This window comes from Falco rusticolus, chromosome 8 (genome assembly GCF_015220075.1).
Source record: "Falco rusticolus isolate bFalRus1 chromosome 8, bFalRus1.pri, whole genome shotgun sequence".
Taxonomy (NCBI): Eukaryota; Metazoa; Chordata; class Aves; order Falconiformes; family Falconidae; genus Falco; species Falco rusticolus.
Genome location: NC_051194.1, coordinates 8,790,358 through 9,048,872, shown reverse-complemented (window position 1 = coordinate 9,048,872; position 258,515 = coordinate 8,790,358). Strand labels below are relative to the sequence as shown.

The 258,515-nt window shown below is 45.8% G+C and overlaps 11 protein-coding genes across 20 annotated transcripts; 6 read left to right on the top strand and 5 right to left on the bottom strand.

The window, feature by feature from the left end:
• Positions 1 to 12,510: 12,510 nt before the first annotated feature.
• On the bottom strand, positions 12,511 to 27,638 carry LSM11 (LSM11, U7 small nuclear RNA associated). The gene is made up of 4 exons (XM_037397522.1): positions 27,191 to 27,638; positions 23,563 to 23,702; positions 22,717 to 22,800; positions 12,511 to 21,158 (listed from the first exon to the last, which is right to left on the bottom strand). Exons 1-4 carry the CDS (start codon positions 27,612 to 27,614, stop codon positions 20,754 to 20,756), a joined length of 1,053 nt encoding a protein of 350 aa, XP_037253419.1. The 5' UTR covers positions 27,615 to 27,638; the 3' UTR covers positions 12,511 to 20,753.
• A 2,426-nt stretch (positions 27,639 to 30,064) lies between these two features.
• THG1L (tRNA-histidine guanylyltransferase 1 like) lies at positions 30,065 to 35,855 on the bottom strand. 3 transcript variants are annotated; one of them, XM_037398354.1, is made up of 6 exons: positions 35,646 to 35,855; positions 33,880 to 34,056; positions 33,245 to 33,414; positions 32,446 to 32,534; positions 31,741 to 31,848; positions 30,065 to 30,447 (listed from the first exon to the last, which is right to left on the bottom strand). In XM_037398354.1, the coding sequence occupies exons 1-6, from the start codon at positions 35,837 to 35,839 to the stop codon at positions 30,286 to 30,288; spliced, it is 900 nt and encodes a 299-aa protein (XP_037254251.1). In that variant the 5' UTR covers positions 35,840 to 35,855; the 3' UTR covers positions 30,065 to 30,285. The 3 variants fall into 3 exon arrangements, with proteins under 3 accessions (XP_037254251.1, XP_037254252.1, XP_037254253.1); XM_037398355.1 differs by lacking the exon at positions 35,646 to 35,855 and having other exon boundaries at positions 33,245 to 33,410; positions 33,880 to 33,984; XM_037398356.1 differs by lacking the exon at positions 35,646 to 35,855 and having other exon boundaries at positions 33,245 to 33,319; positions 33,880 to 33,946.
• A 490-nt stretch (positions 35,856 to 36,345) lies between these two features.
• Positions 36,346 to 45,716, top strand: SOX30 (SRY-box transcription factor 30). Its single transcript, XM_037397447.1, has 5 exons — positions 36,346 to 36,715; positions 37,963 to 38,202; positions 39,474 to 39,653; positions 42,817 to 43,297; positions 45,308 to 45,716. The coding sequence occupies exons 1-5, from the start codon at positions 36,346 to 36,348 to the stop codon at positions 45,681 to 45,683; spliced, it is 1,647 nt and encodes a 548-aa protein (XP_037253344.1). The 3' UTR covers positions 45,684 to 45,716.
• Positions 45,717 to 58,016: 12,300 nt separating this feature from the next.
• ADAM19 (ADAM metallopeptidase domain 19) lies at positions 58,017 to 94,205 on the top strand. Of its 2 annotated transcripts, XM_037397872.1 has the most exons (23): positions 58,017 to 58,147; positions 58,333 to 58,412; positions 61,067 to 61,137; positions 70,851 to 70,929; positions 71,951 to 72,027; positions 73,686 to 73,878; positions 74,324 to 74,389; positions 75,707 to 75,778; positions 76,610 to 76,776; positions 77,914 to 77,998; positions 78,246 to 78,385; positions 80,002 to 80,179; positions 80,854 to 80,943; positions 82,204 to 82,399; positions 82,729 to 82,837; positions 83,363 to 83,567; positions 84,134 to 84,214; positions 85,298 to 85,406; positions 85,510 to 85,645; positions 85,883 to 85,949; positions 86,485 to 86,694; positions 89,176 to 89,322; positions 90,084 to 94,205. In XM_037397872.1, the coding sequence occupies exons 1-23, from the start codon at positions 58,078 to 58,080 to the stop codon at positions 90,105 to 90,107; spliced, it is 2,652 nt and encodes an 883-aa protein (XP_037253769.1). In that variant the 5' UTR covers positions 58,017 to 58,077; the 3' UTR covers positions 90,108 to 94,205. The 2 variants fall into 2 exon arrangements, with proteins under 2 accessions (XP_037253769.1, XP_037253768.1); XM_037397871.1 differs by lacking the exon at positions 58,017 to 58,147 and having other exon boundaries at positions 58,162 to 58,412.
• On the bottom strand, positions 92,228 to 102,001 carry NIPAL4 (NIPA like domain containing 4). Of its 2 annotated transcripts, XM_037397874.1 has the most exons (8): positions 101,869 to 102,001; positions 100,443 to 100,691; positions 97,651 to 97,707; positions 96,517 to 96,607; positions 95,266 to 95,426; positions 94,593 to 95,176; positions 94,086 to 94,130; positions 92,228 to 92,696 (listed from the first exon to the last, which is right to left on the bottom strand). In XM_037397874.1, the coding sequence occupies exons 1-7, from the start codon at positions 101,903 to 101,905 to the stop codon at positions 94,119 to 94,121; spliced, it is 1,191 nt and encodes a 396-aa protein (XP_037253771.1). In that variant the 5' UTR covers positions 101,906 to 102,001; the 3' UTR covers positions 92,228 to 92,696; positions 94,086 to 94,118. The 2 variants fall into 2 exon arrangements, with proteins under 2 accessions (XP_037253771.1, XP_037253770.1); XM_037397873.1 differs by lacking the exons at positions 92,228 to 92,696; positions 94,086 to 94,130 and having other exon boundaries at positions 94,452 to 95,176.
• On the top strand, positions 97,714 to 132,039 carry FNDC9 (fibronectin type III domain containing 9). Of its 2 annotated transcripts, none has more exons than XM_037397875.1 (2): positions 97,714 to 98,356; positions 130,558 to 132,039. In XM_037397875.1, the coding sequence occupies exons 1-2, from the start codon at positions 98,172 to 98,174 to the stop codon at positions 131,225 to 131,227; spliced, it is 855 nt and encodes a 284-aa protein (XP_037253772.1). In that variant the 5' UTR covers positions 97,714 to 98,171; the 3' UTR covers positions 131,228 to 132,039. The 2 variants fall into 2 exon arrangements, with proteins under 2 accessions (XP_037253772.1, XP_037253773.1); XM_037397876.1 differs by lacking the exon at positions 97,714 to 98,356 and adding an exon at positions 126,925 to 129,586.
• On the bottom strand, positions 107,526 to 162,613 carry CYFIP2 (cytoplasmic FMR1 interacting protein 2). Its single transcript, XM_037397877.1, is given in 39 exon segments — positions 107,526 to 111,699; positions 112,265 to 112,412; positions 112,919 to 113,157; positions 117,107 to 117,201; positions 117,714 to 117,786; positions 120,864 to 120,994; positions 121,665 to 121,755; positions 123,290 to 123,433; positions 132,070 to 132,157; positions 132,654 to 132,853; positions 133,520 to 133,639; positions 133,991 to 134,017; positions 134,019 to 134,039; positions 134,041 to 134,101; positions 135,097 to 135,173; positions 135,730 to 135,826; positions 136,554 to 136,710; positions 137,243 to 137,281; positions 137,284 to 137,322; positions 137,325 to 137,424; positions 137,680 to 137,900; positions 138,155 to 138,243; positions 138,245 to 138,318; positions 138,865 to 138,904; positions 138,906 to 138,988; positions 139,616 to 139,662; positions 139,665 to 139,734; positions 140,578 to 140,695; positions 143,523 to 143,555; positions 143,557 to 143,608; positions 146,682 to 146,790; positions 147,976 to 148,104; positions 148,794 to 148,890; positions 149,220 to 149,401; positions 150,418 to 150,519; positions 153,344 to 153,421; positions 153,500 to 153,589; positions 155,647 to 155,787; positions 162,453 to 162,613. Coding segments are annotated over 38 exon segments (3,846 nt in total). The 5' UTR covers positions 155,764 to 155,787; positions 162,453 to 162,613; the 3' UTR covers positions 107,526 to 111,531.
• Positions 162,614 to 167,520: 4,907 nt separating this feature from the next.
• On the bottom strand, positions 167,521 to 198,958 carry ITK (IL2 inducible T cell kinase). The gene is made up of 17 exons (XM_037398598.1): positions 198,770 to 198,958; positions 185,252 to 185,356; positions 182,186 to 182,267; positions 180,579 to 180,707; positions 179,878 to 179,918; positions 178,906 to 179,057; positions 178,376 to 178,441; positions 178,133 to 178,187; positions 175,788 to 175,867; positions 175,002 to 175,138; positions 174,154 to 174,228; positions 173,282 to 173,453; positions 172,347 to 172,563; positions 171,537 to 171,601; positions 171,329 to 171,447; positions 168,514 to 168,671; positions 167,521 to 167,978 (listed from the first exon to the last, which is right to left on the bottom strand). The coding sequence occupies exons 1-17, from the start codon at positions 198,938 to 198,940 to the stop codon at positions 167,907 to 167,909; spliced, it is 1,896 nt and encodes a 631-aa protein (XP_037254495.1). The 5' UTR covers positions 198,941 to 198,958; the 3' UTR covers positions 167,521 to 167,906.
• Positions 198,959 to 208,787: 9,829 nt separating this feature from the next.
• On the top strand, positions 208,788 to 210,603 carry MED7 (mediator complex subunit 7). 2 transcript variants are annotated; one of them, XM_037397411.1, is made up of 2 exons: positions 208,788 to 208,872; positions 209,437 to 210,603. In XM_037397411.1, exon 2 carries the CDS (start codon positions 209,456 to 209,458, stop codon positions 210,146 to 210,148), a length of 693 nt encoding a protein of 230 aa, XP_037253308.1. In that variant the 5' UTR covers positions 208,788 to 208,872; positions 209,437 to 209,455; the 3' UTR covers positions 210,149 to 210,603. The 2 variants fall into 2 exon arrangements, with proteins under 2 accessions (XP_037253308.1, XP_037253309.1); XM_037397412.1 differs by having other exon boundaries at positions 208,839 to 208,925.
• Positions 210,604 to 213,327: 2,724 nt separating this feature from the next.
• LOC119152300 (hepatitis A virus cellular receptor 1 homolog) lies at positions 213,328 to 222,001 on the top strand. Of its 2 annotated transcripts, XM_037397409.1 has the most exons (8): positions 213,331 to 214,506; positions 216,505 to 216,849; positions 217,434 to 217,484; positions 219,349 to 219,428; positions 219,688 to 219,744; positions 220,527 to 220,641; positions 221,226 to 221,265; positions 221,653 to 222,001. In XM_037397409.1, exons 1-8 carry the CDS (start codon positions 214,458 to 214,460, stop codon positions 221,744 to 221,746), a joined length of 831 nt encoding a protein of 276 aa, XP_037253306.1. In that variant the 5' UTR covers positions 213,331 to 214,457; the 3' UTR covers positions 221,747 to 222,001. The 2 variants fall into 2 exon arrangements, with proteins under 2 accessions (XP_037253307.1, XP_037253306.1); XM_037397410.1 differs by lacking the exon at positions 217,434 to 217,484 and having other exon boundaries at positions 213,328 to 214,506.
• A 4,944-nt stretch (positions 222,002 to 226,945) lies between these two features.
• On the top strand, positions 226,946 to 239,837 carry LOC119152299 (hepatitis A virus cellular receptor 1 homolog). Of its 3 annotated transcripts, XM_037397405.1 has the most exons (9): positions 226,946 to 227,088; positions 231,081 to 231,425; positions 232,585 to 233,010; positions 233,977 to 234,066; positions 235,522 to 235,581; positions 237,255 to 237,310; positions 237,942 to 238,026; positions 238,671 to 238,701; positions 239,007 to 239,755. In XM_037397405.1, the coding sequence occupies exons 1-9, from the start codon at positions 227,040 to 227,042 to the stop codon at positions 239,011 to 239,013; spliced, it is 1,149 nt and encodes a 382-aa protein (XP_037253302.1). In that variant the 5' UTR covers positions 226,946 to 227,039; the 3' UTR covers positions 239,014 to 239,755. The 3 variants fall into 3 exon arrangements, with proteins under 3 accessions (XP_037253302.1, XP_037253304.1, XP_037253305.1); XM_037397407.1 differs by lacking the exons at positions 237,255 to 237,310; positions 239,007 to 239,755 and adding an exon at positions 239,777 to 239,837; XM_037397408.1 differs by lacking the exon at positions 237,255 to 237,310 and having other exon boundaries at positions 239,007 to 239,758.
• The last annotated feature ends 18,678 nt before the right edge of the window (positions 239,838 to 258,515 follow it).

Genomic DNA, 258,515 nt, shown 5'->3' with positions numbered 1-258,515 from the left:
TCATAATGTTCTGTTATACATAACATTAAAATGTTCATTAAAATCAATGTTGGGCTGCTTTTCCTTTCATTTCATTTGACGTTTATGAGAGCATTTGGGAAAAAAAATAATTATAATTTGGGCAAAGTAATTTTTATAAATAATTTAAAATTGTTTAATGACTTCTTATCTGAAGCCTTTCCTATCTGGCTCTACTGTTAGGAATTAAAAATGAAGCAGGCAAGATATCCTGACCCGCTCCAGCCTTGCTAATGCTCCATCTACAACATTTCTAATTAGGCAGAAATTCATGTACTTCAGCTAAGTGGTAATGAAAAGTGATTCATTTGCTGAATAAGAGATGAGAGTGAGTGTAATTAGCTGACTGCGGTTTTTAATCTTTCAACAATTCAATGTGTTTAAATTAGTTTCAAAGAATAGGAGCTTTCAAGTGTTGTTACATCAAAGTAATCAAGGCAGGCTTTAACGGCTGAGTAGGGCGATCGCTCTGGTTCCTGTTCTGAAACCTTTAAACTTATTTGGAATAATCATCTTCGAAACCTCTTGTTCTAACAGATGGGAAGCCTCAAACTGGTTCAATACATGTAAAATTATGGTGGGAAGAAAGCTGGTTCCTAGGGTGGTAGATGGGTGGCAAGGAAAACGAAACCTGTAATCAGTGTTGCACTCTGTCGTGCTGAAGGGTGCAGTGCTTCTCGGTAGTCTTTAGAAGGTTTTCTGAGGAGCAGATATTCATAATGCTGGCCTTTTAAAGTAAGTCCAGCTGCTTAAATAATCAGCTTGCACTTGAAAGATCATGTCCTTGTTTAGGTTGCTCACATCTCGTCAGAGGGAACCCGTGATTTAGCTTCTAATCAAGAGATTAATTATAATGAAGCATATTTGTCAGGGGTTAGAATAATTCCAGTGGAAAACATATGGTCAGTTCAGAGTGGATCTCTGTGATTGCGGCCGTTATATCTTAGCCAAGGGAACAGAGGCTTACGGAGCAGTTGTGGTACTGCACTGATTCATTGCCCCTGCCATACATTGTTCATCCCACAGATCAATATCCCAATTATGAGGAAGGTTGTACAGAATGTGAAAATAAGTTTTTTCAGCCAGCCAGGATGTCTGCAGGTAGATGAGAACTAAGTCCTTTGAACCAAAACAAACATCAGAAAAGAAAACCGAGAAAGATTCTTCAGAACGTGGGCCAAGAGTATCCCCATGCCTCTTCAGCCTGCAGTGGTGAGAGCCTGTTGCATGGAAGTTTTATCCCGTTCTCCCCCAGTTAAAGGACCTGGATCATGGGTAGCAGTGCCTAGCAGAATATATGGCTTACATCTTTAGATAAAAACAGAGTATAAAATGTGTTGTGTTTGCTTAAAGTCAATACTGAACTTAAGATGGACATCATAAAATGTTTCCACCTCTGGTACTGCAGGTACGAGCAAAGTAATATATTAAAAATACAAATTTATTTTTCCAGGTGAAAATACAAGTGAGCTACTGTGTGAATGGTGACGGATCTACCATTTATCGGCTGCTGCCTAATACAGCTTGAATAGAACCTAAATCATGCGACTCGGTACAACTCCTTTCTTCATTTTTTTTTTTAATACCAGGTCCAGCTGTAACTGTGAACTGCCTACAAGCCTGGGTTTGGCTGGCTCCGTGCTACACAGCGCTCAGCAACATGGTGTGCTATCGTACCGGTGTGTGTTGGGCTTTCCCCTGCTGTCCCTTGGCAAAAATATGACTTCCTTGCTCTTCCCCCCAGACTATTCTCAAGTTGTACTCTACATGTTTTTTAAAAAAAAAAAAAAAAAAAAATCAAACCCACAGCGTGTGCTTATATTATCATGGAAGTGTCCAAAGCACATGAGGTTTACAAACCTGGGCTGTAATCCTTGTCACCACTGCCAGTGTGGCTGTGTGAGCTTTTCACACCCAGCTATAAAAAGCAGCAACTGTCATGGGAGGTTGGAGCCTACAGGGAGTAAATAGAGGGAATTAATTATCTGGTTGTAAGAGGTAAACTTTTACTACCTTTATATTCTGTAGCTTCTAAACTTAATAATGAGTTCAGTTAAAATTAGTAAAATCCTTTGTAAAGGATGGCTCTGCTGAAGAGGACAAAGGGGCAACGGAATTCAACCCTCTGTGGTTTTGGGTTTTTTTTTAATAGAATCATTCAAAAAATGCATCTTGATGTGTACAAAGGAGTAATAAATTCCAGCACAGGTGCAAGCTCAGTGATAACTAGAGCATCTACCATGTTCTACAAAAGAAATTATATTCAAAACAGCTAAACAAGGGTATTTATAGCAGCATCTGTTTCAGCTATATCTGTCAGCTAAGAACAGTCTGACACAGCTTAAGGGAGGTGGGGGAGGGATTTATCAATGAAGTGTTTACATAATGCAGGCAGGCATTGTATACTCAAGGTGATATCAACTATAACACGATAACAAATATCTAAAGACACTTTTATTCTCAGAGGCCTTTGCTCCAGGAGTCACTCTACAAAATTGCCTCCAGGTTCCTCTGTGCATGACTGTAAACACTTTTATAGCATATGACGTTTTATAGTCCCATCACTTGGTTCTCATTAAAGCTTTTAATGGAGATGTGATTTTTAATTTTTTTTTCTTCGCCCCCAAGTTTTATTCCAAGCTGCCACTGACTAAAATTCAGAATCGTTTTGGGCAAACCCACTGGGTTTCACACACAGTGAAATTATTTTGTTTTAAGGGAAATACTTAATTTGACTGCAAAGGAAACTTCTTTTTTTTCTTTTTGTTAGAACCATCAGCACAGTGAAAAATTGCTTACTGTGCAGTTCCAGGTCCTCGCTGACAGATTTGACTGGCAAAAACTAGAAGTATGAATGAGGGAATTAGAAACTAAATGCTGAATACCTGTATGTTTCCAATTGTTCCCCCCAGGAGCCGTGCCTGCAGCATGGGAACAGCAAGTTGCCCTTGCCTTCCCATACTGGAATGGAAGCGCAGCTGCTTGCTGGGGCCGAAGCAGCGCTGTGCTGCCCGCTCCTCGGCGGCCGGCGCTGTGGGATGGATGAGATGGACCCAACGGGTCTGCAGTCTGTTCCTGGCAACCAAAACCACAGAATCGGTATGAACCTTTTTGCCCAAACCACTTGGATTTGGCGCTGACTTAAATGTTTTAACATTTTAGTAGGGCGAAGGGCTTTCCAGAGACCTGCCTTCGGGAGCCGCTTTTAGCGCTTTCAGGAAAGAAAGAAAGGAAAAAATAGTAAGTTGCAAAGACAACTAGGTGAGCCTGGTTAATGTTGTGAGACTGGAAAGGATGGCCTGTGGAATTTGTAAGTCAATCTGTACAGCTTGTTCAATGATCTGGTTACAGTTTTATCTAGCTGGGATGCCGTGGAAGTTTGCTTCTCTGTGTAAAATGACCTTTAAAAACTGAGATGTGTCTCGTTTTCATTTTTTATGTGCTGCTGTGTCCGCTGTTCAGATAAGGAAGGATAAGAGGTAAGAGAAAAATTCTGCAGAATGTGGAAAATGAAGAGAGGTGCCTTTGCAGAATTTAGCATATCCCTGGATGTCTGCAGCTGGGGGTCCCTTACATGGAGTAATCCCGGTCTCTACATCGAAGTTCAGTGCATGTACAGCACAGTGAAGGCTCAGCTCAGCTCTGTTTTCTAATATGTCCTTACTCCTCACAAATTTGCAGACTTTTTTTTTTTTTTTTTTTTTTTTAATCATGCCATAAGGTACCGGTTCAGTAATTAACTAGTTCTTTAGTAGAGCTACAATTACTTTGTTTCATGATAAGGGAAAAAAAGAATGCATTCCAAGACAGAGCTACTTTCGACATCTGGGAACCTCCTAACAGCTGGCTATCTAATGAATATGCATCTGCTTAAGAGGCTGTAGGCCATTAATAAACCAATAGATATAAAACAGAAACAATCTTTGTCAGCTTCAAATGAGATTGGATGCAATGTGCTGTGAAGTGTCACTGTCACATTGAATCGAGCAGGGGAGGTTAACAGTCGCTCCTTGGTACCGGTGGCTCTGTGGCGGAGAGAGCGGCGGCAGCCTCACGGCGGAGGGAGAGGGCCGGCCTCGCAAAGCTTTGTGGACGGCCTCTGCCGCGGTGTGCCTCTTTATTTCTCTGGTACCAGTTGGGTTTGAGGTGCTGGTGACCTTGTATTTGCAGCTCCAGCTGGTCTGCCTTTTTTGGTTTGACCGAGAGCAAATGTGGGGTTTCCTACCCAAATGATGTGAGTGACCAGGGAATCAATCGTGTGAATAAATGACTGGGGGGAAGCTCCAGGAATGGGATAAAAATGCACCTGTTTGACTGAGACCTGGGGCTTTGGAAGGAGACCAAGAACAGCCCCCGAGCCACGTCCTACAGTAGGATTGTTGTAGGGTGAAACAAACACGCTTAAACCGTGACGTTGACCTCATTTGACTGTATCTCTGATCCCTGAACAGTTGTATATGCACTTGGTCCAAGGTGCGTAGCGTCTTCTGTTGTCCCAGCCTGTAGCAATACTTGGTATCTTTATTTGTGTTCTGCACCTTTATTTCCTGTGGCAGCTCCCATAAAACGTGAAATGGATTTAGTGTTATTTTAGGCATCCTTATCCCTTCCTGCACAGCCGTCTTCCAGCCCAGGTTAGTCTAGTGTGTTCTTCCTTTCAATGGATTGTCACCCGAGCAGTAGCCTCTTGAAGCGGTGATAATCATTTTGATAAGAAATGTTAACTAGGTAGAATTTTCCTAAGAGAAAAACGTTGATGTCATCTTAAGCCGCAGTAATGGTACAAGTTACTGTCAACTGCCGAATAACTGGTCTGCAGGCTCCCCTGGGGCAGAGGTAGGAGCAGCTTTTATTTTTGGTTCTGGGGAACTGGAGCAGCAGGCTTGTACCTCACTTTGACTCCGCTTTAGAGCCAGACTTGGTCCATACATGTTTTATTTCCCAGGAAGCTCTCTGTAAATGGAGATTTGGAATTGTTTTGTCTGCAACTCGGTTGCACGTTTAGCCGAAAAATCACCGCAGCATTAAGCTTTTTGCTCCGATTTACAGGTTTTAGTTACGAGAAAATGGAAGCAAGAAAAGTTACTACAGGGAGATAAGTGCTGTTTAATTACTGCAGATCTTTTCTAGCAGCTTCTTAAGAGAGAAAACTATTGTGCTTTGTATCGTCACATTGATGTAATTTAAGCCAAAATTTGTTAAAAAGATTAATTCCTAGAACAGTATTTGTCTCACCCTTAATTACTAAGTTTTAAAACAGGAGACTATTCAGTCTGTTTGAGAGTTGCAGCCACACTGGTGACAAATTTAACTTCTCAAACTTCAGGTTTTACACCAAGGGTTGGTGTAACCCTCTGGCACTACGGACAAGCATCTTTGTGGGTTTTGCAGGGATACAGTTTTCTGTTCTTGCTTCAGAGGCGAGTGTCTCTGGGCAGGAGCAAGTGCTCGTCTGTTTTGAGTAGGGCAGGTAGGTCACTGATTCGCAACCCACCTTCCCTCCCTCAAGGGCTCTGCCAGCATTAGCAGGACTAAGTTGTTAAGGTTTTATCTTTTTTGAGACAGACAAAAGGGCAAGCTGTAAAGGAGGGCTGTCCTTTTAAATACTTTAACTTTTCAAGGTCATTTGTGGAGCTTTTATCAATCAGAAAGCTAAATTCATACAGAAAGCATCTATAATGAACGAAGCATATCTTGAACCTTATTCCTTCAGCTGAATACGAATTATCTAGAAAGGTGCTCAAGTGGCCACGTTCCCCGAGTTCAGCATCCCTGTGAACGCTTATAAAGTAAGTGGAGAAGCCACCACTATTGTGGTTTGGCATCTATCAATTTCCTGTCTTTTTTCTGCAATTGATTTATTAATTATAGCATCTTAATGATCTATTTAAAATAAATAAACCATTTACACTATTTCAAAGGTATTTTGTGATCTTCAGCTGATATTAAAATAGCACCAGCCTTATGTGCTTTTTCAGCAAGTGACCTAATTAGTTAATAAAGTAATTGAATATTAAAAAGGATGTTGCAAGTGATTAAAATTTAAGAGCCTTCAGAACATTATTAAAGCTATAAATCATACATCACTGTTTTAATTTGCATAGCTACAGAATTACTAATGGTCCCACATGCATAAGCTACTTGGCAATTAGTCTTTTAACAAACTGTTGGTGATACTGTGGGGTTACCAAAATCTGTCCCCATTTTTGATTTGCCAACAAAATCTGGGATGAGAGAACGCTAAGGGTTAAATTTCTAAAAGCCAGGAAACGCGGTTCTTTCAGGTGTCTCTGCCCTTGCCCTTCCCAGGGGACCACATCCTCCCCGGGGACCGCTGAGGTGCAAAAAGGGGAGGAGGAAGCATCTGCCTCCCCCTCGAGCTTCCTAAACTGGCCTCGGGGTGGTTTTATCAGCCCAGTTCGATGCACATTGATCTCCCTACCTGGTGCTGGGACATTCTCCAGTTGTGTCTCAGAGGTAGGACTGTCGCCCTGCCACTTCCCTTCCCCTGCACCTGCGGACCAGGTCCATAACAGCGCTGGGTGGCCTGAGGACAGCGCGGCTGAGGGTAGGCTGTGCTTGAGCTTTGTCCCGTGGACTTGGAAAGAGCCAGACCTGGTGTCTTCCCTTCCCTACGCTGGGGCCTGCAGCTCATGGGAAACGTTAAGTACCTGCCAACAAAAAAGGGCTGGAAAAATGTCACTGATGGGAGCGACCTGCTCTGCCTGCGCCGCCGGGGACGCCCACCCAGCCCCACAGCGAGGGTCACCTGCCGCGGCCGGCGTTCGGGGCCTTGGGCTGGCAGGAGGAGAGGCAGGATGACAGTTTTCAACTTAGAGACAAACTGCTTGGGCCAAATGAGCTGCCCCAGTCTCCCCTCTCGCCAGCAGCCAGCGCATGCAGCGATGGCTCGTGGCCTCGGGAACGCCATGGAGCGGGGCACGGTCCAGCGCACGGCGGGGAGCGGGGCTGTCGCCGGTTGTAGGGCTCGCGGCCTGACAGGGGACATGACGGTGCCGCTGGCAAAGCCGATGACCCGGTGTGTGATGGAGCGCAGCCCCAACACCGGGCAGAACGGCTGGAGCAGCCGAGAGCTGGCGGGAGGGAAAATGGCCCAAGCGCTGGCCGCAGCCACGCGCCCAGCACAGCCGCTGCGGGAGCTCTGCAGCCTCTTACCCCCCAGCAGCGCCGTGCATCGCATCGCTGCCTGCGCCCTGTGCTGCACTGCCCCCGGGCTCCCTCAGCCCCCCCAGACTTGTTCGTTTGCCCCCACTCCAAGGACAGACAGCCTCGCAGCAAAGGTGGGTGCCTGAGCAGTTGCTGCATTTCCCCAGCTTTTCCTTTGAGACAGGCAGGGTCTTCTCTCTCTCCGGGCGCTGGGACCTCGGCACCCCAGCCCATCGCAGGGACTGGCACCTGCGTGGCTCTTGCTCCCCAGCTCCTCCTTCCCTCGCATGCTGCCCGGCTCAGTCGCTGCAGGTGGGCTGCTTGCATAAGCTGGTACCCTCATCTTGTAAGCCTCAAGTCCTTTTTTTTTAATGGAGCAAAAAAAGACATTACGGAACAGCATTTACATGCAAAACAAAGATGTCGTTTCCACCCAGTCAGCAGAAGCCTTGACGTAGTTTTAGCTATTAAAGTGTGCTGGCTGCTACATTACCAGGAGAATTCCTTTTTTTGTGCTGCAAAAACTTTTCAGGAGCCTCCTTTGAAGCCTTTATTGAGGTCAGGGGCTGCAGCCTCTTGCAATCTTTTCATGTCAGCCTGCAGCACTTTTTGAAAGCCCTTACACTGGATATTGTGACAAACGCCAGCTCTTTGTTCATTAGTTTACAGATGTGAGGCCAGGATAGAGGATGGCTCTTGGCAAGCGATTCACACTCTGCTGCACTAACATTTGCCATGTCTTGAATAGCTGGAGACAGTACAATCCTCTTTCAAGGGTCTGTGTTTTTAATTAAAACAGCAAGCTGAGGAATTGGTGACTTCAGAGCATTTTGACCCAACAAGGAATGACAAGCACATGGCTGCTTTTAAAATAAATTAATTAATACCCACTATCTTACTGGTATAAATCTGTCAGCACGTGAGGAAAGTGGGCAAACCCAGATGCAAAGCAGTTTTGTAAACTAGGCTACGTTCATGCAAATGTTACTGCAATACCAGCAACACACCGAGTGCCAAAGGCGAGCTGGAAGACACGAGTCAGTACCAATTCACGCCGTCGGGCTGATTTTAGGGTGAGTTACATCAACGACTTGTTTCAGCGCACCTTGCCTCTGCCACCCACAGTGTTGCACCATCACCCGCCAGCACTCACGCCAACACGAGACGGGGCCGGGAGCCCACGGCAGGGTGACACACCTGCCCACGGTGCCTGCAGGAGCATGCTTGGAGGAGCATATTCTGCACAATTACAGATATTTAATTTTTAAACATCTGGTTTACAAAACACTGCAAACACAGGCAATTGGAGAAGCAAACAGCCAGTGCTTCTCTCCAGACAACCCTTTCCCTACCCACAGTTGGTAATTGTCTAATATACCCCATGCAACCCTAACAACTGTTCTGTATGGGACCCCTTCCCTGTGAGACAGCCCTCCAAGGACAACTAGAATGCATTTCCTTGCTCTCAGATTCCATTTTGATGGTGGTGACAAGAGGACGAGTTGAGGACTTGCCTTACACACCTACTCCTGCAGCTCATGGCTGGGCTGCAGAAACAACCAACTCGGCTGAAGCCTCGCGGAGCAGCGGGGCTGCGACGGCTGCCTGCCCGGCTCTCACAGCTGCCTGAGCACACCTGGTAGGTGGTCTTCAGCTACGAAGCTCCAACCTCTAACCAAGACCTAACTGTAGGCCAGGAGGCACTATCGTCTCACACAAACAGTTTTTCAAGCCTGCCAAAATACTGATTCACCCCAAAGACAACTCCAAGTGACACTGGAAGAGTTACCGTCCGAGGACCTTCCCACCACATGACCTGCTACGGTAGCCACACCAAAACCTTAACTTCCAAAAAAAACAACAGGGCAGGCGTGTTCCCACTCTCGGCCACATTCACAAGGCGTTAGAGCAGCTAGCAGGACTGGCATAAGCATATTCCCTTGACTGTTGTTCTGAACCTGTTTATCCCTGAGTTTGGAACTGCTCCCAGCAAAGCCCTGGATGCAAGGAGGTCTTGCCGGGAGTCCCCCCGCCTTTTTTAGCTTCCCACTGCCCTCATTTTGGAGCCTTGAAGCAACTCAAAATAAGTTCTCCCCCAGCTGGTTCTTCCACCATTTTGACAACTTTGGGACGCTGCCTACCATTTGCTTGCTTTTCCCCAAAAGTATCGGCAAAGAGCCCTTCTCCCAGCAGGGAAGTGTAAGATCAGTAACTTCCCACTTTCTGGTCCAGCTTTTCCCATGCCTGACCCCAGCCTCTGCAGTCACAGCATCGTTTCGTGCTCCCTCTGCCACGCGTGGTGCCGTGTCCTGTTTGCCACGCTTCCTTGCCATTAGCACAACAGTATCAGTTTTTCCACTCAAACTCCCACATCCTTTTCCTGATCAACGCATTGTACGTTTGTGTCATCGGCCACGCTCTGAGGGGAAAAACTTACTGTGCTTGAGCCCCGTCCCCCCGAAGGGCAGGACAGAAAGGGGCTGGTTTCCTTCCTCAGGCCTGTGCTGGTGCATGTATGGAGAGCTCTAGCGCAGCATCCATACTCTCCAAGCGTATTACATCGTGGGATCTGCTCCACCGCATCGTTGTGCAGAAACGAGACGCCATTTCTGCCAGTAAATACCTGCTGGTGGCCGCTGTTTCCAGCTCTAGTACGCCCACCACTGTGCAGCACCGACCCCTGTTCGACTCCCACAGCCAACGTGTCCTCGGGCCAAGGCCATCACCCTGGCCGGTGGCGGTGGGACTCCTGCTGCCCTTACACCGATGCCACGGTGAGAGCCGCGCTGCCGTGCCGCAGCCGGCGAGGCCCCTGCCCCGGGGCTGCTCCCAGCCGGGTCCCCACGGTTGTGCCCGTGGTGATGCTCTGCCGGCCCCAGCCCTGGCCCGTGCCCAGGAACCGGCCGCCATGCGGCGTGGCTGCCATCGCTGACCGGCCGCCAGCCTGGAGGCCAGGGCTCGTTCCCAGCGCCTCCAGCCACGCGGTTGCTCCAGAGCAACTGGTTGTACTGGGGAACTGGGTTTAGCCAACTGAGGTGGGATGCGGCGCTGCGCGGGGGCCTCACCCGCACCCACCGGCGCGCTGGGCACCGGGAGGCAGCGCGGTGCGACGGGCGACCAAAGCCCGGCCCCGGGCGAGCGGCCACCGCGCCCCGCGGGAGCGCTCGGGGCACCGGCCGCGCCTCCAGCCGGGCCCGCGCGGTGGGTGGGGCCCGCGCGGTGGGTGGGGCCCGCGCGGTGGGTGGGGCCCGCGCGGTGGGTGGGGCCCGCGCGGTGGGTGGGGCCCGCGCGGTGGGTGGGGCCCTTAGGGCTCCCCGGGCGCGCGGTCGCCCCGCCCCCGCACGGCGCTGCCCAGGGCCCGGCGGGGTTTCCCGTCACGCTACTGCCACCTGGCGGGCGGCGGCAGCGGGCAGGGCTGCAAGCGAAGGAGTGGGGGGCTGCAGGGCTGTGAAGAACGAATGATCAAACCTAAGAAATTGTCCGTGTTGCGAAAGATCACTGGACAGGCTCATAAACGCCAAGATGAGAGAGATCGCCAAGGCTTATAAGAAACTTATAACTAGCTTATAAGCTAGTTGTTTGGGATAATAAATCATTCACAGCAAGAAGATACAACTTGAAGTTGAGAAGAACTGTTCAGAGAATTCAGGTAGCATTTGATCAGAAAAAAAACCTGCCTCAGCATTGCTAGAAAAGGCATAACTTCTCGTAGCTAGGAGGAATGCCTCCTCCTCCCCCTAGTTTTTCTTTTTAAAATTTTCAACTCTCTTCTCGATAAGGGACAAAGCAACACCAGAAAGAGGTGGTGGAAGCTTTATAGAACTCCAGAGGAGCGGCTAAAATCAGAACTGGAATTTGTGACTCTACCTTACCACTCCAGCTATCATTTTTCCTTAATTCGAGCAATACTCTCCTTGGAGATGAGAACAATGCCCGTTTAAATACTCCCAAGGAGTATCCTACCTTCATGCAAAAAAAAACCCCCAACAACCCACACCACAAATCACAGGCAGCCAACTGACAGAGCTGGGGCATTTGCTTTAGGAGCACCTGGAGCAACCCAGGACATCACTGCACTCACCGTGGGGCAATGGAGCGGGTCGGGAGAGCTCTGCGCACCCACGGCAGGAACTGACCCGGCCGTCTGACCTCGCCCGGGCAGCGCAGAATCGATGCTCCAATGCGCTGCATCAGCACGGGAGATGGAAGCTGCTAATTCAGGTGGCAGCATGTTTTAACAGGCCTTTCCACCCTAGAAAAGCTACAGAGCTTATTTTTCAGAATTTATAGGCAGCAAAACACAGTAAGAAAAGCTCAGGTAAGGTTTTCTGTCGCAGTTCAGAACTTGTTTCCCCAACAGCTTGGGAGTACAACTCTTGCAGTTTAATCAACAGTTTCAACCCCAATTTAGAAAGGTATTTGAGCACACACTTACCCCTAAGCATCAGCATGACTATCAAAGAAAACCTCGTGACCTTTGCACTTGTAAATTAAAGGGACAGAACTGCAATCTGAAAGAGCAAGAGTTTACTGCTGCATTGACAGTAAATCAACTTGTAAGACATCAGGGAAACATCAGACACGTGGAAGACAGGGCAGACACCCAGTGTAAAACACCACTTTAAAATGCAAATGAAAGTCAATGGGTTGCAGACCTCTTCTGTGAATTCTGTCTGATCCTTCTCATTATGTGCATCCTCCTAATGCCACTACTGGCTTTACACTGCAGATTTTGTTCGCTTTAAACAGTTCCCAGTTTGCAAGGGGAATTAGTCCTTGTAGCAAACATCTGAATTCCAGAGCACAGGTATGTTACCATGCATCTCCAGCAAGCTGCATCTATATAGGTAGCATCCCTGATCCAAACACATCAGCCTCATTGACCACGGGAATAAAAAGGTTCCTGGAAGTCAGGCTCCCCACTGGCTACGCACACACTGGACCAGGTGCTTGGGTGCTGGCTGTGGACCTCCCCAATTCCTGGAGAACCATCTCCTGATGGCATGGTAGAAGACCATACACTAAGGTAACAGTCCTTTGAGTGATCAGGCCAATAGATATTACATTCTTCAACATCAAGTTCGCTTCCCTTCTGCGCCTCTAAAACACAGGTATGATGATATTCTTATTTTGTAGATTAATGCACTCTTGAACAACAGATGACTGGTTGGCCCCCAAATCATGTGACGACAGCAGTGCTAGTATTCAAACCTGGTGGTCTCCACATCCAGGCATCTGTCCTAACTGCTGCAGGAGCAGCTTCATCACTGACACAAGCACGTTGACAGAGCACAAAAAAAAAATCATGCTTTGAAGCAAACTGTTACATGGATATATTTATTGCATTGCAGTCATAGCAATTTTAAATATAAACATATATATCTGGAAAGCAGAATATTGCAAATTCAGTATTATTCAGTATGTTCATAGCAGCATCAGCTTCCTAAGAAACAAAATATTTAGGAAGACAGAGAAGGTATTACAAATGAGTTACATTCTCATTTATCAGCATTTGACCAAAATGTGACATTGCAGCTTTGAAACAGATATTGAAGTCACCAAATCTGACCTTGAAGACATAAGTAATTTCAGGACTGAAGTGCATCATTGTACCTGATACCCTGCACACTTTTCGTGTGCTGGGACATAAGGCTAACAGTCAAGTGCCTGGAGAGGGCAGATGATCTATGTATCTGCATTACCTGACATATTATAGTTTTAATAACAATACTTAGTACTTACCACTTCCCCAAATCCTGGTGAGACAGGCAAGGACTGCTCTCTGATGTACTGCAGCTGGGCAGCCTAAGGGAGAGGGAGGGAAGTGACTTGCCAAGGCCATTCAGTGAGCAAGTGGCAGTAAAGAGATCAGAATTTGTCAGCAACTGACTTCCAATCCTGTGTCAGTCTGGTAGGTCATGCTGCTCCTCTGTGGTTCGTTAAGGAAGTTTTATAGATGACTAATTGGTTAACAAGTCCCCATCCATGCAACTACAGTGGATGCATGCACCACCTAAAAAGAGGTCAACACAACTGCTCCCCTCGTAATGCCCATTTTAGCTCTAAAGAAACCAAATGATTCTCTCATTTTCTCATCTCAGAATGATCTGTCACGCTGAAGATACAATGACACAGCTGCACTTTGCTCTGAAGCAGTGGAAATCAGAAGCAATCGCTATAGGAGTGGGAGTAGCTTTCATTTCTTTCCTGAGGGAGAGCACTGATCTTTTGAGAGGAAAAAAGGATGGATATGTTTTTATACAAACTGATCAAACTACTTCTCATTCTAAACGAATACAAGACTGACTGAAAGTCTCAGGTGTACTAATTTTCTTCAGCTAAGTCATCCAAGTGTACACTATGAAGCCAGCAGCTAATAAAATAGTTATCCAGGAACATCAGAAGGCATTTTCCTTCCCTGACAGGCCTTTACTTCTACCAGCTAAGAGCAAGAGCACTTACAGTGACATCTAAAAGGACTTGTAAACATCACGAGACAAGCCATCTCTGATATTCCTCCACTAAAGCGGGCCTTACTCCTGCACCCCCAGGAAGCTAACAAGGATAACCGAGCCTGCTACCATCCCTGCCTCAAAAGGGGAAATTTGTTTGCTTGTTTTTTCTCCCACTGGGTTTCCTCTACAAAATTTTAGAGGCAGGATCAAACATGTCAGTTATTAGGGACGGAGTCTGGCAGAGACTCCTGGTGCATAGCTCACGTGCTGTGAAATGCTCACAACGCAACGGAGGCTGCGCTTCAGAACCGGCTCTGCATACTCCCCCTTCACCTATAGAATACAAATGCCCAGTGCTGGCCAAATTATGCCGAAGCGTACAGGCTAGAAAGCAACCTCCCATTTCAAGGAGTTATCACCAAGTAATGCCTCCCTCCTCTTTCTTTGCCTGTTCTCACACTTTCAGCATGCCATGAAAGCCTACAGTCGGGAAAACATACAGGGTTATACTTACAGTAGATTACGCACATTTTTTTTCCATCAAGGTAAGTCTTCATCAAGTGCACTGATCCTGCAGTGCCCACTTGGAGGACCACCACCGGACTGCCTCAGCTACCTCTTCTCAAGTGGCTTCTTTTTTTTTTTTTTTCGGCCCAGGCTGCTAATGGATAAAATGCAGCAAAGGATGCTCTTACATAGAAAACTTGTGGAGAAAAACCTTACTACCATGCAGCAATGGATACTTTTTCCTGGTGATACATGAGCAACACCTGACAGAAAAAGCTGTGATTTTTAAAATGTTGTTTTTACTTTCCAAGGAAATTTTAATTGCTTTACTTACATCCAGCTGTTGCCAGTTTCATCTTAGGTTGCAAGACAGAACAGAAGAAAAGGTATGTAAACTCCTGAAAATGGGCGCATCCTCCTAATGACAGTGGCTCTTTAAAGCACTTTTTAGGTATGAAATGAACATTACTGGCTACATGAAAAATGCAGTACTTTAAAAAAAAAAAAGGTTGCAATAATGTTTATCTGAAGGTGAGACACAGGCACTGCTGAAAAAAACTCTGACCAAGCTAAAGTTTCTAAATGAAAACTTGGGCACATTCTTCATTTTTGGTCCAAGCATACCCTACCAGAGTATTAGTATTTTATTAATATTTTTATTAATATTAATGAAATCAAAACATTGATACTAATATTTTCGGTAAATTAAAAACTAAGCTTGGACTCTATCCTCCTTTGCTAGACTTGTAGCTCATTAGCTAGAAGGACATCACTAAGATTTTAGGTCTCCCCCCTTGAGTTCCTATTGCAACTGGCTGCCCCTGTCTTCCTCTGTCCACCTAATCACATCTCACCACTGCTGCAGCATCTTGAAAAATATAGGGCAGCCCATCACAGACCCTTGTATTTGTCATCTTCTAATGGGTGAGGATAATAATGCCAAGCAAACTTTTTGTGGAAATTAATGCTGTAGACATTAGGACTATAGACTGGTGTTGCTTCTCTAGAAACTCTCACTGTAAAGTTAAGACTGTTGATACTCAAGTCTGCAAACAGCCACGCCTCTTGCAGCTCCGTTTTTGGTGCATCCTTAATTCACTTTGAGTTTACACCCACCTACCATCAAGCCTCCAAACTGGGAGAATTAGCTTTGAAACTACTATCTCACTCTAGGAAGATCATCTTCCTTCACTAGAAGAAGAGAAGTATTTCTTTATCCTCTCTCCTTCCAGTTGTGGCTTCATGTATTTCCATTTGTGCATCTTGATAATATCCGTAGGAATAGCTATTTTTGGTTTGCAATACACAATTAAGAAATCCACAAATTCTGTAATAGCTTAGTTTTCCAATATTATTTCTAGTAAGTGTTAGCCTTTCATAAAGCAAAGACTGTCTTAGGATTGCTATAGTATGAACTTCAAATTTTTAAGCCAGTACCAAGAAGCAAAAGCATGAAGTTAAATAGCTCTGGGCTGCAGAAGACGCATATTTCAGCATTTGTTTTACACTTTGCAATGCAGGCAGGAGAGAAAACATCTTCATATTAATTTGCAGTATTTTGCAGTTATGCCCTGAGGCAGACACTAGCATATAACTCCACAGCTTCTGAGGAAAGAGCTTGCCTGGCTGAAGGAATCACTGCATCACTGCTACTGCTGCTGCGCTGCCTCTCAAAGGGTGTAGTACTGTGCCTTCCAATTTTATCCAGTTGCAGAGCTTACAGTTTAAGACGGTGATTATAATTCTGATCTGTTTAATCAAATATAGAAGTTTGCCTGGAGATATGCATCTTCAGAAACTCTGTTTTCACAGTTTGCTGTCCCTGCTGCCTTTCCATTTGCTTTCAAGATTCTGGATTAAATCGGTTTCCACCTGTCTCATTTAGGTCAGTGCCAGTAAGCAACAGAAAGGGAAGCACAGGCAAGCAGGCAGCATGTTGGACTGAATGTCAAATTCAACAAAAATCAGACATCTTTTTTCTTTGCTTCTCTTTTCCTGGACACTTCTTCACCCACAGTGATTCATAGGTGCAAGTGGGTTACTGCAACAGCAAACTAGAGAAACCTAGCACCGCGGAAAGGAAAATAAGTAAAAAAGGAATTAAAGTTTTTTTAAAAAAAAATCAGTTTACTCCAATCGACCCAAGATAAATCATTTTTCTGATCAAGTAATTCCAAAAGTCTGCAGAGTAGTATGAAAATCAAGAATAGCCAAAGGCTATAAATTAAACTATTTATTGGATGCAAAACTGGATGGAGTAACATTCCTTAGGAAGGGGGAAAAAACAGCAGGCAGTCAAGCCTACTCCTGCCGAGAGACATCGCCCTGCTTCCCAATGACACAGAAGGGAAAGCTGCATCAGAAAAAACGAATCCAGAAACTGAAGGACAAGAAGCAGATGGAAAACAGTACTCACCAACTACTGCAATAATCACCTGGTGAGGTTATGCTAAGTACCTGCCTCTAAATCAGAAAAAAAAAAAAAAAAATCCAGGCAATTAACAAGCTGGGTAAGTCAGTTGAGAGAAGGAACTAAACACACACTTTTTTACAAGCTCCTTTTTTCCCCTTTGACCTTATCTATTCTACCACCACAGCCCTGTTTAAGAAGTGTTCAGTAAAACCTGTGCTGAAGAGTTTCCCAAGAAATATTCCCAGCCACGACAGCCACAACTAGGGTAACAATGCAGCACTCAGCCTGATTCTCCCTCCCAGTTTCCCTGCATCCCCACAGCACAGCAAGGTTTTATGCTGCGGTTCCATGAAAACCTCATTCAGACTATCGGCAAACGTCCCTAGAATTCTATCACCATACAAATAAAATTGCTACTCCTAAAGTAACCATGAGACTTGGCTCCCTGCTGAACTGTGTTGGCAATGAAAAGATACATGACGACACCATGAGATGTATCTGTAACATCACATTCCAAGACTACTCCGTTACATCATTTCTGCAGCATTTCACCAGTTTCATTATTTCTCTCCTATTTTAAAATTATTCTTAAAGAATTCTCAAATTATCACAATACTTCTTCAAAGGTAGTTCAGAAAACTGTTCCTTGTACTAATTCGGTACCTCACCATAAACACGCTACAGGAATCACTGCTGAGCACCAGGCTGAACAACGTCCTGGGAATTCTGGACAGGTTGCAACCAGTGTGCTGATCCTTTCCACAGAGTTCTTTGTATTTGGCCCAAAGCTTTTTCACGCTCCCACAGCTCTCTGTTTCTTAAGACTGCCTCCTGCTCCTACTCTTCATGCTTTAGCATAATAGCTCCAGGTATCTACCCTCATACCATCTTTGTGACGCTGGAGCAACGGAGGAATGACTAGGAGCAGACAGCCTTTTGAACAAAGAACCTGGATTTTATGCTAAGTTTGGAAAAGGAAAACATGGAAAGAAATAACCAGAAACAATCAAAAACCCAAAGCTCATTTGTTTCCAAGGGTTGTTTTTTGTTTTTGTTAAACAGATTTACAATGAATACTGAAGTGAGGTAGGAGACTTCTATTCACAATGTCACATTTGATTTTATTTAAAGAGCAACTTTGAAGTATTAAACATGCAAGTGACAACACACATACAGGATCACTTGCTTAGTCACAATCATGATGCTTGAAAGAGACGAAAATCACAAATGCTATGCTTGAAAGAGACAAAATTTGTAAAACAGCATTTTGATAATAGACTTAAAAAAGATACAATTTTAGAAAAAGGGAAAAGGAAGACATTTTGGAAGATCTGAAATTGTAGAAGAGGCTATATTTAGGAAGCAGCTTGGTATAATAAGAGGTGGATAGGGAAGTAGAAACAAAGATCACCAAATAGCCATTAAATCTAAATTGGAAGAGAGAATTTTAACCAACTTTACAGGTAAGACAACAACGAAAATAGAGGAGGACCAGTTTAATAATGAGGTAGAGCAAAAAAAGTAGACAAACTGTATAGTTCTTAACTAGGTTTGTTGACTGAGGTGATGGTTCTGGAAGAACAGGTCAGTGATGATATAAAAATCAAGGCACAAATGCAAGTCTAAGCACCAGCATTTTTCATAAAACATGAAAAAAGAAACTTGTAGATGTGAAGCAACAAACACCTGCAAGGTTTCAGAGAAAAACTTCTGATGAAAGGAAACACTGAGACTTCTAGTAGCAACTGAGGACTCAGCAAAGTGTCAACTGACAAGGAAAGAGGGCAGTACAGCCACAAAAACATTCCTGGTAGTCGTATCTTAATGCACAAGGCAGTATAAACTAGGCTGACAAAGAGAATTAAGAATATGAGGTAAAGAAAAGCAAGAATTCAATTAGATGTCATAGTACGTAGGCTTGAGTGGAGATCTGACACCCTTTGGTCCAGCGTAAAGGAAGGAGGAGAGGTCAAAACCAGTAGCCTTTGGCATGAATGGAAAAGGCAGAGGTAAGTCATCCCAAGCAACTGAAATAAAACCCAAACGGTCAGAAAGCAGAGTGGAAAAAACAATGCACAACCAAAAACATAATAAAAGCTGCTGAGATGTCAGGAGCAGAAATAAGCTCCTTGTTTCTAGCTTCACATGTTTCTAACAGTTGGTGAGGGTTCTGGTTAGTTGGCAACCACGTGAAAAGCCAACCAGGCAAGGTTCAGAGAGCCAGGACAACTGGAGGTGTATTCAATAACAATCTCCCTAAACCAGATTTAGAATGTCCTGAGGAGACAAAGCACTGACAGAAGGGGGGGAACGGAAGAACTGCAGCCCACATGAACACAAACAAGAACAGCACAAAAGGAGAGGAAACAAGAACCTGCAAGAGAAGAACCTTTTCAGTGCCTAGTCTCAGTTCACAGTAGGAAGGGATTACAGCAATAAAGCTATGTATGATATGTAGGTAAGAAACTGTAGAAACTCTTTTCCTTTTTCTTTTTTTTCCTTTTTTCTTTTTTTTTCCATACCCTTCATGAAACTGTTTTGCCTCAACAGTATTTTTTATTCTGAGGCATTTCTGTCCCAAGCTGAACTTGGGTTTGCAGCTCAGTGGCTGAGCTGAACAGCCATCCAAGCCCCATGTCATCTGAAATGCTGACATAAAAGTTTCAGGCTCCCCCAGAGGCATACAGCTGCTTTGTTTGTCCAGAACTCCTGCTAAACCATTTCTGTAATTCACCCAAACAACAGACATACCCTAACGACTAGCAAGCAGTATGTTGCATTTGCAGGAACAGAAATATAAGTCAGTGAGACCACAGTCACTCAGTTTGAGGACTTATGACCTCTATATGGAATACAAGACCTGCTACAAAGCAATCTCCCAACTTCACCTTAAACACAGGGCGCTGCTGCAAAGCATAAGGTAGTTGAGATGAATACAGGAATAGCAGCGTGCAATCTAGTGTCCTTCGACAACTAAGGGAACAGACTAGATAACATAACAGCTTCATTTACCCCCAAACTTCTGCATGCAGTTCTCTTGGAAAGCAGTTTATACCTGCAGAAGCCTGGCCTGATCTACAATAGCTTAACAACCTTGCTAAAATAAAACTACTAATGAGCTGAGTTTGACTTCTATAATTCAAAAGATTTTTTAGGCACACCTCCAAAGCTCAGTTCAACTGGAATTAGATGACACATCATTCATATGGATAGGAAAGACCCATGAAGATTTCTGCTCCATGAGAACTGCTGGAGACACAGCACCTCTAGTTTCAACACAGGGAACTTGAAAGGCGCTTAGATACAGTACAGTTGTGCTCAGCACAAACACTTCAATCCGAGAAGAAAAACTACATCTTTGCAAACTTCGCTATTTCACTAAGTAGCAAATTGGTGAAATATGAAAGTACAATTTTCCATCTGCATCCACAACATTCACAGATAAACTCCAAATATGGAGGTCCCTGGATCAGCTACATTAGCTGCTTGCTGGTGACACAGGGCTAAAGCACAGCGTTACAACAGAAGCCTAAGCTTTGATACTGAAAACAAATTAAAATCCTGCCATCGTTCACACAAACAGAGCAGTTTTCAATTAAGAGGTTGTCTATCACACAGGGCATTACAGAGCTAACTATGAAGAACAGGCTAACAGCCATCAGTAGTATGTCACTCCACCTTTTTATGGGCTACTTCAAAATGACTATCAGAATTATGTCTGGAGAAGAGGACATCCATGTAACAACAGCAGATAAACTGTTGGTTTCATTTTCAATCTTCTCTTGAGATTATTCAGAACATGCAAAATAGCATTTATAATTCATTTCAAGTGGAGATCTAATCTTAAACTCCTTAAACATGTGCCACAATTAGCTCCTATAACAGAGTACACCAAAATTCTCTTCCAGCCCTTTCCATTTAGCTTCTATTTAAGGAGCAGAGGGACTGTGCTTACCTCCCTCATCTCACAGAAACAACTGTGTTGCTGACCTTGTCCTGAGACCCCTGACAGAGATCTAAGGAGGCTGCTTTGGCATCAAGCTCAGGATGCTCCACTTAGAATTATTTCCCTTGTTTGGCAAGGGGAAACCAGTCACAGTACCATCATACTTAATGAGAACGCTAAATAGCAATGAGAGCTACAGCGGCAATTCATGCTATCAAATAAATACACTGACAAAGGCTCAGCCACGTCAATGTGCTAAGTGCACAAGCAAGACATTCTCTCCTCGAATAAAAATCTGGTTTATGTGACGTGTGAACACCTGCTGATAATCCACTTTGGGCCGCCTTTTTCTCTGTGAACGGCTTCTTGCATGGGTACCACCAGCAGTGGCACCCTCTGCGTGGGCAGTCCTGCTACCCACATCAGCTTCACCTCTGGTAGCCAGATGCAAACTGTCACCTGGCATCTTCTTTTCTCCAGCTCTGCCCAAGCGCTTCTGCTTCTCACGCTCATCTTCTGCTCTCCCTCGTCCCGATCCAATTTTCAATCCCAGCGTCTGAGAGTCATTTGTCAAGGCTAGCTCCTCTGAGACAGTCTTTGAGTCAGCTCCCTTCTTTACTGAGGACTCCTGCAGTTTGAGTCTGTCAAACAGCTGTAAAAGAACATTTGTGTATATGACCACATTCATAAAACAAGAGAGGCTGCTTATTCAGCATTTCTACATGGTATTTGCGTGTACGATCTCAAATCGGAGCTCACAACACACAATTAGTGAAGAATCTTTACCAGCAATAAAGACGAGGTTTTCTTGCCAAGTCAAACAGCAACATAAGGTGAACGGATCTCTTGCATGCACATGAGTATCTTTACGTGAGCACCACGGAATTTAATTTGGACAGCAATACTGATGTGCAGTAGCATTTAACTTTGGTCAGGAACAACAGAGAGCTACCAAGTTTCTCTGTTAGCTCACTCTCCCCCAGCGCTCCTGTAATGTTATCAGATAGTATTAGAGATATTTCCATCCATGTGTCCTCAGGGAGGACATGAATCCCTAAGATAAGGGGCCTCAATCAGCAAAGAGTGCATACTGAAAAAATGATGGAACTTTTATGTTCCCCAAAACAAACTAAAAGATGCCGTGCGGGTATTCTGGGAGATGAGCAGACCACAAACAATAGAAAAATAATAAATCTAGAGAAGCAGATCCAAAGCACTGTATGAACTCATTAATCTAAGAATATATGGTGCTGAAACTGGAAAAAAACTGCTTTTACTCTGGCAGCAGGCAAGCTTTTATGAAATACTGACAAATGAAAAGGATTCTTGGTTATCCTGTGTCTTCCCAGCAACAGGATGGAAAGCCAATGCCTGTAAGAGTGGGCTAAAGGAACAATGACAACTTGATAATTTTTAACTAATCTTTAAAAAAGGAAGGGTGGGATCTATCAGAAAAGAGATTTAAATGGCAGGAATTTGAAAGCAAATGCCTCACAATGAAACTGCTTAAAAGTTTTTGTGATGCTTCTCTGATGTTCAGAAGGCCCAGAGCCATGCCATTCAACAGGGACAGCCCTGTCACTATTTTTTTTCCCCCTTCATTGTTCAGAAGTTCATCTATCATCTCCTCAGTTCTCAACTTCATAAACATCTTTATTCGCAGCTGGATCCTAGAGAGTGTCTTGCTTTGGAGCAACATGCAGAATCTTGGGCTTCACAGCACCTAGACTAGAAGTCCAAGTGACCAAACAGATGTACTGTTTTGTTGGCTGGAGACGAAGACTGTTGCTCCATGAACATTAGTATCAGAGTTAGGCACTGCCAGATCACCCGGCAGACAAATGTGGACCAGATCAGTCATGGGTGCGAAAATTGCACAGAACAAGTAAGTCAAAAACCACAGTGACCTTACAGAAGGTCACCATATTGCACTAAGCAGCGTCAGCAACGGTGATCTGACATTAGAAACTCAAGTGGAACTTCTGTAACACTGAACTATGGCCATAGTACTTTCAAAAATGTCAGAAAACTGTTTGTGTGTCCGTGTCCCCCCCCCCCCCCCAGTTCAAGCCATTTTAGATTCATCTGTAATAAAAGGAGATAAAATATTTCAAATGTAAATATAGTTTTCCAATCGATGCTCCCCTTGTACTACTTTGAAAAAGGAGATACCAAAAAAGATAAAAAGAAAACTGGAGAAGTTTACCTACCCGGGTTAGGGTGAGCTGAGGTTCTGCATAGAAAGCTTTGCCCATTACTGGTTTCCTGTATGTCTCATCCACATCTGTAAGGGCCTAGAATACGATAAAAGAAATGGAAAGTTCAAAATTAAAGTCTGAAGCAGCTTTGGACCAGCTTTGTGTCACAGTATCAGGAAATTATGTTCTATCTGAGAAAAACTCCATCCTAGGAACAAGCTGTGCTTTGGAGCTGGCTTCTTAATCATCCAAGTCATACTGAGGTATAAAAGCAACAGCAAAGCCTAGAATCCATTCTGCTTTACTTGCAAAATCTTCGTGAGCCTTACCTGCAAAATCCCTCACACTGTCCCCATTTCCAAACTTTTTACACCTCCAGGCTCACAAATATTTAAGAGCTGCTTTTCCATCCACTGTCTTTAAGATCTTCATGAAGTAGAACGCAGGGGGAAAAAATCTTTTGTCAGTGACATCCCAGTGGTATGTTAGTGAAAGAAAACAGAGAAGCGGCTACCACTGTAAGACGACTGGGTGTTGCAGAGAAAGCTTTGAAAGCTTCTGATATTCCTCATATTCCACCTTTCTGGGTTCTTTAGAAAAAAACTTTGAAGATGCTGAGAACTCTTCAAAGCTTCTCTCTCACCTAAAACCTCTCTAAGATGGCTAGGTACCTCTCAGATGTACCAATCTCAACACCAAGAACCACTCAGCCTGAAACCCAGCACTCAGTGCCAGAGCAAATGCTTTATGAAACACCATACCACGTCAGTTTTCTCAAAATACAATTTGCTTAAACCTGTTGCAAATTTCAAGTTTTTGATATAGCAGTTATAAATTAAGGGCTGAAACAATAATTACCATATTCCAGAACTTGTCAAATGCAACCAAAAACCCTGTGCAGACTCCACGAAGCCCTTTGAAAGTGCGGATATGGACATTGATTTTTACACCATCTCGGACACAGCGATGAAGTTCCCCCAGTGGGCTGCCTTCATGGACTAAAACAGAAAGAGTACATTACCAGTCTTCAACAAAATACATGTAAATATACAAATATAATAAAATATGCAGAAATCTACTCTACATAGAAGTATGGCAGATCTTGGTATAACACTTGTGTTCACAGCAAAAGAAATGAGAAGCCCCAGAGCACTGTAATGCACTGCAGTTGTCATTACTGGACCACCAAAACTCTTCTTATAACGGGGACAGCAAAGACTTTAAAAAATATGAAGGTTTTGCTTTACATAACCCACAGCCAAACCAGCCTTAGCCAAAAATCTTTTTGCTCCATTAAAAAAACATACTAAGTAATGCTAATCTTAAATAAAAGTGGTTCATAGGTAACCGAAAGCCCACAAAGACAGAGAAAGTTTCACGGAAAAGACAAATGGATTAGTTTTGATCTGTTAATAAAGTATTATCAGATGCATTCCTTTTCCTTGCAAGATTTCTGAAACAACAAATGGCTCAAGTTCTTCAACCAGCTAAACTGGATCAGTTTAAATTTATGAAAATCCATTGCTTCAATGCTTTTCGTCAGGGCAAAACCAAAGGAATTCAGTAAAACATACAGCTTACCTGGTACACACAAGCCTTACCTACACACTAGAGATCTTTGCAAATGTAAATTATCTAGAGGGGTAGATATTATTTACTTTACAACTTCCACCCGCACCAGGATGAAGCCATTCCAGTGATAAATTACAGCTACTCGTTCGCTTGTGCAAACACAGCCCCAGGATTGCTGTACAATTCCTACTGAGAGTCAGGGAAAAATAATGGTCTAAATTCTCACACTGTTCTTGATATTAATAAAATATCTGGGTCAGAGATGATCTCGTGCCTTGTGCTTTAGGGACTATGTATTCAAGGTTTGATTTGCACACCAGAAAATGCATCCTGTGAGTGTAAAATGTTACCATGTGACAGCTGATCTGCAGTATTTGGCTGCATGGTAATTCTTAGCCACAGCAGGGAAATCTAATGCAGTTTCCTCTGAATTAACCTATCATGTTTATTTTTTGAGATCCGTTGTCTCCTTGCCAGCCCTCTGCAGCTGGACAGCTGGAGAAAATTGCTTTCAGACAGAGCGTAAGCTGTCTCAGTACCTCCCAGCTTTGCTTATGGGGGTCTGTTCAGGAGTCCCTGTGCTTCCTGCAGCCGAACTGATGATGAACTTATGTTCTGAAGTCACAAATCCATCATGGGGAACCACAGATGACACTATTACTATATCAGATTGATGTTTTTAATCAGGTAACAGTAGTTTTTCTAACCAACCCTAATAATTTACAGGATCATTTCAGATTTTATTTATTTATTTATTTATTTATTTTTTAGATTTTAGATTCCGGTGTTCCCTTCACATACAAACTTTATTTACATCTTATAAAAATCCAAGTACAATCTTTATTTCTGACTATGCCTTTGCTTGCTGGCACCCCTTTAGGCCTGGCGGAAAACACTACTTTACAGCTCTACCACATCTAGACAATCCATGCTTTTTCCACTTTTCCTTGCTGCATAAGACTCCGGCTTCACCAGGGCAAACCTCCAGCTTCACCTGATGCTGCTAAGTATTAGCATCAATATTTCAATCTGTAGAGAAAATAGTTACCTAGTTGGTTTTGTACTCAAAATCCAATCCCTATTTATATAAAATAAGCACATACTTAATGCCAGGATTCATAAGAATGACACAAGAAAATGGTTTTCCACTGTAACCCAGAGGGCAAGTACCCCAGGAGAGAGAAAATAAAGATCCCAACTCTGATTAAGTTCAAGTCCCTATCCTCAGGGTAGCCTTAAATGGCAAAATTAAAAAACAAGAGCAAAAGCAAGTTAGAAGAGTGGAAATACTTCAGAACACCATCAAACGCCTTTCTAACCAGCCTGTGGTAACCACTTGCACATGAGTTCTCTGCCCCTTGGTAAATGCAAAGTAATTAGAACTAGCTTCTCCTGAACTGATCCAAACCAAGCACTGCTAAAGTAGCTTCCTTCTTACTTTGATGGCAACATGAAATCACCCCTCATGACAGGCAAAATTTTAGCTCCATTTTAAGTTTCTGACCCACTGAATTTAAGGAACACGTCATACCTTGTCATAGCTATCTAGGAGCACAGCATCACAACTGCTGGACGCAGCAAACCACCTATCACAGTTGCCTTCAGAGGCAGCTACCGCCTTCACATCGAAGCTTCAAACGCTGGCCCACCTGCAGTGCAGACAGCCCCCCCGTTTACAGGGAAAGCACACAATTTTGGCTATAAGCTACTCTTAAAATTCTCCAGACTGCTGAATAGCACTTTCTGTGTCAGTTGTGCCAGTCTTCTTCAAAGTCCGCGCTGTCCAGCCTTAGAAGTATGGATATTAAATACATGCCCTTAGTGAAAGCGTGTGATTTATTTGCTAGACCATCACTAAAGTTAAGTCTTACAGAGAGGGTTTTTTTTTCCAATTTCCATCACAGTGTTCTAGATACAGATGCTTTCTATTAAGATCTTAAATCAATATTTAAGGTCAGTTCTGTTGGAAATCCTAAGGCAAGAGAACCTTTGCATTTGTGCAGAACGCGAAGGTGACACGATACTGAAGATCATGCACCACCTACAGCAACGAATGCATTGCTTTGGTGTCTAAGCAAGAAAAAAGTGCTGCTTTGGGCATTCAGAATGGAATGTTTTGGGCCTTGCCTTTTTATAAAAAGAACATTAAGGTGATGCTGGCGATTAGAAGAGACACTGTGATTCCAAAAAACACACGGTACTTGTAATTAAGCGTGCTGAAGTTACAACTCATTTGATAGCAATGCCATTTGATTCTTGGTGTAGGTGCGTAAGTTGCACCCCTTCACGGTGAGGGGCTACTACTCTGATACTTACACCGTAGGCATAAATGCATGCAAGAAACGCACATCATCATCACAGCTGATGAATTTAGCAACATCACAGCTGCCTGCCACCTCATTCCACTGTTCTACCATCAGGTTACTCGAAACCCACGCCTGTATTTATGCCCCCAGGGTGTAGGGTTAGTGACAAGGTACAGCCGTGCGTTACAGCCTCATGCTGCGGTTGTGATTTAACTACGAGCGGCACCGGCTCCAATCTGCTTCCCGGTTTAAAACCAGCTGCAGTTTCTCATCCTTTTTTCCTCAAAATCAAGAGGGTGAACATAACCGAGTAACAGCAGGCCACCACCGTGGGGCCACCGCCGCACCGCCACCAGCGCCAGCTCTCCGTGAGCAGCAGTGGCAGAGGCCGGGCCCCCTCACCTGCCACCCGCGGGCCGTCTCCACCCCAGCTCCGCCAGCCCCCGCCGGCACCAACAGCCCCCCGCCCCCCAGCGCCCCCCGGCCGCCGCTGGCCCGGCCCGCAGCCCTCGCCCCCCCTCAGCCCCCCCCGGCCCAGGCTGCGCCCTCAGGCCTCGCCGCAGCCCCCCGGCTCGGCCCCCGCTCCCTCAGGCCGCCCGCGCTCTTACGGGGCATCCGGGTGAGGACGTTCCGCGGCGGCCGCCGGCGCCGGGCCGCGCCGCCCTCGGCCGCCTCCTGCTCGGGGCCCGCGTTCACCATGAGGCTGCGGAGGCGCTGGATGCGCTCGGGGTCGGCGGCGGGCGGCCCGCGGCGGGCGGCGCGGGAGGCGGGCGGGCCGCGGCGGGAGGGAGCGGCGCGGCGGCCGCGCGGGCGGAGCAGGCCGCGCTGGAAGCTCTCGTACTCGGCCAGGTTGTTGAAGCAGGGCGCGGCGGGGAAGGGCAGCGGCGTGCGGGCGGAGTACAGCGCCAGCAGCGGATCGAACCGGCTGGAGCTCACGTCCAGGCGGCTGGGGCTGGGGGAGCGCTCGGGCCCGGGCCGGCGGCGGGGGCCCCGCTGCTCCGCGCCGCCCGCAGCCCCCTCGGCCTCCTCCATGCCGGGCTGCGGGCCGCGGCCCCGCCCGCCGCCGCTAGGGGCCGCTGCCGCCCCGCCCAGGCCCTGGCGGCGAGGGGGAGGCACCGCCGGCGGCCCGGGGGGCTCGGGCCGCGCCCTCCGCCAACTGCCGGTGCGGCCGCACCGCCCCGCCGGTCCGGGGTGCGCCCCGCCACCTGCCCCGGGCAGCCGAAAGGCACCTGGGCAAAAGGCGGCTGCAGGAGAATTTGCATTTTAATCTTTAAGAGGCTGTAACAGCGCAGGCACACTCCTCCGAAGAAAACCGAGGCAGCGTGCGTGAGCACTGCGAGGGTCTGTACCGTAACTGATGCCACCGCCCACCGTTAATCTTCCACAAACATCTTCCCGTTCCAGCAGCATGGCAGAGGAAACCCGCATTCCTGCCCGGCGCCGCAGGACAGGACCCCTGCAGCCGCAGAAGCACCTGCGAGCAGCGGCAGGGGCCGCAGGTGGAGCTGTGTGTGCCGCTAACGCCAGCTTGTTCTTCAAGCTTGGGAAGATTTATTGTCCCCCTACAGCTACAAAGTTGTATGACTTTATGCATGAGGATACCCCAGGCACTTTCTTTCTCTAGCACTTTTGTTAGTACAAATTAAAGGCAATGGCTGTACAGACAATGCCTACCTTGGTTCCAAAGTCTGCATCCATCTGTAAAGAGGTATGTTTAATTACTACATATTGCTGTAGGATGAGTCAATTAGAAAAGACTGAGGACAAGACCTACTACAAACCCCTTTTTTACACACACAAAAGGTACATATATTCTACAGTGTATCTATTTATATATCAGGTAGTCATAGCATACACTAAACCTACAGCTGTTGCCAAAATGTTTTTCCCCCCTTTATTCAGACCCCAAAATCCAAATGTTACCACCTCTGGAACAGTTGCTTTATACATTATGTCCAAAGTCAGGCACCAGGTAGTGACACGGCATTTCAGTCAATTAAATTACATTTGTGTTACAAGACCAACCCCCCACCCCCAAAACCACCAGACAGGCAGATAGGAAGTTCTTAGGAGGAAATGATTCCGAATGAATCACTCACCGCACCAGTCATTATCTCACAACCCCTCATATCCTCTTCCTGGGAATTATACAGCCCATTCTACAAATTGAAAGTGATATGCATTCTCTCATTGCACGTACTTAACTGCTCGCTATTAGCACACAGCACTAAAGGGGAAGCTCTGCACTACAAGCACATAAGACTCATTGTTCAATTTCAGAAAGAAACTGCAGAGTAGTATACATCAGTAGCTGTTTATAGTTTAAAAAAACCCCAAAGAAACACCCACCCACCCCATACAAAAAAAATCCCAGAAAACAAAGTGCACATTGCCGTAAATGTCTAAGTTCTTCCTGTGGGGAGAAGAGGGCAAACAAAATAGGCTTCTATGCAAATTCATGGGAAACAACTCAGTACTGACCTTATTTAGTCACATTTGATTCTTTCTTTCCACTGCTCTCTCTCCCTTAGCCACAGCTTGCTACATTACTGTTCTATCAACATGTTTTTGAAACCAGTAAGGTTAAAAGCAGTAAGAATATGTAAGTACCTATCATTATAGTTGTATTTATATACTGAAGTAGGTTATTTCCCTCCAATTCCAGTTACACTGGAACAAGCCCCTTTACATTAGCAGAAATATTTCTGCTCTGAGAGGCTGTATGATTTAAGTGTTTTGACAAAGGGTCTTAGCTGATTGTTAAGCCAGAACAAAACTGTGCATAGACCAGGCAACACATTCCTCCCTTCCCTTTAACTAACATGTATTGTCAGGACTGTTATGTCTGCATCATTCCCAGAAAATCAGACAGCAACGTAAGTTCTTGTCAGCACCCTCTTTGTAGCAAGAGGCATGTTCGTGGTGCCTGCCTTTCACTCCACTGCACAGCAGGAGACAAATGACTTCCCAAGACCATGGAAGATGAGAGCACAATTCCTAACAGAATTGAAGTCTATACAGTACCCTTATTGTTAACTTTACCGTTTGGAATTTTCACTGATTACTACTAAAAGTCTCAGGCATGAGAAAGGCCAAGTAATGAACAAGGCAGGGAAGAAATTATTTTTATTCTTTAAAAGTATAAAAATCCTGTACATTTGACAAAAGCTTTTAAAATCAGTCACAGGGAACTGCTGGGTTACTCCATTTCCTTTCTGCAAGAATCAGAGACATTAGGCAGTTAAACAGTTTGTCACTAATGTGACTAAACGCCAATTGAAGTATCTTGGTCTGTCTCAGTTGAAACAAAAAAAATCAAAATAATTATTTTCTCCTCTACTTTTACCTGTTCAAATATGCAAGCTTTTTTATAGTTCAGCAGTTCAGTAAAATACCTCATGGCTTAAATGCTGTAGAAATACACAAAATTTCTATACACTTTTGCTCCTTCCTTCTACATGCATATCTGTAGAAGTCTTCAATTATTAATTCACATTGGAATATATTGTGATTTTAGTTTTCCATATGGGCATATCCTTGTATATCAGATAACAGACCAGTGTCATCTTTTCAGGCAACAACAGTGCCAAACCCAATGTTGTTGAAGAGGGTTACAGGTCCAACTCCGCCAGCCACCATTCGTGCTCACTTGCCAACAACCCAAGCAGAGCAAAGTGTGAACTACCAGTTATACTCAGAGGTATCAACTATCCTCCGCCAGAATCTGAGGATATTCCTCCCAGAACTGGTCCCCAATAATGTCACAGTGCAGGGGAACAACTTTAGTCCTAGTCCGGGTAACTTCAACTTCCTTTTCTTCTGCTTCCGTTGGTAGTTTTATTTTCTTAGTCATGACTTCGTTAACCTGAAAATACAGTTGACACATTAGCAGACATGTATGACTCCAGCGGGAGGGATTCACAAATTAGCTACAACAAAAGCCATGATTAACCCTATAGCATACTACAGAATCTGAACACTGTATCTTTTGAAAGAGTCTATTCTCAATTCAAAGACCAACAGATGAGCAGTTAACACTGCACATCATCATCACCTGACTTGAAGAAATTAGCTGCAAATTCACCCGATTGCAAGTATTCTTGAATAAAGTACAATATTTACTTTGGAACTATATAAAGCAGATTTCTACAACCACCAAGAAAAAAACCATGCATAAAGAACAAGTGGAATGTATTTCCAGGTGGGAGCCTCTATCTGTTCTAATTAGTTCAAATGAAGCAATAGAAATTGTTGGCCAACTTTAAAAAGAAACGAAAGAATTACTATTTTTATTAATGTATAGAAGACAGAAGGCTGAGCAAGTTATGGAGAACTCTTAACATAGACAGATGGGATCCCGATCACATGAAATGCGTATTTCTAGTTAAGATCTCCTAGTACAGGAGGACATTCAGGCCATAAACACTTGTGATTCTCTGGGGTCTCATCTCATACAAAACACAGGACAGGGATTTCTTCCACTAATTCTGGATCAATGATGTAATCCTAGAATGATGAACATTTCCAAGTTATGATTAAAAGGAATTCCCCATTAACAGCTGCACTCCTTACTCTGCTCCTTCACAGTAGACAAGGACAAGCATACTGTAAGCTGAGTTACCTTACTAAACAAAAGGTCCTAATTCCTTTGCAGTGGAAATACTCAGGATCTAATCCTATGAAGGGCCTGGCACAGGCCCCAGCGATCACCATATCAAACTGACAACAGTCATTAAAATGTAATTTTTCAGGAAGCAAGATACTTCCTCAATTTTCAAAGCTGTTACCACTAAGAAACCAAGTGAATGATTCATTAAACGAGGAAGATTTATCTAGCAAATATATCAGTCTTGTGAAATTCCACATATACGTTGTCATCTGTTGATACACATTTTTTCTCCGCTGTCATAATCTGTATCTAAGCCAGACTTCAGAGACTAGTTTTTATACTATGCTCATAGATACAGATCTCAAAACCATCTCCAAAACAATCAGCCCTCTTACACATCATTATATGGCAAATGTGGTTAGTTTTAAAACATATTTATACCCAAGACATACATTTGGGATACATCTGGTGATATTAAAAGTGTAGCTTCTTTGCCACAATGTACCTATTTAAAACATGAACATGAAGCAAGTGGTAATAGTATTTTACCTTCTGCCATATTAAGACAGTTCCTTTTCTGTACATCAAAGGTTCATTGTTGTAGTTGATGTTGAATTCAGAAAACAAGATTTCATTCTTATCTCCAGCCAAAGTTCCCTGAGAGGAAATGAAAAGAAGTCGTCGCCTTATAGAAAACAAACAAATCAAAATACTAGGGTAAAAGATGGGCGAATATTGGAAAACTGACATTTATACAGGTTTATCCATCTTTAAGTTACAAGGTTTAATTACCTGTCCCAACTGCAAAATGGGGATATTAAAACAGAGAGGGGTTTTATTACGTTTTCAAGGCAAACAGAAGTCAGTCAATGGACTCCAGGAGAAAACGGAAATAATCTGCTGAAGTCCGCAGAATGAGACCAAATACTACAGAAAGGACTGGGAATCAATAGTAGCTGAATCCTGCCATTGTACTTGTGTGTATAGATACTGGATGTTTATATGACATTTCCAAGATTTCTGAACTTGCTAATTAAGAAATTAAAATCCTGCTAATATTTGACCAAACATAAATTATATGCTTATCATATTAACACGTGTACAATTCAAGAAGTTATTGAATCTACACCCACAAAATTATTACAGTAAGAATAGGCAAGCCAGCCAGGGCTGCTGGGTAGGCAAGACACAGCTTTGCAAATCTTATGATTTTCTTTGTAAGTGGAAAAAAGCATGACCTCAAGAGACTCTTACCTGAAGTCTGTCCTGTGCTTGCACTGGTGTCAAACCACTTCGCTGTACAAGCATCCAAAACACTGTATTATAAAGGTTATTAATATGGCCTACCAAAAAAAGAGAAGAGAGAAACAGTATTTACCAAATCTGAGTGACTAGTTGGAAAAAACCCCAACTTTATTTCCAGACTCATATCCAAGAAACAGCCAAGAATAAAAGGGAATTAATAATATCCATTGCTAGAGAAGACACAATCTTTCTGATCCATTTTTTATAGTAATGCACACCGTAAGAACAATTAGAAGATAGATTTCATTATATTTTTGAAAAGGGAGAGCGGAGGGTGAAGGGTTATGTGTAACAAATTATCTTCATTTCAGCAACAGGGACTAGGTACTAACTAAAAAAAGCCTAGAAAGTAAATCAAATGGTCTGTTCTAGCATGGAATATATAGCACTTTTGATTGCTACATGGTGTGAATCTGAACATTCACATCCCCTCACTAAGAAGATTACCTTGGATAAATGAACCCAAAACATGAAAGATAATTTAATTCTATTAATAATTATAACATTTCCTGTGCTGAACTCACTCCCAGGATGTAACAAATAGTCTGTAGCCTGAAGATGCAGAATTTCAACCAGTATTTCCTGTACCCATACAGAGCCCAAAACAATCCTAATATTGTTTAAAACTACCACCCTACCTACCTTTCACTGATACCTATATGTACAAAAACACTAGCAATGAAAGCGTTTCTAGTCAGACAGAAAGAGAACTCAACTGTACAAATCTCCATTTTCTAGAAATGCTTACAGTCTGCTTGTCTCCAGCTGAGGTAATCCTTTAAATTTTGGTTGCTTGGATACAACACAATTCGTCCATCAAATCCTGGTGGGTACAGAAGTTGCTGGTCCTTAAAGTAATCCTTCCAATAGAAAACGTAACTTGAGGCAAACTGGGAGACCACATGAGTCATGAACTTACTTGCAAACACAAAGTAAAAGGAAAAAGAAAGAAATATATAAATATGATTATATACGTGATTATCTGAGGTATCGGTAGCGATAGTTCTGGTGGATAGCAGCATTTCCTAAATAATGGCCCAACAAATCAGCAGCTGCATAGTCTTTTGAAGAACAGGAAGTACTGAGATTCAAGAGTTTGGAAAAGGTAACATTTTGTTAAAAGAATGTTTGTTCTAACAATGTTTGTTTCTGATGTTTGTTCTATCAAAACTTTCTTTTTTAAAAGCTCTGTATCACTGAACGTATTTTCCTGAGAGATCACAGGCAAAGAATTCACATGAACTTGAACTACCTGCAGCATATGCACCCAGACACAGCCCTACTCCTAACCTCTGTGCAGATAAAGGCAACTCTGAAGAAGAATTACAGGTTTAGAGAGAGATATTAAAAATATGTTCACTTCACTATCAAAGTAGTCATTACCTTGCTCTTCTTTTAAACCATCTGCTGTTCTTTTTGAAAACAAAACTATATTCATCACTTTGTCCATAAGCAATAGCAATATCCTCCAATTCTTGCATCACTGTCTGGGCACACTTGGTCATCAGATGAAGAGCACGGTCATCATTTGGCTTTTTGAACTCATGCTGCTCAGAAAACCTTCAAAGCAAAAATGGTCAAATATGAATCCCTTAAAGAGCTACTCACAAATGCTAGCCCATTCATTTTCCTCCTTCTGGCAGGATCCTGATTTCCGGTATCCTGCCAATACTGACAGTGAATTCCCTCCAGATATGAAAAGCACTAACAAAACCCTGCTTTCTTATACACTCTGGATAACCCATTACCCATTCTCTTTCCCATCAGTATCTTCACCCTAACCAGTCCTTCAAAACGACTGGTTTCCATATCTGACTTGGAAAAGGATGACAAAACTCGCTTTCTCCTAGAGTGCCTTTTATACTCAGTCCAATAGGGGCAACATTACAATAAACTTGGCAAAACTTGAGAGCTTTACCAGAACCCCACACATCCAAACCAGAAATAAAATCCCCAGCAAGAATACGTGTCACTGACCCTTGTGAGAACTGTGCTCTATTTACCCCCAAGAAAGGCGAATGCCACAGAGGCACTGACTCCGAACACAAATAAACATCCCTGTACACCAGTGGCTGGCCTTCCCCCAGCACACCCAAGGCACTGGTATGCCATTTCCCAGCCACCCTGCAAAGGCAGGGTTCTGAAGCTGCCCATGGCCCTTGGAGACAAAACACCAGCAGTAATCCTGTGCGCTGGGGAGGCCGAGTGAAGGCTCTGTAGGTCCTCGGGGGGGGGGGGGGGGGGGGGGGGCGGGGAGGGGGGGCAGGGGGAGGGCCTGCAACCCCTGCACCTGTCACTGAAATCGGGGATCAAGCCTCTTAACACCAATGTAGTATTAAGAAGCAGGCACGCCTTTATTGCAGCGCTGGGTGCTCAGTGGCATCACCACAAATCAAGCACACCTGTGTGGATTTTACCATTACATTTATACACAAAATTACAAGGTCGTACACTCCCAATTACAATGATTGGTTAGAAATTTGCATATAATTGTAATATTTGCTGTGTCATCCTTTTCTGTAACTACGCTTGCGCAGGGGAAGGGTCTTCACCTGGGCAAGGGTCTTCTTGACCTGTGGGTGTGACTTTCAGTATTATAATGAAGGTAGTTCACTTCAGGACACCTTAAAAGTTAGCTTTGTTGCCAAGTTGGAAGGCTGGATATCGGCCTTGCCAAGCTGTCCAATAACTCATCCTACACACAACAGAACCTGGGCGCTCTGGTTATGGTCTAGAGAGTAAAGACTAAGGGTATTATGGTCTGCAGCACAGGGACTTCCAGTAACAGTCTCGGATAACAAGCAGTACAGCGATTCATACATCACTGGTTAATAAATGCTAACATAATCCCATCGTGAAAGTTAACTCCTTAGAATCAAAACGTTCCTCTAACTGTTACATAAACACAAAATATAGAAAGATTCAGTAAGATCTTCAGATAATCTGCCACACGCTGCAGGACTCACACGGGTCAGGCACGGAACAGCCGAGGCCAACTGCCCGGCACCACTCGGGTTCCCTCTTCCCGGCACAGCACCCGGGGCCCGCACCCCCGGCGCCTTTAGGCCGAGGAAACTCCCGCCCGCCTTCCCGCCGGCCGAGACACGGCTATAAGCGCCCCGGCCACCGGCTGCCCGCCCGGCCTCCACCTGTGGAAGTTGCGGCCGTCCAGCCGGACCACTATCCAGCAGTTGGGCAGACACGTGTCGTCCGCCTCGAAGTCCCGCACATACTCGAATTTGCTTTTCGCCATGGAGAGGCGGCGGCAACGGCCGCGCTGGCAGCACGCCCACCTCCCGCTCCGCGCAACGACAGCCGCCGCAGCCCGCCAGCTCCCCAGCATAGCCAGACCGGAAGCGGAAGCGGCGGGCGCCCTCCGCGAGCGCGGCGCCAAGCCCTTCTGGGCGCCTAGGCGGACCTCTCTATGTTACTCGGAGGTCGGGGGGTGGGGCGCGGTCGGGTGGGGCGTGGCCTGGCCGGGCCGGACCGCGCCGCCGCCGCTCGCCGTGGCGCCCGCACTGCGTGGCCGGGGCGAGAGCGCTCGGTGCGCGCCCGGTGTCGGGTGCCGGCGGCGCGGGGCCGCGGCGAGCGTTGGTCCAACGCCCGCAGGCGGCAAACGGCCGCGGCGGGATGGAGCGGTGGCTGAGGGAGCCCCCGCTCCGCCCCAGGGCTGCCCCGGGGCCCCGCCGGCGCCCCCCGCCGCCCCGGCCGCAGGGGGAGGCGCAGGGTCCCCCCAGGGTGCCGCACATCAAAGTGGAGGAGCCCGAGCCGGGGGAGGCGGGGGGCGGGCTGAGGTGCTTCCCGGCGCCCTGGGAGGGTCGGGAGGCCCTCGGCTCCGTCCGGAGAGAAATGGCCCGTGAGCGAGGCGGCGGTGGGAAGGAGCCGCGGGAAGCCGTTGCTGTCAAGGTGGAGCCGCCCGACGTGGCCCTTGAGCCCGGCGGGGTGAGGGCAGGAGCGGGCGCTGGCCCCGCTGCCCCCCCGTGCGGGCCTGCCCGTGCCGGCACCGATGAGCGCAGGGTGCAGCCGTGTGAGGGGCTTGGGGTCCCCCCTGGAGATCAGAAGGTCGCGGGTGTGCGCCAGCCCTTGGCTCCGGGGTCCCGCACACAAGGCCCTCTGCTGCCGGTGAAGCCAGTGCCGCTCAAAACAGAGTCTTTACCGGAGCCTTCAGTAAAGATCGAAACTAAAAATATTCCCTTCACAGTACTGCCCTCCGATTCAGGTATTGTGTTAATGAGAGCTCGCCGGGGTTCGGCGAGTGGCACGCAGGTGGCAGGTTATCGGACAGAACACTAGTAGTGCAAAGGTTCTGTCAGAAAACCATCCCTTCGGCTGGACCTCAGCTCGTACAGCTCTTCTTCAGCATGAGACATAAACGCATGGGAGCAGAGAGCTCTCTAGGGTTTGTTAAAGTCAATGTTTTGTCCATTTGCTCCCTGACTATGTTAAACCCCTTACAAGAGTGTTCAGAGTTGCACTGGGTTGTGATTCCAAGTTTAAGGTCAGGGATCTGCTTGATTTTTAAAGCTGGGAAGCATTCATACACCTCTCTGAGAAAATCTGGACACATTACAAGAGGAACATTTTGGAACAGCGGGATTAGAAGCTTACTTTTTTGAAAGGGATCTAGGCTTTCAAAATTCATTACTTAAAAGTGAGGTCTCGAAGACTGGAAGACTTTTGTTCTTCATTGATAATGTGAAGGAGTTCATTTTGAAGGCTTTTCCAGAGAGGAAACTGCTTTCTCAGGGATCAGTCGAGTTGTGAGGGGCCTGGGGTTCATCCTGTCACCAGCTCAATTTAAATGCTGTCATGTTTACAAAGAGCCAAAGCTGAGTATCATCTAGCAGTCATTGGTAACACAGGCTCCTCCAGCAAAACGAGTGTTCAAATCTGAGAAAAGGGGGACAGGGGGACACCAACCAGAACCCCAGAACAGCAACAACCTCAGCTGAGAAGCCAGGGACTGCACAGGTCCCTGCCATACCATCATTAGATCTGGTCCCTGCATCGCTAGGGCTTGGGGTACGTAGTTCTGGTGGTGATGACAAATTTGTAGTGGTGGTCTATGCTATACAGTGTTTACGTTATAAATTCAGAAGTTCATAAATTCTTAAGAAAACAATCTAGCCAAATGAAATGCAAACCAGTGTGCTAGGAGTCCCATATGCTGCCTTTTTTTTAAAAAAAAAAAAAAAAAGTAACAAACCCCAGGTAAATGATTAGGTAAATGACTCCTTATGCAGGATTCCTTATGCAGCAGTTCACTGAAGGTTAGTGGAGGGTACTCCCTTAGCCTTAGTTATTTTTCTAGGAACTACTCTCCAAATGTGCACCCAGTTTTATGTGTTCCAAAGCTCTAGTGATTCTTTTGACTGTTGCCAAATATCCTTTTGATGTACTATTGAATGTAACCTGTATTCCATATATTGCCTGGAAGATGATCATCTTTCCTCATTTGTTGCATAGGCATGCCAGATGCTCCATTTAGCAAGGACAAAAGTGGCCATGTAAAGCGTCCAATGAACGCATTTATGGTGTGGGCTAGGATTCATCGGCCTGCCCTAGCAAAAGCTAACCCAACTGCCAATAATGCAGAAATCAGTGTTCAGCTTGGATTGGAGTGGAGCAAACTGACTGAAGAGCAGAAGCAGCCCTATTATGATGAAGCTCATAAAATACAACAAAGGCACAGAGAAGAATTTCCTGGTAAACATATTTATTTACCTGAATGCTTTAGAAGCGCAAGAGTTTTTGAAAAAAAAAAAAAATCGATCTCTTTCATTAGAACCAGTAATACAGTCAGAAAAAAATTACAAAAATTTCAAGCACACAGTCCTTCTGTCAGCCTTCTAGTGCCTGAAAACATATTAGTTTTTTTAAAGCATCCAAAATGGTGTTTGATCCTTCATAGCCTCTAATGTTTCTTATGGTCTTAGACCACCACAGCTGCAGCAGCTCTTCTGAATGCGTTAGTCTATTGGCCAGATAGCAAGTTTATTGTGAACATGGCCTGCTGCATCATTTTACATGCTCCAAAAAGAGCTGCCCAGGTGGCCTGTGGTGACACATCCATTCCTTCAAAGCAGGAAAGGGAAATGCCATAGGAAGCACAAATGGCATTGTATTCTGTGGGATTCTTCAGTGTGTAGACTTGGGATTCCCAAATAACAGTGTGGAAGATGTTGTTTCTCAGCCTTTTGTGAAAAGGGTTAAAAATTTGTACCCTTCACAAACTCCTTTCTCCATAACACTGCAGTTCAATAAAACAGAGCCTAAGTACTTTGAAAATGCTTTTTAAAAGCTGATGAGATACCAGGTGTTGTGGTCCTTTCTCTGTTGTCATAATCCTGTAGTTCATTATTATGGCTAATCCTGGTAAAATCTGACTAATCTGTCATAAACAAGGAAAAGGAAGGACAGCACTCTCCCTCTCTCATTGCACCCTTCAAAGAAGAAAAGAAAAAAAGCATCTTCTTTAAAGTTGCATTAAGAGTTAGCCTGTGTAAGAAACTGAGCTGCTCAGTGTAATTTCGTATTTATACATCTTGCAAGGCAAAGGCAAACACACTCCTCCAAAATCTATACAGGGTTCCTAATGGGTTGTGTTTTCCATTATCTCCTGTAACCTGTGGGGATATGTGAGACTTAAGGGGTTAAGGAAACAATCAGGAAAGACCCACATTTTGAATACAGTCATGGTTTATTTCTGCGCTGAAAGCCCATGGTACAGCGTCATGTTCCCCTTAACCTGCTTTCCTCAGCTGTGCCACATCCCCCACTGTTCTGTATTTCTTTCACTCACAGTTACTATTTAGTAACATAGAAACTATGCCCAAATACATCTACTTTATTTCGACCTCTGATGAAATGCCCGATTTGCTAGCTCGCTGAAACAAATGGAGTACTGCCATTGACTATACGTGCCGTTGCTGAACTCATTGGTTTGACATGTCTGCATCTTTTTTCGTCTCTGACAGGTTGGGTTTATCAACCACGACTAGGCAAAAGGAAGCGTTTTCCACTCCCCGTTTCTACTGTATTTTCCAGCACTTCTCAGAGTATCGTCACTACAAATCCAGGTGGCATTTATCCCTTCCAGTCACCTGCTTTCTCTGTATTCATCCCCAATGTTAAGAACAGTACTGGGCATCCACCCTGTGAGTTTTCAGGAATTAATTATTTTAAAAATTCACAATTTACCTACTATAGTAAAAGTTATACATACGCTGCGTACAGTCAGAACAACTTCTCACTTTCTTGACATCACTGTTTCTACCAGTCCTCTGCAACACACCTCTGCCTCTTGGTCTCTACCTACTGTTTCCTCAGCCTCTTAAATTCTTCTCCCACAGATCCTTGGTATTGTCTTTGTAGTTCCTGGTTCCCTCCTCCTACCTCCTGATCTTTTTGGATCTCAATTGCTTCCTGTTAAGCTACAGCTGTTTCTTTTTCTTGTTCTGTCTGCACCTCACATTCATCCTACCTCACCAGCTCTAACTGCACAGTGCTCAAACCCTCCCTACCAAGCCTGAAAAAGCTCCTTAGCTTAGTCCATGGCGCCTCCACCCTGGCGTTAGTGTCCCTTGGGGCAGCATTGCTTGAGAGTAAATGCTCAGCAACTTGGATTGCTTGCAAGAGACAGCAGGACAGAATTGTCAACAAGGTCATCAGAAGGGAAGTCAGTAGAGTGTTAGTGCTTGCTGCAATATTAAAGCAGTCACTGAATCTGAACAAGACGTTTTTCATTTGCATATTTTCCATGAAGAGTAACTTGGGTATCTATGCACATCTGGAAGAGTTCTATATGTAGTTGCTATGAACTTGCACATACCCACAGTTTGAGCATATGTAGCTGAGCTTTTATACAAACAAAAATATAGTTACATAAGGAATGCATTAAAAAGGTGCACCTAACCTGGAAGGCTTCTCCTTTTTATAAGAAGCCAATATGGGCAGTGAAATAGGGTGCAGCCTGAGAGCCCTCAGTCAGGTGTAACAACTGACCTGCATATTTTGTAGTGAAAGAGCTCTGACTCTGTCAGTGCATGGACAGCGGATTTCAGCAACAAATAGTTTAGATCCAGGCAATGGCATTTTTCTCTTTAAGCATTACTGACATGGGCTGCTCTCTTTATAATGAGACAAGAGAATGAAGTGACTTTACACTGTGTGGTAGTGTTAGCCAGGGAACAAAAAACCTGTCTACACGAAGTAGATAAGCAGGCACTTCTGTATTGCAGCACTGGGTACTTGGTGGAATCTCCACAAATCAAGTATGCCTATGCCAATTTCACCATTACATTTATACACAAAATTTACAAGGTAGCACCCTCCCAGTTACAATGATTGGTTGGCAATTTGCACATAATTATAATATCTGCTGTGTCAGCCTCTTCAGTTACTACGCTTGCACAGAGGAAGGGTCTTCACCTGGGCAAGGGTCTTCCTGACCTGTGGGTGTGTTCTTTACTATTACAGTGAAGGTAGTTCAATTTGGGACACCTTAAAAGTAAGTTTTGTTGCCAAGTTGGATGGCCAGGTACCTACCTTGCCAAGTCGTCCAATAACTCATCCTATACACAATAGAACCCAGGTGCTCTGGTTATGGTCCAGAGAATAAGGACTTCAAGTAACACAGCCTCAAATGACAAGTAGCACAGCAGCCCTTACATCACTGGTTAGGAAGTATTAACATAATGGTAACATAGAGGCTGGTCTCTTAAAAAATCACGATGTTCCTATAGCTGACTGTTTCACAAAATATAGAAAGATTCAGTCAAACTTTCTGCAAGTTTTAAAGACAATCCGCAACAGTAATATTTGGAGATGTAAAAAATGCTCAGCTTTGTTCTGGTGAAGTTCAGAGTTAGTGATGTGATCCTTTCTCAAATCCTTCTGTAAATTGACTGAACATTCTTAGTTTTCTTACTCTGGTGTATTTTATAATGTTTTATTGTCCTCAGATGCTACTATTGTTATCCCAAATCTGGGTTCTTCACCCAGTGTTCAAGAGCCAACCCACACACAGAGTCAAGCTAGTTGTTTACTGAATGTCTGCACAGAGGCGGGTGCTGGGTGGTAACACCACACAGCTAGCCCACCTCTTAACATAGGGTAAAACATTTTATACACTTTGAACAAGTGTTGACAATTCCACTTGGTCACACTTAATTCTCATAGGTTCATAGGATCCTCATCTCCATTTAAAGATACAGTGTTTTGGGGTTTTTTTTGTTTTGGTTTTTTTCACTGCTCATGTTCTGTGGGGAGGGGGCTGTGTTAGTAGGGGGCTTTCCCAGCTGGAGGGTGGATCTCTCAGTGTGCTCAGGAGGATGGTTCACACATAGTTCAAGTAATTTTCTGCTTGGTCTCATTAACCATTTGGTTCTCCTTGAGATTGTCTTGTTACCTCTTAGCTTGAGGTATTTATGGTGTCTATTCCTTCTCCCAAGGCTGTTAACTGTTTCTAAGGATTAACTAACATCCTCCATTTTTCAAATTCTTTCTTTTTTTCCCCCACTATACATATTAATATATTTCTTCTGTTTTCTCTCTTTTTAAAAATTAAATATTCTTGTATCACTATGTTTTATTCTGGAATTTATTATCCTATTGTGGTTGAAATTACTCTTAAATACAAACTGTTAATGTCTAGATGCATTTACGTGCTGTTGACTCAGAATTTAGACTCTTAGACTAGGTAGTGGGATTTGAAAATACTTATGCAATGTATTTTGAAATCTTTCTGTATAAAGGCGGCCCTGTTGACATGAGGTGTTATTTGAGACTGTACATTCAAGTGTAAGTTCTGCAAAATATTTCAAAGTGAAGTTGGCTAGTGAGTACACTCATTGGTGAAACAAATAAGAAAACATATCAGAGAGTAGGGTGTTAGAACTGTTGCTTCTGTTGCTCACTGCTGCTTTGGCACCACACAGTTTTGTTAAGAGTTTGTCTCACTCCAACTCAGCTAGTAGACTTGGAAGGTCTTTTGAGCTTCAGGCACTAAATGCATCTTCCAGCCCCATTCTGTAGCCGTATCAGGACAAGATACAGCCCTCACCAGCCTCACAGCCTCAACACTCGCCAGCCAATTCCTTCCTCTTTCACCCTTGCATTTCTGTAGAAGGAAGCTTGAATGTGTGGGCTGCAAACCCATCTGTCAGAACACATACAGGCCAAGTGGTGTATGACTGAGTTGCAGGGAAGTAATGCTAGAAAGCGTTTTGGGAGAAACGGTTCTGGCTCTGGGTGTTGTTTGCTACACTGCTGTTTATGAAATCTCTCGTGTTTGATAAGTAACTGTTCTGTTTCCTAAAGGTGAGCCTCCGTCTGCCAGCTGTCTGTCAGCTTCTTCCATTCAACATGCTGGTCCAATTACTCTTTTCCAGACTACTAGTGCAAGCATTGCATCAGTGGCTGTTCCACTTCCAGCTCTGCCCCTGCACCCTGTAATTTCACCACAGCACATTGCTGAACCTGCTCAGATAGCAGGTCTTGATGTATCATTTGGGCTCAATTGCTCTCTGAAAAGACCTACACCAGTTTTCAACAGAAACCCAAGTAACATAACCGCCACCATTGGCAGAATTTCTGTCTCTAATAGTGAGCTGCCAAAGGAGTACCCAGGGGTTTCTGTTTTTCCTAGAGGGATACCTCTTCCCCAAACTGCCCCTTTTCTTCACTCACAGCTCTGTGAGCCTCCTCGCACCCATCAGCCAGCCAGTCTATTTGGAATGCCTCCTCAGTTTTCGTTTTACCACCGTTACTTTGTACCTGGACCGCAGTATTTCCCCTCAAGGTAATGAAACCCTTTATTTCAATACCAGTAAGAACAAGTGCTAAAAGGCAGAGAGTCTTTTGACTTGCAGAAAACAGATGGAGTATTCAGAAGGAAAGGTGCTCTTCCCTTCCTACAGCTCTTGTGTGATGGGACCTGCTGGCCTGAGGCTGCTCGTAATACATGCCCAGTTATTGAAGGCTCCATAGTATTATTGCAGTAATTGGCACTCCCAAGCCCACAGTAAATAGAAGTATCATCTTTCCACTTTATGCATCTAAGTGCAGTTGATTTCCACAGAAAAACATTAGGTAGAGATAGTGTAAATATATTTTGAAAATGATCGGATAGAATTAAAGTAGGTGTGTGAGATGTCTCCTGGGTACTATGATCGCAGCTATCATAACTACCAATATTTCTGAAATCCAACCTGGTGGGAAATGTCTTCACAATTCATATGTAAGTAGCAGTTCCTGGTTTTTCCTCAGCAGTCTCTGAGCAGTCAATCAGAGATTGCTTGATCAAAGAATTCACAGGCTAACAAATGCAATATCCCATGGGTATTTCCTAAGCTAAACATGCACAGAAAGCACCAGTGCCCTCCCAGCAGCAGGTGTGCTGCTCAAATGCAAGTCATCTGATGGCCTACTGAGGCTTGTTCTTTGTAAGGCATCATTTTTCTTTCATGACTGTGCAATATCTAACATGACAAATTATTATGACTATTAGACTTAAATTCCACCCATTTATACACTGCTCATTCCTACTAATAGCAGCAACCATTATGTTCCTATGGTGATAAGACTATCCAGTCATTAATTAGGGCTGTTGATGACCCATCAAACTAAAAAGAACTTTATGAGCTGGTAAGCACAATACAAGACATTTCTATTTTTGAGGTCCTTTAAAGAAACAGAGGACACATTCCCAAAATTGCTAAAGGTGAACTTTTCTTAGCCCTTGGTCTCTGCAATTAGACCATTTTGTGAGGCCTCTGAGGGAGAGGAGTGTTTTGTACCATAAAAGACTGTTCTGAGTTTACACATTAATGAACTTCTGAAGGCTGCCAGCTTTGCTAATGCCAGGATCTTTATAATGCAATGAGCTGTAAGTTCGTATTCCTATAAATTTATTTATTGTATACAAGAATCAGAATTTCTGAGTAGCACTGGCAGTAAAAAATATATGCATGCAGATTTATGCACTAAAAATTTAAATATTAGATTGGAAAGATGAATAGTTTCCTTGAAACCTCAATAGACATTGTATTAATGTCTTTATAATGTCTGCAATATAGAGCTCTATTACTTCTTCATATGCTGTTTTGTTAACAATGTAGTGAATTTCTGTAACATTGTGCAAATTACAATATGTGTGCCACTCCGCATCAGAATAAAAATTCAGACTTCTGACACTGGAGGAATACAGTTACATTTGACATAGTAATTTTCTGCAATCTACTATGTGGTTGCTTGTTAAAAATGTATCACTGTATATTCTTTAAATAGTAACATTGACAACCACATATTTGGCACAAGGATTCTTCTGTCAGTTTCCTGTTTGGTAACGTAACAGATGCAAGGGTTCACTCAAAAGACTAAATAAGAGCGTTTATCCCAGCTCTGTCACAAATTTTGGCATACAGAAATAACACAAACTGAGTTTTGATGCTTTGTTTTACTATTTTGAAGTACATTGGTTAACATACTGCAGGCTTATCAGATGCTGGCTTATCCATGATGCTATTTCATTGATAAATACCATGGGTTTGTGTGTTCGTTTTCAAAGCAATGTCAAGCATGTAGCTAGCATGAAGAGCTGCGTATGCAGAGACATGGAATCTGTGCATGACTCTTGTTAGGACCCTAGTGTTGAAATTAGGCATGGTTTAAAGTATGCATGTTTTGAATATTCCAGCAGGATAAGCTGACTAGCATAGAAAATTGATGTAATTCTGCTTTTTTTTAGTTGAATGGAAGTCCAGGCAATGTGCATTTCTGAAAGCCAACTTTCGATCTCTTTTAACTGCAGCATATGCCCATTCAGCCGACCTCCATTTGCCTGTGGGAATTTCTCCAGCTCAGTGCCTGAATGCTTTGGCTTTTATAAAAATAGGTACCAAAGACAGGAGGTGATGTTTTCTGCTATGGATGAAGGCTATCCTTTCAAGCAATCCCCAGAAGAAAGTACACGTCAGAACCAACGCAGCTCTGAGAGCCTTCAAGTAGCGCCCTGTCACAGCAGCTACAACCAGGAGCAGTATTTAAGCCCCCTACAACAACTGGATGTTGACGTAGTGAGGGAGGTTTTATCACCATACAGGCCACCTACTCCCTCCACCAGCCGCATAGTCAATGTAACTGACACCGATGAGGAAGAAGAAGTAAAGTTGTTGCAAGCATTGTAATTTTTAAAACGAATTATAATCCAGAGAAATAGAGAGTGGGCAAGAAATGTTTTCAGTCAGTATGTTCAATGGAAAACGGTAACTTTGAAGAGTTTGATGATCTGCTAGTATTTTAAGAGATTGCAGGCAGATCTGGGGAGGTCAAAAGCCTCTGGAATTTTTCCTGCTTCATCAGGGCATTGTTTGGGTCAGAAAAGCACTTAACACAGGAATTTAGCCTTAAGCATGTGATAATGTGCTTTCCTGAGGAGAGATGTATTTAAGTGCATCCTTTTAATGCCCAAATAGGCATTCTGATGGTATTTGTCATAATTCTGTAGGTATTACTTAGGAGTTTTAGCAAGTGAAATAATTCTGGTTTATGACTTTAATATAATTCTTACTGCAGTAAAATATTTTAAGGCCTGGAGAGTGAAGTCAAGAATGATTCAGCAATGCTTTGTATTTTTTCTTTGATGAGACAGTTTTAATGTGGTTATTCTTAACTGTAGTCTGTATTTGTGGTACAACTGTTGTATCACACATTGAAAACTTAGATCAGTTTCAGTAATATCTTGGTCTGCAACCAGTTCCATTAATAAAAGGGGGATTGTTCAGAAGGTATGGCGAGGCATGGTAGCACCCAGAGAGAGGAAAATGGATGGCATCTGGCCCTGTGACTTACACTAGTGGGCTGTGACTTGATCCCTGAGCATAGTTATATTGTAAGGAATTCTCCAGAGACTACCAAATTCTCTGAAGAATAACAAAGGCTTTTAATGGAGAGAGTATCTGTGCTGAACTTGGAGAGTAATGAAATTCAAAACTTTTTGGCCAAACTTTGTAATTCATGTTAGTAACTTTTTTTTCTTTCTCCCTTGCTTTGTGGAATAGATGGTTATTTTCCTCCGGGAATCCTGTTATTTTGCTGTTGTATTTGAATAAACTAATCTGAACAATGTATCCCTAGTGTTTCATTTTAAACCAAAGCCTTGGAACTGAGTGGGGACAGCCAAATCCTAATTTGTGTAATTCAGAGACTTCCTGCGCAGCTAAACTGCATATGCCTAGAATGACAAGCTGAAGTAACTTTTTCACACAATTTGGGCTATTAATACTAGTGTGTGTATATACGTAAGTGTGTCTTAATATTTATCATTATGTAAATCCAGCTACCACAAGAATACGGGAAGAACTGAAAACCACGGGCAGAGAAGTCAGTCCGTGCTGGGCTGCCAGAGGATGCTGAGGAATGATTCAGAGGAAGCTACATCAACCGTCTCGTGTAGGACATCCTGTATTTTACGGGTTATCTGTTGGACCCCAAGTGTCCTCTCAAACCCGAGGCTTCGGCCCCCGATGTCCGTTGAGACTACATTATTGATAAAGACAGGTACGAATGAAATCTCCTTAAGCCTCAAAAAATCCTAAGCCAGTGTAGAGTAGATATACTCTGGAATCTTTGCATTTTAAGTTTTCAGTCTCATATCAACATTTTTATTATGCTTTTCTGCTTCTGTGGGCTCATAACTCCATTTTCCAAGTCCAAGATCAAAACCTCTCATTTGAGAACTACTTTTTTGTAGTTAAAGAACACATTTTGTAGTTAAGGAACACAAAAGCATGAGTAAATCCTGTCTACCCTACTACACATTGCAATTGTGTTGTAAATAGGCCCCTGCTCCCACTGCATCTGCAGTGCAGATGGATCCTTAAGAGGAAAGTCTTATAAATAGTATAAAATGCCTGTTTATTTCTAAATTATCTTCTTACTGAAAGCTGATCTGGCCTGCAGGAATGCATGTGGGCAAATGTGCTAATTCCTACACAATTATCTTTTAGGGTATAAAACAGCTGTTTGTGGGATTATTCTCCAGCTCTAACTTTCTTCTTCTCCAATCCAATTTTCTTTTTACACACTGTGAACTCAGGTGTAAGACATATTTCAATGCACCGGAATCTAGAATGGGTGCTTGCCATGGGTACTACAAATTTACTTCCTTCTATACGTTATATACATATACCTATAAGTTTGAAGGGAGGTGCCTCAGGGCTGCCTCGTTGTATGTACCCTGAGCTTGTTGTGCTGATAGATCAGAGTGAGCTTCAGTGGGTCCAGGGATTCAGCATTTGCTGCACAGGATCCATCTGCTAACGGGACCTTTGCTGTTCATGTAGGAAAACACAGTATTATACCCTCAGTAGATACCTGTTCTGTTTAATACTGTCACTGAAATTGGGAATAAGAAAACTCCTTAACACCAAGGCAGCATTAAGAAGCAGGCATTCCTTTATTGCTGTGCTGGGTGCACGGGGGATCTTTCCACCTAACGTGCATACCGTATGTTACGTTTTGACGAGATTATATAGACCATACATACGTTTATACATTAGATTTCTCAGAAAAATCATACATATGCATTCAATAGGCAGTACTATATTAATTAAGCATCACGCATGCTCCTTACAGGTATTTTAGAAAAATTCTGGAGGTCTCAAACAACAGTTGACACTCTAGTTACTGCTGATCGAGAACTGAACCTCAGTTATCTTCCCCTATGTGGACTTGTCTTGACCACAGTTCAACATCTTTTGGCAATTTTGATTTCAGATCCAGCTTTGCAAGAAGATCTTTTGGTTTAGATCTGTCTTGGAATTACTGATTAACCCTCCCTTAACAATCTAATGTTGCACAACTACTGCTTGATAGCAATTATCCATAATAATTATACTGAAACAAACAGTCCACAGTAATTATACTGAAATGAACAGTACATGGTGACAATATACCACTAAAGCCAGTAGAAGAGAAAACAGGTTTAAGACATCCTGAATATTAATGGGAAACAAAATGTAGGGCTGAGCCCTCCCTGAGTGGGTCACAGGCAGGGCCCGTCAGCCCCTTGGCCAGCGTGTGCCCTCCTGCAAGCCCACCGCTCGACGGGACAGAGGGCGCTTGGGACATGAGACAGGTGTATTCTACTCTTGCGATACTTTTTCTTTCTTTGCTGTTTGCCTTAATCTACATTAAAACCCACCTTGCATGCTTCTCAGCTTGAAAAACAAATGAGGTGCAGATTTTCCAGTTTCTTTTGTTCCTGCTGCTCTAAAAATCTAAAGACATTCAGTAGTGCTGTAGCTGACCAGTTGGTGGGTCGGTAGTTAATGGAAGGTCAGTCTGTTATTTAACTTGAAATTTAGACAAAATATGTAAATATCTATAATGAAAAATGAGGGAACTTGAAAAAAGGAGGATGTTACAGTTAACAGAACACAGCCTTGGGAGAAGGAATAGACACCATAAATACCTCAAGCTAAGAGGTAACAAGACAATCTCAAGGAGAACCAAATGGTTAATGAGACCAAGCAGAAAATTACTTGAACTGTGTGTGAACCATCCTCATGAGCACACTGAGAGATCCACCCTCCAGCTGGGAAAGCCCCCTACTAACACAGCCCCCTCCCCACAGACTGTGGGAAACCCCCCAGCCCACGGTACCTTTCAATGGAGCGAGGCTTATAAGACCCAGTGAGAATTAAGTGTGACCAGACAGAATCGCAAGTGCTTTTTCGACGTGTATGGGATGTCTGTCCGGTGTGACACGCGGTGAGCAGTGCCCAGGCTCTGGGCGGGGGCTGGTGGGACACAGTGGGTGGTGAGCTGGGCCAGTGACACAGCCCTCCCTGGCCACCTGGGTGGGAGCAGGTTTGCCCGGAGTGGTGCATGGGGTGGACCCAGCATCTGGGTGCTGCTCTGGGTGTCAGGTTGGCTCAGTCCCGAGGATCCGTTTGCTGAGTACACGAAGTCCTGGTAAAGACTTTTTTTTTTTTTTCTTTCCTGGGAAGTAATATAGGTTCCACCTGCTCCACCGAGATACCTCTTTGCATGCCTTTAGGATGCATCCTGAAAAACTGGAACTGTTTCGGTGGGGGACCCTTAACTAAAAGAAAATTACACAGCTCCTGTAATAAGTGGTGGCCAGAGTGTAAGTTGGGTGGTGGTGAGAAATGGCTGGAAAATAGGACTTCAAATTAGAATACTAATATTGTGTTTAATAATTTTCTGTAGGAGAGTGGGTAACTGGGATGAAGTACTGATTTGAAGGATGATTTGTTCTTTGCATTGTGGGATAATTATGACATAAGAAAGAAATGTAAATTGTTACAGAGCAATCCGAGTGGTACCAATGCGTTGGCTGAAAGTGAACTGAAGATGCAGAGGTGCTGTTAGGCTGGTGGTATTGGGAAGGGCTGTATTAAGAGAAACGAGGAGCCGGAGGATGTACAAGTGTCAGTACTGCTGCTCAGCCAAGAAGAGGCTAGTACTAATTCGGATGAGCCATCTCCTCAAATGGAAGGGGGAAATTTCTCTCCCGTTTCAGGCAGAGCTTGGGCTCAGCCGCCGGTGCTACAGGCACCGCTCCGGCCGGCAGTGGCAGTTGAAGGTTTGCTGGTGTTTGGGCACGTCCCGTTTACCAGCTCAGACTCACTCAATTGGAAACAATCAATGGGATCATACAGCAATAATCCACACAAGATGTATCAGGGGAATGAATTGTGTTGAATCATAATCCCGTCTGGAGTGGCATGAAAACACTGTTAAACACTCTTTTTACTACACAAGAAAAGCGGTTGGTTTTGGAAAAGGCTGAACAAGACACTCAGAGGCGAAATGCTAATGATGACCCTGCTAGATTTATGCCTAAAACTGATCCAGAATGGGACCCAAATACTGGTGCTGGGAGAGGAATGATTAAACAGTATCAGCAATTGATTTAATATGGTATACAACATGGGGTCCCGAAATCAAAGAAAGTGTCGAAGTTACGTGAAGTTAGACAAGGAAATGATGAGAATCCCTCAGCATTTTACAAGAGGTGGTGTGAAGCAGCTAGAAAAAGGACTGATTTAGAACATGAAGATGAAACTAATAGGAGAATGTTTAATATGTTTTTTTATTGAACAATCAGCTTATCAACTTCAGATACAAGAAAAAAGATACAGAAAATAGGAGGGGTAGGAGGAATGACAATCTTTCAATTGATAAAAACAACCTATGAAGTATATAATAATCGAGATGAAGTAGAGAAGAAAGAAAGACTAAAAGATCATAAAATGAAGGCTAATTTGTTAGCGGCCATAATTGCTGGGAATTCTGTGAGAGGCAAGGGAAGAGGTGAGGGTATTATTGAGGAAATATCCAAAGTAGAGACGGAGGCCAGGGCTGGAATTCTGAACTGGTTTTAGAAAATTCCGTAGGGCTGAATCAATGTGCCTATTGTAAGTAAAGGAGAGGGACACTGGAAAAATGAGTGCCCAAAAAGAAGAACAATTCCCCAAGAAGGGATGACCCCTGAAGCTGATCTGATTCCAGTTCAGCTGGGGAACAAAACTGTTGATTCCTTGGTGGATACAGGAGCGACATATTCAGTCGTGACTGGTTGTAAGGGTCCTTCAAGTAACAGCTGTGTGCCACTCATGGGGGGTCACAGGGAAGCGAGATTTGAAATGATTTTTAAAACCAATGGAATGTAAAATTTGAAGTAAAACTCTTAACTTGCAAATTCCTCTACATGCCAGAATATCCCTTAGCCCTCTCAGGGCAAGATCTGCTGTGTAAATTAAGAGCACAAATAACTCTCTGATAAGAGATTACAGCTATACCTGCCAAAGGAAACAGCTTGGAAGGCTCAGATTTGGTTATTAATGAAGAAACAATGGGGAGATGTAAACATCCCAGAGAAAACTTTGGATGCTGTAATACCCACTGTATGGGCAACCAACAGAACCTAGAAGAGCAAAGAATGCAGTACCAGCGAAGGTTGAATTAAAACTCAGAGGACAACCAGTAAGAAAAACAGCGATATCCTATTAAGTTAGAAGCTCAGATGGGTTTAGAACCACTAATAAATTATTTTATTCAATGTGGACTATTGAAGGAGTGTCAATCTGAATATAATGCCCCAATCTTACCAGTTAAGAAATCCCAGACTCAAGATTACGTATTGGTGTAATATTTGAGAGAAATTAATCAAATGTACATCAGCATCAGTTGATGTACATCCTGTGGTTCCGAACCCCTATACCTCATTATCATCTTTATCTAAAAACAATGTCTGTTTTTCAGTATTAGATTTCAAAGATGCCTTCTTTTACATACCCCTGGAGGAGAGTTAAAAACTTTTTATGTTTGGATGGGAAAACCCAACAATGGGACAAAAAGTTCAACTCTACTGGACGGTGTTACCCCAGGCATTCAATGACAGCCCTGCTTTGTTTGGTAATGGATTGGGCAAAGATTGGCAAGGCAAAAATTCTTTGATTACCTTGCTCAATATGTAGATGATAGCCTACTGGGAGCCGTGACAAAACAGGAATGTCAGGCAGCCACCATCAGCTTACTGAATGTCTAAGCACTTGCTGGGTACTGGTATCATGGGAAAAAGCACAAATTTCTCAGCTGACTGTAGAATAACTGGGTTTTGAGATTTCTTAGGGCAAGGGAACATTAGGAACAGAATGAAAAGAGGCAATATGCTGCATAGCCCCTCCAAAATCAAAGAATTCAGAGGATTTTTAGGAATGGCCGGGTGGTGTCGCCTGTGGATACCAAACTTCAGTTTATTTGCTAAGCCCTCAGATGCTGCTGCCAAAGGGCCTGAAGAAATTCTTGAATGGACCCCTGAGTGTTGTAAAAGCTTTGACGCTACAAAATTGGAACTTATGAGGGCCCCTGCTCTGGCATTGCCAGACCTGGGTAAGCTTTGCACTTTACATGTGTATGAAGAACAACATGTGGCCTTAGGAGTTGTTAACTTCAGTCCCTGGAGACTGGAAAAGGCCGTGGCATACTTCCCTAAGTGATTAGTTGAAGTGAGCAAGGGATGGCCAGCACGCCTCAGAGCAGTGGTGGCAACGGTCTTATTAATTACAGAAGTTTGAAAATTGACTTTGGGACAACCTATTATTGTTTTTGTGCCTCATGCTTGTTCTGGCGGTACTGGAGCAGAAGGGCCATTGCTGGTTGTCCCCGAACAGATTGATTTGGTATCAGGCATCCTTGATTGAACAAGGTGATGTCACTTTGAAAGTGACTTCCATCCTGGATCCTGCCACCCTATTTCCCGTTAATGAAAATGATGAACTGGAACATGACTGTCTACATGTCATATAACAGGTGTATTCCAGCCAACTGGATCTGAAAGATAGACCCTTAGAGAATCCAGACGGGGAATTCTTCACTGATGGAAGCAGTTTATGGACAACGGGCAGTGGAAAGCAAGGTATGCTGTGGTACCTGAACAAAAGAGCACCTGTACCTCTGGACGCCCCAGTACATACCTCCCAGCCAGGAGATCTGGTTTGTATCAGAACCTGGAATGATGAACCTCTGAAAGAACGCTGGAAAGGACTATATTTGGTATTAATAATCACATCCACACAGTCAAGGTAAAAGGAATAAACTCTTGGATTCACTATACTCCAGTGAAGAGTGCCCCTCTAGAAGAGTGGAAGTCAAGAGAGACTGGATCTTTGAAATTAATACGGAGTTAATGAACTGTACCTGAACTAATTGGAGATCAGTGGTTTATTTGGATTGTGTACAGGGAGAAAAATTTATTGTATTTTGTATTATTAGTAATAATAACAATGTTATTATATCTTCACAAGTATACAGACTTTTTAGAATTAGAAATGAATGAACTACAAGGGGTAACGGTCCTCTTTTACTTGATGTTACCAACACATAAAGGGAACCAGGACAGTCTTTTAAGTCCATGGGACCAGAATGTCCACTTCAAGCTAATTGGGGAGGGGATTTTCAAAATTCCTGGCCTGTTCCTGAAGGAAAAGGCTGGTATTGGCTTTGTCGGGAAAAAGGCTAGAAAAATTTTACCAAAGAATTGGGCAGGAATATGTACATTAGGAGCACTAGTTCTGAGCATTACAGTAATGTGAAAATCACATTCTAAAGCCTGGTTGAGAACCTATTTCCAGAGATGTAAAAGAGGCCATAATCCACTGAGAGATGTATAACTTTCCACTCTTTTGCTTGGTGGTTCCTTCTGTGGCTAGGAGTAATTGAATTAGAAAAATCTATTGTAAGTATCTGCAATCATAGAAAAAAGTGGGAATGAAACTGCTTGTGCTACGGTGGCTTTACAACAGGCAGTTAGACCATTAGCTGACATTGATTGCAATTCAAAATTGAATGGCTTTAGATATGCTTTTAGCTTCACAAGGGGGACTGTGTACTGTACCAACTACTGGTTGTGTGTATGTGGATCAAAGTGGATGCATTTCTACTGATTTGAATTAAATTTGGAAATAAACTAAGATTTTTACATGAAACTCAAAAGGTTGATACCTCTAGGATTTAATCACATGGATAAAAAGGTTGTTAAGCATATTGATAATTGGATTGTTAGTGTTTGTATGCGTTTAAGTATTGATCCAATGTCCCTGTAAGTGTTGTTTGATGTTGATAACGCAGTCACAGTCGGGAGATAAGGTGAGACTTATCTAAAGGAAAGTGTTATTAGGTAGTCTCAAAGAGGGGGATTGTAGTCAACTGGCTCACAGATACCTGGTTAATAGGAGCTCAGTCTGTTATTTCACTTGAAATTTAGACAAAATATGTAAGTATCTATAATGAAAAATAAGAAAGAATTTGAAAAACAGAGGATGTTACAAATAGTGAACAAAGCATGGCCCTGGGAGAAGGAATAGGCACCATCGATACATCAAGCTGGGGTATTCTACCCTTAAGTTCACTTGTCTGTAGGAATGAAGCAAAAGTAGCAGCAGTGACCCACCCTTTAAAAAAAGCGTAGGGAGTGCTTGATATTATTTCCCTAACAGCACATCAGGACAAGCCCTTGTCTAGTACCTGATCATCTTACAGTGTTTCTCCCTCTTTGGCAGGACAGCTGCTCTAGGGCTCTTCCAAGTATTCCCGCTGTCCTACACGGGTGGTGGAAAACCAAAGCTGAACAGAATATTCTGGGTCATCCCAAAGCTGTTCTCAATGGTTAAGACTCAAAATGAAGAAGTTTGCTGTTGAATCGCCAGTTCCCTTCACAGCCTTCCTCTTTTGATCATTTCAAGTGATCTGAAGGAGAAAAATGATCTGAAAAGTGGAAGATTTCACATTCCACTCAAGTCAGCCAAAGATACAAAATTTTTCATCAGTGTCTGTAATGCAGAGGTTCGGCAGGATAAAGTCTTCTACCTCCTCCTGCTAAAACTTTGATTCTTGGTAACGTTTTCTCCAGTGTCAGCAGGAGTCTTTTCAGAGCAGCTCATTCAATAAGCTGTCCTATTTCTAAAAAGAGAGTTCCAATAAAATATTACTGAGCTTTTAGTCTGATTCATGTCCAAGTCATTCTCTGCAGAAGTGTGTTTCTTGAACAGGCATTCCCCTCTGTAGGTCTTTCTAGTTCCTTCCAGGTGGTTAACTCCTAATTTACTGCGAACATAATGGGAGAATCATCGTCTTTTGCTTTCCAGCTAACAACAATAGTGTTAAATCATTTTGCAAACTGTCAAGTAAGTGCAGAAAAACCCCACTGCAAAAGCACTCTCACCAGCTTCCCCCTGGGGAAACTGAAACACTCATTTTCAAGCCTACTGAACAACTGCGTGCACCAGCCCTTGCTGTGGGTGCTGCATGGAGGCTGCTGCTGGCAGGTATGACCGTCCCCTGGCCGCAGAGGATGCAACAGGTAAGGGAACAGAGCACAGACCTCCAAATTCCCAGCTGGTACATTTAATCAGGCAGTTGGGATCCTTGAGGAAATGAATCTGTGTAATTCCCAGTTATCTGAAAGCCTGACCTGGCTCTGTGAATCAGGCAAATGTCCCACTGACTTTGGTAAGAGGTTTTTGAACACGTGGGTACAGGCAGGATCTGACTCATCCTGTGCCAGAGGCACGTGGCGTTGCACATCTGAGCACTGTGAATAAGGCTAGAATATCCTGAATCTTTCCATGCAACAACATCTCAGTAATGTGAGCGATATATCATATATAAATATAGATTAAACTATATATAACAACTGCACAGTCTGTGATTATATTTTTATGGAGGGAGTTTCTAGTGATTATAAATTAAGAGATCAATTCTCATATTACCAAGATCCAAAGATAAAAATGCCACTATGTAACACATGCAAATATTGCATATATTTGTATGGTACTTGAGTGCTAACAACAATCACAAGTAGATAGTTGTTGGCCTAAGTATTTTACCAATCTTAAAATAAGGCTCCTTTTTTTCCATTTTATCCTTTTTTTTTTGGACCTGATCTTCTTTTAGAGAAATATATGGAGCAGTTCCTGTGGAGATTTGTTGCACTGAGAAGATTTGTGACAGTCTTTCACTGCAAATATACATGTTCTTCATCAAAGTATTTTTTTTCCCTTTGGGCAGGCAAAAATTTTATGCAGGGATGAAAGCAGAATTGCTAAATTTGTGTCTACATTTGGCATGCATTTTTACTTATTTATAATAAGGGCACCAACAACAGTGCCATTGTTTTCTTCTATATTACAGGCAGCTATAAATAAATGGGGGAGTTCACAAAGAAAAACAAGGTTTCCCTTCAAGATACTCCATATGATTAGAAAAGAGCTGAAGTCTGGTCCCTGGATTTTTGATCTGGGAAATAACAGTTGTGCATTGAAAATTTGTGACCTGTCACAGGCCAGCTGATTTGTCATTTATAGCCTGCTCACCCTGATGGTTCCCCCCAGGTGTCCCCAGGATGCCCTAGCTTTCCTCTGCCAGGGTGATATCAGGGACAAAGTGGCCCTCACAAATCACAAAGGTTCAGCATATGAAGTGCTGGGGGAGAAGGGGGATGCGGATGAAAGTCATAAGCCAAAACGGTATCTGCAAACAGAAACAGTCACATTTCCTTTGGGCAACTGTGGCAGGAGTCAGCAAAGCCCTTCAGTAAAAGAGAGCTCAGTGGTTTCAGTAGCATAAATAAACATCTGGACAAGAGACAAAGTCATTGTTATTATTATCTAGCGAACCTTTATTCTAAATGGAGTATTTCTTTCCTATCAGCCTGATTTACCAATACACTCTGAAACATAGCCAGGTGCAAATTCTCCTCATTTCTTCAGTTGGTTTCCTGGTGGTTCACCTACACAGGTGCTTTATAGAGATGGATGGGAAGGGTTGCATGGATAATGCAGATTGATGGCTGTCTGAAGAGTGTGACAAGGAGGTAATGCCTTTGCCTGCCGCTCTGAGCTGACCCCATAAAACCACATCAGTCCACCCTCACAGCCTTGCTCATGCAGCTGCAGTTGAGCTGGGCAGGAGTCACAGCAGGGGCATATGAGAAGGCAGCTGCTTTTCACGGGCTCAGTGTGTGTGAGGAGCATCTACAGCACCATGGAGCTCAGGGGTTCACGGCCGGTAACCAAGTCAGCATGGCCCCACTGACTTGGACTCTCCTATTCTGGTGCCACCCTGCCCCCCACCAGAGCTGCCCCAGCAGCGAGGCACTGTGGCTGGCAGTCCTCTGGGTGCTCATCTCCCTGAAGGACAGAGGACCAGCAAAGAGACGACGTGTGGATGTCAACCCGTGGCTCAGCCCTGAAGGATGCAGGAAAAGACAGGGATGCTCCTTTGGGAGCAGCATGGGAGTAAGCGGATATATCCCTGAAGGGCAGTACAGGGAATATGAGCTGTGGACGTTGCCAAGCCCTTCCCCAGGCCCAGCCCCTCCATCTGCCTTAAGGGGAGAGAGGCAGCGAACATCTTTTTGCCTCTACCCTTTTACATGGGCACATAAAGATCTATCCTATAGCCCTTCAGCTGTCCAGGGACAATGCATTTCCCAGGTGCAGAGGGATTTAGGATGCCTCTGGAACCACAGGTTCGGCTGTGAATGGTTCGACTGGTTAGGATTACACATAGATATAACATACATAAATAAGCAACTAAAGCGATGGCACAGCTCCTACAGGAGCCGCTTGGCAATGATGTAGCAGCTTCCTGCCACCACGTTTCCCCTCTTTGCCAGCTTTGGAGGGAAGCACAATGGATTTCTGTGCTGGGAAAAGAGCTGGGAAGGGGAAAGACACTGCAGCGGGAGCCCCGGGGTGTGCCCGGGCTGCCCCCTGCCCCGGGCACAGCGCAGCCCCGCACCCCGCCCCGCCGGGCACAGCCGCTGTCGCATCCGGGGCGCATCCCCGCGGTGCTGTGGGGTGTGTGTGGGGGGGGGGGGGGGGGCGTGGAGGAAGAAGAGAAGGAAGAAGAGGAGACACCCCCCTATCCGCCCCCCCCGGGCAGGGGGCTGCAGGGGCGGATTGCGGGCCGGTGGTGGGAGGGGAAAGCCGCGCCGGAGGTTTTATACGCGGGGCGGCGGCGGCGGCGCGCCGTCTCCTGCCCGGAGCCATGCGGGGCCGGGGGCTGCTCTGCGGCATCGCCCTCTCGCAGCTGCTGCTGCTGCTGCCGCCGCCGCCCCGTGAGTGCGGGGATCCGGCGGCATGAGCTCCCCGGGGGGGGTGGTGGTTTGGGGGGACGACCACCCTCCTGCTTCTTCTACAAGCCGCGCGGAGCTCTCCCCTCCCGCCCTGGCTTTGGGGTGTTTAACCCCTCGGGGTGCGGATGGGGTCGGGTTCCTGAGCAGCCCCTCTTGTGTCCCCGCAGGTGCCGGGGCCGGCGCGGAGCCGCAGCCCGAGGTGGTGGTGCCGCGCTGGGCAGCCCTGGGGACCCCCAGCAGCGAGAAGGTAGGTGGCGCCCAGCGCTGTGTGTGCTGTTTGCGCGACCCTCCCGGGGGGCTGCGATTGCTGCTTGCGCTGAGCCCTGTGCCAAGAGCCAGAGAGCCCACCTGCAGCACGGGGGCGAGCCCGGGGGGCTGATCTGGCCTGGGGGGTGCTCCGGTGCCTGGCCCCCATCGTTCCAGCGGCTGGGAAGCGCTGGCCCTCTGCCATGCCTTAAAACCTACATCGGGACCACCTGCGCCCTGTGCCAACAAAAGGGGGGGGGGGCAGACGATGCTCTCAGTGGTGCTTGGGGAGCAGCCAGGTAGAGGCATCCGCTTTAGGAGAAGGTGAGTCACAGCTGTGAGGGTGCTTGACTGAGGAAAGCCACCCAGCACCTCAGGTCTCACTGTGGCTTAGATGCCACACGCGTGGAGACAGATCGCGCCCCTGCTTCCCGTAAAGTGGGGGCTGGAGCGGTGTGGCACCCTGCAGCCATGCTGAGGCCCGCCGAGGTGCTGGGCTTCAGCCTCAACCACAAACCGCAGCTCAACTTCCCAGCCTCTGCATTGCCACAATCAAGAAGTTATCAGTTGCCTAATCAAATGAAAGAGGAAAATCCAGATGGTGTTATTTACGTTGTGAACCAGAAAAAGGAAGCTGCAGCGTTATACTATACTAGAGAAAAATCATGGCGTCTCCCCATAAGTGGTGTTATTTTGGGGTTTATGTCTTCTCCTTATGATGAGACTTGATATAGCCTTTAATTGTGCCATGTTAAAAAAAAAAAGCACTACTATGACTCTCTCCTGATCTTAATTCTCTTTTTAAAATGTTCTTGCAGTGCTGGTTGGAAGTTTTCATTCTCTCTGTTATTGATAGTGACCCAAATACATCTGGACAGCATTTTCCCTTGCACAAATTTGCTGGGTCTCACGGGTCGTACTTAGTTTGTTTCAGGCAAGTTCCTGTTGGCTCTAAAACCTGTGTTAACAAAGCTTGTGTACAGCTGGGGATATCTCAGCTACACAGCAACTGGCGGGCTCTGAAGCAGTGGGATTATTGAACGAGAAGGGAGTACATTACTAGTAATAATGATGTTTGCACAAACTTTGTGAAGAGTTTATGATGATGGAGACTGTCAGAGCCCCCCAGTTAGGGACAAGACAACCTCTGTTGCTTACGTATCAGTTAGCAAAACAGCAGACCTATACTGAGACGTACTGAGCACCTGTGGCTCGGTAAGCTGAACTCAGCCCCTTGGAATCAGCTGTTGTATATAGTCAATGTATCAACTTGTTTTGCATCATCTGCATGGGCCTGGTGCACAATGTCCTGGAAACTGAAGGGAAGATGAACAAAACCCAGAATATGAGCAGGGAGCTGATGAAAGGAGAGGTTTGTAACTGAGCTTGGAATTGATGAAGTGGCGAGTGAGCGTATCGCGAGTGAGCGTATCTATGGGCTGAGGTCTTTCATCAGAACATCCCATGCAGTCAGCCTTGCTTTATTTTGCTTTCAATTATCTGTTCTGCAAAATCCCCTCCAACGCTGAATTAGGAATTACAGTGGGTTAATAATCTCACAAGTTCTTATGATTTTTTTTTTTTTCTTTCAGCTGAATAGAGAAGTCTGCTTTTATCAAATGGGTTATTTCTCTTCTGGGGAGTTCATTCATTCATTTGCTTTATGAGAAAGTGCTCAGACTCAGAAATCCATGGCTTAGCTAGTGGTTCTGCTTTGAGGGGACTGAAACTGGAGACCTTCAGAGGCCCTTCTATTTGGTCCTCTAGAAAGCATATTCTATACTTTCGGCCTCTTGATTTATTATTATTTTTTCAGTGTCTGTTTTAGTGTATGTGTTTGCTGTTGCACTAAGAAATGAGGGTCCTTTCTGTTAACACCAGTGGGTCTTGGGGAGCTGGCTGTCCTGGGTCCTCATTCGGAGCTGTAGGCACGTTGCAAACCAGGGCTGTGCCTGTGTGCTTGAACATGCTAGAAAGCTGCTGTCATGGTTTCCAGTCCCTTGGCAGCCTGGGACTAATACAAAAGCAGCTGTGAAATACTGTCTGAACAAAGGCTAGAGCCTAAAGACGTCTAAGGGACCCTGCTGCATGCCTTTTATTGGCATTTCGTGCAAGTAACGGAGCTAAGTGAACATCTCTTGAAGAGGCATGATTCCTCTTGTCCTGAAACAGGCTCCTAAAAATGTCTTTCTGCTGTGATGACAAAGGAAGCTTTGGTTAACTCATATATTTGACTTGTAAACCTCTGGGGCAAGTCGGGATGTTGTGTCATGTGGTCCTGAACACAGTGTACAGGAGAAGAGGGTGCAGCACACCCCTCCTACTCAGCTGCACCACCAAGCCCCCCAGCACCAGGACTTGTTGCCTCATCTGAGCCCACTATTCCTCCCGATACACCAGGGTCATGAGCTCAGGTATGGGATCCAACCAGCGTCCCTGGCTGCTTCCCAGCTCTGCGTGGCTGTGCTGTGGGGATGCAGCAGCCTGCCTGGAGCTGGGACCCATCCCTTCCCCCAGAAATTCAGGTCTGAAGATAGGAGGAAGGTGAGGAGTGGTTTTAAGGTCATCTGCAATTTCCAGGGGAACAATTTTTGTTGCTGAGTGTGTCCATAATTCTGATGTACAAGTAACAGGCGCTCTCTCTTTTGCATGCAGTATCCATACAGAGCTGAAGTTAAGGTAAAGGCAGAAGGCCAGGAGCTCATCTTGGAACTGGAGAAAAATGGGTAAGCGTGCTTGTGTCTTGCATTGGGTCTCACTGAAAAAATGAATAAGGATTAGAGTGAAGTCAACAGGAAAGCCTCCACTGACTTCAGGGTTTTGATAAAGACAGGATGAGGAAGTCCTTTTCTGGATTTCAAGGTTATTCCAGGTCTGAGTCCCCACTGATGTTAATCAGCCAAGCAGTGCTGACTGCAACAGAGCTTTGTCAGCAAAAAGCAGATGGTGACCTGGCCCTCAGTGTGTAAACTTATTTTTGCATCATAATTCTTATTACATTAACTAGAAAATGTTGCTGATATGAAGTGCACTATTTACTGAATGGCTTGATGCTCTAAGAGTCATACTGACTCTAATGAGGACTTCATTTGCTGTGATCCGAAGAGGTCCTGCTCCGTTTCCAAGGAGAAATGATCTGACAGTTTCAATTCCATTAGTGCCCTTCATGCTAAAGCAGACTGAAAAAATGCTTTTGCATTAACTGAAATGCAACCTCCTCTCAGGCATGATACAGCAATGCTGTGTGGTATCATAGCGTATGATGTATATTGAATTCAGCTGAAGCTGCAGGAGATTGAGGTAGGTAGAAGGATTCTGGTCTGGAGGCTGCTGCAGAGGCTTTCTGCCCTGTGAAACATTAGTTTCCAGTGGTGGAACAACAGCTGGAAATCTGGCTGCAAGAAGCTAAGCAGTCCAATTGCACTGTTGCTGTTTTATTTTTAAATGGGTCTGAAGATTTATCTATGGAAACACAACCAAATATTTGTCTACTAGAATCAGTAGGGATAATAACCTTGGAATAAAACCCCTGGTTATATTTTTAAATTTATTGTATGGATATCCCAACCACGGAGCTTGGGGGCTCAGCTTTCCTTCCTAAAGAGTGAAATGTCAGAAGATCTTATTAGTTCTGATGTCAGTACATAAACCTAAATGATATTCAGGGTGTTTTGGAGGAAAACCAGACTTTTCTTGGCATTGTCTGCTGTAAAGAGAGAAATCTGATGGCTGACGAAAGGCGAGTGCAGCCTACGAGGTGTTTTCTATTATGGGCCACATACGCTGCTGGAGTTCCAGTGCTGCAAAAGCTGGACACGTTTCTCAGGCAGGCATGCACCTGTATAGAACAGCTATAAATTCTGTGTGGTTTGGCATCTGGGAAAATAGAGAAGTGGTAGAAGAGGCCAGGCACAATAAGCACTGCTAACTCAGTCCTGTCTAATGCAGGAAAAACAGCTGTTGCTGGTGAGAGCGGTCAGCGGTGCCAGTCTGAGCTGAACCTGGAAGCAGCATTGCTGCTAATGCTGCTGGGGGGGGTCTCCTTCCTGGTGGAAGGACTGTCAGGTCTTGCATATTCTGCAGTCGCTATGCAAAGGTGAATTTATTTCTGGCACAATAGAAGCTGGCAAGAGCAAGGATTCTTGCTGAATTAATCCACTTGTGCTCTGAGCATGGTGATGTAACCTCCAGGTGCCTCGCGGGAGCGGTGCCGTGCTACTTCCAGTGCAGACAAACTCATTGCTGGTGTTAGTAAACAGAATTGTAATAATAGAAGGTTTCTATTGTGTTTATTTCCTGAAATGCATTTTCATTTGTTGAGATGTATATACACAGGCTGAAGTGTGTGGGCACACACTTCCACTGCAGGATGAATTGCCTCACTGGGACTGATGAAATACAGCAAGGGGCTTGAAGTTTTTTAGTTTTATTTTCTGTGGAAAATGCAAGTGATTCATAGATAGCAGTGCTTCCCATGGGAGTTTTGCCAGGCCTCAAGTCCTTGTTCGGAAACGGTGATGGTATAATCCCAAAATGCAACTCTGAACTTAATTAGATGAGTGGTTCTGGAGAGCCACCACTTCTCACACACTTGTGAAGGTGCAGAATTAGAGACACTCAAAAGAGAAACGATGAAGCAAACAAAAACACAAAGTCCCTGGGAGCCCTGTGGATGTTGTAATTACCAGCATCCATAGAGCACTTCGAAGTGGAGGCAAATTGCTTCAACTTGTCAAAGCATGCAGCGAGGCAGTGTCCAGCCTGGCTCCTCAGGCTCCCAGCCTGGTGTTGCTCCACAGCACCCAGGAGCTCACCACTGCTACCGCTTATCTTATCGGGGAGCCTGAGGTTTGGGTGCTGAGTAGTTGCAGCATCAGTGACTCCTCTGAAGGGTTTGTTGGGCACCCAGACAAGGGAGAGGTGAAATCCTTAAGTGGGAAGTGTCCCTTCAAAGCTGTTTGACACCTGGATGCTTCTGGTTTCATGTTCACATGCAAGTGGGTAGAACAGAACTGCAACTTTAGGGAAGGTACTTGGGGCTTTTTGAATTAAAATAAGCCCTGGAGTTCTGGGTCATTTAACAGATCCAGCTTAGAGGAGACTCTGGAAACCAGCTTTGCTGCTGAGGTTGGTGCTTTGCTCCCCATGTCCCCAGGCTCAGCACAGGCGTGTGAAGGCATCTGCCTAGCTCCTGTTTTATTCTCATATCCACATCCCAGACTCGCACCGCTCAAAGAAAGCATGGAATGATTGGTACAATCCAGGTCTGGTTGGGATATGGTTTACTCTGTGGTTCCCAAAACTAGAAAGTAGGTATACCAAGCTAGTGAAATGGTTGTGATGTTCTCGGTGGATTAGGCAGCCTTGTTAACATGTTCACCGCTCTCCTTATGGAGAGGAAAAACTGATGAGAGTATGAGCTTGCTTTGAAAGAGGTGGGGGTGGTGAAAGAGGCATAATGTGTACAGCTTTGGTACGGATGCACTAGCTCTGGAAGAAATGTGCCGTTTTCAGTACGTGGAGGAAATGTTCATGCCAAGCCTGTGATTTCATATTCTATATGAGCAGGACATTGTGTTCATCCCCAGAGGTGAAACACAGAAATGATTGCGTATCTTTCCTCAGAGCTGTGTAACTCTGTATTTTGTAATAAGGTTGCCACGCATCTGAGTTTGGGCTTCATATATCTACGAATACAATTATTGCATTAGCAGTCAACGTAATATTGCATTATTTACTGCTCAGGAGTTTGATAAGAAGGCAGAACCCCACTGTAATTCCAAGCAGAGGTCACAACACTGGTTAACGTTTCTGAATAATGACAAAAGTATATCCCCCAAACAACTGGGGCTTGTTTTAAATGACTCAAAACCATGTCCTGCAGCTGCAGGATTGGAAAGCTCAAAGCTGCACAAACAACAAATATATGGAGAGATGCCTATAAAGCAGCTTTAAATTTGGCTGGGGCTTAGGAACGGAAGAATCTGAGTTGCAAACCTTGGATGAAAAGTGACTTTTTTTAAAAGGCATTTGCATTTGTTAATAAAAAGCAGCTTTCAGCCAAGCGGGGAGGGGATGCTGAGATGCTCTGACTGTGTGTGGCAGTGCTGCCTGGTGTGAGCCTGTTCTTTCTGGTGAAGAGGACAGCTCATATTTGCACAGCAAAAACCTGTGTGGAATTTGTCTTCTCACCTGAGTGCAGGAGGAGTATCAAGACTTTCCTCCCTCTTCTTTTCCTCTTTGTATCCGTCATGGGGAGAGGACCCCTCAGCTGCAAGGGGTAGTGGAGGCTTCTCCAGGGGATGTCCCTGCCTGTGGGTGAATCCCATGGGCAGCGTGGGGCACAGCTGCACGTTTTTGCTGTGTGTTTTGGCTGCTGCCTGCCCGCAGCCGCTGTGATGGCGCAGGGCACTTGATGGCAGAGCCCCAGGGAAGATGTGCAACAACCGAGGACACTGCAAAGGAAATCCAAAGCTCACCTGGCCTGACCTCGGGAGCAACCCAGACAGCTATTTATAGGCAGGCAGATCTGATGGGGCGCGGTATCGTTTCCAGTCTCTTCTGACCCCACCTGGGAAGGCGACAAGCACTCCCGCCCGGCTCGCTGCTCTCAGCAGTGCGATAAGAGAGCTGGATGTCACTTGTATTTCATTGTTTCCTGCTTTTGCTCTTTTCCAGGGCCTTTTCTATCAAATGAGCGAGGAAGAGGGGAGGTTGCTGCCCGCCTCTGAGCAGGAAGGATATATGAGATTATTCCACCGATGGGCTTCATATCATCGGCGTCTAATGGGCTTCCTGCATGGGGAGGGGGTTAAGGGTTAAGTAAAGGAGGGAAACTGAGTTTATCCTGCTCTGCTGTCTCTTGGAGTTATCAGAAAAACAAGGTTGGGACCTGGAAAGCCATAGTTGCTTTTCAGCCTCCTGATTCCCTTGGGATACTCAGGGACATCTCTGTGCAGGGCAAAGAGGAAGAGACAAGGAAATGGAGCCCTTGACATCTTTTGCACACTGACTCTTATCAACCAGTTTTCCATTTATTTTATTTCCTTTTTCCTCTCCAGGCAAGTTTTATGGGTCCCATTGGTAAGCCAACGGGCTATGTGACAAATTTGACTTGGGTCCTCTAACGTGATTTACGCAGTGAATGTTGCAGATGATGTGGATGGCAGAAGGGGATGGAGAGCCTTTCGGCTGTGGTGTTTTCCCAGGCCTTACAAATAGCTAGCTTAGTTCCACCTCAATAGCTGGGAAGCTGCTTTTCCCTTCCAGACTGCTGCTTTTCACACAACAAACATGTTCTCAGATACATCAGCAAAGGCTCTTGAGGAAGGGAGCTGAAGAGCTCCAGGCTTTGTCTGGATGAAACTCACCAAGAAAAAAAAAAAATATGTTTGGATTTCTTTAATTTTATGAAGTGCCAGGTTTTGGCTGGAGGATTCCAGAGAGGTGAAATCTCCAATTTCCCACTAGTGGTGGATACAGAAAGCAGGCATGGCCGCTTGTGTTGTCATGGGTCATGTGCTGGTGGTGGTCAAGATGGGGTCGCATCAGGCTTTGATAATAAATTCTGACTTTAGGGAACATTTAAGTGACTGGGAGGTAAGGGGCCAAATTCCCCTTCTTACCCTACTTGGATCCTGTTGAGAGGCAATTGAGTGGGACCACAGACTGTAGATGGAAATCTTATGTCTAAACTTTCTTGGGAGAATCAATTCCCTCCACCCCCAGATGCTGGCAGCCTGGCTGGACAGATTTATTATGATTTGAGGAAAGGGACAGGGAAAGAGATGTAAAAGATTGCAGGCTTCACTTTTGTTGGTCCCTTGACTGAAAAATTAGGAGTTCATGTTTCTCACGAGAGCTTCATGGACCGTCTGGCGTTAGTTTTTTGGGAGGAAATAAAAAATGTGTCTGTCTCCTAGCTACTCATGGGTGTTTTTAAATTGGCAGCTGTCCATGTGGACTTAGCCCCTCTGTAAAATGAACCCAAACAAAGTTGCTAATGGGACCAAATTATAAAAAAAATTCCCTCTTGCTCCAATTAGCAAGAGCACCAGTGTGCTGCCGGGGCCCTCTTGGTGCCTGTGGGTGACCTCCCTCCAGCTGGTGGCACTGAGCATGATCACGGTGGTCCCTTGGGGTGGGAGGCTCTGAGCCCCCCTTGGGCTTGTGCTAACAAATGGTGTTTCACAGGCAAGAGAAAGCTGCTCCTGTTTATCAGGAAAAGAGGCGCGAGGTTCCCCAGAGTGGCTGGGAAATGTGCACTCCCTTGAGTGAACATGGTCGTGTGAGAAAGGCCCCAGTTTTCCTTCTGTGTTTGGGAGTGTTTGGGTGTGCATGGGGGGAGCCCCCCAGCCCCCTGCTGCTTCTCTGCCCCTCTGCAGCAGCCGGGTGAGCTGGAGGCTGTGCTTTGCATCATCTCCAAGTGCCGCAGGGGCAGCTGCCGGCTGAGAAAGCTGTGTTTGGCCCCACACCCTCATCCTGCCTCTCCTGCCGAATGCCATCGGCTGGCATGCGCAGTAGGTGACCTCCCTGGCACGGCGTCTCTGTGCGGCGAGCAGAGGGATGCCCCGCGAGCGGCACGGCGGCGTGTGGAGCGGGGTTTGTTTCAGACAACGATATCATTGACAGGCTGGAGCGGGACCAAGATCACTCCGCGTCGGTCATCAGCAGAAACAGCCTCAAGCCATCTGTACATTATGGCACCGAGCCACTCTTTGTTAGGCTTCCTCGCTTCTATTTAACCTGGCTCCCAAGGCTTGCTGGGGAACAAACCCTGCCAAGAGCAGGCTATTCCACCCTCAGCTGGATGCCGAGCCAGATCTTGGGGAGCAACTGATGTTGCCGAAAGCTGGTCGCTGTTGGAAAGGTGTGAGGGCTTCTCTAGAACATCCTGAGTCTCTTGCGGAGCATGCCCTGGCCTCAGACAGCCCCACGTGGCTGCAGCTGTGATCGAGGTTTAGCAAAGGGGAGTGCTTCCATCCAAAACCAGCTTTTCCTCTGACTTCATCAATTCTTCATGCTGATAACTACTCTAATGAGGGACTCCATGCTGCCTTTTAGGAAGATGATGTGTGCTAGCAATCTGCCAGCTGCCTGACTGGATCTCAGAAGCCTTTAAATGATGTTATTTTGCATCCAAGCTTTTGCAGCTTCATCTTGAGCTGCTGGAGAGTTAGTCACCGAGACATAGAATGTAACAGAGAAGAAAGGGTCAAATTAGGCTGTTTTTCCCAGGCTTTCCTTCTCCAGCAAGGAGGTAAGCTCTGTGCTCTTCTGGAAACGATGAAGCATGTCCATCAGTGCTTTGCAGGACTGACTCCCCTGGAATCAGCTCCTTGGCCTGGCAGTGATGCTGTCCTGAAATGATGGCAGATAAGGTTTTGGGGTATGTGTGTCTCATTAATCTCTCCTGTTTATCCAATAACAGGTACATGTGGAGAAGAGGGACAGGGCTGGCTGGTAACTTTGGTGCATCCTGAGATGGAAAGAAGCTTTCTTTCCTATTTAGTTACAGTTTGGTGGAAAGCTCGATGCTAGCTGAGGAAGTGAGTTGGGCTGGGAACAAATGTTCACAGGCCCAAAGTGAGATAGCACCCCAGGGGTGTTGCAAGATGTCCTGTTGTTTTTTCCTCTTTCCTCACTGCCCTCCCCACCGCGCACTGTGCAATGCACTGTGACTGCCCTCAGCAGTGCTGCAAGAGCCCCAGGGCTCCCCTTGTTAAGGCAGGGAAGGGTCTTCAAAACAGAACTCTTCTGAGATCAGAATAAGAAGCTGGATTTTTCATAGGGAGCTTGCGATGTAGGATAGGAGTCAGCTGGTGGAGAGAGGCTTGGAAATTGTTATATGGCACTGCTCAGCCGGGTGATGCATGCAGCTGCTTAAGCATCCCTAAAAAGTCAAGCAGACCTCTCAGCTCCTTAATCCGCTGTAGAAGGGGCTAGAGCCTGAGTCTGCAGGCAGGAAGAGATGTGCATGCACTGTGTGTTGTGTGGCATCATCCTGTGCCCTGAAACCTGGTGTGCTGGGCTGTGGTGCTCAGCGTGGCCTGGCTCGGCACTGGGGTGGGCAGGAGTCAAAGCACTGAGGAGTTTCATGGTGAATGCTGGAAGAGAGATAAAACAGCTATTCATAGTGAATGCTTTCCAAGAATAAAGGAGCAAGAAGAAAACATAAGCGTGCTTGTTTGGGAGTGAAACAAACAGGCTGTGCAAGCCTCAGCTACTGGAAATCCACAGGCCGGTGTCTGATTCTGGCTTTAGTAGCGCTGGGCAGATGTACACTGGTTTGCTGTCTGCTCTCGAGATGAGTCTTACACAGAGCAGATACCTGCCAGAGCACATTGCTCAAGGCAATTTCCTGTGAGTTAATGCAATCTGTTGATTAAACATTTGTTTCTCGCAGCCTCATGCTGAGCAAGCTACTGCAGTCAGGGAGATGAACAGAATTATTTTCTGTGGGATGGTGCTTCTGTGCTTATCTTAAGTTTACAGATTGGAGATAGCTGAACACAGCAATCTCGCCTTCTGATCGCTGACAGGATCTAGAGATGAGAATTAACACATCAGAAAGAAACAAAATGAGCTTTCCTGAACTACAGTGAACTTTGAAAGTAGAGATAAAGGGTGTTGTATTGCCGACATCAAATGCTATGAAATAAAACAGTGGCGCACAGTTTTGTCTGACACAAAGCCATCGGTACTTTGATGAGTGTCTGAGCCTTTAGATGCTGGATGGGGGAACACCTTGCAAATGCTCTGATAAAAGGTTGTGTTTCCTGTTCTTCTGGCCTAATTTAATTAGATGTCACAAGCACCCAATCTCTTGTTTAAACAGAGAAGCTTTCAAGGTAGATTAGACCTGCCTGCCACATAGCAAAAACCAAGACAGATGGAAAAATATCTGGTTTTGCTTTCAATACAGCTTTCTTCATCCAGCCCAAAGAACTGAGGCAAAGAAAAGAAGAAAACCTTTTCTTTCTTGCTTTCTTGAAGGTCATAGCTCAAAAATCTGGTGCGTGAAATGCATTGAACAGGGATGCGGGAGGACTGAACTGCAGCTGTAGTGTCGCAGGCATCGCTCTGCCCAGGATGCACATGGCATCCTCGTGGCACTTCGGTGGCCTGACTGCACCGCAGGGTTGCTGCAGAAGGGTGTTTCCTAGATGGGGCATGTTCTGTGAGCCTTCTGCAAATTTTCAGAAGTGAAACTGCTACTTAAAAGAACTGTTTTAAACCTACATTTTATGGCTGCTGAGTTGGACACAGGATATGACCTTCTTGGTTTGGCCCACATTTTGACTTGCTGTACTTTTTTACATCACTGTTTAGTGAATACAGATGTTTAAAAAGAAGGGGAAGGCTGTTTCCTCTGGAACAAATTCAAAATGCTTACTATTTAGTGCATAGGAGCTCCTTTTATAGACTTTTGGTCTGATCCTGGGCTGAAGACAGGGACAATATTGTCTATTTAAGTGAGACATGACACTTAAGCATATGACATGAACAAATGCAAACTGAGGAATCAGCATTTTCCTAGGACAAAGATGTGAATTGGCTTCTGGGCAGAAGTTGCAGTGCAGATGCAGATTGGTTTATAATTGTACTCAGATTTGGGCATTGGAGAGAGTCTGGGTCTGAGCTGAGAACTCACACCAGTGCCCAGATGTGTCCTGAACTGGCCTGTGGTGTGCTTGCTACGCTGGGCTTGCTGCTTTGAATCTCATCCCAGTATATCTGGGGCATAACTTGGCAGTGGTAAAGGAAACTGCACACAAACTTGTACCCATTAAAGGGACAATGACGATGTTGGGTTTCTGTTTTGTTTTGTTTTTTTAAAGTCCTCACATAAAAATTGAGTTGTTCACTTGCAGCTGTTGGAACTGGATCTTGGCGCCTAATTGAAGTCAGGGACAGGCTCTCCTTTATTGTTTCAATTTTACAGTGCTTGAAATTAAATTAAAAGTGCTTGGAAGAGCACTTAGGAAGATGGCTGGCTGCACCCTTTCAGAAGTGCATGTGCTCCATGAGAAGCGCTCGCCTCCTGCCAGGGCAGCAGATAGATGGCTGTGGGAAGGTCAGCTATCCTTCCACCTTCTGACCCACTGCCATTACAGCGTGCTCTGCGCAGGGAGCACCCACAGCCTGCAGTGCCCGTCCTGCCGCAACACGGTGCAGCGGCACGGCACAGCCGGTGTCCCACGTACCTGCCTCCCACCTGCCCTCTCAGTGTGTTGCAGTTGGGTTTGCACTACAGGCAGCAAATAGCGACTGCCCCAGGTCCACAGTGGTGGTTCACAGCAACAGGGATGTTTATAGTGACTTCAGAAAGAGCTGAAAATCTAGACGATTTTCTAGCACACCTAAGAAGCAGAAACCCAGGTTTAAAGAAAGTATTTTTTTTTCTTTTTTTTTCCCACCCTTTCTGCCATGTCTACAGAAACCTGTTTGCGCCAAGCTACACTGAGACTCATTACAGCCAGACTGGACAAACCCAGAGCATCTCTCTGACCCACACGGTGAGTGCAGACCGCTTTCCCTCCTGCAGCATGCAGGGGAGACCAGGCAGGGGGTCCAGAGAAGCGGGTGAGTTTCTTTCTCCAGAGCCTTTCTTTGAGGTCAGTCCAGCTTTCTGACCTGGGATGTTCCAGTGAGGAGGTGTCTCCATCCCCCCAAAATGGTAAAAACATCTCACTGTTTCACCTGAGCTCCATTATGAGAGCCAAGGTCAGCTGCCAGCATTGATTCCCTCTCTCTGGGTGCTGGGGAATTGTTTATTCCTCCTGCTGCTCATCCTCTTACTTTTTGTTTGCCACTGGGTGCTCCATGCTGGGGACGTTCCCAGCTTTCGGGAGAACCAGCCCGTGTAAGCTGGCTCCTGTTCAGTAAAAATCCCATAAATTACCAATCTCACGCAGTCCTTGGCTGACTCTCCGCTGCACCAGCACAAAGATGTGCATTGGTTGCAATGCAAAAATAAAAGATAAAAATCCCATGAGATCATCTTTACTAATGCTGCCCCAGGGTGAGGGGAAGCGATGTGATGAATACGTTGGCGTTTCTGCCCCAAAGCCTCCTTGTCCCTGCCAGAGGCTGCCTTTGTCTTGCCAGGAGCCCCCAGAAGAGGGACTTGCCCACTGCCCATGGTGTCACCCTCTCTAGGGCTGAAGGCACGTCCTTTGGGGCCCGACCCAGGGCCAGCTGCCATCGGTGGGCAGCTTCTGTTACAGGCAGAAAGCTTTGCATCGGCCCTAATGCTGCAGCCATCCGAGTTGCTTCCTTGGGGATTCCAAGCTCTCAGTCTTTACTGGCAACAAGGAGCCATTTGATGCGCTTGCAGGGACCACGCGTGGCAGCTCAAAGGCTAAATTTCGATGCAGACTTAAGAGATTCAGTTACAATCATCAACTACCAAATGCAGTGGAAAGAGAACAATTACTGGAGTATCGGCAGTACTCACAAGGGACTCAGTAATGCCTAAATATAGCGCGTGGCCATCCTGAAATGGCATTGCCAACCCTGCTCCCTTCTGCCTTCCAGGACCACTGCTTTTACCACGGGGTGGTGAGGGGCTGGGAGCGCTCCAGTGTCATGCTCAGCACGTGCCGAGGGCTGCGGTAAGTGCCTGGTGGTGCCGGGGCTGCAGGATGCTCTGCTCAGCTCCGCAGTGTGCTGCCACGCCAGCCCTGCTCCCCAGCAGCCTGGTTGCTGTATTTTTTCTGCTCAGACAGACCTGATCTTAAATGCCAGCCGGCTGAGAGAGCTGGGTGTAAAAGGGAGCGTGGCAGGGGAAATGCAGACATTTGGGTGTCATTAGTAACCGTGGCCTTCTAGCCAGCCCCTAGCCCCCTTCCCCCTTTGTGCTGGCAATGTGGACTTGTGCAATAAGGGAATTTAATTCAGGAGTCCACTGGAGCAAAAGGCTCTCGTGTCAGTGACGCAGGGCTGCATCTGTTACAGAGACAGGGACACTGGCCACAGCCCAGCCCAATACTCTAATGCAGGACCCAGCTCCTTCTCCCAGTCACTCGCAACTAGCAAGTTTCTGTGTGCATTTTGGGGCAAAGTCTTCAAGTCTGAACTTCCTCCTGGGTTGTCAGCCCCACTTTCTGCTTTCTGGGTGGTGCGGCGCTTGTGTGTGTTCTGCATTTCAAACCTTCGCTTTGGTAGTAATGGAGCCTTTGGCAGGAAAAGACGGTCTGTATCCTCAGCAGGAGTAAATGAAATGGATCGTGGTGACCCAAGTTGCTGCATTCATTTACACCAGCTCAGAGTTTGTGGTCCAAAACACCACATGGCCTTTATTGATGTTAGTGGTCATCTGCTCCAGAGCACTGATTGGAAGCTGTGCTGATGGGACCAGCTCCAGCCAGGAAACAGCCCATGCCAAAGCAAACCTGAGACATCTTAAGTGAATATAGCACCGGCCAAAGAGCCTAGTGAGATAAACAAGACGGTGCAGCCACCTGTGGCTTGCAGGAAATAATCCAAAAGCAAAAGTAGTTAAAGGTGGTGTGCCTTGCTCTGCCAGCCTGCATTTCCCTAGGCTCTGCCTTCCAGCTTCAGAGGAGACCGAGGTGTCTTGGTATGCACATGCAGTAGGGTTCCTGTACCCCTGAGCTGTCAGCATGTGCTGGCAAGTCCTCGATTTAATTTTCTTATTGCATGGGAGCTGAGCACATGTGGGTGTTTTCACTCTGAGCCTTCACAGGGAGATGTGCTGCCCATCGAGCCACACATCTTCCAGTGGGCATCAAACACAGATTTCCAGCTCTCCTGGCTGTAACATGTTCATTGAGAAAACCAGAACCTGGCTGTAACACATGCATTGAGAAAACCAGAACCATACGGCTATGTGCAAGTTTTAAAGAGCACTCCGTTTTGTATTTTTCTCTTGAGAAACAAAGTCTTCGTGTTTTCTAGGTCAGTTCAGTTGAATAAATTTGTCTTTAACAGGTTGAAAAGCTTCCACTGCCCCTAAAGAGAAAGCTGTACTTTAACAGACTTCTCAGGTTAGCACTGTTGCAGCACATGCTCCGATAGCCCCTTAATTGAATGTCTGAGGCCCTCTGAATAGATTTTAATATATGCAAGCTCAGGGATTCCCCCCTCTGAACTCAAAATACTCCCATCCTTTTTATTAATGAACTAAATGGCCTGGTAAGGATAAGTGCCTTGCCAGGGTCAGGCGGGAACTCAGCAGCAGCAGGAGGATTTGTCTCTGGTAGCTGTGATAGTAATTAACTTTCCTTCTTATTATTTCCCATTTCAACAGAGGACTTATTGTACTGAGCAGCAATTCCAGCTATATCTTAGAGCCGGCTCCCGACAGCCCAAACCAGCACTTGATTTACAGGTTGGATGATCTGAGGTTGCAGAGAGGAGCCTGTGCCTACCAGGGCACTGGGGCTGCAGCTGAAGACTGGCTCAGGGACTTCACAGCTGGGATGAAACCACCCCGCCAGAGGGTGAGCAGGGCTCAAATGGGGTCCATGCATGATGCTCCAAATTTCCCACCTGTTCCAACCCTGAAGAGCCTGCTGTTCTCCAGGAGCATAGCTCAGAAAGTTAAATGAAGGACAATATTTAAGAGGTTTTGTAGCAAGCTGGTTGCCAAATAGTGGCTCCAGCAGGGAAATAAATGAGTGTTGGGAACCACTGTGCAGCACGAGGAATCTGGGCTGTAGCTGCTCCTGCACAGGTCTGTGCACCTGATACGTGAACGAGTGGGTGGGCTGAGGACAGGCGCGTGGGCACCCGCTGTAGCTGAGTCAGTCACATCTGGAGGTCCCTGTGTGTGATGGGGTGGGGTGAATGGCCAGTGGAAAACGAACTGGGTGAGCTGTACATATATTTTGCAAGGACTTTCTTGGGGGATCTTGGGAAAGTAAATCTGTGTTGCTGCCGCTACAGGTGAAACGGGAGGCTCTGCAGGCTACAAAGTACGTGGAGCTTCTGCTCGTGGCAGATTATGCAGAGGTAAGAAATGAGCTTATGTTTATACCAACTGAGCCCTGGGCCCAGAGTGAGGTTCCCACCTGCAGCGTCTCCTGGGGGCAGCTGGAACTCAGCAGGTTTCCTCTTGCCATCCCAATGGTCTTACCCCCACCAGGGAGAGCTGTGTCTTGGTCATTTTTGTCCTAGCAGCCGTGACCCCCCCTGCCACCACTGTCAGCCACCGTTGGCCAGGGGAGAGATGCAGGTTGTGATCTGCATGAAGGACTAGGGTTGGAGGTCAGCTCTGGCCTCCTAAGCACCAGTGGTCGGCCCTATCTCTTGGTGGGAGAGACTGCCTTCAGCCTAGGGTGACTCGTGGGTCTCCAGGAACAACATCCATCTGACTCTGCAGTACACTTAATCTCTAGAGAAGATAACTGTGATAGCCTCTGCTCTGAGCTGGTAGCACATACATAAATACACATTTTTAAGGCTCCAGATCATAGGAATAGGGTTGGAAGTGAAGTCAGCAATCCCTCCCCCATCCCCAGCCTGGACAGCATGCCAGACGTACTTACTGACAGTGGAAACCGCGCAGTGTTTTGCTGATCATTTAATCTCCAGCACAGACAGGAGTCAGGCTGGTCCTATTCATAATTTACAACATTCTGAACAAAACTTAAGAGGCAGAAACTATTTTGGTGTCTCTGTTAGGCAGCAGGATACCAGGGAAGCGATGAGAAAACACATTATACCCAGGAACTGCCATATGTTGTTCGCCGTTTGATTAGACAAGCTGGGGTAGATGCCCTCACAGTGTCGTTAATTGCCCTTACTGTCTTCCTCGCTAGAAGAAATGTCCCAGGTTTTGTCATCTGTTAAACAAAAATCGAAATGCTTTGCAACTCCAATTCCTTGAATCAAATGGTTTGTGAAAATTAACTCATTAATTGCCAGGTGGTTTCAAATAGGCAAATTTGTTGGGTGAGTGAGATGGGATGAGCACTACAGTAGCCTTGACCTCAGGCATGAAGTCATGTTACCATTTATTTTACCTGGCACATTTGTTAGTTCTTTGTCAGCCTCTGGCTCTGGGGGAGTCTGGTAAGTTTGGGTTGCTCCACTGTGTTACTAATACCACTTGAGTAACACCGCTACAGTGGGATGCCAGGGAAGAATTCTGAATATACAGGTATGGGTCAGCTTATACTCAGATGTACAGTGAAGGAAGGCTTTCGGGCTTCCTAGTTTTTTCACTTCATAGTTACCTTCTTATTCCCAGAGTAGTGTGACTTGTTTTAACTCATTTCAGCTCTTCCTAGCTGCCTCTGTGCTGCCTGACACGTTCATTTTGTTCAGTTTCAGAAGAATCACTTCAGCATCGAAGCAACAAGACTTAAATTAGTGGAGGCTGCTAATTACGTAGATAAGGTGAGATCAGGTGTGTGTGAAATGAGGAAAGCAAAGGTCGAATCATGAATTACGGGAATTAATTGCAACAGAGGAGGAATGTCATCTTGGGGGAGAAAATGATGTTTCAGCAGTGCTCCCCAGTGACTCGGGGAGTGGAGAGCATCTGCCAAACAATTCTGTTGTTGGACATCAGGGATGGGGTGGGAGAATCTTCGTTCCTTACCTTGGAGCTAGCATGAGCATCTCTGTGTTTTAATACATATCTGTATTAACTGTGTCACCTAAATAACGTTTTTGGACAAGGGACTAAGTTATTCACTTCAAATTGTGGAAATCTTGGCAGGCAGGGCTGGAAGGAGCCTTCAGAGGTCGTCCTCGCAGTGGTACGCAACGCTGCTGAAGTAAACCTCACTACTTTTCAGTTCTCCCTTCATACTCCCCTTCTCCCCTTAAACTCCTTCCACCACTCCCCTGACCCCACTGCCAGACTTGTTCTGTTTGTACTTGACGTGGGCAGCAGATTATTTCCTTCCTCCTTTCAGGAATTTTGATATATCTAAAGATAGACATGGTGTCAGTCTCCAGTCATTGTTTCTCTAGATTATCTCTGTTATTGATTTCAAAATGAAAGTTCAGTGTCTCTAGTTCGGCTGAGTTTAGGTTTGTGGGTGGTGCACATTACTCTGCAGAGCTGTAGCACCAAGTTGCAGTGCACTTCCAGAGGGACCATTTTCTCTGGACAGGTGTATCTGTAGTAGCATTTAGCAGAGTTTATAGTCAGGATTTTAAACACAGTAAAATAAATAAATGGTGCTCATTTTTTCATCTCTTTTCATTCTTGTATCTTAGTTTTACAGATCCCTGAATATCCGGATTGCCTTGGTGGGGCTGGAGATCTGGAGCAATTGGAATAAATGTGATGTAACTGAGAATCCTTACTCCACCCTGAAGTCCTTTCTGGCCTGGAGTAGCAAGGAGCGGGTGCACAGAAAACACGATAATGCCCAACTAATCACGTAAGTTTACTTCTGAAATAACCTGACTCTGAGAGGTGGGGTGGGTGGGTGGGAGAGCAGTGTGCAAGATTATATTGTTCTAAGATTCAGAGTGGCAGGTTGACGTAGAAGCCACTCAGCCAGCACTGAGCTCTGGCACCCATCACTGGGAAAAGTGGAGGTGGCAGCTATGCAGCCCTCTCGCTACACACGCACCAAAATGCATCAGCCTTATTGTGTGTCCCTATCACAAGCAACTGCACATGATCTGTCACAGCTACGTGTAAAACTTCAAGAAAATCCGAACCATAAGCCAAACCCGTAAAGGGGAACTAAGCTCTTTGCGGAAGGCGTTCATTCCCAACTCATCCCGCTGAGGCACAGGGGACACGGTGCTGGAGGCTAGCTGATGGTCTGTGACTCATCCTGCTGATCTCGTTAGGGCCAGTAGCTATGGCCAGCAAATGCAGATGTCATTAGAAGAAAAATCTGCAGCAGCTCTTAGACCTCCTTACCTCCTCCACGGTAATTCATCTGCCAGTAAACAGGGGTGAGTCAGAGGACTGAAGTGTAGAGATACAATGCCTTTTCCCCTGTTTTGTTTGTTTGGTTGGTTTTTTTCCCCCTTTAACATTACTGTATTTCATCTTCATCTGGTCATCTTCTGAGCACAATCTCCAGGGCTCTCTGTACCTGCTGGCAGAGACCGGGCAGAATTCTGACTCGCCAGGCAGGAGCTGAGCATGCCTGCATCTCAAAGGTGTTATCTAGTACTCTGTCAAGTCCCTGAATCCCAAGCTGGCAAATATCAGATTTAGGGTGAATGAAGTCTTCACAAACAGTACCCAGTTAAGGATCCAGAAATAGTCTTTTTTGTGCTTGTTACAAAGCTCAGCAGGAGTACTTCTTGGCACCAGACTCATAAAAAAACTAGGATTGGCTGGTTGGCCCCTAAAACAACATAGTAGTGCAAGAAAAATAGGTCTTAAGGCTTTGTAGCTCTGCTATAATGTGCTGTACTTGGAGATACTACTAAAGAAAATGTATTCACCTGACGCTGTGTATACGTATAAAGCTGTGGACTGCAGGGCGCGCTTCTCTGCCTTGCCTTCTCCGGTGCCTCAGTGCCATTTCACGGTCTTTCTGGGTTGATTTTAGGGGTGTGCCTTTCCAAGGTACCACAGTAGGCTTGGCTCCTGTGATGGCCATGTGCTCTGAATTCCAGTCAGGAGGAGTAAACATGGTAAGTAATTTCTAATACCTAATATGAGGTATCTTTCCCGCAGTGAATTCGTGGGATAGATGCCTCCTAAAGCCTTGGAAGAAAGTATTTCCTGTGAAGGCCTCTAACTTACCTGATTATAGACAGGAATACCTTCAGTAGATGTTTTCTACATGTAGTAATGAGAAGTACTGCTTACCCCATTGACTCAGAGGTGCACAGGACAGGCACAGGTGAAATGCTGACGTGCCTCTTTGATCTCGCACAGGATCACTCTGATAACGCCATTGGTGTGGCTGCTACCATTGCCCATGAGATGGGACACAATTTTGGCATGAATCATGATTCAGCTGGCTGCTGTACCACCCCTGCAGAAGATGGAGGCTGCATCATGGCTTCTGCAACTGGGTGAGTTTGTCCTACAGGGTCTTGTGGAAATGCAAAGGGCTTCGTTACAAGACCCTTGGCGGCGGAACAGCTAGAAATGCAGACTGAAGGTGGGTCTGTTGCTGCCTGCTGGAGCCAGTGTGTTTATAGAGAAAACGCTGCTGGCCAAACCCTGGCTCGTGTATCCGTAGCAATTTGCTAAATTCCCATCGAGCGTATTCCTGCTTGAGACTGGCTTTAGGTAACGTAGGGACCTGGCAGCATTTAGAAGTGGAACTCTAAACTGTCTGGTAAAAAGGAAAATGTTCCTAACTGCTGTCTTGAGAGACTGTCTCAGGACCCCTCTAACCCCTCATCTCTGAGTTTGTGCTTCCCACTGTGTACCACCAAACAATCTATCACCCCAAAGCAAGTTCAATGCATAAATGCACACATCCTTCTGGACTGCCTGTTGCCAGCAGGTACAGAGAAACGAGGGGTGACCAGAACATATGTGACCTCGGTGTGCAGAGGTTTACATGGGTTTCACGCCTGTGTAGCACATGAGATGCATAGGTAGATAGTTGATAGGGTTTCTAAAGCATCTTGTGCAAAAGTAATGGGCGTTATAGTATGGTAACAACAGGAAAAAGGATTGTTTCAGGAAAGAACTGATTTTTATTAAAAGGCACAGCAATAGGGCTGTATTTCTATGTCAGGAGATGTGAGAACAGGTTGAATGTATGTTGTCTTAAGAATACTGCTTGGTTTCAGCGAGCCACAGAAAATCTGTGTTTAAAAGGGAAGAAATAGCTGTCTGTGAGAGAAAGGGAAGCAAGAGTGACTCTGGAAACCCACAGGGATTCCAGAGCTCCTTTTGGGTGAGGAACCACAACAGCTTCTATGTTTCAGTCACGTAAAAATGTCAGATGAGCCTATTCACTTAAAGCCACATTCCCTATTTCCTCAAGCATTCCTTCTTGGGGTTTAGCAGGTTTTAACAAAACTTTTTCCATAGATATCATCTTTTATGTGCATGATTTCTTCCAAATAAGGAAAAACACTTAGGTGAGGAGTGAAGACGTAGTGGCATGCAAGTAGAGCATGCAACACAAATGCACACATACGCAGTCATATCTAGAGTGCATAGGTCCTGGCACTGCAGCAACAGAAATTAATAATCAATTTAACAGAAAATATTCCTATCTTTTGCAATGAGGCAGTAGATAGGAAAAAGGAAATATTATTTTTAGCAGTTAGATTCACAAGCAGTTTTTTACAGTCTGAGTGCTGGATTCTCGGGTTTGTTCGACCAATTAGGAATAAACCACAGCTTCAGTACTGAGCAGGTAAGGACAGCCGTACTTGTCCGCTATCAAAGCCAAATCAAACTCAACATGTTTTGTTTCAATAAAGTTTATTTTTTAAGGCCATTATATTACCAGACAGTCTTGCAGTGCAATCACACCTTCTCTTCAACTGTAATCCAGATGGATCTGATTTTGAACAGGCACAGAAAATCATTACCACAGTTTCATAGATTTCAGAGAGAGACCCGAGTCCTTTGCCACTTGTCAGGATTTGCATGCGCGCATTTTGGGTGCTCTAAACCATTGCCCAGATCTGTCTTGATGTTTTTCTACACTGTCTATATGCAGGCATCCATTCCCCAAGGTGTTCAACCAGTGCAATAGAAAAGAGCTGGAGAAGTATCTGCAGTCTGGCGGAGGGATGTGTCTCTCCAATATGCCAGATACCAAAAAAATGTATGGTGGGAAGAAATGTGGAAATGGCTACTTGGAAGAAGGGGAGGAGTGTGACTGTGGAGAGGTGGAGGTAATGATTGTTCAGATTCAACTGTTTGGGGTTTAGTGGGACACAGTGATTTTATTATGTATTTTGCAAATACAGTTATGTGATATGTAAACAGCTTTTGTTTGTGCAGGAGATACGCATACCTGCCCTGTGCGTACTGTATATGCAATGTAAATCAAGGTTGTAAAGTGTCACGTCTAACTAAATTCACAGCCTGTAGTACAATGCATCCCAGAACTCAGGGATGCTGTAATCCATGGCTGAACAGAGGTGAAGAAAATTTCATTTAAAAAAGAAAAATCGATCTTAGGTGTTGCAGTTTCATATATAAGTTCACTTTATCTACGGCTCCATTCCTGGTAAGGATGTGGCTTCTCTTAGCACTGCACCTCACTTCTCAAATCCATTTTCACTGGTAAGACAAAAGGGAGCTGGAACCAGCAGCCCAGACTCACCAGATGTAATGAGCACAACCTATAGTATCCAGTCAGTTCAACAGAGGATACAGTTATGCAGTACGGTGCTTCAGCACGTGCTGGGGATCACGAACATACTGTGGAAGGAAGGCTGTGACTTTGTATGTAATTTGTCCTGTACGAGAACAGATTCGCGTCAGCCTCACACTTTGATGCTCTGGCATGTTCTTGTCTTGAACGTCTGTGTTGTAAGCTCTTCTGCATCTCACCGTCTTCCAGGAATGCAATAACCCCTGCTGCGACGCCAGCACCTGCTCCCTGAAGCTGGGTGCCGAATGTGCCCATGGCAGATGCTGTCATCAGTGCAAGGTGGGATCTCTGGATTTTCCTAAGAGAGGGGAGGGAATAACGGTGGCAGAAGTGTGAGGCTGAAAAATGGAGGGGAAAGGGGAGCAAGCGCAGCCACACATGGGAGTTCAGCTCCTCACCTGCAAGAAACATGGTCTGATTTGTAGGTACAACAGCTACGAGTGCAATCAAACCAGTGGGGTCCTTGCTTCTAGCTGATTTAATTGACTCCTGTGGTAACTTAAGACGAGCTGTGAATGCTGCTGGAATGAAGTCACGCTGCCTCTCTTAAACACTTAGGGATGGGGTGAATCAGAATAAATCTTTCCCTCCTTTGGCTCTAGAAGAAATCTAGACAGAGCTCTTAGAGCAAACGTTTTCTCTGGGGATTGATTAGGCTGGATTCTAACTTTGCTCTGAACCCTCTTTTCTGGGATGCAGTTGAATTCCTTTAGCCCAGGTACTTGCTGAAGGAATGCTAGCAAAGAGGACTGTAAATGTGTGACCACTATCATTTTAAATCTCAGCTTTCCTTATAGAAGCTGGTTAAAATATGTTTCTAACTGTGGTGCTAAAGATCTCAAGCTTTGACAACAAATTAACTCAGAAATGAACATAGGCAAACCTTTCCCTTAAGCTCATTTTCCTGTTTGTGCATTGACTATGTGCTCCTACTGACTGATCCTGAGCACGTGGGAAATAATCTTCCAGGAATCTACCTAGACTCACTCCTTTCACAAGAGACTTCAAAACACCTCCTAGATGTAACTGTGTATGCCCTTCCATTCTTCATGTCCATGGTGGACAAAGATGAGAATGAACTGGATAAACTCATAAGCAAGGGAGACGTAAGCTACCCATTAGCAAAATGACTTCAGCAGAATTGACAGGCAAACACTGAAACAGATGTCCCGGACAGGGAGGGGTTTGAGAACAGATTACACAAACATCTGTTAGAAATGGTTTAGGTAAATCAGATCCTATCCTAGGGCAGAGGGAGATGGATCAGTGTCCCCTTGAGATCTCGCAGCCGTATTTTCTGTGCATGATCTCATCGCTACCTAGGGAAGGGATCTAGTCATTAAACTGATTCTATACTCACCCAGTTAATGAAGTTACAGAGTCATTTGGATCACTGCTGACCTCAAAAAAACGGAGACAAGGTAGATGAAGAGACACATGCAAGGTCTTTTTCTTATCTACAGGGAGACATTGTGCAGACATGGAACCACAAAGGAGCCAAGCAATAATTCATTTTTTCCCCCCTTTTTATCTTTTTAGCTGATGTCTCCGGGAACTCTCTGCAGGGAAGGGTCAGGACTCTGTGACCTCCCAGAATACTGCACTGGCGAGTCACCGTTTTGCCCCCCCAACTCTTACCAAATTGATGGGTCTTCCTGCGATGGAGGAAAGGCTTATTGCTACAGCGGCATGTGTCTCACATACAAAGAGCAGTGCTTGCAGCTGTGGGGTCCTGGTAAGGACACTGCTTGCAATGAAATACATTGTCCTTTGGACAGGCAATATTATGCGGCATCCTACTATTATTCACCCTGTGTAAGGCAGTAGTACCTTTCATACCCATTTGTGAAGGATGCAGGATGCAACTTAAATTACCCAGTTGCGACACTGTTATCAGTGGTGAAGTCTGAGGAGCCTTTTCTCCTGCCTTGCTCGCTTGAGCAAAAATGGTAAATTTTCCCATCCTCAAACCATCCCAGAAAAAGAACAACTGAGCGGTTGGTGTGAGGTGAGATGGGCTGCCAGGCTCCACAGGAATCGGCCATGTGAGTCTCTTCCACGCAGGAGCCAGGCCAGCACCAGATGCCTGCTTCGAGAAGGTTAACGCAGCTGGAGACATCTACGGGAACTGTGGGAAGGACATCTACGGCAACTACAGGAAGTGTGAGATGAGGTAGAAAGCAGCGTGGCAGCCAAGAGTTGCTCACTGGAGAAGATGTTTTTATATATTAGAAAACTGCGGGCCAGTAGATAGAACTGATCCATGCTTTGGGTCCCCTCCCCGCCTCTACCTCCTGGGAAACCAGCTGCATCCTTGTCAGACTTAGAGCCCTTACGACTGAAGCTTTAAGTTTACAGTTTTCCCTGCCTTTTGCATTTTAAAACATCTTGTTGATATTTTTTCAAAGCAACAGAAGAGGGGATTTTCAGATCTGTAAATTAAATGTAGCTTTTTAACTGAGACAAAACCTCCTTAATCTAATCTGTGTTGTTGAGGCTGACCTACCCCTGGGGACCGTGACACGGTGCCATCAGTGCCCATCAGATGCTGTTGCTTGGGCTGGCGCTTGGGAGGTGCTTGCTCTTTTGCCATCGAACAATGATTCAACACTGCTGTTTTAATTTACATGTAGAGCTGATGCCTGCAAAATGTTCAGCAAGCCAGAAATAATCACTTTAGCCTTTCCTTTGAAATCAGAGATGCTAAATGTGGGAAGATCCAGTGCCAGAGCTCTGCTTCCAAACCCCTGCAGTCCAATGCGGTGGCCATAGACACAACTATCCGCATGCAGAGGACGGAGCTGAGGTGCCGAGGGACCCATGTGTACAGATCTGAGAATGAAGAAAAGGAGATGTTGGATCCTGGCTTGGTGTTGACGGGAACAAAATGTGGGAGCCATCATGTAGGTATAGTCCTGCCTGTAATGGCTTGGGGGAGGTTCAGGGTATTGCTTTTCCATCCAGAAAGTGCTTTGTTGTTATCAAGCTATTAATTTCTTATGACTAATGCCTTTCTAGGAGATTTTAGTGTTTGATAGAAAAATAATTTCTTAGAGGTTTCTGAGAAGCAATGGAAGAATACATACCACAGGTGATACTTTAAGCCTTTGCTAGATGAAGTCCAGGGCCAGTGCTAAGCCTGGGACTCACTAGTTGATTGAGGTTGTCTTGCTTCAATTAGAAATTAAGACACCTGAGAGCTCCTTCAGAGACCTGCCACATGGGCATGGCAAAGTCATCAACTTCTGAGCTCCCACTCCTCTCTCTGATGCGCGTTAGCTGGGATTTGGGGTAGTGATGGAATGTTTCCTTGGGAGCCAGGTTGTCCTTATGGTCTGTTGCTCTGCCCAGGGTATCACTTGTATTGCCAAGGTGTCTGGGACCCCTCAAGTCACAAAATGACACGAGGCAGTAATGTGGTGCATAACCCAAAGAGCTAATGCTGAGTTTCTGGATCCTTTTTCTGCAGGTTTGCTTTGAGGGGCGCTGCCAGAACACATCCATCATCTTTGATTCTGAAAGCTGCAGCAAGAAGTGCCACGGGCATGGAGTAGGTGCCTTCCTTTTCATCTCATTTCAGACTGAAGCAGGATGGGCTGCCATTCATCTGTAGATGGTTGTTCAGCTCAGTTCTGGTACCACGCTTAGGTTCGCTCCGCACTTCAGCTTCTTCGTTAATTTGCACATTCCTTTCGTGTTTGCATTTTCTGGTCTGTGAGCGTCCCTTTGACATAGGATTTAAAGAGGTCTACAGGAGGGATATGAATTGCAATGAATGAAAACCAAGAAGGGGTAATCTGATAGAAAAATCTTTCGGGCCCAGTTTAGACTGAATAAAAAAAAATCAGAGGGAAAAACGTAGGAAAAAGTCATGTTTAGAACAGTTTATCCCAAACTGTCTTCTGCTGTGCCCCAGAAATGGAAAGAAAAGGCTGTTGAGAATTTTTTACGCTTTTGCTGATGTTTCCGGCAAAAAACATCAGCATCTCTCCATCCCCACAGCCCATTTAAGCAATGGGGAGGAGCAACAAATACAGCAGCGTGCAGCAGTGCCTGCCTTCTTGAGCAGCCTGGGAGGCCCCGTGATGTACCTGACAAGGAGAGGGACTCGCCCTGCTTTTTCCTTCCCAGTCTGCTTCGTTTCTTACAATCCATGAAGTTGTGGGAAGCGTCAGCTATTCCACAGTATTAAATGAAATGCTACAGTTAGCACAGGACATCCCTAATCAGAGAGATCAGCCTCCCCTCCAGCAGCTGCTTAGTTGATAAAACAAATAGCAATGGGCCAAGCAATAAACCTAAACAGTAAGAAATTTTCACTGAATGGAGGACTAGCTCCTTCAGATTAGAGATAAGAACAAGGGAAAGGCATTTCTAAATGCTGCTTTTTTCCTACATTCAGATTAGTGGCACTTCAGCAGAAGAACCCTTGTCTTTTGGAGAAAGGGAGAATTTCTAAGGAAATAAAAGGCACTTTCACTCCCTGAAAAGAAAACGTTTCCAGGCACTTAACTCCCTGTTTATGCCAATGAGAGTTTCTTCCGTAGTGTCTTATCCAGCAAGGGCTTAATTATTTTTAGCTTGCAAATTCTGTAGTAGCTGGCACTGAAGTCTCTGGGTCTTCCCGCTTCAGGTCTGCAATAACAACAAGAACTGCCACTGCAACCAGGGGTGGGCCCCCCCATTTTGCAACAAGCAGGGAAGGGGAGGAAGCTTGGACAGTGGTCCCCCCCTGCCCGAAGGTGAGTGGGACCAGCTTTGCTATGGTGGCACTTCAGAAGGACTGGAGTTAGATTGGGAGCAGGGAGTTTTCCATTTACCTAACTCTACTTTCTTGCCCTCCAGGCCCTTCAGCAGTTGTGATAACTCTTGCAATCCTGGCTCCTGTTCTCCTTCTCATTGGAATGATGTTTTTATTCTATTATCTGAAATGCTGGAATAAATTTGCCATCTGTTCTCTAAAGAAGACCCCGCAGTTCAGGTAAATGGTCAGTGCTGTGCTTTGTCCGCTTGCATCCAGCCCTTTTCAGTGTCAGGACAGAAAAGCAATTATAAAGACTGTGACTAAATGGGTTTGTTGGTATAGTCAGTATTCGCTTCTCTTTTTTTTTTTTTTTTTTTTTACTTCAGTTCAAATATAATGGAAAATACCGTGAAGAAGAAGGAAAAGAACTTATCAAAGAAATAACACTTATCTTTTCCTTTCTCTCATTGTCAGCGACACCTCTGGAAGCGGGCACGCAAACCCTGCCTTCAAGCTGAAAACCCCCCAGGAGCAGAGGAAGGTATGGGCAAAGTCACCTTCCACCTCACTGGGCAGAGATCCAAATGCCCAAAATTGTGGGATGTGGTTCCTCTGATGTGACAGTTAGGGAACTGTTTTATCAAAGGATGGGAAAAAAATAGACAGACATCACCCATGGCTGAAAGTTTCTAGTAATTTCCTTAAAGGCAGGAGCTGAGATTTGACCAAGCCTGTGTGGCTGCTTGTCTCTCCTGATAGATCCTCTTCTGTCACATCCCCCTCTCAAAACTGCAGAAATTGCAAACCCTGGGTTTATTTGCAGGTATTGCTTATAACGCTAATGCCTGAGTTACTCTGTTCTCTTGATTCCCATTCCTGCCTCGTGATCCCAAATTGTCCCAGTCTATCTAATTAATGCCTCCTAGACTGATACAACACATACCTGTGACGCAGGCCGTATTTTCTACTGTGTGGCTCATAGACCTCATGTAGATCCTCAAAAGCATAGCAGAGAGTAAAAAGGTGATTTGAAGTGGAAATACCTAACTCTGGGGATCTGTGGGTCTTCTGCACAGGTGATTGGCTTCCCTGAAATCCCATCAAAACCTTCTCCCCAGCAAGGGCCAGGGCTCCGACTCCACACGCAGCAGCCATCCACCTTCTCCACTGGCTGCGGCGTGGGGCAGCCCGCTGGGCAGGCACAGCCGGCGTTTCCGAAGGACGTTTCCCGGCGGACACCCCCGAGCAGGCCAGCTCCTCCTGCTCCCAAACCCCCCGTCTCTCAGGTACAGGGTCAAGATGCAGTTTGATGGGAGGTTTGTTCTGAGCGAAGGCTGGTGCAGCCTCTCTAACCCTGGGGGGGTTGTAGGAGGTACCGTGCTCGCTAGAACGTGCTCCAGCTCACCGCAGGACAGTTACTGGTGGCCCTCCGTGCTTTGTCGTGTGGCTAACACTGACCGTGCTGGATGCTAGCACACTTAATTCCTGTTAATTCAGGTCTCTCGATACCTCTGATGTGGAGCTGAGGTCAGGTAGCTTGGATCACAAAGCAGCATTCACTTTACCAAGGTCCTCTAAACATTTTTTTAGCTGCAAATCAAATAGATAATCTGCCAGGAACAAAAGGACTGGACAGATTTTTCCCTAATCAAGCCTAGCATAGCTGCTCTTACCATTTGCATGTGTTTTATCTCCTGGAAACAAGCCCTTCTGAGATTATCAATCAGTGATAAATCTGAGGTTCAGTACTGAGTACATTCCTTGGGATGATCTCCCAGGTATCTTGCATTTGGCTATTCCTGCACTAATGCCTTGGGAGCCTCAGACAAACTTTCATGTGGAGCAGAAATGGGACCTTTAAGCATGTTGCATAGGAAACATTAGACTTAACCCAGACTGACCCCGTCTTCTGTGAGCATCCTAGCAGTGAGGATATTTTGGGGGTTATAAGGAAAGGGCATTGATATACTTCTTTTGTTGGCAATTTTGTTTTAAGCTTACTACAGACCCCACATTCTTACGGGAAAGATGGCAAATCACTCAGACTGACTTAAAACCATTTAACCAAAATATTTCCATACTACTTTATTGGGTTAGGGCCAGAAGAGAAGCAAAGGGCTCAGTTACAGGAGATAGCAGGAGACTGGATCCCTGGCAGTCTCTCCTTGAAGGATATAGAGGAAAACAAACCCAAAATATTTTAGTGAATGGGGTTTGTTTCTAGCTCCATTGTTCCTGTGAACAGCCAGCACTTCAGCAGGAAAGAAAACTAAAACAAAAGCAGGAAGCTGACTGTAGTCAGTAAGGAATAGGTATCCTTCCCAGCTGGTTGTTGACAAGTTCCCCACAATCTCCATTGTGTTCCCTCCCCAATGCGTCCAGTCCCTTTTTATCTCAGTCAGACCTACTAGATGGAACACTTTTCCTAGGATTTCCAAAAGAAACCTTGCCATCTCTGTTGCAGGAGAGCCACAAATGTAGAAGGTACAGAGAAAATAATTGATTTTGCTATTTGCTAGTGTCAGTGTCCTTCCTAGACGTTTGCAGTATCTGCTAGATTTGCTCTCTTGCTGTTCCTATAGGAGCTTTTTGGACCCAGTGGTCGGTGGGATTTAGCCTGTGTTGTCCTTCCTGGAGTCACAGGGCAAGGTCCTTGGAGAGCAATAGATCCCCAAGCATTGGCTGGTGCAGCCATCGAGCATCACATTTATGCACAGTCCCAGGAGACTGCAGGGTTTTTGGGTGCCCTCCAAGTTGTAAGTGCAGCTGTGTTTATTAAATCAACACCTGTAAGCCAGCGACAGCACAGAGGCTAAGCAACAACAGGCAGTTAGGTCTTATGTGGGTGATTTCTCCCCGTGGGCATGCTTTACACTGATACTCATTATATGAATGGAAAATATAATGCTCCGAGTATCCTATGAGGGACAGCTGTGCGCACAAACAAAGCAATAACTGATTGTAGGTGGGTGCAGGGCTGCGTGTGTGTGTATGGGCACACGTATATACACGTGTAGAGGGTTTACAGGCATTGTATGGGCAGTCGTATAGCGAGTGTATGCATGTGAAACTTGCTTCCAACCTTAGGTGCATCGATAATGTGGCTAATTAAAAGGCTCTGGAACATAGTTTCCCTATTACTTGCAAAAGTCAAGGCTTGAAACTTCTGGATCCTCTAGCAGCCAGGGTATGACATGCTTTCAGCCTGCAGCTTCATTTAGGGGACTGAGCAAGGTAATCCTGTCACCCTGTTTGGCTGTCCTCCGTTGGAAACCAGCTGCCGAGCAGCCTCAGACCATCTGATCTTCATGACACTTGATAGGGGAAAACTCGTGCATGTTGAAAACGGCTAATCACCTGCGTAAGACAATAAGCCCTAGTGGCTTCAGAGAGGGGTCTCTGCAAGCATGATTTTACCCCCATTCCTTCAGCCCTTTGTCTCAGGCAGGGATGCTACAGGCTGAGTTGTGATGGAGACTCCTGCCCTATCTGTAAGGGTTCTCCTGTTCTTCGTCATGCAGCCATTAGATTGTAATAATCCCTGGGGTTAACTCCAAATCAGAGACCTCAATGTGGACAGCTCCATACCTAGTCTGCTGCCTCAGACCTACAAAAAAACCCAAAACCAAACCCAAGAGAGGTCCAAAGGACCTGTGTCCATACCAGAAGAAGTTCTGGCCGTGTAAAGTGAATGCAAATGTGATCTCTGTTTTCAGGCTGGGTGTATGTCCAGGCTGAGAATTCAAAACTCTTTCTTTCTTGCCTAGGATATTTCTAGGCCCCGGCCACCCCAAAGAGCTTTGCCAGCGAATCCTGTCCCAGGCAGAACCAGAGCCTGGCTGGGGAACAGCCCCACCATCTCGCTGCCTCCTGCACACACCAGGACCCCAGGACGACTCCAGCCGACGGCGGAGGTAGGCGCTGAGCGCGGTGATGGGAAGCACAGCAGTGTCCCCTCAACACTGGGGAGTAAAGGTGCTCTGGAGGGAGCAACCTTGAGATCATCCTGCAAAACATCTGCACGCACAGCCCTGGTGGGTGGAAATGGAGAAGCTGCTGGGCTGGGTGCCTTTATTGCAGGGGTCTCTGTTTTCACCTGTTCCTTGTTAAGCGTTTGGGTTAAGCGAAACAGTTAATTCAACCCTCCATGTCCCTGAGCTCTTCCTCAGATGAGCAGTTTGTGTGAGCGGGGCTGAGCAATGGGCGGTCAAGGTGTGTGTGACCCAGAATGGTCAGTGAAGAGCCGCAAAACAGGAAGGTCCACACAAGACTTGAAGACCCCAGTAAGGAACAGAAATTCTCTCTAGCCATGGCTAAGGAGGTGCTTTCTCTGCAGGGAGTGTTCCCCAAAATTGTCCTGAATAAGGACAGTTAATGAGGGGCTCCTAGTTACTGAGTTCAGCTCCGTGCAAACTGGACCCCTTAACACACACCACAGGCGTTGTCTCCAGCCTGCAATAACCTTGAGGCTAGCTGGGAAAAATAGAGAAAGCTGCTTCACCGTGCCCCTGGTGGGAGAGCTTCCTATGCCATGCTTTAAGATGTGGAGGCATGTGAACAGACAGGCTTCCCCTGGCTGGCTGGAACATCAGCTCCAGGAGAGGGAAGAGGGCAGCATCTGCTCTTTCATCAGTGCTCACTCTTCTCTCTTTTCCCCATTTTCCATCTCACCCAGAATACCGGTGTCAGGAGAGCCTGAGCAGCAAACATCTTGAAAATGGGACAGCCGGACTCCGGTGGGCACTCATGAAGCAGTCTGCTCCTGGCTGGCTCTCACCTTCACAGGGGACTGGATCACCTTCATCACCCAGAAAAACATTTATGACCGCAGAGAGTGTCTCAGTTCCTCTCCTCTAGCATCACCTCTTTCCTCTGTGACTCAAGCTGCAGTCAGGCTTGGCAGGAGTGTCCCCAGGAACTGTGCTGGTACCTGCCAAGCTGAACTCAGCCCTCTCTGCTGATAGCCTTTTTCATATAGGGACAACTTGTTTATATGGTATTTAAATATTATTGTGCAATATCCAATGCAGGAACAGGGTGATGGGGGTTTCACGTGGTTTTAATCAATTATTTAAGTGTTACCAGGCAGAACAAGCTGTAAGTGCAGGTGCTGGCCCTGATGGGCTTTCATGTAAGACCTGTTGGCTTCCTCAGCCCATCCATGCAGCCGCAGGAGCATACGTTGGTGCTATACAGAAACCACTGCCTCTTGAGAGCGCAGGAGGCAGCCATCGATAACTTTCTTCAGTTTATTCTCAGTTTACAGTGGGTGGCAAGTGGGGCCACAACAGGGAGCAAACCAGGGAAATATTCTGGTTAAAATAATTTGTGGGTCACTATGGATTTTGATTAGCTTTGGTGTAGTAGATTAATTCTTTTCCCCATATTAGGCATCTTCAGCAAGAGCGTTCCAGCACTTGCTTGTCTTGCTTCAGTGCTGCAAGACCCAATAGCATCCCCAGCATGGCCCATCCGCTCTGATCTGTGTCACTGGGACACAGTTAAGGTACGACAGGGAAACTCCCTGGCCAAGATACAGAACAAACGGCCAGAAGGAAGTTCAGCAAAAGCCAGTGCTGAAACCTCCTCTCTGGCACACGGTACCATGGATCAGTAGACACTTTTGCACATCTTCTCAGGCTTTGGTCTGTGCTGAGTGGTAATTCAGCATGGGCTGCTTGTTCCCCATACCAGTGAGAAACCTACCTTAAAATTGCCCAGGTGGTAAAACAGCAGAAATATTAATGCAACACATGGTGCTTTTGTAGGGCAGCTCATTTACTCCAGGTTTTTCCTCCAGGACACGGATGGAGAGAGTTACCTGTGTGCACTTTAAGCAGCTGATGGTTCTGACCTTGAGGACCCTCCCTTATGAATTTGGGGTTTTTTCTCCTAATAGTTTGGGGTTTTTTATGTTTTTTCTCAGGATTTTACATTAAGTCCTTGTTATGCCAAATATTTTCTTTTTTTTTTTTTTGTTTCCCTTCTTGAAATGATTTCCTAGGAGATCACAGAGAATTCTGGAACTATGGTTACAACAGTTCTGTTGTGCCTGATTTATTATGGACAAATCCTCAAGCAGCATGATTGCTGCTGCACATGTGAGAAACTATTATTGGCATAAAAAAGTTTTTTCTGATGGTTCTCTTTCCCTAAGCTCTACTAATTGAAAAAAAAAGCAGATAAGCCCTAAGGACTCATTAAATTTCTAGTTATATGTAGCAGTGTATCTATAGGATGACTTAAACCACATTAGTTTTCGCAACTTTACTACCTCTTTCTCCGCAAGGAAACAGTACACAGGGTCTGTCTTGAATTTCTGCTTGGTTATTTCTTACCCTGATCATTTTGGACCTTTTCTTACCTTCTATATGCCTCGAAAACAAGCCAACCTGCAACACTTCTCTCTGAAATAAGGGATGGCAAGTGAAAGACATCAGCTTTCTAATCTTTACGTGTCTTTTTCTATAGCTGGGGGGGGGTATTACATTTAAACAACATGTATTTAAACAGCCCCCAAATTTGTTGTCTCTTGGGATGGAGCTAATGTGGCTATGGAATAGCATGTGCTACTGCTCACAGGTGGAGCAGTAAGCTGGGTACAGTCTCTACGTACACTGTGGTAGGATAGATTCAACCACAAAAACTTGATCTTATATCTGAGCCAGCAGCATACTTCTGCTACAGCCCCCGATCTTTATCAAATGGCCACCAAAATATCAGTAAAAATAGTTTCACTGCATTTTATGTGAGCATGGTGTCAAGCTTTTAAAAAAATGCCCCTGGACACACAAAGCTCGGAACAACCAGACATGCCCAAACTCTCATGGAAAACTTTATTGCTGAAATATCATAAAACCTCCAAAAGGTAGTTTTAAGTAAGCAGTTTTAAATTTTCAAGTGTACAAGTTGAGTGAATGAGAATAGGGGAACTGCAGGAGGAGTAAAAGATGGTAAAACCTGACTTTTTGAAAGATAATGTTACTTGGGAGAATGTATACCAAAATACATCTCACTTTCTCCTGTGTCCACAAATTAATGGTTTACAATAATGCTCTCTATGCATCTATGCAAATACTTGAAGAATGCAATTCATTGTGCCTTTTGCCTAGTTTTAATAAATTTGTCAGTTGTCATTAACAAATATTCTGTCACTGTGTGCTACTTCATTACCTCGGTTCAAATCTTCACTTTATATGTAGCGTTTGTCCGGAGATGGCAGGACAGCTGGAGGAACGGCTTTTATGAAATGCAGTAAGGAAAGATGAGTCCCGGTTACAAGCTTTTCCTAAAATAAAATGCATAAAGCATTACAGCAATTAGGATGCCAAAACCGAAGCTCGAGGGAGTTAATTGGATTATTTTCTGCTACCAAAGGAGGGCACTGCTGGTTTACTCTCTGCCCCAGATGCTTGCCCTGCTCTGCTCTCCTTCAGCTCTTACCTTTCAAGGGCTACAAAATCGCTAAAAACTTTCAGATCCACCTGCAAGCATTTGGATTATTATTTTTTTTTTAGAAAAAAGCCTTTATTTCGCTTTCCACATTCCAAAAGAAAGTACTGAAACGTTATTAAAATAAGAGTGCATATTCCTTCCCCCCCCCTGCAACCCCAGGCTGCATTTGCTCAGTGATGCTCAGCCCCAGGTATAACCAGGTCAGCATCTCAGACAGCATCAGTACGTGCTGTGGTCCAGGGCTGACCGAGGCAGCTTGGCAAAGCCAGCTCAGGCTTCACCACTCCCTGTTTGGGGTTTGCCGTGAGCAAATGAGCTCCAGGCTCCCTGTGCTGCAAGACCCAGCAGCAAGATGGGAGAAACTTTTAACAGTGGTAATACCTTCCTTTTTCACCTTCCAGCTCAAAATGTTAGTTCTCCCATCCCTTCATCCTCACCGCCGATACAAATCCAAGGGGGTTTTGAAGGTGAGCTGTGAGCAAGAATCCAGGTAACATCCACACTACATTAAGATGGATGAACAGGAATGCTCTGGGATAAGCTGCATCCCTACAGCTCTGCAGAGCATCACCCACTCACGCCTGTTTGGCTTTTAGTATGTAGTTCATAACTTCCTCTGAACAACAACCACAAAAAACCTTTCGGGCTTAAATGACAGCAGAACAGGTCACAGGGCTCAGAGAGGTCAAGACATTTCCAAAGAAAAAAATACTTAGAATTTACGTTCAGCTTGGAAGACCAAGTAGCTGTATTTCCACAGACCACAAAAAGCCTTTGAAGATGGCAGTGTTTCTCCTGACATGGGGTTTACCCTGCCAGAGCACCCCAGCCTGAGCAGGGGCTGCCCCTTGCTAGGATGAGGTCTGGATCAGGTCCAACAGCTTCACCAACCACATCAACATGGCCTGGGCACCACAGCTGCTAAGGAAAAAAACCCAAAGAAACAGAAACCCCACATCAAACCAATTAACACTGTGCTGCAGAGAAACTCCTGCACCTCACAAAACCCAAAAGCTGAAAAAGGTTTCTCTGCCACAGTCCTGTAAGAACACTTCATGGCTTGGGTCCTGCCACTGAGTCTAAATGAGCGCCTACTCCAAAATTCACCATGTTCCGCCCGCGTCCACCTATATTCTTGTCTCATATTTGCAGAGCAAGTAATTAAACATGGATGAGCAGAGTCTGAATAGCAGGCGTGTACCATTCAGTCCTTGTCTCTCACCTCCGTTTGAGATACTGGTGTGTATTTGAGAGTTCATGCGATGGTCTAGAAAGAAGAAGAAGAAAAAAAAAAAAAAAAAAGACAAAAAACACTGATCAATGACTCAACCAGGGTCTGGAACTAAACACATCAATGGCCACCCGCGAGAAGGAGTGCAAGAGTAAACTTTAGCCCTGCCAAGAATAAGAGACGGGAAGGGGCCTCAGAGAGGAGCTCTGTCCCAGGAGTATCTATTTCAAGAGGACTTTCATTTTCAGTGGCTGCATGTATTAAAGCCCAGTGAGGATTAAACATACCACTTGCTGCCACACCATGACAAACATCCAGTCCCAAAGCCCAGAGAAAGACTTGGCTTGACTCTACCAAGCTCTGGATAAGACACTGCTGGTTTTATTTTCTGCTTTTCCTTTTTTAAGTTGCCCACTAGCACCTGGGATCTAGACATCAACCCATTCACCCCACCTCCAGACCCTCGCGTATAACAAGCTAAGTGTAGATCATGAATACTTTGGGTTTATCCTCTGGGCCGATGCTGGAGTTGTCCACCTCTATCAGGATGTTCTTGTCATCTCGGGTGACCGGTGCTTGCTGTCCACTCTGGAGGACTTGTGGCAGATTCCCTAAACTGACATCTATGTCTTTGAAGGCATGGAGTAAAAACACCCCCAAAATGATGGTGAGGAAGCCACAAACTGTCCCAATGATGTCAACGACGGTCATGGTGACCCACTCCTTAAACAGGATGATGGAAGTTGCGATGACGATGGTGGTGAACAGCACATAGTAGATGGGAAACACCAAAGAGGTGTTGAAAATGTCTAGGGACTTATTGAGGTAGTTAATTTGTGTAGTGATGGATGCCACCAGCGTTATGACTAGGATCCACGTCAATGGGTGCTGCAGCACCGGCCGGCCAGCGAAGAAGCCCTTGATGGCAATACCCAGGCCCTTGACCGAGGACACGGAGAAGGCACCAATAACGGAGCAGATGGTGAGGTAGATGAGGATGTTTTTCTGGCCATAACGGGGTGCGAGGTAGAAGATCAGGAGTAAGCAAAGAGCCAAGAGGATTGCAGCATAAGCGAGGAAACCTGGAAGAGGGAGCAGAGTAACTCAAAACTGAGCGGTGGGCAGCACGTGCCGCCCAGCCCTGAGAGAGAAAACACAACCTGCTGTGTACCTGGCTCTTTCAGCTTGGAAGACATCTCATCCAGAGTGGTGACCTCCTCATCCTCTGGCGCATGTATCACCATCACGGTGCTGCCCACGAGGCTCAGCATGCAGCCCAGCTTTCCCAGCAGGTTGAGCCGTTCTCCAAGCAAATATGAAGACAGGATGGCACTGCACGGGACAGAAAAAAAACAGCTGGGGATTTAAAGTCCTTTAAAGAAGGAACAGCAGCTAAAATAAGGTAAAGAATGCCTTCATGTGATACCAGGACACAAATCTGGAGTAAATTTGTTAGATTCCAGTGTGTTAATACACAAGCACAACACATCTACTGACCGCTGAACCCACACAGATGCAGGTGTGATCTATAGATCACAGCTCATGTATCAGCAAGATAAAAAAGTGCTGAATGTGTTAGCACATCCTCAGAAGTATTTTCAGGGTCAACAGATTCTCTCATGAGCTGTTGGGCATTATGAAGTCTTTAGCGCCCAAGAAAATTATTTCAAGGACCAGTGTAACAGAGACAACAACAAAAGAGTTACATTAATTTTAACTAAATCATCAGAACTATCAAACCCCAGAGAAACCCTGAAGGTACTGGGGCTACAGTTATATCTGCAAAATATCTATTTGTCATGCATAAAAATTTGAGGCAAGACACCAAAGCAGTCCTTACTCTCAGCAGGCTTATGCATTTCACAGTAACAGTCCCTATATAACACCTTCGGTACCTCGACTTTTGATATGAATCACCTTTTTAAAAATAAAGAAATAACATTTCAGCCCTTTTGGCAATAGGCAGAAGTACAAAAGCACAACATCAGACCACCCTAAAAGCCTAGAAAATAAAAGGCAAAGGAAAAACAGTTTAAAAAAAAAACCCTGGTATTTTTGACCCTTTGAGATTTTTAGTATTGATCACTAGAAGCACAAAACAAAACAAAAAAAGCAACCTTGAACTGGCTAAAAAGCTGGAATAAGGAAGGCAGTAACACTGATATTTGCAATAATTGAACCTGAAGTGTACATATCTGCTATCCACAAGCAGCATTTCCAGAAGGGCACGCTACTTAATTCAGTAGTTTCCAAATGATCCCCCAAAGGGACAACAAATATTAGAGCACCTTTTTGGAAAACACAGAGACATTTTTTCCTTTAGGCAGAATAATCATAATAGCATCACTTCAAGTCTTTCTATCTTACAAGACAAACAGGCAAACAAAAAAAGCAAATTGCAAACTAGAGACACATAAATCACCTTATGAGCACGCTCAGAGCCCCCAGAGGTGTGACGATAGTTGCAGGAGCAAAGGCATAGGCAGCAAAGTTGGCAGCTTCCCCTCCACCCACTAAACAAACACAAGAAAAATAAATACCAGTGAGATACAGTACACTTTTTGCATTTTCTCTTGTGGGCTTGTAAACTAGTAAGATGTCAGTTAAGAGTGGGTTTTATTACGGGGGTTTCATGCTGCTGCTGAGCAGGGCCAGGTAGTGGGTGGGAATTTCTCCATTACAGATTAATGCAAGGAGAGAGGCATCCCTGGAGCCCTGCACCCACACAGAGGAGGGCTGGGGGTGCCAGGGCTTGGCCATGTCACAGTTGACCCATATTAACTCATTAAGCCCCCAGAGCCCAGCCAGGCAGCTGCAGTGCGTCCGGGTGATTAACCAGGGAGGGGGTGGGCAGCTGTGGGAGTCCCAGCACAAGGAGGCTGCTCCTCACCTACTACCAGGAGTGTCCCCCCTGGGGCTGTGGTGTCCTTGTCCCTCGCAGGGAGTACTGTGTGCTTGTTCGTGGGTTGTGCAGGAGCGGCAAGGGTGGTGCGAGGTGGGGGCACCTTGAGCTGCTGCAGCAGTGGGAACCAGAAAACGCTGCTCTCGCACCCCCCCACCCCCCCCCCGTGAAATCTGCTGCTCTCTGCACAGCTACGAGTCCAATTTGAGAAGATACCAGTGTTGCATGTTTTAAGGCTTGCTCTAAAGGAAAGCAAGTTTTGCTCAAGAGAGGAGCTGCTACCAACACCTCCTTGTTATCTCCCCTGCGCTGTAACCTTTCTCGGGGCCCCCAGGCACACACGGGAGGCTGTTTGCCCTGTGCCTGGTACGCAGGCAGGGCAGCCAGCTGCTTTATTAAAACCTGGCTTTCCATGCTTTTGATCCGGTAAAACTGAGCTAGCGAGTCCTACCAGCCCTGCAGGAGGATGGTAAGGGAGATCCCGTGCGGCTCAGCTCGCTGCTGCTGCTGTTCTCCTGGAGGTACCTCTGCTGAGGATGGGGAACTCACCAGAAAAAAGGCTTTAAGCCGCAAGATGCTGGGCTCATTCCTCACCTCATTCACAGGGACAGACCCTGGAAATGCTGAAAACCCAGAGAAACAGCTTCTACTTACTGGTTAATAAGCCAGCCCACCAGAGCCAGTCCTTTAGGTAGCCATGGCCTCCATCTCCTGGGGAAGTAAAGCACACAGGTATGCAGGAGTCAACAACTGTGTTCCGCAGAGCAAGGGATGGGAAACATCCCTTTGGAGAGGGATAAATTGCAAGGGGAAGAGTGTGACAAAGAAAAAGGTCTGGAAGGACAGAATACAAAGGACAGAATATGCAGACATGCCATCCTACGTGGAAGCTAAGTCAAGGGATTAGCGGGAGCTGGCACTGAGGGGTGGGCAATGCAAGGACAGTAAAAGCCGTGGTTTAACCCCAGGGTGGCAATGGGAATGGCACCCATTGCCCCAAAGCCATAGAGGTTATTGGCCCGGGGTGCAGCCTGCCCCACTGCAGCAGGGAGCCTGGGCATGCCCTTCGGCCCTGGCGGCTGTGGTCATCCTCATGATTCAGGGGGCACCGGCCCCTAAACTCAGTAGTAAACACCCCAGCTGAGCAACCACAGACCGGTCATGCCTTGTCCTGCATGTTCCCTGTGTGGTGCTCCTGGAGCAGAGGGACCACGGATGGCAGGGGGTGCTCTGTTCTGGGTACCCCCCACCCAAAGGCTGCTCCGGGGGATGCTGTCAGCCACCACCCTGCCTGCGGGGAGCTCGAGCTGCACCTCACATCACACCAGGTCGCTGTGGAGCCTCGCGCACAGGCACTAAGGTAAGGCAGTGAGCTTTTCCAAATCCAGCTCAAGCGGGGGTTATAGCTATGAAGGATGAAGAGGGAAAAACTGGTTGGTTGCTCCGTGCAGGCACATGGTGCCACAGTTTGTGTTGCTGTGCAGCCACGGTGAAGGCCCCCTGCATCCTGTTCCCGAAATTATCTGCTCCTCTTGTATGCTGCTTTGTATCATAGTTGTAGTGCGGGGCCTCAGCCTGAACTGCCGTAAATCCTGATGTTAATTTTATGTGAAACAGTCACTATGTGACGAAGGATTTCTGATGAAAAATGATTCCTGGCTTTGGAACAACTGAATGAAAGAAAACTTGCACATAAATGAGGAAGCATGGATGTACTGCGTTGGGAACTAATGCATCTCTGGTCTCAACCCACAAGCTGTTAGATGTAAGGAGCCTGAGCCTGCTGACATTGTGAACCCTGATTTTGCTGGGTCGGAGCGAGCCCATGGTTTTGAGAAGCCTGACCTGACCTGTCAGTAACAGCAGCGTTTGACCTGCCTGGGAGAAAAGGGATGTGCTCAGATAGCAGGGGTGAAACGCTGGGACTGAAAGATTTAAGGGTGAGAGAGAAAAAAGGGGATCAAAGAGGCAGACAGGAAGAGGTTAGGACATGCGGAAAAATATTTTGCTAGAATTCAGCCTCTTCTGGTTCCTCAACAAATTCACAAATGCTGAAGTTCAAATGTTATGCTTTGGAATTCCCTAGAAATTGCTGGTTTATTTGGTTTTGGTTTGGGTTTTTTTTTTTTTTTTAGCTTGGTTAGTTTGTTTTCTCAAGAACTCTTTTTGTCTGCTGCAGTTTTCTGTCAATAATCTCTAATTCCTAATTAAACATCCTGAAAAATAGGGAGGGGTTTGCTCTTGTTTTACTCACTTGGCTCTGTGGGAGGGCTTAAAGGAGAAGAGAGACCTCTTCTACAGCTGAAATGATACTGATATTGCATTGTGCAAATATCATGCCAAAACCCAAACTCATGCAGCTCAGCACTTGCATGTGGGCAGCCTAATGGCAGAGGATGGGGTCAGACTTGAGACTGGCCTGCAGCTCGGGTGCTGTTGGTAACTTTGCCGGTGGACTCTGCTTCATCATTCTATGCCTCTGTCTCCCCATATGGGGGACACAGTAAAACGAGGACAGTGATATTTACTTCCTTTGTAAAACGATTTAAGAAACATTCCTAGACCAGAGCGGGGAAGCAGTAGTATTTTAATTAGCATTATTTTGTTTTGTAGTTATGCAAGTAGGTCACCTGCCAGGTAGGACTTTGGCTGCTGCTAGAGCACATGTTTGCTGATGGGATGCGTCCAATCCAATGGGAGGCTGTGCTCCTCCACCATTTCCCCATCCATAATATATACGTGCACATAAACACACACCTCGCCCTAAGAGCTTGGTGCTAGGGAAAAGTTATCTGCACGTTGTTGAGCAACAGACTTGAGCAGTATCCTTTCTGAAAACCACAAGCAGAGTTCACACAGATCACAGGTGTGCAGTCCTGCATTAATAAATGGCTTTTGCTAATGCAATTAAAGTGCACGGGGCCACATCCTTGTCTCAATGACTCGATGCCTAGTGCATCAGTAAGAGTCAGAGTGGGGTCATGGAGCTGTGCTGTTCTGCTCCGGTCTGCAGCATGGTGATGACTTGCACCTTTGTGCAAAGGGGCCTGTTTCAAAGAGCTTTAAACAATCTGCTTCCTCCTGGCCTCACACTTTCCCATGTAAGAGCTGTGATGGGCATGTGTTGTTCTTGTGGTGGGTGCACATCTGATCACACAGGGCATGTGACTTGCTAGTTGTGGTGCAGGACAGGGGAATGCTGCTTTTAGCTGAGCCCTTCCAGTGCAGAGCTCTGTAAATTAGCTCCTCAGCTCCAGCACAGCACTGCTCTCTGGGTCTTGCAGGCAAAAATGCATCCACAAAAGGTTTTATTTACCTTGCTGATGGCAGGCTGACATGTGTACCCAGAGGTGTTCCCTTGCCTTATCAGTGCTGGAGTTTGGATGATACATGTGGTTCTGGGAACAGGTAGACCTCCTCCCTCCTGCCCCCCACAAAAGCCTTACCTGCCCTGGTGCCTCCCTTCTCCACCAGCCGTAGCAGTCCCTTCTTCTTGAGGATGACACTGCTTCCGATGAGGAAGCTGGAGAAGACAGCCAAGCCCAGGCCAATGTAGAATCCATAACTGCTTTCCAGCCGAGTTACCCAGAAGTTATCCAAAGTCCCATTGTCATGGCCGGAGTCGGCTGGGTCAGCATCGCTGATCACTCGGCACACGACCCGGTGGGAAAGGCATGAAAGGGTGACCAGAGACCCTGTGAGACCACCGTGGAGATAAAACAGCGAATTACTGGTAAGACTATCCACAGTGCCTCTGTTGGCCTTTGGACGCATTCAGATGTCCCCCTGAACAGTCACCCATGCTTTCACCCTAAAAGCAAGTACCCACCAGCTCTCAAACACTCGGGACACTTCTTTCCTCACGTGTGGAAAGGGCAAGGTGGAAGGGGTGAAAGCAGGCACGCTTTGCAGCTGCTAACACCGAAAGTGCAGACCCCCTGTGCCTCCAGCCAAAGCGTGTTGCTCTGAGTGGGTGGGAAAAGCACGGAATTTCTTCCTACCCTCCTGCTCCTACCACACCCAGCACATCTTTCTATCGCAATCTTCCGTCTGAGTGTAGTAAGGACAGTGTGACTGTGTCCGTGGGGAACAGAACCGCCAGCTGGAGTGTCCCTTTGTACTACAAGACTTTAATTTTCTGCCTGAACTCAGGTAGGAATCACAGAGCGAGCCTTTGCGTCTCTGCAGGAGGGGGTATGCGATGGTGAAACTGGTCACAGTTCTGGCAGCAGCCGGAGTGTGGATCCTACATTTTTCCTGAGCCAAGAGTTTGGCTTGGATGTTCCGCACACACCCCCCCAGCACCTGTAGCTGAGGGTTTGCATGCAAACTAGATCCCAGCTTTTTCTAATGGAAAAAATTCCAGTGACTTTCTAGATGAGTTTCCAAAGGTCCTTTAATGGGCTTCTTTTCTAATGGAAAAACATCCTTGGCTGTGGAAGTATTTCCTGGGGAACAGGGGGGCATCTCGCCTCCTCGGCTGGGTAAAAGTCTCCACAATGTGGTACTGGGTGCAAGCACAAGGCAGTGGGATGGGGTGATTACCGACTGGATTAGGCAATCTTGAAAGGAAAAAAAAAAAAAGTAAAAAACCCAGCTCCTCTGTGTCCGCTGTAAGGCCGACAGGCTGTGCGGGGCTTGTGGATAAAGCGTTTTTCCCGTTCCTGGAGGCACCTCAAAAAACAGGAGAAGAAGCCCCAGAGCCAGAGGGCAAGCGAGCGGTGGCACGGAACGGCCCCGCAGCCGGGGGGGGGCAGCGGGCCGAGCCTCGAGCCCCGCTCCCCGGGCCCCCCCGCTCCCCCCCGCTCCCCCCCGCTCCCCACCCCCCACCCCGGCTCCCCGGGCCCCCCCGCTCCCCCCGCCTGCACCCACCGTTGCTGCAGCTGCCGTTCGCCGCCGGCGGTTCCATCGCCTCCCCCCGCGCACGGCTCAGAGCATCCCGGCGCCCAGGGCAGGAGCCGCTGCTGGCGGGACTGGGCAGGGCCGGGCTGCCAGCACACCTGCCCGCCCCCCTCCTCCTCCCTCTCCTCCTCGCTCTCCCCCTCCCTCTCCTCCTCCTCCTCCCTCTCCCTCTCCCCCTCCCTCTCCCCCTCCCTCCTCCCCCTCCCCCCTCCCCCTCCCCCTCCCCTCCCCCCTCCCCCTCCCCTCCCCCCCCTCCCCTCCTCCTCCCCTCCTCCCTCCTCTGCCAGTCCCTCCTCCCCTCCTCCTCCTCCTCCCCTCCTCCTCCTCCCCCTCCTCCCCTCCTCCTCCTCCCCCTCCTCCTCCCCCCCCTCCCCCTCCCCCCCCCCCCACTCCCCTGCGCGCTGCCCCGCGCAAGCCGTGCGCCCCGGCTGCGCAGCCCCGGCGGCTGGAGGCGCAGGGGAGGGGGCCACGGTGGCCTTTGCAGGGATGTGGGACGAAGCTCCCCAGCCTCAGCCCAGGCAGGGGTTTCTCCACCGGAGTGTTTTTCTCCTTGCAGTGGGTGGGAGGAGGCGCTGGGGAAGCAGGAGGCTGGGGCTGCGCTTCTGGTTAGCGGGGCGTGAGCTGTGGACTTCACAGGTGTGCAGGCTGTGGTGGCACAGAGATTCAAAGTAAATGAGAAATTAAATGCAATACTCCTGAAGATACCTCCTCCTACATAAAGAGCCTGTAACCGCACTTAATATCGCAGGGAAACTTTTCGGAAAGCGCCCTGTTGCTTCACGCGGTGGTGTTTATTCTCTGCGTGGTACTGTGGCTGTGTGCAGTAGGTTGTAGGACTGAAGGACAAGTTTGGGGGGGCTGAGAAACAGGTAGAGGTCTGGGGAAGATGGATATATCCCAATGGAAGTTCTGTGGTGGGTGTGGGGTTCCCTGCCTGTGTACTTGCTGGGCAAAGGCACGTTCTCTGCTGGAGGTCAGGCCACATTTCCCTGATGGACCTTCCTGACTTCGGAGTTGTAGTGGGAAAGGCTCCTAAGCTCAGGCAAAGGTGCATTTGAAAAAGAAGTATTAATTTAACAAAGAAGGTGAGTGTGTAATGACAAGGGCACTCTTGTGCTGTAAAACATTGTGCAAAACGAGATCAGAGAGCCAGGACACAACTTCAGCAGCCGCAGCAGCTGTGATTTAAGACACAGCTGCCTCCGTGCTGAATCCCAGCCCTGAGAAAGTCAGCTCCAGCCCATGGGCTCCTCCATCACTTAAATTCGTTTTACACCCTTTTATTTTGTGACTATTTAGTTGGCAGGCCTCACTGATCATGGTTCAGCCCCCACTATAGAGCAGGGGCTTAAGTCCCCCCGTCAGCTCTGTCCCCCTGCCGCCGAAGCCTCTCTTGCCAATATTAGTGTGTGAATGTTTTGGAGGGTGTTGCACGCCAGTGGGTTTTGCCTTCATCCCCGCCCTCCTCTGCTGACATCCTCCCTTCCTGTGTGTGTGCACAGTGGCTGTGTGTACACAGAAACCTGCTGCCGATACAAAAGCAGCAGGAGCCATTAGCCAGATTGCGCTGTAGGTCAGCAGAGATAAGGAAAACCAACAGCTTTTCTTCAGCAAGGTCACGTTTATAGCTCAAAACGGTATCCGTCATAAGGCGATATAAAGTTGTAAGACAGGATCTGAACGTGTCTGAAATTTCGCTTTTTTTCCCCCCTGAAATGTATTACTTGTTACTGCAGAAATTGCCCTTAGACCGTCAAGCCACAGCATTGCTAGCACCCCATGGCTCCCTCACTCAGCACCTGATCCTATCGCTGTACAACTGTTTTCTCCAGCAAATGTAATGTCAGAGTGGTTTGTGAGTCATTTGATTTTAATCGGGTCTCTTCATCAGTCACAGACCAGCAGGTCACTGGCTGGGAGAGACTCTACCAGCCAAATCCCACGTCCTGTTCTCCCCTTTAGCACAGGAGCACTGGGTGATCAATCCAAATCATGTGGCAGCAGGTTCTGATGTAGGAAATTAAAAGTACTGATTTACCAGTGATCTGGGAGCAATTTCTGCTGCTGTTACATATTACACAGGCCGAAGACACCCTGGGCAAGACACCAATGGCAGGATTCAGCCTTTATTTAGTAAATTTACTTGCTGATGATGGTTAAGAGCTATTCATGCAATGTGTGAATATGAGGCTGATTGCAGAGAGTGAGGTGATGGCAGAGTGGGACAAGTGTTTGCTGTTTGCAGCGCTGCCTGCCTGCGGCTGGGGGAGTTCGTGGCCCCATCCCCTCGCAGGCTGCTCTACCTGCTAGCCCTGGTGCTCAGGGGCACTGTGGGGCTCTCCCCTTTGCTGGGGCTTCTCCAACACCCTGAGGTCTTGATTGTAGCTGGGGAGTCCTAATGGTGATGTGGTTATCCATAGTTAAACTGCATCCAGAATAATTTCCAAGCGTTTGTGGGTGAGTGCTGTTGACATCTGTGCAGAGTGCAGTTGCCCACTGTGCACAAAGAGGTGTTAGGAAGGGAACAAGTATTTATGGAAGGGATCTAGTGTTAAAATAATCCTTTTGGTCATGGTGCAACCTCATAAATTACTGCCACAGCAGAGGGGGTGGTGCAGTCAAAAGCAAAAGGCACTTTGGGCCACACCTTTACCTTCCCCTGTCACCTTGATTTCCTAAAGGAAAAGGCTAATGTGGCCACATGCACTTGTGTTTATGTATCCCCCTTCACCTCCAAAGACATCTGAGCCCATGGGCCACTTTTGCCAGATTTGACAAGGGGTGAGATCTCCAAGAGAAGCTGTTCTTAGTTCTGGGAAGAGAGGAGACAGGACAGGGGAAAGGTCCCGAGGGGAGGGGATGCCACAGTGCGAGCTGATCCAGAGCATGCCTAGCTGTCACCGCTGTGGGAGAAGCTTCAGTTAGACCTTGCAATCAACCATGGGACACAAGTGTGTCACGTATTCCTTTTTCTCTGATTCAGGGGCTGCGGGGGTGTGGTATATAAAATCACTAAGTCACAAGAGTTGCATTGATGGATTTAGCAAGAATGTGTATGGCGATATGGGAGTTAAAATCCAGGTAGGATTAGCATGGAGTTGCCTACTATGCTTAGTCAAGGGCAAGCTGAGACTGATAACAATAAAGCTGGGATGCAATCAATGCCTCTTTTATTGCTTCATATCCTCATTTTAATGGGAAGCCTGTAATTAAGGGAATTCAGCTCCAAGCTATGACCTCACTGGTTGATACTCGCATCAGATGTTTCCTTAAAAATAACTCCTCACAAATCAGGGAGTCTTCCTTAGCAGCTCATCTTCTAGCAATGCAGTTCCTCCTGAAATACTGGTTTCCAGGCCAAGGAACTTGACTGGAACCCAGGGGGTGGCTCAAGACAGCTTTGCATGCAAATAACCTCTTTAGCAACATCAAAAGGTTTTTCTTTCCCCAATATTCTCTGCTCAACATTTCTGGTCTGGAAAAAATGATGGAAAAATACTGGGTATCAATTGTCCTGTGTTACAAATAATGGTGGAAGTATCCTGCTAACAGGTAATGGAGACTTTTGCCCTCGGATGTCTGCTAGGCACAGTTCCTTTGGAAACTTTCAGAACAAGCTTGCAATATTCTGTTATGGCTTTATATAGTTTGAGGTCTCCGAGGAGCCATTTGCTGCTTCAAAGAGAGGGTAAATCCTTCTCTTTCTGACAATGGCCTGATTGTGTAGGGGTTATGGGAATTGCCTGGTATTCAGTTGATTGCAGCACTACATGAAAGGATGCTCAAAGCTTGAAAGACTGGGCTTTGTTGAGCAGACAACTTTTAATTCACCCTATCTCAAGGTAACCATGTCTGCAGTGGCAGAGGCTCTCATTTTGTGCTAGAAAAGTTTAGACATCACCTCCACCAAGGAAAATTCCCAAGCTCATCATGCCCATGGTGGGTTCCCACCCTTGCTGTACTGCCCTCCTTGTGCCAGTGCACGTACCTGCGGGTCTGTGCTGTGGAGCAGCTGGGTGATCCGGGGTCATTAGGCTATAAAACACACCCCAACTTGTTCCTCCCAGGGTTGTTAAATTTTTTATCCAGCCCCATAAACCACGTATGTTAGCAGAACAGGAGTGGTAGGCTGGTGATAGAGGGGAGGTGGATGTTCAGTGGGCATCAGAGCAGCACTTCATGCCACGAGAACTGATACGATCAGCAGGTTGGTTATTTGCAGACCTCTTATCTGCCAGGGGCTTGCAACAGAACTCTAAATCAAGCAAAACTAGATGTGAAAGGCGCTCCTGGTTTGCAGAAGGGGTCACAGAAAGGGTCATTTTGTTCTGCTTTTAACAATAAAACAATCATTAACGAACTGTTCTTCGCATTGGTGAAGTGCTTTTAATCTGAAGATGTAAACCTATCTAGAAACATTAGGAAGAAGAAAGATGTGGGCCTGCATCTTTGATCCTGGTCCCTTAGGGTTTTGTTCAAAATTCAGTGTTGGCCCTCGATACTCAAAGAAAGTATTGCTTCTGGCTCCAGGTAAGACCCCCTGCCTGTGAGCTATCAGCACTCCTTAGGCGTTAGCATAGGGTGTCCACGAGACCAGCTAAAATTAGTTGGGGAAAAAAAGGGAAGGAAAAAAAAAAAAAAAAGAAATCTCAATGGAGGAAAGGTTAAAACCCAAACAACCTGCCTAGTATCAGTGACTGAGTGAGGAAGAAAGTCTTGCTCTCCTCTCTGCCATTCCCTGTTGCAGAACCATGTTGAAATCAGTAAACATTGTGCAACTTTCAACCGCCAGGCAAACAGCCCTCCGCAGCTGCACGCTATGCCCAAAGCTGCGGGAACATCCAGTGTCCCGTGACTTAAAGCACACTGGAAAGATCAACAGAGCTGCCTGGTCCTGGAGTAAAGTTCGCTTCCCATTTTATGTGAAGAATCGTTGCATTTTTATTCCTCTTAAGCTAGGAAGATGTTCCCACCAGGAATCCTTGGGAAGAAGCTATGAAAGGGAAGCTCAGCTGCAATATTTTATCTATTGCCGATGAAGAAGGGAAGCAGGTGCTCCTGCTCCCATAGATCCATGGCTCACCCCAATTCCTCAGCTCCCAGGTCTTTTCCCCTTGGTTCCCACTGTTCCTTCTGCAGTCAACACCCGTGGCTGCTCCTTGGATGCTTTTGACACAAACTTAAGAATGGTTTCAAGTGGAAATCTGGAAACAAAGAGCAAGGAGAGTCTTCTGGAATAAAAAGGTCCCTGTTGAGTTTGCAAGGCTGTGGTAATGACAGGAACTTAGCTCCTTAGATCAGCTTCATTTTGAGTAGGGCTTGTCAAGTTCCATTGACAATAATAATACAATTTTCCCTCCCCCAGCCCTCTAATAACTAAAACAAGATTTCAAATGAAAATTTGTTGTGGAAGGATGTTTTTCTGACAAACTGTTAACTTTCTGATAGGCAAATGTGTTTTGGTGTTGGCCATAAAGCTTCATTTTTTTTTCTTTGGTTTTGACAAAAGCTCTATGTTTTCATTAACAAAATGCTGCCATTATTCCTCTTAGCTTTTTCTTTGTGCCAGGTGCAATTGGAGGCTCTCCCCAAATAATAGTTATTGCAATGATGATGACACCAGAAGGTAAAGTCTGCCCATTTAATGAATGAGCCCAATTTTTATTTCTCTTCATCACAAAGTCATCCCACATTTGTTGTACACACTGTTGGTTGCTGTGTAACGGGACATATCACCATGTACCAGATGCTTTACTCTTGCAGAAGCATTTCTAATGGAAATGGAAGCTTCTGTTAGCTGGATTTCAGAACGACAGCAAAAAATAATACAAAACCAATATCATCTTCAGCTGCATAGCAAATATGGATCAAAAATTTAACACCGTTATCAGATCACGAGCGTAAATATACCTCACCATAAATAAAATTCATTTTACAAAATAACTCAAGCAGCTTTTCATACAAATATGGTACATTTGACAAGTTTTTGAGAATATTTTCTTGGGGTTTTTACACCTTCAATTTTCTTTTTTTTCTTTTGTTCTCAAACACACATGAACCTACTGGACTGGAGTAATGCAGGAGAAAAAGGACTAACATGTTGTTCAATGGTAATAAGTGCTGTCAGAGTTTAAAAGGAAATCACTGAAGTGCTGAGCTTTAATTAGTTTGCTTCCCCTTTCTACCATATCATTGAAAGTCAAGTGTAGCATCATTCAAGAAAGGCATGTGCACTGCCCATAGTCACATCTTATAATGTCAGAGCCCGAGGGAACATTAAAATAACCTAGTCTGACTTCATTCATGACACAGGCCATCCTTTCTCCCCCCTGTAATTCCTGTAGGGAGCCAACAACTTGCCTTCGAAGTAGACATTCCAAGTGGTGGCTGGTAAATCCTGGGGAGTTTGCAGACTACTTCAGAGTAAGCAGGAAAATGGAAGTAAAAAAGTGAGCCCATAGTCAGTGGACTTAAAAAGTATCCGGACAGGGGTCCACATTTCCCTAGGAAAAAAAAAAAACTAGGGGTCTGCAGATTGTAAAAGGCTGAAAACTATAGGATTAGAGCATATCTGCAAGGAAGACACCCAAACTTGGCAGAAAGTCTGCAAGCGTGGAGAATATGCCCGACCCTGTGGCAATCTGTTACTACTTAGCCCTACGGTTAGAAATCTGCTCTCTATTTCCATTAACAATTACAACATTAGAAAAAGGATAGGAGGAAAAAAATTCCATTTTCATGGAGTACTTTAAAGACCTAAGCCTGGACACCTGTTTCTCATACACAGTCAAGGAGGGTCAGAAAACTGAAGCTAAAGACTATTTGCAACCTTTAGATAATAAAAGGGCAATAACATCAAATCTCAGAAATGAAGACTGTAAGGTTATTCCTAGCTGATACCTCATACTACTTGAGCAACAAGGAAAAATATCTGCATACACTCTACAGTCAAAAACACTTTACATTTTGTTCATGCACTTTGGACATTTTGCTCAAAACATTTAATCCCTCAGAATCTGAAGGGATTTTACATTTTTGCCAGCAAATTGGAGGGCAACAAATAGATCTCATCTACCTCTTCTTTCAAGTACACACAACTGTGTTTTGCAGGGTTTCAGAGAATTATTATGGCAAAACTACAGCAAAAGAATACAAAGTGATAGTCATATTTAGGTAAAATATCTCATGACTCACTCCAGACCTAAACAGATGAAAATGGGCATTTAAATTCACCTTACTGTATCCTATTTTGTCTAGGTAGCCGAGACTGGGCCGTGGGGTACAGTTCATCCTTTTGTTCTTGCTCATGCTGGTTTCTGGGAAGACTCCAACATCCCATAACATGTCAGACGCAGTAGAACATTACATTTGTGCTGTGCCCAGAAGTGGCTCTGAGAGCCAGACAGGGACTTGTGCCACCTTTTCAGCAACACTTTCATACCAAAATAACAAGCACTTACTGTTTAGGTCAGGAAAAATAGGAACTTGGTTGGATCTATCTCCCTCATATCTTGTTTTCCACAAAAAATAAAGTGCTTGATTCTCCTCTTCCTTTTAAAAATATATATCTGTAGATACCCTCACTCCAGTAGCGCAGAAGTGTTGGAACATGATGGAAAACAAGAACTGACATCCTTAGTGGAAGAGTAAATAGAGAGCAAGAGCCTTGCAGTGTCATCGAGTCCCAGACGCTCTTCTGCTGCTCTTCCTCACGCCATGGAGGATACAACTGGCCCTGCTGGGCTGGCTCCTTCCCTGCCACTCCAAGATTTCAGCCAGACTTCCAGAGATTTCATTTTACTTTTAGATCACCGTGCCGCACAGTTTCCTCCCTGCAGTTTAAATGTCTGTCTCGGTAATTAGAGGAAAACTCAAGGTGTGAAAATGTCCAGCACTTTTCACATGTCAGTTATTCATTGATTATCAAGGGAGTAGGCGGTAAGTGTCTGGGAGAACAAATTCGTCCCACCCAGCAAGATCGCCTCTTGCTAACAGTAGTTTGCTGGCTGTTGTTTCCTAAGACAAAATACTCCAGCTGGGACATTTCTACTTATTAATTATATGTTCCCTCTGACAGAATAAATGCCCAGGCTCTGCCTTTTTAACATCTGTAGTAGCATGCAGTTTACAAGGCATGATGAAATGCACGAAAGCAATATATATTATCACATCTGTATACTGTAACAGCAATTACCTGCTGTGATCTGGCTAAAGGTGGGAAATTAAAATATTGCCAGTGGTGAGACTAGCATCGTTTTCTCTTGGAGCATGTGGTTTGATCTCCTCTAACTTCAAGCACAAGCTTTTGCATCACTTCAATGACACTACTGAGGGGAAGCTGGGAAGACCATGAATTATGAAATCCTCCTTGAAGTTCCTACTGAATCTGTTCTCAACATCCAGGGATCTTAGATTAGCTGAGAGGGAAAAGGAAACAGACTCCAGTGTTCCCTCTGAACACCTTTAAACCTAGAAAATTCTGGGTATCTTTTGATGCTTATCCTGTATTTTACATCTTCTAAACAATCATGATTTCTGAGTGATGGGAAGTTTCCTAAGCCCTGCTGATAGTCACCATTCCCTGAAGAAAAGAGATCTGGTTGCTGTGCCACTAGGAATTTGTCTAAAACAAGGGAAAATAGCATCCCAGAACATACTCCAGTTACACACCCCAGCTCTCATCCTTGCTGAAGATCAAAGATCACGTATGTCCGAGGTAACTACACCTGCCTCCTGTCAGGACCAGTGATTATTTCCACCCACATTAGTATGATCAAGAGCACATTCACATGAGTGCAGCCTCTTCCGCAGACCGTAAGAAATCTTGTCTAGTTCGTGGAAGATGTGTTTTTTGGGGAGAACCCTTTGCATTAAAGTAAGTGGATGATCCATAGCAGGGAAAAAGCCAGGCTGTTTTCTCTCTCCCCAGCTCTCCGAAGTGCTGAGGAGTCATTTGGCGACTACATCGTTGCTACTCTGAAACCCACGTGCCAAAGCTCCCGTTAACAGATGCTGGAAGGGCCAACAGAGCGGCAGAGCGCAGGAACCAGCCCCAGCCCGGGGTGTGCAGCCACCCAGCCCGGCACAGCTCCTCCGCACCCATCACTTGATCCTCAGGGTCCTGCCTTCATCCATCCTTCCCCCACAACAAGTGGATCAGGGGCTTGTCTTCAGACCCTCCTGCTCCACAGCTGGTGGCACATGTCACGGGGGTGTTGATTTGCCCCATCGCTTCGGCGGTGGGAGTGGGCTCCCGGTGCTGCAGAAGCATGGAGCTTTTCCACCAGGAGCCCCACGTTTGGGGCTGCAATATGGCTTCAGAGTGATGTGTTCGATTGGATGAATCACAGGGTAAAACCGGACCACGTCATGGAAGAAAAGCACATTTCACCCGCCCACCCCCACCCACCCCCAAGTCTGAAAGCTACAAGTAAAACCGATCACAGGGATGGTACAGAAGAACATGCACTCACACAGGGCTGGATGGGAAGATGCGTCCTTGTGTGTAGCAGGCATACCCAGTCTTACTTTGTTGCCAGGTCTCACGCCATCGAGTCTACCCTTCTACCCTTCCCAGCTGTCCTGGGTTCAGTCCCTTCTCCCGTCCCAACCCGCGGGGGGTCAGCGTCCACACTAGCAGGTGGTGGCCAGTGACTGGTGGATTGGGGGCTGGAAGCAGCGCACGTGCTCCACCGTGGAACTGTCTGTCTCCACCGACTTCATGTACTTGTTCAGGATGGCGAAAATCTCATTGTTCAGGATCTGATACTTCCTGATCCTGTCGGCCATCTTCTTTAAGGGCTGGAGGGACGGTGAGGGAAAAAAAAAAACAGTAGATGAAGAGTCTTACGTCATCTGATCAGCTAGATAGTACCAGTACCTCTGTGCTGCTGCTGGAAACCTCTGATAAAGCAAAGCCGCTGTAACACGCTACAGTTCCACTTAGCACTTCCCAGGGATCCGTGACTCACTTCATTATAGGGTCTGATGACTCAAGACAGAGCATTAACAAGGTCAGTGAGTGGTCCCAAGTTAACCGTTCTAAAGTCTAGATGCCCAGCTGCTTATTGATAAAGCCACTGAGATCACAGGATGGTTGCTGGAAATGCCAGCTTCTCAGCTCCAGCCTCCCAACCTCAGGAAGAAGGGAAAAGCTTTGGGAGAAAAAAAGGTTCGATTGCCAAGCCAATTAAAACCTTGGCCTCTCTGCTGAGACTGCAGATGGAAATCTCACAGCGAGTGTGTTCAGTTTGAAAAAGGTTAACACCGGGCACAGTTGTAATTTATGTGTTTGGACAAAGCAAGACAGAAAACAGAGAGAGAAGTGTGCTGCTTCAGGTCCTTCAGACCCTGCCCTTCAACTTACCACGTTTTTTATAATTTCATCCTTCCCGTCCTGCCTCTGCACCTTCAGCAGGTGGTAGCAGAAGTCAAAGAGGTCAAAGCGCCGTTGCTGACCAAGGAGAACAATGATAGAGCAACCTGCCCAGTTCAGACCATCTCCAAAGCACTGCCTGGAAGGAAGACAGGGTGATGGGGAGCGGAGAGATGACAGGATACAGTTAGGTAAGAGAAGTCCTACCATGGCACCAGGAACTTTCCTTGGTGAATTCTTAGGGAAACCAGATTCAGTCCCACTCCTGGGAAGTGGGTATACACCTAGAGAAAAGGAACTCAGAAGGAAATATGCAGGATTACATCAGGGCCGGGCTGTGCAGGGTGCATCACAGGGTAAGACAGGTGAGGACCTAGCCTCTGACTTGGGTTGTTGCCCATGTACCCACCTCCTTCTGCACGTTACCTTGTGCAGGCCCCTTTACTTTGCTCTCTCCCCCAGCTGTTCAGATGGAAAGCATCTTTATGCCCATGCACAACAGAGTCCTTTCATCAAGGATCTACGTTCCCCCTCTACAGCCACAGTGGTCGAGGCTGTGGCTGCAGCTGAGGGTATCTTGGGGGGTTGCCGGCCCTGCTAGCTCGTGAGCAGTGCTAACGGCAGAGCTGCCAGATGGACACTCACTCTGCAGTGAACTCGTTGGTGCCCACAGGGATGCAGTACACAAACTGCATGGCACTCCAGAGCCGGTGAAACTCCACGCACTCGTCCACGTGCATGACCCCGTTTGTCGGGGGTGGCCCGCGCCAGATCGGGTCCTGCAGGTAGCTCCTAATCCGTGTCAGGATCACCTCGAACATGGAGAGCCCGCAGCACAACCGCTCCTTCGTCAGCAAGTCACCCTCCCGGGCGATGGCTATTTGCTGAGGAGGAGGACAACCAAAGAAACACAAGTGACGATGTAATACAGACGGATGCTCTTGCTGGACTTAACGCTTCCTGGTCTCCCCGGCTCTTTCAGGGTTAACAACACATCCCACGCAAGGTCCAACCTTACCTCTGATGGCTGCTCCCATGGCACTCCCCACCAGAGAACACTCATCCCTCACACAGAAGAAGACTCAATCTTGTGCTCAATTATATTTCACCGACCTAAGTATCTTTTGAAATGATTACGTATGTCAGAAAACAAAAGTTGAAGGGAAAGCTCTGATCAGAAATACTGATCCTTAATTCTGCTAGCACACTGTTCTATTACATTAGTGCTACTCAGTGTTGCTGGGTTTAATTTCATGATTTCTGCAGATTATGGAAATGAAACAGGAGAGAACAGGGACATTTTGCTTCCCAGGACATTGCCATCATCTCTTTAAAATGTAGGCAGCCTATGGTTTTCTTGATTTCTTTTGCAGTTAGGATTAAAAGCTCTGAGGAAGATGAGAAGCCACTGGAACCTTAATACTGGAAAACCTGTGGTTTATAAGAAAGGAAAATATTTTTTTCCAGATGTGAAAGCTTTACACACGTGGAGAATTTTTGCGACATCCCCACTGAGATTTACATGTACAAATCTGGAATGGCTCCACTGGCTGGAGTTCATTTTACACTAGAGAAAAATTAAAGAGAGTTGATTTCATTTCAGGCTCATCGCTCCCCAGAGGAAAAAAAGGGGGGGATGGGGGGATTTTAAATAAGCAAGCAGGGCCCCCGCGGCATGGGAGCACTGACTCCACTGAGTGGGGCTGGGGTGCAAGCATGGCGTTTGCTCACTGCCCTGATATGCCTTTAGCTGTCCCATTCCCTGCCGTTTCCAGCAGCGTTACTGACGTCTCTACAGCACTGCCCAACACAGCACAGGGAACGAATGGTCGTGCCCGTGGCTCTGGGAGGCTCCGGCTCGGCCACGCTCACCCCAGCAGGTGCCCCAGCCCCACAGGCAGAGCCTTTTCCCCTCTCACCACTTCGGCAGGGGCGTGCAGAGCAAGCGTGACATTTACCGACCCCCTGCCTATCCCAGAGGACTTCCTGGAGCTCTGAGTAGTTTTTAAGCATCCGCTCCATTTCCAGCTGTCCCTGTAATGCCTGTAAAACGTCACCCCGATCAGAATCGTGATGGGGACTCAGAGCATCTGTACAACGGGCAGGCACGTGTTGTGGCCAGATATGAAGAACACAAATTATGCTTGGTTTACTTGGGTCATCGTTACTCCACTCTGAAAAAACACGAATGCACCTGCACATCCCCTTTCCTGACTATTAGTATGCTGGCAGTGACCTGAAGTATTTTTAGTTTCGTGGCTATTGAAATTCAAAGTGTTACAATTCCTGCTTGTGCCACAATTTCAAGGATGTTCTGAGAACCTCAGATCAATTAATGTTCAACTAATAGCACGTATCAAGGGAAAGCTGTATCGCTGTGCAGAGGCCAGATTGGGTCTGGGATCCCTGGATCTGTTAAATGCAGGAATGATATCACCGTTTTCATGGCACGCACTTGCATATGTTTGCTTAGCAAGTAAAGATTTATTTTATCCAGCCTGTTTTTATCGCTAAAGGCTGCATACTTTCTCTCTACTCACCTGCTCCAAGCTCTTATGGGTACAGATTAGCATCTGCACACACTAGTCTATGATGGCAAAATGGGGACACATTAGAAGTAAAGCCATTTCAAATGCAAATCAGGTATTAGCATTACCTTTTGCTAAGATATACTGATAGAACAGGTACTCTTAAGAACAAACTAGTCCAGTGCGATCTTAGTATACCGTTTCTGAAGAAAACTTGATCTAGAAAGGGATGTATCTGGCTTTCAAAGGATGTAGTGCCACTCAGTTATGCACATTTACAGACAGAATTTGGTTCTAAAATTCATCATTGTAAGATCAGTCCTTGATACAGGACTACTACCATCGGGGTAGGTATCTACCGTGGTGAAGGCAGCTGGAGAGCTGTTAGTCTTGTGGCCAGATCTGCCTCACAGTCTGGTGTCCCACCGATTTCTGAGATCCGGAGAGGAAGGGTGCTCTCGAGAGAAACTGTCAAAGGATGCCACTGTGCCAGCTCAACTATTCCCTCTGTCTTCAAAAGGATAGGCTCCCATTACTTGCAGTGTAATGAAAAAAGTCAGACTGACCAAGCACTTCTGAAAATCCCTCACTAAATATTTCTATGATCAGCATTAAAAGGGAGAGGATTCTTTTAACGAACCACTTTGACCCCCTTGGTTCTTTATGAATCATCTATCAAACAGCTGCTGCTGGATTCTCAAGGCAAAACAATTACTTATAATAATCACTGACAGTTTTCCTACCACTGCACAAATCCAGTTGTGCCATTCCTCTTTTACAGCTTGTTAACTGGCAAGCTTGCCAGAATCGTACCCAAAGCCTGCAAGGACTGATGGATCCCCACTGACTACAGCAGCCTCTGGCTCAGCCCCTTCACAGCATGCAATTACCGGAAACGCATAGGGCCACCTTTTGGGAGAGGAATCAAGCAGGCAACTTCTGCTCAGATTCTGGACAATTGCTGAAAGGCACTTATGCATCCTGCAGGAAAAAAAATCCTGTATGGCCTGTGTCCAAAACTGCATTTCCAAAATGCATGTCCAAAACTGCATAAGGAACAAGCTTGAAGCTATGGAGGCACCTATAGAAAGTGACTCTTGTGTTCATTTTACACCTGAGCTCAAAAAGATCTGGTATTCTACCGTACCTGCGTGATGAATATGGGAACAGTTTACGGAAAAGTAATTTTTTAGCAGGACATGAAATACCTTTTGTTTTCATCACCATCATAACTATGGCAGGGATAAGCAACGAGTGGACTCTAGTAGCAGATTTCAATGATGATTTTGCATGGAAAGAAGGAGAGATAGAAAGACCACACAAAGACACAAAACACAGAGGTGAATTCTTTTTCTCGAGTGTCTCCTTTAAAAGGAAGTCAATGTGGCAGTGAGAGAAATGTCTACAACGTAAGGCAAAGCCCCTCAGTGATCCAGCCAATTTCTTTGTTTCATATGATTTCCAATGAAGCAAAGCTGAAAATGTCCTTGATTCATCAGAAAAACAATAAAAAAAATCAACAACTTTCTGCCTGCCATAGATCTGTCACCTCATGCAACTGAGTGTTTTTTCCATTCCCTCGGCAGTACATTACAGAAAAAGAATGTTGATTAATTTAATACTTTGAAAGATTTTTATCCCGTCAACCCCACTAAGTAGGCAGTGGCAGTTTGGCTATTGATATCAACCGAGCTCAAATTTTGCCTATTACATTGACCGATCCACAGAGGTATTTTTAACAGTACTAAATTTCTGCACAAGAGATCTTTTCCAAGCTGAGACCCACCTCAAGAAAACACTTAAATGGAGCCGTAATTTTAAGCATGTGCTGAAGCTCTAAGCATGTACTAGGAGGAAAACCATTCTCAGATGTATTCCTTGACAGGGATGAGCTTAAAAATGGACCACACTGCAGCCCTAAAACGGGATTCCCAAAAGTGAAGGCAATTGATGAAGTCAGGGACAGCCTTGCAAAGTTACCCCGCAAACCACCCCAGCAATTCTCCATCTTTTTAAAACGGAGCAGGAGAGTTTTTCAGAGTTGTTCTTATTCAGAGCTGGCTTCAAGCACGCTTGCCTCGCAGCTCCCCACCAGCTCTCCAGACTGGAGGCACCAACACACCACCTCTGGACCCGCTCACAAATTTCCCTTCCAAGTGTCTGCTAGGGCAAGGATTCTGATTTTCTTCCGACTGGCATTTTGGAGGGGTGTGTGTGTGAAATAGATCACTTTCCCAAGGCCAAACAGGCCATCTAGGGACTGCTACGAAACTTCAACAGCCATCCCTTTCAATGAAATCCTTACCTGCGGAGTGCCCAGCCTCTCTATTAAGGGAACCAGGTGAAGTGGGGCATACTTGGCTTCGAGACGCTTCATGCGCACCTCCAAGCGTTCTCCTTCTGTCAAGCGAGCAGCAAACAGTGAAATGAGAGGAGGAAGTGGAGACCCGCAATTTCCGCTGAGTTTGCTCAGAGCTGCCCCCCAGCAACCATCCAACGAGCCTCTGGATCAGTGAGCCAAACCGAGAGCAAATGAGGGAACCAGTGATGCAGAGAAGGGAGGGATGTGTGATTGCAGCCTCAGCAGCAGCTTAATAACACATGTCCAAAAGCGTGTCCCTGTTACTTATCACTCCTGTTGAGATGGACATTTCATGCTGTCATTCTCCAAAGAGGCTGTGAAATGGCTTTAGAACCTTAAGGAACCCCCAAACTGGCTAAGGTTTCAGTCTGTAACTAGGCTACAGAAAATGAACCCTTGGCGTTTGTTTCCACCTGACTTTCGGCTGTAGCCACTTATCTATTTCGAGGGGGAAGCAGGGCCAGAACCAATCCTCAGCAGAAATGGGAGAGAAACAGCTTCTGGACAGAGACCTCTGAGTCTGTCCACTGCTTCCCTCTCAGCTTCTTACCTTTGATGTAGACCCTGGGCAAAATATTTTGGAAGGGAGCAGCATGCAGCAAATCACAAACTTCTTCCTGGGACTGAGGCAGGAAGAAAGAAAGATAAAGTAAGTTAAAAAACACCTACAGGGGTTGAGTGTATGGTTCAGGGGCCTGGGCAACGCTACAACAATTCAAGTCTACGGCACCTATTCAAATCCAACCCAGCTCGGTAGCAACTCCAATGGTTTGAATCTAAGTGAGCTAAAACTGGAAGGAATACCTCTCAGCTTAAGCCAGGAAGTTTCTTTAAATCAAGTAATTTAGTTCCTGCCTGTAGAAGGCCAGAGCTTTATATTTGTTGCCTGTCCCACTTACTAGCCCTGCAAGTCAGAGGGGATAAAGAACACGGACCTTTCTGTTTCATCTTACCCTGGTGACCTCCTGCTGTTTGCTCGTACAGAGGAGATGCCTGGGTGGAAACTACTCTCTGGCTTAATTATTTTAGGATGTGTGCACGTAAAATACACTGATGCATGGCTCTATTGCAAATAGGTACATAATACATTGGTCTGAAATTATTTGGTTGTTCATATGGTGTTCTCAGCCAGGGCCACCAGACCAGAATCCCAGTGGTGTAGGCACCACGGAGAATAATACAGAAGTCCAGAGAGGAATAACATCATGAGATGCCACCTGAGAGAATGCATGCCGATGCACTTGAGAAAAAATAATCCCAAACACAGATGCACAAGGAGAAGAAACCTAGAAATAGGCAGGTGGAGACTGAGGAGCGATGGCTGACAATACATTGTATACAAGTCTGCAATGGGAAACAGCAGCAAGGAAACCAAAGCTGTTTAACACAGAGGCATTGCATCACAACAAGGCATTAGTTTGCTCCTACAAAAGTCTAGTTCTAGGACATGCTTTCAGTTCTGAGCTTATTGTAGAGATGTAGACACACTCGAAAGCAGGTCATGACAGCGCAGCAAAAGATATTTGGGCGCCAGATGGAATGACTCGGCTGGGTCTGTTTGGGATGCACAGGTGGATACCCCACCTTCCAGCCAGGAGGGAGGGGACAGTATGGAGCTGCAGGAGGCTGTACTGGCACATGGATGCTGGGATGAGAGCGAGTTTGTCGGAGTGCAGTTTGTGACACAGTGCTGGAGGAACAGAAACAGTCCGGGGTCCCTCCATGGGCAGAGAGATACTGATGCAAACAGAGTGTGCCTGTCACCTTGGTCATTTTACTTGCAAAACACTATTTGTTCCTAGATGAATGTTCTTTCACTGCTGTTTTCCTCTGATAGAGAGTATTAGCACCATTTGCAGCCTGCATTCACCTGATATCTGTCCCAAATTAGTCATGTTATTAATAGATGCCCTCCACCAAGGCCCATTACCTGAGAGTAAGAATTCTGCTTACGAATTTAGTCCCAAGGAACCCCTTACTCCTCAAATTTAAACAATGAAAACAGGGTAGAATGGTGCAGACTGCACATCTTCACTAGAGCAGTCCAGCAAATACCACCAGCCTTGGATCACTCTGACAGCTATGAAGATAACTGCACCGTACAAGCAATTGCTCCTGCTGCATAAGAGCTCCATTAGAGGGAAAATCTTGTTACGTGATGGCTCTACACATCTGACAGCTTCCAGCAAGCGAGTGCCTGCTGCGTGCAAAATGGCTTTATATTCTGAATCTCTTTCTGTGTGGAAAAACAAGGGATCAGAGAGGGGGAGAGGCTCTGGCTGGCATGGGAAGTGGGCATGCATGGACTTTGATGGGCAGCCTTCCTAAAGGGACCCCCAAATTCTCACCATCTTGTTTTCTTGAATTTCTGCTATTCTAAAATGCCAGTATACTGCTGATGTACAGCTCCTGGGACTGGAGGAACATTTTTGCATCGAAATGAAGGATTTCTAAAAGAAACCACCATGTGTCCCTCAAGTGTCCATTTAAAGACGGGACGGAAAAGGCAAATGCAATAGTACATCCAGCATAAAATCCAACACTGAGAACAGCAGAAAGCAGTGAGGAAGCCACAAAAGGAACAGAAACTGCCAGAATACAGTTGGCAACTCTGGTCATTCTATTAAATAAAGCCAAGCTGCTAGGTGATACACATCACTAGTTTTAATCTTAACACAACTACTGCTCACTGAAGGCGTTTGATACACCATATCAGGAACTAAAAATCTCTGTATCTGGGGTTAAAATGCAAAGGCAAGGGCAGAAATATTCATTTTGAGGACATGCTGAGATTTTTAGTTTTCCCTGTGCTTGGATAAAAATCGGAATCTTTGAACTACTTTCTGGCTTTGCTTGAAAATCCTATCTTATGCTAGGGAAGTCTTTCTGGAATATGTCTGGAAAAACTGAAACAACCCTGCCAAAACCATTCTGACATGAAATACGCATTTTTAATGTAAAATTGTGTTGTTGAACACTCCTTGGTTGGCTCTAGGCCAAACTATGAGATAAATTCATTAGGAAGTGAACGTATTGTGTGGAAAACTAGAAGCTAAGAAGATGTGTGACACTCAGCCACAGCCTCTGCCCCATACCAGAAAGGGCATCACATGAGCTGAGAGACTTGTATATGTGGAAAACAGTTGTGCAGGGGAAAACACCACGTCATCACTCCGGCTAAGTTTTCAGTGAAGATAAGTCATAGGAAATGTATCATCAGCTCTTCCAAGATTTTCTTCCTGTTGGATTGCTTTATCCTTATCACCATTAGAATCAGCCGGGTTTCTTTCATCATGCTGGCACCCCAAAAGAGCAAAGGGCTCAGATCTACTTCTCACTGTACAAATACGTATATAAAGAAGTATTGATCCCTGCCCCAGAGAGCTTACAATCTAGAAATAAGCTCCAGTTGGCTTCATTTTTGAGAAGGATAGCTTTGGGTCCAAGAATTAAATCTAGATCTTCCAGTATTCAGATTCTCCTTCAGCAATCCCAGATGTCAGTGACCAAGCACCAATGCACACCATCCCCATGGACATGCCCACAGACCCCAATAACACAGCCCCAGAGAGACCCTGAGCACATGAGGAGCTGGAAAGTAACATTTCCCAAACTCTTCTGCTGGAGAACCCACTTCCACTTATACTCTCAAGCTGGCAATTTCAAGTACGATCTGTTGGTGCAGGGGGTTTTGCCTTACCAAAGCCTGCTCGATAAGGAGGCAGAAGAGAATGGCATTGCCCACTTCTCTGAGGCTCTGGAACACATCAGTCTTCAGCTCTGCATACTCAATGATGTCCTTCAGCTGATGGTGGAAAAACTCCAGGATTCCTGAAAAGACAAGGAAGGACAGTCAGAGAAGCAAGAGCAGAATCACCCTCCAATAACTTGGATAAAAGGACAATCAGTGCCTGATACTTCCCTAATCACAAATTGCAAGCTGTAATTGCTAAACAGATAGGTGGAGACCAGCACTGGGCAGAACTAGCACACAGTGTCTTATCCTGCTTCCAGGAACCCTTGGGAAACAGGGAGTAATAACTATGAAGTCCTTGGATTTCCTCATCAGAGGAAAAAAGAGATGCAAGACTGTAATGGATGTCTTGGTGCTGGCTCATGTATACCAGCCCGTTTCCCCATCCAGCTGAACGGCAGACTGCAGTCACGCTGCAAAAAACCTTTCCATCAACTAAGCAGAGCTTTTGAAAAATATCAGTGAGAGCCACAAGCTTACGAAATCATGAAGACAAAACAGAAGCTACCGGAAGACATTTCCTTATCAGCCATCCGTGTGTTCCTGTTGGAAATTTCCTGGAAAAGTTTCCTATGCATGTTCCAGTGACAACAGCAGAGCAGCTGAAAGCACATCTCACCAGCCTGGCTGCATGTTGCACTGGCACGTCAGGTGCCAAACCTTGTTTAATTACGAGGGCGTGCCTGAGTGTATGCTGTACCAACACGTGGGTGAGCTCTTGCTCAAGCATCTATCTGTAGCACCCACCTGGAGAGCCATATTCATGTCTTGGCAAGCGGCATATCTTGGGCATTACTTCGATCAGAGTCTTCACATACTGCAGGATGGTGCCTTGCAGCTGTCGGAGACAAAGGGAGGTTAAGCTGGAATGATAGCTTCTCCTGGTGTTAGTTTTGAAAGAGGCTGGTTGTGGACGGGTCCAGATCTGACAGCACAGGATGAAACATCAGCCGGAGTCCAAGAAGGACTTGTTTAATTTGGAATTCACTCAACTATAAAATCCAGCCCAAGTATATGGAGTTAGTGCTTTTACAGCTTCCTCCCAAATAATAAATCAGAACTTCATGGATTTTCAGCTTCAAAATGCAGCTTGCTGTGTTTGCTTTATTTGAGGCTGAAATCCAAACAAGGTTCAGTCTTAGATCCAGCTGGACTTGGGCTCCTAAGCCAAAAAGCATTTCACCAGAGCTACTAGAGGAGTCATTCCCCAGCACAGGAAATGCTCCTTCCACCTGAGGAATGATCACCAGATAGAGCTTAAAAAAGAATTTACATGTATGTAGAAGCAGTTTCTGCAGATCTGATGTACTGAACTAATACGGGCAAGAGCAAAGTGTATTTCTTAGTTAAAAGCACTTGCTGTCGTTTGGAGTTATATGCCTGCAACCTGTAGATACACTGTATGGGATTATGCACTAAACACTATTTAGCTGAACATAAAATCTTTGTGCTGAATCTTGAACAGCAGCTACAGCATTTTGAAATAAGTGACACAAATTACATCTTCAGTAACTATGGTCCTTTACAGTAGGGAAAATGGATATATGCTTGAGATTTTCAGTTTTACATTGTTTTGTTAGGCAAGTTCAAAATGACATCTTTGCAATCAAAACAGAATTCAAATATTTATAATGAACGTAAATTGTTTTTCCAGTAAAGCAAGGGTTTAAGTAGAAAAGCACGACCTGAAAAATCATACATTTTTGCACACTCCCTCCTTCCTTGTTAATGCTCGGTACTGTTAGTGCCTTTAGGGTGCACATGAGATCATTTCCCTGTGGACATCACATTTCTCTTCTGAAAAAGAGAGCGCTAGAAAGCAGATAGGACTATTGGCAGCCTGGCTTCAGAATACCGATGGAAATGGACATTACGGCTTGAATAGGGACTCAAAAAATTGCCGACTCAAAAGTTTTGGTGCCTGCCCTCTACCTTCCTGCAACCCTTCACGGGTATCATGGGGCAGTGAGGCAGAATGCTCCTGTGCTATTGCTGAGCCTGGGCACCTGCCTGGAAGGTCTCCCGGGCAGCACAGGCGGTGCTGAGGGACCGCGAGGGTCGCATCCTGCCTGATCACTTCCCAGGGGCTTTCAGCAAAGCAGCACACCAGCAGCACCACCCCCAGGGGTAGGTGGCTGATCACAGTTAACACTTCAGGGTGGTGGAAACGCTGCATCATCCCGCAGGAATTCAGTGGGATTCCTCAGCAACAGTGAAAATCAGACCGTTAATACAAGTGTTTCAGTGTGGATCAAGGGACTTGAAGGTACCCAGATGCGAACACCCTGAACCCAAAGCCCAGGCTGACTGTCCCGCCTGGGCTTCTCAAGGCATCTAGGTCTCTCCATTGCCAGGGTTAGGCTCAGAATTACCAGGCTCTTGACGATCTTCAACAGCTCTTCCATGACCACTGCGATGCCTTGATAGCCAAGAAGCCTGCAGATCGTCTTGAAATGAGGTGGCCCCACAAAATTGCGGTAGGAGCTATAGATGTGACTGTAGGCAATGTTGAGAGGCTGAGAAATTAGAAGCACAATGACAGTTAGACAGGGGCATTTACCAGACCTGTAAGTAGTTCTCTAGGCACAGTATTATGTTCCATCACTCCAAATAATTTTTAAGAAAGAGAAGGAGAAATAATAAATACCCACAACAATTCCCATTTCTTCTGCTTCTTGTGGCAGAGGAGATTGCTTTTCTTCCTACATAGTCAGATACATTCTAATCTCAATACGCTGTCACATCACAAGGTTTATTACCATGCTATGTAGCAACAGCACTTTCATTCCCAAGGTACTCTCCCACACATTCCAAGGATTTCAGTTCACTGGGCCTTTGACTCTTCAAACTAAGTTCTTCTCTGCTAAAACAAAAAGCTTTATATACAGGTAACCATGGGCATTTGCTTTAAACGAGGCTTATTAAGAAAAGTAGGAACAGCTGCATCTGTGCTTAAGGGCAGCTGGAAGAGACAGAGAAAAGATCCTTTTTGCATCCTGCAGAGCTCCACATCAGCCTCTGTACTTAACAGTCATCCCCATGGGACTGTGAAAAGGGCAAGAATCTAACCCTGGTCTAGAGAGAAGAGTACCCAGGACTCTGACCCCAAAAACTTTCAGCAGCAGAAAACAGAAAGTGATTTCCAGGAATGCATTCTTATCAGTGTAATCTTGGAAATGGGGAAATTGCTGCAATGCTTTATCACTGGAAGCATTTATAGGATCCATTTGGTGTGAGGGAAACAGAAGTAGGGGGAATTAATTCACTTGTGTGATCTGCAAAAAATATACTGAAAATCAGATTTAGCTGAGACACCACATGCTCGGCTCAGGCTCTGCAATAGAAATGGTGGCGTCACGATTCCGCCCAGCAGTCTCCCCCGACGACACCTATAACTGCAGCCTCGGTAAGCAGCAAAGAAGCATGTTCTTGAAAAGATTCTGGCATGCAGTGCCCCTTCCAGCAACACAGTGAAACCCCTGGCTCACGTTCACCAAAAGATCTTTCTTAAACAAGCAAAAGAAAACAAATTAAACTGTATCCCAAACGTGCGGTGCAAGGCTGACTGCTTCTTGTGTGAACGCTGCACGCCAGAGGCACAGCGCATCCTCCTGCAGCAGGGAGCTGGCTTCCCTGCGGCTGCTGCAGACCCCACTCCACAGGGATCCCCTTCCCTGCCAGTAACGGAGCCAAGGGAGTGGAGGGACCAGGGCACTGAAGAGCTTAGGGTGAAAGGGAGCAAGTGCTGAAGCAGCAGAACGGGATGGAATGCTGCCTATCCTCCAGCACCGCTGCTCCCAGCAATTGCAATGCAGCCGCTCTTCAGTTGTCCTCCAGTTCTGACTCACTTCCTCGAAATTTACTTCAACACTTCATTTGAGTTACTAATGAGTTACAAAGTGATTTGCTAAAAATCAAAACAATATTTTCTTTTCCTCTCAGATATGGAATTTCAGCAGACTGATGTACTGATTGCGCTTTCATAGACTTGTCAGTTGCTTTACTCAATTAATTGTCATCTTGTTACTGTCCCGCTGCTCTGGTCCAGCAGCTTATTGTCTACTGTAATTCCTAAGTGCTCCTTGAAAAAGCTAGCAGAAAGAAGACACAGTTAGAAAGTTCCCTACTTTTTGTACACAGTTCCACCTCCTGGTCCTGGTCGTTGAAAAAAACCCTTTAACACTATAATAATCTGCAGAAAGGCTACCTTGGAGGGTCTGGAGCATATTCATTCACAATGAGCATGAACTTCCTCTCCCATCAAAAATAAACAAAAAGGCACTGAGTAAGTACAGGCCACAGGTTAAAAATTATTTAGGCAGGCAGAAGCGTACTTTCAAAGCTCCTTGGATGCCAGCTGCTGTTAAGAGAAGGGCATTTGAGCATCCTGCTTAGGCTTCCATCTGCATCCTCAGATAACCAAGTCTTTAAAAATCTATTTGGTAGGCTGATCCAAAGCCACTAGATATGCACACTGATACCTAGGAAAACAAGCAATAGTGGATATTTTGAAAAGTGTGTCTGTTTAGACACCAGGTAATGCCCAGCCTGGAATATTTGCCGAATATCTGGGATTATCCCAGAGGGAAGCCTGTAACCTGCCAGGGCCCCAGCCCAGCAACACTCCCACAGGATTTTGTTGCTGTGGCTTTTGCCATGCATCGCTCCAGCCCCAGGCATCTCCAGGAGGTGCTGTGCTGCAGGGGTGAGCCAGGCTGCCCCCAGTGCCTCCCCATAGGATCCTTTGGCCCGTTACTTCCCCACAGTTAGCACACCAGTGGCTCATCCGGACTGGGGAGGGGGAACTAAACATCCCCATTTCAGTGGGCTCATGAATCCACACTCATTTCTGGAAGCCTCTTTGCTATTCCACGGCTAGGAGATGGGTCTCCCATCTGGGCACGTGCCATGGTCCGCTGAGATGAGCTACTGCCACTTGTGGAGCAACTGGTCAGACCTTCCCCATAGCAGGGCTGGCATTTTGCTGTAGGGGCAGTGACCACGCAGCCCCCCACCCCGCAGCACTGCCTTGCCTCTCAGCAGGATAATGGGGCTGGAGAGTGGCTTTTCCCTCAGGTGGGGGTCTCAGCAATAAGCTGATTGGGAGAAGACACATTTTAGGATGTGCCCTGGCTGCAGGCACACGAGATGATTCATCCCTGCCTGTCTGCAAGATGAGGTAGGTTCATCGAGCTCTCTCTCCGCAGAGCCACACAGCGCATCAGCAGCAGGCTTGCGTCTAATAATAATACTCTGCCACCAATTAAAAATGTAACTCCATTTAAGGGTGAGATACACAGCCTGGGGTAAAGACTGTAGGATGTAAAAAATGACACCAGTGGGTATTTTAAGACAAAACAGCTGAAGGTACAAGCTGGCTGCATGGCACGGCTAGCTCCCCCGTGCTGGGCTGCCTGCGGCCACCCCCTCGGAGAGCCAGAGCAAAACCCCCAGTCTTGCTGCCCCCTGGGAGCAGCAGCTGCTGAAGACACTGTGGAGGTCTGCCCCACCTCTGGTTTGGGGCCAAACGGGCAGGTTTTGGGGCTGGGAGGCCGGGAGCACAGGCACGCTGGGATCTGCAGTGCAGCGCAGAGCTCCCGGCATCCCGCAGAGCCCAGATGTCCCACCCTGTGCCCAGGGCTCAGGGCCGGCCAACAGGGACAGCTGTCTGTACTTGGGGGCACGTGGAGAAGGCCCCCACGTTGCTTTGGGAGCTCAGGAGGTTACTAGGGATGCTCCAGAGCTGATTCAGCAGCAAATGAAGCAGAACAAAACCCAGTTGTCATACCCGTGTCTTTGAATTTGTTTGTTGGCCGTCACCCAGACCTGTCTGAGCTCACCTGAGGGAAAGCAGGGACAGTTTTATCCAATAAAATAGATCAGAGAAAGAAACAAAAGATGTGCCTGTGCCAGAACCCCCTTGGAAAAAAGCAGAACTTATGAAAGAGGAATATACTTAAGAGACAAAAAAGGACTTGCACATAACTAGTCCAGGCTCCCAGCCAACCTAACCTCAGTGCGACAGCTGAGATGGTGTCTTAGAAAGTGAAAAACAATTCTGACCAGAATTGTCAGAGGAGGGTCTCTCAGCCAAGCAGCCTGAATATGGCCTGGTTCCTTCCCCTGCCACAAGGAACCTTCACTCTCCCTAGAAAGCTTTTACCATATTCAGCTGCATCAGTCGAGACCTTGATGCCAAAAAATATTATTTTCCCTAACTGGGATGGACAGGACATACACAATGCAGCAGGCGTGTTTATATACTGTACTGAGGCTGTGTCTGGGTATATTCTGTGTCTTAGCGTAACGCCGCGCTATACCAACTACTGATTTTCAGGGACTGTATACACTGCTATGATTTCCCAAGCTGGTGGCCACGGCAGGCCAGGTAGCACAGCCCACGCGGTCGGTCGGAGGGGGATCAGCAGCCCCCGCTGCCAACACCTCCTGCAGCAACCGCAGCTCTGTAACGCCTTTGTGCTGTTGCTGCAGACATGGAAGCAGAAAATAGCATTGCTCCATCCCATTCACACGCCGTAACTATTTTTACAAGCGCCGGCAGCATGCACTGTCCTTCAGGTTACATCTGCCTGCGTGCTTGCTAAAAAATGGGGGGGGAAATTCAACCAGGGAAATGGAAGCTGGGATTTCCAGAAAGTCTGATGTGACCCTGGGTTGGCAGTGCAAGAAAAAGAGAAGCACTTGTGAAAGTACGTAAGTGAAGCCCAATCTAAAGCATTTACAGCGCTAAGAAGTGGTCAATGAGCAGTAAGTAGTGGGTTGCTAGTAATTTTGCAGCTTTTTTGTTAGAGGCTTGGCAACCTGCTGTTTTGTAAGTGGCTGAATGACAGAAAACGGCTCATTTTCTGCCGGCCACCGGAGCACAACCGCGGTTGCATCCTCCGATGAGGAGTGAAGGGTCCCAGGCAGGGCCACAGCTGAGTCCACCTGCAGACAGTGCTGGAGCAGTCCTGACACTGGCATGGTTTTAGCATCTTCTCATCCTGGGAAATGAGAATTTCCAGCACCTCACCAGTGTAAACTGGTGCAAGCTTGATTTTGAGAGCAGATAATACCAACACCACTGAAAATATTGCTGGGTTTTCCTTTGAGCTAGGCACGCAGAAAGGTCAGCAGGACCCTTTGCTGGCCTAATCCAGCTATTCCTGTTTTCCTGTTTCCTCCTTTCCTGCTAACACATCTTATTTGTGAAAATTTTGAAGCGGCTATGAACACTGATAAATTCAACAACCCAAATGCCGTAAGAAAGCAGTTCTCTCATGAAAACTTTACCACCTCATGTAATCCACCTTTCTGAAGCACGGATTTATATGCTCAGCTCTCTCCCTGCAGGGAAGGATGTACTTTACTCACAGCATGGGACCAGCTAAGAGCTCTCTATCCACCTGCTCTTGTAAGCAGGACCAAGCCATTTAAGAGGCAGGAAGCCACCTGGGAGCACTTTCACTTCCATCCCTGCCCATAATTATTTTCATCTCTGCTCCCAGTTTTCAGCTCGCTGGCAGCCACAGCTCACACACAGAGACAGAAGGGAATACAGATCTTGGAAGACAAAACCAAAACATCCAGAACTGCAAAACATAAATCAAAAGCAAGGGTTGCATGTACTCCCCAGGCTTGTAATAACCTCTTCTGATGCAGCTTGCATCAGCTTATCACTGTTGATATTTAGAAGATCTTTGAAATGTTGCAAGCACTTTTCCAGGAACAACATGGAATGGGTAACTCCAGACCCAGACCCAACATTTCTTCTGGGAAAGTTCCTCTCTTGAATACATTTTGGCTTCAGGGAGCAGCGAGTCACTTGTTCAGAGCCTCTCCTTACCAGACCCAGTGCCACGTCTGTCCCCTCCTGGCCACAGACTCGAGCTGCTCCCCTGAAACACCGCTGGCACTGGCTTTGCCTCTCCCTCCTGCCCTCTTGCCAGACTAACAGGCAAATCCCTGAGCTGTCTACAAGGCAGGGGCATTCAAAGAAGAGCCTGTCTTAATCCCACAGGAGTTCAGCAGGAGCTCAAGGTCTTTGCAAACCCAGTTCCTATTCCCATCACACAGTTTAGAAAATATTAAAAAGCTAATGGACACTGCTGCAGCAATTAGGGATAAAAATCCACTGCTCACTGGCTTTGGCTTAAATCAGTAGTTTAAATCTGCAAGAAATCATAGAATGATAGATAAAGCCCCTGAATGCTAAATTATCAATGTGTATTGCAGGCCAGGATCCCAGATTTAACATCATGTGCCAACATGTCTCTAAGCCCAGACCCTGCCTGGGGGGCAGTGATGGTCTTGCTGGGGGACTGTGGATAGTGGGGAAAAAAAGAAAACCCCAACCAACCCAAACACGCCAGCAAACAAAATTACCTGGCTTGTTTTTTCCACCTCAGAGACACCTATTTCTCTCAGGCAAGAGCTTTTAGGGATAACATTCCCAAATCACTTGAAGATGCCTGCCCATCCTTTCTTACTGGTTGCTATGGTGAGAGATGACGGAGCCCCAGACGGGTATAATATGAGGCAGTGCGAGGGGAAGGGATGTAGCAGAGGAGGGAGACGAGCGGTGGGAAGAGGGGAAGGTGCTGCCTGGGGCCACGCTGCTCACCAGCACCTCACCAGCACCGCCGGCCACTGCGGACCTGCCCAGAGAGGTAAGCGGCTGCTACAGGGCTCAGCGATGGGTGTGCGTGCTGTTCTGCTTTTCATGTAAGAAGGGTTAAAACAGTTAAGAGGAGCTGATTTTTGAGTGAATGAAAGGAAAGTTAGCTATACTAAATGAGAGAGGAAGAAGGACAAAACCAAACCGGTTCTATTGCATGGAGCTCTTGGCTGGTTGGGAGAGAAAACCCTGCAATGAGGCTCAAAGAACACTCTGGGGATCTAAAGGAGTGATGTATTAATTTGTGGCTGTTTCTAAACAGTAATTTGTTAGTGATCAGCATCTTTTATCTGGGGGAGAGCTTTGTACTTATTATTCATATATTTGTATTTCCCTAAAGGTGTTGATTTTACATTTCACCAACCTTTAGATTTCACATTTAAGATTGTGATATTACAGTGAGATGCTGCAGGAACAGGAAGAGTTTATGCTCTATTAAGCAACAAGTAAGGTACAGAAAACGCAGCAAGCAAACCAGTGAATTAATCATTATGCAGCTTTTTAAATGGCATTTAGGTGTAAAATCAAAATCTCTATTGGCAGCTTTACAAGGCAAGCTGGAGCTAGTTTAATGATTAGTTTATGTTAATCACACTTGCAGTACCCTTTCTATTCCATGGTAAACGAAAGAGCTAAAAAAGCTTCCTATACAGACAACTAGTCATAAAGAAGAGATTTTAAAAAAAATCTAACTAGAGCATAAAGCATGTCCTATGTCCCCGTTAGGTATTTTTGGTTATGAAGTAGGGTGATACAGTACTCTGGGAACCAGCAGGATTCATCTTTTGTAATTTTAGCCATCTAAGATCTAGCATCTAATCTAAACCCAATCTAAGAGCCAGGCATAGTCCTGAGTCCAATCTAAGGGCCAGTAAAGCTGGTGGGAAGACCCCACTGATGTCAGTGGCCTCTGAGCCTGTACACAAACCAGGCAACTCAGCCTCTCCCTGCATATGGTTTCAGGGGCACAATGAACATCGAAGTGCAGAACATCACTTACACCAGCGCCACCGTCTCCTGGGCCATGAACAACCCCTGTCCAGAGAACTACTACCACGTCATGTACCGCCCCAACTGGAACAGCGTCTTCGCTGGCTACTTACGCCAAAACTTCCACCGCGAGGAGCGAGTTCCTCACCCCCTCAGCTCCCTTGTCCTCCACCGACTCACCCCATCCACCATCTACGTCCTCTGCATCACGTGCAAGAACTCTTACCCCTCCAGCAACCACTGCACCACCTTCCACACTCTGGACAAAACCCCTCTGGTTTTTGGTGGCTCTAAGCATGAGTCTACCACCTCCATGTGGATGGTGAGCAGCCTGCTGCTCCTCTGCTTCATTGCTCTCCTGGCCTACGGCTGCCTGCAGTTCTGGTCGGCACGATGCCACCGGGCTGCGAGGCTGAAGCACCCCGATGACAGCCCTGACGAAGCCGGTGAAGGGAGCAGCTCGCTGGAGGGGCCACTGAATGACGGACTGAGAGAGGAGCTTCTGGAAGTCCCCATGACCACAGTGCTAATGCGGAGCTCCAGTTTCATGAGGGAGAGTCCCTACAGATCCCCTCACTGCTTTTTTTCCTATAAAAACAGCGATGATAAAAGGGCCATCTTGCCGCAGCACGGCCTTCAATGAGAGCAATATCAAGACAGACCCTGCTTAGAGAACCCTGTTTGGTTCGCGCTGCTCTTTCCCAGCTCCTGCCAACAGGACTGTCTGTGTGTCCACGGGGGCTGTCTGTCCCAGGGTAGAACATGAGGTGGGGGCATTGGCTGCAGGGAGAAAGATTTTTGTCAAGCGACAAAAATATTCTCATTTGCTGAGGGTTTTTTTAAAAGAAACCGATTCAGCTCTCTGGGAAGGGCCAGGCTTGGCTGACTGTAATGTCATTAGCTAATCTTCATCAGTGCTGTAGATTCACTTCAGAGTCATCAATCAACATGCAAAAGAAATAAACTCCACTCAAGTACTTTCACACTTGAGTGATGCTCCACCAGCATCACACTCCAAGCCCTCATAATGCCTGTATAAACAGTCATCACAGCCTGACAAAAAGAGCTTTTTGTCAGTATTAAGTAGTCTACATTTGCACAAAGTATTTTAGTAATTCCCATTTTGAACTACAAATGGGATTCCTGAAGCGGTACCTAACTTGGGGAGGAGCACTGCTTTGGAGCTCCAACTTGGTCTCCTCTCTGCACATTTAAGTGGATGCGACTTGGTCTCAGCGTAAACGCTAAGCACAGAGCAGTGTCAGCATCCCTTAAACTGGGCATGTTACGGAGAGGAATACAGGAAAGTAATAGCAAAAGCACACTGAATCTGCTTCTTGCATGGCTTTTTGGTTTCACACAGCAACACAACCCTGCACATTTGCACCCACCATTCTGTTAATGAACCAGTTCTTGCATTTCTTTCTTCCTAAATAAATACTTCCAACATCCATCCCTTCTGGCTGCTGTGGCTCATTTACTGACCTTGGATCCATAGAGGTAATACGGCTGAACATTGGCTGGCTTGTCCCGCTGGGGTTCCTGCGTGAATGGGATTGCTGTCCTCACAAACCTGTGGCACGCACGGGAGACGGGAGGGAAAGCTGTCAGAGCCCAGGTAACTGTGTTGAGTGCGGATACAGCATGGTCTGGGTGAACTGCAGTTGCAGACTAATTACCAGTTCATCACCTGAGCTACACAAACTGGAATGCAAACTCCTGCCCCAAACTATTGGTGGTGTAAAAGATCAGTTTAACCTACCAAAGGTGAGTTTTTTTCTCCTTTGGGGCAGCCAAGAAACCCATATATGAGCAGCTGCCACAGTTCTGCTGCTTAGTAAACCAACTCTCTAGACCAAGCTAGTTCAATCACTAACTGCTGCTTGCATTTGTTACTAACATTTCCAAGGGGAGCTGGTGGGCTTTAACTTCATTTACAGTGTAACTATTGCATCCCATAAGGAATGCAAACCTCACCGCAATGCATGTGAGTGTTACGTGGCAGGTTTGACATTTTGGAGAGAAAAGCAGGGTCTCCAGATGCCCCCTGCGTTGGTCTTCCTCCTCACCTGTTGGTGGATCCATTGTAGCAGTAATTGGGTAGAAAGTCAAAGTTGAGTTCCCAGAAGACGTGGAGGGTGATGCGCCCATAGGGTGCGGAGACATTGTGGTTGGCCTCCCGGAACATGGCATCAAAGCTGTCCAAAGTCATGTGCTTGCACAGCAACCTGTGAGTCAGGCGATTTATTTCCAAGAGCCACTCCAGCTCCTGCAGCACATAAAGCAGCAGCAAATGCAACCTATTACCAAGCTGACAACAGAAACAGCTGATTTAATTGCCAGGGGAATGATTTTGTATGCGCACCTACACAGAACTTTCCAGGTGAGGATGCAGAAAATGCTAAAGACATCAATTTAACTCAGTGGCCAAGGCCAATTGCACCTCCACTCAGGGGGGTCCTGGTCCAGTGTCTCGTAAATCTGCAGGAAGCAAAATTAATTTGTTCCCTGCTGAGCACTGGCTGGCTTTCACAACAGAGTCCTCCAAAGGTGGAAACCAGTAATTTTACACTACTTGACTCTGATGCTCCTGTAAGGTATCAAAGACAGCAAATCCTGCGCACACCTAAACGATGTCTCAGCCACCCTCAACAGGGGAAAGTCAAGATTTCCTTCTCCCAGGTTACAGGACTCTCTTATATGAACTCTGCAAAATCTAACTGCTGACTGTCACCTTGTGATTTATGCAGATACTTAATGGTCCAATAATGCAATAAAAGCTGCATAAATAGTAGAGACTCAGCAGCATAAAGAATGAAACACGGCTGGCTGAAACCTGCTGTAGGTGGGACCGGAAGCAGAAGACAGTTGGCTGTATATCCATAGCAGCACATTGTTGTCTCTGTTCATACTCACAGTCAATAACAGTTCTTACCACTATGGATGTCAGGTCCTCGCTCTCAAAGCGGCTAATGGCCTGGTCTAACGATTTGTACATTGCTGCTGAGATGCGCTGGGTAATGAGCCTGTTCAGGTCGATTGATCTACCCAGCAACTGCAAAAAGAAGAGATGATATTTGCACGCTATATACAGATGGGGAAAAAGGTATTTAATTTTTTTTTTTAACAGACGCAAATTAAAACCAAACATCCAAGTCTGCTTAAATGTGAAAGTGGTGATGCAAATGCCTTCATTGAGTTTACAATTACTTAAAAGGGAAAGAGGGAAATGCGGAGCACAACTCATTTTTCCCTCGGGCCCCATGCCCTCAGAGCGGTGTGTCAGAAAAGGTTCAACCCTTCTCATTGCAGCACCGACTCTGAGCCCAGCACTAGGATCCAACCACCAACAAAATGATAACAGACCAAGAGCTACGAGTACTGGAGTGTACTGCTTGCAGCATACCTGAACGTGCCTCTGCTTGAGCAGTGTTTTCGTAGCGGTTGGATGGTGGGGTATGGAATAATCACTCCATAATTCTTACATTCAGCCCGGAAACGTTTGTCCAATAAAACACTGAAAAAAGGAATCAGTGTCAGAAAAAAAGAAACATACACTGTCAGCTTCTCTCTGGATCTTTTCCAGGGTTGTTTTCATCCTTCTTTTCATCTTGCTTTGAATGCTGAGAAATTCCCACACACTAATAACTCTGCTCACACCACTAAATCACAGAGCAGCACTTGTTAACTGGGGACTGCCATGCTGTTGTCCATCATTCTTGGTTTTTATGGATAAACCATTCAAAAAGATAAAAGACTCTGCTGAAAGATATCACTAGTGTCAGGTACTGGGGTGGTCCCACAGGCACGCTCCCTCCTTAAAGATGTGCTGTGGGAACATCTGGTTGATTGCTCTCCTTCTGCAAGGCCAAATGTGATCTAGAGACAAAACTCCTTGCAGACCTTACACCAAGACTTGGTTCACCTTTGGGGACATGAGGAGAACTCTCACTAGAGTTCATCCACATTCTTTAAAGGGGTAAGAAGGAAATTGTCACAAGGTCTAGCTCCCCACAGGAAGCAAGCGACTCTGCAGAAGTCCTGCAGGCAGTTGCTGCCGAGTGTGTGACCTAAGATACTGAGTACCCTTCACTAGCGTTATTACAAGTCTCGCGCGCGCCTCGTCCCTAGGTGAGGACAAGTATGGTATTCCTATTTTGTAGAGATGGGCAGGCTTCCTCCACTTACCTGCCTGGTACACAAAGTAAGCAAGGGATGTGTCTTCTGCATAGGCTCGGTTTGCTTTGCTGCTGCTCTCACAAACTGTACTCAGACGGCTTATTAGGATGCCAACTATTATTTTTTCACTTTTTACCATATCTCCCTTGCCACCATTAATTCATTTTCCCCATCTACATTGGTCTGACATGGTCAGCCAGCTCTGTGGGACAAGGATGATCTATTTTGTTATGTCTACTTGAAGCGGCTACTCCCTGAAGGAAAACCTTTCAGTTAACAGCAATTTGGATGCAGCGATATCATCAATCATCATCATCAGCCAGGTTCTCCTACCTGCCAGCCATTGCTTTGTAATAGGCAAAGATCTGATCCGCCAACTTGTACACAAATTGATCAAAGCACAAATTCACCTAGGGGAGAAAAAAACAGGACTTTGTGAGGGTGTCACCAGCACAGAACAGCTCCTTCCTACACATGCAAGATCAATGTAATTCAACTCAGAGCTCTAATTTAATATGTACATGTATGATACACTATCTAAAACCAGTCCTGCAGTTCTCACACGCTCAAGGTAAGCAGAAAATTGCAGTTACATTTCTCTCTTACAATTTCTGCATGTTCTTACAGGTCCTGGTCCCCCATCCTCAGTCATCCTTCTCTCTCAGGTATCTCCGGTTTCTCATTTTCCTCTGATGTCTCACAACCCTCTGACCATCAGACAGACTCCTCCATGCCCCCAGTGTCTGACAGCCCTTGGCTTCCACAGTTCCCCATGGGTACCACTAAGATCAAACCCTGGATCAACAGGTCTGTAAGTTCTCTGGAAAATCTGACCTTCTGAAACTTTTCAGCGTGATGGGGTATTTCTTTCAGAGATGCACTGACTGCTAGATGGGGCTGTCCAAACGGTCAATGTGACCCAGTGAGCTGAGCTCTTTCTGTACAATAAAGATGAAGAGAACTTACTTCAGCTTCAATTTCATCTACAGGAACTGCTTTTTGAACTTTGGTCAAGGCATAAGATGCGCTGTCATTATAGAGGTCCAAGGGGTACAGTACATACCTGAGGGCAAGAAGACAGATCATGTCTTAAATTAACTTTGGGGCATATCAGCATAAACAAGCCAGTGTATGTGCCTTGCTTGGTGCTAAAAGAGGCTTTTCTCTGATTGCACTCCTGTCACTTCACTCCCCTCCAGCCCTCAAATACTCCTTCTTTGCCCTGCTGGAAGCACTACAATAAGCTGGATTTGAACTGCAACTTGTTCAATCAACACTTGCTCCTTCTCTGCCCTTAAAAAAGCTTCCATCCTGTCCCACTTCACAGAGTGCTCTGACAATGGCCATAAAATGGAAAACAATGTTTTCCTAATGAGGAAGATATTAGACATTATTAGATTTCATCAGCAATTCTTCATTATTTATCATATATATATATAATATATATAAACCCCCAATGTGTTTAGGTCCTTAGCCAGGGCCCTTTGGTTGCCCATGCTGTCTGACTGCTGCATGCAGATGATGGTACCACCAAGCAGTGCCCACATCAGAACAGAGCAGTTGCCAGCTGCTGGTTTATGACACGTAAGTAAGTGCCAGCGCCAGGAACCCACCCGTGTGCGACTGCTAACGAGGTATTCATACAGCACAGATTCATGTAACCGCAAGTCAAAAAACATCTATTTTCCCTCCCACATCAAAAAGACCGTTCATCAGCAGCCTACCCTTCTCCCAGAAAAATCCCAAGCCCCACTGCATGCACAGTCCCAACACAGCCCATTGGCTCTTACTCCATCATGGAAGGTTCTTTGGTTTCCAGGATATGGTCCGTGAGGATCCAGGGCATGGACATTTCAATGGGGAACTGGATGCGGCGGCCCATGGTCAGCTCCAGGAAGAATTCCCGGAACCAGAGCTGGGACAGGTCACAGCACTGCTGCAGCGCTTCTGAAACACAGAGGATGCCCCGAGGAGGGCACCCACGTTACCCCCAAGGAGGTGGCAGCGAGGGAAGCGCACAGGACACAGCTGCAGCCTCACAGTGGATGGCTGTTTGGGTAACATATTTCTAGGATGTCTGTTTTAAACCCAGACCATGTCCATGCTGGGTCTGAGCACTTGAATGGAAGAAGAAAGAAGAGATCATTCCTCTTGCTCCAGAGCTCCAAGGAGAATATTTCTATGGCTCAGAGTCATTCCGGAAGATTTCTTCTGTGCCCAGTGGCTCAGAAGTTTTTTGGGACAGAAAAAACTCCAGCCCAGAACATAACTATCCCCCGTGTCTGTTTGTTATTGCTCCCTCACTCCTGTTTGCATAATGATTAATACCTAGAAACATGCCTGAATCAGGCAGAAGTAGAACGTTTGGGAAAAAATCAAGGAAAATCTTCTGCACAGGTCAATGAGGAGCAAACCTGATCTATCTTTGCTTTTCTGAGCATGCAAGATTGATTCAAGCCTCCCCCTGCTGTAACCTCACCGCTGATGTTGAGAAGGTGGGTGAAGAAGAAGGACTGCTGTGGAACTCCTCAATGGCCAGGACTATTGGCCCATCCAGCTGCTCCTCAGAGTCTTCTTTGAGCCACTCTTGTCTGCTATGAGGGACTCCAGCATGGTCCGCACCATGTAAACTTTGGAAGAAGTTGACATGCAGTTACAACTCTCCAGGGAGACACCACCACACACAGTCATGGTGCTCTGCAACAAAAAATAACACTCTCCCAGGTGGCTAGTACTCTTTGCACCCATAAGCCACCATCTTTCTGAGCTATAGACATCACATCCCTAAAAAAGGACGCTTTGGGAACTATACAACAAACAAGCATCAAATCAACACTTAACACACAACAGTGAAGACTTTGTGGAACAGACCACAGAAACAGCTGCTAATCCACAGCTAGGAGATTCCTACACGGCTGTAAGACCATTAATTCCCCACACAGGAGACGGACATTTACATACCTGCGTACTCGATGGTCCTACTGCGCGTCGTGGGACTTTAATATCAAATCCACCTTTAGGATCCTTCTCACCTCTCAAGCAAGGATCATTTGGAGGCTCTCGACCTCCCTCCCAGTCACAGATTGTCTTCCGAATGCCTGAAGGACACTGGAGTGGATGGGAGAGGGAAAGTAGTGCTTAAGCTTGATTCTACTTCAAGATGAAATATTCACTGCTGTGCACATATGGAGGAAAAGTATCTGAGGTGGGGACATACACTGTCCTTACTGGGGGAGACATGGCCAAAAGTCACCTTGGGAAGAGCTGCTGGCCAAGGTATGTTGGCTGGTTGTATTCCCTGAGGTGTATACAGGGCCATGCGCTTACAGTACGAATGTGTTACACGGATAAACACCGGGCTTTGCATGACATTCAGGAAGGACAGACTGACCTGATCAGAACATCTTCTTCTTCCTGACCGCCTGCCTGAGCGGCTCTCGCAGGGTCACCTGGGCAAAGTCCTGCAGGGCTGCGTAGATGGTTGCGGATGGCTTGGTTAAAGACACTCTCCATCCGGCCCATCAGCACTTGCAGACCTTTGATCATGGCAATTACCTGAAGCAGAAATTAAACCTAGGTGTATTAGCTATTTTTTCCATTGTATCAAGAGGTCCATAAATCCAACATTAACAGAATTTGGGACTAAATTAATTCTGCTCAAGTAACTTGGGTCGGGTAATTAGGTGGCATCCAGCCAGGGTCACCCATCCACCTACACCCCTTTTTTTTTTTCAGGAGCCTGAAACCTCTTTTCAGTCAGGAGAGGCTTAATACAGCAATATTAAGAAACACAGGGATTCACTCTGTCTTTCTCCAGCATGCAAACACAGCGTAAGAAGAGCACGATCAGCACAGAGAGAATTGCTCGCCATGCGCTGCTGCTGTGTTTCTATCCCAGCAGGAGCTCCTAAGAACTTAATTTGCCCCTTAGTTCTGGACAAATTAAGGGCCACAGGGATGTGAGAACCCTTAATCCCTTAACGTGGGCCACAGGGATGAGAACTGGCTGAGTATGGCAAGATGCCCTTCCCTTCTTTCCTTGGCCTGAGGAACATGGACAGGCAACCACCCCTGGCTGGTTCTTGTGCAGTTGGTACCTACCTCCACAAAGGCAAACTTCTCTTCACTGGTGTATTGTACCGGGTGGTCTCTCATACTCTTCTGCTGTTCCTGGGCAATCCTTGTTACAGAATTTATCTGTGGGATGAACCAGCTTCCAAGAGTACTAGAAGATGGAAAGAGACTCTGTCAACATTGCAATAAGTGAGAAGCCAGGCTGGAAAGACTGAGGAGGGACCTGTGCCAGGAAAACACTCCCTAGACATTACTGCAGTTGTTTGGCGTACTTCTGGGAGCAGCATTTGTGCTTCCTCCTGGCTTATTATACATGTACTGAATATTGGTTTTGTTTATTTGGGAGGTTGCCAGTCATATTGGGCTTTTGACATATGTGGACTTTTATTGAGTTGTGGTTGAAATTTTCCAGATTAAGAATTTCCATCATCATTTGAATTACAGTTTTAGAGAGACCCAGACTCATCCAAAACAGCCCGGTTTTAACCAAGGTGGTCCAGGTTAGGAGAACAGTCCCCTCCTAACATCAGTGAGGACCTCCAGCACCTGCAAAGGGCGGTGAAGGTCCAGGGTGAGATGATCAAGCTCTCTTTCTCCGTTTGGTACAGAGCTCAGGGTCATTAGCTGCACCATAGCACGTCTGTTAATGGCTTGAAGCTAGGCAACATGAAAGGAAGCTCACCTTTCCACAGTCTTTTTTACATGCCATGTCAAAACATTCACGCTCACCTGGGAAGAGGAGGACAACACCACTCACCACTTCCATGGGTGCACTCACCACTTCCATGACGTGGGCACTCCACTTGGACAGCAGCTGCAGTCCCGCAAAGCCAGATCAAAGAGCTCTCTGTACTCTTCATCTGATTTCTGGCTGTCCAGTCCTGAGCCAGTGACCACCTGGAGAACTCACATCCATCACATCACATGGCATCAGGGCTAGACCCAGCAACTTGCTGCGGAGGCTTCACTGAGCCAAAACATCAGCCACAGATCTCTTTCTCACAATCCCAGCTGAAACGAATTCCCTGTGACCTTACGATCAAACTAAAATTGAACAGTGTTTATCCCGTCCCTCTGGAAACGGGGTACAACTTGGTGGGCTCTTTTTACAGTGACATTTATTTCCGACAGAAAAATGTCTGACCCGTCACCCTCAGAGCAAATAACTGTTTCATTCCATTTCCCCCATTCCTTTTCGACAGCCTAATACTACTGAAATCCTTGAGAGTCCTTTACTGATTTACAAATGCCAGAAAGGGCTGAAAATGTTAACAATTCATTAAACTACAGTGATGAATGAAGATCACAGATTTGCAAGAAAACAGTCCCAATGCCATCAGAGAGGGTGCTGCTATGCAGTAATGAAGAGAACAGAGATGCCCCTGTGAACTTTCCTCAAAGCCCTGACCAATAGCTCTGTGTAACAGAAAAGACCATTTGCAAGTCATGGGCGTTCTGTCACCATCGCTGATACTAAACATTTAATTGCAATTTTTTCTGCTTCTTACTTTAACAAAGCTGCAGCCAAAGAGCAGAAACCGTTGCCGTAGATCTGCTGGTGCACATCACTTTGCACCTGCAGGAGCCTTTCATAGCCTGCTTTTTTATTGCTGAATCAGGAAGTGGTTTGTTCCACCTGTGTTCTTCTTCCCCCCTCACTGTATGCCCTTGGCAGACCACACTCATCCTCTCCCAGCCTCATCCACCCAACGAGCCCGCGTGACCACCCGCTGAGCTTACCTCACTGTTGCTGTAGCGAGCAAGCTCTGAGATGAAGCGGATGTGGTCGTCTCGGATCTGGACCATCTGCTCACAGATGTTGTACTGGGGACTTATGCTGCTCTGAGTGCATGTCCACCTGGGCAAAAAAGCAAAGGTTTCAAGGACAGGACACGGGGCTCCACTCTGACACCCCCAGGGACAAAGCCTTGCACTCATCTGCTCTCTTCACTCCAGAATGCTCAAGACATGCCATCTTCAGGGCAAATGTCAGCCTCTGCCATCTCTCTCATGTCCCCTGGTGTGTGGGGTCTTCCAGAGGTGGTCTCACACAGCATGATGGGTACACCTGCCTCACCTTTCAGCCTGAATATCTCTGTTCCATCCACCCCGAAGGCTGCTCTCCATGTCGGGCTCACCTACCCCCATGGGCAGAGACAGCTATTTCCCAGGCCACCGTCGGACAAGCTTTCAGGGAAGGATGAACTGCAAAGACCCAGCATTGTTTGCACCCTTATTGCTAAACCACAGGGTAATCATCCCCTTAGAGGTCATCCCTCCACGTCTGAAACAGCTGGGTCATGCTGCCTTCTCCTGCAAGGAAAGACTCCACAAGGGGCCAGGAAGGGAATAGCCCTCCCACTCTGTTTTTGGCTTTGGCTCACGGCACCAGCTCAGTGAACAACCCTGAGTATAAATGACGAGCAGATTGTGATTAAATGAACTAGATTTTCATTTGCTTTGAGCCACATGTACCATGTAACAGTGTAATGACATCCTACAAGAAGGCAGCGCTCCCCTCCCAAAGGCACAGCCATATGCAGAAACGGTATGAATCAGGTGTGTTTAATTAAGCATCTCATTTTCCCCCATTCTGTATGAGACCGTAGAACAAACGGCTCCACCAAAATGCCTTGGTGCAAGCACAAGTCTGTCAGGGAGACCCTTATGTCCTTACTCTGTCATCACAATATTCAGCTCTGCTTTTTTCCCCCCTAAATAATTGTCATCTTACGACAACAGTCATCTTCTCCAATGTAGATTGACTGTAGAAAAGGGAAGTGAGAAATCTGCCTCGATATGGACATAGACCGAAGACATATTCCTACGGTTAACTGCGAGGCACTTGTTGCCAATATATGTGGTGGCAGAAGGTCCTGGAACTTCTGGGCCACATCATCCCTTGTGAAATCCATCCTCCCACAGCCCCATCGCTCGACTCTTACCCGTTTCAATGTGCTGTGCTCCCCACCGGACCAATCGGCAGGTTAGCAGGAATGGTCAGGGCTGCACCAGCCCTCCTGCCACACACAAACCTAGTCCACAGGCAGAAACAAAGCGCCATGCAGGAAAACATCCGATTAATTCCACTTTCATGGAGACAGGGAGGGAAAGAAAGTGACAAAAAACTTAGTAAGAAATGGGATAGATATGAACCACCTCGGCAGAGTTAGTGCTGGGAGTCCCATGCAATTTGCGGGAAAGCAAGTGAGTGGGGAAGAAACATCGGTTCGTAAGGCACGGCACACAGACCTGGTAAGACAGATTTCAAGACAAACATTAAAATTGTGCACAAGAAACGCCGCGAGCCACCTTGGGTTTGAGATGAGAAAATGAATGCATAGTTTCGTTGAAATGTGCTTCTGAATGATTTGGGATAAAAGGTGCATTTTTTAGACCATTTTTCCCCTTTAAAATTGAGTTTTCAAAAATACTCTTTAGATTATAGTTTGTCAGAATTTTAATTTTTTTCTCCCCTCCCCCCCCCCCCCCCCCCCCCCCCCCAATTTTCATTAAAACCTTTTGCTCATGAATTTTTGCCACGTTGTTTTCAAGTTTTCATCAACAATTAATGGCACTTTCAACCAGCCTTTGGGCGGGCAGGGGAGGCTGCTCCTGGGTGAGCCACAGGGTGGGCAAAAAGCCGGACCCTCCGGGATGGAAGGGGACGAGCACACGAGCGGAGAGCTGCAGGTTAGATCCTGTCCTGCTGAAGAGACAGCTCGGCCAGGCTGCTTCTTGCAGACACTGGAGAAATCTGACTTCCACGGATGCAAGGGTCCCATGGCGAAAGGCCACTCGCCGGTGACAGCCAGGCTGCCTCGGCCACTACAGCCAGACACAGCTCAGTCTGGGCTTTGCTTACGTGGGGTCGCAAACGCCATCCAGGACATCCAAACCTAACACCGCTTTTTCTAGGCAACGTCTGAGCGCGAGGCCAAGCGATGCAGACAAGGGGGTCTCAGCACACGCCTGGTGTGATCTGAAACAACGTCTGCAAATTCATCGGGTGGGAGCAGCAAAAAGCCTGTGAACCTCGGCTGGGAAGCTGTGCTTTACAACCACCACGCCACTCCTGAGCTCTCCGGTAAAGACTCAGTTTCTGCCCTTCTCCCACAATATTCATTCACTTCTAGCGCATCTGGCTCAACCCTCAGTCCTGCTGCCCTTCTCCACACAACGTGCCTGAGCTAGAGGAGACACCCTGGCTACTGCAAAAGAGGTCCGCCGCTGTGTTCACGCTCTGGAGGATTTTGTCCCGAGATGAAAAATTTGGATTAAAATCCCTCCAGAGCAGGGACACGCTGCTCAACACTAACACACCTCGCAAGCACTCCGTGGCTGCCCCGACCTGCCCGCCAGCCGCCTCTCCATCCCCCTGCCTCGCCTCGGCCACCGAGCACCCCCCCAGCCCTCACCCACTCCCCTGCCTGCACACAGGGGTATGGTGACACACAGGTTCAGAGCTGCCTGCACACGCACGTGCTCAGGGGCCGGTTGAGGACATCTTCCATGCAGGGACAGGGAGGTATGCACTGTGCACACGGAGCCGGCACGCCAGGACTCACACCTCACAGGACACACACGGGTACCCGTGCACAGACCTCACGCACGCCGGAGAGATGCAGCTCCCACGGCTTTCGGGACACACACAGAAGCCAAGAGACATTACGGCAGGCACTCACTTGGATTTGTTCTCCTCATAGTGAGCACTGGTCTAATGTACTGGCCAGTTCTATCTGCATATCGCCGAATAAAGGAACCACCGCAGCTGCTGGAAAAGAAAATAAAAGATGGTTGAACACAGCGGAGAGAGAACCTGTGGCCCCAGTGCAACACAAGGGACTATGAAACAGCGTCCTGTGTCTCTGAAGCTATGGGAAGTGTCAGGCTGTTTAAAGCAAGGTGCAAACCTGGACCCAGGGTCATTTCACACCTAGGAAGTGACCAAAAATGATCATAAGGCTTTTTGTGCGAGGAAAATCACCCCCTGCAAGTGCTCTGGAGCCCTGGCCTCGCCAATAGCGGGCTGGTTATTGGCCAGAATGGTTCAGTGCTGTAACCGGCCAGAGGAAAGGCTCTTGTTACAACAAAACAAAGCAGCGTATTCCTGCAGCAGGCTTTACTGCTTCCCACCATCATCCTCCAAGAGAACAAGAGGATGAAAAGCCAGCACGTTGGTACTCGGCAGCAAGCTGCTGCCACTCGGAGCTGTAGCGCTGCTTTGCTGCCCTGGACTCCAAGCGATGTGCATCTTTCCCCAGGGACTCAGACTGTACTTTGGCACTGTGGCTGCTTGTGAATATGTCTTAAACTTCTCCACAAAGAGAAAGACAGAGGCAATAGAACGTGGCTTTGGCTCACCCTTTACGTCTCAGGAGGATTTGCACGGGAAATCAAAGTCAATACGTGCACAGAACGTACCTCAAGCTCAGACAGGTCCCTGATTCACTAAGCTTTCAGCTGCAAACAAAATTCAACAAGAGCTTCCCGAACATTTACTTCAATAAAACATGAAACTTCAAATTTCAAGCAACTACAAAAGCCTTGTCCCAAATTCAGGAAAGTGCCAAATTCCCTGTCCTGTTATAACATGCTTCCCTTCTCAGGCCAGACTTGTGCGGAGGATGTGAAATGCTGTCATCAGGGATTCACTTTCACAAAGGCTTAAATGAAGGGTAGTTCCTTTTCACTACTCAAATCCTGGTCAATCCACTAGAAATTAATCAGAAGGCAATGAGCAGATGTAGTAAAAGGAGCAGTTGGCCTTTTCTTATTGAGACTGATAGTTGGAGTGGTACTTAACTGATTAGGTGAGACCACAGCATATGTTGAAGAAGAGCAAATGGAAAAAAAAGCTGGAAAGGAGAAAGTTATCCATGCAATGGAGAAGATATTTTACCTGATTCTCTGACGGCCCACAGCACTTTGCAATGAACGTAACTCTGTCGCATGCACCAAGATGACTGACTCTACAGACTAGACCGAGGGCTTGATTGAAACCGAGGTTCAGCTGAATTAGCAAAGCTGAACCAGGGGAAACCTGGAAGACTCAAGGGATGGCATGATAAGTCACCTTTGCAGAGCTGGTCCTCAGCAGTCTCCACCCAGTGACCGGATGGTACTCAATCACCTCACTTACTGCCCCGTCCATGCGGTATGGCGGCTGTCCGTAGTCCCCTATGTGGGCATTTCAGCTCTGCTTCAGAGCTGTCTCCCGGAGCTGACTCCAAATTGGGGTAAATAGGTCCTCGACTGACAGGGTGAGGAGGCAGCAGCTGGTACCCAACGTTTCACGAAACCAGCTGTCTGGGCTCCGTTCCCCTCCTTGCCTGACCAGCCACCATCTATAACTGCAAGCCGGGACAATAAGCAGGGAGGCATCCCGTACACCCGTCACCACACCAACCCTCTTCTTTCAGGGTCCTCAGCAGCTCTCTGGGTAAAGGGGCGAGGAGAATCCACCTGCTGAAAGAGTGATGGGGAAGAAGCATTCTGTGCCCCCCCAGAAATCATCATCTTTCTCATTTTCCCTGATGTGGAGCAAATGTTGGTAACAAAACCTAATTTTTTCCTCTCAGGAGAAAGGATTAATGCAATGGAGGCAAAAGGACTCTGGAAGGACTGCTCAAGCTCATTAGGTCTAAAGAAAACTAATTGCTCCACCTGGGAAGTATTCTGCTATCCTCCTGCCATACTGTTAGCCCTTGCTGCCAATACATTAGCCCCTTGCCAAACCCCCCTGCCTCCTAGAGCTGCCCTGCCGCAAACCTGAAATGACTCCTGGACCCAGCCTGTGCGCAGATGCAATAGAAATGCCACCGGTGGTGCTATGCGGGGTCTCAGCCCCCCCTTCTCCATCTGCCACTGGTGACTGGTGCCTCACGCACACCAGAGTTTGGGGGAGCCACAGGATTATCCCAAACGTTTCTTGTGCTGAGTTGCCCCAGGGCAATGCAGCCTGGCCTCCAGCTGTGGACCAGCCCAGGGCTGGACTCAGCTGCACGTGTGCATGGGCAGAGGGAGGTTGCACCGCTGCTTCCCACCCTGTCACTGGGAGCATCGACCTCTCACAGGCCTTTCCCCAGCCCCCAGATCTCAGATAAGACAAAAATGGTTCATCAAACCACTGGGTGAGCCCTTTGAGGAACTTGCTGAGCCCCTCCAAGTCCCAGCTGACACAAGCTCCCCAAGAAGCCTTTTCTGTCTTACAGGGAGCAGTTCACACAAAATGAGACTGCCAGGTCACATGTTGGCTGGCCAGCTGTGTCCTCTGTCCCTCAGCTCCTCAGCTTGCTGAGGGAAAAGGGACTGCAACCATCACCCACACAGCCCTCAGCAAACCAGCCAGGTTTGCCTGTGCCCTGAAATCACGGTGCTCCTCAGGAGACTGCAAAGCTGCCTCAGAAATGTGCGAAGAGGCAGAAGCAACGTCAGTCTGGCACGTCCTTCCCTCATCCACAAAACAGACAGCCCCCGCGGCAGGAAGCAAGCGGAGCCTCGTGGCCCCAGCGAGGGCTGCAGGGTCCTCAGCTCCCACCACCTCCCTGGCTCCAGCACCACGGGAGCAGAGCCAGCCCCAGGCACTGCTCACCCATCCTCAGCCTGGCTGGTGGCACTGAGGGCTGGCATCGCTTCTATCAGCCACGCTGCAGCTCTGTGCCCATGCACATTCACAGCAATCCCATTCCTCATCCTTTAGCCTTCATAATCGCTCGACCTTTTGGATTTTTTGGACTTGTAAATTATTCCTGCAGTTTGTTTTTTGCTGGCAGCATGTGCAGTGGTACAGGTTGCTAATTCACTGATCTGCAATAAACCCCAGCCTCACCCAGACGGGCCACTGACCTTGAAGAATTTGTCTATTTTGCTAAGGTTGATTCTCTTCTTGGCATCCAACTTGTAAATGTTGCTGACATTCCCATCCATAAGATACAGGCCAAACCCCATCACCTGGAGAAGACGGAAAGGCTAGGTTTCATTAGCGTGAAGGCAGCAGCACAAGACAAGGACAGTTCTCCACCATTTACCATCAGGAAAGACCATTCCAGGCTCCTGTACTACCTGTCACTCAACCCAAAAGTCTTGTCCACCCAAAGGCAAACAGTTACTCCCAGAGAAGAATTGAAAACATTTAAAATATTCTCCTGCATTGACTTTTCCCCTTTAATTCAGTACAAATCACTACAGACATTCAAACTACCCATATTATCCTTCAAAGAACCATAGTTGACTCGTACCGTGGTAATGAACTTCTTATGGTAACAGTGACTGCAATCACTGTAATAACTGACTGACAGCAAGGACAAACAGACAAAACGAGCAGATATCTGGCACACTCAGCTTGAGGGCGCTTCATCGAGTCAGGAAACCAAACCTGGAAGGATCTGCCTTCTGCAGGGAATTATTGCTGGGAGTGGGCATCAAGAACAAATTTCAGTGTTGCAAAGTTAGTGGTGATTTTGGCATGTCCTATACAGTTACCCAGGTCAAGCCCACAATCCTGCACGTCAATGCACAACAGAAAAAAACCCTTCCAGCTCTGGAGAGTACAGGGCACCCACCAGTGCTCTCATCCGTCAGCAGAGGACCACCACCTCCACGTATGTGCTTAGTCCTAGGCAAGCAGAGCTGCTGGCAACCTTGGGAAGGATTGGGGGAAAGGATAGAGATGGAGATGGGGAAGAGCAGAGGAAAGGGAGAGAGGAAGAAAGATTTTTCTATAGGAATATGAGAGAATGGCAGAAAGGACAGCAGAGAAATGATGGCAGAAGGTCCAAGTTACAGCAGAAACAGAGGCAGCTCACAGCCACTTCCAGCCTGTTCAGCAACACAAGAAGAGGGGAAAATGGGTAGACTGAGGTATTGCAGCAGAAGACACAAATTAACAGGAATCAGAAGGGAAACAGGAAAATGAGGAAGGCAGCATTGCTGCTGCATGCAGAGAGCCTTCCGATCTCATAGCAACTTGTGTGTCCAGAGGACGCTGGCTTTGCAGAGAAGGGATGCATGTAAACCCAAAGGAGCAAAAAATAAAGAAAATTAAGAGAAACATTGTCCTGGGAGGGAATTTCATTTTACTAAAACAAAAATGAAACTACACAAGCACCCAGCCCCATGAGCATGGCCAAACCTCACCTTTAAGAGCATGTGCTTCTCGCTGGGAGTGAGGTACATCTTGTTTTCATAGTAATCCACACAGATGTTGACAATATCAGCCAGCAGTTCTTCATAGCCAGGGATAACTTCTAGTTGTTGGTGCAGACACTGAAACATCAACAGGGACATTATCCACATGGACAGAGGAACAGCAGAAACCAGGAGAGAAACATATTTGAAGGATTAAGAGTAGAATGATGAGGTTTCTGCAAACCTTGTCTGTGTGCTTTTCTTAAGCTACCAGCAGAAGATTGACCTCATGCTACTACCTGTAAGGAACAATCTCCCTTCTGCAGGACAGCTCTCCCCTTCAGACTGATTACAACAGCCAAATATCAGACAGCGAGATGTAAAGAAAGATGCCTCAGAAGCAGGCTTTCTGACTCTCTCCTGTCTCTGCGCAGTATTTTATCTCATTAGCAGAAGCTACAGAGCCTGTGGAGTGTGGAGGGTCATGGGGTCTGAACTGCAGTCCCTGTGCTGTCACACAGATGGACTGGATGGATTTCCTGGGGAAAACAGGAAAAGAGCTTCTGGAACAACCTCCCCTTCAAGGGCTCTTCTTGCATCTTTTTGACCTTCATCTTTGTCTTGATGTAGAGACCTTCAAGCCAGCCAGGATGACCCACGAGAAGGAGATATTGCTAGAATTACACAGCCTGACCAAAAGACTATCAGGGTCAGTGGCAACGACCCAACAGCTATTGCCACAGTCTGGTCTGAAGTGCTGTCATCCTTGGTGAGATCATTGTCTCTACTCACGGAGAAGTTAGGTGGTTCAGAGAAAAGGGACCTGCCTGTGTGATGCGGTTGTGGTTTGCCAGGAACATGGAGAGGTTCTGGGACTCCTGGATGGACTGGGGGTCTGCCATCTTCCGCAGAAACTGGGCAGCTCTGGAAGGGAGAAATCCAACATCATGCAGGATCGCTCACCCAATGTGAGACTCTGACCACCCATCTTCCCTGTTTGACCTGCAGCTGCAGTGCAGCAGCCTCAGAGCCCCCTGCAGCGCAACTCTGCTCTTTCCTCGTTCTACCAAGAGGGAACTGAAACACAACAGGGCTCAGATTTGCCTAAACCCGTAAAGAGAGCCTACGACAGCGCAGAAACCCAACCTCCAGCCTCCTGATGTCCATCGGACCTCACTGCTGGGCACACCAGGTGCTCCCCTGAAGACCAGGCACGGTTCTGTTCCCACCACCACCACATCACCCCCTCTCACCTTTTGTAAGCAGAATGGTCATTTTTGACGCTGCACTTCATGTTCTTCAGCTCATCCAGGACAGCGAACATGTTAATGAACTTGCCCAGGGTGAGGAGATAGGCCTCAGAGACGAAGTCCTTCCTCCGCTCAGCATGGCACAGGCGCTTCACCTCGCTGCAGAACCGCTCAATAGCCTTGCGCTGGAAGGCAGGAGGACAGGGTCATCCCAGCAGCAGCTCATGCATGATCACTGCACCACCACTGGGATCCCCTCCACCCACCCACCACCCCCTTCCTTTTACAAAAGCATTCTGCTGGAGATGGAGGCTCCAGAGTCCCTGTCCACTGCCACCACGAAACAGCAGCATTACAACGTGCTGCAGACAAACATCCCCAACACTGGAGAGGTGAAGGGGGCTCAAACCCTCCGTTTGCACCTGCCCTGAGCGCAGCGTGTTCCGTGAAATCAGGCTTCAGTTTTTCAGGCGGGGCACAAAGACCTCAAGGACATAAAACCTAAAAATGATGGTGAAACCAGCTGCAGCCAGTTATAACGCAGGCGGTGATGTGGCGAGGTCCCAGAGCCCGCAGCAGCTCTGCACTTGCCACGTGGTCATGGCTCTGTTGGGATCTAAGCATATTATTTTGCAAAGTACCTCAAGTGTAGCAACGGCTAAATTTAAGCTTTGGTGCTCTTTGCCAGCTGACCCCTGTGTTCAGGGGGCTGTGAGCTCATGCCTGTTCCTGCTGGCACAGCAGGAGGGTGTCCAGCTGCACGGCTGCATCCCACCCCAGGCACCAGCTGTACCACCAGCCCTCAGCTCTTCCTGGCTTTGCTTCAGAGGGAAGAGCAGAAGAGCAAGCTGTGCTGGCGCCGGTGGAGAAACAGCTTTTCACATCCACCAGCCAAACACCCCAGACAAACAGGAGCCCGCGCCACCCACGAGCTCCACAGCGGGGGCTCTGGTCCTCCGTGACTTCAAGGGCTGAGGTGTGCTCACTCCCAACTCGTACACAAGATTTCAGGGCTCAGCAAGGGGCACAGATTCCCCTTCAGACAGGTCCCAGGTATCTGCTGGCGGCTTCAAGGGAGGGAGCTATGGGGGGCTCGGGGCCCCTCCGAGCAGGCCTGGCAGGCAAGGATAGCACAGCCTTGTTAGGGCTAAGTTAACATCCAAGTAATAAATCATTTTTCCCTCTCTCTTTGACCACTTACCTGAAAATACATGAACTTCATAAGCTTGGTGACTTCTGGCTCCAGGACTTCCACCGTCTTCTCATAGATCTCCACTCGGTTTGGCTGCTCGTTACATTTCACCTGCGTTGCAAAGACAAATCACACTTGTCAGCATCAGTTCTAACGCAGCTGTGGACTGCAACAGCCACCATCTTCTGCTCGTTGCACAGCGAATCCTGTCCCCATCGGAGGACAATGGGGGGATCAGAGGGAGCTTGCTCTCAAGGCAACAGCTGAGAGCAGAGGGGGCTGTTTCTCAGATGGGAAATTCCCTCCATGCATTATAAACACGGCACTGAGAAATCTACGTCTTCTAATGCATTTGGGTGGGGTAGAACACCTGCAACGTGGGGTCTGGACTTGCTACACAATGTGGGAATGTTGTATTGTAAAGTTATCCAAGACTTTGTCCGGCAAAGTCCCATGAACACGCAAGGCACCAGGCTACGGTTCTGCTACAGCCTCGCTGGGATGATTTTGGTTCTGTTGCTGACCTGTTCAAAATCACTGGGCTTATATGCGCCTAGCAGCAACAAAGTGAGTCACCTACACTGGAATCCCAGAAGCTAAATGGTAAGCACTTGGTCAGCTGTTACCCATCTCATTTCCAGTTACTTGAAGTCATTACCAAACTTCTATGCCCCAACCGCCCAGGGCAATGCATCCTGCTGTCCTCCGGTTTTGTTTCCAGCTGTTGCTGACACAAGTCTGTGACAGGGCCGACAGCTCTCATGCAAATTTAGTAGCACAGCAGCTGATGCACAGGGCACGAGGGGACAAATCAGCCAGCTTTACATGTGGGAAGTTACAAAAGTAACTTTGCTTTCTGTAGCGGGGGATCCAATGTCCCCGCCCTGGTGTTTCACACTGCAGTCAGGCAATGCTGGTGGCCACGAGGATGTAGCTCGCGGCAGGGAGGAGTGGTGCACATCCAGGTGTAGGCTCTGTTCTTCACCCGTGAAACCACGGTCTCTGACGTAGCACAAGGAGGTGTAGGTGACGAAGCAGCCAGGCTGGGGGGCTGAGGACAGGACACCCTGGCCACAGCCACGTGCCCCATGGCAAAGCACAGTGGTCACTGCAAGACCAAATCTGGTGAATCTGCAAATGAACCCTCTGCCGTGGTGGTGTCTGCTGGCTGCTCCTCTGTCACATGTGGCACTGCCTGCAGCCCTGCCGGAGGACGGGGCAGAGAGCAGGGACCCCACAAGCTGTGCTCAGAGAAGCACCATCATTGCAGGGGTGACCGGGATGGGAGGACACTCAAACACCAGAACAGATTATCTGTAGTGCTGTCTTGCCACCAGCTCAGCCACAGCCTGCCTTCTGTTAGCGCAGTCAGGAGAGGCAACAGCAGCACAGCATCAAATATAAATTGGAGATAAGCACATATCCAATCAGCAGCAGAAACCTCCCCATGGCTGGGTCTCACGAGACCGTCAGCAGAGTATAACCTGCGGGGAACTGAAGTTTGACCTTTCCCAGGGAATGACAAACATGGGCACTTCCAGCCATGTGGAAATATTTTTTCCTGGCTCCACAAACCCTGGCTGCAAACCCTTTTATCTGTAGGGTTAATGGAAGTGCACTGCACCCGCCCCAGCGTGTCGCCAGTCAGTGTTTTTGCAGGGATCCAGCGCGTGTTCACATTGCAGAAGACAAGCTCTGAGCTGGAGTCTGAATCATGGTTAGTGGGCCACACAGGCAACCTTACTCATGTCTGTAGGTGTTTGCAGGACGAAACCACCAAAATTCAGGTTGGAGAGAGGAGGGCTAGAAAACAGTTGAAGCAGAACTAGCAGCAGAGGAGAACGATTAAACCTGGGGGGGTTGATCAAGATCCTCAGGTATATCACCAGCAAAGAAGGGCATTTGGAGAAACATTTCTGACACATCAAAGTGCTCCCTCATGCATCCTCACAAAAATTCTACAATTCTGGGGCTCCCACAGGAGGAGAGCGAGCACCCTGGAGTCTGGGCATCAGTCTGGGATGCTGAAACCTGCCCCAGCTGCCTAGTCTGCTCTGTGCAAGTCAGGGAGAGCCTGAGTCTGCCACATCTCAAGGGGACCCACCGTTTTCATCCCAAGCCACCTGGGCTCCCTTCCTTGCACAACGCAAGAGTCCACTCAGCACTGGGGCAATTTTTAACTGAAGCTGAAGTTCCTGATACATGTAGTGGTATGACACCACACAATGGCATCAGGAAAGTGTGACATAAACCAGATCCGATGATTCTATTCTTACCTTCCAAAAACTAACTGCCTTTGCCTGAAGCAAACTCCATCTCCCCAGAACACGACAGGGAGAAACACTGAAGTGGTGCACCAGGAAGGAAATAACGACACTGCTTTAACTAAAGCAAAGGCTACCCATTCTCGAGACAGAGAAGCGGACAAAGACCCAAGTACAAAACACAGCACTATCCCAAGTACTGTGCTCAGCTGAGTCCTGTTAGCAGCTGTAAGACAAACAAGATGGTCCTGCGGGGGCAAAATAACTTCAGGTGCGACTGCTTCGGGGAGCAGGGGAGGGGTTTGTGAAACCAGGAAATTTATATAAGGCCGTTGGCTTGGGGGGTGAGTGTGGCTGAGTTGGGAGGTGCTGCTAGGAGCTGTCAGGGATGGAGCTTTCATATATGTGAGTGTGTAGGGCAGATGCCTTTTGTGATGGCAGCAGTATAGATCTGCTTCTGAAATGGCCACCAGCTGCTGACATCAGTGGTTGAGACTTTGGTGGGGAGAAGACAATCTGAAGAGCCAGTGGTGTCTCTTTTCAACCCCTCTATCTACTTCAGTCTTCTCTGGTTTTTTGTTCTTCTGTCTCCAGCCCCAAACTAATCCGCGCTGAGGACAATACCAGCTAGGTGCTCTGGTAACATCTCTGCCTGGGAAGGGCTTGAATACCTGGGGGATGGCTCGTGAGCAGCTCCTCCATGTGTAAAGCATCACGGCGTACTCATGGCCTTCTTCCAGCATTTCATTCTGAAAGAGAGAGGCGTTGCTGGGGCAAGGCATACACTGAAGACTCGGCATCGCTGGGGCAGTACCTAGGGGACTCACCATACTGGAGTGCACTGTTGCCTGCTCGATGTACCTGGCAATGCCGGTCACAAAGGCATTTCTGTCTTCAAAGTTTGTGTCAAAATTAGCCTATGGGCAAAATGGAGAGATGGGGATTAAAACAGAGCTAGTTGCTTGCTCACCTGATACGTTCCAGCATGGGATGTGTTGGCAAAAAGCAGAATCAGTAGGGTTCCTGGGGTGTGGGAGCAGCTTACAAACAATTTGAGCTGTTGCACCTCTAGGCTTGAAGTGGATTCATATATGCAGCCTGAGATGCTTCTCAATCACATGTGTTCATTAGAGGAAATCCTGCTTATTATATATGTGAAAATATGGCAACCAAGGCTGACAAACCCCTGTAAAATCAAGCCAAACTTGGCGCAGATCTGCTACAGGAAACTGCAGCCACACCAGAGAGCAAACCTACAGCAATTATTTTAAGGATTTTAACTTGGTAACGCAAAGACAGATGCAGCCTCATTAATTTCTATTTGTGCCCTGGCTGCTGGGGGAAGACCACATCCTGTCAGCAGGAACTGCGAAGAATAAACACACAGAAAGGGCAGGGAATGAGATGGCTGGAAAACATAAATATGAAAGTCAGCACTCATCCAGGTGCTGTTACCAGTGCTAGTGTTGCTCTTGCAAGCAGATGCTCTGGGACAAACAGTTGTTTTGGAAGCTGAGCTACTGCTTTGGGTCGGGACAGGGGAGCACGGAAGTGCAGAGCGAGGCGGGGGATGAGAAAGCAGCTCCTCAGCCTCTCTGTGCCAAGCGCCCGTTCACACGCTCTGTGCTCGGGGAACTTCCTCTGCAAAGGCTGGCTGATGGTATCTGCTGAAGCACAGAGCACACGCAAGTCCCAAGCACCCAGAGCTGCTCCTTGCAATGACATTAGCACTGCAGTGACCACGCTCACCTCAGTAACTGATTTCCTGAGCAGAAAAGCTGGGAGCACCGGCCCGTGGCCACAGGGCTACTCCTCTTAGCACCTCCAGGACATCAAATGTGACTAATGTGACAACAAAAGCTGAGGCTGCATATGCATTTCTAGCCAGAAAGGGAGAGAGCTACGTACAAACTGAGCATGCTGAGGAAAGAGGCTTGGCCAACACCTTTAGATCCAGTTTAGAGGAGGTCTTTAGCTGTGTGCACACACTCGTGGCCCTGAAAGGAGGCTGTGCCATAAGGCTGAACCCTGCGCCCCTCACAGGACACAAGCCAGCAAAGACTAGGAATTTATTGAAAGAAGAGATAAGCAAAAAATGCTAACAAGACTTCCCAGGAAGAGCTGAAATTTGAGCAGCCCAGAACTGCCTTTGGGTCCGATAACCCGTAGAGATGCTAACGTTACTGAACGAGCCCGCGGTCTGACCTGCTGAAAGAGATACTGTAATTTCAGACCCCTGCGTGCATGGCACAGCAATCACTGTGCGGGTGTATTTATACACTGTCATGGGTAAGTCATGAATTCAGGAGTGGCAGGATGGAGAAAGTAACCCCATATTATATTTAACCCTGGGTGTGTGCTATAGGGCAGGGTGTGGTGGCCAAGCAGCCAGGGCATCCTGCTGCGGATCCAGAAGCAGGAGGCTGAGCCTTGCCCTGGGCTCATGCCAAGCTTGGCTTGGTAAGTGCAGCTGCAGTCAAATCTGTGGTTGTCCAAAGCAGAGAAGTGATTCTAGCAACTGCCCTCCCTTGCATGCCATCAGCTCCCCAGCCCAGCGGCTCCAGCTGTGCTAGCCGCACAGGCCAGCCAAAGTCATGCAGAACTTTGATTTTGACCTGCTTAGATGCATGTAGTACCATAAAAAGGAAGCACAGAAATATGCGAACAATGAAACATCACTGACAACTTTCTCTGATAATACAATTATCTCCTGCTTCCTAGCCAGTCATGCACTCTGGTCCTCATTTTTAACTTCCCTAAGTCTTGCTCAGCCTTCAAGATCCCTTTCACCCAGCGCTTTCCTTTTAAAGACTCTGTGAACAGATTTGTGGCTAGATCTGTTCTGGACATTTCCTTAAGCATGCTGAACCCAGGATGTTTTTGGCTAGTTCTCACAGCACCATGTGCCCCTGTACTTTGCATGAGCTACTGGAATCACCCTCCCCGCCCCGCCAGCTCTGGGAGCTGAAGGTACCTGGTACATGATGGAGGAGGGAGGCGGTTCGATGCATGGCTGCTGGTCCGGCAGAGGCAGCTCCTCCAGTAAGTCCACATTGGACAAGGCATCCTCTAGCGTGACGTGAGTGGTCATGGTTCTGGATGTTCCGTTTCCACACTAAATCCAAAGGAAAAGAGAGGGTGATAGACAGACAGACACCAGCCAGAAGACTGAGTGGGAAAGTGCCAAAGGACAAAATCAGAACCATGACTGGCTGGCACTGCAGGAGGCATGATCCTGGCTTATCTCATTTTCCTTTTCTTATGTATTTATGTCATCTCTCTGTCATTTCTCCTTCCATGATTCAATAGCAGAGCAGGAATGCAGAATAAGAGGAACACAACTACCCACTCATGCCCTTCTCTGCTTAACTCTATGCAAAACTGTTGAAGACAGAGAACAGCTGGGTGCTGCACTGCAGCTTTAGCAGCCCCGAGTGAAAGCCTGTGCTCTGAAATTCAAAGCGGTGCTATCAAAAATATCTCTTGAAAGAGCATGATTAGAAAAGTATGACTGATGCTGACACTCACATGCTCTCCTTCTCACACACATGAATGGTACTGGAAACTGTAAACAACAAACTGCCTTCTCAAAGGTGCACCGGAATGGATCGAGTGCTGCGCAGGCAGGCTGTGGCACTGCAAGGTGCTGTTAAAAAGAATTTCACTGCTTTTACCACACACGCGGAGTCCCCTTCCCAGTCCCAGCCTGCTGTGAAGCTGCCAGTGGTGCCAGTTGCATAGGAAATAAAGAGCAAAGGGAAACGTTTCTGAAAGCTCACTGGCACTTACCCCAGGCAGGCTACCTCATGGGAACCACAGGACAAACCTCTATGTCCCTTATCTCCTCTGCCGCTCACCTTTGCTGTAAGCGCACAAGCATGGAGGGATGGCTGCTGTCACCCAGGCTAAGCGCTTGTATAATCACAGCTACTGGGCTTCCTCAGTTAATACCTAATCCATGTGCAATAGCTGTGGCCAACCTACAGCATGTCTCCTAGAAAAACACCCGACTGAATTTAAGCATTTGCAGAGAGAGAACCAATTTTAAATACTGACATGTCGTTCAATCAGCAAATCACCCCCCAGTGCTTTTTTCCTCCACTCAGAGCCTGTCTAGTTTCAGATGTGAGCCATGTGAGTTTTATCACTCTAATCTGCGAGACAGTACAGCTCTTTATTATAAAAGTTCTCATCAAGATACTCACACATTTCAATAAAACACCCTGCAAGCTTTGCTTTGGCTCAAGCAAGTAGACTGAGCTCTTTGTCAGTCTTGCTACAGAGCGTATTTTCCAATCCTTTAATCACCTCTTTGGCTTTTCATTAAGCTTGATCCAATTTTGCAACTTTTTTTGCCGAAGCACAGACACCATAGCAGGACACAAGGTTCCAGTGGTGTCTGCACAAGTGCCAGATACAACAGCAACGTAACCTCCCTCCTTGCATACAACCACAGCAGCTCCTCTGGTCACAACAGCATCTCTATAGGCAGTCATATTCAGCTGATGATCTGCTACAAATCCCTTAGGTTCTGGTCCCAATTGAGTCACTGTTTCCAAGAATGTAACTTGGCTTTTCATTTCCAGCACTGGGGACATCCAGACACATGCACCCGGCAAGGACCACAGCGAAGGGGGATGCATGCTGCGTGCAGTCCTGGGGCAGCTTCATGTTGGGTGACGAGAGGCACAAGTCTGCTGCTGTGCCTCTTGCCATCGCTGCTGCCTGCACACGTTGGCTGAAAGAAGATGTATGTGCCTGGTAAAACCCATTCCGCCTCCACAAATGCCTTCCCAAGGTACCAGGCAGCTGAGAAGCAGGCTCAGTTATACCTGCAGCTAAAGCACCATGAAGTGCCTGGGGGAAAAAAAAATAATCTCAAGCAGCCCTTTCCCTACATGCTCAAATTTCTGTTTCCTTCTTCACCCTTCTTTGCTAAAATGGTTTCCTGTTACAAATTGTAGCAACTGTCAAAACCAGACATTACGTCCTGGCACGCCGCAGGCAGGAGCGGCTTCCTCCCTGCCTGCAAGCACCAGCGTGCTGCTCAGCACCGGGCGGCTGGCTCAGCTCGCCCAGCCCCATGGGCCCCCTCAGCTGCCCACTCGCCACCACCGTCCTCCAGCACCTAAAGACTCACCTCTGGGTTCCCAGAGCATCCCTGGTACCCACACATGCTTCATTACATGCTTTGGCTCTGGGAAGACAAAACGCTTCCATTTTATAGCTTTGAGGGCTGTGGCTGATTATTTGGGCTCATTTCTCCTTTTTCTAAGGCCATTTGCGCAAGGTGTTGGCAGTTTGCTGTAATAAAAGATGATTCCTTGATAACCCTGTGACACCCAAAGAGCTCAGCAGTTCAAGGGACAAAATTACTGCTGCTCTTTGGGCCATACCAGGAGATACAGCCCCAAATACAGCATCACGATCCTGCTGTGCCAGGCAGCACACAAACCTGTGAGACTAGGCTAGTCCCTCCCCTAAAGATCTTGCACTCAAATAGAGGAAGAGAGGCAGCATGTAGAAATACACCAACAGAAAAGGAGCGTCAAGCCACAGTGAGCAAGCAGTGCCATCTGCCCGCCCCGTGCTTTGCCATGGCTGAGCAGAATGCAAGAATCTGGATGCAGGTGGAAAAACTACACAGACTTTGAGGGTTTAATAGATGAGTCTTTGCAGGGACTCCCAGTTTCCATCCTACACTTTCTTAAGCCCAACAGCAAAACAACAAAGGCTACAGGGAAATGCAAGGTCTGCCAGGACTTCCCCTGGGTCTCATGCCTGTAGCACTGCAGCAGACAGCAATCTTGTGGCTGGAGCATGTGACAGAGGGACTACTGGTCCAGGGCCAGCAGACATGGATCATCACCCCAGATCATCCACAGAAGAGCAGCCTCAAGCGATCCCCATCTGCCTGTGCCACGGCCCCTCGCCTGCCCCTTGGGGTGGCTGTAGGGCTGGCTCCCTCCTCCTGGGTGGGCTCCCCTGCCAGCTGTATGCACCCAGCAGGTCCAGGGGTCGTGCACCGGTACAGAGGCTGGGGAAGGCTCTGAAGGCATTAGCAATTGCTTGGCTCAGTCCATGTGGCACACCACGGTGTCTCCCCGCACAGGGGCTGCCTGGGAGAGCCGAAAGGGGAAGCTCCACCGCCACAGACCCATGCAGCCCTCCCTCACCTTCCTGCAAAAAGGTTTCTAACATAAATGTGCTGGGGCCGCCCTGGAAAATCCAGCTTCATGCCCTCGGTCCAGCGATGAGGGGGGCAGCTGTCAGGTAACATGGCAGCGACCAAGGGGCTCCAGCTCAGGCCAGATGGGGATCCCTGGGGACACTCATCAAGAAGTCCTCATTAAGCCCTAACCACCATCCACCACCTGGGCCTCAGGGCAGGGGCTGCGGCGCCGGGAAGAGCAGTCAGCCCATGTTTGGTGGGTTGCCAATGGCGCTGTGGCACATGTGGCGTGGGCTGGGGGCCATACCACGAGGGCAGCAGGGCAGCAGCCTGCCCAGGAACGGGGCTTTTTTGCTGCCCAAACACATGTGCAGCGGGGCGAGCTCTCGCTGCAGGAAGCGCATCCTGCCTGCATCCTGCCTGCATCCTGCCTGCGTGGACTCAAACGGCCACACCGGCTGCTGGGAGGCGTCTCGCAAAGCTACGGTCTTCTCCACGTCCCACTGCTGGTCAGAAAGGCCCAAGTCCCTCTTGTCCTACATGTTTTAGCAAAACAACGTGAGCCCGAACCCCAGTGAACCCACCCCAGTGAAACCCTGGAGAGAGACGCAGCCACAGGGCTGGTTACCTCTTCTGCTAATGAGTGTCAGGGCTAATGAGCGCAGTGCTGCCCACACTTTCTGCCCATGGGCTGCAGAACCTTCCTCTCCCCATCCCGCATCTCAGCCACAACCCCTTGGGCCACCTCTTACACCTTCTAAAGCCAAACGATCACAGAGGCACCAAGGCTTCTAGACACCACAGGGAGCCAGCCAGGCGGGTCCCTGCACAGGGCATGGCCCCACCACCCCGAAATGGAAGCAAAGAGTTCCCGACGTGGTGACTGTTGTGGCGGCAGCCTGGGGGCCAGATTTAACAGCCGGCGCAGGAAGGCTTTGAGAAGGAGCGGGGATGGACATCCCAGATGTCTGAACTTGCAGAGCAGGTCCTACCTTCCTCACCAAAACGCTTGCCCAGAAGTACCAGTGCAGTATCATCCTCTTCGCAGCGAGAGGAACAAAGATGACTTTATTGTTAGAGCAGCTTGGTGGAACAAAGAAAGACTTTTAAAAGCAGGGCCATAACGAATGTTGCATGCATGTGCACTCGGCTTCGAAGCTGCACAGCTGAGAGCTCTGGGGAAGTGGCACAGGCTTGTTTTAGTTTTTCAGCTCACCTCCTCCTACAGCAGATGTTCACGCTGGAGCTGCAATAGCTACCAAGAGCAGGAAAAGGGGCAAGAAAAAATGGGAATTGCCCAGGAGACTGGCAGTAAGACAGGGGTCCAAGCCCAGCAAGCCTGGGGTGAGACAGGCAGCAAAATGAATTTTGCTGGGGAGATGGCAATGTAGAGAAGGTGGACATACTTCTGGTCACTTCCTAAGGATCTGCAGTTCTCCAGCTCTGATGCCCAGACCCTGGGTAACCTGGGAAAGTCACTTATTTATTTTTTCTCCTGTGATAATGCTTCTCCCTCCTACTCAAAACCAGCATCTAAGCAGTGGTCAGGAGCCATCCTGGCCCAAGTACCCCAGCAGACTGATATCTCAGGTGCGTAAAAGCGGAGCGTTTTCAGTACCAACTGCCTCACAGCAAGAGGAGGATAAATGCTCCTGGCCATCAATGTAGTTTTAGTCAACAACAGTAACTTCAGGCTGTAAAAGTTTAGTTTGACCCTTGCCTAAAATTCATGGGATTAAGTGTTTTAGGATGCACGTCATCAAGCCCTTCTCTCACACTTTAAGAATTACTTGTAATTGCAACCACCACCAGAGTCAGGGGGTTCTTTGCAGGAGCAAATAAAAAAAAAAAGCCAGGATAAGTTCAGCTGGCAGGGCTAGGCTCCTGCCCTCCACAGACACAGATGTTAACCATGAAATTACCGTTCCGATTAAAAAAGGATGCCAAACTGCACAACTCCTGAAGCTGTTTTTCTGTACCTCCACTCTACGTTTTCTGCCATTCCATTAGGGCTGAGTTCCAGGCATTTACGCTGTCCTTGTCTCTCAGCAACACAATTATTTTGGAATTTATTTCTTCTATAATAACTTCATCATTGTGTTTCAGGTGCCAAAGAAAGAGGATGAGGGCAGGAGGCTGGTATACAAAGCTACATTTCCAATATAGTTGAGAAATTTAGAGCAAGTTTACAAGCAAGCCCACTGCTGACAGTTAAAACGCTTCTTGGGAAATTAAATCATACAGGACAGCATTGTTAATAGTCGGCCAATTACTGATCTTCCAAAACCAATCTTCCTATTTTTCAGGCAAAGATGATAATTGTTCGTTAATAAAATTATTACCATGAAATCCGCACAGTCTGCTGTTTGCTCAAGAGACCCTGGTAAGAAAATGGAAGATTTTTTCCATATTCCTCCGGCTTTATTAATAACAATTAACTGTACAGGGAAAAGGAGGAAAGAATTCTCTTTTGCAGGGAAGTACACGGCTGGGCAGCCACCAAGGCGCCGGGCGCATCACCCACCTCAGTGACTGACCCCGGCAGCTGTCACCACGCACAACACGAGGGTGCATTTCCCTTCGGCCCGGGTGCGGGCAGGGGGTGCGGGGGCTTCAGCCCCCCCGCCCAGGTCTGCTGATCCCCGCGGTCCGACCCCGCCGGGGCCCCGGGCGGCGGCAGATGGCGCAGGGGGCGCGCTCCGGCCCGGGCTCAGCCGGCCCCGTGCCCCGCAGCCCCGCGGGGGGCCGTGCCGTGCCGTGCCGTGCCGTGCCGCCAGCCCGCGGGAACTGCCGGCAGAATCCAGCCGTTCCTCCGCAGGTGGGATGCGGCCGGCGCCACGCGTGTCCGGCCTCCTCGGGTGGCAAGTTCCGATACAAAGACACGCTCCCCGGGGCGCAGCGCGCTGCCGGAGACCCGGCGGCTGGGCAGGGATCGCTGCCCCCGGCTCCCAGCCCACGCCAGAGCATCGACCTGCGGGCGCAGCTCCAGACCATCGCTCCCGACCCCGGCGCAGCCCCCGCCGCTCCCTCCTTCCCCCCGCCGCCCCCCGACACCGTGTTTTCACGCCGCGGCTGCCCGGGAGCCCCCCCCAGGGCCGCCCTCAGCCCCCTGCCCGGCGCCGCCGCTCCTCCGCCCCCCCCGCCCTGCGCCAAGCATCGCCGCGACCTCGGCTCGCCTGGGCGCCGCCGCCGCGGGGCCTGCAGCGCCCGCCGCGCCCGGGGCTCGGCCCTTCCCCCGGCCCGGGGGCGCGGAGCCAGGGTGCGGGGATGCGGCGGGGGGGTAGGGGGGGATTTGCGCTATTTCCCCCCTCCCCCCGGCGCCTCGCAGCGGCTGCGGGAGGCCGAATGCTGCAGGTAGCTCTAAGCATTATGGGATACATCCCGCACATCCCGGCCCGCCCGGGCCTCCCGCCCTCCCTCCGCCCCGCGCCGGCCGCACCTGCCCCGCCGCTGCCCCCGCCGCCGCCCCCGCCGCCGCGCCCGGTACCCCCGCACACCCCGGGAGGGCGCGGCGGGGGCGCAGCTCCGCGCAGCCCGGGGGAGGAGGGGGGGGAGGGGGGGCAGGTGGAGGCCGCGCAGCCCCCCGCGCCCACCCCCGCTCCGCTCACCTGGCGCTCGGCGGGGCGCGATGCTCCGCACCGCGGGATGCTCCGCGCCGCCCGCACAAAGAGCAGGAAATGGCTGCAGCAAGTGCACTTCCGCGGCTCTCCGCCGGCCCCTCCGCACGGCGGCGGGGGGAGCCCCGGCCCCCGCCGCGGGAAGGGGCTGGAGCCGCGCGGGCGGCTCCTCCCCCGGGCAGCGCGGGGGATGCGCGGCGGGGCCGGGGGCCGTGGCCCCCCGCGGCGGGGGCGGCTGCGCTGGCAGCGGTGCTGCGCTGCCGGGGCGGGGGGGGGGGGGGAGGCCGCCAGCCCCCGCCCCGGAGAGCGGGGGAACGGGGCCGGGGGCAGCTGCCGAGGTCCCCCGGAGGCCGGGCGCTGGGTCAGCGCCTTTAGGTCCCCGGAGAGGCGGGGGCCGGCCGGGGCTGCCCCCCTGCCTGCTGCGGAGCTGGGTCTCGGGTGCTCAGCCCCGCACCCCCTGGAGCACCGCACCGCGGTCAGGCGTTAGGGCAGCCCTCCTTAGGGAGTGCGTGGAGAGCCTCGGGGCACTGGGCACGGTGGGGACCGAAACCAGGAGTCAGTGCCTTTGCTTAGAGCTCCAGGCCTCCTCCGAGTCAACACTGCAGCCAAAAGATCTTCCTTTTGGCATTTTTGGCATCTGCCACTTCTGCAGGGACAAGTTTCCAGCCCTTCTGCTCATGCCTGTTTTGAAACCTCCAATACAGCTCTTCAGGTCTACTGTGAAATCCCAGCCGGACCTCTCACGGCTTCCAGGGGAACGTGGCCTCACCGGGACTGATAGAAGCCCTGTATGGGGCCTTCATTCACTCATGTGCCTGCAGCCCTCTCAGCATCTCTTTATTAATTGACAGACATTGGTGGGTACCCAAGGACTGTTGAAAGCTTAGATACAGGTCTAGGTATATTCCCTTGGTGGCCCTGGCAGCGTCCCCTCCGTGACCATCAGCCTGTGCTAAGGGACTGCCGTCTGGCCCCTCCTGAGTTGGAGGGACCACCCCTGAGCCCTTAGAGACTGCTGCTCTGTCGTGCTAGTGTGGGGCTGAGCTTGCTGCCCATGGCTCCACAGGGAAGCTTGGATGCCAGCTTTGCACCATAGCTCAGCCCCTGTAAGGGGGATGGGTGCCATGGGCTGAGGGCACCGGGGGCTGCAAACTACAAAAGCAGCAAGATGGCCTTAGGAACTATCTTTGTTTTAATAGACAAGACCACACCTGAAAAAATCTTTGAATAGCATCTCCGGAGTAGACTCTTCTCCTTTCCCTGCATAGCATTTCTTCCATCTCACCTTTGACTGGAACATTTTGTAGCCATCATTCTTCTTTTTACCACTTATTACTTGTCAGAAGAATTCAGGAAGTGACCATTGTTACTGCAGATCCAAAAGATTTAATAGCTAACATTGCTCTGAGGCCATGGGTGAAACAAGGTCACTTCAAGAAAACTGTGGCAGTAGAAACTGTTGTGGATTTTTTTTTTTTTTTGGCACAGTTTAATCTGCTCCCATTATCAGCCAGGCTCAGTGTGATGGGAATTCCATGAATGTTATGATATTATTTTAATTTTCTACTCTGTGTTGCTTCTACTCTGTTGTTAATGATAGAATAATAGAACGAGCTTCTCTGCATTTGTCCCGCAGACCTCCCAGCAGGCTGGGAAGAATGGTGAGGGGCAGGCCCCATACAGCTGCAGACACAGGAGTGTGTGCATCACCTGGTTGTGTGCGGAAGGGGGAGATAACGTGATGGTGGGGTGAGCTGAACAGATTACACACAAATTTGAAGTGGCTGCCAAGTGACATTTAGCAGAGCCGTTCACCTGAGTCCTGCTGTGCTGATGAGCTCAGCTTTCAGAGAGGACAAAGCCAAACATCTCACAGCAACATGTTCATTAAAAAAATGTTTCAGGAAATTCTAGATATTTTCAGGCCTGATTTTATGGTAATTGCCCACTGGAACAAGAGCCACCAACCCCCACATCCCCGGGGTGACCAACACAAGCCCAGGAAGGAGCTTTTCATGGCTATTGGTGCTGCCCTCCAGCCCCTGGTGTCCACTGAGAAGCACCAGCTGCTCCTTCTAGATGAGGTTAGTGCTTGGTTGCCTTTTCCTAGCTGGAATGCCAGCCTGGATGGGCCAGTGCCCGGCCAGCACAGCAGCAGGTCAGGGATGCACTGGGACAATGCCCTGGGCCTCGGCTCTGGCCAAACGTGCACCGCAGCCATTGCACCTACTGCCTCTGATAACCAGCGGGCAAAGGTAGGGACAAACACAACCTCCCACCTTTCTGAACTACAGCCAGAGAGGGTTGAACTGGCAGAGGGGGAATGGCGTAAACATTCAGCATGTGGCAAAGGCTTTCCAAGGAGACGGGGAAGGGGTTATTCGCTTTGCAGCAGGAGGGTGATATTCTCAGCTCTGCTTTGTGGTGAACGTGTCTAGTTAAGCCATGTGAAGGACACAGGGGAAACTTGCCATAGAAGTTGCTGGGGTGGGAGAAGACCGTGTTAGTGTCATGCATTATCACAGCACAGCACTGGCCTTTGGAGATTCATGAAGTCCTGTGTAAATAATCACAGGGAAGCACCCTTTGGGAGCACTGAAATATTACTCACCCCATTTTACGAAGATTCAGACAATTTCAAGCCACCACAATGGATGTTTAGACTTAAAAATCTGTGTCCGCATAGTAAATTACCCAATTTGCAGAGATTCTGAATACTTCCTACCCCCATAAACCCAGCACATAACCTAACCCCTGAACATAGCCATAGTTCTGGGGAACAGAGGTATTTCAGAAAGCCAGAAGAAGCCTGTTTGCTTCTTGGGGGGGAGGATTTGGCGAAAGAGCAAGCTGTATGATTGTAAGTACATGAGGATGGTTTTTGCGTTTTTGCTAACATACGGTGAAAGCCACAGCTGGGACTCAGCAATTTTATTGTTTGTAAAATTACATATCAGGTACATAGAAATACTGCAAAAGAAAACTAAACATAAAACATTAAAATATTATTTTGTGCGACACTCTCCAGCTAATAAATATTACACTTATCCAAATATAAATATAATCTCAGAAATGTTACCTAGTGGAGCAATATTGCTGCTACTTAATAGCAACCTTCTCAAGCTTGACAGACTCCTGGTTCCTCCAAGGATGGAGGGGGTAGCAAGCCAGAAGCTTAACTTTGTGAGCCTACAGATACCCCTGCCACAGGGTGTCTGTGCTCAGGGGAGAATTGTTTCAGAGTATCTTCTGGTTGTACGGATTGTCTAAGTGCAGTGGAGTGGGGCAGAAAATAGGATTATGGCCAGCTGTCCTCAAATTTAGCTGCAGATGTGCAGTTTAACATGTGTAGGGCTACTGAAAACTTCACTGGCTAAATGCCTAATTTAGCATTGCTGGAATAGGACAACAGGCTAACTCAGGCTAAAGGATGAGAGGGACAAAGAGAAATGTAGTTTAAATTCACTGTAGACAAAAATTCAAAATCTGTTTATAGATGCTAATAGTCCATATGTTGGTTCAGACTACCAAGAGATTATGACAGCAATCCTGATTTGAAGGTAGCACTCTGATCCTGCATTTAGGATTGACAACCTCGAGTCTGAATGTTAGGATTCTCCTTGCCTGGAAGAGTCATTCTGCATGGCGTTTGTAGGAGTAAACCAACGAAAATAATGTGGAATCAAAGCAAGGTGGGAAGATGTATAAGGCAGGAACTAATGCGTTGCCCATATCCATACACCTGAAAAGACATTCTGGCTCCTAAAAGCTACCCTAGAACCACGGGTCTGAAAAATATAAAAAAATAAGCCTCCTTCTAGGAAGAAATAGTTTGACACAGGATATGTGACATCATGGGATTACATTATTTCCTTGTTCCATTTTTGTTGGCAAACATATTTGAACCTGGCTTCTGTAATGATGATGAGAGATTGCTGCTGGAAGTTTGCACCTCACAGTTTTTGTAACTGCTGTTATGTAAGGTTTACCCATACTCTCACCTGCCCAGACAGAGAAGCATCAAAAGTACATACTGCATATATGCACATATCGTCTGTGAGTCCTCTTGACTTCTCTAATTATTGTTAATGCTTAGCAGAAAGTCCTGATTTTATTTACAAACTCTGCAGGAGACCAACACCCACACTTTCAGTTTTCAGGTCAGTTACGTCAAAACAGTGTCTCTGCCTTGTGGTGAAAATGCAGATTTTAACTGAAATACCAGGAGATCAATATTGTTTATACCTTTTTCTGCTGTCACCACACAATGTGGAACTCCTCACGGAGTTCCCAGGCAGTCTATTCGCATAGGACTTTTTCTTTGTTCAGCCCCTCTGTTCACAGAAGAGATGGAAAAGTCTTTACTTGTGATGATTCAATCACTCTTTGAAGTACAAGAAAACTCTTCTCATTATCACTGGTGCACTGAGCACATATTCTGCATGTTTTCTCCTTGTGGCTACCCTTCTGAGCCCTCCGGCTCCTTCCTTCCAAACACACCAGTTCAGGAGTAGGTTCCTGTACCTTTCACAGATAAACAGATCCTGGGATCCTGTCTTGTCCTGGACTGGAAACTGCTCAGTCCTCCATACAAACAAATTGGATGGAGATCATGTATTTATCTTCTGATGCAGAAAGACTGAAGAAAAAAAAATACAGACTTTCAGCTGTGACTTTCCCCCTCCAAGAATGTCTCCATTTTCATCAGAACCGTATTTCCCCACTCACTACACAATGCAGTTTGAGAGAATTTCAAGACTCTTCAACACGTTGCTTTTTCCTTTCCTTCCTTACAGACTCGCTTGCACATGCAGACACGTCTTCAGTTTACTGGGTACCAGAATCCTGTTCCTGTTATGCCACAGCTTCAGACAAAATCATGCAAGGGGAGAACAAAACCACCTTGAAATCAGAAAAGCATCGGAAATGCAGTCACTAAATCCAGCCTGTTCCCATGCGTCCCAGGCGTATTCCTGTTCAGAGCTTTCAGGTCCAGCCCACTCTGAATTAGAGTGCCATGAAAATGTCTGAATGTTCCTCCTCAGTTAAAGACAGGTTGTTTTTTTTTTTCCCCAGGGAAGATCTCCATTTGGGAGTTCACAGAACTGGAATAGCAATGTCAGGTCTCTTAGTTTTGAGGCTGTCTCTTCAGGAAAAATACACTTGCTGGATTGTATGGCTCAGGACTCTGTGCTCAATTGCTGCTTTTGCTTGCAAGATGCAAACCATATTCTTGGCCAAACCAGAGCCTGTGTCTGTCTAGGCTCTGGAAGATCTGGGGATATCTTGTCTGTCTGGAAGTACCAGCCTCTGCCCTCTCCTTCTCCCCAGGCATATGGCAAGAGTCTATGGTGAGAGGATTCCTGTTAATGCTTTGCGTGGGGAAAATCCAGCCATCTGCCCTCTCAGGACTCTCTTAGCTTCGCTTAGTGGCTGGTGCCATAATTACAGGTCAAACTCAGAGATTTCACTCAGCTGATACAGCAGAACAGAAAAGGATGGCCGGTCATCTTTCCTCTGAGCAGGAGAGAGAAGAGAGAGGGAGGACATGAATGTCAGCTTGAGAGGAATGGCAAGGTTAAGAAGGAAAAACTTGTGAAGAAACTGATTCTCCACAAAAATACAATCTATTGTTGTAGAGAAAGTGCCAACAGAAGAATGAGCTTCCTTCTCGGCAAGGTTTCTTTTCTGCTAGCAGTGAATTTTGCCTAGTGGATGCCAAGTACCTTGTGATGGATTGGCTGTCATTTCTACCATCACTGTTCAAACTCAGCCCCGCAGATCCGCAGCTTTGTCAGGAAGCAAACTGTTGAATTAACCTAGTTAGGTGCTTTACATAGACTTCTCAGTCAACTCACTATAGAAACAGCAGCTTAAATAAAAGGCAAAGAGCCTAAGGTTTGCTTGCTAGTGCAGATGAAAGCTGCAGAGTGCTTCACCCCCAGGATTTTATGTTGTGTTGGCATGTGAAGTGTATACCTCCCTCTCCTCCTAGAAGCCAAGGGAACTGGGAAGTCTTTGGGAACTGGGGCTCTCCCATTACAATACTAACCATCTTCCAGCAGTGGCTCATGACCTCATAAATCGCCTTGGAGGCCAGCCTGGGTTTGTAGAGCCGAAATCCTGCATTGATTTCTTCCACCACTTCTGCATTGGTGCGATTCTCATAGGGGATTTTACCTTCACTGAAGACCTCCCACATCAGCACTCCTAAAGCAAACAAATCAGGAAAATTACAAAGAAGCGAACAAATCCTTGGCAGGCCCACGACCACCTTCCACCTGCTCTTCTCTGCAGCTCAACACTGATGTCTGTTACTTGGAAAAGCATTTTTACTCGGATTCTCAGTCCACATCTGAAAAACCAGGCCCTAACACAGCTGTACAGTTGGAGGATGCCAGCTAGGATCTCTGCTGGGCACTGGGCTGTGTGGGAGTACCAGTCTGGTCACTGCAAGTTTGACCTCTCTGCATCTCGCTTCATGATAGCCTGGCATGACATGGATGTCTTTCCCCGTGAGTCAGAGGAAGCCTAAGCATGTTACGTGTCAGAAAGCAGAGCAGTGTCATATGTCTTCTCACAAATTGTGAGGAAGAGAGAACGCTTGTGCATGTACTCCATCCAGATGTGTAATCTGGGAAGGAACCTGCTTTTTGTCACTGATTCAGTGTATCTATTTTTAATTCCAGTTAGTCACATACAAAAGACATGCCACTGATGTTCCTGCCTGCAGTGTGTCCTACACCAGAATCTGCTTGTATTTTAGTGAGACTCAGGAGCAAGAAAGCAACATGAACTGCTCCGTTCCTGTTAGTCAGCTTAGCCTCAGTACTGGGAACTCCTTGCCTGTAAAACATCCCAGGTGGTGTATTTACTGGGGTGAATTCACATGCAATGACAGTGGAATTTCAAAGGATTGCAGCGCCTTTTTCCTCTTTTCCTGAACAGGCAAATGTTTTCCTACGGTTACTCTTCAGAAGCAGAAATTGTGCTTCCCTAGCATGGTGGAAGAGAGACAGGCAAAGACAAACAGCCTGTGGAATACATTACGGTTGGCTACTGGACCAGAGAGGCTCTGCAAATGGAGTGAATACAAGGCATCTGTGTTATTATTAGGTTTAATTCTTTGGTCACCTAATGTGACTGACTTGGTATGTGTTCACATTGTATTAGAACAGGGAGACAGACAGAGAAGGCTGATCTGAAATATGAGTTGTGTAACTCCACAGTCAACTTGGCTAAATAACGTCTGCTTTCCAGCTTTGAATTCTTCACATAGGAAGACACATAGATACTGCAGCTCCTCACCAATGGTATCGGCTCTACTGAGGAATAAGCAAAGCAGGTGTACTCCCCCAGCCTGCGGATTCCTGCTCTGGGAATTTCTCACACTCATTTTGTTCTCCTGGGCACAGCAGGATTTCAGGCCTGGTGGAAGAGATGAATGGGCTGCAGAGAAGCGGAGCAGAAAGCTTCTCACAGTCATGGGACCATGACATGACAGAGGAATCCTCTTATGCAAACCCCACTGGATGGGGAGATAACAAGTCTGACAGATGTACAACACTGCTGTCTGCACATTTCACAAAGGACTGACCAATGCAAACAAATCTCACTGGCATTTTACTCAGCCCTGAAACTGGAGCGAGACAATTTCCCCAGGCTTGGCATGACTGTAAATCAAACCGAGCACCCTTTTGGAAGCATCTGGCTCTCAGTGTACAGGCCAGTTTCTGATTTGTGAAGCAGAAGAACATCCTTACCAAAGGAGCATCTCTGCCCGTGTCACCGCCACTTTGCTGTGAGCTGTCACAGAGCTCCACTGGCACACGTTGTCCTCTGTAATTACGTAGTGAGTGCTGACAGCCTCCCCCACATGCCAGGGGACACGGAAGGAGGAATGGTGCTCTCTGAAGCATCTCCGGGTTGGGTTTGTGAAGGCAGTTGCGTGGGTCTGAGCACCCAGCTCCCACTGTGCTGCTGGTATATAAACCGCCACAGGAACGCACAACTTCAGCCACAGCAGAAGGCAGTAAAGGGTGAGCGAAGCACAGAACTCACAGGCACGGACTAGCAAAGGTTATAATCCTGCATTATTTACTGCTAGGCCCGGAGCTGAGTGGCACCCCATTGACTGTGTGCTGTGCACAGCACACTGCACCGATTCATTCTGCAGCACCGCAATTTGCATGCTAGCTGGAGATGGGCCAGATACATCAGCGTGCCAGATCAACAGGGCAGCGGATAGCCTTTGTTATCTCCAGCGCCGATGACTTTGGGGGAAAAAATATACAATGTCTTTTCTTATCTATGGAGGTCCAGAAGAGAGACCAAAGAACAGATGCAAGTCATAAAACGATGCATTGGGGAGCAGGAAACGAGGTGAGAAAATGTGAGCAGTGAAATAATATTTTCAGAACGGCATAAAGCAAATGGAATCAGCAGAGCAAACTTGGAAAGGCAGAGAGTTTGGTGCTTCCACCAGTGCCCAGGACTGACGTGCAGAGAGATGGAGTGCCTAAATGTCTTTCCTTTCCTTTCCTTGTATAATCTTGTCAGTGACTCTCCAACCTTTACTTGGACACGCATGCTATGTCAGCGTGAAGTAGAGTTCATTATTTGGTATTATAGAGCATTGCACAGGTATAATACATTAAATGGGCAGTATTTGCAGTGTTACAAAGTATCTAGGTAGTTTACTATTCTTTCTTTCACTTAAATGATTCAGGCTTGCTTTTCTAAGCCATTATTCAGGCAAAACATCCTTGGAGCCCAGAGGATGTTGTGTTAGGAGGATTTACTTGAGCCCCCAGGTTTTCTGACCTGGCGTTTGTTGATTTTTTTCCATTCTGACAAGAGTTTCTTACCAAATGACCAAACGTCAGATTTGGTGCTATAGTTGCAGTAGGAGAAAACCTCTGGAGCAGACCACTTGACTGGAAACTTGGTACCTGTGGAGCTGGTATACTGATCATCAAGGACAATCCTGGAAAAAGAAAAGAAGGGAGCGTGCTGAGTAACCCCACCATCCCATGACAGCCCCACAAAGAGCATGTGCAGCCCCGTCAGCGTTACCTTGACATCCCAAAGTCGGACACTTTGACCACGTGGGATTCTCCCACCAGACAGTTCCGAGCGGCCTGCAAGAAAGGAAGGTGCAAAGGTCAGAGCTGAAAGACTATCACAGCCACTGAGCTGCTTTTATCCTGGCAGAGCAGATAGTGCTTAAAAAAACAGAGCATCAAAGTGACATCGTACCGTACAGAGAGGGAGAAAACCTGAGGTTCTTATGCTTTCTGTACATTTTACAGCCAGCATGTTTCTGTCACCACAAAAGCTGTTCAACCATCAGTCTGACTTGCAGGTTCTTGTTGCCCAGAAAAAGCAGAGAAAGACCCTAAAATATCCACAGCTACTCACAGTCCTTGCTCCCCTAACAAAACAGCAGCAGTGACTGATGCAGCTTGATGGAACACCATGTAATTAAAAGTATCTTATCGGCAATGCATATTTACGTGTATGTTAGAACAGGTCTTTTAGGCATCTTTGCTGATTTTAGAGATGAAGAGTGGTCAGTACCCAGGAACTGTGGGAGCTGAGGCTCTCGGGGAGCAAAAGAGTCCACTCACAAAAAGAGACAAACTTTATGTCCTCATTTCTTCTCTCCCAAACACAATTAAGGGAAATAGATTAACCAGTGCTCCAGGGGATATTTTTTTTTTCCTTCTTCCTAAAGTATTGATGGTGCCTCTGCAATACAGGCAGAAACTGGATCCCCTGTCAACAGATAGGCAGGAGGAGTGTGAAAGCTGAAGTTAACGAAGGGAAAAAGCACAGGGAAAAGCTCAGCTGGAGCAGAGAAAAGTCTATGTGGGACCAATGTACCAGGTCTCTGTGGATGACAGAGTTTTGTTCCAGATAAGCCATTCCTTCACACACATCTTGGCACATCCCCAGCAGGGTTTCCTTTGAAAAACTACCCCGCTGGCTCCTGAGGTAGTCGGACAAGCAGCCGTTCTCCATGAACTCAAACACCAGGCTTATGGGAGCGTTCTCAAAGCACACGCCATAAAGTTGGACTAGCTTGGGATGAGACAGCTTCCTGTAGGATAGGGAGAGAAGGAGGAAAAGAGGCTGAAATAGGCTCAGTGCCTTCTATCCTTACAGCAGGTGTGTTATATATGGCCGCCTATGTCACTCTGCTGCACCCCTCTCTCTGCACAGGCCAGCTATGAAAGCAGAAAGAAGAAAATGTGTAGACCAAGTCTAACATCAACTAGCAGTAAGAATCATCCCATTTTGACGGTAATGGTCACCAAAAAACTTTCCTGCATGGGAAATCATCCAATCAAACAAAAATAAAATCAATTTCTCTCTATTTTGAAGGGAGGGAAATGTAAAAAATACAAACAAAGTAAAAAATCCCAAAGAGAAGTATTTTCAGTTGTGGAAAGAAAAAAAAAATTGCAGGTAAGGTTTTCCAATAAAATTTCCCTCAAGTTTTAAGAGATTTCTCCATCTAATTATTTTTGACAAAAGACAACCTTGCTCTCCAAAACACACCATCAATTAACCCTGCCTTCCAGAACAGCAGAGATCTGGAAGACCACAGACTTAGAAGCCCAGTAATTCACCTACACTTTGAATTGCCTTCCTTTGTAACCACCAGAGCTCACCAGTCTCTTTCTATACTATTTAGATACATAGTAGATAATCCAGGTTTAAATTCCCCAATCATATTCCTGAACATGATCACAACACCCTGGCTCAGTCGTATGAATACTACAGGGACTGATTTTCTTGGTGAAGCTACTACTTACATCAAGACTTTAGCTTCCTCGATGAAATCCTCTTCAGACATTGCTCCTTCACGAATGGTCTTTATGGCTACTTTTGTCTTCTCCAGCAGGTAGCCAAGGTAGACCACCCCAAACTGACCGCTGCCAATTTCCTGTACACAGGTGAGTTCGGAGGGGTTAATGACCAATTTTCCTGTTGATTGTAAGGGAGAAAGGGTAAGGCTCTAGCAGTAAAATGTCAAACAAAAAGCTTTTGTGGGTTAAACGCTGGGACAGGACTCAAAGTGAGACTTTCTGGCTCCCCTTCAAATTGTCTGTCTGACCTTTGGCAGCTCCTTTGCCTAATCTGTGCTGCAGGTCATGTTCAGCACTAGGGACAACAACATCCCTTTTTTTCTCCATTTGTCTTGCCTATCCAGTTCTTCAAGGAGGATTGTTTCTACCTCGCATATGTGCACTACCGAGCACCACATGGTTTTGAGTTTCTTTGATGTCTCCAAGAGTTATAATAAAGATGATACCAGCAAAATCCTTTAGACGACAATACGCAAATGAAGGCATCTTTCAGGAGGGACTCAACTTTCATCAAGTTTTGCTATGCTCTTACTCCCATCACCTTTGTTCAGCATTCATTTTAGTATTTAATGTTGACTTCATTGAGACCCTGGGGTTCTCATCACCTCCCTCAAGGCACCACAGGATCAGTTCATTCAGTTACCAGTGGTAATGACAAAGATATTAATCTAGTGAATAGTGCAGTGTAAAGATCTGAAGAAGGCTATTTGTTATGGTGATAGCCACATGAATATTCATCAGTATCCACAGGGATATTCAGGATCACCCAGCTAACCAGTGAGGAGTGTGATTCCCATATAGTCATGAGAGTGCCATACCATAGCTCAGCCCGGCAGTGATCGGGGCCTTTTTTCTCCAAGAAGAGACCGCATACCTCAAACGGGTGACAAGACCTGGACAACAAAGGACAAGGTGAGTTCTAGTTATTGTCACAGTCATGGGGAGTGTGGCTGTCATTGCCCCAGGAGGCAGGCTGGGTGCTGGAAGCAGATGTATTGTACTGAGTTCTCAGCTCCACTTGAGGGCAGCTGAACCTCTACCCAGACTGAGATTTCCTGCCTGCCAGAAGGAAGCAAATTCTGAGCAGTTTCAGCTTATTTTCCATTTGTACTCTGCCAGCAAATGTGAGCTATGAGTCTGTTAACTCTGATGAAATTCCAAATGGCACCTTTTATTTGTATTTAGGGTCATTGTGAAGTCCAGGGTTTCCCTTGGTACTCCTGGACTATAGGGATGGGAGTCTTTGGTCACTGCCACGTCTGGCTATGGATCTTGGCTATGTTCCTAACTTCGTGTCAAATCAAGGCACAGGGATATATCACCTCTTGGGAAGAAGGCCCTGCAGCGTAATTCAAACAGGCAGCTTGGTCTGGCAGTGGTGACATACCCCCATGGGCTCCCAGGAATGAAAGGGCTCTCTATAGTATGTCATTGCCATCTGTGCTGGTCATAGTTAGCTTTGGAAGGATGAGCAGAATGAAGATGTAATGCTGGAAGGTGGCCGTTTTCCTGCCGTCCAAGTGCCAGGATAAGTGGAAGAAAAGGTGATGCCATTTAACATTTCATTAGAAGGACAGAGGCCTTGGGAACTTTCCTTCATTTAAAACAGTCACCTGGCTGCATGGTAAAAGAGCAGCTTCCCTGGGCAGCATCAGCCTTCACTCACCTCCCGCATTGTGCTGGTGGTAGTTGATGAGTTCGGGGATGCAGTCAAACACGTGCTTTTCTGCCAAGTAATAGCGCTTGGGAAAGTCAGTTGTCTCATTGATGTGATAATGCTTTATAACGGGGTTGTTATCCGTGCTGAAAAAGAGGCGGTTTTCTTTGAGGAAAAGCAGGTTGCAGCAAAAAGACAGGAATCTGGGGTATAAATGGAGGAGGAGCAAGCAAGCAAAGGGGAAAATCTTCCCTACACAGAACAAATGGGGGAGGAGCAAGGGGTGAGCAGCAGTTGCTAAGGAAAGGTGTGTGTGTACATGTATGTTCTTCCTCTCACTCATAGATGGTCTCATCTCTAGAAAGGCTGAGGTTTCCCTCTAAGTGTAGGCTGAGTGCTAAGTTTCTCTGCCTCTTCGTTCTGAAACAAAACTTTCTGCCCCATCACTGAAACCCTTTCACTTATATCACCCATCTATCATGAATCCAGCCCAAAGTTCACGTTGATCCTACTGACACTTCAGCTGGGAAGACCATTGCATCAAAACGACAACCCCGGTGATGCCTAAGTCACTAGTCATAGGCACATCTTTCGATGCAGGGGGAAGCGGAGCCTTCGGTTCACTTTGCGAATGGCAGCTAACTCTTCTGCCTTTTTTGGAAGTGTTTTCCTCTATCATTTTCATGAGCCTTCTGCTCCCTCTTCATCATGCCAAAACAACTACGGTGATTACGCTCTCACAGAAGCCATTTCATTGATGCAATTGATACGAAAAGCTGCTGAGCTCAGCTGTACCTTAATGCTTTGGTGAAAACAGAGACTGTGTACATGCCAGGCTGCCTCGAATCTCTCACCATGAAGGCACCTTCCCTGCCCTGTAAGGGGAGCAAAGGAGAGAAAACTGGTTAGAAGTATAATGGAAAAAAATTAATGAAGTGGGCTGGGGGCAAAGCTCTGCTCCTTTCAACTCTGTCTGCTCAGTCACGAGGATGCGCTATACATGCAGGGAAAAACCAGAGCCACCAGCCAGCTGGCAAAGCTTGGGCTGTTCCATGCACAGCTCTGATGGCTGCCCAGTGCCTGCAGGTACACCCAGCTGGTCTCTCTTGGGTGCTATGTATTTTTAGCTCAGTTTCCTGAGGAAATGAGACTTATGCGCTTGTTCTGAGTATGTGTGGGTGTGGGTACACGAGCATGTGCCTTTCTGTCCCTCCAAGCCTTTCCTCTAGAAAATTTCGAACCCATTGATTGCCTTCAACCGTATCTGACACAACACCGGTGATATTAATTTCATGCAAGTTTAACGAAATGTGCGGCTAAGTAGAAAGTTAAACCCGTTTGAGTGCCCTCCATTGAGAGAGCAGCTACAGAATGAGAGTACAATCTATTCAACACTATACACAACAACCATATGGAAGTGTATGAAAGATAATTTACCAAGGTATCACAAATGGGAAAAGCTTGGACAAGAACTTGCCCTTTCATAAGTGCCCCAGCCATCGAGCATCTAAACCTAAATGTGTAGGAAAGCAGGCTTCCTCCACTCTGGCACTCACAGAACAATTTTCCTTTCTAATTTTTCACTGTAATTGTTTTCTACGCATCTGAATGCTAAAATGTATCATAGGTCATGATCCTGCAGATACTAATGGATCAGAAGGCAGAAGAGAAGATTTAACATCACAGTTTGGATGTAATGTACTGTGCTGACTTATACATTACTAATAAACAATACATTTTTCTTCTGTTTGCAGATAAAGATGCTTTTCATCTGGCATCCCAAATGCCAGATTATTTCATTTCCTCCTTTGCTTTACATAGATTTTCTCCATTTTGTATGACCTCTATCCACCCACCAACACTTGATGCAAACCTGATCCACCAAGCACACCCTGCCTTGGTTTCCTTCCCACCTCCTCAGCAGACTGGTTCAGTTCCAGGTGAGCACAGGCTGAGACCACCACTGCATCCTCTGCTGAGGAACTGCCGACTTCCAGTGTGCAGCTCTGCCCAGATGGCATCAGGCCGCCGAGCTATACACTTTCCTGGGTTGTCTCTTCAACGCCTGTCTGCTCAGCACCTACCATATCTGCACTATCAGTATCTAGCACAGGGGAGCTCTAAAAATGGTCTCCAGGTGCAGAAGCACCTGTATAATGCGCTGTGAGGGCTTTATGACTCCCCTCTAGCAGCGTGGGCTTGCTTGCACAGGTAGGCAAGTATTGGAGACAGCATCCTGACTGAGCCACTTTGAGCTCCATCCTTGCCCTTCCATCTCACTTGACAGCAAGCCTGGCCGAAGATCACTCATGAGCTTGGCCACATCTCCAGGAGGAACCGTGTGAACCAAAATTCTCTGCAGCCACACGGGTGTAGTTGCCACAGAGAAGTTGCGTTGGTAGGACCAAGAGGAAAAATGCAATAACTAAACCATGTGTGGCCACATCCTGTAGGAGTTTATAGGAACTAAAATAATTTTTCAAACCACACACAAAAGCTTTTATTTCTATAAAATACTATAATTCCAAGAAAGAACACTTTATTCAGGTCTCCTGCTAGTGTAAGGCCTGGTTTAAAAACTACGGTTGTATTTGTGTGGAAAATATGAACAACAAGTTTATTCTTTTTATTTTCACTGCAGTCTTCACTGGAAAACTCTGGCTCAACTGAAAAATTAAAGATGCGTGCTCACATGCACACACACATACAAAACTAAAAAAAAACCCCAAACCCATACTTTTGGCTTTCACCCAAAATGTTTGAGCAGGAGATTGGTTAGATTTTCAGAGAACTACTGGCATCCGCAGGCCTCCTGCAGAGACAGAAAAGATGAGCTAAAATCGTGGTTTTCAGTCGACACAGAGTTCTGAAACAGGGTTTTCATTAGCCCCAGTTCCTGGCTGTGTTTGACCAAAGAAGGATGGCACAGCCCCCTGCCCACGCTCAGCTGCTGCGGAGGTAAGGGGGGGTTGCTAGTGGTCCTTTCTTTTGCATCGCACACCAAGAACAGCCAAGGACAGCCTCACAGCGGGAACCCCGGGTTCAGCTCTCTTCTACACAAAGCAGCCCTCGCCGCCTTCTCCTCATTTGCATTAATTAATAATTAATTATGATTGCCCATCGACCCCGCACTAGTTTACCTCATCCTTGAGGAGTGTTTCTGCTTTGCTTCTGCTGATGTTCTTATTGTACCATCTGAAAACATCAAAAGAGTCCAAGTCAGCATTTCTAGGCTAGTAAAATTTGTGCTGAAAAGCTTCCGAATCGAGTGACCCCAGCGCTAGCGGCAGCATGTTATGTGGGATAGGGACATTTGAGGCTTTTAGCTTCTAAAACAAACACAGGGCAATTAAGGGTACAAGAAAAACATAGGCAGAACTTACTCATATATTTGCAGATTCTCGGGTGATTTTTCCACCAGGTAGCTACTTGGCACATAGCCTTCATGCCTGTGAAAATGCGACACAGCATGAGTGCACTAGACAGACAGGATTTTCTCTGCATCTGTGGGAGTCAGCCCTGAAAGATTTGCCTGCTCTTTGCATGCTAGAAATGCTGGTTGTTATGTATTTAGTAGGGTTACTGGAGAAGGAAACAACCGATTGCACCTCGAAGCTTGGAGAGTTTCACAATTTTCACAATTTTTTCCCCGCGTGTGTATGACAGCAAATATCAGCCTAAGCTAAGGACTGTTTATTTTTTCTAAATACACTTTCAGATCCTTTTCTTCATCTGCCTGAATACAAGCAACACCAAAAGGAAGAAAGCTACTGTGAATAACCTTCCATCACTTTTTTCCTGTATATCAGAGGATGCTTAACAAAAGTTGTGCAAGAGGCCAGCATATATGTTCATGGAAGAACAAACTGGATTTAGAAAGGATTTGTAAATTGGCTGTTGGAGAGAGACTTACCCATTCTTATCTTGAATTAGCCACCAATGTTCCTCAGAGCTGTCAATCACATAATATTCCTCGTTATATTGTAACGTCAGCTCCTGTGGATTCTGGGCTTCATAGTCATATATGGCTATGACTAAGGCTTCCTTTGGGTCTAGCAACAATTTCTGCACAAATTAGGCAAAAGACTCATCATATTCATGTTCACGTTCACATTCGCATTCACATTCACAAAAAACAATGGCATGCTCTCTAAAATGGTATTTCCCTGGTAGCAGCGGTGTTCTCTGGGTTCAAAAGCCTCAAAGCTAGGGAAGCACGTCAGAGCATCTAGTGGGGTATGGTGGCAACATGAGAATTTTTAGCACTTTCAGACAATTTCATACAAAAATTTCAGTTGCACAGAAAACAGTTATCTACTCCTTCTTAGGGCAGGATTACCTCTGTCTGATCCGTTCTTCACAGATGCTTCCTAAAGTCCTCTTAAAAGCCTCCAGTGATAAAATCTCCATGGCTGCCTGAGAGGCACTTGCCTCCGGTAAGGCACCCAGCCCTAACAGCCACCCTGCTTCTCCCTTCTTATTAAATAAGCCAATGACATTTTATTCCATCCACAAGTGGTTTGGGGAAAATCACTTCCCTGTTCCTCTTCACAGCAGTATTTCTCATATCACTCCTACTTCCTCACTTACCCTTTCTATAGATTAAAAAAAATGCAGTTGAAGCTTCACTCACCATTGGAAAGCTATTTGTGAAACCAAGCTCCCTGTGCAGGACTGAACCTAACTCTAATGGGGTACTGCTAGTTTATAGCTTATAATAAATTATGGAAAATTTAAGAGAAAAACCCAGGGAATGTTATCAGAGGTGATATTCTACATGACTGCACCACGGTGAACCTCAATGAGGATCTATTCACCACCCACTGCTCGTTAAACACAGAGGACAGGGCACTAAGGCTGGCTTAGCGTGCCCCACGGCACTCACCCAGTTATCTTCAGGAGTGGGAGGAAGAGGCTTCTTCGAGGCTAAAATGAGATCAAGAAAAATAATTTCAAGTAGATCTGGACAAAACCAGGGGAGAAACTATCCAGGTAATGAACTGATAAAAGTGATACAAACGCAGTGAACAGCAAACCTTGGTCTGTTAGAGCAAGGCGTGCCAAGAGCCTGCACCTACGCAGCGACTCCACCACGCAGCATGGGTTTGAAATGGGTACAGATTACTTCAGGAATCACCCCGATACAAGGTAAAAGTGTCTCGGGTGAAGAATGATTGACTAACATGCTTTTGCAGGAGGCAAAGTAAAGATTATGCTTGGCCATTGAAACCACAGAGGAAATACAATTAGGAAAAAATAGGACACACAGGGTTGAATGCATATATCTTAATAAAGCTGTTATTATGGCTTATTGACTGACCGCAGCTGATCAAGTTCTTAGTTCTCCATCTCATTCCAAAGACACCTCTAAACATCACACAGAGGAAGATGTTAATTCAAAACAAAGAATGCCATATGCAATAAAAGATAAGCCAGAATATCCCAAGAAGACAGCAGCATATCTCCTGACAGAAATGGAAAAGCAACACAATATTCTTTGACGTTCTGTACATGACAGATTCAATCTTTTACTTCTGTGAGGAATAAATATTTTAAAGATTAGGATGGTCTTAACAAATCCCATACCATTTTTGGTGGGGTCATACTCCACACAGCCAGCTGCCATCTTCTCTGTCTGAGCACAGCATCTCCACTTGCCATCTATCCAAAAGTCTGGGTGGCACTTTGAAACCAAATTGTTGTTGCTTCTGATTTCTGGAAAATATTAGGGGAAGAAAAAGAAGGGGGAAAACGAATTTATTTGCATTCACATCAGCTCTGAAAGTTGTCTGGAACTGAATGGAAATAATCTGCACTTTAAAGAAGCTTCTTAATCTTGTCAAACCAAGCTTTGGTGAATATTATCAGCCTCCTCCATTAATGTTTTCCTTTCTCCTGAAAGGAGTGAATGCCACCATCGATGTGGAGATCGATGTGGAGGAATAGCCTTCCTGCTGGTGATGGAGCCCCTACCTTTACTGTGGGAGAAGAGAATCCTGCCAAGGTGACCTTCTCTTTAAACTGATAAACACCAAAACCACAGAAGAAAGGTCTCAAAAAAAGAAATAAAACCTGGCAGGCCATATACTCTCCATAAATAAATAAATAAATAAATAAATAAATGAATGAATGAATGAATGAATGAATAAATAAAGAAATAAATAAATAAATAAATATGTGTAGGACATGGACACGTGCTGTTTTGGCTTGGTGTTCAGAAGGAGCTGTACAAGCTGGCATTCACCAGCGCTAAATATTTTTTGCACATGTAAATCCCAGTCTTGAATGTCTGCACGAGTGATTAAAGGTCCTTGTCTCTGAAGCTCAGACTCTATCTGTGATAATAATTTTCCTAAAAAGAATAAAAATTGTCTGCTGGCCTGTTTCAAAATTTTCAAATTTTGTTTTCAAAACTATTCAAATTGTCCAAGACAGGGGACAGTCTGAAAATGTTGAATGAGACAAGGTGATAAAGGAGAAGCTGGGAGCAGGTGCACTCCAGAAGTTTAATAACTGGTTGCAAGAGTAAGTGCATGAACTTGATCATATCTCCACCAGGCACAACATTTTCGGAGTGAAAAATACAGTAGCTTGTGTTATAAACCAGGAAGTTATGACAGAATTTTCATGTAACTAAGTAACACCTTCCTTAGTCAAGCATTATGCTTTGTTTCTGCCTGCGGTGGTTAGTTATTGTGCCTTCACTTCAGAACCATTGCTGCGAACCACAGCACAATTCAGGTTGTGAACAGGAAATGAAAGCTACCCACAAAAATGTTTCTTAATAATCATGAGTCTCTAAGGTTGTTATGTAAAGAAAAAAAAATCTATTAATAAGGACTGGAAAACCTTCTATGCAGAAAAGACTGATTTCTTTAAAAAAAATTAGCCACAGAAAAATCCTCATCTCTTCCTGAATAAGAAACCTCAAATTACAGTAACATATTAACAGTTTATCCTAGAAAGAGGCAAATAAAGTATTCCATGTCCAAATTTTCCACTGCTGCTGAAAACACACCCACCAAATTTACAAGCATTTTGATTTTATAACCTCATTCCCCCTTAGCACTTTGCATATGCTCCGATATAGGACATTGACCCCTCTTGCAGGTTCTCTCTGCATTATAGTTTGTGAGAACGCTGGTCTGGGATAAGTAACTTCAACAATTAGGTGGGCATAGGGGTTTTATTACCTTCCTTCAGCGTAAAGACCCATCTCTGCCGGCTCTCACGGTTGGGTGCAAACACGTAGAGTATGTAGTTATCGTGGACGATCTGCAGAGGAGGGTAAAGAAGGGATCCAGCCATTAGAAGCAATCCCAGATATGCTGGGCACAACGGAGTCACTGAAGGAAAGAGGCGGCAGCCCTCACACCAACAATTACATCAAAACAATGACGTGGGGAAGCGGAGTAACAGAAGCATCACTTAACCTCATTGCCTTTTGGTTATTTAAAATGGAGCAGAAATCCTGATCAAGAAAGGATTCCAGTCAAGCAGTGTTTTAGATCAATTTTATGGTGTTTAGAAATACCTGTGAAATCAATGGAGACGTAGCAGTTTTGGTCTGCAGAGGATTCAGCCCATTACTTGCTGCCTACAGTTTGTCCTTCTAAAGCATCTCTGGGGAAATGGCATCTGTTTCTCAGCAGTTTCTTGTAAGATACCTTCACTTCAGATCTAAGAGCCAAATTTAACTTTTCTCATGTAAGTATAAATCTCAAGCAACTCCCTGGAGATTATTTGGATTACTAGTATTCTTCAAAGTTTTTAATAGCTTTCAGTAGGATTATAAAGGGGAAATAAGAAACTGGAGCAGATGAACAATGAGCAATCAAGATGCTGTTTTCATCAGCTTGGCTCTAAGGATGACCAAATGAAGGAAGAGAAATACAGAACATTTCTGAAGTTTCAGACTAGAGAGTAAAATCATCATGAGAACTGAAATGACTCAGAAATCGAAGCGCATGAGTACATTTGGGCCTAAAATGTGATGTAACATATAATCTGTATTTCTTTTCCAATATTTATCTCAACAATTTACTTCCAAATGGGACCTGGTCTCTTTGATGTGCAGATGCTTTGAAAAACTTTGACCGCTGGCTTTAGACAGAGGTTTCTATAGGAGAGCAGCTGGTTTTTACAGTTTCTCCAGGGGTGCAGATGAGGCAACGTTGATTATTGTTTAAAGAACAGGAAACATTTGCTATCTCTTGGCCTGAAGCCCTTGCAGGCACACGCAGACAGCCGTGTGACTCAGTTGCTTTGCATGCTATGGAGAGATAAATTATAACCTCTTTTACAGAAAATAGAAATAGGGGAGGAATGATTCCCGCTTATTTAAAGCCACTCTTACTGGTATTATTGTTATGTGTCTATAATGTTTGGACAAACTGAGGCAGATTTTGAAATATGCATTAAGCAGATCTCCAAAAGACACAGCCATGAGCCTGCACAACTGCACAAAATCACTCATTTCATGCCTCTCTGCAAAGGGCTCACTTGCCAGATAAGCCACACAAAAACAAAGAGCCACTGGTGGTTCCCCAGATTTAAGCTGGGTGCAGCCAAGATATTTCAACCCCACCCCCCACCCCCAGACAATGTAATTTTACAAAATACCACAAAACTGACTGTGGGATAAAATTCAAATGTGCTACAAGCAGGATCAATTACCCCGAGCTCAGCGGAGCACTGTCCATCATGACTGTCCACTGTTACCATCCCACCAGTACTGGCCACTACCTTCACTTTATTTTGCTATTGCTACAAGCATTGGAGATATGGAGATATCTGAAAATTCTGACAGGAGCCAAACAGATCTGAGCATTTGTTCCTTCTCTAGCTCATATTTACTCACGTTAAGAGCAGTTGAGATTCCCCTGTCCAGCTTCCCCCCAGCCAGGCAGCTCCTACCCAGCCCCAGTTAAGAGCTTTCCTGTTGGGCTGCTCATCGAGAGCCCTTGGCAATGTACGACAGCATCTGCTGCTGCTCCCAGATGCCCATAAACACGGCTGCAACGCTCTGATCATCTGGTTTCTCAAGTGCTCATCACGCACCGACACAGCAACAGTTCGTAATATTCCAGGACAATTTTTATGATCCTGGCTGGGGACCACCCCAAGCTGGAGGGAGCATTTCCTGACCCAACCTAGTTTGGGAAATTATTTCCTCTCCCTTCGTATATCTCTGCAAGGCAACACGTTCCAGGGCTCAGACTGCAGCATGGTGGATATGTGCTTTTACTGTTCCAATGAAGATTTAGAGAAAAATCTACAAGCTACTTCATGATTTATCAGAATGACAGTACCAAGCCAAGCCTGGTACTGGTTTTGAGATAACAAGAATGGGAGGGTGGGAAGAAAAAGAAAGAAATCTTGCTTTATGGTTGTCTTTTTTCTTTTTATGAAGTCATCTATCTTTTTAAACAATTTTGTGTATGTGGTCACAATCATTAATGTTTATCTGCAAATCTGAGCCCAGATAATTCATAATTAAAGCCATCTGTGAACAGAGATGGCCCTGTATTTGCTGAAGTCCATACACCATAATTAGTAGGAGAAATACTGTCAGCAATATGATAAAATTCTGATAAATGGCAGCATAGAGAATAACATAATAAACGGGAAATTTGTGTTGCAATAACTGAGCAAATATTCTGTGGCATTTATGTTTACATGCCAATGTAAATGTGTCCCATATGTATCAGTAATTAACACTAGACAATGTGTTCCTCGTCCTAGAGCTAGCACTGTCCGCCTCTTGGTGGTTAAGCAATCTCATCCCTAGAAGCCCCCCCTCCCCTGGCCTGCAGCGGGGCCCCTGGTGCATCACACTCACCAGCTCCTGGTGCAAGGGCCGCTGGACGGGCTCAGTTTCAGCACCACGCAGAAAATTGTGTACATTTGTAAAAAGGTAAATTGGCTAAAACCCTGGGTGGATTCCCCCAGCGAAAGACGGGCATTCCCTGAACCATGAGTTAGTGGGACAGCTGAATATTCTGTTAAACAAGGGATGGGATTAGAAGATCTAATGATCCTTTCCAATTTAAAACCAATGAGTGGAAGAGTTTATGGATCTTGTAGTAACACTCAGTCTCTGACTCCCCAGTTCATTGCAAACCTGGCTCTCTTTTTTCTTCCTTTGTTGTTATTTGCCTTGATGTTGTGTACAATGATGACCGCACTGTGAGGGAGAATTTTATTGAAATGGGAAATTAAGTGATATCTCTATCAGTATGGCCTGCAGACAGACTCACCTGGAAAGGATATTTATACTGACAGGGAATGATGATGTCACTTTTCACGATTTCCACACATTTAATCCTGGAAAGTTCCACAGAACCCTTCAAAGTCCTTTTTTTCTAAAAGAGAAAAGCACTTGGTTAATGCTAATGACTGTGGATTAAGTGAATAATTAGACAAGACTGTTGTGTCCAAGGGAGATTTAATTTGAATGGAGTAGAAGCAAATTAACTGATAATGTGAGACATTTAAAATGATAAAGAATCATTCTCATATCTGGCACTGCTATATGGGTTGCACAAACACACACATATATGCACGTACATATATTTCAACTCAGCACATGGATTCTTAGCGAACCAGTCAAAACCTCTGGTTGAAATTCAGGTTTTACTTTTTTCTTCCATGTTCTTTTATGAATAATAGAATGTTCTTTTAACCAAAAAGAACTCTTTTCATCAAACGTTCAATTTACTAACACCCCAGTTTCACACTGAAAAGCTATAAAAGAATAAATATTTTATTCAATTACTGAGAATTTCAGAACTATCCATTTTATCTAAAATGTAACTTTTTTACTGCGTCTATTTTCCAAGAAACAAAACACTTCTCTGTTTTTGTTCTGTCTGGGGTTTTAGCTAAGAAAAAAATAACAGGAAATTTTGAAATAAATAATACCTTCAAAAATATCCTGACCAGTTTTTGGTTTCTGGCAGCCTCTTCTGTGTTATTATTCATCATATACCAGATACCTAGATGTCCTTGTTTTGGCTTTTCTCCTCAGTAGCTGGTACAATGCTGTGTTTTGAATTTAGCATGAAAATAATATTGATAACACACTGATCTTTTTAGTTGTTGCTGGGTAATGTTTATACTAAGTCAAGGACTTTTCAATTTCTTCTTTTCTTTCTGCCAGCCAGAGGGATGGAGTGGCACAGGAGACTGGGAGGGGACACAGCCAGGACAGGTGACCCGAACTGGCCCAAGGGATATTCCACACCAGAGAACATGATGCTGAGTATAGGAACTGGGGGGTCTGGCTGGGCATCGCTCAGCAGGTAGTGCCCCACTGTGTTGTGCATCACTTGGCTTTTTTCACTTTTGGATTTTATACCTCTTCTCCCTCCGATTACAATGATTATTATTGATTATCATAATGTAATATTTTAATTATTAAATTCTTCTTATCTCAACTGATGAGTTCTACCTTTTTCCCAAAACTCTTCCCCATCCCTTTGGGAGGCAGGGGGAGTGAGCAAGCAGCTGCGTGGTACTCAGTTGATGGCTGGGGTTAAACCACGCCACTAGATAACAGTACGGGCAGTTAGGAAAGGGTAAGAAAAGAACAGATATTCAAGCATCCTAGCTACCTCGGCATACTCGATTTCCCCCTGAATCTTTGCCCCATAGCTCCTTGGCAAGTGGCACTGAGCTTCTGCAGGAGCAGGATGAGAGGGATGCGGGCACGTGGCGGATGGGAGCTGAGCTGAGGCTTGGTATCTGGTGCAGGCTTCGGAGAGATTCACTACAAATGCATTTGCTCTTCGGAGGCAAACTGGTTTCCTGTTTTGATTCATTTTCAGTAGGAATTAAACACTAGCTGTCTCCCAGCCCAGCTTTGTGACAAGGTGGCGGAAATGGGTGAGATTTAAGAACTCCAACAACACTGCAAAAGCTTCTGTTTTTCAAACACAGGCAACTGTCAAGGGGAGAGAGCGTGAACTTTGGTGACCGAGCTGTACTTGCCACAGGTTATCAGAGATACAGTAAGACTTCAGCAACACTCGCCCTCCCTTGGACCCCCAGCGCAACCCTTTGAGTCCTTCACCCTCCAGATCCTCTTGCCCCTTGCTCCCTATGTCACCATGACCCTGCAGCTCTGCCCTGCTGGCAGTGGTTGTCCCCACTGCTGTGCCAACTCTCCCTGCTGCTCCCTTGCTCCTTTCATTACTAAATATAGCCTAAAACAGGGAAGCAGCTGATGCCACTGGAGATGGGGTGAAGTTTGCCACAGTGTACTGTCAAGCAGCCCCAAAACTGAGAGACCCCAGGGCTCCTCAGACCTCATTCTTGCACAAACGGGCTGGGTATTTTGCCTTTGTATACTTGGACTTGAGGACAAAGAGGGAAATGACTACTGTGTGGTCTCACATTGCTTTTGCTGGACTTTGCTGTTGTATTGGGTTTTTGTATTTGCATTTGCTTGCAGTTTAACCAGTGCCTCTGGGTTTGCTCCCAGGAATGTCTCCTGTCGACAACATCTCCTATGTAGCTCTATGGGGTGGAGTGGGATTTTTCATATCAGTAAACCCAAGGCCATAAAGCACCCCGAAATGTAAATACCAATTAACTATCAAGAGTATTCCCAAGCGTTAAAAGCCTTACTGCACCCTATTTTCACCATCTATTTTCTTTCATTCCTGTCAATTCACTTCTTCTTCCAGCTTTGTCTCTTCTCCACAACATCCTCTATCATTTGTTCTGCCCCTGGGACTTCTACCCTTTTGATGAGACGTAAAGCCATTTATTTCCTATAAAACCCTTCAATTTTGCTAGAATTGAACCCTCCTTCATCTTACTCCTTTGAAGTCCCAGGGCTTAACCACATGTACTTCTCCTCTGAGGCTTTAGGAAGCGATGCTGTGCCAGTCACGCTATGCTTTTTCACTGCAGACTAGTTTTAGTTGATACCTTTCTGGATTCTACTGAAAGACAGGGTCCAGCCTCCCCAAGGAGCTTTCTGCAGTCACCTTTCAGCTCTCATCACCTACTGTGCTCTTTTTAATCACACAATTTGGCAACGGAACCTCCTCATAATCTCATGTTGCAGTGCAATGTCAGGGTGCATCTCACAGCCATTGCAGTGCCGCAGATCCTCAGCAGATGGGACTTGGTTGATAGAAAACAATTACAGTCCTCTAGCAGCACAAACAACTGGAATTACCACTCACAAACCCGGCATTACCCAGAAACTGGGCTGGAAACTAAACATATCCCTGCTTTTGTGATGCTTGACTGCACTTTAATCCAACAAAAGCAACTGGGCCATTTGGAAGGGAGTGGAGAGGAAAAGCCTCTTAAAAATGGTCTCCAAAAAACCTCGGAGACTTGTTCCTAAAAGGGCGAGACAAAACTTGCTGACAGATCTTCATTTGTTTTCAGTCTGCCTGGAGTATAATTAAGTAGATGTTTTAGCTGGTCGGTCAGAAAAAACAGCAGTGGTCTTACTGTGAAATGTGTGTAGAAAGATAACCGAGGCACACCGCCGCCTCACGAGAAGTACAGTGTGCTGCAGATTGTCTGTCCTGCTCGATTCCTTTTGGTCCGTTACTTGCAATATGGCAATTCTGGGAAGGAGAGCTAACAGCTCTGAACGCCTTCATCTTTGGTATTTCACATCCTCTTGCCAGACAGCTCCAGCAGCTCTTTCACTGATTAATCCTTTAGTTTGTATCTACTGCATAAACTCGATGACCCCAGTGGTCCCTATTTGCCTTAGATACTAGGACAGCTGGCTATGGGACAATTGACATAGCCCTGCTCTGCAACACAAGAAGGTATCTCCCTGTGCTTGCTTGGGGAACGAGCCACCTGGCATCTGTCGGGTGCTAAGACTCACCACCAACACTGCTACTCAGCCACACCGTGACAGCTTGGCCACCCACCAAAACGAATCGCTATTGCCCAGCGCACGGTCTGTACCAGGGGAAGGAGCGGGGATGTGGAGCCCACGGCCAGAGAGCAGCGAGCTGGCAGCGGCCGCTGCAGGTGACACAGACCTGCGCCGTGAGCACGCTTCCCGACCACGACTCTGTACCCTCCGGCTTCACGAATGTCGTAAGATCTTGCAAGATACGGGGCTGTGCAGTCTGAGAAATGTGCCACTTTCTGGCTAACACTTTGCTGTTGCTATTTGCGAAGCCCATTCATCAAATGCGCTGCAGCAAACGTTTAGGCTGAAGCTCCCTTGGTGGATGCTTAAAGGTTTTGCTGAACCCCACTGTATTTACCAAAGGGCCCCAGCAAAAAAACAGCCACCAGTGCTGGAAGCGGAGGGAAGGGAGGGAGGCCAAAAGCCAGGGAGAGGTAAGGCAGGGGTGGGCAGAGCATTATCTCAAGGAGCATGGGAGGAGAGAGCAGGCAGCATTTTCTGGCAGGCAGAAAGGCAACATGCCACGTCTCATAAAGCAGCTTTGTCCAGAAGTTGTGTAAGGACTTGTACCTTGTTTCTTTTGTGCTGGTGAGGGGAAAACCAAGCAATTAAGACTCACGTGGTTCCAAACTCCTCGGTAGCGATCACCACCAAGGGCTCTCCAGGCTGCAGCCGGGCTTGCTTTGCCCCTTGTCACTGGGTGTTTGCATCCTTTGCGATGCTGGCTACTCCTCCCAGCCCAGCTAGGCGCCTCGCAGCAGGATGGAGTATGGTCCCCTCTGTATCCCTGCTGTGTGCCCCCTTGGATATGGGGTCCTTCCTCCTGCCATGAGATCTGCCCATGAGCCCGTGTTTGCCCGCTGCACCTCAGTTGCAGCTGGACGTTTTCCCTGACCTGAATTTATAGCTGTGGTGGAGTAAGGTAGGAAATTCCAGTCCTCTCTGAGCTCACTGACAAAAACATTTCTGTCAACAAAAGCATTTAATGATCTTCTCTGTAGCATCAGTTTTTTGTAAGAACCTGAGCCAAACTTCGTTCCCTGTTTTCACTTATTGTCTTGACTAGAAGGAACCATCCTTAACTGGTGGTAAAGTAAATGAGGGGACTTAGCCTCAGCCCCTGGCATGACCTGCTTGTCCTGTGCCACTTGCTCCCTGTCCCTCTGCTCCGGCTGGGCTCAGTGTGCAGCCTGGACAGAGGCAGAAGCTGATTTTGGTGTTTCTTACTCTGTGGGCTTCAGGTGGTGAAACCAAGCCAGGGTTTTGTTGGGTTTTTTTTCCCCAATGCTATATACAGTCCCTCAGGAACAGGCAGGGGGAAAAAAATGCAAAAAAAGCAAAAGCTTTGACTTGTGCACGCCGCTAGGATAAAGTGCATGTAATTGTGAAAAGAGGCTTGAATGCACATTGAAGTATTTTTGGAGAGGCAGTGAGAGACTGCTGTGCTGGTGGGAGCAGTGCCTTCAACATCTGCTGCAGGTACTGGCCTTAAGAGGACTAACGTGGCTCTGCAGAGGGCTTATACTAGCACGGTGAATGCTCTCCAGGCCCCGTCCACAACTCTTGCTAATGACTCAGTGACTGCACACAGTAACAACAACTTAGCATTAACAACAATATGACTTAACCATCTCATTACTCCCATCTGTAGCTTTTTCCTGCTGGTTTCTAAACCGTGGGACACGTGCACCATGGTGAGATCGAGAGGTCAAAACAGGCTCAGGAGGGGGCATGAGCTGGTTTCATGGAGCAGAGGCAATGCAGCTGCCCTGGGGCAGTGCTTGAATGCAGGTAGAACTTCACGTGTGCCTTTTCTGTGGCTTTTTTTTTTGTGAAAATCAATTCCTATTCTAAAATATGGTAATACAGTCCTTGGCTTCCATCTGTGTTGATGTCCTTTGGCTGCACTTCCATATAGGAAAGTGGATTTACTGAACTTTGCTGTATTTACTGAATTTACTGAAGTGCTGTAAATTCAACCTGGGATCTTCACACTTTTTTCCCCTTTCATTTATGTTATCACCTGTCACGAAGACTATGGAGTCTAAGCTGTACCGTCAGCCGTGCCTCTGCAACCCCACTGCTTTTAGGACCAGGAACACCTGCAGTGTTGATACACAGGCAGCAACAGGACAGGGGGGGAAAAAAATACAAAAATAAATGCAGAAATCCTTTCCACTCAGCTGATTAGGGCTAAGAGTGAACAGAAGTGAAAACAGAGAGGGCTCTTGTGTTCCCAGAGCCCGCAGCTGTAGCTGAATGCCCACAGGGGGATGTCTTAAGTAACAAAGTGACAATTTTATGATGCTGCTATTAAGAGCACAGTAACCAATTTTAAATATTCTCCCAGCTCTGAACAGCAAAGGGACATGGTGACAGCTGGGAATCGGCATGGGCTGCTCCCGGCTCAGCGCACGTTCTCTGGTAGCACCTGAGAGCAATGAGCTCAGGCTGGCGTAAGATGATAAAACCCCAACAAATCCCATCGTAAAAATGCTGTCTTCACGATAGTTTAGGCTGATTTCATAGTGATTGAAAAAGTTATTTAAAGCTGAAGAGTCTCTCACAGAGCTGCCTCTGAGCTTCAGAAGTCTAAATAAGGTCTAAGTTTGTATGGTCACATCCTCCAAGATATTCCCTATCAGCTTTCAGGAGAACATTTGAGGTTATTTTTGTAGTTTTACTCTAAACAGCATGTACTGACCACTCCTGGAGACAGGCCACTTGGCTCATGGACTGCTGACGTGATCTACGAGCACACCTTTATACTCTCATGTGCTTAAATTAAGCTCTAGGAACAATGAAGGTATATATGTCCATTGCTTGCTCTGATTTCTCTCCACGTAACTCCATTAGAAAATATTTACCATCACCATACAGTGTCTCTGCTCGAGCTATTAAACCATCATTTTATGGACAACACGGCTTCAAGGCAAGAGACGTAATGACAGGTCTAACCACTGGTAGGAAATAAGTGGGTCCATGAGCAGAGCACTCCAACAGACCTGCCGGACCCTCTGCAGACAGATCAATGCCACCATGAAGCAAAACCGTTGTGCAAGGTGTAACACCTGCCAGCGGCAGAGAGTTCAACTGGCTTGAACTTCATCTTTTTCAATCGGTGACATGTTGCTGCCTTTCAGGTATGATTTTCTTCAGGGCTTGCTGAGCTTCTGAAGTAATCAGAAAAGGAATTTCTTGATCTGCTGAGCTGCCCAAATTCTGCTTATGCCTACGGTGTTGCAGAATCTCCAGTTTATTTGCTACTGAGTATGGGTCTCTCATAGCCATGTGTTGGTGCTGAGATGGCAATGAAGAACACCACAGAAAATAGTAACTAGGAGCTTATGAGGTATCACTGGGCTTATTTTTCGTGGTAATTCTCCTGCTAAAGTATTTTTCCACTGACCAAAAGACTTGAGCCTGAACTTGAACCTCCTTGAACACTGCGTTGATACAATTACTTTCTATCTCTTATCATATCCCTTATCTATACACTGTGGTATGTGCTGTTTTTATTATTAATAGTTAGGATATTAAGAACTGTTGATTGCTGGATTCACAGAAACTTTGCCTGAATACTAGCATCATCCAGTATTTGGGGAGTTTTCTCATTGGGAACACTGATAGTTTGAGGTTTTATGAGACATAAAACAACCTAAAATTTCGAAAAATTAAATTAAAAACCTGAACTGAGCAATTTGACTCTTAAAGGAAAGTTGTAAAGGATTTTGCATTTCCTACCAATACTAAGTGCTCTCAAGGAAAATTGGAAAGAGGTGATAATTGATAATATTAGGATTTTCTGTAGTACTCTGACTGTTATGTTATATTTTAATACCTCTAAATACCTTGTTATATCTGATATTTAAATCTTTAAATGTGGCTGCTTGGCTTACATGCCTATCATGACTATTTTGTCCTCCTGCTTCAATTAAGAAAATTAATAAATTTGTTTTACAGCTATTTTCACGAAGGTGTTTCAGAGGTGGGCACCCCCTTGATGCAGAGTGCATTGAATTGTGTTAGATGAGCCCGACCTCAGACATTGCACACTTAGCCAAGAGCTCCTGCAGGCATTGCAACAACATCAGTGGCAATGTTGATTGCAATATAAAGCAAAGGCAGTCACTGGAAACAAAGATGGCCAGAGTAGAAAAGTCTAATAAAAGCTAACCGTTAGGGAATCTTGATTTTATTGCAGTATATTCACGTTCAGAGAAATTCCTTCCTTCTTAAAGATATAAATGAAAACACGGGTTGAAGATTCTGCCGCGTCCTTAGTGTTCTCTGACAGAAGAAAGATTTGTGCTTTGTAACTTAGAGAAAATGGAATTATCTGACATTTGTTGGGAAGACATTGCTCAAAGTAATTGTAAAACATTCTTGAAAGATTAAAGAACAATAAACAGGCAAAAAGTAGGAGTAGAACTGGGTATGCACAGAAAGTGCAAAAATTAAATAATTATAATCAAATCCTGGAAGATAAAGTTTGTTATTCCAACAAAAAGAAGCTACTTTTATTACCAGACTCTGCCACACATTTGTAGAGTTAGAAAGGCCACAGACACCAGACACAGAACTGCCAACATTTTGCTTCAAGCAATCTTGCCTAGGCAATATCACCACCCTGAATCATGCCGCAGGTCGTGAATGGGAATTGCAAGAGACGGGAACTTTGTAAATATCCACAAAAACATTTGATAAGATGCAGCGGAACGGGTTGCCCAAAGATGTGAAATCTCTGTCCTTGGATTTCAAGCAGTGGCGAGTCAATGCTACCGCTGACTTGTTCTAGTGTTGGCGATAGTCCTGCTCCGAGCGTTGACCTAATGCTGGCCCCGTGCACGAAGCCCGACTAAACTGAATTTAGAAGTGCCACCCAACCAAGTATTACCATGATTATGAGATTTCCCAATAGAAATGAGGCTCATTGTGGCAAACAACATGAACTTAATCCTCTCTCAACTCAAATAATACAATTCAGAGTATTAAAAATATCCATTTTAAATTCACAGAGGTGTCCTAAAGGATTCATTAGGCACAGGCTTGTACATTGTCTCCACCTTATTTAAGGTTGTATTTATTTCATTATATAAAAATTCATTGAAACAGCTGCGATGTAGACAGATGTCAAGCCTGACTTCTTTGTGGGTGATATGAGTATTATTAATAAATTAGTTGGAGATATGCATCAGAAGACAGATGGTATTGCAAATTCTGGCAAGCAAACAGAACTTGTTAATAAATACACGACAAGTCATGAAGAATGATGTATCTACTCAGATATGCATTTGGAAGGCAGTCTTTAAAACCATAATTAAATTCACTTTAGATGAGGATTATAGCTTCATGACTGTTAAGGTCTTCAGAATACCCAAAGCAACGAGAAATGGTATGAATAGTCACTCTAATTAATAGGAACATCAAAATGGAGATTTTTAGAAGAAAAGTTTTAGTCTGTTTACATTAGAGTCCTGGGTGGGTGGTGGGGGGTGGGTGGGGGTTGGAGTTGGGGGGAAGTCCTTGCAGGGCAGGATGGACAAGTTGGATTCTGTGTAGAATAATCAAGGTAAAATGGACTGCCGGCTCGGGGGAGCAAAACGCTGCTTTTGTTACTGTGGGTAGCTGGACCGATGCAAGTAACTCGGTGTGCAAATAATGCAACAGAAGCAGCTGAAGCATTTTTAGGATGCTGATAAAAGGCTTTTCAGCCAACTTACTTCTTCCTTTGTCCTCCTGGAACAAGAGACTGAAAGCAAATTTCAACACATGCTAAAGTGCCATCTTTATATCTGAATAGCAAAGATCTGAATGAAAGAGCCCAAGACAAGGCTGCCTCATGCTATGTGACCTCCTAAGCATCTGACCAGTGTAGGAAGAACAGCGCTGATGTCAATGAAAAGGGAACCCAGGCCCTTTCTGTGTGCGCCTTTCACTGCTGCCTTTAAAAGCTGGATTAGTAATAGCCCATGAGTGCATGAAGATACAAAATTTAAAAATATTCATGTGCCTGAACTTCCCAGGTGTTAGGTGCACGTCTCGCCATCCTGAAACACTTCTCAGAATGCCTGTATAGGACAAGATGCCTATTTTTGAAGAGGGAAAACGGTAGTGTAGGGACATGGAGCACTTTGTAGTTGACACAGACAGACTCAAGAAGTCCCTGCAGGTCTGAGCTATGCCAAGACGAGCAGCTCTGATGCAGAGATCATGTAATTAGTGTGGTACCAGCCCAGAAGACAGTGGCCTATTCACTAAGCATGGCATCAGCCTTAGACATCTGTGACACTTTTAGACTACAGCTAATTGAAATACGGGGAGAGATGCTAGTTTCTGGCTGTCCCTGCCCAGGTAGGAATGTGACATAATGAAGACTATGCAAGAACATCTACTTAGTGTCCGAAATATTACCTCTCTTCCCTCTGCTGCCTGCTAACCTGAAGCATTTGCTGAACACCATAAGCCGTTAGGTGAATGGGATATAGGTGAAGGACGATGTGAACAGGTGAATGGGATGAAGTCACCAGTTTAAGTGTTTTTGCTAAGACATTTGAAACTCTGTCCTAGACACCTCTCCAAAGGGGTTCACTTGCCTGCTTCTTTCACAGTACTGCAAGTGTACGGGGACTCTGAAAGTAACACATGGTGCCTGCATTATTGGTTATTCTCGTGAGGATCAAACGCATTGAAATAGTTAAAATGATCACTCCCATGTGCTTGTTTACTCCCATGTACAGTAGCTACAAAATCAGCCCCTGGAAGTGAAGAATTTTTGCCCATGGTATTGATTTGCATGTTATAATAAATGCATTTCTGATGTACTTTAGTAGAGACGGGGGCTGAATACATGTGCCTGGTATCAGGGCTTTGCTTTATGTCAAGACAGCCCTGCATTGTGCACTACATAATGAATTCCAGAAAACACAGCTTCTTATTGTTCTCAGTTATTGGGGGCTCATTCTCCTAATGAGATATGTAAATATCGTCCATTAACATTAACGGCGATTGTGTGGTTGGCTCCTGAGAAGAACAGTGCTTTCTCTCTAGCTATGGCTGTCATGATGAAAATGCCATTACGGTTATTGCAAAAATTTCCCTTTATGGTGTTGGTTGTCTTGACAGTTTTTAGTGACATTTACAGAATTATCCCTGTGCCCCTTTGACCTGGTTATTTCCTTATTTTGGACTGCTACAATAAACTCTTCAACATCTTTTTATATTCATGATCTCAAAATGCAGAGAAAGGGACTGGGTGCTAAACCCTGTCAAATACAGGCAAAACATGTAAACCCGGGCTTAACAGGTAAGCGTATGCTTTACTTTAAGCCACCCAACTGAAAACGGGGGTTTCTCAAACTGTTAAGCAGTTTGCTAGTTGTTTTGCCTGACTTTGTGCTCAGGCTGTTGTTACTGACTGTTGTTGTGACTGACTGGGGAGCGGGGAGGTGGGTGCTGTATGGTGTTGAACTCTGCGTACAGAAAGCCACTGGGCAGACTGGTGAGGGGTTCTTAAAGAAACTCATTGAAAACTTGTAGCAAACATCCATAGAGATCTCCCTTGACAAATACATACGTTAAAAGCCCAGACAGTTGATGGCCCCACCTATATGGTGCCACACGCATGCCTGAGGATGCTCCCCATGACTGCAGCCAGCTGGCAGAGAGCAGTGATGTCCCTACCACTCTGCTCTAAACCTCCAGAGCAGGGGGACAATCTGCAAACTGCCTGCTGGCAGTGGTGACAGCCGGTGCTAACCCCTGCCAGCCCCCCACGGATGATCTAAGAGGGTCCCTGTGGAGCAGAGGCAAACCTGTGCCAGGGCTGTGCTACAGAATGAGCACTGCAGACCATCGGTTTCGACGCCTGTGTATGCTCCCTGCTCCTGGTTCACTCATGGGGATGGGCATAGCCCATGTCTTGGACCCATACTGTAATTTTCCCTTCATTAGCTGTGAACTCAATTGCCAGGGGTTCACTCCATTCCCAGCACAAAAGAAGATGGTGCCTACATGGGTTGCCCAAAGCTTTCCTCTCCAGGACAGCAACGACCTGAGCACGTGAAGGTCTCACCAGGATGGACTCATCTTGGGGAAGATTACTGAAGAGCCAGAGGATCAGTTCTGGGAGTATTTCACAGGACAAACTCTTTTCTCTCAGTTTTGTGCCAAGTTCTGCTCATGTAACCACCTGATTTTGACAGTTTGTGTCAGAAAATAATCAGAGTTTCATGGAAAATCAGCCCTGTAATTATGGATATAGCCACCATCCCTCAAATGTGTATAAGGGCCTAAAGCTACATGCGTGTTTACATGTACATGTCTACACATATATAATATGTGCAATGTTTAGAACACATAATATAGAACATGAAGTAGATAATATACCAAACCCTCATCTTGTGTAATTGACCTTTAGGAAGACTAGAGAAGAAAGTTTCCAGAGACATTCACATAGTGTATGAAATCTATGCCCCACTGAAAGTCACCAAGTCAGATTTTCCAAACTATTTCAGTGTCTAAAGATGCTGACAGACACCTACTGCAATTCCGCAAAAGTCTCTGGACAAAGTGTATGTTGAATTCATCTCAAGTTCACCAAGACTCGGGAAGCACCAAAGAAAACTAGTTATGAAGATTTTTCTAAATATATACAGCAGAATCACCTAGGTGCTTTTGAAAATTTAACCCAGTATAATTAAGTGGAATAGTTATAATGGAATTTAAAATCTTAAAATAATGGCATTTAGAAGGTAGTTTGGAGAGCAGACAAATAGTCTCAAACCAAATATGGACATAGTATGTAGCAATAAATACTATCCTATTTAAACATGGCAGTAAGAGAAACATGGACTATAAAATAAAAGCAAGAAAAACATTTATTTGGGCGTATTTCAGAGAAATAACTTGCAAGTAAAAATGAATATTAACCCTTAAAGCTGGTATCCAACCTCAAGCAGGTTATGATAAAATACAAGGGCACATCATACTTTGCTTTTTTTGTTGGGTTCAATTTTAACTTAATTTTCTGCAACTGAGCAAGATCAGGTGGTCTGAAGTTGCTGGTGCTGGAGAGCAAAGCAGCACGATCCCCAGCTCTGCTCTGCCACAGTAACAGTGCCTAAACATAATGGATTAGCAGCATGTTCAGTGACTGTTGGAAAACAAGCAATATTATTTACAACTGTAATGAGGCTCAGCAAACATCCAGCTAAGTAGAAGAAGGAAATAATTCTCACTTCCCTAGAACACTCAGCACAATGGGGCGCACAGATTGTCTTCTAATTTTCTTCATATTTAGCAAATCAGGGAAATGCAAGCTTGGGGAAACAATGTCTAGTCTGAGCATGGATCTCATCATCGCATCCCTTCTGAAGCTAACTCCAAAGACTAGACATGTTACACATGGCAGATGAATTTATTTTAAAATGCAGGACTGGTCTCCTACCAGCCATCAGGCTGCTGCCCAGAAGAAAAGAATGAGAGGGTGAGATCTGTGGATGATTTTTTTCACAGATGTCATTAGGTTACACTCGTGATCTTTGCAATACGCCACTCCAGGTCACCCCCGTACCCGTGTGAACCACCGGGCACAGGCTCACACAACTGTTACACACACCGGTTATAGCAGCTACATTCCTACAACAAAACTAGACCCTTTCAATAAATTGCAAAGGAGTCTTATTCCTCCATGCGCACCAGAAGCCCACTGATCAGAAGCTCTCAATGACCCATTTGACCACTTTGCAATTATCAATGAATGGTGCTGTAGCAAGGACCGGAAAAGTCAAGTTAATAAAATTCAACCAAGATCATCCTTCCTTCCATTAGCATCCTTCCCTCCACTACTCTATTATGAGAAAGAAAATGGCTGACGTACCCCATGGCGATGTTCATAGTAAGCCAGCTTGGATTTGGTTAAGACAAAGAAGCGCACTTTAAAGTTGGAGGGTGAAGTTCTTCTCTTCTGCTGGGATTTTTTGATCAGCAGTTCCTCCAGGAGTACACAGTTATTCATGGCTGAGCCAAGAACGGTTGCCTCCCAGGACATGGGATGCCTGTCCTACGCGCTGAGTGCCCATCCAAGAAAGAAACAGAAGAAGGAAGGCAGTTAATCAAAAAAAAAAAAAAAAAGTGTTCACAAGGCAGCGTAGGTGCTTTGAGCTTTATCTTCCCATCTACAGCAAAGCTTCCTTTCTGTCAAACCATAACCACATCCTCTCTGAAGTCAGAAAATGAACAGTACATGTTGAAATATACGCTAAGGTAAATGTTGTGGAAAAAATAACACTTGGGGGACATTCAGTAGATGTGAGTCAATGATTAAGGATTAATTAAAGGGGTGTGGCATAATTAAGCATCTGTCTCCTATCTGCCTATCTAGTAAATACAGTTATAAATACATGCACTGAACATGGATGTATAGGATGAGTGTCTCTTCTGTCCTCTTAGAAGTAGGTTATGCATCCATATTTTTTTTTTTAAGGAATGGTGTCTTCCCATCTAGAGTATTTAACAGTGACTGTGAGTCTCAGAGATTTCATACAACTTCTGTTGAGGAAGTTTCCCACATAACATGAAAGTTTGTGCTATGTAAGCAAAGACCATTATAGCCAGGATATATTTATATAAAGAATGATAAATATTTGCAGTCGTTAGATATTTAAACTGAAAACAAATGGTTACAATAGCTGATAACTGATTAATTATCATTGGTTACTACTTACTGATTACTGACTGCTTCAGGTGCGCTCTAATTAGGCTGTGGCTGGATGTTCCTGGAGGCACAGGCACAACATGCCCTCTGCAGATGCAATCAAGACCAGCATAATCAGCAGCGAAGCAAGCACAAACATCATCCAAGAGGACTTTAGGGCACCATTTGGAGCAGTTTGCACCAGGCTAAATATAGAATTATAAAAATATACCTAATGCAGTCAGTATGACAGCACTGTTGTATTTTAAAAGAAAAGCAATTCATTTTTCTCTGCTCTTTTGTTTTTATTGTGTGGGGTTTTTTTATTAGTGATGTATAATTGTGTTGCTGATGCTATTGAGGATTGGAGAGATGGAGTCTGGCGGAATATGGGGCATCTGCAAGGTAAGTATTTTCATTAATTTGGTATTTCTGAAAATTGTTCCAGTGTAAATCATTTATCAGTGCTGACTTTTGGCTTTAGTTTAACGTAGCATTAAGATATAAGGAGGCAACTCTCTATTGCTGATGTATTTTTAGAGTTGTTTGAAAGCTCCAAAGAAGATACTTTATTATTTTCAATTCAGTTCATGAGGAAAAAAATAAATCTGAACAAATACCAGTATTGCAAACTTTAAATGAAAGCTTGGATTTTCATAAAGTTTGTAGGGAAGTTCATAGATGGACTTGGGTACTATATTTCTCAATAGAATGTGGTGGTTATCCCTCCCCAAAAAAGAAGTGGCATATCCCTTTCTAGCTGTTTTATGTTACATTGTTTAGGCAGCATGTTTGGGGGATCATTAAACGTTCCTTTCTGATTTTGTTCAACGCTAACAGAGAACCTGCATTTGCCATAAAAATACAATTTAAAGATAGCACTTGACATACAAATCTGTAAGAGAATTTGCTAAACCCAATGCAGCATCATGGAACAGAAACAAGGACAAACAGAAGCTGTTGTGCAGCTGATCCTTACATCTCTCTTTCTCTCTGGTGGTCTTGCCAAAGACGAGGTGCAGTATATACTGAAACATTTGTCACCTGCAAGTCTAGCAAAGCTACGTTTCATTTCTTGGCAGAGTGAGTTCGAAGGAACTTTTGTGGTTGAACAAGAAGGATGACACAAGTCTGTGATCTCCTGAAAAATTGCCACTGCTGCCACGGGGGATTCCATATCTATTTGTAGACCACAATCAATACTCAGGCCAAATTTTCTGATTCTTCTAGAAAACCGTTTGCTTCATGCAGTGCACTTATATAAAAAACGATGAGTCTGCTGTGAGTTTTCTGAAATTGTGTCTTGTGTAAACAGCAGCTATTTGGATAATTCCAGACCTTGTTTAGGTGCTTGCACCTCTAAAATATAGGACCACTTTAGCATGCACGTAGCTTTCCTCCCTCTTGAGAATTTGCTGATTTAAATTGTGCTCAAAGATCCTTTCTTGCAATTAATAAACCAAAACATGGACAGTAGGGTGTCCTGACAAATTGTATAGACTTCACCCTGCCAGAACAGTGAATCCCCTGTTGATCTTAATAGCATTTCACTTGATTTGTGTCAGTACAGATGAATTTATAACCACAGTTTGTACTGTCATTGCATTTTTAGCTATGAACACTTATTTAGGACTATGTTATTCTTTCTAGTCTCTTCTTTGCACTATTTGTAGTGAGTTAAGGACTTTCTGAAAAATATCTGTAGCTTGGGCCAAGGGGGGGTTGCAGTGTGCTGGCAGAGACGTGCATTCTGTCTTCTCAGAAAACTGAATATAAATAGAAATGGAAGGGTGTGACTTCATAGCCTTACAGAAAAGCTATGAGGCCACCGAAGAGATGAGATGCCGACACAAAGACCTCTGAGGGGAGCAATGCTGCTGGGGATGGGAGGATGTGGGGGGAGAAGAGATTCAGCAAGGGTAGGTAGTGGGGCGAAAGCTAAGAAATTCTTCGAATGTAGTGACTGGCAGCTTGATTTCTTCATGAGATAATAGATGAGTTAGCTGAGGGACGTGAAGAGGGGAGCGATTTGATCAAATATTCAGATAGGAGGCTTGGTAACTGCACTTTGTTTGCTGTAAACATGGTATGATGCCACGTGTTGTAGGAGGTCTGACGGGAAGATGCTCTGAGGGTCAAGGAGAGAGAGGAAGAAGGAACAAACGGGATTTGGCTCGGCATGTGGGAGAACTGGACAAGCTGAGCTGCTGCGGAAGAGAAGGCACAGTGTTGATACAACATATGTAGAAAGACACACATAGTTGTAAGAAAATAATCACAGATTTTGGCCTGGAATGGTAGAGAATCTGGTAGTTATGTCAGAACTAGCAGGACTTAGCAGGTGAGGTCAGCCATTCTGAGTTTTCCATGGTGAGTTCAAACTGCTGATGGGCCAGCTGCCATATTAGACAGGGAAAAGAATACGAATGACTGTAAGGAAGGAAACAAATCAACACAGCCAGATTTGGGTGCCATTGATATAGCACAGGAGCTGATTTCAGTGAGAGCTACTATTTCTGTTTTGCAGTATCTTTATCAACAGGTAACTCTTCACTGTCAGACTGGGGAGGAAGGTAGGGACTGGCATATTTTTGTATCCACTCTTGCCACAGATCTACCCTTCATCTTCCTTTTTCACATTAATCCCAAACCCCATGTTTAGCAAACATGTGAGTGTAGCAAGCCAAAACCAGAATATGAATGCTCTGTAAGTCTAATGAATATATAGCCAGCTATATACAAAAACATATGGTCTAAGAATTGTATTTATATTTAATGAAACATTTATGAGAGAGTAACCTGCTTATGTGTATTTGAATTTTAATTTTGAAGATCGTGATTTCTCATAATCTTTTTTTTAAAAAAAAATCTTTGTTGCTTTCATGACATGAACTGTAGATGTAAATCGTATGTTATCATCCAGCTGGGTGACTAACAGGTTATAACCCTTTTAAACAAAGCCTCAGGCATTTAAGGGCTTCAGGACCCTTCCACAGTAGGGCAGGAAATATATATATATATATCTATATACACACACACACGTACCTATATATTCAGGTAGAAATATACCACTTGTCTAGAAGCAAGTTAGCTGCAGAGCTGGCAGATGTGCGTACAAGCCTGTAGAGCTCTACACACAACCTACACTGACTTCCTGAAAGGGCTCCTCAGGTGAGCTGGAGTCTCCCACTAACACAGGTATCTCATTTCTGGAACCTGACCTTGTATGATGGGCAGCATGGATGAGCACACTCCTTTTGTTCAAGGCTTTTGGCACCGCTCTGCATTGTATGGTACAGAAATTCTGTATCCTTAACAGAAAGAAATTAAGTATAACTGTCTTAAGTATCTTAAAACCACTGCAGGTCTATCCCTTAAGATGAGGAGAAAAAGTCTGATGAATTTTTTAGGTATCCTACATCTTCTCAGCTTAAGTGCTTTTATAAAGCTTGCTACCATGTATCTTCTGACACTTCTCTATCCCTATGCAGGAAAATCTGAAATATTGTAAATGTTTCAGATTTAAGTTTGAGGTGCTGTGTGCACTAAATACTCCTCTGTGCTGGGCAAGTTTAGGTTACAGATAAAGTTATTCTTACCAACGCTGGCTTCATTGGGTTCCTTTTTTTAGTTTTAATCACCTTTGTTCTTCCCTTGCCACGTCCTGCCAACTGGTCTGTTTCTGCTCTGAAAAATGTTATTTTTGGGATTGGATTTTTTCTTAGGGGATTTACCAGATTATGCAGTTCACACCTTTATTATTGCAAACTGGAAATCTCCCCACCCGCACATCCTGCTCTGATACCAATGCTTATGTCCTGAAGGCGGCAGAGAAATTTATAAAGTTAAATATAGATAGTTTTTTGTTTTGTAAAAAAACAGACTGGAAGGCTGCAGCTATATCTGCACTCTCACCAAATGATCTGTATACTTCTATCATGTGTAATATTTGGGCCAGTTTTACTGCCTGGGTGCCAGCTCTTCCTTTTCACCAGCTGTTCAATATGATGATTATCATTCAACTTCCAAGCTTCCAGAATTCAACCCATTTTGCTACTTAGCTATTTTAGAGTGTGAGAAACTCTATTTAGCTTACTCAGCTGTCTTGCTTCTTTGGCAGTTCATTATCACCCCAATAAACATGTCTCCAGTAGACCCAAAGAACAAGACAGAAAGCTGCAGAAAAAGGGAAGAATTAGCCTGGTCTTTATGAGCCAGATGCATCCAGCTTTCCTCTAGGTCTTACAGTTGCACCTTTGAGTCCGCTCACACTGCTCCCAGTGACCAAGGGAGTTGCTCTTGGAGAACCAGAGCAAGATTGTCCCTGTGAACTGTTCGGGAGCCCTGGGAAAGTAGATGCCTTGTTCTGAGCATCTGCTCGGCGGGTGTAGTGAATTATCCATGATTTGAATGCCTGAAGTGAATCACTCCCAGGCTTACTGACGCTGGCAGTAACATAGAGAACATGTTTTATACTGGTGAACTTGCACAGGGTTAGGACTCACTCTTCCGTGATGAAGGTACAAATAATCCTTTGCTCAGTTGTTCTCCCTTAGGCGAAAATGCAGATAGAAAACCCTAGTTTCATCAGGTCATACCCAAACTGGGAATTTGTTCCAGCTCCTTTTATTATTGCCTGCCTATTGTGGTTTCTTTCTGTGACCGTTTCCTTCTGAAGACAAAGGCGTGACTTACACTACTGGCAAATTGCAGTGCTGCAAATCCCGCAGTTTATTCTGGCAACATGACATGTTTGCAGCGACCCAGCTTGCTGATGGCTGGATAGGGACTACTTCTTCACGCCATGCAGAACATTTTTTGAGGCATATGCATCTACAAGTTAGAATAGGCAGGCAACACAGGTGTGTGATGAAGTAAAGTCCCAGTATTAATGTCTGACTTAAAAATCAGGTAGGGGGATTGCTTCCAGAAAGAAGATTAAGTCTCTGAGCATAGGAAAGAGTGCTGGCTGATTCTATCAAAACGTGCCTGGATTTTGAGCCGTGTCAATTTATTACCCAGCAGTGAGATACCTGTTTCATTGCTAAATAACCATGCAGGCTCTGTACTAGATTTGAATCTGGTAATAGGCTGTATAGCAAGGAACCGTTAAACTGTCACGTGCATGGAAGATTGGTGTGCCCCAATTTTTACATGACAGGAACATTAAACTTCTTTCCTACATTATTAAGTGTGCCAATAGGCTGTAGCTGAAAAGGCAGCACAGCACTGCACTGCAAATTCATTAATTCCCAAAGCCACAGCAGGAGACAGGGAGATGGGAATTAACCACAGCAGATGGAGACATAAAGCTTGCTTAAGTCCCCTTCACCCCCAACAGACGCCTTTTCTTTTCCCCCCCTCCCTGTTATATCCTGCAATAAAGCCTATAACAATCACCAAAAAAGGAAAATTCTGAGCTCATTGCTTAACTAGGCTGTAAGATGTAACACTCAACCTAAGCCCAACAAGAGACTGGAACTGAATTTCATTTTGGGGTTGTTTTTCAGACAACATGGGAAAACCACACCACACATTATTTAGAGTGCAATAGCAATCAAAAATGGAAGAAATGTGTTTTAGCACAGAAGAGAGCAGTGCTGTTCTATGACCATGCTTGAAAATGGGGTTTGTATTTGCTGTGCTTGTATAATGCTTGGATTCAAATTGTGCTAAAATAATTTAGCATACTGCAATGGCACACACTGTACACACTGCTGCTGAATTAACAGAACCGGAATGCCCGATAATGAAACGTGCCAATTTGCCTAAAATTAGTTATGAAGAAAACCAAGCCAAATTTAACTAAAGCAGTAAATTAAGATGACGTGTCTTTGAGGCGAAGAATATCATTGTACTGATTCACCATCTGCTGAAGGGCTGTCCAGGTTCATTCCCACAATTTGGAGATGCTGTAGGAATGGGGCTGTATTAACAGTGGTAGGCTTGTACTGGATCGTGTCCTTATTTCAGAGAAGAGCTGAAATGTAGCAGAAAGCAAATTGCAGAGTGCTATGCATGACACCATTGTTCTTAATTTCTCATTCGGAACCAATGTAAAGACATATGTTAGCAGCTCCCTGTAGGCTGGAAAGGGTCATCAGTAGGTCTTCTGAGAATCAGCCATGCTACTAAGAACTAGACTGAAACTCTTTTTTTCTGCTTTAGTTTGACGTTATATCCCCTCTGTCTTGGCCACTACATACAGACTGGGAAAATGACTCAAGAAAATCACAGAGATCACACGAAAACCAAGTGATTGGCTTGCCACAGCCTTTTACTGGTTGAAGTCACAGCATTTTACATCCTTGCACAGTTCGCTGAGTGCGAGGCACTAGAGAATCAATCCGTTCCTGTTAAAAGAATGTGAAACTGAAGTCTGGAGAGTCCAATAAAACCAAAATACCTTCTACTATATGGCTTCTCTCATGCACCTCTGGAGGCAGAGCCTTTTACTCCTTGCCTGCCTTTCAGGGTATGATGTAAGAAGACAATTCGAGACAAGCTGAGAGCTTGCTACCACAGAAACATGGAGAACCGCTGCCCTCACCATCTCCCAGACCTCCTCCCTTCCTTCTGCCTATGCACTCTCCTCTTTTAAAAGCTCGCCCTGATGTTCACTGATAGCACAGTGAATTCACTTGATTTACTAGAAGAGCCAACAATTTAATCCAGAAAAATTACAGTAATGTTTTCTGTCGGGTTTGGAGTTGCATCAATTTACTTTCCAATCCGATGCCTGACGGTGATGGTACAAAGCAGTGAGAAGAAAGGACTGCACAGCCAGAAGTGGGGGGCTGGAGGAGCAGCGAAGGAAGAAAGGAGAGCAGGATCAGAAGGAAAGAGTAGGAGAGGAGGGTGAAGGAATGAGACCTCCCTTTTCAGAGCAGAAAACTTTTTAGTTGCAGCATGGAACTGCACCCTTGCCTCTATTTGAAAAGCATGCTCTCAGTTCCATGTTTATGTGCCTTGATAAGATCTCCATCTCCATCCTGGAGTATTTTCCCATCTTCAAAATGACTATTTGTATGCATTGAAGTAGTACTTAGAAACAAACACTACATTAAAAAAAAAAGAAAAGATAAGCCATCTCAGATGCCGCTGGCTGATAGTACATATTTTCTGTTCAAACTGTTTAGATTCTCAACTGACAAGATCACCAACTGATGAAACAAACAATGTGGTAAAGTATTTTGATTTTATGGGTGTAGATTAAAGGTCTCTTAGATCTTCTTGCTGTTGTGGATTGATATGGAAAGTTTGAATGACTGGTTCATGCCAAACAGCAAGCCTGTGGCATGGGAGACTATCAGGGTCCCAGTTCAGTGCCCAGAGCACTCCTTCACCCTGTAGAGAACCTAAGTTCCATAGCCATGGTAGGAAAGTGGTGACAGATGGCAGCTTTTTAAACATCACCATCCTTTAACCTCTTTCGTTTTTAAAATCTTGATTGTCAGAAAAATTAAAGTGTGTAATAGTTGTTTTGGAATCCAATGACTTTTTGTGGTTTTGAGTTTTCTTATAGGTGGCTTCTACTAACAGATTGTGTACTAGCCCAACTCCTGCATTTCAAAGGGATGGTTAGCCCAGGTCCAGTGCTGAAATGCTGAAAACTGGAAACATGGGCAAACCACCTTATTCTGTTATGTTTCTGCATTGTGTTGCCCACTGTGGCTGCTCATTGGGATATTTATGCACAAAGAATAAGAGCTTTCTGTACCCAGCCTCCTGGGTCTGAGCAATCTATTCACACACGTGACATTTTAGTGCGTATGGATATGTTTCTGAAAAGAACACTAGATTAATTCACATCTTGGGGCACCACAAAATCCTTAACGTAAGAACTTTTGTCTCACTTTTTAAGTAGAAGTAATGGCATCAAGGGCAGAAAAAGCGAAGACATCACTTCCGATATTAGATGGCATCAGATCTGGCAGTCTAGAAACTATTGAGAAATATAGATTGAGCCCAAATCAATTTACTGTCAGTTTTCCCTAAAGCTGTAAGTCACTACCAAATGGCAAGAATACTCTCCTTTGAACAACATGCATAAATCGAGACCTAGGTACTTTAAAAAAGTCTTTGGGCCTAGATTTCAAAACGTAACATGGGCCATATGTGTATATACACGTATGTGGATAAATACTAAACTATAAGCACACTGATGACATCAACCTGTGTGAATACAGAGAAAAGGGAAAACCTTTAACTCGGATTAAGTGATCACTGCCAGAGAACAAGGGCATCAAACTCCGTAAGGGGAGAGACTTCTTCAGCAAGTGCACTGAGGTTCCTTCCTATGTGACAAACACTTGCTACATCACCTGAGAACAAACATCTCCAAAGGGGTCACTTCCTCCTTAAAATATACTTCGCTTACAAATGAAACCAGATCAGCCTATTTTGCAGTCAGGGCTGCGCTCCTTGTCAATTGTAGAGTGCTGTTTGGTTTGGAATACTTAAATATTCAGATATACAGTAAAACAGGAGCTTTAATTTTTTTTTCAGGTTTTCTAGTCAAATAAACCTATCTATTCTGGATCTTCTTTGCATGGTTTTAAAAATAATTAACAGGATACAAAGTAATTTCCATTCAATCAAAACTTTTTATTGGTGAAATAATCAATCCTGAAAAGCGAATGAATGATACTGCCTGTGCACAACGGGTCCCCGTCAGACAAAGGCCATTGCTGCCATCTGCTGAGGAAGAGAGAAAACGGGCCACAAACGGCGAAGTGTCAAACAATCCTTTCCTGCTGGCCATTTCAGGGAGAAATTCCTACAGAGGTGATGCCAGCAAGCCCAGCAACCCGTGCTCCACATGGTGAAAAATCCATAATTTATTCTTCCACTCCTTCTAAAACAAAATGGAAGGAAAGCAACACAAAAGGCCAGGCCGGTCGCTGCCGCCCCCGCAGGCCTCTGGACCTGCCGCCTCAGGAGCGGCTGCTGGTGAGGGAGCCCCGCGCCCCTGGGGGGGCCACAGCATCAGCTGGAATGTGCCCCCCCCCCGCCCGGGCACCAAGCGGCCCCCTCAGAGCTCAGGCGCTGCCGCCGCCATGACGCCCCCCCCACCCCTCCTCGCTCAGGGACCGCCCGCCCCGCCGTGCTTGGCACCGCCCCCCGCGGGAGTCCCTGCGCTGAGTGGAGCAAACTTCTGACCGGTGTCCGGAAGGACCAATCAGAGTGTGCCGGCCGAGGTCGGAGAGCCAATGGAGGGGAAGGGACGCGGCTGCCGGCCGGAAGTGAGGCGCCGGCGATCGGGCTGAGGGGAGCTCGGCGGGCAGGTGAGGGCGGGTGGCTGCTTGCGGGTGCCGAGTGGAGTCGTTTTCTCCGCTGGGTACGTGGTCAGTCGCCGATGGGGTCTTGCCGTAGCGCGCCCCCGGCTTCTGTCTCTTCAGCAGTGGCCTGGCGAAACCCGCGGCGGGGTTTGGGCCTTCCCGGAGCAGGGCAGGGCGGCGGCGGTGGGCCCAGGGCGCCAGGCCGCATCCCCCGCTGCGGGCCGTGCTTGCCCGCCGCCGGGCCGTGCGGTTTCCTCCGTCGCGGGGCGTGGTGTGAGTGGGCCAGGCCTCCGCTGGGGGACGGAACTCCTGTGGCTGCCCTGTTTTCAGGCTGGCCACAGTTCGGGAAAAGAACGCTTTATGTGCCTGCGGTGAAGTTAATCCTGCTAAAAGTATACCGTAGTGAAAAGCTAACGTGGTTTTATTCGGGAGTTTCCTCTATTCTACACATTAAGATGGTTTCTGGCTCATTTTCTTGCAGCCAGCTCTCTTATAGTGCCTTTATTACTATTTATATGGTAAGGCTGTCATGCAAAGTGTTTAACATCTATTTCTTGGGACATTCCCTAGGTATTTTCGTCTGGGAAAAATGGGTGAACCTCAGCAAGTGAGCGCCCTTCCTCCGCCTCCAATGCAATATATAAAAGAATATACTGATGAAAATATCCGTAAAGGCCTGGCTCCAAAGCCACCTCCCCCTGTGAAAGACAGTTATATGATGTTTGGTAATCAGTTTCAATGTGATGATCTGATTATTCGACCCTTAGAGAGCCAGGGTATTGAACGGTTGCATCCTATGCAGTTTGATCACAAGAAGGAATTAAGAAAACTTAATATGTCTATCCTGGTCAACTTTTTGGACCTCTTGGATATCTTGATAAGGAGTCCAGGGAGTATAAAGCGAGAGGAGAAACTGGAAGACTTGAAACTGCTTTTTGTTCATGTCCATCATCTTATAAACGAGTATCGCCCTCACCAAGCTAGGGAGACACTGAGAGTCATGATGGAGGTGCAGAAGCGTCAGCGCTTGGAAACGGCAGAGCGATTTCAGAAGCACTTAGAGCGAGTTGTAGAGATGATTCAGAACTGCCTGGCTTCCTTGCCTGATGATCTGCCTCATTCAGAGGGAGGACTGAGAGTGAAAACGGAACCAATGGATACTGATGTTGGCAGCAGCTGTATGGGACAGAGTGAAAAGCAGAGAGATCGTTCTGGTGGCAAGAGAGATCAGGTTTTAGACAAAGATGCAGCAATGTGTAGCATTATTGATGAAATGACATGAAGAAAACATTTGTTTTTGCTAGCTTGCCATAGTGAAAGGCAGAACAGATTCTAAGGGTATACACTGTATTTTGTTGTACAAGCAGAAAAGGCATTTATTGTACACCTGTTGAGTTTGTGAGTGACTAGACGGGTGAAAATTTTTAATATTCTGTGAGCTTTGTGTTTATTGGTAGAAACAAAAATACACTTTTTGTTAATCTGTGGCTACCACTTCACATGATACATTCAAAGTTAGCTTCTTCTATTGTATTTAATTTGTCACTTTCTAGTTTTTTGGGTGTGCTGTTTTGGTTTTTTTAATTGCTTTATAGTGTGGAAGCAAGCGAGGGATCTGACAAGAATTGCACTTGACAGTTCGTTTCAAACAAGTGCTAGTTGTTCACAATTTCAGTGGGTCCTTTCAGGAATGTGTAATTCAACATTAAAAATAAAATCAGTGTGAAGTCTGCAAAATCCATTCCTTTCTATTTTTGTAGTAATATAACTGTACTGAAGAAAACCTAAGAATTCCTTTTTTTACAGATGTAATGTGGTGTAATTTGCATTATAAAGACACAGTCAGGAGTCCCAACAACTAAATGAATTAAAATTAATTGGATTTTAACTTCCTCAGATGTAACTTGTAACCAGTCTTGAGTTTACAAAAATGCCTACATTTCCCCCCCCCCCACATATATGCTTAGACTAACATATTTCCAGCATAATTAATATACATGCATGAAATTAATCATTTTGCAGTGCACATGCTTTGTATTTGCATTTTAGGTGGGCTCTGTGCCCAGCTGAGTGTGTTTTCTCAGGAGGGAGAGTCTGATTGGATAATTAGTATTTATACTAATAGAGAACTAAGTTTGAAAGAAACTGTTTGTATTCCATCACGTAGAAGCTGTATTAACCACATTTAAAGAACATTTAAGTTGAATCTGTCCCTCATAGCAAGAGAAAGAGAGTGATCTGATAGTGAAGAAGTCGCTTCTTTACCCTACCCTTCCTGTCAGGGGAATCCTACTTCCATCTTTTTGCCATGTAGCCCTGGAGGCCCCATAGTACACATTTTTTCCAAAGTATATACAGCAACTGAAAACCAGGTAAATTTATGGGTGAGGGGACTGGTACAAACTCTGGTTTTAACTGTCTATTTTAACAAGCTATGTCTCATTTGGTAATTCTGTTGTTTTCAGAAATGTTACTTAAATGGGCAGGCAAAAGTACTTAGCTGTTGGGTGCTGGGGATCGAGCTCAGTGCAGATAAGGGTGCAATGAACTGAAACAGGTTTATGACTCATTGGAGAACATCATCTGCTATTTTAAGTGCACATGACGTAAGTAACAAGAAGTAGAAATTTTTTTGGCTTTTTATACATTTATAAATTTACAAAGTTAACACTTGTCCTTTATTCAACTACTGTTTCTGTCCTTCTCCCTGGACTAGACCTAAATTGTATAGCTTGTCAGTAACTGAAACAGTTGCAAGTGAGCAGGATTAATTTAGTACCTACTTTGCAAATGTTCTTTCATGTGGAAGATACCAAGAAATGTTTAGTGTCTCCCAGATAAAAGAGGTCATGCACTAATTACTTTTTTCTATGTTTAAGGCAAATCTTTAGAAAGTTGTGAGGGGCTTCCTGGGCTTTTTTCAGCCGAAAATACTGGTGTTTCCATCTGTTGTCACGTGAAAGCAAAGATCGTTTTCCCTTTTTCTGTTAGAACTTTGGGAAAACAGTGGACTGTAGCTGCAGTGAAGGCAGTGCATGATACAGGCCTGTTAGTCCAGGGAAATGGGCATTTCAGGTATTGTAGGATGATGTGACTCACTGATAGCAAATTTGACTGTAATGTTGACTTGTGTGTTAATTAACATGCTCCTGATGATGAGGTCTTTCCTTACCTCAGCAAATCCTGATTTTATTTTTGGATGTGATAACATTTGAAGTATTCTATGCCTGAAATGTTAATGTATACACTATGTGTTTGGTTGTATATGCCTTATGAAACTTGTGAGATAAAATTAACATCGGGTGTTAGGCAGTGTTTTGTTTAATGTTTTCTTAATTAAAAAAGTAGAAGACAAAAGCTCAGCCCTTCTGTTACACTATCTGAACAGTCACAGGGACAACGGAAGTATATTTTCTTGAAATGAAACTTTTCAGAAGTCTCTCGATACAGAGTAGCCAAGTGTATCACCAGTAGACAAAAGGGGAAAGTTAGCAGTTCTGTTCATCTAGGGGGAAAAGGAGAAAAAGCCATTTAATCATACGGCTTTAAAATAGTGTAATGAAGAGATGATTCCAACAATGCTTTAAACTTTGATATTTAATGTTTTGGTTTGGCTTTATTTTCACAAAGTACAATCTGACTATATGCTCTGAGTCAAGGAAAAATGTGCAGCTACTTTAAGGCTGCATGAAAAAGATGTTGGCAACCTTTCTACAGTAATGGTGCTTGTTTGTTGCAGAAACAAAGTAGGAACTTGGAAAGCAAGCATGCATAAACACGGGAATTATGTCAACGTGTATTCCATATGGTCTGTGTTTGAGATGACATCTAAAGCAAATGGGTTAACTGTTGCCCTGTATCTCACCTTCTTTTGCTGTGTGACCAGAACAGCTTTCCTGGGGATACAGACAGTATGCAAACTACTGTAGACTATTGTATGAACAAAACAACCTGGGTGAAGCAAGTAGAATGGGCTCAGGCAGAGCTCTGGGGTAACAGTTTCCATATTTTCTTATCCTACTAATTTATTCCAGAGCTCAGACATGGCCTGTGCAGAGGAGGAACCCATGTGGACCCATGCACACTGCATGTTGTTGCAGGTAACTGGCAGAAGGGACATGTCCTGGTCTGCAGGTGGATGTTTGTCGCACATGGAACCGTCGAGTTCATCATGGCATGGCTGTGGCGTGTGGGGTCACCTGCCTTCTGCCAGAGCCAGGCTGCCCTGCCTTTTCCAGTTCTGCAGGGCAGTTTCAGGATCCTGCTGTTAGGATTAGAATTGTTTCTGTAGCAGCTGTCTGCAGTTTCCTGTTTCCCCAGAAGCAGGAGCAAAGAGAAGCAATTTATTGAGTGTCCTGCTCCCAACCACTGCATGCAAAACATCCCCCTTTATTCCTTTTTCTCTGTTCTCTCCTACAAGTAAGTATGTTGCTAGTGTTTGTCTCTTGGCTACTTTAACTCCTTGCTTTTTCTCCTTTTCGTTTAAAGAAACTGTCACTTTGGTGATTGCTGTCACGTAAGGTAGTCAGTGTGAGACAGTTCCGTTGGTTCTGATTCTAGCCTAATGTATGTTTTTGGAAGCATTTCTGCTGTTTCAGTTATTGATTAAAAAGCAAATCCTTAGTACTTAATTTTTCCTGAATTGAACAGTCTCAGCTAGATTAGTTGCTTCAGCGAAGAACACTTGTTGGCCGTAGATGAAATACACTTGATCGCAGCTGCAGTTGTAGTCCAAACAATATAAAAAGACCAGATGTCCTCGGGAAGAGTTAGGAAATCCAGGGATGGGTAGAGTGGCCAGGGAACACCATTTCTCAAAGCTGTATTTCACTAATATTTTGTAAAAGTGAGCCTTGTGCCTGAGATGACATGATTTCCACACTACTTTTTAAGTGACCTCTGTGTTCCGTATGTTTTACTTTATATTGCAAAAGCCCAGATGCGTACAGAATTTTTAAGAGTTTGATGAAAAAAGACTGCAACTCTACTAGGCTGCAGATGTGTAACAGTAGGACAGCTTTCCAATACTACCAAACTACAGCCTACAAAGAAAACAGCATTTGTCTAAAGATGCTCTTGAGTTGCTTCGAAGTATTAGAACCAGAAACTTACAATTAAGTGTTTGAGTAGTTCGTTCTAGGAATCTTACTTTGCCAAGTCCTTTTCATTTACCATAGTCTGTTACATATCCTATGTAAGCTTTTATGCTAATTCTGTTTACTGTGGGAAAACCGGTTGTGGGATGCGGTATGGGGCAGTGGATTACTGGTAGTGTTGTCAGCTCAGTGGTGCTGATGGTAGTTTCGTATGCTGTAATCCAGCAGATCTGGAAAAAATGAGAAGTAGATTTGTGAAGTACTGCGAAGTATTTTAGCGTTTTAATCAAACCGCTGTCAGCCAGAGTTCAGTGCCTGGCTGTGCTGCTAGGGTCTCACCACAGGAAAGGCAGTCCGGGTTAGACTAAAGAGCGTTCTCAGCTGTGTCTGAAGATGGTGTAATGAGAAGTAAAACCAGAAATTTATGAAGAAGATAAGTTTTCTTGAATGTAGTGCCTGAAGGGTGAGCAGGAGCGTTCCTCATCTTCAGTCAAGATGTCGTCTTATTTCTGCGTGATCTGGATTCTTCTGATCCTGTTTACAGGTAATTAAGTGAGCCTAAGCCAATAGGGTAGGGGTGGATGGAGGTAACATGCATCAGTGTTTCTGAGGGCTGCAAAGAGATACTTTGTGTTACAACAGGAAGAGTGGCTGCGTGGCACAGAAACTGCAGTTTTGTGTTATGAATAGAACTTCAATCACAGTGGCTCGATAGTCTTCTGATGGCCTTATCTCCTTTTTAAAACAAAATCATGTTGAGGGTATGATGGTTTTAAAGATGCTCCTTCCTCAGCTGTCTGCTAGTCTTATTAGTAAGCGATCGTTTGGGTTTTTTGAATAATGATCATCAGAGATGAATAGAGAACTTTACATCATTTTAGAAAAGTTGTAAAACAAGGCTATTTTACTTCAACAGGGTTTGTGAATGTTTGGGAGGAATGATAAAAGGTCGTCTGTGGCCTTTGGTGTTTTGTAACCAATATGAAATTTTATTGGGACAAACTAATAATAATTTCCCCCTTTTTGTTCTGAGAAAGCAGTTGTCCTAGGAAAATACTGTGTAAAGGCAACAGGTTGCAGAGTGGTACTAGAATAGACAGATAGGCATTAAAAATTTGGTGGTAGAATATGTTTGGTAGAAAGAAAAAAGAAACTACAGATACTGTTTCTTGTAGTTCTTTAGAAAGCCTTTCATGATGAGATTCATTTTGAGCTTGCTTTTTTATATTAAATAAAATATAGTAGTTTCAGTGATTGTTTTCCAGTAAGCTATTGTGGCAAAATCTCTGCGTGCAGATTTATTTTTAAGTATAATAGCATAAGTTAAGGAAAATGACTGAGCTGAGCTGGGCAAAAAGGGCAATTGCAATCAAGTCATACAGTGCATGAGATCCGCTGGTGCATGTTGGTGGATCTGCCTTGGGGAGCTCCCTTCCTAATTATAGGCTAGGCTAGATTTTTAATAGAGATGATTTGTTGCCTGTACTTGCTGCAGAGAATTCTATCCCTGAAACATTAATATGGATAGATCAAAATACTTAGAAACGTGATCCCATGTTACTGAATTTGATAAGAAATGTGTAGTAGTAAGTACATGGCAAATAGTTGTTGCTTTTTTGTTGATGTTGTTTTGAAGTATAAACAGACAGCATGCACCTCAGGAGCACCACTGCGTAACCTGTCAGAAGGAAGTGGTTACGGGGTGGCTACGACTGGACTGCCAGAGCAGAAATTATTTTGGCTGGCACTTAACACAGCTCTTAATAAAACCCTCCTAAAGGGAATATTGGCTGGAGTGCTCTGAATAGAGCCAAATAAACTATCTCACCGGGATGAATGGACTACTGGCAGCTAGGTCTCACTGTTTTGACTTGAATAGTGGGACACAGCCTTCTAGAAACATGAAAAATTACCTTTAATGGGGGCTAAACAAGTTAGAAACTGCATTAAGACTGAGGGAAGAAAATAAGGTAGTGAAAATACCTTTCTCAGGAAAGCTTTGAAAAATCTTGTCTGATAGGAATGGGCAAAATCTGTCATTAGGCAAGAGAAAAGGAAATGCATTAAGCAGTGACTGCTCTGATGAAACCTACTGTTTAGTGTCCTTTCACTGAAAGAGAGGAAGTGTTTCCCACAATGGTTTTAATGAAATGTCTTACTGTTCCCCCATGTGTGGCTTGCATTAAATCCAAAATAAGGAAAAAAAATAATAGAGCTAACAGACTGGATGTGGCTAAAGAGAAGCCATAGAGTTGTACAGATCCAAACTCTGTTCTCTCTTCACCTCTTTGCCTACCTGCAGAGGCTGCAGAAAGTGTATTTCTTCTTTCTCTAGAGGCGCATTCTGAACAAATCACTGGCCCAATCATTCTCCCTCGCTGCGTCACTCCTGCTGGGATTCACATCTATTTATGGAAAACCTGATTCAGCAGTGCCTGGTGGTGTTTGCAGGCTGGGAGGTATCGGGTCACGCAAGATACGTGAGAAGCTTCCATTTGGCGTGCACTGAGCTCAACAGCTACGTTTGTCTTTTTGTCCACAGGCCCCGCAGTACTGGAATCACTTGTGAAAGGAGAGGTTGGTCAGAATGTCACCGTGCCGTGCTTTTACAGTGTTAAAAGGGGACAAGACGTCACATCAATGTGCTGGGGTCGTGCCAGCTGCCCTATTTCAAAATGTTATCAGACCATTATCTGGACGAATGGATGGAAGGTTACAGAGCGGCACAGCAGCAGGTATATGTTGAAAGGGAACCTGCCAGCAGGAGACGTGTCCCTCACAATCGTGAACGCCGAGGAAGCGGACAGTGGCATATACTGCTGCCGCGTGGAGATCTCGGGGTGGTTCAATGATCAGACAAGTAATCACAAGGTTGTGATAGAGAAAGGTGAGTGCAGAGGCGTGCTGTTGTGTGAATACCATTGTGGTAAATCTGTGGTTGGGTTTGGATTTCAAAGCTTGTGGTGGAAATTATTTCCATAATCGCTCATAGGACTGATCTTTAGGATTTTGCAGATCTACTGTTAGTGCTGTTTAAACTGCCTTTGGCATTGGGGTAATCCCAGTGCAGTCACTGCAATTAAAAAAAGGACATGATGCTCTGTTTCATGGTGCACAGCACTGCTTGCTTAGAAACACTATTTGAAGAATTTAACAGAAAGGGCAGCATTGGGTACTTAATTCATCCAAAGCTTTTTACTTGTACCCTTTTCATAAAGACAGTGCTTCATTTTCCCTGCTTGATCCTAGAGTAAAGCCCAGGGACACACAATTAGTATGGACAATTTATTGACTCTTCCTTTGATGTTTTTGTTTTGTTTGTTTTTCTCTTTTTTTTTTATAAAAAGCATGATAATATATGGAACAAGTAGCTGATGCTAGCAAATTTTGATTATAGAAACGCTTTCACTACATAGGCGCACGCTAAGGTTAATTATAATGTGTTGGTTTAGTTTTATTTTTTAACATCAGCTAGGATCTCTACTGCAAGTCCTCACACTTACACCTCTGAACAGACCTCAGGTAACTTTTATCCAAGTATTCATCTCAATAACATATGTAATCTATATTGCAAATGGGGATCTTAGGAAGGGAACAAAATGACAGATGATATAAGTATCTTGGCTAAAATTTACTAAACATTATGATAGAACCAGAGATCAAAACTTAGATTTAGATTCTGCCTGATGTTATATAGAGAGTCCAACAGAAGGGACATGTATATGCAGGAGGAAGCTTGCTTTCAGGTGTTACACTTAAGTAGATGTTTTATTGGTCCTGCAAGCATTTTTTTTCTTATGGCTGTCGTTTTGGTATGTTGTTTTCTTTGTGGTGTAAAATCTCACCTTGTCTTCTGGAAACGCATCCCATGAACAGTAAACCACAAATTTTGAGGAGTTGGGTTTACCCACTATTGACTAAATTTATTTGTTGGTCTATGACATAGAACTGTTTTATTGGGCTAGCTCAGAATTGCATCTAATTCGGGATCCTGTTGCCAGTAGCAGCTGACAGCAGATGATTAAGGAGGATCATAGATACTGTGCAGTAATTTGGTGATACAGCACCGAAGTATTCTTCGTGGTACAATGTGTGTCTCGGAGGCTGCCCATGTCCTCTGTAGCCTATGCATGTTTAATGATGTGAGGCCCCTTGTTGCAGTAAAAGAGACAGTGAACAACTATTCTTCACTCAGTTTCTCCACTCCAGTCAAGTTTATAGACTTCTGTGGTATACCGACTCAGCTGCATCTTTTTCAAAAAAGACAACTTTAATTTCCAATAGATAAGAGAGAACTCGCAGCTTAGTAATAGCTTATTCTCTGGATTTTGAAAGAAAAGTCACGGATGCCATTTGTATTTCTCCCTCCATCTCAGATGTTTCCAGCTAAGCAACTCTAAAATGTTACCACAGTTGCATTTCCTTTTTGGAAGAAGAAGTGAAAACTTTTTCTCAGACTGTTTCTGTTCTACTTGCAAATAGCATGGCTTCCAATCTTAGCACTTGTGGATTTTCTGAATCCTGTGACATCTTCCTTAGCTGCTGCTGGGACAATCTTTTGTTCTTAGAGCACAAGTGAATTATGTGCATGTTCACACAGAGAGAGACTGGAAAAGGCAGGTGATCGTGTGCCGCTGATGTAGGGATATTCCAGAATCTCCAATAGAAGAGAACAGCAAAGCAGTTGCTGCTGTCCTTTTCAAAATAAAGTTTCTAGGATAAGGGTAACAATTTAAAACATCAAAGGAACCAGCTGGGTTATCATAATGTGAACAGGAGATCTTTTTTTCAAGAGTGTTATATATCATCTGACAACACGTGGAGAAACTGAGACTGATACGGAAGACATAAGTTTGTAGCTCTGAGTTTTAAATATTGCAAACAGCTTTGCTCTGGGAAATTACCTCAAAATATACTGCAGGTCCTTATGCAAACATATCACACTTTGGTCAGTCTATTTATTGTACAGCTGTCTGGGACTTTAAAAGTATCACTTTCTCTAACTCTGCACCACTTGCTCTTTCAAAGCCCAGAGCTAACAACCTTCATCAGTTTTCATCAGATATCCTAAGTTTGCTGTAGGCATCCACTTCTTTTTCTTGGCTCCAAAAAGAGATTCCTACCTTGGTTGGGTCCTGTGTTGAGATAACAGCATGAACTAAGTGCTTCTTGGAATGAATGAAAAGCTCTGAAAGGGACAGCAGAGGCTCCAATATTTGGAGTTTTGTGCTGCCCTCTGAAGGCACCAACCTCTTTATGATGTGCAGAGCCGAGACTCCTGATAGATACCTAAGTTTGGTGGTCCCGTGTCGGCAGTAGGAATTCCTCTCTGTCGAGGCAGAACGGTTCTCTGTGCAAGTGATGTGTTTGTCTTGCCTTTGCTTAGCTCGTGGGAGCAGCAGTGAATCATCCGTCACCACCACGAGAACGTGGCCGTTGGTTTCTGCTTCGGAGGCTCCTCAGACTGTAAGCATCTCCGTGCTGTAACATACCTAGACAAAGTGGAGTGACATGGGAGGTTGTTGGGTCGTCCCTACAGTTCACTTGTACTGCTTCAGTTTGATTGCATAATAATTTTTTTTTATACTCTGCGCATTTAGTGCTTATGAAAGAATGCTTATGTGTTCATTATTAAAGAGGAAAAATCCCCAAACCTGCTTTGCATGCATAAAGTACTTCCTACTGCTGGAGGAAGAGCTTTAGCCATGTCTATATTGCCTTTCAGGCCTTTGGTCCCTGCTCAAGCACCTCAGACTGCTTGGATGTAACTGCAAACCTGCAGGTATGGCCGGATCTGGGGAAGAGTGGAAACTGGACCACTTGACAGCACAGGGATGCCCTGTGTTCCTGGTGCAGTGGGGTTTGGACAGGCAGCTCTGTGTCTGCCTGCCGAGTCCTCCAGCACATATACAGGGTGACAGGTGGTAACGTCACCCAGATTTTATCAGGAAGGCAAGGCAGCCAGGCTAGCCTTTGGGAAGGTCTGCTTTGGCAGACCACAAGGCAGCATATGCTGTGGGCATTCGTACCGCTTCATGTGCAGAATGTAAGTCAGGGACCATACTGCGCTTCAGCATCTCTCCAGGCCTGAGTTCTTAATGAGAGGTTAGTTATCCTAATGAGAGGTAATGAAGCCAGGTTAGCTGGCTTCATAAAGAAGTTTAGCCCAAATAAAGATGGATGCAAAGAGAAAGCATATTTACTTATCCCTATAAAGCCTTGAATAATTGATGAATAAGCTGAAAAAAGGTGGGAGCGTGTAAAATCAGGAGATATTTTAATAACAAAAAATAAAATATTCACCAAATAGTATTAAACCTGAACAAGTAGGATTTGTCATAACTTCAGGTTCTTTGACAATCTCAAAAAGGAATGTGTTTAACAGCATGGCTCGCACAATTGTTGCAGTGATACTGCTTGAAACTAGTCCTGTATCTGAAATTAGGGTCTTGCTTTCAAGTGTACTTTTACTGCACGGTTGCAGACCGCACAAATGGCCTTTGGGTACTGTATGGGCTCTTTGCTGTCAGTGCCATTAATGCTCATCTGTTTTGTGTTTGACAGAACATGTCCGTATCACTACCCAGACAGCAGTATTCAGAAAATGGTCTATACATTGGGGTTGGTTTGTGTGCGGTACTTCTAGCAATCCTTATTTTGGCTCTGTTCCTCACTAGACGTAAGTACTTTCCAGAGGTGGTTATTCAAGGATTGGCCCCGTAAATCAAACCACAACTGTGGCAGGTGCCATGTGTCTTCTGCTTCAGGGAAGTGAGCTAAGGGCTCTGGATGGCTTCACTCCCTGCCCTGTGCCGCGGTTGCTTGCTCAGCTCCCCCTTAGCCCCTGGGGCACAGAAGGGCAAGGTGCTAATTATGGTCTCATCATTTTATGTCTCGGACTCCTTAGCAACCACTCGACCTGGGGTCTGGTGAGGAGACCCTTGACACAAGCCCACCTCTCCTGCCCATTCCTCAGTTGCCATGTTGTTCTGGTTTCATATAACTATACCCAGTATTTTTCTAAATATTCTATTTCTAAAGTGCCAGACTTTCTGCATAGAGGCTCTTGGTCAGACCAGGCTATATGAATTACACCTCATGGAAATAATGGGTATTTCCTATATACTGAAAACATTTGCTTAAAGTTCCCTTATTTAGTTTCTTACACTTGAGTTTGGTTTTTTCAGCCCACTACTTCTGATGGTTTAAAGAATTTTTTTTCCCTTTCTTTTATTCTTTATTTTCATTCTGGATGATCACTAGAATATTTATACAATACAAAGAAGACGGGTGACTTTGCAAGGTAAGTATCCTGTTTTTGCTTTAGCTAATAGGGCAAACTAGGTTGCAGAAAGAAAATGTTGTCGGTATGCTGACCACTCCGCTGTGTACTTTGACTTTTTAAATCTTGAATTAATAGGAAACACTGCAAAAACAAATCAATAAATCCCGCTACTTCTCGTTTTCACTTATAACTAATTATAACTGTCAGTTCACTGCATTAAGGAGCACATGAAGTTTATGTGTTGTCTCATAAGTGGAAAAATGATTCATTATCAGTTGTGTTTAAATAAGTGTTTTTGCATATTTTACATTTTTCCAGTGAGCTGGTTGAGTTTAGCTGTCTGCTCTTCTGTGTTTCTGTTGTCTGGTTTTCATTTAACAGCATGGTTTTTACTCTTTTGTACAGCTTCGTTGCATTTTGGAGGCCAGAAGGTGCAGGGAACCATAGTGCCCTGGAAGAGGAGGCCCATGCAGAGGAAAACATTTATATAATACACTAAGGACCACATGCATGCTTGCCTTTGTCATCACCGAACATTTTGCAAAGTATTTAATGTCTAGCTGCTCTCCCTGCTCAGCAGCTAAATGTGACCAGGCTACTGAAGCATTATTCACATTCTAATTAAACAAATAAAAGCTAGACTTCTAACTAAAAACTTTATCAGCCTGTTCTGGAAACAGAAACCCTACTGGTTTGTATGGAAATTTCCAGAATCCACTTATCAAACCCTAAATAAAGTTACCATTATATTTATTATCTGCTTCACATTCTCTCTTCCTTTATGGAAAAAAAGAGGAAGTGCTAGAATGGCTACTCAGTCATAAAAGTTATAAAAGGAAAAAAACACACATATTTTTTTAAAAGTTTGTCTTTGCTGTGTGTTGTATCTGCCAACTGCCCCCCGAGTGCAGAAGCAATGTCATTGCTGCCATGCGGGAAATGACGCATGGGAAAACTTGGCAATATTGGTATTTCAATATGCATTTAGGTGAATTTTCATTGGAGTCGGGTAAACCCAGTCCTGGTAGCAGCTCGGTAATGCAATGTACTAAAAATTCCTGTCCACCCACAGTTAAATCTGGAGGAGCTATTGATGCTCACCCCCTCATGGGCTGTCCTTGGAGCTTACAGGTTCAGTACAACGTGCAGGGTGTTCACAGCTTGTTTTCAGAGACCTATGACTAAGTGTGTTTTCCTTTGCAAAATACATCACTTTTTCTGTGGTTTTCTCTGACCCGCCTATGCCCTGAGAAGTCCTCAGTGTGGAAAGTCTCACTTCCAGGCCTCTAAAACAACTGAACAAAAATTAGCTGCTTTGTAAAGTTAAATACATTCTTACTGTTCCTAGCTTGTGGAGAAGTCGTGGACCTTGCACAAAATACTGGCTGCAAGTTTCCCCAGCTTTTACACCCCTTTAGATACCAAACAGCGCCGATGTCTTACACTGGATTTGTTTGTCTGCTTTTAGCTCATAAATGGGGAGTATCGGTAGCCTAGTGCCTTTCCTCAATTAGACCTGAATCTGCTTTTATTCTCTGCAACACTAAACTTTGGTTTAATTAAATAAACTGAGGCAGCCCCATGAGTAGGAATCAACACTTTCCGCACTGCTGAGCAATAAACACAGCACCCAAACCAGCTTTAAGTGGAAGAAAAATTTTCCCCGCTTGTTTTTAAGAACACATTTTTAAACAGAAGCTGGGGACTTCTGAAACTCTTACCAAATATTGGTCAGCATCAGTCTTGCCCTGAAGCTGAGCCCGAGCAGCGATGTGGCACGCCAGATGCAGACGTTGCTGCCATGGGGATGACTTGCAGACTTACCACATAATTTTGATCCTTGAGTTCATCACTTTTGATGGAGTCATGCAAAGAACAAGGCTGTATTATACAATGAGACATAAAGGAGCAACAATAAAATCAGTAGGCGTTTGTGTTAGCAGCTGGCACCCTTGAGGCCATGGTCTGGGTGTGTTTTAAGGGGAGCTGGGGTCGGTGGAGCAGTTACCTCCCTTTCCTCCAGGTGGTAGAGATGGGAGGGCTTGAGCTGGCTGGGGAGGGCAGTGTTATCCCCCAGGAGTCCTGGAGAGCCTGGCTAAGGTGTGATATTGCAGGTGAGTGTGTTTGCAAAGACTCATGGAGGAGGGGAAGGCTCTTCATCCTGTTGAGAAAGGAAGAAATGGAAAGCATGGTGTGCTTTGCCTTTTCACTTGTGCTGTGCATTCTCTTGGGGCTGTCTGTTGCAGCAGGCACAAAGGTTAAAAATGAGATGAATTCATGGTTGACTGAAGATGTCAGTGTGGGAGCACAGATGTTGGGTGATTACCAATCCCTGGGCCAGGAAAGGTGCTGGAGGAGACAAGCTCTGCCATCATCTCATGTGTTGTTGTGTTCTGTAAGAAGGTACCAAAACTAGAAAAGACCTGCTGCTGTTAGGCAGTATTTTTGTATTCGACTATTAGTAAACATTATTAAATACTGACACTACTGCAGATGTTTTCCTCCTGCCTGGCTGAGCATGTTGCTGCTGTGGGCTCTAGCCCATGACTGGAGCTGGAGGAGGTCTGATCTCGTCTCTGAACTAGATCTCAGAAAACATCTTCAGCAATTTCTGTTTTCTGCAATTTTACCAAATCCATCTCTACTGGGATCAGACAAGTGTGAAGTTTCCACACTTACTATTCTCACCGCTCGTGCTTTTTAAGGAGTTTGAGGACCACCCTTAAGACTGCTAATCATCAAAACTGCTTGCCAACAAGGATTTTTTTTCTTAATATTACAGGCTAGTTCTTTTATCAGTGAATTTTCCATGTGAAATAACATTCTAGAATATCTGATAACCAAAATATTGATTAAAGTTTCCTTTCTGCTGTGCAGTGACTTGGTAAACAGGCTTTGCAAAGGTTGTGTGGAGCAAGAACTTTGCCTTGGCTATGTGTGTAATACATATAAATACATGCAGGCAGAAGGTCCCTCTGTTTTTTCCTTACTTCCCCTCATGTCAGTGGATCTTGGAACAGGCATTTCAAAATAAGGCCCAGAGATGAGCAGGTGGCACTTGGAGCCGGTTCACCCATTACGGGATTATCCAGCTGCACACAAACCAGCAGCACACTGAGTGTGGGATAGCTAACGAGCTGCAAACTGGTTTTTTTTTTTGAGACCGTGCTCTGCCCTGCCTTTTCTGCCTGCAAGAAGCTGCTAGATAGCAGAAAGCAAACCACATTTTTTTGGTTCTTCCCAGCACACTTGGATTTGGGGTGGCCTTTTTCAATGCACTCTGCTGCATTTAACCAAGTCTTGCTACAGAAACAAAGCTGGTATGATGCTGTGTTCATCCTCTTCCTTCCCTAGTCACCTGCAACATAAGGACCAATTCTGTTTGGAAAAGCTTCATGGAAATTGGTAGCTGGATAAAGATTCAAATTTGTGCCCCAGGTGGGATGCAGCTGCTCCCTGCACTGGCATCTGCAGAGCATTGACTCGCAGCTGCTGCTTGTGATACGAGTGATACGCAACAAAGGCAGGACTGGGATCATTGTAGGGAAAAGGTCTCCAAGATATTGGATCCATCAAGTTTCATTAGTTCTGTTCACAGAGCAGCTCAGGCTGTGTGTATTTGGCATTGCACGAGCTGTACCTGGTAGAATATAGCAAATTAGGTATTTTACCGATTGCTGGTTAACCTGCCTTGTGATGCTGACAATAGGACACTCTTGTGTCTGTCCCCACTGGTTGCTGTTTGTGCTGCGCTAAAGCATGTGAGGGTACAGAGCAGCGCTGCAGCACCAATTTTATTCAGAATAAACTCAGAATAGTTTGCTGAGCTTCACGCTGCTTGAATCTGCCACTGAACTGGCTACAGCAGCATCAGTTTGCTAGATGCTGGTGAAGGAAACCAGGCATCCTGGCTTTGCTGGAGCCTGGTCTGTTGGGGGTCTGCTTCTTGCCACTGTGACATCATGGGGCTTGCCTCCTACCTCAGCGTACTACCGAGTCCAACTGGTCTGCAAGCAAAAGGGTCCTTCTCTGATGCTGTGTTGGAGGGGATGTCAAACAACTAATCCCTGTCCACTTTTCCTCAGCTACTCAAGATTTTGAAGACTTGTTGGTAGTGCCCCTTAGATTGTCTCTTTTCCAGGCTGACTCATCTTAGACTACCCATCTAATCCTCCTGTGGAAGTTCTACACTTTCCACCATTTTTTTCCCCTACTTGGCACCCTTTCTAGATTGAAGATATGCTTTTGTGGGGACTAGAGCAATGCATAGAATCCAAGGCAGATTTGTACAGTGCTGTAACGCTGTCTTCTGCTTTGTTTTCTATAGCTTTACTAATATAATGTTAAAAATTTACTAAAATAATGTTAAAATTTTATTTGCTTTTTTAAATGTTACCAGTTAGAGGCATGATATTTTTGTGGGCTTGACTATTCATGATAAGCCCAAAATCTCATTCCTGAGGGGTAATGTCTGGTTAAAGCCCATCATTTTATCATTTGAACTTGGATTTGCTCTCCCGTTTGCACCATGCTACATTGATTTGCATAGAATTTTGTCTATCAGCAATTCTTCATTCCTGACCTTAATGCCCTGAATTACTTTTGCTTTATTACTCATCTTTTCCAGAGGAAAATCTCCAGAGAACTTTATCGGTTTGTAAGAAAGTAAAAAAAAAAAAGTCAGAAAGAGTAAAAAGTATTTCTTGGAGATGGTGTTGCGGATCTTTGAGAAGGATGATGTTTTGGCGAGAGAACATCTGTGTGAGTTCCTCCAAGGCTGTCTCTTCAAATAGAAAATATAAAGCTGGGGAAAGAAAGAGAGGGGTCTTCAAGCAGAAGGTAGAATCAGGGGAAGTGAGGGATGAAGAAAATGTGAGTGAAGACAAAGCCAGAGGTGGAGAGTAAGCCAAATGTGTAAAACTGTAAGCACAGAGCTTGTTCTTGCTGCTCAGTACCACAAAACAGCAACGGGCCTTAAGAATTCCAGTAAAGCAAAACAAATAGTATATTGGAATCTCTGATGGTTAGTGCCATGCTGAGTGTCTAGGAAGAGGGAAGGAGATAGAATGGGATAGGATAGGATAGTTCAGTTGGAAGGGACCTACAACAGTCATCTAGTCCAACTGCCTGACCACTGGGCTGACAAAAAGCCTGTTAAAAAAGCATGTTATTAAGGGCATTGTCCAAACACCTTTTAAACATTGACAGGCTTGGGGCATCAATCACCTCTTTAGGAAGCCTGTTCCAGTGTTTGACCACGCTTACAGTAAAGAAATGTTTCCTAATGTCCAGTCTAAACCTCCCCTGGTGCAGCTTTGAACCTTTCTCATGTGTCATATCGCTGGATCCCAGGGAGAAGAACTCAGCATCTCCCTCTCCACATCCCCTCCTCAGGAAGCTGGAGAGCAATGAGGTCGCCCCTCAGCCTCCTTTTCTCCAACTAGACAAACCTAGAGTGCTCCGTCGCTCCTCATCGGCCGTGCCTTCCAGCCCTTCACCAGCTTTGTTACCCTCCTCTGGACACATTCAAGTACCTTCATGTCCTTCTCAAGTTGTGGGGCCCAGAACTGCACCCAGGACTCAGAGGGAGCCTGTGCCGACGCTGATTTCAGCAGAAGAATCTCCTTGTTTGACCGGCACTGTCCGGAAACGTAGAAGAGAAGTAGTTGCGGTACATAAAATCTGGGAATGGAGAAATGAGACTTCAGTGGGGCTCACTCAGCATCTCTGGGAAGTATACATTCTGGTTTTCTCTCCTTCTACTCACTGCCCTGGAGTTTCCGTCAGCTAAAATGTCCCATTTTGTGCTGTTTCACTGGATTATGGTACAGATCTTTATAGGTGAGTCTTCACCTGCTTTTTGTATTGCTTGCTCAGAAAACAAAATATTTTGTAAAATTAAAACCAGCGCCATTTGTTTTGTGAAAACAAATCAGTGGAAAAGGTCATAATCATATACAGAACTTCAAAAGTTTTATTAACTTACTGAGTTATTACGGATTGATTTATTTAAAAAACTTTTTTTAAAAAGTATGTGGTTTCCTCTGTGTATAGGCTTTGTTAGTTCCCCCATCCCCCCAAATTATCTAATTTCTTTACTACTGTTAAATGCATACTGCCGGCTTTGCTTTTTCCTCTCTCTCTCCACCATGTGACAGTGCTGACACAGCCCAAGCTGGGGAATTGAAATAGTGATGGAGTAATGAATGAGTATAATGATACAGAAAGGATTTTCTGAAACGCTGAGGGCTGCCTGCCACTGTGAACCGAGTAGGGGAAAGCGTGGCTGGAGGTTTGGGAGTAAACTCCCAAATGTGCACTTCACCTACCTAAAATCTGAACCCTTTTAAAAGAGATAGAAGTCAAAGAAGAGTAACTCGGGAGACAGGGTCTTGCAGGCATGGTTGGTACTGGCGACGTTTCTGCATGCACAATTAAGCATCAGCAAGGCAGTTTACAGATTGCCTGAGGCGGCTCAGGAATGTGGGTTCACCCCCTTTCACTGGGGCACGGGCTCCTGATGAGAGTTGTGCTTTTAAATCACTCAGGCATTTCAGGAAATTCTGTCTCAGATGACTCAATATTAATTGCGTGACCTCTTCCAGGATGAAATATTATGTGTAACATCTCTTCCAGCTGTGATGTTCTTAAATTGATCTGAAAAGCAGTGGAAAGGTTTGGTCAGCGGTGGGCTACACTGAGGGGCAAGAGGTGACTGATCCATAGCTCTTTGAGGCAAGGTAATACAACCTCCACAGAGTCTGCTGCCCCTGTGGAGCCTTGCTGGCACTTTGCTGCAGCCCAGGGAATATAATATTTTCTGTCTTTTGTAAGTTTTGGCAGAAAAAAGCAGGAGGGCTCTTTTCTTGCCAGATCTTCAGCCTTAAAATACATTGGAGGTACTCGCCTCCTATCGGTCTGATTTTCAAAAACTTTCTTAGATGCAGAGCTACTGAAGGATGAGGATGGGTTCTTGTTACCTTCTCTTTAACCTGGCTCAGTGCTGAGAATGGGTTATCTTGAGACTCAGGAAACCAGCAGAGTGGGCAGTTAGATGCTTCTTTTCTGTTTACCAGTCATTTTCTCTGCAATTTCATCAGTACAGAAGCTTCAAGAAGAAATACAAAAAAATAGGGTTGATAGGGAAAAGATGCCAAGTATCTTCTACAAAGAGGGAAAATTAATCCAGAAATAGATGAAGAAAAAAAACCCACGCTTTTTCAACCAGCTGTCTTGCCTGGAGGATGTATGTCTTTGTCCATCCAACGACCAGTCTGTGGGAGAGAAGACCACTACAACAGCAGCTGTTGGAGTTAGTGCTTAATACCAGCTGTCACTGAGGGTTAGTTCAAGAGATGCTATGTATAAATATGTGTATATCAGTGTGATCTGAACAATTATGAGCACCTCTTTCTATTTTGGAACATGTATTAAACATCTGGAGTCCATTTCTCTCTCACTTGGATGAAGGATTTAGAGCAGCTTCGGTAGGATGACCCAGGCACAGCTGATGCTCAGGGTGCCTTGGGTCAGATCTGGATGCCTAGGAGGGTCACTGCTGTGGACAAGGGTAGGATTCTTCTCGCAGTAAGACCACAGTGTCACAATATAACGACCTCAGGAACCTCTTAATTTCAGAGATGTTAATTCAGTGCTCTTTACCACTTCTTTTGGAAAATGTGCCTGTGGAAGGGACTGCAACAGAGAAGGAATTAATTTAGTCCTTGCAGAGGTTCATAGTATTGAATCAAGGCTGTTGTGATATTGAAGCTTTCCATACCAACCTGCAGTGCAGGCAGATGTTAGCAACATTGGCTTCACATAAATTAAAACAGGATTTGAAACTGCAAATCCTGTAACTTTCTAGCACCAATACTGGTGGGAAACTGCACTGCAGACACTCTGGTGCCTTACGTCTTCCCTCTTCTTCTTATTTATTTATTTATTTATTTATTTATAAGTTCAGGGCTCTGCTTCTTTCAAAGAGAAAAGCAGGAAAAAATTCATTAGTTAAAGGGTGGCTTAATGAAGCTGCTTTTGTGCTGTGCAGGACTGGGATGAAATAAGAACAGAAGATGAGCCCGTTTCTCCTCAGGCAGCAGTGACTCCAGCAACAGTTCAAACTGGTCTTAGTTTTACGCACATCTTTGTTGGGGTGACTGGAAAATACACATTAACCACGCAGTGACGAACCCCCCACTCCCCTAGGGATACTTTCAAGGGCAACCAGATGAACTGTTTTGTTCTGTTGTCACAGGAAAAGGCTGCTTTCTGTTTGTTTTGCTGTAACAAGGCAAACGCACCTTCCCTTTCCGAGGATTAGAACAAGCAGCCATCTTGCAAAGCCTTATCCTGTATTCAGGAATTCATTTTTTTTGCACACCCTCCCTTCATTTCCCTGCAAAAGCTTCTGCCCTTCACACCATATTGCATACTTTTTTCAGCATTTGGAGCCGTGGCAACCTGAACAAGTTGGCTTATCTTGCCAACGGGATAAGCAATAACGAAGCTGAAATGTCATCCCAATAACAAGTCGTGAGGCAGCCTGCCACAGACTAAATCCTCACCTGGGGAATAGTCCATTAAAGACAAAACAAAAGAGACATGGACGCAGTTGGAAGCATCTGTTTGCTATCTGGGAGTTACGCCAAAAAGAAAAGGCATTCAAACAGCTGGCAAAATAGAAACGTCTGGCAAACCAGGGCCAAAGCTGGTGATGCTAGCAGCAACCGCTGTAAGCCGTCTTTGGGGTAAGCGAGCTGGCCATGAGACATCAGGTCTGTGGGATGATCCTCCTGCTGCAGCAGAGGACCAGATCTGGATGCTCCCCAGGTCCCACAGTTCCTGCTCCACCATGTGTAAATGATAACATGGGGGAAAAAGGCAACAAGGTAGGAGGACCGACACAGGCTAGGTGAATGTAAACCAGAAAAGATTTGTTCCTTTATGGGAACCTTTCTTGTATAGCGCCTTTCATGAAGAAGAAATCTGTTTTAGGGCAATCGTAAGAATTGCATAGACAGTTAGGAGGGAACAATATGTGGTGAAGATTCAGGTCAGATGCTAAGGTGGGTATTGCTGTAAACACTGAGTAAAGCTGGTCATTAAGAGTAAGAGCACGAGGGAAGCATGCATATGCTCTTTTTAACATTTAACATTTAACACCAGCAGTTAAAGCCTCTATGCTCACAGTGCTCTGCAAGGTAGGTGGGATAGCTGGCAGGGCTTGCTCAGAAACAGAAAAAACAGCGCATTCTCTGAGAACAGGTTCCCATACAGATCCCACTGCTCTGCCAGCTTAATTAGGCCCTAATTTTACACAAGAATAGCTATTTTGGGCCCTGCCGTTGAGACTGTCAGTGAAAGGCGACTGTGACAGCATTTCCTTTTTGAAGATGTTGGTGGACTGAGAAACCCAGGTGTATTTCACACCAGGTTCCTGAACAACTTTCAAACAGTCTCTTAGGAGAGGAGATGGGATGGGAGCAGAGCTCCCAAATTCCATTTGCACATGTCGAGTCTGTGCTTAGGCTGCCAGCGACAGACCTCAGCTTCGCTCACCGCATGTTTGGTATGGGCGATGTATTTTGGGAGCAGCCCTCCAGCAGCTGCCTGTGGCGAGAGCATGGAGCCCTCCAGCAGTGAGCCCATGTCAGCAAGCTCCTGGCCATAGCCTGTGGTGTCCTGAGCCCACAGGCTCCAGGAGAAGGCTCGGGGGATCAGGAACTGTGGCCTGCCTGCAGGCAGGAGTGTTTCTTTCCCTGCTTTATTGCATTGCATAGTCATGCATCGGAGACTGCCAGCTCTCATCTTTCCTTGTCCTTCCTTGACAGCGCACGCAGCATCCGAGGCTGTTGTTAGAGGAGTAGTAGGGCAACCTGTTCAGCTGCCCTGCCTCTACCGGGTGGCACGCCATCAGGACATCTCCGACATGTGCTGGGGCAGAGGCCCGTGCCCAAATTCGAAGTGCAGTAACAAAATTTTGCACACCACTGGAAATCGGGTGACGTTCAGGAAATCTCAGAGGTACAATCTCCGGGGCTATATTTCCTATGGAGATGTGTCTCTCACAATCGGGAAGGTGAAGGCTGAAGATGCAGGTACATACTGCTGCCGCGTGGAGATCCCAGGCTGGTTCAATGACATCAAACAGAACATACGGCTGGAGGTGGTCAGAGGTGAGTCTGGGGACCTTCGTGATACAGCTGTCAGGAAGAAACCTCTCACTGGGTAGGAGTTTAAAATTGGAGTTTATGTGTTTGGGTTTTTTTTTTTGTTTGTTTGTTCGTTTGTTTTGGCAAACCCCCCCACTTTTCCTAAATAATACAGTTTCTAAGTGAGGTCTGCAACCAGTTGCTAGATTGAACCACATTCAATGAGCAGTTTTGATGAGGAAATAGTAACTTTTACCCTTTTTTTTTTTTTTGCCTTTCAAATGAAATATTTAGTTTCTCATTGTGTGGCTATATTTGACATTTAAAATATGATGGAATTATAAAAGGGATTTATCGTTTGAAGAGCCCTTGGAATGAAATTCAGTTTTGCCTTTGGGGTTCACCCCAACACAAAAAAGGCTTTAGTTGGTTCATGTCATAACGAGACCCATGTGTTTAGAAATTTTGTCTCAGGGTCTTGAAGGACTTTTCCCTTCCCATTATTTTGCTGAGCTGCAGGATAATGTGAGAGTCTTACAAAGTTGGGAAGAGGCTGAGAAGCATTGCGAAGCACAGAAAAAAAATGATGGTTCCCACCCTCCACAATGAAGACAGACAATCTTTTTCTGACTTTTATGGGGTGTTCAGGCATGCAGGTGGTGCTGATGTGCACAACACTCTTGTATGCTTGTGATATACAGGAGAGTGGGAGAAAAATGCTGAAGTCCCATGTCCATCCCTGAGTCTGAGGGCAACAGAGCTCAAAAAAAAAAAAAAAAAAAAGAAAGGATGGGTTGAGAAGATTAGCAAGAAGCTTGTAGCTGAAAATCGAGTGATTTTATTTTATTTTTACAAGTACGTTGAGAAGCAAAATCACAAAGTTTGCAAATTTTTGGTTCTACCATGCAAGGTTCTGGCCCTTCCTTTTCTGTAAGGGGGTTAAGGAGGGGGTGTCTGAAACTTACTGGGGGAAAAAAAAAGCACATCTGTAAATATGGCAACTGATCTGGCTGGGGCATGTTTTCTGCTAACTGAACAACCTTTTTAATAAGCAACTCTCCCACCTTATTCTCAGTATTTTAGCAGCTAGATAACCTTCAATCATTTCTGGTTGGTTTTCCTCAGGGCTCGGATCAGAATGCTCTGATCTGCCTTTTCTTTTGACTATGTTTTTTCCGTGCAGCCCCTCCAGTGATGACAACCACTACAAGAAAGGCTCCCGTTTCCCCCAAACATTTTCGAAAAACAGCTTCTGCTCCCCAAGCAACCTCTGATCATCAAACAACAGCAGAGACTGCTGTTCTCGTGACAACCACTGTCCCTGGACCAACAACTGCAGCCACCGATCATCAAGCCACAGCAGGGACTGCTGTCCTCCTGACAACCACTGTCCCTGAAGCAACAACTGCAGCCACCAAGCCTCCAGCAGTAACTACACTGGAGACCATTGCTCCCCCAACATTTGCTGGAACAGCAAATGATGCTTTTCTAGCAAGTATAGTGACAACCAGTGCTCTCCCAGATTTTCCAACTGATTTCCAAGAAGCTGATACGAGGATTGAAGATGACAGCGTGTTCTGCTCAGCAGAGCCTGTCCCTCTTCCTGGAGGTACAAAGGGTAGCCAGCACGAATTCTTTCTTGTCTCTGTGTAGCAGAGATGGTCTGTGTTAGCCTGACCCTGCCATCATAGAGACTCTCCAGATACTTGTATTTGTATCTGGGAGGTTTTCTCCAAGATGCCTATAGGTATGTCTCAGTAGGTTTAAAGAAACACAGGTCAAATGTTGTAAATGCTGTCAAACTAGGGTGAACGGCCAGGTCAGCAGAGGATCAGGCTCATATTCAGGGGTTTAACAGGCTGGAAAAATAATGTGACAGAAACCTCATGAAGTACAACAGAAATAAATGCAAAGTCTTGCACTTGGGATGCAGTAAGAAAGATTCATTCAAATATGCACTATTTTTTTTTCTTGACTTGGGAAAGACAATTGTAAATGGTCTGCTGAAAAGGTTAGTTTAGAGCATGTTGTGCTTGAGCAATAAAGTCAGTGGGAATTCAAAACATGCTTAAAATTGAGTACTTACATTGTCATCCCAAATGAAGGCTGTTGTTAATATTAATACTTACTTGATCAAAGTGACCTGTTCTCATCCTAACCATCCCTAGGTCACTACTTTATCTACATCAGTGACCTCTTTTCCACAGATTGATGTCTGCACACAAGGCTGGGTTTTTTATGTTTTTGGGGTCTTCTACCACTTGAAGTTCTTTCTGAACCTCTGAGAACAGCTTTTCTGTATCATCTTTCATCTTCCAGCCATAACAACACACCCCAGTTAAACTTGGCAACAATTAGCTACAACTACAGCTGAACTCTCAAAACGTCTAAACGCTGGACATGTTACTAAAGTACATAATTTGTCTGGGTAGGATGAGCTGCAGGCATGAAAACCAAGGTACAGATTTTCACCTCTTAGTTGCAGATGCAGAACCGTGTAAGCAATTTTGAATGCCAGACGAAGACCCTCCTAATCAGCGATCTTTATAAACGTTACTTTTTTACTTTGTTTTAGTGACCACTGAATTCCCAAGTACACTTCCAGCTGCAGAGGGAACTAAAAGTGCTCACACTTCTCTCATGGTGGAAGAAGTGCCAAGTGCAGGTGAGGAGGATAACGTTGCAAGGTCAGAAGTTGCATGTTCAAGAGAAATGAAGAAGTTGTCTTAAACAAAAGTATTGACTATTTTGAAGTGTATCAAACGTACCTATTCATTGCATCTGTAAGTAAGAGGTATCTGGAGTCCACACTGTTTGTTTGAAATCAGGATGTAACAACAGCTGAGAAAAACATGTTTTTAAGCATCCAAAGGAAGCAGATATTGAGTCACTCACTACTGTCTGGTATCTCAGGTCTGAGAAAAGTTAAGAACTGATCTTTGTCACCATTCAAGCTGAAATTTGTCATCACTGTGAGTTCATTGAGCTTTCCATTTTAAATCCTCCCTGAGTGTTGTGAGCTTTGAACCCCATTGAACGTATTCAGTCAGATGTGGCCGCAGGCTCAGCTCCTCAGAGCTCAACGTGTGTCCTTGGTCATGACAGAAAGCAGCAGGTAATTACCACAATCATCAGTCATCCCTTCAAGAGAAAAGGAACGGGTATACAAACCCACACCATATCTGAGGAATGAACAAACTTACATGAAGTTTGCACTTTGTATCTCTCAGTCAAGTACAAAAGTAGAATGACACAAGTTACTCAGGTGTGATAGTCTGTCTGCTAGGTGCCCTCAAGTGAGGACTTAAAAAAAGGAAAGCTAAAATTCAAGGATGACATGTCATATGTGGCTGTTAAGAGAGTCCTTTTAGTTTCAACTGGTGTCAAGAATCCCTTCATTCTTGAAAACACAGTATTTAGGGTTTTGTGGATCTCCTTTTGCTAGACGTAGAGACTTACTGCAGAAATGGAGTTTAGGAAACAGTTCCTTAATGCCCCTGGAGAGAGCTTACAGAAGAGACTAAACTGGTCTCTTGAGGATTTGTGAGGGTTTCTCACCCCTGCCTCAGGTGCCGTCTGTCCGATACAGTTCTGGACAATGCCTATATTCTGCCATTGCAAATGGGAAGTTTTGCAAAGGGTCTTACCTCTGGGATTCTGGGGACAACTTGAGTTGTGACTGTGGGCTAGAGAGAGCCACCACAAAAGCAATAACAGCAGAAAACGTACCGTGCTTATGTGAATCATGTACACACCCACCCATGCAAAAACCTGTGTCATGATGTTTCTGAGAACCAAACTGTCATAAATGTGTGAAAATGCTGCAACATAATCGAGCGCTGTCTAGTAAGAGCCATAAGCCAAGTTAAACTCTTGACTCAGTCTCCTTTTACTCTGTGAAATAATGCACTAAATGGACGAACTTCAGCCTTAATGATGTAAGAGAAGGCTAATTTGTTGCTGAACTCTGTACTGATGTTTGCACACTGGCTGGGAGATAAACCTGTGGTTGAGACCCTCCATCTCCAAGCCAGATAGGTTGGGTTAGCTGTGGGGGGTTGGTTCCTGCTGACCAGGCTCTGATATAATTTCTATTCTGTCTCCACCTGCTTTGTCCCAGCAACAACCCCACCAGTGCCAGCCATGCTTCAGACCCCGAAGAGAACCTTTGCATCTACAGGTATGGAAATTAAGGAGCAATAGTTGCCCCCATCCGTCTGGCTGCAGCGTGCTGCCAGAAAGTTTGATTTCGACTCGTGGGGCACATCAGAGTGTAATATGCACTTGTTGTGTGTCTGGGGGTAGTTCTGCTGCCCTCTGAGAGAGGGCAAGAGGGGTGTCATAAAACAGGCAAATGGCAAAATGCAATGCTCATGTATCCCTGAGACTCTTAGCACTTGCTAACTAGCACTTTATTAGTGAGGTTTGGGGTTTTTTTAGCACTTATTAGAATGTAGCTGTAGTGCTTATTAGCCATAATCTCTTTTCTACTCCAGTGCAAATTTCTAGCCACAGTTGCATGCATATGAGCTTCCTGTGCCTTGTCCATGCCTTTGATAAAAATGCATTTTTTTTTAATTTGATAAAATTATTTGATACATGGAGACAAATCAACTCAGCTCTCATAGAGAGCTGATCAGATTTGAAAAAATTGGGAGAGATTAGGTTGTTCACTGAATAAGATAGTCTGAAAAGTTAAAAAATATAGAAAAGGAAACAACCAATTTTTTTTTCTAACAGGATTATTTGTGGCCATCTGATCATCCTCATGTGACATTCTGGGTGTCTCAGGCATATTAAGGTTTCCTTTGGCTGTGGTCTTGGGTGCTGCAAGTGTGTTACATATACATGCCTCGACAAATGACTCATCTGGTCCCTGGTACATTTTGCTCAGATGGAGACTCTGGTTGTTCTCCTGTCAAACCTTTGAAAGCACTACTCATCACAGCCTTTCTATACATTAAGGCATGACTTAAGGCATAGCAGCTTTCCTGTCATAGGGTGTAAGCTGAGGTTTTGGTTCACTAAGCTGAGTGACTCCTCTGTTTTTAAGATGCTGCTAAACATTCAGTGCTTCCTGTGACAGATCAAGTGCTCCAAATACTTAAATACCTCAGTACTTTGTAGCATGAAGTCATGATGAAACAAAGCCCAGTCTAGATTAACTTCTTGTGACTTTACATTCATTAGCAAAAATGAGAGTAGAATCATAGAATAACAGCAAAGTTTGCTACTAGAGTTCTTCAGCATTCATTTAGTTCATCCTTATTTCCAAAGCTTAGAAAACTATAACTGAATTATCCTTAATATCCCTAGATTAAAAAAAAAAAAAAGAAAAATCTTCATCATCATCTTCATAGAGTTTTGTTAAATCTATGGTAAGTTAGCTGAATGTAAAAATGTTTCCTGTGGTTTTTAGTACTAATGCAGCTTTCAAAAACTGCAATCACACTGAAGTCTGACCACAGTTAAACTGATGCAGCTCCTCCACTTAGGCTTGTACCTTGTTTACTACTGCTACTGCCTACAACATCTGGCCATGCTCACAGAAGTCAACATCTGTTCACAGCAGACAAGTTTCTATTGCCTGGCTTCATAGGCTGTCCCCAGGAAGCCTCCTCTTCCCTTGATGAGGACTGACATTTCCCAATGACTGCCTGATATACCATTTGTGGCTGAAATATTGTTCCCTTTTGGTTGCAAGGTGCTTTATTTCTCCTGCTCAGGGCCAGATTTTGCTCTCCTCATTCCCTGAGAGTTCATTAGTCCTTGACTAAAGCAGTGACAACCACAGTGGCCATCCCTCCTTCAGGTGACTGTGCCAGTAATAATTGCAATCTCTTTTATTTTCAGGGATTTCAGGAAGTTCAGATAGCAAGGCTGAAAAACATGATGGTAACAGAGATAAGGTAAAATTTCCTTTAAGTTTCAAGTGTTTAACTAGAAGCCAGAAGGACAGCAGGACATGCTAGTGATTTTCAATGTATTCATACTAAAGGGACAGCGTTTGCAAACAGTAGCTTGAACTTCTGTTTAGTAGCTCAGGAACCATCTATTCATCTTTCCAGTGGTTAAAGCCGAAGCCTGTGAGCATCCCATCTGGCTTGGACATGTCAGAAAAACCTCATCGCCCTGACACCCCTGCAGGAGGCAGAGGAAGCATCCTCGGGGTGTGACTAGGCAAAAGGCAGCTTAGGAGGGCTGTTACGCTGCCCTGTCTCTGATTAAGAGAAGGATGAGGGTGACTAAGCTTCTCCTTTAGACACCTTATTAAGAAGTTCATGTTAAGTGGGATGAATCTAGGCTCAAATGCTTTAGAAGAAGATTTATTAAATACTTAACAGGTAATTCATGTTGTTTGTCACGATCAGCCTGATGTGTCTTTTCCATGCTTTGCACAGACAAGCTCAGAAAAGCATTGCAAACTCCAGCCCAGATGTTTCAGAGCTCTTAGCCATTAGGGCAACCCACTCTGGTGTGAGTAGGTCTGAAGTAAACATGCCTCTAAAGCCTCTTCAGTTTTTCTCTTCTCCCTTCCAGTTTGTCAGCTATGGCGTTCTCATTGCCTGTCTCATAGTGGTGTCCGTTCTTTTCATATTGATGCCCTCACTGTTGTTTTGGAAACGTAAGTATCCCTGAGCACATGATTTCTTAGTGTTTCTAATGCTGGCCTAGTGCAGAGGTGCTCCTGTATCTCTGGTTAATCTTCTGGTGTGTCTGCCACGGCCCCTGTGACAGCGCTGTTCATTGAGGGTGACACAGCACGGGAACAGGCTGTGGAGTCCTCTCCTGCGGGGACATTCCAACCCCCCCTGGACACGACCCTGTGCAACCTGCTCGAGGTGACCCTGCTTTAGCGGGGGGTTGGACTAGGTGCTCTCCAGAGGTCCCTTCCCACCCCGACCAGTCTGTGACTCCGTGATTTTGTGGGGGCTGCTGTCCTTACTCCAGGACTGCATCATGCCGAGGGGACTAGGGAGCATGAGCTGGGGGGGGAGCCTGTGCAAAGAACTGGTTCACTCCCTTGTTGCAGGTCTGGCTCATCTTGTTGGTTCTTGCTTTATAGTAGAGTGGTCCCGTAGTAAAGTCTCCTGGAATCGCTCCTGACAGGCATTGGTGTAACTTCAATCAGAATGGGATCCTTTCTTCCCTGCTTAGCCCACTGAAATTTTGCAGCTTGCTGTCTTTGCTTATGAACTCATTTGACAGATTCATTAGAATTATAGATTTCTTTTTGCCACTGTGACATTAATATTATTTTGTTTCTAGGTAAACACACCAAGAAGTTTATAATAAAAAGGTAATCCATTCTGTAATTTCCTGTTAAAAGTTCCAATGTAATTTTTCTTAGAGGCAGGAAGGTATGGGCCATGGATTGTAATGGGTGTAGTACTGGCTTGTGGTGCTGCCTACCAAAACTGTATTATGAGAAAGCTTCAGATAACTTCACCCCAGAAAATCAAACAGTTCCTGGATACTGCTTCTATGTAGCAATCAACAGACATCCAGAGCACCAGAGAACTTGAGGAACCGGTGCTTACTGATATGTAGTGACCCCAGCTCAAGGAAGTTCCTAATCTGCTTTATTCTTTGATCAAAAACCAGGACATAACTATGATGGGATTATTTTAAAGAAATGAAGAGATAAATGATTATGATGATCAACCAGCAAAATGATTGCTCAGAAATGGATCAGGGATTTATGGACCCCCAAGGAGTAGCAATTCATGCCAATGCATGAAGAATGGGTCCCCTGAAGGGTACACTGCAGCAGTGTGGCAGACCAAGCTTTCCACCACCAGATCAATCTTGCAGCTCTCACGGGGCCACTGCACCCTCGCACACACTCCTTGGGTCACACTGAAGTCTCTGAGGCGATCACTGAGGTGATTCTTTTGAGGCAGATATGAAATATGGAAGTATGGTGAGTCACCCTGCACGAGGGTGATGTTCATGTGTTCTGGCTTATCTTGAATAAAATATTTCTCTAGACAAAACCACGGGGCAGTTCAGTGAAGTATCTCTTTGCCAAAGATCAATAATTTTTCAGTGGTAGATGGTCCCTCACTGCATACCATGCCTAGGAGATAAGGACTGGGGCCCAAGGAGAGACTTTTTTCTGAATCCCCTGGTGGTTACCCTACAGCTGTCATTATAAGATCTGGACAGCCCTTTCCTATCCATCAGAAGGATGTAAGTAAGGTAAATACTTCTCTGATGTAAAAAGTAGGCATTGCACCATTGAAGTTAGTGGACTCAGTAGCTACTGGTCCCCATTTTGATGGGGATTTGCTGGTGTTACAAATAAGAAAGGCTGCTCTGAAGCAGCAATGTGCTTTTGCCCCATCCATAGTGATCTATGCTTCTCACTACAGCTTTGGACCACCAGAAAACCCTGAAAAAGTTTTCAGTGGCGCTGAAGGAGAAAACAGCATTTTTTCCCTGTGAAGAGCTCCTACATCTGTGGATGCCACGGAAAATAAAAAGGGCCTGTCTCGTGCTGCATTGAGAGGTGCTTACGAGCCCTAAAAATATCAATGGATGTAAACCAAAGGCCAAAGCTTCAACTGTGAAAATTTTAAATCTTTGTGCAAATTTTGTCATGTCACCTTTAAAATCACTGCATCAAGAAGCTACTTTAAGAAGGTCCTTTACGCATTATTCATAGGTGTTTCTGGCATCTGCCTTCTTACTAATAATACTACGTTACAGAACTGAATTTGTTTTTCTCCATTTTTACTAATGCTTTTCCCTGAATACGAGTTATACTGTGAGGAACAGAAGAGAGAAGAAATAACATGGAATGCTGCCTAACTTCAAATTGCTAAAGAAAAAGAAAAAAAAAAATCAGCAGATGCAGTTCTTACTGCTTTTATATAATCAAGAGAAAAATTAAACTATGAAAATGCTATGAGTATAAATCAAAAATGTAGACTACTTAAGGGGTACCAATGCTGCCTGTGATTCAGCGTGTTTGAATGACCCTTGGAGACCATGTTAATAAACTTTGTAATTTATCGCTAGCAGTTGCATTTTTTATGCCACATCCTAAGGCATTTGAACAGGAGTTATTCCTCAGGTATTGAAATGCCTGGTGTGCTGTCTCAGCCCTCCAAAGAAGTACTGCAGCACTTCCAGACGTGGGGAAAAGCCCGCAAGTCCAGCCTGCAGGGAAATGTTTCTTTCCTGACCCTACAAACCCTCGTCCCACTCATTTGTAAAACCACGTCTCCCCATCAACGTGCGTAGGGGATCCCCCATCGTTCCTTTGGAGTTGCCTGTTGGTCCTCACGACAACGACCTGCAAAGATCAGCAGCTCTGGTGGCGGAGCCTGCTTGGCGATGCAGACTGGCACCATGCAGCCCCAGGGCGCTTCATCTCAGCCCCAGCACCCGGTCACAGGTTAGCCTAGTGCTGCCTGGCTGGGTTTTGTATGGGTGACATTGGGGTGCCTGGTCCCACCGGTGCTGCCCATTTACCTTGCAGAGAAGGTGGAGGTGAGAAGCACAATGCTGAGCACAGCCACATCTTGGGAACTTGCCCATCCCTTCAGGTGCCCATGGGAGATGGGTGAAGCTACCTCAGTGTTCCTGAGCAGCCTAGGCAAAAATCCTGTGATCTCCATGGAAAGGCTCTGGAAACAAGAAAAACAGCAAAGCAGGAGAGATGAGTGTGTCATTCACCTTCTGCTGCTTCTAGTGGGACAGAAGGGCTGTAGGGGAGAACACTGCTGCTGCTGGGGACAGGATTTGTCCCAAATCCTTTTCTGCAGCAACAAGCTGCCCCCACACTCCTACCCCACCCTCAGGGACAGTGGCAGGACCTGCCATCCCTGTTCCAAGGATGTCAGTGTCACAGAGCTGGCAAGCAGGCTGCTTAGCTGCTCAGATGTATCCTGTGTTGTGCTTAGAACTGATGCTGAGGATGGGGATGGTTTGGACACTGGGCTGCACGGGCACATGTGTGGTTAGCACAGGGGGGCAGCCCCGCTCCGTGCTGTGGCCCCTGGCTTGGGCTGGGGTATCTGAACAGGAGGTAGGGCTTCTGGCAGCACAGAGCAGTCCAGGGAAGTCCAAAATCTTCCCTGTTATCCTCAAACCCTGTAAATGCTGCCATAATGATTGCTCTGCAGCGCTAACTCTGTGTTCTACTCAGCTGGGAAAACTGGAACCTTTGAGTGGCTGCGGGTCAGACTGGCCATGCATGGCAGAGTGAAGCCCATCATTTCACCGCGCTAATTGCACCCTTTCTGAGGGGCCTTTTGCTTGTCTTTCAGCCGGATTGAGATTTAGGCTTTGAAAGCCAGACTAAGCTGGTGATCAGCCTGGGGGCATTGGTGAAGTGGGACTGAACACAGAGGCTGGGGGATCATCTATGGGATACCCTGCAGAGCTTTTGTGCAGCTCATTGGGGTCCTCGCCAGCTCTGCTGCAGCCTCTGTGGGAATAGCAAGGGAAAAGGTTCAAATCCACGATGCTGTTTGTTATCTCCATTGCCTGGGGTCACCGGTCCCTGCTATGGCAACTCTGGGCAATGACAACTGGAAGGAAGAGCATGCTGTGGGAAAGGCATTTGATCAGAAGAAATCTGATCAAATTTCTGTGTGGCAGCTCTGGGCTTCCCCGCTGGTCACGGTCAGGGCTGCAGTGAGACTTTTTGATTGCACAGCATCTTCCCACAGGCCGTGGGCTAGGGGGAGGCAGGGGAGGTTCCTCTTTGTGGTCCTTCTCAGTCTCAGCCGGGTTCAGCAGCCTGGTCTGGCTGTGCTGTGGGAGGCTGAAGAGCCCCCAGACATCGGATGTGGCTTGCAGGCTCCCCACCGGGGGGCTTGGCTGAGACCTGTGTCTGCCCCATGCTGGTTAATGTGGCTGCCACTGCCCCGACAAGCATGTGCTGAGCCCAGGAGCCTGGCACCTGACACGCTTCTAGACATGGAATCAGCACAAATCTTTAAGGAATAAAGGGAAAAAAAACAAAACAGTTTTGATGTACTCCTTTAAAAAAAACCACAAAGCTTCCCCCCTGGAAACCCCCCCAAACAGTTTTTATGTACTCCTTTAAAAAAACCAACAAACTTCCCCCTCCCCAGTAAACCTGCTAATTAAGCCAGCAATACCTTCATTGCAACTTCCAATTAGCAGGGCTGGGCCAATCCTTTTGCTCTTATTAATTAGCTCTGCACTAATGACTTCTTTAGAGCAGGGCTGGCTCTTGCTGGAGAAGGTTCTAGCACATTTGCTGTGGCACTGGCTGGACTTGAAGGTTCTGCTTTGGGGAGCTGCACAAGGGCAGAAGAAATGGGAACCAACAAAGTGAGTTTGATCTGATCAGCCGTGTGGAAATGCAGCCCAAGAATGTTGTAGGGAAGCTCTAAGTGTAACCTATGCTGCTGAGCGTTTTTATTTATCTTTTGGCTCACCCCAATCACTGAGGGTGAGGTTTGGGTTTAGAGTGGCAATTGGAAGCAAGGAATCTGGGAGGGCTATATATAAATGAAAATACACTGAAGTAATTTCTGCAAAGCTGACCCTGGCTGTCAGCGTGTTCAGTGAAATGTTAAAGGGAGCGCTTTAAAATGTAGCTGGGGCTGGGAGGTGGGGGGAGGGAAGAAATGCTGTTTTCCAAAAGCAACAGAAGCCCCAGAATGCAGTTTCTGGATCTAGTGGAGAAAAACAGGATGAATGCAGCAGGTTTTTAGAAAGAAAAGATTCATAGAATTATAGAATCATTTAGGTTGGAGAAGACCTTTAAGATCAAGTCGAACTGTTAACCCAGCACTGCCAAGTCCACACTAAACCACGTCCCTGAGCACTGCATTTACACATCTTATTAAACATCTCCAGGGATGGCGGTTCCACCACCTCCCTGGGCAGCCTGTTCTAATGCTCAGTATGTCATTGGCACCTGGAATTATCAGTCCTTATTTTTAAAACTTTTTCCTTGGAAGGCAAAGAAGTGCACTTGAGTGAAGATAAAGCACTACAGCCAAGAAAACCCTCTGGTAAGCAGCTTAAGACGATACGCAGGGTGTAAGCGGCAAAGCCCTACAGGGGCCAGTGCTTCAGACTGGGAAATCATTGACAGAACGCAGCCTGGACCTGGCAGTGCTGTGAGGCTCGTGCTGTTACGTTGTGGGGTGAGGGTGTCCTCGAGGGCTGCTTTGCTACAACTTGTTGCTGCCCATGGAACCGGCTGAAGCAGGTCTCCCTGCAAGGTCTGCCCATGCACACCTTCTCCCTGGCCTCCCCTACCTCCCAGGGAGCTGCCAACGAGCAAAGCTGTTTGTTATGAAACTGCAGCGTGTTTCCCCAAAGCTCCGGTCTCCCCTGATCTTGCCTCCCACCTCTCAAACTGCCAAGTGCTAAACCCTGAAATCCTCCAGGTTTAACGCCTCTCGCCAGTGCTCTGAGCTGCTGGAGTTATTGCGGCATTTATGGGCTTGCACCGGGAGCCTGTGGCTAGGGCAAAGCAGGTTTTAATTTGTTCAGAGTCCATGTCAAGTCTAAATGCTGTTATATCTGGGAAGTCTGGCTCCGCTCCATGGAGCGAGGTGGTTAATTAATGAAGGATTTAGCTTTTTGGTCCAAGTAATAATTTTTCACTGGACCCCAGCACTTTCTGGACAATTGTCTGTATCAAAATGACCGATTAAATTGGGTAAAGGAGGTCTGACATGAAGAGATAATGACTGAACTACCTGATTAGTATGAAGGAGGTGCAGAAAAGCAATTAAAAAGGGAGATCTGAATATTTTGAGACATGGGGTTGACTAATGAGAAAACAGGAGAAAATACTGGGGGGAAAAAAAAAAAAAAGCAAGGGCTGAGTTAGGAATACAAATCCTTTAAAGAGAAACCAGAGGAATGAATTAAATATAATTTTGAGATTAATAAGAGACCTCTCTTAATAGACTTTATTGGAGCTGACTGCTCTGATGGTCCCTTTCCCTCTCAGCAGCACATTTCATTATGTTTCCAGGTTTGTTTCTTAGCCTTAATGTGCTTTTCTAGGCATTTTTTAAGGTTAATGTAAATAAATCTCTGGGTTCCAAAGGTGGAATCTAATTGGAGCTTAAGAAAGAGCAAGCAGAAAGGAAGAACGTGGCTGAGTACATAGGAAATTAGAAATAAGAATAAATAGCATCATGGGACTTGGGGAAAGAACAGAGATAACCACACAGTGTGAGATGAATGCATGAAAAAGTGGAAAATTTTAGCCTGGTAGAAATCGGAAATGGGACGTGTTGCTGCAGATGTGACAGCAGATGGCAAAATTGAGCTACAGAGACAGAGCAGAGAAACAGCTGGAGAGACTAAAGAGGCTGTAAAGGCGATGCAGATTTGCTGCCACCAAGCAGAATAAATGTAGCCTCCTCCAGTCGGGGTGGAGGTCCAGGCTGGAGCTCAGCTCATGCCTGGCTCCAAGGCACACTCTCGGCATGCTTGGCCTGGGCTCCAGCTTCTGTCTCCCCTAGAAGCACTGTTCCCTGCAAATTTCAGTAACACCCTGGTTTTCTAGTGCTTCTGAGGCCATGGTGGCCAAGCACTTCTTGGTTTCCTCTTCCCACTGATGTCTAACCCTGGCTGGATGCAGTGTGGCTTTGGTTTCACTTCCTGATTTAAAACATAAACCCCAAACCTGAGTACCTCCTGCGATCACACCATGGCAGCAGCGATGTGGTAAGGGAAGCATCGACCTCTAACCATCCCATAGCTCATCCCAGCATCCACTCCCTCCTGCCCTCAAGCTCATGAGCAAATGTGGTGGTCTTGACAAGGAGTCCTCCGAATGCTCGCTTTGGGGAGTGCTCAGAACTAAAAGAAACGCAGAGATTTGAGTGGGGGTCCCTACAGAGAGCCCTTTGGTAGGAAGGCTCATCTCCTTACCCCGTGGTAACCTCGGTTTGAGAGCTCCCAGTGGTTTGAAGCTGAGATAGGAGGCCACAAGGACAGTGGGAAGACGGATGCAAACTGGACTGTGCAAAAACTGTCGGAAGGATTGGGGAGTAGCGTGTTGGGAAATGGTCTTTGGTATAAGCTCATTGACTTTCTTTAGTCTATCAAGCATGGAGCCTTCTCCAAGGGGAAGGGAAATCTACCACTTCCAAAAATGTTTGGGTTTGGTTTTGGTTTTGTATTTTTTTTTTTTTTAAAAAAAAAAGGAAAGAAGCTGTGTGTGCTCTTGTTACTTCAAAATGTAATCTCTAGAAAATAGGAGAGGGTTGTGGGTGTAGGTTTTTTTTGTTTTGGTTTGTTGTTTTTTTTAATACCTGGGAAAAGAACCATAGGGTAGGTAATCCAAACCAGGGAATAAGTTCTGTCTACAGTTATGTTTTCTAAAACAAAAAATACTAAAGCCTGGCTCTCCTCTCTCATGTACTGGTGTATGCTCTGTAGTTCTGCTGATGTTAGTGAGCCTTGAATCCTTGAAGGTAACCCCTTTTCATGCTTAAATGTACATCTAATGAAGATTCATGGCTTCACAGTTGCTCTCAGGCACCAGAGCTGGTGTCATTCTTAACTAAGCCTTCCAGTAGTTAATAAACATCATACAATCATCTGCATATTTAATGCAGGGCAGAGAATTTTATGGAGAAATCTATAGCTTTTAATCCAGTGATGAATCATTTATGGGATTTTGGATTATTCACTTTGCACTGAATTAAGTTGTCTCTCGTTTCTCTCTTTCACCAAGTGAGACCCCCTCTGACATGGTCTGCATTGCAGACCAGGCTGCACAGTGATGTATGTTGCTGGGATGAATTATTTATCAGACGTTTTAGATCACTTGCCCAGCAGTGAACTAAGCCCGTTAATTTTAAATCTGTTCGTATCCATTCCTAAGTACACAAAAAGGATTTTATGTACATGAAATCTCTCCTCCTTCTTCCCTCTCCCTGCAGCGCACTCGTGAATTATCCATGAAGTTTGGGTTGGGTTAGTTTTGGGTGAAAATTTTCCCTTAGGGGATGCAGTGACGGCATCCTGGTGTGAGGGACTGTCTGTCGGAGCCCTTTTTGGAACTGGTGTGCAGAAGGTGTATGCGTGAGCCCTTCAGCTCTCAGCTGTGTCCTACTTTAAAAACTGTGGAACTGGAATGACTGTGATTTCTTAGCTTGTAACGCATGTGGTATGATCCTCCTAAGCCCAAGGGAGCTGCGCAGAGAACTTATCAATGGACCTAGCATGGTGAACAGGGGAACTCCCATAGGCTGTACGATCACGCAGTGATTTTTTTAATTTATTTTTATTTTCATTTCAACCTGTTAACCTCAGCCCATGCTGAGGCAGAGCTCTTTCCCAGGGCTTTCCTGTAAGCTCTGCTTCAAGGACAAGGGAAAATCAGTCTCTCAATGGGGTGGTGAGTCTATGCTGCTTTTGAATTCTGCTTGGTGTTTTATGCCCTTGGTCCATTACCTAATGGAGAATATGATGAGGTAATTATGGAAATACACAAATTGCAACCTCATGAATACCAAAGAAATTCATGATGATCCATGCTAAAAGAATGCATAAAAATGCAAATCATTTGTAAATGGGGAGCAGTAAATCTTGTTAATATTAATAACTTAGAGCATTTAATTGCATCAGGTCTGGATGAATTCTAACCAAAGCCCTCTGAAGAGAGGTTTTAAAGACTTTGTCCTGTGAACTGTGTACCGTGAGGTCAAGGGGAGCTCTAACTTGGATCCACTTGGTGTGTTACTGCCGTTGGCTCCCTCCACAGTCAAAGGAGGGAGGATGGGACTAGTCCAGAAGGTCACCCAAGGGAAGGTGGGGGATGCTTTTTTTGTGGCAGAACTTCAGAACTCAGTTAAGCATTGCTAACTACGTGCACGACCCTGGTCCCATATCATAGGGACTAGCAGTACAGGAGTTTGTGTGTGCTGTGTGGCTTTGACAGTATGATTAGGTTCAATACACCCACGACATTTTCCCCAACAGTGCTATAAGACCTCACTGCCTTGTCAGACCTGCAGGCTCCATCCTAGCTGGAGCAGTGCTGGGCAGCATGGCTGTCTCTGAAGTTAGAGTGTCTCTGGGGTGTGATCAGGCCTCTGTCTTCTCTAGGACAGGAAGGCTGTGTCATTCTAGCTTTTTACAAGTCATTTTTTCTCAGTTGTGTTTAACAGTTGAGAGTATGCGGTAGGCTACCAAGTAAAGAGCTCTAGTAAAGGGCGTCACGTTGTCTCTGTGGAAAGCTTGTTTATCAGCTGTGGGCAATGGTGTCATCAGCCTGCTGAGTTATGCCGGTTTTCTCAGCCTACCAGCGCTTCTGACAAGCTTGTTCCGTGCTGGGACACCAGTGTTAATGGTCATTCTCTGGACACCATCAGCATCATTGATCTGAGCATCTCTACAGGCTCTGTGGTGGCTGTATTACAGTGCAGAGGAGATGGTAGAGAGCTGGAGCCTGCAGAGGACGTGGAACTTGCAGAAGGCCATTAAACAAACAAATTGGCCATAAAACTGGAATGAGAACCCAATGGCCATGAATTTCAGTGATGTTTCTGACCAACCCAATCCCTTCTTCTGTCTCTAGGTTGCTTAGTTTACAAAGCTGGAGAACGTGTCCATCCTTCCTGAGGGCTTTACTAGTACCATAACTGCACGGGTGGGGAACATGAGGACCACAGCAGAGTGAGCCCTTGGGGGTGTATGTAGGTGATGACTAAGTGCCTCTGCTTCTCCTGGGAAAGCTCTGCTTTGCTCTGCTGTGGTTGCTTCCTTCAGACAGACCTTGTGGGGAACAAAACCCCTCCAGTGCTGGACAGGAACAGAGCAGGTTTATTAAGCTTGTGGGGAGATGCCCAATGTGGATGTATGGATTATGAAGCCCAGGAGAGGTCCTGTGACAACAGTTTCACCGGAATGGTTGAAACCAATTTTAATATTGGAAGCAAGATGGTGGGAAGCTACAGGCCATCTTCTCCGCAGCATAAGCACTGCTTGACCGGTTCTTCTGTGGGCTATGACAGGGTGGAATTTGTCTTCATGCTTCCCTCTGGGTTTTGTCACGTCACATTGCATCTTGTCTGGGTTTGTGGAAGGTGCTCCCAGCAATATCCTGGGGAGGAAAGGGAGAAGACATTTCATCTGTTTTTGAGTTTTGGCCTTTTTTGTGCTGCTGCTGGGATACCTCTGGCCAGGTGTGTGGGGTTTCCATTAGGAGTCTGCTGGGTTGAGATTCCCCCTAGATAGCCGCTTACTGAAGCTTTCCCCAGCCATTAACAAACTGTTTCTTTTCCTTTAAACTTTGCCAGGCTCATCGGTGGCTGGCCGTTTGGTAGGGTTCATTTTTATCAGCTTGTTCTTCCCTCTTTAGTTCATTCATTTCCTGTCTACAGCTGAATTATTCTACAGAAGAAATTAATTTTATAATACCAAGATACTGGATGGCACTTTCAGACATGATCCCTGCAGCTTCATAAAACCTGATGAAGGAGAGAGGAATATTCCTAGAGAAAACGAGAAAAGGTCATGATTTATTGCTTCTAAACAGTTCCCTGGATCTTATTATCTTTGCTGTGTAGAAGCCTGGAGATCTAGACTGGGCTTTATAATTCACATAGAAATTAATTGTATCACATGTCTCCTGTAAAGCCACATTTTTGAATGATACGGCAAATCCTATTAAACAGGTACTCATTAAACTACAACACCTTATAAATTCTTCCTGAGTTTTGTTGACAGTACACATCAAACACAAACCATTAAGCGCTTTTCATTTTCCTGGTAATGTGCGATCATAATGCATTACATGACAAAATAATGTGTTTACATGACAGATTTAATGCTTGATCTGCTGTATGAAATGCTTCTGAGAACTAGAAGAGGAAAATGTAACATTATACTTCCAAGTGTCTATTAATTCTTAACTAATAATAAATTACAGCGCGATGCTGATAGAAATGGATGAGAGAGGCACATGCACATGGAAGGAATTCATGAGGATCAGTGACACGGCAATGAATACTAAATGCAGACATCATAACTGGAGCTAAAATGAAGCATTTCTGTGTTGGCCAGAGAACTCCTAGAGCCTGTGGACTTGCTGCTAGTCCATGGGTGTGTTTCTTCTTTTGTGTCCTGACAGCCCACGCTGGCTTGCAGCAAAGGTCACGTTAGGCTTACTGTCCCATGTTCCTCCCTTCAAAAGGGTGCCAGCAAGGAGTCCTAGCTTGCCCTGTCCTGGGAACTGGCTGGGTATGTGGCCAGCACTGAAAGTAGACACCAGCTCTGGGGAGATGAGACTGTCCTACGTGCCCTGTCAGACCTTCCTGCCAGCCCTTGGTGTTATCCTGGGGCTGACAGGGTTACCCACTTTTCCAACTTAAACCTTGTGAGCAGCAAGGCTTGCTATAGCGAGTCATTTTTCTTTATAAATTGTCAGCCTGTGCCTAGCCTGACAGCCGAGGGAGCACCATGGGATGGCTCTGTGGACCTTACAGCTCCATAGTAAGCCTATGCATGAATGTTGTGCAGGGATGGTGGGTCCATTGAGGGACAAGGGCAATCGCCAATCCCCCTGGGGCTGGGACAGCCAAACAAAATCAGCTCTTGCATGAAAACTGTTTCCCACCAGCAAAATGAAAAGAGAGAGAAAAAAAAAAAAGTAACCAAGTTTCTGTTTTTTCCAGGCAAAAGGCCCTTTTTCCCCCCATCCTCGGCTCCTCTAGCTGGGAACTGGTCCATCCCTGCACCTCCTGTGCTGATCCATGCCACCTGTGTGCAGCACTGGGCACAAGGCTTCCCACCCTCATCCTGCATGTCCCAGCCACTCCATGGGAACTTCCCAAGGGAAGGTTTGCTCCCATGTGAATAAGCTGTTGTGTTTGTGCTTTAGTTTGGGCAGTGCTTCCTACTTGTCTTCAAAGCACAGGGCAGATAAATTTAGTCTCAAGGCATTCTGTGCCAAATTTAATTTTTTTCTTTTGAAAACTTCTAAGGAAATTGTTTTCATTTTTGTTGTTTGTATGTTTCCATCAAAAAGGGTTGCTAGTTTTGAAGACTTCGTGAAGGATTGTTCTTCAACAGGTCTCACTTCTCCACAGTGCTACTAGCCCACCACCAACCTTTCCCTCCATGCAACCCTACTGTAATCCATGACTTAATTGACTTCCAGCCCCAGCAGATAACTGCCAGGGCCTTGAACTTGGAATTTCAAGAGTGACATTCAGCCACTTCACAAGTTTAGAGTATGAGGGCAGCTGTGTCTATTAATCTTTAAAAAGAACCCAAATCTCCAGGTTTTATTGCAAGTGGGAGCTAAGAAGGAATTGGTATGTGGGAAAACAATGCTGTAATAATGATATACAATCAAAGGGAGGGCAATAAACCTGTTAGTTCTCTGTATTTACTGGGGGAGTTTGCTGGGGAGCAGGAGCTGAGGCTTGTTTTAACTACAGACTGCTTTCTCCTTTCAGTTTTTATGGCTTTCTCAATCACTTTGCTCATCTGCTGCTGGAGGCTTTATTTGCTGTTGAGGGCTGTTAACCAGTTGGGAAGTCAGACCAGCAGAGTCATGTAAAACAGCTTTGGCAGGTTAGAGCCGTGGTGCCGAAGGAGTGAGGAAGATGGGAGAGCTTCTGCCCCTCCTGTTGGAAAGGGAAACATCCTGAGGAGGGGACAAATTGCAGTAGAAGAGTGAGACACATAGATATCTGTTTTACTGCAATCCCCCCCCCCCCAAGAGGGGAGATATATATATAAGTATGTAGGTGTGTATGTGCACACACCTATATCTGTCCCTGCTTCTTGGCATCTGCTGGTGCTGATGGGCCAATAAGTTCCTCTTGCTTATTCTGTTCCCTCTTTTTCAGAGAAATTTCTGAAGTATCCTTCAATGGAGAAAGGAATAACAAATGCTGATTTGCAACAGGAGAGGTGCTCAGACTGCCTTGCCCCAACACGGTGGTGTAAGCAGCATCTTTTAGTGAAGAAATGACCAGTTAAACTGCAAGAAATCTTGGAGATACATTAAAGGCTACTTCCAAAGTGACTCTGTAGTACCTTTCCTTGTCTGGAAGCAAACAGTAATAGAAAAGGAAAAAAATACTTGATTTTAATGTTGCAATTTTCCTTTGAGCGGTCTTCAGAGTTGTGTCTCTGCAAGGCTGGATGCAGGGAGTAGTGCTATGGCTGCAGCTTTTATTTTCTTTTTTCCTAGCAAAAGAGTTTCTAGGAGCAGAGCATCAAATGCATGTAGATTTCCCTGTGTGTCTGTGGGTGCTTTGAATAATGTCAGACTTTGCTGAGAATTCAGATTTTCTTGTTTATAAGCCGTGTCTGGCAGTGTGATCTTATTTCATGGCATTCTGCCCCCAAGACAGTATTTCTAACCTCTAGGGCTCTGTGTATGATGCTACTGCAAAATTCAAGAAGAGAGTGCTATTAGTCTGAGTTTTTAAAGGGAAATTCATTATGGAAAGCTGGAGTGTAGGATACAAGTATTATGATCCATGGTGAACCTGAATTTTTGGTTTTGGATTGGAAATTTATTCTATACAGGATTTTTTTGCAGAGGCAACAGTGATCCTGGATGTGCTTTGTTCTGCTTCCTTAGCCATTATTTACTCTTTTCTGAGAGAATTAAAAATTAATCTGGAATGTCACATCTGGAAGGTCATGCAATTTATATATATATAAAGCATATAGTTTTTGAAGTAAAAAAAAACAAACCAAACCCAAAATGAAAAACCAAAAAAACCCACCCCAAACCACCAAACCCAAAAAACGAAACCCAAATCCTTCCCCAATATCCAGCTTTCAGGTCTGTCTTGCAAATTGCTAGCATAATTCAGTTGACCTAAGTGCACTTCCAACAGTTTCTTCAACTTTACAATTTTTAAAAGGTTTTTAATTTGCTTTAGCTTATTGCACTTCAGTAGAATTGTGGATTCTCTTTAAACCCTGTATTTCTCACCAGCTGTTTGGAGGTCTTAATTACTGGAGTACAGCAACATCTAGTTTTCAATAAATTTCCTGGAAAGGCAGGCAACCTTTTCAAATCTCACCTCCATTCGGTCATCACTTAAAAAATGACAAGCATCTGATTTTACAAAAGTATTTCAGTTCTCTTTTGCCCTTGCACAATCTTTTTGCCCTGAAACAAATCGGAAAAATTCTGTAGTACCTTCCTGTAAGGTCTCACCTCTCTCAGCCTGTGTACAATAGAAAGTCATCTACCTATCTCCTGCTTTTAGTCTCGAGAAATTTCCATCTAGCCACCAAAAAATATGAGGTCAAAAGTGATGAGTGAGTCTGGAAGCGGCTGCTGCAACGAGAGAGCTCCTTCTCCCCAGAGCAGAGCAGCAGTGCCAGTAGCCTGGGAGAAATACTGCTGCCTGCAACAGCCCATTCACTTGATTTTTCTTTTCCTTACTGGAAACAGTTTGTTCAAAGCCCTTGGCAGTCAGGGAGTGTGAGAGAATAGTTTTAAAAGGTCTAGGAAAGGATTTACTCTTTGCATTAGTTGATAGACTGCAATCTTCGCTGTAGAGCGGTTAATTGAAAACTGGGGAAGAAAAGGCTGTTAAAAGGTGAGTACCATGAATCTTGGGTCAAGGTAGGAAAGGCCAGCTTTCAAGCTAGTTTCTTCCCTGCTTCATTCTTGAAAGAGGCACAAGTTCAAGGGATAGAGATCTGAGGGGGTTTGGACAGTCGTAAAGCTGCTCGGTAACGATGGAACATCTGCCATGGAGCAGAGTGCACGGCGCTTGCTGCGGAATCCCGATGGGGCTTTGACCGAATGCTTGTTAGAGTAACTGATTTCCTTTATTTCTATAAAAGTATGTGTATAAACTTCCCAAATTGCTATAGCATCTGGTCTCTCTCCTCTAGCAGTCTGCATTTTGGGTCCAGCGTGTTGTGACGCGGTCACAGCAGAGCAGATTGGTGCCCTGACCCCCTGCCTTGACAGATTTGCCCAGTCACTTCGTGGTAGGGAAGATCGCTTTCCAAACTGTGGTCCCTTAACTGTGTATAATATTGGCGCTGAACGTAAACCTCACTTCAGGAAAGGCTGGTATGTCTGCTTTTAAAAAATGTATAGCCAACAAGTCTGCCCATATCTGTGCTGGTGTGTGCAGTGGGTTCCCTTTTCTATCCTCTGCAGGAAGGATTTGAGATCTTCTTGGCTGATGTTATATTTTCTGAGGGAGATGCATTAAAAATCTATTACTCTGGGGTTTTTGTTTTTGTTTTTTTTTTTTTTTTTTTAGCAGGCTCCAGTAGTTTCCTGTTGGAGCTATTTATGTAGAACTAGATTTATACATCTCCTATTTACTCATAAATTGTATTGACCTGGTAAAATCTGTGCCATCTTCAGTAAAGTCTGTTCCATTTAGAAATAAAATAGAAATCTCCTGACTTCTTCAGAAAGCTATTCCACAAAACCCTCATCTGAAGCACTAGTGGAGTCAAAGCAAGCTAGAGAATGAGATCCAAATATTTCGGTACCTCCTCCTCACCCAAGCTGCCACCTGATACCAAAATTGACCTGTGTTGTTTTCCTACATTAAATTCCCCTGACCATCAGAAAGTTTTACTTCTCGTCACTTCTACTTGTGGACTAATAAAATCCACAGTTTTAACAGACCTAGCTGCTCTCTTCCTGCTGCAGCATCTCTGAACCCCTCCAAGATGCAGGAATGGCACCCAGCTGGCCGCCACCTCCAAGGGGCTCAGCCTGCGGCTTGCCCCCAGGGTGATACTGTGCCTCAGCACAGTTTGCTATGAAATGTAATTGCTGCTGCTTTTTTTTAAGACGTGACCAGAGGAAGGAGAGGTGCTGAGGGTGAAACCTCTTCTTTATAAAGCAACCTGTGAGTTACGATGTGTGCTCATGCATTGGAAATCAGGGATTCCTTTCCACCCTTCTACAGAGAGTCTAAACCCACTAACCCACTTCTCCCAAGAGAGTGACTGAGCCAGTGGCTGCTCTGGAGTAGGAATGCTTTCCTCCATCGTCTGGAGCTAGGTTACTGAAAGAAAAAAAAATAATAAATAATTGGGTCCCATTGGTGGCAGAGAAAGAGAAAGTACTGTCAGAAAGGAGCAGGATCCAGTGAAAGGGAGACCTGGGCTCTGGCCCCTACCCCACCACTGCTTTGCATTTTCCATTCAACACCCGTTTGACCAAGTATATAAGCTTTTGGACCAGGAACAAAGTCCTTTTCCCTCTGTGAGTGTCTTAGCAAGCAGCTTATACGCACGTAAGTCCTGTGCCCCTTTTGCCGGTTAAGAAGATTGCAGGTGGATCATCTGGGTGGTTCAGCTTTGGCTGGTCCATTTCCAAGGCAGCTACTAATCCCGGTGTAAGGCCCCTCTTCCAGGCCTTTCGCTCCAGGATCTGGATCCACTCCAGTAGCCAAGCACCTTTACTCAACCCCAGAAACTGCCATGCCTAAATTTCAGATGCAGGAGGTACCTTCGTCCAGCCCCGAGTCTATGCACACAGGAATAAGTGAGCTACTTGATGAACTGATTAAAAATTTATAGTTCTTAGAGCACATAGCTGTCTTTTGGGGAAAATCCTGGATCAGAGATCCATCTTCTGTTCTCACTAATCCACATATTATTCTCCCTCATTACTTTGTATTGATTCATTTCTATTTCATGTTGCAGCATCAGGTCACCAGTGTCTATCTGATATTGCAATGCATTATTTAGCTGTCTCCTGACTCTCTTTGGTGTTTGGTGGCATCTGTTAGCATGGTTGAGTCCTCTCTATTTATTTAACGATGGTACCTTAATTTTTTTCTTGATACCAACATCCTACTGATCCATTAGCTGGTCATATTCTGCCTGAATCAAAGCTAATTCTTCTGTGCCTTCTCTTTTCTTTCCATTTTACTACCTGCAGAACGTTAGCAGGAATTGGTTTTGTCTCCTCTGACTTTCCAGGTGATACAAACAGCATTTATGGTGTCATTCCATGGGAATTCACATGGGAAACAGAGAGCAGCAAGCTCTGCTCTGCTATCGCATGCTTCCACGCTGCCATCCAGCCACCTGGATGTACCTGGGATATTTAGGGAGCTTTACAAGAGACTATGTCCCCAGACCGAGTGCCGTGCAGACCCAGTGTAGTAGGACCAGACTTCTGCCTATTTTCTCTCTTCATCTATATATTTTTGACTAAACATTTAGAGTCGGGATTCCCCTCCGTCTGAGGAAAGGAGGGTGGGACCTGATTTCCTGGTTGGGGTTCCTAGCCTTTATTTTAATACAAATAGAAATCCTTTTCTCTTCCCAAAGCCCACTGCATTCCACACAGTTGTCTCTAAGAATACGGCAGGAAACCAGCAAGCGGTTCTTGCTTCCTAGTGATGAGCAGGTCACTGCAGCAAACACCAGGCTCGGCGCTGTGCTCCTGCTGGGGCTGAGCATAGCCGAGCCGCGGGCTGGCATGGCTAGCGTGGACAGGGACACAGGTGAGCGACATGTTCTCCAATTCCCTGCTGCCACAGCCCTTGTCTTTCTCAGTGCCTGGTCCCTCTGAAGAGGGGCTGCTCCACATCTCTCTGGGCATGACCCACTTGCTGCCTCTCATCGGTTGTGATGGGCTTTTAATATTTTAAAAAGTCAGAGAACGTGTATCAGACCCGGTGGTGATGAAACCTTTCTTCAGTGTTCCAGGGCTTGTACAAGTGGCGTCGCAAGAGACTGCAAGAGCACTTCTGCTTAGTTTCAAATCGACTTGTAACAGCTGGGCTGTATCGTCTCCCGTGCTGAGAGCAGCACTGAGACCCCTCTCAGCAGGCTGCTTCCCCAGGCTCAGCTGCATCCCTTTAGGGTGTCTCTCATCCAACTGGCCCTGCCTGAAGTGCATCGCAGATGCAGAGTAACAGTTTCTTCTTGGGTTTTCTCATCATTTCCCTTTGCTGGACTGCCTGAGCAACAACGGCAAAACCTCTGGCATCACTTGCCAGCAGTGAGAACTCTAAACGGCAGCTGTTCCTCTCATTTCCTCTGCATTCACAATAATGATAAAGGCTGGACTGTGCTGTGGGACTCCTTCCTTGCATGGCCAGCGTGCCATTTTGCATGTGTTGAGGACATGGTAATACCTTAATTCCAGGACTTCAGTAACCTGACCATGTCAGCCACTGGATAGAAAAGAGCTGTGGGAGAGGGACCACAGCAGTGTTCGGGAGAGGCTTGGCTGCTGGAGCTAAGAGTTCCTCAGAAACACCTCTGTGGGTTCCCTACGACTGATAACGTGAACACAGAAGTCTTGCAGATAACCCACTCAAGTCTTTTTAGGAGGACTAAAACCCCTCAATTTTTAATTCCTTTTCCATTTTCCACCTTATGAAGCATATGGGCCTCAGCCGTACAGGATTGCAAACCAGAATGGAAATGAGCTCACGTTGTCCAGTGACAGTTTCTGCCACCCCTGGTCAGACTTCGGCTCCATTCATCCGAGAAGGGCTGCACCCCTGGAGAGCGATGCAGGTGTTGGTACACCAGGGCTGCTCTCCCAGTAAATGCTGTTCTTGTTTCCTGGGCTGTGGCTGGCACCAGTGTGTGCCGGTCCCTGCTGGGGTAAGGGAAGCTTTGGCTCAGTTCTCTGGCTCCGTTCTTCTGGGGAAGAGTGGGACCTTGACTGTGCCAGCGATGCAGTCCGTTGTGCTTTGGAGGTACTGATCACAAACGTGGGAGCTCTACCAGGATTAGTCTAATATCTCTCCTTGTTTTGTTTCTGGTTTGATTACATCCAAATCAGAGCTATAGTTTCTTACTGTGCCTTTCTCCACCCAGCACCAATACTTCTTCCCTAGGAAAACATTTGTTTCCCATGCTGACTGGCTTTGACTTTTTTGATAACCAAATTTGACCTTTAAAACGTCCCATGGATTCTTACTTTTCTATATCTCAAATTATTTTGTGCTTCTCTTTCAGCCACTTCGGGTTTTTAATATGCTTTTTTAAAAAGCCATTGGCACCACAGTTGAACCAATATCCTGGGGTTGTCTCGCCAGTGGCACAGTGGGGAATAAAATTCACCTTCTTCCTTCTGCCTGCGCCTGCGTGATTGAGCTGGATATGTCCCCAGTCTTTAATTCAAATACTTCCTGTGATAGAAAATCTATCAGGCACTAATGGAAGATGTTCCCATGGTTAATTACTCTCTTTGGTTTGCAAAAAAAAAAATAATTTAGAAAATTACTCCCCATACTTAGCTTGGATTGATCCAGTTTCAGCTTTCAGCCATTGGGTCTTATCCTGCCCCTGTCTGCTAGCTTAAAGAACTTTTTCTTAATAGAAAATCATGTGGATACTTTAGTGACCTCTTAACCTTCCCTTGGTGAAATCAAATAAACAGAAGCTCTTTGGTCTCTTACTGCAAGGCAAGCTTTGCTGGCAAGGGTCAGGGCAGGCCAGCAGGGTCCAGGTCAGAGATCACAAAAAAAGAAAATATTTATGTTCTTGGCCCACTTTCTGGAAACCCATGTGAGAAGGGATTGGGCACTTAAATAATTTCCTCTCTCTCCCCTCTTCATGATTCAAATCAAGAGAGAACTAATGGATAAAATTAATCAGGCGCTGTTTCATTCATCTCCTTCATATGAAAGGCAGGTGAACATTAAACTACATTAAATATTACTTTCTTATGAGCAAATTGAGATTCCATACAAATACAGTTAATTAAAGATTGAGACCAGCCAATTACATGAATATATATGAGAATGATTTTAATATGGATGCTACAAGATTGGAGGAGGGAAGAAGGAAACCTGTCTCTGCCCCTAAACCCCCATTTGAACAGCTTAGTGCTGCATTTCATGTTTAACTTAATAAAGGCATTTACTGTTAATGAGATGATAAATGTGGTGGAAAACAGGATGAAGTGGTTAAAAAGTTCTTGAGTTGTAGCACTTGGCAAGGGTGGAAATGGGAAGGAAGTGGGTTCCTGAGAGCATCTGCTAGGAAGGGCTGTGCTGGGACCCATCAGACTGGTGGGTAGGTACCCAAAGAGGTGTCTCGTTGTCCCTTTCTTGGCCTCTTTGGCTTCCTGACCTTCTTTTTTCCTGTTCTTCCTGATGTTGCTAACTGTGCTGCTAATGAGCCCTGATCATGCTGTTGCTCTGTAGGTGTGCAAATGAA

What these genes read in the sequence shown, in the direction of transcription:
- ITK (XM_037398598.1), bottom strand. Translation starts at nt 198,940, where the DNA reads ATGTCCTGGGAGGCAACCGTTCTTGGCTCAGCCATGAATAACTGTGTA. An exon ending in CACTGCCGGGCTGAGCTATG is followed by an intron (nt 173,454 to 174,153) that starts GTATGGCACTCT and finishes TACAATCAACAG; the next exon opens with GAAAATTGGTCATTAACCCC. An exon ending in TCCGACTTTGGGATGTCAAG is followed by an intron (nt 171,448 to 171,536) that starts GTAACGCTGACG and finishes TTCTTTTTCCAG; the next exon opens with GATTGTCCTTGATGATCAGT.
- LOC119152299 (XM_037397405.1), top strand. Translation starts at nt 227,040, where the DNA reads ATGTCCCATTTTGTGCTGTTTCACTGGATTATGGTACAGATCTTTATA. An exon ending in GAGAACCTTTGCATCTACAG is followed by an intron (nt 235,582 to 237,254) that starts GTATGGAAATTA and finishes TTTTATTTTCAG; the next exon opens with GGATTTCAGGAAGTTCAGAT. An exon ending in ATGATGGTAACAGAGATAAG is followed by an intron (nt 237,311 to 237,941) that starts GTAAAATTTCCT and finishes TCTCCCTTCCAG; the next exon opens with TTTGTCAGCTATGGCGTTCT.
- LOC119152300 (XM_037397409.1), top strand. Translation starts at nt 214,458, where the DNA reads ATGTCGTCTTATTTCTGCGTGATCTGGATTCTTCTGATCCTGTTTACA. An exon ending in TCTTCTGATCCTGTTTACAG is followed by an intron (nt 214,507 to 216,504) that starts GTAATTAAGTGA and finishes TTTTGTCCACAG; the next exon opens with GCCCCGCAGTACTGGAATCA. An exon ending in CTTCGGAGGCTCCTCAGACT is followed by an intron (nt 219,429 to 219,687) that starts GTAAGCATCTCC and finishes ATTGCCTTTCAG; the next exon opens with GCCTTTGGTCCCTGCTCAAG.
- THG1L (XM_037398354.1), bottom strand. Translation starts at nt 35,839, where the DNA reads ATGCTGGGGAGCTGGCGGGCTGCGGCGGCTGTCGTTGCGCGGAGCGGG. An exon ending in AAGCACAGGACAGACTTCAG is followed by an intron (nt 31,849 to 32,445) that starts GTAAGAGTCTCT and finishes ATTTCCTCTCAG; the next exon opens with GGAACTTTGGCTGGAGATAA. An exon ending in CTGTCTTAATATGGCAGAAG is followed by an intron (nt 30,448 to 31,740) that starts GTAAAATACTAT and finishes CTGTATTTTCAG; the next exon opens with GTTAACGAAGTCATGACTAA.
- NIPAL4 (XM_037397873.1), bottom strand. Translation starts at nt 101,905, where the DNA reads ATGGAACCGCCGGCGGCGAACGGCAGCTGCAGCAACG. An exon ending in GTGGGCTGGCTTATTAACCA is followed by an intron (nt 96,608 to 97,650) that starts GTAAGTAGAAGC and finishes GTGTTTGTTTAG; the next exon opens with TGGGTGGAGGGGAAGCTGCC. An exon ending in GCTCTGAGCGTGCTCATAAG is followed by an intron (nt 95,427 to 96,516) that starts GTGATTTATGTG and finishes TGTCCCGTGCAG; the next exon opens with TGCCATCCTGTCTTCATATT.
- FNDC9 (XM_037397875.1), top strand. Translation starts at nt 98,172, where the DNA reads ATGTTCCCTGTGTGGTGCTCCTGGAGCAGAGGGACCACGGATGGCAGG. An exon ending in CCTCGCGCACAGGCACTAAG is followed by an intron (nt 98,357 to 130,557) that starts GTAAGGCAGTGA and finishes ATATGGTTTCAG; the next exon opens with GGGCACAATGAACATCGAAG.
- ADAM19 (XM_037397871.1), top strand. Translation starts at nt 58,170, where the DNA reads ATGAGCTCCCCGGGGGGGGTGGTGGTTTGGGGGGACGACCACCCTCCT. An exon ending in GATAATGCCCAACTAATCAC is followed by an intron (nt 76,777 to 77,913) that starts GTAAGTTTACTT and finishes GGTTGATTTTAG; the next exon opens with GGGTGTGCCTTTCCAAGGTA. An exon ending in TGGTCCCCCCCTGCCCGAAG is followed by an intron (nt 85,407 to 85,509) that starts GTGAGTGGGACC and finishes CTTGCCCTCCAG; the next exon opens with GCCCTTCAGCAGTTGTGATA.
- LSM11 (XM_037397522.1), bottom strand. Translation starts at nt 27,614, where the DNA reads ATGGAGGAGGCCGAGGGGGCTGCGGGCGGCGCGGAGCAGCGGGGCCCC. An exon ending in CGTCCTCACCCGGATGCCCC is followed by an intron (nt 23,703 to 27,190) that starts GTAAGAGCGCGG and finishes TTTCTGTTTTAG; the next exon opens with TCCATGAAGGCAGCCCACTG. An exon ending in TTGACAAGTTCTGGAATATG is followed by an intron (nt 22,801 to 23,562) that starts GTAATTATTGTT and finishes ATCGTATTCTAG; the next exon opens with GCCCTTACAGATGTGGATGA.
- MED7 (XM_037397411.1), top strand. Translation starts at nt 209,456, where the DNA reads ATGGGTGAACCTCAGCAAGTGAGCGCCCTTCCTCCGCCTCCAATGCAA.
- SOX30 (XM_037397447.1), top strand. Translation starts at nt 36,346, where the DNA reads ATGGCCCGTGAGCGAGGCGGCGGTGGGAAGGAGCCGCGGGAAGCCGTT. An exon ending in GCACAGAGAAGAATTTCCTG is followed by an intron (nt 38,203 to 39,473) that starts GTAAACATATTT and finishes CGTCTCTGACAG; the next exon opens with GTTGGGTTTATCAACCACGA. An exon ending in CCGCAGTATTTCCCCTCAAG is followed by an intron (nt 43,298 to 45,307) that starts GTAATGAAACCC and finishes TTTTAACTGCAG; the next exon opens with CATATGCCCATTCAGCCGAC.